The 270,451-nt window shown below is 43.2% G+C and overlaps 2 protein-coding genes and 1 long non-coding RNA gene across 4 annotated transcripts; all 3 read right to left on the bottom strand.

Moving 5' to 3' along the window:
* Window positions 1–31,031: 31,031 nt before the first annotated feature.
* On the bottom strand, window positions 31,032–189,777 carry SEMA3C (semaphorin 3C). Of its 2 annotated transcripts, none has more exons than XM_077338026.1 (18): window positions 189,368–189,777; window positions 182,463–182,604; window positions 116,787–116,947; window positions 112,202–112,264; window positions 105,702–105,821; window positions 97,526–97,616; window positions 88,268–88,387; window positions 83,748–83,890; window positions 80,719–80,833; window positions 78,725–78,794; window positions 73,042–73,186; window positions 67,921–68,143; window positions 55,227–55,315; window positions 52,522–52,563; window positions 51,520–51,677; window positions 44,783–44,850; window positions 40,869–40,999; window positions 31,032–36,875 (listed from the first exon to the last, which is right to left on the bottom strand). In XM_077338026.1, exons 2-18 carry the CDS (start codon window positions 182,563–182,565, stop codon window positions 36,462–36,464), a joined length of 2,256 nt encoding a protein of 751 aa, XP_077194141.1. In that variant the 5' UTR covers window positions 182,566–182,604; window positions 189,368–189,777; the 3' UTR covers window positions 31,032–36,461. The 2 variants fall into 2 exon arrangements, with proteins under 2 accessions (XP_077194141.1, XP_077194142.1); XM_077338027.1 differs by lacking the exon at window positions 189,368–189,777 and adding an exon at window positions 157,237–157,340 and having other exon boundaries at window positions 182,463–182,570.
* Window positions 189,778–202,358: 12,581 nt separating this feature from the next.
* Window positions 202,359–205,219, bottom strand: LOC143839053 (uncharacterized). The gene is made up of 3 exons (XR_013231559.1): window positions 204,885–205,219; window positions 204,260–204,342; window positions 202,359–203,434 (listed from the first exon to the last, which is right to left on the bottom strand). It is a non-coding gene; the product is annotated as an uncharacterized LOC143839053 (long non-coding RNA).
* Window positions 205,220–212,929: 7,710 nt separating this feature from the next.
* LOC143838873 (integrase/recombinase xerD homolog) lies at window positions 212,930–213,796 on the bottom strand. The gene has a single exon (XM_077340783.1). The coding sequence runs from the start codon at window positions 213,794–213,796 to the stop codon at window positions 212,930–212,932; it is 867 nt and encodes a 288-aa protein (XP_077196898.1).
* Between the last annotated feature and the right edge of the window lie 56,655 nt (window positions 213,797–270,451).

The raw sequence follows: 270,451 nt of genomic DNA, 5'->3' as shown, positions 1-270,451 counted from the left end.
AGTCTGAGGGCATGGTGGTGGGCATTCCTTTTGAGGATGGGGAACTTTCCCCTTCTGCCAAACAGCTGGCTGACAGGGAGGCCACAGAAAAGCCCCTTCTCACTTAAAATACTGCTCTGGCTGGGGGTTGGATACAGCCAAGCCATGTGTCTTTCTTCATTGCAACTCTCTGCAGATTTGAGGCCACTGCACAGCATTATTCTGCAGACTGGTTCTTTTGTCTCCTGTTTCATGTGCACAACAACCCTGTGCAGTAGGCCTCAAGTCTTTTAATTCAACAACAACCTGTATGCGAGGCCTTAAATGTTTCTTCTCTACCACAACCCTATCCAAAGTAGCCCTTTCTGCCTGGGGAGCTGATCTTTATACTCTGCAGGTGAACTGTAATTCCAGGAGCTCCCCAGGCCCCACCTGGAGGTTGGCTACCCCTGGGTTGGAAATATTCCTGGAAGTTTGGAGGTGGGACTTCAAAATCGTACAATGCCTCAGAGTCCAGCCTTCAAAGGAGCCATTTTTTCCTGCAGTTGGGAGGGAGTGGTGCAGGTGTGTCCCTCCTGAGCTATGGCCAGCCCTTATCAGCAACTGTTTGTATTCTGGGGTGCAGACCAATATCAGTCCTGTGAGTCTGGAAAGTGCAGGAAGATCTAAATAAATATTTACAGCCTGAAACTGTAAATAGTGAACAAGTAAATGGCTGGAGATACATGGGAACCGACTTGAATTTTTCTAACCTTGGCCTGGCAAATAAAAAAAACAGTATAAAAAACCTTACTAAGGTCAAGACTGCTGTGCACAGAGAGTCTTCCTCTTAGGGTTGCCAGCTTCCATGTGAGGCTCTCTACCCCACCTCCCTCATTGGGAGTCTGTTATAGGGAGAGGAAGGGAAGAAGATTGGAAAATGCTTTGAGACACCTGAGGCCTACTGGGTCACTGCGGCCCATTCCCAGTTCCCTCAGACCTCTCACAGCCCCACATACCTCATAGGTTGACTATTGTGGGGAGACAAATGGAAAAGGTGTTTGTAAACAGCTTTGAGACTCCTTTGGGTAGTAAACAACAGGCTACAAAAATACATTCTTCTTCTAAGGAGCAACCATGAAAGAAGCATGTGGGCACATAAGATTTTATCAACAGTGAAAAAACGGAGAAGAAGGAACAGTGTGGACACCTGTGTACTGTGAGTACCCCATGTGTATTAGGGCAGAGGGGCATTTCGGTTTCTGTGGCCTAATTCACACAAGAAGGGAAATGATGCAGAACTGGGAGGAATTGGTTGCCGTAATCTTCCCCTAAGAAGAGTCTCCAGTCTGATTTTCCCTTCACATATCTGAGGACATGGCTCTGGAAAGCTCATCTGTAACCACTATGCTACAATTCCCAAAATTCAGTCCTTTTCCACACTCAATGAACATTCCAAACCACAGGTTCTTGACACCCATATCTCCACACCCATGTCCTCATTTGCCACCATGCCACCACAACCTCTCCCACACAATACACACATTCAATCCCATGCCCTTACTGACTGGACAACTCCTCCCCTTCCTCTTCCCACTGCCAAGCGCTAGCGCCCGTTGTATTCTTGGATACAACAGGCTTTGCCCCTAGTCATTCAATAAAAGGCTATCAATTCAGAAACAGACAATCCAAGCCAATTAATGAAAAGAGGAGTAATGTAACACGATCTAAGAACCTCGTGAAAAATTAATTGAACAAGAGGAACACAAACAGGTCTTTTTGAATAAGGTAACATAATATATCTAACTTTTATAACCGTAGATACATTGGCATTTAATTTTTAAAAGTCTCTCTTAAAAGTCATGGAAGTGACTAAAAATAAATATATGATGACAAACATCCTTCGGAGGAATTTTTAAAAACTGAGATGAACAAGTGCGACAATCTTGAGTCACCATGCCAGCATAGCCAATCCCTTTAATACTTTTATTATGATAAAAGCTGCCAAATTCCAGAGTTTATTAATCATATCTGATGATAAACCAATCAATGGCTATTTCTCAAGAGCTTTTTGCCAGGAGGAACATAGAATCGTGCTTCGAAATCGCCTCTGCACTTAAAAACCAAAACTGGAGTCATAACTTCAAGAGATTTTATTTATTTTCTTGAACTTCTATACCACACTCCCATAAGACTCAGATCTTTGATCAAGCTCTACAACAGACCTACCTTAGAACAATATGCAAAGAAAATTTTAAATCCCACCCTTACACAGGACAAGAGAACTGCATTGTCTACATACAACAAGATTGGAACAGTACATTTTGGTCTGCAGTAGAAGTTAGAATACAGTCCCGTAGCACCTTAAGGGCCAACAAGATTTTGTGGGTATTTTGGGATATCTGAAGAAGGGAGCTTCTTGGAAAGTTATATCCCATATGCTGCTGGACTTGAATTTTGCTTTATTGAGCAATGTTTCCAACTCCTGAGACAAAAAGGTTTAAAGATGTTCATTCAGTAAAATATGAATACCTCCCTCCCCACACACACACACATCAGAGAGTCATGTATGTCTTTTTTGTTTGGCCACGCATTTATAAGATGCACCTTGCTTTTAGTAGCTGAAGGAGCAGGAGTCCAAAATAAATTGTGTGCTTCAAATTTTCTTTAACTTCTGGTGCGGTCATTTGATTTCTGAGAAATGAACACATTCAGCATGTGTAGGACAAATGTTTAACCCTACAAACTGCTGTCAAGCAAAAACCAGCTACAGGATGAGTTAAGCCAACAGAAATAAGAGTAAAACACAACCCTTTTGTTCCTAGCTGCATTAACACTTGGTAAGAGTTATGACACTCCAACAAATAAAAGCTAACATAGGAATAGAATTGAAGACTTTGGGTCTTAAGAGATGAACGTGCCCTGAATTCATGACAGGTTCCCTTGAAGCATCCAGCACAGAACACCAAGTGTCCCTTTTTGCATTTGGTTACCTCTTGTCAGGATACCAAGAGCAGTCACTACCGAGGGAGGTCACTTGAATATCAACATCCTCGAGACCCAGATTGTGCAAAGTCCAAAAGGAGTATTTATTCAAAGAATATCCAAGCAGGCAGTTAGACAGCACAGTAAGTTCATGGAATAAACTCTTTGACTGAGACAAAGGCCCCCTGCATGAACAAGAGGTTTTATACCTGGGGAAGGGGGTAAGAAGGGGGTCTGGATACACTTTAGGCGGGAAGTATAGCAAAGATCTCATGAGAAAGCTCCCCAGGTGCTCTTTGATCAGAGAGGTGAGAACCCAGGACGGATGTTGAGACTTCACAAAGCGTACAAGGACAAATGGTGACAAGCTGTCTCCTGTGTGAGAGTGCTTTGAAATTCAGAATGGCAGGGGGAAGGAGGGCTGGGGAATTCCGGGGAAAGGCACAGACCAACAGCCCGGAAGAGCCCAGGAGAACGCTGTAATACCAGAAATGGGTCAGGAACAGGGATTCATGATATCTCTCTGCCCCAAATGGATGCCAAATCCATTCTGTTGCCTCAGAGGTACTGGTCCACCTGGTTTTCAAGGAACCAATAGAATGCCAGGCAGAAAAGCTTTCCGCTATGTGCCGTACACTTTTTGGCATACTCACTTTGCTCATTGGCTTGAGCCAGTGAGCTATGGAAAATGGAAAATGTCAGGATGTGTTTTGTCTTGTTCTCTGATTGCCAGATTTAGCAACATGCCAGTGGTGGTGATTTCTCAACTGAAGTGGGTGGCTCAGGAGTGGAGGTAATCCAATGTAGGCAACATCTAATTAGGCAAAAGCCTGATTTGTAGTGAGGGAACACACTGAACCCAGTGATCAGCTCAACTTCTTTCTCAGCATATCCTTTTTATCTAGGTCAACTGGGCAAAATGCATTGAGAGGATGTAGTGGAGGGATTATACCCTGCTTTTTACTACTCAAAGGAGTTTCAAAGCGGCTTACAATTGCCTACCCTTCCTCTCTGAGAGGACAGTGACTGGCCCAAGGTCACTCAGCTGGCTGCATGTAGAGACAGAGTTCAATGAGATCTGAACACAATGGAAAAATGGGCAAATTAGAACAAGATGCAATTTAATAAAGATAAGTGTAAAGTTCTGCATCTGGGTCAGAAAAATGAAAAGCATGCCTACTGGATGGGAGATACGCTTCTAGGTAACATTGTGTGTGAACAAGACCTTGGGGTACTTGTGGATTATAAATTAAACATGAGCAGGCAGTGTGATGCAGTGGTAAAAAAGGCAGATGCCATTTTGGACTGTATCAACAGGGGCATCACATCAAAATCACAAGATGTCATAGTCCCATTGTATACGGCACTGGTCAGACCACACCTGGAGTACTGTGTGCAGTTCTGGAGGCCTCACTTCAAAAAGGATGTAGATAAAATTGAATGGGTACAGAGTGACAAGGATGATATGGGGCCAAGGGACCAAGCCCTATGAAGATAGGTTGAGGGACTTGGGAATGTTCAGCCTGGAGAAAAGGAGGATGAGAGGGGACATGATAGCCCTCTTTAAGTAATTGAAAGGTTGTCATTTGGAGGAGGGCAGGATGTTGTTCCAATTGGCTGCAGAGGAAAGGACATGCAGTAATGGGTTTAAACTTCAAGTACAACGATATAGGCTAGATATCAGGAAAAAATATTTCACAGTCAGAGTAGTTCAGCAGTAGAATAGGCTGCCTAAGGAGGTGGTGAGCTCCCCCTCACTGGCAGTCCTCAAGCAAAGATTGGATACACACTTTTCTTGGATGCTTTAGGACAGTGGTCCCCAATCTTTTTATCACCGGGGACCGGTCAAAGCTTGACAATTTTACTGAGGCCCGGGGGGGGGGTAGTCTTTTGCTGAGGGATGTCGCCACTGCCGCCTGAGCCCCTGCTCCACTTGCTTTCCCACCGGTTGTGCAGTGCCATGCCAGGGGAGAGCCCCAGCCATGATGGCCATCGGAGAGCACCAAAGGTGAGCCAGCAGTAGAGTGGCAGGGCAGCCCCCGAGGCAGCAGCTGGGGCGGTGGATGAGGAGGAGCTGGGGCCCGGTACCGACTGCTCCACGGACCGGTCCCGGTCCCCGGACCGGGACCTGGGGACTACTGCTTTAGGATCTTTTGGGCTGATCCTGTGTTGAGCAGGGGGTTGTACTAGATGGTCTGTATGGTCCCTTCCAACTCTATGATTCTATGATTCTATGTGGAAGAGAAGTGGGGAATCAAGCCCAGTTCTCCAGATTAGAGGCTGTCGCTCTTAACCACTACACCAATCTGGAGGTGGAAACGGGAAAGGGTAGAAGGCACCATTCTAATAGGCATTTCTATCTTTGAGGCAGAGTAAAATGGGAAGTTTTTGTTCTTGTTAAAGGAGAATAAATAATTTCTTATTCAGTTTTGGTTCCAGAATAGTACCAGTTGAATTCTCTACTTCAGGAGGTAAGATAGTTTAGATTATATATATCTTTTTAGAGTCACTACAGCTTGCCACATACTTTTATATGCATCTTTTCAAATATTATTGTAACTAAGACATCTGTGTGGTTATCCATGGTACTTCCCAAAGTGTGAGTAACTAGGTAGCTTAAGCATTGGTTACTCACATGCTTGTGGTTGTTACATAAATACTAAGCATTAATGAGTCCAAGAACTTCTGAGTAATAGGAAGAACAAGTTGGGGCTTGGAACCTTGGAAAACAGCCAGCAGGAAAAGCCTTCTTTAAGACAGATCCATGATGACTTAATTTAGTCCAAAGGCAGTACAGTCTTTATTAGGAATAACAGCAGAGCATCTTCCTTCAGGAGTTACACAGAGCAGAGAAATTGGCAAGGACAGGGAACAATGGGGTAATGAGGGTTATATAGACTTAGGGTTCCACTCCTAACCATGGGGTCTCTCCCCTCCTAGCTCAGGGTAGGTATTAGATCTGTCCTGGAGCCTTTAGATAACCTACCTCTTGGTTTCATCACCAGTTGCCACTATCCAATTTTGATGGCAATTGCTGGAAATGTTGAGGGAGGAGTTTGTAGAATTTATATTGTTCTGCCATTTTTTGTTATCTGACTTGTTAAGGATTTTAGAGGATTAATGTCAGGAATCATGCTGAGCCCAGCCTGCAGAGTCCGTGATAAAGACACATCCGAGACACATCCGAGATCCAACAGTCAGTTGAAATCCAAAGAGAGGTTTATTAAACAGAGTCTACAGAACGCTAAAGCAAGCCAAGATCTTCCTAAGCAAAGATCTTGATAATAACAAAGAGCAATAGGCAATGCAAGGCATATATAGAGTCCTCTCCATAAGGGAGGGGTGCTAAGGCATTTTGGCAGGAGAGCAAGAGGGCACCAAAGGTGTCGGGGTTCACAGGATGCCAAATGGCCAGGAATCTAATCTAGGTTGTTACAGTATTGTTGAGACTAGGCTGTCTCTGTAAGGACACTTATAGTGAGATTGATACATCAACAGTGGACAACTCCTGCTGGGAAAAGAAGGGAGGCTCGGAGCCTGAGGACAGATTTACAGGTTTACAGCCCTCGAGTCTGCCAGGCTTGTAGGAAACGAAACTAGCTGGCATGAATCGGGGTTCATGACAATTAATTTTTTTGATGAGGATTTTATGGTATCTGGAATTGTTTTATAATGTGTTGTGAACTGCTGTAAGCCAGCATTACTGGGAGTGGTGGTATGATAGGTAGGTAGGTAGGTAGGTAGGTAGGTAGGTAGGTAGGTAGATAGATAGATAGATAGATAGATAGATAGATAGATAGATAGATAGATAGATAGATAGATAGATAGATAGATAGATAGATAGATAGATAGATGATGTGGGGAAAACTGGTTCTCACAAATTGCCCCTTTGATCCATAGAGGCATGAAAGCCCAGAGTTTGGGTTTATCGGGATACTTAGAATGAGTATACATGGGATACTAACCAATTTAGGGGTGGCAACATCCTCTATGTCTATCCATACATTTGCGGAGTCAGGAAAACCATTCCGTGCCACATAATATTGCAGGTGGCCCTGGGAGTACCTAGAGTCCAACACGTTGGACAATTCATAATGTGTATCTTCCCACACCATCACAGTGGGGGGGGGGGGGAGTGGAGCCGAGGGATGCCTCTTATCCAGGGCTGGGGCTGGATTCAAGAGACTAATGTAAAACACCCAGTGGACCTTACGGAAGGAGGGGAGGAATTCTACCTTGGCAGCCACCTTGTTTATCATTTTCAAGATTTTAAAAGGTGCCACATATTGGTAGTTCAACTTCTTACTGGGACACCGATTTTTTAGGTGCTTGGTGGAAATGAATACCATATGTCCCGCCTTGTAGCTGGGCCCTGGCTTCCCACCTCTTATAATTTGATTTTGCCCTTTTTAAAGACTCAGACACCACTGCCCATGTATCCTGGACCTGCTCTGCCCATTCCTCCACCCTAGGGGGTGTCTTATGCTCCCAGACTGCAGAGAACGGTCTGGGAGCATAACCATAAACCACTTCAAAGGAGGACAACCCAATACTTTGATGGGGGGAATTGTTATAAGCATACTCAGTGAAGGGAAACATTGATATCTAATAATCTTGATGATAGTTAATAAAGCAATGGAGATGCGGTTTCAATATCTAGTTCACCATTTCTGTTTGTCCATTAGTGGCAAGGTGGTAGGCTGAGCTGAGGGACTGATCCACCCCACCTAGTCTGAGGAGAGCCTCCCAAAATTTTGCAATGAATTGACTCCCGCAGTCTCTAATTATTTTGTTTGGGAATAAGTGGAGCCTCAAAATATGCTGCACAACAAGTCAGCGAGCTGCAGAGCCATTGGGAGGTGAGTACATGGAACAAAATAGGCTTGTTTGGAAAACGTGTCAACCATTACCTATATAATGGTCTTGCCAGCCCTGGGCAGAAGACCTGTGATTAAATCTATAGAGATAATTTCCCAAGGCCTTTGGGGGCTTTCCCACCACCAACTTGGAAGTCATACACACAAGGTTTCTTCGGACAACCTGCTGAGGGTCGCCTCTCCTGGCAGATCCTATTCATTTCTTGATGAGGAGTTCTTGGCCTCAGACCCTCTCGCCAGGGGTCCTGTGCTGGCGACCAATGAATCTTCCATTGTAGGCATGAGTTGAGCCCTAGACTTTGACCCCATGGGCATTCTATGGGGTGCCTGGTGGGGTGCCTGGGGAGGGGTTGCACCTTGCCAAACCCAATCAGTGCCTGCAGGCCTGGTAGGGGTTGTCTTGTGTTTTGGACAATCAATCACAAATCAATCACAGTGGGGCCCCACTGGCCCACAAAACACAGTCCTTGTTGGCAACTCTGCTCTTTATCTACCCCCAGGGGGCTTGGAGGAGCCCCAGGGCATATGGTCAGGGATTCTGCTGTTTCTGCTTCCACCATCTCAGTGCATGTAAGTTAATTTCCACCAGGTCGGTGGCCAGGAACCATCCATTGAGTTCTATCGAGGCTCCCTGACTTAAGACGCCTTTGATAATATTGGCATCCAGGCCTCTCATTAAAAATGGATCTAGGAGTCCTTATTAAGACCGTGCACCTGGCCAAACAAGGTGCAGAACTCACTGACATACTGGGTCAGGGGATGACCCCTTTTTGTATGGCAGTAGTCTGCTGTGGGTACTTTTTCTAGGCTCGTCGTATGAGGGAAGAGGTGTGGTCATACTCCAGTCCTCTTGCCTGGGGGTCCACACTGAGGCCAAACCCGCTAGTGCAGGGGGGCATATTACTGATTTGGATAGGGGGAAGCCCCAAAAAGTCATCCAGAAGGCTGAAGGACCCCTTGTTGGATGGAAACTCCCCCCCACCTTATGTTGTTGAGGAAACAGTCCTGCTTGCTGAGGCCCACTGTCCCCTTTTGCGGGAAGGCAATTGAGCACCACCCCTGACATTGCAATGCACCACTATGGCTTGTTCGACTTTAGCCCCTTCCTCCCATGCAGGGGTACTGTGTATACATACTCTGGGCTTCTCCTTCAGGAGAGGAGGAAGAGGAAGAGAATGAAGCCTTTGAAGGGAATGGAATTCCTTTACGATTGAGATGAATGACGCCACTCTCTCATTGAGTTCCTGGTTCATTCTAACCATGGTCCAATATTGTTCAGAGTCCACCATAGTCATTAGGTCCCCCTGGGCCATTGAGGGTGGGGCTGTTAAATCTGCCATGGCAGTACTAATCCCTAGCAGACCTGTGAGGTCCCACTTGTCTTCCACCAGGGCCCAAATCAGAGCCTGTCCCCCCCCCCGGCCCAATGTCCAGTCTGGAGTACTGCAATTTCATTGGTCAACATCACTTTGCTCCAACCTCTGGGTTCTCCCCCACATTGGGCCCTCATCCACTGCAGAAAACAAACTACTTAGAGGGTGATCAAACCACAGTCATGCGGTGCCTTCCAAGATCCCAAGATCCTCATTCCAGTTGATTATTCAGTCATTTGTGTGTTGGGGGGGAGGATATACTCAGTGAAGGCTCAGAGTCCAAACACCCCACATACTCCAGAGCCACTTCCCATAGTGTGTCCTCACCCCACAGGGAACCGTGGCCTTCAGTCACAAGAAGAGAAGATAACCTTGAGCCTCCTCCTGCAGCTGCAACCATGGTTGGGAGGCTTACATATAAACAGAGGTTAATGCGGAGAGAATGGTCTTTGCCAAACTGTCAGGAACCTAGGAAAGCAGCCCGCAGGAAAATCCTTCTTGAAAACAGAACCACAATTACTCAGTTTAGTCTAAAGGCAGTACAGTCTTTATTAGGAATAACTCCTATTTGAAGTTGATGAAGAACTAATCTGGGGAAGTCAGCAGAGTGAATGGAATTTTTGCCCACCCAGCTCTTAGTCAAGACCTCCAGGTTGAAATTTCCTCTCCAAATTAGGGTAGCCATCATGTTTTTTTATTGACTTCAGATTACACAGCAACAAACTCAAAGAGGATGAAAGGCTCTGGATTGCACACAATCATTCATTGGGATGGGTTGGAGATTAGAAGATTTCTAAGTACTTCATTATCTCAGAGATCTTCTAACTCTAAATCTCCTTCCCCACCTCACAGGAATTGCCTAGCCAGGAATTGGTTTACAGGAATTGCCTGGCCAGGAGGCACTTTGGCTGCCTTCTTCACCAGAATAGGTTATACATGTGATGTAAGCAACAGCCATTTGATCCAGGAAAACTCCTCGTTCCTAGTAAGCTTTGACACCCTTCCCACCTCCAGACCATCCATTTCCCTGCACCCCTCATGGGCCCTTGTCAATTTCCTCATGCAAATGCGAAGTTGTTCCTGACATTCATGTAAAGTAATCCCAGTCAGACCTGTCCTGGCCTAAGTTTTTACTCAGGCAATTTGCTTTAGAAGCAGAAGAGTTGGTTTTTATACCCTCTCCCATTTCACTGCCCAAAGAAGTCTCAAAGCTACTTGCAATCGCCTTCCCTTCCCTTCCTCTCCTCACACCATACACCAGGGCTGAGAAATCCCTGACAGAACTGCTGTGTGAGGACAGTTCTAACAGGACTGTAACTAGCCCAAGGTCATGTGGAAAAGTGGAGAATCAAACCTGGAACACCAGATTAGAAGCTCCGCTCAACTACTAGACCACTGAAGAAGGGAGAGAGAGTTCTGCTTCAGTTTCTACCTTGTGCTATGATTTTTATAGCGTGTTTCTAGTTTAAGTATATTTGTGTGTTTTTTAAATCTCCCCCTCCCTGTTTATAATCCTTTAATTTCCCGTTCAATTCCCCATGCAGTTCCCGTTCAGTTCCCCATTGTTTTCCTATGTCCTTTCTCTGATATAATTTGCTCTATCATACAAGAAATTTTTGTAGGAGCATTTTTACTAGGATTTGTGTAACTTTTTTAGTGGAGGAGTGAAAGCAATGTAGGTGCTGCCCAGACAATTTTGCTCTAAATATATGTCTCCTTGAGGGGGAAAATGCATCCATCTTTTTCTCCATTAAATGTGCTGAAGATTTACATCTTTTGTTGGGTGAATCAAAGCCTTGACATTCAGCACTCTTCACAAGGAGGACAGAAAGGCCAGGTGCAGGAGGCCAACAAAACACTACATGAAAATGTATGAAACAGTACGTTTTCCTAATTTCTTGCAAAAGCTGTGTTCTGTGTGGTTCTGTGTATGCAAATAATTCAAGCAATCCAGCCAAAACTTGAATCCTTTCAATAGTTGCACAACTATCCATTTGTTGTGACAAAACACCCAGTATATAAATAAATAAATAATTCAAGCATTACAGATTCTTAATTCATGTAGGATTAAGTGAAATTAATTATATATGCATAAAGTAGCATGACGTTCTTTCAGAATTGGATTGAAGGTGATCATGCAATCTCTGTAATGAAGTAAGGGAGGAGTGGAGCATTGTTTCCCAAGGTTGATGAATTCTGGAATTGGTACCTCCTAATTCCCATTAAGAGCCTCTTGTGACGCAGAGTGGTAAGGCAGCAGTCATGCAGTCAGAAAGCTCTGCCCATAAGGCTGGGAGTTCTATCCCAGCAGCTGGCTCAAGGTTGACTCAGCCTTCCATCCTTCCGAGGTCGGTAAAATGAGTACCCAGCTTGCTTCTGGGGGGTAAACGGTAATGACTGGGGAAGGCACTGGCAAACCACCCCGTGTTGAGTCTGCCATGAAAACGCTAGAGGGCTTCACCCCAAGGGTCAGACATGACCCGGTGCTTGCACAGGGGATACCTTTACCTTTACCTAATTCCCATTTAGGGATACCGTTTGGCTGGTGTCTGTCTTCTAAAAGGGGTGCCTCAATAGGGGTCTGATCTTCTCTATCCTCCTTACAACTTCTCCAGCCTCAGACATACTGGAACACATTTATTGTTTTGCCACATTCTGTAGCAAAAATTTGAGACAATAAGAGCTGGTATGGTGCTGGGATGACAGTATCAACCCATGACCTAGAAGACACCTGTTACACTCTTCGTGCCTCTGTTCCATCCCTACCTACAGGAGGGCAAGCCCATTGTGAGAATTTTTCAGTGATAATCATGTTCTAACATTGGACACTGGGGCTGTGCTTTCCCTCTCTACCTGTCACAAGTGACTTTGTTTAAAATCTCTTGCACTCCCCCTTCTCTCTTGGATTCACCATTCATAAAGAAAGGTAGCATATAAATAAATACCCACTCAGCCAAGAAGTTGCTGGATGACCTTGGGCTTACATAGCCTATTTTACCTTACAAGGTTACAGTGAAGTGGGGAGAAGAACCATGGGCCTTTCTGCACAAAGGGCAATGTGGCTAAATCTGTGTGCTATTGAAAAGCACTGCAGGCAAAAGCGGCAGATCACGGTAGCGCACACAGCCGTTTCTAGCGAAAAAAGACTCTCCCACTAGCGCTGTTCTCTTAACGCACAAGTTTCCGTTCTCATGGAAATCGCAATAGGGGAGGAGATATTTTTCCACGCTTCCTCCCGCCCCTTAATAGCCAATTAACTGTTGTGTCTGTGTTTCCCTTTAAGAACTCTTTTTTAAAAACCCGAAAACACGTGTAGCGACGAATATTCATTCCTTCAATATATCAGAAAGACCTTTTCTGCAGGCGTAGGAGCTTGCGCTTAATCGTTTACAGGCTCCTCAAGTAACCCCCCCCCCCCATGGGCGAGATTTGTGGCCGAAATTATGGGCAGTGTCGAAGAAGGGGCTGTATTGTGCTTGGGAACTTTAAAGACACTTGCAGTAGGGAGCATTGTTTAACTTTTAATCACTTCTGTGGAGGGACTTTAGCCAGAGAAGCCTCTGAGAAGCCTCGCTCGTTCGTTGCTTTCCCCGTCTCAGGAAAAAAAATGCTGATCGCTTTGCCGGAAGCTTGGTGGCGAGAGCAGGGGGAGGGACTTTCTTTCTACCACTACATTGGGAACGCACATGCCTTTCGCTGATGTGTTGCAGCTTGTGCGCAGAAGTGTAGTGGTTTTCTCAAGGAGAATCCACTTTTCCCGATTTCCCAAAAAGCGCTAGAATGAAGCGCTTTTTGCGGGAGTGTTTCAGGAGTGTTGCAGATTGTGTGCGACATCATGCGGAACCTTGAATTAGTAGCGTTTACCAAAGGTAAGACTTCTCCTACATTTAAGTTGTGTGGAATGGCCCCATGTATACCACCCTGAAATTCTTGAAGAATGGGAGAGATGGGGGGGGGGGTAAGACTTTGTCCGAGAGAAGAACAAAAAAAGTCAAACAGTTCCCTGAAAACACATTTTCCATGAAATCTTTTCATCAAGATGGGCTTACCTCAGTGCGACACAGTAACGCCAGGAATTATTGGAGTATGCTATAATTTTTAAAGTATATATTAAGTATCTGGGAAGCAAGTTCAGTTCTGTAAAAGCATGGGATTCAATTCCCTCACTGTTTTGGGGGGATCCTTTAACAAGATGAATCTGTCACAGCCTCCTACCACTGCTGTACTAATTTATCACCTGAACAAAATGTTTCTTAGTATGTAGGAACTGTCATCTCCTCAGGAAAATTCTGGTTTATCCGCTGGAAAACTAACTCTGATTGCATCCAGTTTAGCACCTGTAGACAGGTAGGAGCTGCAGGTAGTAGGGCTTTGAGAGCAGTCATGGAAGCTAGGACAATAATGTTTCCTTTGCAACAGACCATTATCTTTGTTTTTATTTTGGTGTGCCAATCATGTGATTGAATCCTGTTAATACAATACCTAGGATTCTGAGCTTAATTTTTGATGTGGAAACACATCTTCTGGCTCACCCCCTGAGATGAAAATGGGTATGGATGTGACGTCCATTGTCCCATCCCAGGGAGCACACCATTAGATCACATCTGGTGAGGGTAAGCGTTGAGCAAGGTGGTGCTGTGCTGATGACAATCTTGGCCACCAGGAGAATGGGGACAGCTTCAGGTGGTGGCAGGAGAGGCCTGCTGCTAAGCCCCACTTGCTGTGCTGCCATCCTATTGCTGCCCTTCCTCCACGGTTTCTCCTACCCTCAGGAGAGTGGGGATGTCCTCAGAAGATGGGTGCAGCCAGCAGGGCTTAGTGCCAGTCCTCACCAGCCTCCACCTAAGCCAGTATGTGGAATGTGTGGGGATGGCCTACAGTGATCTGGCTGGATTTTTTTTAATGTAAAAGAACACAAATAACTTGCAGCATGAAGAGGAATAGTCAGCTGTCTGGCTATTTTTTAATAGTGATTTAAAGGTAAAGGTATAGAGCATCTTGTGGCGCAGAGTGGTAAGGTAAAGGTATCCCCTGTGCAAGCACCGGGTCATGTCTGACCCTTGGGGGGACGCCCTCTAGCGTTTTCATGGCAGACTCAATACGGGGTGGTTTGCCAGTGCCTTCCCCAGTCATGACCGTTTACCCCCCAGCAAGCTGGGTACTCATTTTACCGACCTCGGAAGGATGGAAGGCTGAGTCAACCTTGAGCCGGCTGCTGGGATTGAACTCCCAGCCTCATGGGCAAAGCTTTCAGACAGCTGCCTTACCACTCTGCGCCACAAGAGGCTCATTCATAGTGATTTAGAGAAAACAAATACCACATACAGCTGTGAGGAATATGTTTACTCACATCACCCCAAGCCATAGAATGTTTATATCACTGAATATTTAGATCGCCCAGGAAAATGAAACTGAAATATCTGGATTGGAAATGATGACTCCACAAAATTCCTCTCTGAAATGCTGTGCTGCCATTTCCCAAGGTGTACAAAGTCTGAATCTGTTTGTTTAGATGACCTAGCAGGTAGATGAAGCCAGTGAATAAAACATGGCACAGAATGCAACTGGTCTGTGATGGGACATGCTTTTAAGGAGTTGGAGGCACTGGGAATATTGCCAAAGAGCCAGATAAAGCAGATTTTTATCATGAGAAAAGGAGGGAGGAATTTGCAGTACAGAATGATTGTCATAATTCTGTTCCCATTTTGGAAGACTTTCTGAGGCGGTGGTTGTTTTGATGTCTAAATCATTCTAATAGATTAAAATCAAGAATAACACTGACAACAAGTGGGTGAGACTATTTTGACACAGCTTATCCTGCTTTGGGAAGTTTGCATTGCAGCAGCAACCCTGTCAGTTTTAAAAACAACATTGGCCACAGAGCGTAGCATTTGGCTCTAGCACCATCTAGGGGACATTCAAGTTCTCTTCAACTACAAATTCGCCTTGAAATCCAAAATTTAGGATCCAAAATTTACTAAATGAAACAAAGTGTATAATTTATACAGAAACAGATTATGCGGTTAAAATAGCTAGGTGTTCTATCAGCATATCTGGATATCAAGTTAATGTTTGTGCGTGTGCTAAGTGCTATCAGGTGGCTTCTAACATAGAACCCCGCTGAATTAATAACCTCCAAAACATCCCATTAAAAACCTTGCTCAGGACTTGCAGACTGCCAGATTTTTTCACATCATAACATCAAAAACATTGTATATGTTTATGGTACATTTAGGAATTATCATCTAACAATCATTAAAGCCCATTGTGTGAGAAATACAACGGGTTTTAGGTAGTGGTTGGTGTTGGCGTTTCATTTCATGTATGTATGTTCCACCTTGAAATTGGCAACCCTAAGACTAAGTACCAACATACCTATCCCCTTTGTAAATACCTCTGAGGAAGTGTGCATGCAGATTAGAGTCCACTGCTCTTAACCACTACACCATGTTGGAAAGTTGATAATGTGGGAATTACTTGGTGGAACAAGAAGAAGAAGAGTTGGTTCTTATATGTTGCTTTTCCCTACCCAAAGGAGGCTCAAGGCGGCTTACAGTCACTTCCCATTCCTCTCCCCACAACAGACATCCTGTGAGGTTGGTGAGGCTGAGAGTGCTCTGATATTACTGTTCGGTCAGAACAGTTTTATCAGTGCAGTGGTGAGCCCAAGGTCACCCAGCTGGCTGCATGTCGGGGAGCACAGAATCAAACCTTGCATGCCAGATTAGAAGTCCGCACTCCTAACCACTACACCAAACTGGAGAAATAGTGCTTGGAGGGGATGCAGGCAGGAAATGATGTGTTCCCCCCACCAGTCCTCAAGGTCCAGCCCAGTGGCAAGTATTGTGCATGTGCAGAATTTTCCCAGGAAGAGGCTGCCAGACAAGAAAGAGAGGTAGAGACCAAGCAGTAGGGTGGCTGCCAGTGGCAAAAAAGAGGGCTGCTCCAAGGGAATTGGTGACCATTCTCTTTCTATTTGCTGGAGAGCTACATCTGCAGGATTAGCTCTGGTGACCAACTGCCTCACAAGTCCTGCCTCTCTAGCTCTCCTTTTCATAGTGATGGGAGTGCAGCCAATAGGCTTCTGCTCCTAGTTCCCTTATCTGTCAATCTACCCACGATCCCTCCTGCCTTGCCAGTTCTCCAATGGTCAGCCCCACTGTAGCTGCTCTAACTACCTGCCCCACACCCTTCATCCTTCCATTGCAGCTCTCCCTATTTTCCACACAGCTATGGTTGTACACTGGCACCATCCATAGCATTCAGGGTGTGCCATCCTTGGTTTTTTCCCACCTGTCTGTTATGCTTGGCACTCTACTACTCCCCACCCTTGCATTCATGTAAGCAGTACCTTGTTCTGTGTCCACCTACCCCTGCTCCCTTGGCTCAGAAGGAAGCAACATTAATTACTAAACTTGACATTTTTATTTCTCCAATGTTTTTGTGAACTACTACTGAATTCAAAAGGACTGATTAGCTGTTTTAGCAAAGAATTACCATCTTTACACTGTTCCGTGGGATCGGTATAAATAAAGCAGTAAGGGGTGTGGGGGAGGGCTCGGTCCGGGATGAGGGGGGCAACAATTGGCCCCTCTCCCCCAGACTGACAAGTTGGGGGCCGCCTTCGGTTGACAGCTGCCATTACGCGGCTTCCCGCCGACAAGACAGGTAGGTAGCTACCCGGCCTAACCTGACATGCAGCCCTGCGGGGGGAGGGTTCGGGTCACCCAGTGGACCCTTAGCCTCCCCCCTCCTTCCCCCCCTGCCCCCTCCTCTTTACTCTCGGCTTCCTTCCTTCCTTTCTCTCTCTCTCTCTCTCTCTCCCTTCTGTCTGTCTGTCTCTCTGCACCGCGCCCACGCTTCCCCACCCCCAAACACACAGCCACCCACCCTTCTCTACCCTGCACTCTTCCCCCGCCGCCACCCCCTCGCAACTCGCCCCCGTGCTCCACCGCTGCTTCCCCACCCCCAAACACCCTTCTCTACCCCACATTCTTCCCATGCCGCCCCCTCACAACTCCCCCCTGGCCCAGCAGACCCTCCCCCCTTCCTCCCCCCTCTGCCCCTTTGCTTTTCATTGCACCTTCCTTCCTTCCTTCCTTCCTTCCTTCCTTCCTTCCTTCCTTCCTTCCTTCCTTCCTTCCTTCCTTCCTTCCTTCCTTCCTTCCTTAATCTTCTTTCTCACTCCCATCCATCCATTTCTCTTCTGCCTTTTTTTCTCCTATTCTTTCTCCCATCGCTTACTCTCCTTTTCCCCTTCTCTCTCTCTCTCTTTCTCTCTCTCTCTCTCTCCCTCTCTCTCTTTTTCACTTTCTCTATGTCTTCCTTCCTTCCTTCCTTCCTTCCTTCCTTCCTTCCTTCCTTCCTTCCTTCCTTCCTTCCTTCCTCCATCCCAGTGGTGGGAGGGGCCCAGGGGAGGACCTCCTGCACCTACCCACTGCCCGCTAGCTCCTGCTGTATTTTTTAGTACTACTTAATTTCTAGTACTACATGAGTGGATATTATGACACAGTTTACTAATTTGCCACTAATTTTCCTTTGATTTATATCTGTATGCTTATGATCCTTGTTCCATTTTTTTTTTATTTGGATTTTTATACCGCCCATTCTTTGCAGCTCTGGGCAGTTTACATTGAAACATTATCTAACTTTACATGGAACATTTTGTCAGAGGAAAAGGGCATGCTCTAGAAAGCTTACACTTTGAATAAATCTTTATTGGTCTTAAAGGTGCTATTGGGCTCAATTTTTTTCTGCTACTTCAGACCCACATGGCTACCCACTTGAATATATCTTGGTGCAAACCCAAAATAGCTATCATGAGAGGAGGAGCTACATACAAAGGAAGGCCAAATGCATGGTACAAGAGGAGTACTTTAAAAATCTGCTGGATAAGAGCACTGGGAAAGAATAAAATTAACACTGTAGTGATAGCTGCTACCAAAGCCAAGTTATTTTAATTTGCACAGCCAATCAGAGCTCCAATAGCCAATCAGAAGCCCTGTTGCACAGGAGCCCCACTTTCTAATATACTTGGCAGGCACCTACAAAAGTGCCAGCAGATGTCTGGTTGATATCTGGCTACCCTTCTCATTATGACCAACATTTTATAATTGTGTTGGGGAATCTTATTCTCAGATTTGTGCTCCAAAAGTTACAGGAGGAGCGATAATTAATTACCCTGCAGCCATGTCACATTTACAACATATCCCTTCTGATCTAACAGATCTTCCAGTTTGGCCCACAGTTTCAGAGGCTGAAATCAAAGGCCTGATCTCCTCATTGACATCTGGTAAGTCCCCAGGGGAAGATATGATCCCTACAGATCTTTATAAAGCCTTTCCATTATGGTGGTCTCCTATATTAGCAAAAAACTTCTCGCAAATTAACAATACAGGCCAAATCCCCCCTGGATGGAAACTTAGCATTGTTGTGCCCATTTACAAAAAAGGGGACAAATCAGCTCCAAATAACTACAGGCCTATTAGTTTGTTGGACATAGCAGCAAAACTGTACAGTAAGTACTTACTGATTAAGCTGGAGGAATGGGCAGATGAAAATCATATTTAATACCCACATCAAGCTGGATTCAGAAAGGGCTTTAGTACTATTGACCAATGTCAGATACTTCAGCAACTGGTCTACTCAGGGATAAATGGCCCTAAGAAAGTGTTGTACGTTGCATTCGTTGACTTGGCCGCAGCTTTTGATTCTATAGACAGGCAGCGCCTATGGCAAAAATTAGCAGACTTGAATATTGATAGGCGGCTCCTATTTCTGCTGCGGGAGTTGCACTTTGACACCTATGCTCAAATTAGAGTGGGAATTTCTGGCTCCCTAACCAACAAAATTCCAACATGCAAGGGCGTCAAGCAGGGATGTGTGTTGGCTCCCCTGCTGTTTAATTTATACATTAACAACATTGTAGAAAGACTCTCTGGCCCACAATTTGTTTCTCCTACACTAGGAGGTCAAAAAATATCTATTTTACTTTACGCAGATGACATGGCCCTAATTTCCCTCACAAAAATTGGGATGCAAAGACTACTACAACAACTTGGTGCTTATTGTAAAGAAGAAGGTCTTAAAATAAACTACGATAAGACAAAAGTAATGGTCTTTAGAAAAAGGGCCAAAAAGTTCTCTTGGAGCATATCTGGAAATTCTGTTAGCCAGTGCAATTCATTTAAATATCTGGGTATCACATTCAGTGAGAAGCTGAATTGGAAACTTCATCTGGACACCATTAGAGCCTCTGCAACACGCCTAGTGGGCACTATTCTGAAGTTTTATTATACAACAGGAGGCTTCCTCATCGACCCAGCCCTCAAATTATACAAGTGCAAGGTTATCCCCCATCTTTTGTATGGAGTAGAGGTCTGGGGATGGAAGGAAAACATCATACCTAGGCTAGAACCTGTTCAAAATATATTCTTAAGGCGAATTCTAGCCCTACCTAGGGGAACTCCGGCTGTTTTGATGAGGGCAGAAACAGGTCTGCCTTCTCTTAGTGCCCGAGTACACTTGGCAATTTTAAAACAGTGGAAAAACCTTAGGTTAGCCAACTTAAACAAATTTAGTCATCAGTCCTTTAATATAATGTTATCTAAGGATCCAGCACGGCATAGCCTTATTAATAGCCTTATTGCACGCTACTCCATCCCCGATGACCTCCTAAATCCTTCAGCTAATAACTCTCACCTTAGAGACTGGATCTTCAAAAGTGATGCCCAGTTAGACAGAATGCAAATTTTGAAAACTAAGTCAATTACCCTGCAGTCTGCCTCATGTCCAGTTCACCAGCTGTAAAAAAGTTACCCATTTGTAGCTGTCCAGCAGTTTACTTCATTGTATTCCTTCCTAACAGTGCACTACAGAGTAACTGTAGTTTTGTGCTTGCATATTCTCACTCAGCCTGAGTTCTACTATGCCCCCCCTTACCACTGCATCCCCCTTCAAGGATCGCTGCCTTGTTGTGGCAAGGGGGCTTGCGTAGTTCAGTGAAGCTATGAGCTATACCGTGCAGGGTCACCCAAGACGGACAGGTCATAGCTGAGAGCTCTGACAAAAGGTGATCCACTGGAGAAGGAAATGGCAAACCACTCCAGTATCTTTGCCATGAAAACTCTATGGACAGTTCCAATAGGCATAACGATATGACGCCGGAAGATGAGCCCCTCAGGTCGGAAGGTGTCCAATATGCTACTGGGGATGAGCAGACGGCTAGTACGAGTAGCGCCAGAATGAATGAAGCGACTGGGCCAAAGCCGAAAGGACGCTCAGTTGTGGAAGTAACTGGTGGCGAAAAGACAGTCCGATGCTGTAAAGATTTTTATTCCATAGGAACCTGGAACGTCAGATCCATGAATCAAGGTAAGCTGGACGTGGTCAAACAAGAAATGACAAGACTGAACATCGACATTTTAGGAATCAGTGAACTAAAATGGACAGGAATGGGTGAATTTAATTCAGAGGACCATCAGGTATACTACTGTGGACAAGAATCTCGCAGAAGAAATGGAGTAGCCTTCATAATCAATAAGAGAGTAGGAAAAGCAGTCTTGGGATACAATCCCCAAAATGACAGAATGATCTCAGTTCGAATCCAAGGCAAACCATTCAACATCACAGTGATCCAGGTCTATGCCCCAACCACTGCTGCTGAAGAGGATGAAGTTGATCAGTTCTATGAAGCCCTACAACACCTTCTAGAAGCAACGCCAAAAAATGATGTGCTTATCATCATGGGGGATTGGAATGCTAAAGTAGGAAGCCAAAAGATAACCGGGATAACAGGCAAGTTTGGCCTTGGAGTACAAAATGAAGCAGGGCACAGGCTGGTAGAATTTTGTCAAGAGAATACAATGGTCATAGCAAACACTCTTTTCCAACAACCCAAGAGACGACTCTACACATGGACATCACCAGATGGTCAACACAGAAATCAGATTGACTATGTGCTCTGCAGCCAAAGATGGAAAAGTTCTATCCAGTCAATAAAAACAAGACCAGGAGCTGATTGTGGTTCAGATCATGAGCTTCTTGTTGCAAAATTTAGGCTTAAATTGAAGAAAGTAGGGAAAAGCACTAGGCCACTCAGGTATGAACTAAATCATATCCCCGATGAATACACAGTAGAGGTGACAAATAGATTTAAGGAATTAGATCTGATAGACAGAGTGCCTGAAGAACTATGGACTGAAGTTTGCAATATTGTACAAGAGGTAGCAACTAAAACCATCCCAAAGAAAAAGAAATGCAAGAAATCAAAATGGCTGTCTGAGGAAGCTTTACAAATAGCTAAGGAGAGAAGGGAAGTGAAAGGCAAGGGAGAAAGAGAAAGATACACCCAATTGAATGCAGAATTCCAGAGAAAAGCTAGAAGAGATAAGAATGCCTTCTTAAATGAACAGTGCAAACAAATAGAAGAAAACAATAGAATGGGGAGGACCAGAGATCTTTTCAAGAAAATTGGAGATATGAAGAGAACGTTTCATGCAAAGATGGGTATGATAAGGGACCAAAATGGTAGGGACCTCACAGAAGCAGAAGAGATTAAACAAAGGTGGCAAAATTATACAGAAGAACTATACAAGAGCGAGCTTAACATCCCTGATGACCACAATGGGGTAGTTACTGACCTGGAGCCAGACATCCTGGAATGTGAAGTCAAATGGGCCTTAGGAAGTCTGAGCAACAATAAGGCTAGTGGTGGTGACAGCATTCCAGTTGAACTATTCAAAATCTTAAAGAACGATGCAGTAAAAGTGCTACACTCAATATGCCAGCAAATTTGGAAAACTCAACAATGGCCACAGGATTGGAAAAGGTCAGTTTACATTCCAATCCCAAAGAAGGGCAATGCCAAAGAATGTTCAAACTACCGCACCATTGCACTAATTTCTCATGCTAGCAAAGTTATGCTCAAAATCCTACAAGCTAGGCTCCAGCAATATGTGGACCGAGAACTTCCAGAAGTACAGGCAGGATTTCGAAGAGGCAGAGGAACTAGAGATCAAATTGCCAACATACGCTGGATCATGGAGAAAGCTAGGGAGTACCAGAAGAACATCTACTTCTGCTTCATTGACTATGCTAAAGCCTTTGATTGTGTGGAGCACAACAAATTGTGGCAAGTTCTTAAAGAGATGGGAATACCAGAGCATCTTATTTGTCTCTTGAGAAATTTATATGCAGGTCAAGAAGCAACAGTGAGAACTGAACATGGAATCACTGACTGGTTCAAAATTGAGAAAGGAGTTCGGCAAGGCTGTATACTGTCGCCTTGCCTATTTAACTTGTATGCAGAGCACATCATGAGAAATGCAGGATTAGAGGAGTCACAAATTGGGATCAAGATTGCAGGGAGAAATATCAACAACCTCAGATATGCAGATGATACCACTCTAATGGCAGAAAGTGAAGAGGAACTAAAGAGCCTGTTGATGCGGGTGAAGGAGGAGAGTGCAAAAGTTGGCTTGAAACTCAGCATCAAGAAAACAAAGATCATGGCATCCGGCCCTCTCAATTCCTGGCAAATAGATGGGGAAGAAATGGAGATAGTGACAGATTTTATTTTCCTGGGCTCCAAGATCACTGCAGATGGGGACTGCAGCAAAGAAATTAAAAGACGCTTGCTCCTGGGGAGGAAAGCTATGGCAAATCTAGACAGCATCCTAAAAAGCAGAGACATCACCCTGCCAACAAAAGTGCGTTTAGTCAAGGCTATGGTATTCCCAGTTGCAATGTATGGCTGCGAAAGTTGGACCATAAGGAAGGCTGAGCGTCAAAGAATTGAGGCTTTTGAACTCTGGTGCTGGAGAAGACTCTTGCGAGTCCCATGGACTGCAAGGCGAACAAACCAGTCAGTCCTAGAGGAGATCAGCCCTGACTGCTCTTTAGAAGGCCAGATCCTGAAGATGAAACTCAAATATTTTGGCCACCTCATGAGAAGGAAGGACTCCCTGGAGAAGAGCCTAATGCTGGGAGTGATTGAGGGCAAAAGAAGAAGGGGACGACAGAGAATGAGGTGGCTGGATGGAGTCACTGAAGCAGTAGGTGCAAACTTAAATGGACTCCGGGGAATGGTAGAGGACAGGAAGGCCTGGAGGATCATTGTCCATGGGGTCGCGATGGGTCGGACACGACTTCGCACATAACAACAACAACAACCACTGCATATCTACTCTGTTCAGCAGTCCATTGTTAAAATGAGGGGGGGGGGGTAGTTATTAATGAATCCTGCACTTTAATCAAATATTCTCTTTTTGTGGTCCAGTAGTCCTTGGTGATGCTAATAGCTGCTGATCAATTTGAATCAGCAGTATTTTGGGGGGGGGGAAATGCAATGCAAACCTGCTTGGTGAGTAATTGCAGCTGTTCAGCCTTAACCAAAGAGGCTGGGTGATCAGCCCGTCTCTGACATCTTTGAACTGCTGAATGCTTTAGGATGCTTAGGGCCGATCCTGCGTAGAGCAGGGGGTTGGACTAGATGGCCTGAATGGCCCCTTCCAACTCTATGATTCTATGATTCTAATATATTTGTGGCGAACCGGCATCCCAACCCCAGGAGCACTATTCAGGCCAGCCAGACATCATCTGGAGTATTGCATCCAGTTCTAGGAAATTCAGTTTAAAAATAAATAAGAGGTGTAGATAAAGGGGAAGTGGAGCAGAAGGAGGAAGTAAAGATTTGGGGGAAAGGTGGAGAACAATAATTCTTAGGAACATTTACAGTGAACTGGGTATGTTTATCTGGAGCAAAATTAGGGGAGAAGTAGTGGCACTCTTCCAACAACTTAAAAGTCTGTCACAGGAAGAAGACGAAGACTACCCCACCAGCAGCTCCAGAAGACAAGACTAGATTACTTTTGGAGGGTAGGTTATGGTTGGACATTTGGAAAACCTTCTGAAAGCATGATTTATCAATGGAACCAATTATAGGTGTGTGGGTGGATTAGGGGATTCAACACTGTAGCTTTGACAACCTTGCACTGAGCAGGGGTTAGACTAAGTGACATACAGTGTCCCTTTCAGATCTATGAAGCGAAAGCAAGGAAAGCGACATGATTTGCTGACTCTTTCCTTATTTGACTCTCCTCCCAAGAGGAAATGTGGCTTTAGAGTCTAAACTTAAATTCTTGGGACTCCAAAATGGCAGCCATGGCCCAGGAAATGTGGGAACAGCTGTAAGATGAATGTTCTGCTTTGAGAACCAAACACTGAAATATGCTCGAGCATCACATTGGAGGATCTGCAGCTCTTTGGCTGAAAACTAATTGTGGTGCTGGGGAAACAGATGGTGGTCTGTGAGAAATGTTGAGACTAAGAATGAGGTCTAGGGCTGGTGGGCCTGACAACAACTTGTCTAGAGTCTCAAATAATGCAGGCATATTATGAGAAATGAAGTAGGGCAAATCAGATTTGCCACTGGACAGAATTAATTTTGAAATCTGGATGAGATTTCTCATCTCCCCTCACTCTTTCTGGTTTCTGTTTCTCACAGCTGTGGCTGGATAGAAAACATAACTTTCAATAAGGGGGGAGGGGGTTGGGGCTAGCAACTCGTAGCAACTTCATAAAGCATAAAATTATGGCTAAGTTATATTTTGTTCTGTCAGTCACTGACTCTTGGGAATTGAGCTATTTTTGAACATTTCCTCCTCTGATCAATAACTTGTATAATAGTGCATTTGATAATGAGCTTTGAGCTACCACTTCTCCAACTGTCATTGAAACTTGCGTCTTGTAATCCTGTGAAGGGTTCCCATTAGACTATAGTTTCTTTTTTTCAAAGCATCTGATCTGGCTTTGTGGTTCCTTATTGAGTAGTCTTGTGCACAGCCCTAATGTTGTATTGCTATCTTCCTGTGTATATGGTGTGGGGTGAGCTGAGGACTGGTGTGGGGAGGGTATTAAATGGGGCGGAAGAGGATTTTTTTCATGCTTATATTGGTTTTATATGTATGTTATAGTCTGTTGTAATTTGCCACAAGACAGCTGTGCTGGAAGCAGTGGAAGATAAATGTAATACTAAATAAAATAAAAATAAATGAATTTTATGTTTTATTTAATCTCAGATTTGGAAGGGAACACCAGGGTCATCTAGTCCAGCCCTCAGCCAATGCAGGGATTACAACTATAAGTTCCCCGACAAGTAGGTATCCAACCGATATCTTAAAATCTCTGATGAATAATTTACCACCTCACAAGGGAGACTGTTCCAGTATAGAATACACCTCACCATCAGAAATGTAGATGAAACGTCCATTGCTGTAGTTTGTATCCCTTAGTCTGAGTCCTGCCATCCAACAGAATTGAAAATATAACTGCCCCATTCTCCAAATGACATCCCTTTAGGTATCAGAAGGTGGCAATCATATCACCTTCCAGGTGACTGTTCTCCAACACAGAGATCCATAGGTCAAATTTCAGTGTCCAGGAGTTGTCAGTAAGAATATATTCTAATAGGATTTAGATCAGGGGTAGTCAAACTGCGGCCCTCCGGATGTCCATGTACTACAATTCCCATGAGCCCCTGCCTGCAAATGCAGGGGCTCATGGGAGTTGTAGTACATGGACAACTGGAGGGCCGCATTTTGACCACCCCTGATTTAGATCCTAATCTCTTTTTTGTTGGTATTAGGCACATCTGTTGTAGGGGGTATTTTCAGAGATAGTCAGAATCTATCCTGGATTAACCTGTGACAGGGGATGAGGAGCTGAGGAGGATTTTTCCAGTACATTTGAGAAGCCAAGAACCTCATAATCTCCAGCAGGAGAACTCATGCTCACCACACTACAGCCATCATCAGGTAGGATTAAGTTGGAGATATGGAAATACGAAACCCCTGGATGGACCTGTCTCCAAAGCCCCTCAGTCTCCTCCAGACTGGAAAAGAAGAAAGCAGAAACCAAGCAGAAACTTGGGTCGGTGGAGGGGTGCATGCCTGGCTGTCGGAAGGTATAATTTGAAAGCCAGTATTACTGATGTACCATATCATTTAAATATAACCTGCTGAACTAATTGAGCTGCTCATGAACAAACAAATGAATTAAGTGAATAGTGGCCATCAAACAAGATCCCAACAGGCAAATGTTCAAGCATCCCTGCCCAAGACATGGATGCCCTTTCTTTCAACAATTCTTTCACAATCTCCCGTTTCCCCACAAAAAAACCCTCTCTCTTTTAACAGGGAGCCACATCACGTGTACAGAGGGCATTCTTTGGCAAAAGTGTAATGCAAGATGAATGAAAGAGCATTTGGAAAGCACACACCCCTGAGACGGAGTTTATAGCAACATATTTTTTATTTAGTACTTTCTCTCCATTGCTAGAAGCTGTCAGTTCCCTTTCCTGATTCTCCTGTAAGTAATTTCTTATGGCAAATGTTTCCTGGATTTTGAGGACCTTTGATGGGTGCCAGTTGGCCTGGCTGAGAAGTGCTAAACCACCATGCAGCATTTTGCTTCAAATCCCTTTCGCCCTGCACATCGGGGCTCCCTTCTCTTTAATGCAAGGCCCAAAGGCATTTTCTAATTCGCATACATGTCTGGCCCTCAAATCAAACTTAATGAAGCAGACACAGTTCTGAGAGCTCATGAAACACTATTTGCTTTGTCCGTGGCCTTCAAGAGCCGGGCCCACGATATGGAGCTGTCCATCAATCACCAAAGTGCAATTACCGTTAACCCATTTGCAATGAATTTTTGACGGGGAATGGGGCTGATTTTTTTTTTTAAAGGAACCATCCCTCCCAATCTTTAATTTCCTATTCAGCCTTTGATCTTTTCCCTCAAGCTAACACTGGGTAAGAACCACTTCTCTTTGGAAAGTGACCAATTCCACAAGAAAAGGAGGGAAAAGCAACGGAAGAACGGAAAAGACATGAACCTTTAAGTTGCATGTTAAAACAATCAAGTATCAGCCTTGACGGAATGACCAGGCATTCTGCCAAAATGGCTCTGCATTCAATTCAGCTGCCACAAGGTTTTGGCTCTATAAGGAATTCCAATTGGCTGAACCTGCTCAGGGTGGGGTGGGTTAGGCGTCTGCTAAGAGAGGCTGAATCTGGAACAGAACTATTCTGACAGTTTCTTTCCCCTGTCTTTTAATACTTTTTTTTCTTTTATTATTATTTGTCAATATTTTTTTCATTTGTTGTTTTGGCCTGAGGAATGCCTAGAGAAATCTGAAAGTGATCTGGCTGGATTTTTTTTTAAATATAAAAGAACACAAATAACTTGCAGAGCCAGGAAATTCCTGACTACATTTGGGGGAGAAAGAAAAGATGGAAAGGGGGGGGGGGAGAGAATTATGCATTTCCGAGTAGTTCTGGTGTTTATTCAGGAGGGACTGCACTATTCCAAATTTCTTTCTATGAAGTATGTTTTTTATGTGTTAAGGAATTTCCTGACAGTGAAACTACAGATTGAAATTTCATATAAAAGTCCTAAAAAGCAGCAATTTTTCTCCGACTGCCCCCTCTTCCCTGCTGTACACACCTCTGCAGAAAAAAGCAAGCCCTCCAATTCCTGTCTTAAGTGATGGGTGGGTCTGATACCTGTTTGCTCTCACGCTCAGCCAGTCAAATTGGGAGAAACTGCTGAAAGAATAAAATGAAGAATAAGACCTGATTTTTGCACCCTACCTTTTAATACCCAAAGGCTACTAAATAAAGGATATGTTTTTCACCTACCCCTCCTCTCCCCACAACAGACACCCTGGGGGGGGGGTAGGTGAGACTGAGATAGCCCTGATATTAGTGCTCGATCAGAACAGCTTTATCAGTGGTGTGGCAAGCCCAAGGTCACCCAGCTGGCTGCACGTGGAGGAGTGGGGAATCAAACCCGGTTCTCCAGATTAGAGGCTGCTACTCTTTATACCAAGCAAGACAGCGTTATGTGAGAATGGAGAATTTAGCTTCCCTTGGTTCGTAGAACTTTTTTTGTCAAAAGTGAAAAGTTTTCCCCCTCTGTCAGTCATCACTATGGAGGTGCAGGTCACTTGAGTAGCTCAAACAGAGAGAAACAGACCTATCCACTGGCAATATGATAAAGAAAAATGTCCTATTTTTGTGGTTTTCCTTGTTTCTTTATTCTTTACGACTTCTGTCAAAACGGAATCCAGGTAATCTCCGTTTTCAGTTCTTTCATCAGTGACAAGTCCTGAACATTAAATGAGAATTATTATTACAATATCAAAAGAAATTATAACAATAAATGCAATAAGTAAAGAGAGCTCCCTACCTCTGAGTCTTCAGTATACTTATCAATAAGTATTAAAAGTTTAAACATGCAAGTCTACTACCAGTAGTATATTAATCCTTATTAACCTTAAGTCTAAAATATATTATACTGTTGATTCGTATCATACTTTACCATATATATATTAATAGTATAATACTGGCCACAGTTTTGACAGAAGTCCTAAAGAATAAAGAAACAAGGAAAACCACAAAAATAGGACATTTTTCTTTATTTATCATATTGCCAGTGGATAGGTCTGTTTCTCTCTGTTTGTTTTAATTATTAGACCGTCCTTATTATACTCTGTAAGAGCCTCTTGTGGCGCAGAGTGGTAAGGCAGCCGTCTGAAAGCTTTGCCCATGAGGCTGGGAGTTCAATCCCAGCAGCTGGCTCAAGGTTGACTCAGCCTTCCATCCTTCCGAGGTCGGTAAAATGAGCACCCAGCTTGCTGGGGGGTAAACGGTAATGACTGGGGAAGGCACTGGCAAACCACCCCGTATTGAGTCTGCCATGAAAACGCTGGAGGGCGTCACCCCAAGGGTCAGACATGACTCGGTGCTTGCACAGGGGATACCTTTACCTTTATTATACTCTTGTATGACACTTGAGTAGCTCGCCAGGCTTTTTCCACCTACACCAAGCAAAGCTAGTAGTGCCCAACCTGGCCCCAAACACATAGCCACAGTGATCCATGTGATGGTCACCTTCAGGCTAGATTACTGTAACTTGCTCTACATAAGCCTTCCCTTATCCCTGAACCAGAAATTACCACTGGTCCAGAATACAGCTGCCTGGGACCTCATGAGGACCCCATGGAAAGCTCACATTCAACTACACTGACTTCTGGTCAGGTTCTGGATCAGGTTTAAGTTGTTGGTTTTAAACTTTAAGGCTTTACATGGTCTGAGGCCTGCATACCTGAGGTCCACCTCTCTGAATATGGCACCCAAAGAGCACTTCACTCAGCAAATTCCAACTTGCTGGTGGTCTCTGGCCCCAGAGAACTGCGCTAGGCCTCGACCAGAGCTAGGGTCTTTTTGGCCCTTGCTCCAGCCTGATAGAATGAGTTGCCAGAAAAGACCCAGGTCTTTATGGAACTCCCAAAGTTCCAAAGGGCCTGCAAAATGGCACTCTTCCACCAGGCAGCTGAATGCCTCTCTCAGACCACACTGTCATATCCAAACCTGGTTGAAAACTGGTGTCCCATCTATGTGATCCCATGCTCATGTGGTGGATGGAGGATGACGGAGTGCCCTCTCTGTTAAATAATTTTAAAATGGATCCATTTTAGTATTTTAATTACATTATATTAAATTGTATAGGGTTTTTAACTGTTGTAAGATGCCCCAAGACCATTTTGGAGAGGTGTGGACTAGAAACTCAATAAAATAAATAGATGAGAGACAGATACTGCTGACTGCCAGTAAGAGAGTTCCTATGCTATATTTATCCTCAGCTCAGCACTACATCCTCTCCTATGTTGGCTGTTGGCAGTTAGAAAGGAAAGGAATTTGTTAAAATCAGAGCATGTTCATTGATCCCTGATTGTGCATTCCTCTCCAATGGTAAGGTTTGGGTGTTAGGTAGACTCAAGGTTCTGCCCCCCCCCCCCTGCATTGAGCAGTGGGGCTTAGCTACTGGGTGCCTCAGCTGAAGACTCACATTCTGTACCCTTCCACCCCTCCTGATTGTAAGTACCTCTCCCCTGGTGGGGTTTGGGTACTAGTTGGACTTGGGGATCTGAGCCAGCTAGTCTCTCTCCTCATGGCAAACTGAGAGGCTTAGCTAATTCACATTTATACCCTCCTGATTGTGGACATCTCTGTGCCATGAGAGTGAAAGGATGCTCATCATGGAGGAATGAAATACTCTACTCACTACCAAAGACCCATCCCTGGACACCAAACCCTAGGCCCCGCAAACTATCATCAGGTGTCTTGGAGCCTCCTTCCCATGTTCTGTTCCTGGGGCTCTTCACAGAGGCAAAACGGTTGTTAGCAGTGCCCAGAGACCAGCAGTTGCTATCGTTCTTTGGGGAGGAGGACTCTTACATCAGTGATTCAGAGAGTAGGGGGGGGAACATACTTCCCTTATACATCCCAATTACCTGTTGTTGCTCCCACCTCGAGTACACCCCCCATGATCTCTTCCTGCCCAGTGCCAGAAAGCAGTTGTGCCTCCTACCTTCTGTAATCCTCAGGCCCCATTTCAGGTTTGCATTTTGGAAACATTTCTCCATTCTCTCCAGTGATCGCTGTGTGACAAAACACTAGGTGTGCCATACTCTTGTCCAGAAGGGCATAACACTTGTCCTACTCTGTCCTCTGCAGGCACTTGCAAGGGGTGCACCCAACTATATTGCCACTGGAGGAAAGAGCGGTGGACAAAGGGAGAAAGAAGCCCCCTCCCACTTAGCAGGGAGAAGCAGAAGCAGAGTGAAAGCAGGTCTCTCCAAGAAAGGCTCCCCATACTCAAGCTGCCGTGAGTGAGACATCAAGGCAGGCCACCCTTTAGGAGGTCAAAGGAGCTATGTGAAGGGCCCAGGAAATAGTTACCTTGACAATTAAAAATAGCAACATAGGCCATACAATCGCTTTAACACCCTTTATTTTTCAAGCAAATTGGGATATCCAGTTAAATAGTATTGGGTCCATTTTTAATCCAAGATATAATGGATATTCCTTGCTTTATCATGCTAAAATTATACATGTATTATATATACTTGATGATGGAAAAGAGGGTGCTTTTAAAAAAAGACGAAACAGACATATCTACAGGAACAATGATCTCAAAGAACACATAGTTGAATCAAGATTGAATACAACTTTACAAACAACAAAAAAGACAGTAACAAAAGAACTCTAAGACACACTGACAAAAAATTAGTATTGAGCACATCTTTACATTTGGCAAAGTTATGTCTACAAGTTGTGTTTTTTTAAGAATAAAATTATATACATTATTCAGTATCCTGAAAACAGGAAGTTTTAAATAGAAACAACAATAATAAAAATTACAAACTGAAATATTCATGTTACCTACATGAAGATGGACATTGAAGAAGTAGACACTTTAACAAAACTCTAATGAATACTACCCTGTACATGTTAGATCAGGTATGTTCTTGGATTTTGGCAACTCTGTGTGAAGAGGTAAACTTGGGGCCTTGCAAAAGTTAGACACAGCTAAGACCAACTGAAAATGTTGACATATCAAGGTTCCATTCTTTTGATCTGGCTGAGACTTTATTGCGGCTAATCTTTATTAGTTCATATGTAAACGTGCCAGTAGTGAGATGAAAAGTTTCCAGTCCAGTTGGACCATGTTGGCGATAAAAGAACCAGCAGAGATCATGTGACATCTTTCCCCACATATTTTTTGGGAAAGTAGAAAAGCTAACAGGAAATTTCCTCCATGGCTCTTGAATTGCATTAAGAAGAATTCTCTTAAGAAGGATTCTTCTTTACTCAGTTTATCCGTATTGTTCAGATCAAAAGGGACATTTGAGGAGAGGAGGGGGTAGAAAGGGAGTTTCTACAAAAAATCAGAATTTCCTTCTGAATGTGACAATGGAATGCATTTGCAAGGGGTTTTTTAGTGTAGAATCTCTGCTGTACACATGTAATTCCTCTCCCCACAAGGTGCTTCATCTCATAGAGATGGCAGCCTTGTTAGGATGGGTGTTGTGTAAGATGAATGGTGTATCCTAATGACTTACTCATTAGCTAAGTCTCCCCCCCCCCTATATCTCTACTCCAAAACCAACATTCCCAATCAATAGTCCCTCTTTTTTTTACTCAATTGAAGGAAATTCTGGGGTTGTTCACACACAACATGTATATACGACTTAAGCTCAGAGTGCAGAAGAAGACCTTTGGTTTATTCCAGATTCTCTGCTACACAGGCGGACCATAATAGATGACATTCAGATCCACCAACAAATGCTTCTATGAAAGTCTCAACCATGAACCCACCCACACATCCCATAGGATCACACATATTGTTTGAATGGGGATAGGTGCATGGCCTTCATGTTGCACATCATGCTCAGTAGACAACAAAGATGAACTACAGAGCTGCTACCATTCCTCAACACATGTAAATTAGGGGCCACCTGTGAACCAGATTTCTGTTTTAGTTCCATGACCCTGAGGTTGCTGCTGTTCAACAGGTTGCTGTAAGTATACCATGTCAACAAAGTCTTAAGAACACTATCCTCATCTGGAGTAAACTGTTTCGAGCTAACCTTCAATAATTACACCTAGCTGAAGTCCTGAATCTCAAATATGTTGTCAGATCTTGCAGCATGGAGGACTGGAGTGGCTACAAACCAGCAAACAAGCTTTGCCAATGTGTGTATTTTTCATGCAGCAGGAGAAAAAAAAGTTAGTTTAGGTTTAATCCCTTAAACAGTCATAGCACATAACTATATATAAAGCAGCTTTAAAAATATTATTTCAGAACTTGAGGCTCTGCTGATTGTGTTAAATGAACCACGGATATTGCCATTATTTTGTTTTTAATAAACATTGTTAACTATTGTCATTCTTCAGGCCTAATGGGCACCTATTCAAATATAACCACACTTTGCTGTTAAAATAAATTGTGACTGAAAACCTTATCTATCACTGTACATCATCTGGAAGCACTTACTATCCTTTACAGGATAATAGAAAAGTTGTATCAACAGCCCCTAAATGGAAAGAAGATGAGCTGTTTTTTGTACTCCGCTTTTCAAAGCGATTTACAATCTCCTACCCTTCTTCTCCCCACAACAGACACCCTGTGAGGTAGGTGAGGCTGAGAGAGCCCTGAGAGACCTGTGACTGGCCCAAGGTCACCCAGCTGGCTGCATGTGGAAGAGTGAAGAATCTGACTCAGTTCTACAGATTAGAGGATAACCTTAACCACTACAGCAAGCTGGCTCTCTGAGTATGGCAGGATTCAGGCTGTAGTACCTACACAGAATCAACGTTCTGCCTACAGGAGGTAGATTTATTCTGTGAAATTCAAAATAATATTTTGGTATCCTAACTTGGCTAGCTTCATGACATCACATATACCACTTGGGAAGGCATTGGGCAGCCCTCTATCATCCCACTGACGACATCTAATAGGCTAGCTTAGACCCACTTCAAATGCAATTTCCTGAAACACAACTCATAGGCTCAACAACATGCATTTCTAATGGGAAGGAACAGTACAACAGATAAACAAGTACTTCTAGATAAGAAAAAGGTGATGTTTCAAGCTGCCCTTACACTGGGCTAGGTTACAAATTATATGTACTATTAAAATGCTACCCCAAGAAGGATCCTCATGTTTCCCTCATAACATGTAGGAAAATTTACCTTGTCCACCAGCAGTGGTTGCAATTGCAAGTTACCCCACCATGTTGACATCACATGGTGGGTAATGTGTTTGCAGATGTTGCAAGCAAATTGAACCCATTAAGGCAAAATTATTTTCAGTGGCCTCTGCAATGTGTAACTTGGCCTTGAATTTAATTACTGAAAATATGTCTGGGTAATCACCAATACAGTACTCCCCACGGTGTACCACCTGTGTACCAACAAAATGAGTTTCCTGATGCCCATTCACTTCTTTCCCAAAACAAATCAAATCCTGATTTTCCTCCTTCTCATTTCAGCAAGAGGGGCTTCAGTAAAACCCAGGAAGCATCTCCTTTTGATCTTGAGGTCACATCTATTTTCATATAGCTTCCTCCTTCATAGGTCACTTGGCTTGGAACATTCCAATGTTTTTTAATTTGCCCAGCTGCCATGATGGCCATTTTGTAGTTGTGCCCACTCCCCATTCTTAATATCCCAAAAGTGTCCATAGGCTCAGAAAGATTGAGGGCCCCTGGTCTAAGACAATAGTCCACACTTAATTTTTGAGAAGTGACAGAGAATGAGATAACTACATACTTTGGCAAGTTCACCTGTCCCTTAAGAATTACATGGAATAAATAAGCAAAACAGAAGGTAGAAGCACCACAGTAAGGCTTAAAAAACATGGCATTCCGATCTACATAGGCTCACTTTCTAGAGGCTTCAATCTGTATAACAGGGCCAGTGGACTCTTTGGGAATATTTACACAGGGTGGTTTGCACGACCACAGAAGGCACAGGTGCATGCACAATTGCAGGGGAGTGGCCAACTCAAAATCATGCTGGGCAAGATTCCCACATGTCTTAACCCATCTTCTAAGAACTCTTGGTGGGCGCCAGGAAAGCTATTGGGTGTGGCAGTGGTGCCCACGGACATCACACTGGGAATCCCTGTCCTATGAGGTAAAGAAGACTGGTAAGTCTTAATGATTTGTAATAGAAACATTCACTGACAAAAATGTCTCTTTCCAGTAGAAGTACAGAAAAATGGGGAATGCACATGTGTTTTAATACACTTCAACCCCAACTGAAGTCAACAGAAGACACTAAAATCAGTTTCTGCATTAAGAGACTACTAAAAGGAGTCATTAGGCATTTCTATGGTATTTTGAACAATGTGGGAGTGGCTACATGGGCACAAACCTTTATGTTGGACTTCATCTGGAATGCAATCAGTGAAGAGGTGGCACCCATAGCACTGTCATTTGGAGTGCATATACATAGATCTCCATGGGCTGGCTGCCAACCAAGGTAGCTTATGGGAATGCTGGCTGACATGACATCAGGCATCATTCACACAATACCTTGGTCACATAGGAGTGTCTTTGATATAGCTGCTTCCTGTGCCTCTCTGACAATTTGTGCCAACTGCCATGGTTACTTCCATGATACAAGAGCTCCTGAATGAAGAAGACAGAGTCTCACATTGTTATACCAAATAAAACAATGTATTGCTGTCCTGGATTATGTTAATCTGTTGTTGTTGAGGTTTTTTTGGGGGGAAGGGGTTGCTCTGGCAGATGAGATACCAGTTCTCACCACATGCATTCATAAAAACAATTATATTCCCTATATCCAGTCATAGCTTTCATGGCCCAGAGAATGATCTGAAGGCATCTGACCTGGTTCTTCTGGATAGGGGCTGTGGCTCTGGCTGTGGTAGAGCATCTTCTTGATATGCAGAAGGTCCCTCAGCATCTCCAGTTAAAAGGATCAGGAGGTGATGTGAAAGACCTCAGCCAGAGACCTTGGAGATCTGTCTTAGTAGACAATATTGATGGACCAAGAATCTGATTCAAAATAAGGGGGCTTCATGTGTGTACTGATAAGCTCTGTAAACTGCCTCGACAGAAGACTACCTGGAAATCCAATTAAAACTGATTGGAAGAAGGGTGCAATACAAGTTTGCCACTAATAGAATCACGGTAGTATAGTTTACCATGTCAAAAAGGATTGGGATATATATATATATACACTGTGTCTTTAATCCAAAGATGGGAAATGACATCTAGTGCCATGCTTTGCCTGGCTTTTCAAGTTAGCATACCATAATCAGGGAACGTGATACATACCCAAGTCAGATGGATAAATGCCTATAGACTGGGGGGATCATAAACTGATATGGAGTGGCACTGATAAGAAACTGACTGAAGTGTTATCCCTCCCCTTGTTCTGCTTGGAGGCCCTCCAAGACAGTCTGTACCAGTAAGAAAGTTGTTACCTTCACCTTTGTTGGAAATATCCCCCAAACTCATATATCTATCTTAACCCAGACTTTCTTTTCCTTTTCACGTTGCATAATGACAAGCTGGGCTGTCCGTGTATCTTTCATTTGTTTGTTTTGCTCCTCAGGAAAAATAGCATCCAATGGGAACCTGGGTTAAGGCAAATTATTGGGCTTACAGGTAAAGTAAGGATGGATCTGGTGTCAGCGGGCACTTCACAAACCACATCTCTTTGGATCTGTTTTGTTTCTCTTTAGTTTAGATAGACTGCATCTCATTAAAACAATCTGCTATCAGGCTTGCTTGACTATGTTTTTTCCTATGCTTTCAGCAAGAAAACAAACAAAAAAAACCCTCAAGGGAGTGGGGGGGGGGAGGAGTTTGATGTTCCAAGACAAAACTTTATGATCCAGGTAACTGATTCCTTCTGTTTCTGCTTTTCCTGCTGTTTATGAGGGCCTTCAGCTTCCCATAATCCCCTCTCATCTTCTGGGCATCTTCAGCCTGCTGCCCCAGCTGCCGTGTGTCTTTGCAGTACTGATTGATCATTTGCAGTTCTGAGTGGCTGAAAGTGCCAACCAGGTCCTTGGGGTGAAACTGTAAAGCTTGCAGGGAGCTGGCCCAGGTCCACGGGGACCACTTGTCAGTCACGAAGGCCACCATCTCTGAATCTAACACCCTGAAGTTAATCTTGGCTATTGTTTGCTTGAAGCCGTTTTCAGTCGCAAGGCAGTGGTAAAGCCCTCGGTCAGCATCCTGGACAGAGCGGATCAAGAGTCCTTGTTCTGTTGCAATGATCCTTTCATTAAGTTTGACCTAGATGCAACACAAAGCAAAATGGGAGTTCTTTTAAGAGAAGAACAGGTGAGGTTTTTGACATGCTCCTTTCCCCTAAACAGCTAACAAATGCATTTCCCTTCCTCTCCCCACAACAGACACTCTGTGGGGTAGATGGAGCTGAGAGAGCTCAGGAAAAACTGAGTGATCCAACATCACCCGGCTGGGGAATCAAACCACTTTAACCACTACATCACACTGTCTTGTTGCTGTTACTGTGAAATGTTGTTAGGCAAAGATATGCAGTTAAATCTTGGGACTTCCACTTTGGACTGCTCTTTAGATCGGCTAGAAGCCCAATATCTGGGAACCCTGATAAGTGCTCCAAAGGAAAATTCTCCCTTTGGGGGTTTCCCCACTTTCCTGAAAACACTGGGGGATTTTTTAAAGCCCTGTACACACATACAGCTGCAGCTCTGAGATCCAGGTAACCCAATATAAGCAAACCTCTACCCAAAACAAACAAACAAACAAAAATGTTAACAGAAACAAACGTCTTGGAAATTATCCCTTTGTATGCTAACAGGCTTAAAAAAATTTAGAAGGCAAAGATCTTATTCTGATACTTTGTTTTGTTTCTATGATACAAAATGATCGTGCAGTTCTGCAGTGTACAATTAAACAATTGGGATTTTTGGACTAGTCTTGGTCCTGAGTCCCTCCAGAAAAATAGAAGTGCAGAGTAACAGAGCATTTTCAGTGACTGGTTACGTTTTATGGATTGGGCACAGATGCAGGGTCACAGCACTTTGAGGTTTAAAAGAAATAATCTTTACTAGAAAGAATCTACAGAATATATATCATATTCATCTTCGTCATTCTCCTTACAGAAGCAGTGCACCAAATCTTAAAAGTAGTTACAAAGAAAACACTTTGCAAGCCTTATGGCTGGCTTTGTAAGCAGGACTACATGCCCACACATCAGCAGATGGAGAGAGGTGAGAGCTTAATGGAGGACTCCTTCCTCCTTCCTAGCAGAAGACCTTGTTTTCCTGAAGAAACAGCAAGTGGGTGGTGGCCCGACTTAAACAAAGGGATCTCCCAGGCCACGAGAAGTGGAAATTCCCCAGCACATGGCTTCAGGTCCCTGAAACCTTACCAGTGACCTTTTATTTTTGGTGACCTTTATGTTAGTGAGCACATAGGTTAAGTTTAGCAGTTTAACAACAACCTTGCAGGGTTGACTTCACCAAATTACTTACAGATTGCAATTCCAACAAACAAACAAAAAACCCTTTCAAAGACCTTAGTCTGCTTTTAATTTTTGTGTTAATTTCTGGTTTACAAAGGGCTAGTTTTGAAAGGATTTGTTTAATGTGAAGATTATGTTGCAGAAATACACAATTATATCATTAAAAAGTAAGAGAAACTCCTTCAAATTAAGGCCAAAATCCTATTTATTTGGATACACCAGGGACTGGTTTTGAAGTTCTTCCTCTCTCTTTGTTTCTAGGGTACACAAAACAGTGAAGTTTTGTACTTCTGCACTGTAGAAAAAGGAATCCTTTCAAAACTATCCCTCTGCATGCCAACAAATCTATATCTCCATTTTTTGGCAAAGAGTTAGTTTTGAATGACTTATTATTTTATGTGGTATGTTTATGCTTGACTGAAGATATCAAAGAACAATAATCCTACAGTACTCAGTCAGGGACATCATAGGACTTGAATGCATAGGTGCAAAACCTCTCTGTGAGGGAATCAGACTGGAAGCATTTCTGAGGATTGTTTAATGATCTATTCTGCATAACGGGCAAACTGAAAACAAGGAGACACAGTTCTCTATGCCCATCTTCCTTACTCTCTTACTTGTTTCACTAAACTGAGTACTTGCTTACCGTGCCTGAAATTAAACCCTTTAAAAATAGCTTCAGGTGTTGGTTCTGCAAGCTAATTACCTCTTGGCAATGCACTTATCCCAAGGCCTGTTAAGGCATTACTGCTTGCTTACTCATCTACATAGATTTCTTACAGCCTATAACTAATTAGTCCTTGGCAGCAGAAAATTATATTACAGCATTTTATGTGACACCTAAAAAAGCCCATAATGTACAGCCGTAACGCTATGTAATCTTGTTAAGTCATTATTTGGCTCTCATGGGATAGTATGACATTTATTCTGTAAGGTGTGAGGAACAACATCTATCAGTTAGTTATTTCTTTATCAATCCTTTGTTTCCTTCCAATGGATGCTGGTACACTACAGTGGAAAGGGCCTAATAAACATATTATTCATGGGATTTCATGGGATTTCCAACTCCACCCTCAAAATAGACACATTTGTTACCAGTAGAGAAATGGCCTTATATTGTATAAAGTATAATAATTCCCCTAAACTTAAAGAAAACTGGCATCCTCTATACAATTATTCGAGAGCTGAAACTTCAGAGCTTTGTAGAGCACAGTAATGGAAAATGTGATTACACCACAGTCAGGAGAATTCTTGTAGCCATGGGTATTTTTAGTTCAGACTAATTCTGTGCTAAGAAAGCTTTCCATATCATCTTCTCTTCCTGCCCCTCAGATATATCTACTCTGCCCCCCCCCTTAATGTTAAGACTCTTGTTCCTCTCTCAGATGGGTTGCACGTTTAAAACATAGGAGACATTCCTCTCATAGCAATCATTGGGTTGCACATCATGGGTATAATTTAAGCAACATTCACCACTTTGATGTCCTCACGGCTTTTGATGGAAGACAGCTGAGCACCTGACTAGCTACCCCATTGAAATCAATTGGAGCATAACATTGGGTAGATTCTTGACCACACTTTATTCATCTTTAGTATCCAGAATGCAGTATCTGAGTATGAACACATTCAAGATGCAGCAATTTTCATGAAACTAAGAGTCCACTTCATCTGTGATTCTGGAATTCACAGTAGCCCAAATTTAAGGGCCAAACATCCATCAAAAGATTCAGAGGTATCACTGTGTCAATACTGAAGTTCACTGATGTGCAGAAATTGGTGTGTAAACTCCAGAGCAACTACCACACCAAGGTCACAACCTTGTACTTAAAAAGCAGTTCAGACATTCACCAGAAGAATGCCCAGGTATATATGACAGTGAGGTGTGAATACTCACAGTAGCCCACACAGAATGTGTGGCATGAGCTGTATAGCTGCAGCACCTTCATGTGGCCTTTCCTCCCTCTTCCAAAGAAGGAGGATTGCATATATTAGATATGCAAATAACCCACACAATACTTTATTTTGTGCAAAGGAATTGTGTGAACTTCATACTTCCCTACCACCTGTATGGTGACTATGAAGCTTCTAGTTTCATAGTCAAATTATCACGGCAGAGGATAATCCCTCTATGATACAAGTTTGTGTTCTATAAGTGTGGAAAAAATTGCCATCTTGATTGTGAATATATCCTTGTGGTTGAAGAGTACAAATACAGAGTCTTATTACTTTACGACTCTTGCTGGCATTTTTGCACTCCACCGTCATGAAGGCTTGGATACTCTCCTTGTCTTTCAGCAATCCCTACACCAGTGTAGACAGCCTACAGGTACATGCACCAACAAAGTGACAAGCCAGAGCATTTTGCTCAGCATGCAGGTCCTGTACATTGTCTTGAATTCCTTGGTGGACGTACCCTACTCACAACTGAGAAAAGCTCTAAGGCGGTGTCAGTACTGAAGGAGTATAGGAACAGGTAACAGGCAAGGCTTATGCCCATCTTCATTTCCTTGACCCATGCAGCTGGCAGCGAGGTCCAACACAGGCTCCCAAAGCACAGGCAGCTATGCAGGCATTTGATTTGGTCCCAGAATCTGTAGTTAAATACAACTCTCATCTTTCTTTACTTTCTTCCTTTTGCTTGCTTTCACAATATCTTTGCGGGGGGATGTTGTGCTTTTACCGGGAGGGGTTCTGAGGCTGAAAAGGTTACCTTGCTCCATACAGGGCCACCGAGCAGAGAGTATCTTCTCCACTTTGTACATGTGACCAAGATTACTCACCTCTTTCCTCCTGTCGTTGTCTTTCTGTAAGAGCCATTTAACAGAAGCTTGTGGAGATTTAGGTGTGCATTCCAGGAACGTGGTGTTGTTCTTGACTCCATACTGAATGACCTCTGCAGCATTGCGATAGGCTAGGACAGGAAAAAAATAAGATAGAACTACAGTTCTTTGAAAGGTATTACAGTGTGGCTAAAACTGGAAAGTGTACAAAACCATAACTTTCAGGAGGACGTTCCACTATTTTAGTGGAAATGTTTTCTGATGGGAAACACATCTTCTGATGTGCCTGGTAAAATGGAAGTCCTGAAGGATGTGACGTCCATGAGTCCTACCCTCTAAGCATGCCAGAAGAGGCAGGGAGGCATCATAGGTGGCCAACAGTGGAGGCGGAGGTTGTGGGGCCAGCAGAGGAGCTATCAGTGGAGTCTGAGGCAGGCCTTTGCCAGCACATACCATGCAGTAGAGGCTCTGCTGGCAGAGGGAAGGATCTTCTTTAGGCCAAAAACATGCACTCTTCACTTAAGCAAAGATTACATTTATTAAGCCAGCAAGTATATTTATTAAAGGTATTGACGAAACTGGGGTTCGAGGCACAGGTCTTTGCATATATGTGACCCTGGTCTTCCACCTCAACCCCCCCCTCCATGGGAATCGCATACAACTGGAGACCTTTGCATAGTCAAAACATTCTGATAAGGGTCCAGGCTCCAGGACGCGGGGGCAGGGAAACACAGGAGATGGAGGGGAGGGACGTGAAAGAATGCAGGGGGTGGGGAATGAGATCACTATAAACCATACATCAGAGACAGGCTGGTCTAATTTACACAAGGCCAAATTTTAAGCACCTAACTACTTTTGATATATATTTCATGGCAGAACCTCAGGGTTTCTGACATCAGAGGCCCAAATGAGCCCTGAAGTAGGCTGCTGTGAGGTGGCCAGCTGGGAGGGCAGAGGACCGCAGAACATAGCAGCCTTCCTGGGAGGGAGGTGGGAGGGGGTGTCTGTGCATGTATGTGTGAATGTGTCTGTGTCTGACAGAGAGGAAGGGGGCAGGGACCAAGGAGGAGGTTGGGGAAGCAAGAGAGAGGGAGGAAAACAGGAGGGGAAAGTGGTGCAGAAGGAATCTGTGAGAGTATCTGTGTGTGAGAGGGAGGGGGCAGAGACTAAGAGCCCTCAGAGCAAGTATGTTTTCCCACATATCCTTATGAGAGTCAGACTGTCACTAATTTTATATCTCTAAATAGTGTGGCTTAATTAGGGCCCTGAGAACACGCTGTAGGTTTATGCTTCCTCCTCTCTTGAAGATGACTTGCGCCTCATGTCAAAAGTTAATTTAACCATGATGCAGCATGACATCTATCCAGGCACTAATGCAAACCATAACCATAATCTGCCAACCCAAAGCTTAATTTCAGTTTTTGGTCTTCATGATATCTTGCTTTGTTTTATCACGGTTACTACCAACTTAGGATCTTGTGCTACACCATGCTTAAACAATGGCACAGAGGGCAAAGTTGATGTACTTTCAGAGATGTCAAACACAGTCAAATATGACACAATCTTCAACTGACTGAACATTTCAAGGGGCAGAAAAATATCTAAAACAATTGGTAGTGAAACACTAGTTACAATGTCTCAGAACAGTAGCCAAAGTGGATGTAGTGAAGGATTTAGTGGGATATTGTTGCCCTAAAAACGTTCACATGAAAATATTTGACACAGCCCTAGAAAGTTTTCTGTGATTAAATATACAACAGGAATTTAGCAATCATAGCTACCTTTATGAATCATAGCTACCTTTATGAATGCTTGTGGCAGCCTAGTAGTGACTGTAATTCTGTTTTTAGAAATCATACCCATTATAGTTAAAATTCTATGGCCTTGCTAATCTTAAAGAGTGGGATAAAATAAAAAATGAGCTTCACAATCTGTAACAGAAAGCCCTAAGGCTTAAACAAACAAACAAAAAAGGTAATGACTTTTCTGATTATATAGTTGCTCACTTATTTTTGAAATCTTTCAACTTGCTAAGAAACATGCTAAAATACGCCTTTGTTTCTGAGAAGTGCTAGCCCCACGATTTTGATGGCCAAAAGGCCAAGCACCTTTTGTATGCAAGGATATTGCAGGCAAATGGTTACATAATAAGAATTAAAAAATAGTCCTGATAGGTAAGATCAAAGATCCATTCTAATTCAGCATCTTGTTTCCTGCAGGGAACAACATGCTACCTTAAGGGAGGCCTCAAGCAGGGCATGACGGCAATTCATCCTCCCATTCTTTTGCCACTGGGAACAACCTCATGCAGCATGCTGGAATCTATTTTCTAGCTATTATTATTATTCATTTTATTTCATGATAATACATTTGTCATATAGAGGAAGAGGGCCTGGATAGATCCAGCCTAGCCTGATCTCATCAGATCTCAGAAGCTAAGCAAAGCCAACATGGAGGCAGACAATGGCAAATTCCCATTGAACATTTCTTGCCCTGACAACCCTATGGGGTTGCCGTAAGTCACCTGTGATTGGGTGGCAAAAAAATGTAGAGAGGAGGTGTTAAAATTTGGGGAGCCAAATAGGTTAAGTATGCCAACTGCATAAGAGCATCAGTTTACGCAGGGGGCTTGGCAGGCTCCAAGATAGCAGAGGCAAGGGAGGAGACTGACATCATAAAGAACCTGGCCTGCAATGCCTCTGGATGGGACCAAACTGGATACAAAGAGAATCTTTGAATGGTAATATTAACATTCTGGTGTGGAGCCCTAATGCTTCGGATGTCTGACCCACTTTCTTTTCCCTCAGCCATAATTGCTTAGGATATATTTCTTACTGAGAATCTTGAAAATGAAATTTATGGTATTTTTTTGAATAGCATGCTTGCTGCTCCAACCCACATGGTAAAGAATTTAAGGAAGGATGAATAGAGACTTCCAGTTTTATCTGGATTAGGATTCAATGTCTCTTTAATCTGAGTGATGTGCTCTACTGATGTTCAGTGGTCAAGGAGGAAAAACCAAGAATTAAATGTGGATGCTTCCTGCTTGTTTCACACAACCAGCCAACAGCAGTACAAGTCAAGGAAGTGATGAACGTATCCGTCTTGGGAAGGGCCAGGCCATCCATTAAATAGGCAATTGCCTAAATTGCCAGAGGTGGAGGAGGGCAGAGCCAGCCTAGCTGCACACAGTGTTGAGAGTCTGCAATGGCAAGTGGCATCCTCAGGTGGTGTCCCTCCCTCCATTGGAAGGGCCCTCCTCCTACTTCACATCCTTTTCCACTGGGGGGTGGGCAGGCCCATGGATGGATTGGAGGTCAATGAAGTCATTCATCTAGTATGCCAAAAATATTTGGGCTTGCTGTGTTCTTGGAGCAACACAATATCTTAAATTGGCTCTGTTTTCTGATAATGTTTTCTCTTGCCCATCAGTTGACGCCAGCTCCAATTTATAAACCATACGCCATTCATCTGTTTTAAGTCATGGTTAATTTGCTGTACAACCATACTGGCTGCTGATACTAAAGGGCCTTGCTTTGAGGTAGCATGAAAAATTATTCAGAGGAACCATGTACTTGGGGCTTGGAGCAGTCTAGGCTGAAGAACAAAAGCAGCAATGCTCCAAGTTCCTGTACATCGGCAATTTATGTTTCTTGGCTTTCCATATTGTGATGCTACTTCAAGCTGTTATTGTAGGCACAGCTAGTCTTAAAATCAAGGTTTTCACTTTTAGATTAATTTTAAAAAGCAGCCTACACTAAATCCCACAAATAAACACAGCACACAGAAAGGAAGGATAAATGTTAAAAATAAATGGATACTCTTTAACCAGCCAACCACTCACGGATAGTATTCTTCACTTAAAAGGATGACCACATATTTTTCTAGCCAAACCTTCTTTTAATTTACTGTACCTTTTAGATTAAATCCTCGGCATTGAGTCATAGGGTTTCCATGCCTCACATCTTGTCTACGGCTTCTCCTAAAACATTGAGAGGATGGGGGAAGAGAAACAAAACCCTTCAAAATGGTTAATGCATATATAAAAAGCACTACTCACCAGGAAAAACAATAAGGTCAATCAATTTACTATAAACAATTAGCTCTATAGAAGAAACCCAAATCTCATTAAAGTCAGTGTGATTTCAAATGGATCAGGGTTGAACCTTCCAAATGACTCAGTCTACATGACCCTGTACCAGAAAAGGTGAAAGTGATTTCCAAACATCTGGCATTAGATAATCCCTGTGCTCTCAGTTTTCAGGGATTACTACAAAACTTTGTGTTTGAAGAAGGGAAATGGCAGTGGAGTCTATAGAACTGTGGTCTTTACCCATAATACATACATCAACATTACTGCTCTTCCAATTTCAACCTTGGAGCTGTAACTGTAGCTCAGGCTGTTTACTTAGGCTTTTATGTAACACCAAAGTTCTGAGCAAAAATATTTCTTTTAGCATTAGGTAACCTCCGCTATTCTGATTGGGAACAATACTCACACTTTAACCCAATGAAGTCAAACAATGTAGGCAACCATTGTGATTTATGCTGCACCTGGAAATTGCAGATATCTCCATGGTTTCTCTAGAGAGTGCTTTGCTGTTTAATGGGAGATACTCAATGGCCGGTGTAGTAGCTTGGTGGTGGAGACAGGATGCCTTTTCAAACGGCATCCTGCATCCAGTTCATCTTCTCTTTGCCATAATATGGAGAAACACTTATCCTGTGTTATGATATCACCACAGTATACGTAAGAACTTAAGAGCTAAGCATGCTGGATCTGACCAACAGCCCATCAAGTCCATCATTTTGTTCATACAACGGCTAGCTGTACCTCTAGGAAACCCACGAGGGGTATGAATGCAATAGCATCCTCCTGCCAATGCTCCCCAGCAACTTATATGAGGAGGCAATACTGCTTTTGGTACTAGAAGGAGTAGATATCCATCATGACTAGTAGTCATGGATAGCCCCGTCCTCTATGAATTTTGTCTACTGCCCTTTTAAAGCTTTTCATATTACTGGTCACTGCCACATTATTTTATTTTATTTATTATTAAATTTCAGCACAGCTGTCTCAGAGCAGTTCACAACAATGTTAAAACACAATTTAATTAAATTACAGTACCACAGTGCCACAGTTCAATTACGTGATATGTGAAGAAGTACTATCTTTTGTTATCTCACATTTCAGTTCAATTGATGACCCCAGGGTCTACTGTTAGGAGAAAGGGAGAAACTCTTCTCCCTGTCCACCATCATCTCTGCATCATATAAAAATGTATAGATCTCTACCATGCCTTCCCTTTCACACCATTTTTCCTACGTTAACCAGCCCTAAGTATGTAAACAGTCCCCAAAGGACAACTGCTCTAGCCTCTGTTAGCTTTCAGACCCCTCCTCTTGCTGAGGGTCAGTTTATAGCTATAAATCATAAACACCATCATCATCTCAAATAACATAAATGCCCTGCCTGGGTCAAAATGACACAAAATAGATGCCAGCCAGAAACAAGCCTGGACATTTAGCTTAGGAGTGTGTGTAAGAGCTGCTGGCTAGCTAATGACCTCTTCCCCACACTAGAGAAAAACATCATTTAGGATACTAGGTCTCTTAACAACCTTTTGAATCAGCTTGGCCTATCCTCATCAATGCCCAGCTTCACATCCCCATGGGGTGTGAGCAACAGCACTATTTACCAATCCTGGTAGCCTTTCCCATGCAGTACTTACAGGATCATCAAGCACCATTTACACCTATAGTCCATATCAGGTAAACCCATAAATCACTATCCATCACTGAAAGACCCAACATTTTTGGGAGACAAAGATGTCAACTTGCCCCAGGGAGTATTTTGCCCTATAAATTATGGTATCCTGAACCACATCAGATTGTGTATGTTCTCAGATCTGTACATGCACCCTGAAATCTGTTTGGACCTTCTCATCTGCTCTCCATGAAACACTGGTCATTTTGCTGCTGCTTCCATGGACCTCTATATTTGAAACTGGTTAATATAGCTTTCCCCAAAATTGTTTCCTTCCTCTCCTTCCTTATTTCCTCTTAGCTAGCCTTGTATGTATAGAAATCTTTCCAGTTGTACATCTGCCTGATTTATTTTGAGAGTTCTCTCAAGGGGAAAAAATCCTGGTATATATCAGTGGAGAATCCTAGTTACCCTCTCTTGTGTTGTCAACTTTAAAGCTAATTAACCCCAATTAAATAGGCGATTGCTTTGTTGGGCAACACCCTGATAATTTCAGTGGCTCTTTTCTGCATCTTTTCAAGCTCTAAAATCTTTTTTCAGGAAGATTGGGTCCCTCCCTATATAGGCCCCTGTAGTGGCCGGTAGAGGCATTCCTTCAGTCAACTGGGCATGGATTCTTCTCCTGAGGATGACGGTGGCTATTGGGGACCGACCTGGGTAGGGGTAGTGTTTTAGATTTTTTCCCCACCATCACAGATTATTGTAGTTTCTGTTTTATGGGGTTGTATTGTTTTATTCTTTTGGGCCATTTTCAGATTGCATGCTGTTCCGGCAACACCCTTAGAAATACCGGCACTGCAAGTAAGTGCTTTGGTTCTGGCTGCAGTCGTCCACAGACTTACACAGGCAGGAGCATAACAGCTTCCCCTTTGCCCCTTTGGGGTGGTCCTCCAAGATATCTACTCCGCCAGGAGGTCAGGCACCTCTGTTTGTCAAACATCCCAACAGAAGGCAAGAATTGTTGCGTTGTGTGCAAGGAGAGCAAATGGAGCCATTCAGGAATAGCCCTTGTACTTTGGAAACACTCAGCTTTCAGTGCTGATGCCAACACTCGTCTATCTTTGCCTGTCTCAAGACAAATGCCATGAGGAAAGCAAAGAAGATATTTCCATGAGATTCAGATTGTTACAAATCCTGGGATTGCTTGTTTGTTCTTTCAAAACTCCTTTGCTAACTGAAAGTGGGCAGTTTAATGATGCGCATATAACCTATATACAAAGAAGCAGAAATTCAGCCAAGGATGTACTGTGGCCGTATTTTGGATACAGGACATTATCAGATACTTTGAAGTCTTGTTTGGGAAATGAATTTTTGTAGGAATCCAAAGGGCAGGGAAATAATAAGGCTGAGCAAATGCAGCCTGTAGAAAAAGCCACGGCTGTCTAGACTTGGGAGGCTTGATTTGGCTCCCATTGTCAGTGTTTTCTCAATCATAATCTGGGTCTCTTTTGAAAGATAAAAGAATGAGTTATTTCCTAAACACAGGAAAACCAGACTTCATTCTGCATGCATTCAGTTTTCTTTCTACTATAAAAAGCAAAGGAGAAACAGATCATTATCCCACGGAGATGTGTTCATCTGCCAACATGATGGAAATATTCAGTAATCCCAAGAAGTTTGTAAACTTTTGACCAGACAAAATTCACACACCTGTGTTACACTTGGCAGCTGCAATTGCCAGACATCCTTCGCAGTCAGAAGGTGCCATCCAATTCTGGAACAACAGAGCACCATCGAACCACAAGGGATTCAGTTGCCTTCCATGAAGGTAATTTCAGAGGGGAGTCACATTGGTCTGTAACAGCACAGCTAGATTTGAGCAATACATTATATCCCTCAAATCTTGCTGGTCTCTAAGGTGCGATTGACCAAATCTACCTCTGTACCAGGGGTGGTGCATGCTGGTAAGGGCTCATGGGTATTGTAGTCCATGGACATCTAGAGAGTCTCAGTTTGGCCACTCCTGCTCTGTACCATGCTTTCTAAAGCTACTCAGGAGTAGACAATGAGGATGAATTTTGACCCGGCCTTTTAGTAGCTCTTACATGTGTATTTGCACAAAACAGACTTTCATGTTGATAAAGGCAGCTGGCTAATGTCATCCACATATAAAAAAATAAAGTGTGGCTACTACAATTCCTAGCGTTGTACATGTGAGATTAGGTTGGACTTTTCTTAGTGTCTTAGGTGGTGTGGAAGAAGGGCAGAAATGCATGTTTGAAATTCCAAACACAGCTCACCAGCCAGGTAGGGTGGCCCATCACAAACTCACTAACACTACTGTCTGAAACAGAGTTAAGCCTTTCTAAGTGTATTGAATTCAATTGACTTAGAAAGGCACAACCTGTTAGGATGCCCCTGTAAGCCTCCTCTTTTGCTTCCTGAGGCTTTTCTGCATGTCTTGTTTTAGTGACTTTTGCGCTCATTTCCCTTCCGTTTCCCCATGTTTTTTGCTCCCTCTAGTGGTTGCTTCAATATTTAATAACTGGTTTATTTCCCTGAACTTTTAAAGTGATCAAGAATAAACCAGTGGTAGAGCAATGAAATATCAACACAATGACTAGAGAAGAAAAACACACACGGACAAAAAAACACAATACAGGAATACAAACAATAAAATAATGCATATGGAAAAGAAGAGAAGAAAAAAACTGTTTTATACCCTGCTTTTCATACCCCGAGCAACTTACAAACACTTTTTTGTTCCTCTCCCTACAGCAGACACCCTGTGAGAGAGGTGGGGCTGAGAGAGCCCTAAAAGAATTATGCTGCAAGAACAGTCCTAAAAGAAATGTGACTAGCCTGACTGCATGTGGAGGTGAAGTGGGGAATCAAACTTGCTTCTCCAGATCAGAGCCTGCTGTTCTTAACTGCTACACCATCCTGACTTGCTGCTTAGGGCTAGCAAGTCATGGCCCTCCTGCCAAATACCAGAGCTCTTTTGGGAATTGCACCTTGTAAACCAACACATTTTGCCAATGTGTGTGTCAAAAGCAATAAAATCCTAAATGAAAGCTTATATTAAAAGATCCACAAAATACATAGGAAGAGCTACAATATAATTTCAGGCATCTATAGTGTATGAAAGTCCAGCTCTGCCTTTCCTCAAGATTCTGCTCCTCCCCAAGATTTGAATGATTTCTTTACGCTAGTCTCATCTTTATATTATACATCCATTGTTTAGCCATCTATCTTTCAACTTATTAAAATGTGCTTCCTTACATAAAATGTGAATACTCATTCTGCTTCCTTATCTTACATCATGTTACTTTCATTCTGTAGGGCAAACTAGAAGAGGGAACATTCACTTCTCCTTTAAAAACCACTGGGGCCTGCAAAGACTATGTGTCTCTTCTCCTCTTGGTGCCAATGGTTACAGTTTATTAGGGACTGGCATTGTAGAATGACAAGAAACAGACATTTTTGTGTATCAACAGCAGTTGGTTTGGCACTGCATCCCTGAAGGAAAACTAAAGGGGCCATTACCACACTGAGAAAGGTACATTTAAAAAAAACCCTTTAACTTGATTCCTTTCAATAGGGAAACAATCATATCTTATATTCTAATGGCTAAGTTGGGCAAACTTAGAATACTTACCTTCAGTGACTACAGCAGTGAACAGGCAAAATAGCTCTTTCTACAAACCTGAAAAGTGCCCTAGGTGTGCACAAAAATATGAAATATAGACAAAATAAATTGGGGTTTTAAAAAAATCTGAAAATGATAAAAAGGGGTGCCTATAGTTTTAAGCAAGGGATTCCTATAGTGGCTGTTGCTAGGTAACAACAGTATTCTAGGCTGGTCTTCAATGAGTAAAAGGTAAGGAAGGGAGCAGGACCTTTTTCAGGCCTTTGAGAGAAGACTCATTGAGGCCATACCTGAGTAGGGTTGCAAGCTCCAGGTAGGAAATTTCTGGAGATTTTGTCATTGACTCTGAGAAGGACAGGGCTGGGAGAGAGGAGAGGCCACCGCTGGACATAATTCCATAGACTCCACCCTACAAAGCTGCCATTTCTTCCAGAGGGAACTAGGGTTGACAATTTCAAGATGGGGGCTGCAGATCACCCAGAATTACATATGCTCTCCAAATGAGAGATGAGTTTTCCCTTTCAGGAAAGGGAAAGAGCATATAGTGCCATTTCTAAAGCTTACTTATGCTTTTTATGTCAAGGGTTTTTAATGGGACTTGGGTTTTTTCTGACACTTGTAACCCGCCATAAGCATTTGGGGAGTGGTGGGAAATAAACTGCATAATAATGATAATGATAATGATAATGATAATGATAATGATAATGATAATGATAATGATAATGATAAATATTTGTCAATGTAAAGCTTCATAGGGAAAAATAAGTCTCTATTCTTTGTGAAATCAAATAATGGCTGAAATGAAATGATGATATAATGTAGAATAGTTTTAAAGAAGTACTACAAATGTCAAAAGCCATGCCTGATTCCTTCTCAAACATCATTTGGGGGATGTGCAGGTATATTGGTGATCATCCTGCACTTTAACATCAAAGAAGCCATTCTTACTATTAAGGTTTGAATGCTATAGAAAAATGTGAAGATTTCTTCCGAGCACTCCATTGTCCAAGGTGCATAAATATTACTGCCAAAGCCAACAAAGGTGGATGGGAAAGAATTAAGTTTCTGGCTAGCAATCTGGGCTGCAGAAGAACTCAGAGCTGCTTTACTGAGATAATGTGAGTGAAGCAGTTTGACCACTGGAAGTGTAACATAATGCAAAGTAATCAGATCCACTTGGTGGCTGCAGCAAGCCAATAGAAAAGATAACAATGCAAATGCCCTTCCGATAACATGTTTCACTCCCAGCAAATGCATTTAAGTTCAATCTAGTCTTGCCCCTAACTCATACTTACCTTTTCCCTGTGGGGTAGAACCTGGAGCAGGAATTGCCATCCCAAGCACAGTAGGGGTCTCTGGCAAGGCAACAATCAGCACAAGCTGTTCCGTAGATATGGCAGCGGTGCAAGGAAACTTGAGTCACCCCTTCATCTGAGCTCACGTACAACTGTTGCTGTTTAACGGGAAAGGGAGAGATTTATTTCAGAAGCTGAGATTAGGAGGAGAATGTAGACAGGATGCAGCTAAGAGATGCCTAAGCTCTCCCATTCGTATGGAATTAATGGGGGGGGGGGAACTAAGGAGAGAAAAATGAATGGGCTGAAGTCCAAAAAAAACAGAGGGGTTTCTTAGGTTAATGTGGGGATAATATTATACCTTCTGGTGAGAAATACTAAGGGAAGGTATTAATGCTTTTTGAACATTGGAGTTCATTGTTTCATTCTACATCAGGAGAGCTTAGTGATCTGATATCTTGCTTCTTCCTGGGCATTTCCCTCTCTTCCTAAGAAGATGGAGGAGAATAATTTTTGATGAGGACGTAACATACTGGTGCAGACCATGGTGAAGGAACTGGGCAGATGGATCCAGAGTCACCCTGGCCAGAAAACTGAAATAGGGCTGATGGGGTGGAAGATTAGGTTAAATGTGCCATGAGAGACACTCCAGGAACTGCACACAACTCCCATTAGTCTGGGAAAATCCAATACCAGGAATGGCCCAAGAAACTGATGGGGAGGGGAAAGGATAGAAAGAAAGGGAGAGTACGGGAAGAGGGAGAAAGAAATTAAGCGATGAGGTGAAAGAGGAAGAAAGAGGGAAGAAGTGTGAGAGAAAGAAAGTGAAAAGAGGTGTGTGTGTGTGCGCGTGGAAGATAAAGAATATCAGAGACATAAAATAGAAGTAATGGGAGAAGTCATTAAGAGACAGAAGGGGCGGTGGAAGTAGTGTTCAAGCAAACATGGGGGAATAGCATCGTTCCTCCCACAAGTTAATTGATTATTACTCTCTTTTGTTACCTTTTTAGATGAAATGGCCATTGTTGTTATAGGTGCATTATTCTGCAAGGCAAAGAAAAAGAAAAGAAAAAGAGTTATGCTACCATATTCTCATATTTTTGAGCATGTCATAATTACAGTAACTCACTTATGGAGATGTAATTCGCACCTCATTGTTCTTGGGGGGGGGTGCACAGTGTTTGACGTGTCTAAATTCTCTCCGTCAGTATGCCATATGTGTGAACCCTGTGATGTGATTGCATTAAACTCCTCAACACAAACACTGGCGTGGTCTAGACAGCCTGAGAGGAACAGCCCTTTAAGAGTCTCATCACCCACGAAGAGAATCTGCTGGCCCCCTTCAAACTGTCTTGTTCGTTTTGTCACAAATCCCTGTATTTATGCTTGGGAGATGATACCGTGCAGCATTTTGTCTCACAGCTCATATTTAATTATCCCGTAAGCAGGATGAAGGGAATATCTAATATTTCCTGCACTTGACACCCAGCACTGAATGTGGTTTGGTGCCATGGTTTTAGATTATCATTGCTAAATGTCGGCATTAAAAATGAAGTGCCGGCCCACTTGACATTTTGTTTGAGTTTGACTTATCCAAATGACACATGAAGCCGGCAAGAATGTTGGGTTTCCCCTTGGTTGGGCAAAAGGGCACTCAGAAGTGTTAATAGGCATGTTACATTAAATAATAAAGTGAACATTTCTTCTGTTTTTTTTTTAATCATGATAATGGGGAAACAGTGTAACTCATTCTTCTGGAGCTCATGGGTTAATGAGAATAATCACAAGAGGAAAATGAAGTTATGACAAATCTGCTTTTACTGCATGTAGATATACAGAACATTTGCTCCAGAGTAGACCAGGGCAGGGCCAAAGATAGACCACCGCACATGGGTAGACCACCAGTCAATTTCTGGATGATCTAGCATCTTCCAGTTGCCAAATGTCTTACAATGAATGCTCCACTACATGAATGGTCCATGTCCCTGGGTGGTTTAGCACCCTTCTTAGAGTGCTGCTGCCAAGCATTTGCTTGGGTGGCAAACCAGCGCTGAGTCTACTTCATCAGATCTCCATATTAAAAAGCATATGCTGCAGTTAATTAGTTAATGCTGGTTCATGCCACATCTCTAGGATGTCTGTCTAGAATTCTGAAGGGTGGGGAACTGTCCTGACCAGATTCCCAGACAACTAATGAGTTGAAAGAGGCTTTCTAGTGCGTCTCCCAAGAGAAACATAGAGGAGCAGTTAGCACCATTTTTGCCTCTCTACATCTATCCTCAGCACTAACAGCTCTCTTGGGCAAGAAGCTGTTCACTGTTTGGTGTGACAACCAGGCTATCTCGCAACAGTGGCTTCCATCAGGTGAAATGGTGGCTGTAGCAGCAAAATTCTCAGCTATGCATAGCACTCATTGCCAGGCTGTAATAGTTAATGTTTCTGAAAACTACCCCAGACAAAAGCTTGGGAGATGGGAATCTCCCATCTTGGGAAAAGAGGGAATCTTACAGGGGACAGCCACCTTTCCTGTAATATTTTTTTGTGTTTATTTGTCTTTTATTGGTTGAGAAGGGAGGACCAGGGAGAATGCTGTCAGTGGTTCCGTGATCCCCTCTATGTTTTCTCAAAGGAAGCTTTTGGAATACCTAATAGTCATAACCTTTTCATATGGACATATGGACATGGGTGGAAAGGAAGAGTGGCCAGTGGTAAACCAATAAGCTACTCTTGCCTCCCAGACTGTTGATGGGGGGCTCCACCCCTTCTTAGTAAATCAAGCATTTAGGGAAAAACTCCTACCATATGGTGAAAAATGCATTAATTGGAACATAGCCTTTGAAGTAAAAGAGGACTCATTGGGTGCTTCTTCATTCTCATTTTTATTGCTTGTGCATTCCCATTGCCTCAGGGTTTCTTTCTTTTTCTACATACATTTTTCTCTCACTAGCAATTGGTTCAATATTACATTGTTGTATGTCCAGCATAAAATGCAGGGGAGTATGTCAGACATACTGTGATGTAATACTGAATTGACCACTAGAGGGAGGAAAACACGTGCAGAAAAGAAAAATCAGAAATAATGGGGATGCACGCACAAAGAAAATGTGAATGCAGAACAGCCTTTTGTTTTTGCAACATGGCTGCTTTTCTAATCTTTATGTACGATTATAAAGGGATCTAGCAAAACGTCTGACGTGTATAATGACATTTGGTGGCTTTTCCTTCCCAGTTTTTCATCCATCTTTGCAGCTTAGGCAGTTTGGGGTCTATGACTTTCCAACATCAGTACTATCTGGAGTTCAGAAAAGTACAGAAAAGCAAAAGGCTGATTTGCCTGAGATGAATATCTTGATGTCAGTGAGCTGATTGGATAACTAAAACACAGATAATTTTGTGTCCTGCTGCAAGCGATTGCAAGCATGATATAGCAGAAAGCTCTTACTTCTGGCAGTCATCACAACATGGAAAAGGAAGCAGTTATGGAAAAACTTTAAATCAAGATGACAACATAAGAAACAGCTAGGCAATTTCAATGCATATTAAATACATTTAAGGATCTTGTTTCACAATAAAAAGGTTACAGTCTGCTAACAGTTCAGTCACTCTTTTATCAAAGACATTTCAACTTTGCCAACCTCCTTTAGACCAGAATTTTCTGTATAAATGAACACACTGAAATGAGAAGAATAATTGTGGGCAAGACACACCTGGAAAACTTCGAGCTCTTCTAATATGAGCTCCCCACCTGCTGTGGAATTGCTGGGCAGGACTACAACCTTCTGAACTGTGCCTTGATCTGGAACAGAGAAAGAGCGGAAGAAGGAACCACATATTGAATTAAAAACGGAGATCACAGCAGTTGAGAAGGACACAGTAGAGAATATTGCATAACAGAAAAAAGAACAGAGGAGATGCCAAAACACAAAGAGCTAGGGCAAAGGTTCAGGGATCTGGCACACATCTATTACCCCTTGTTTTCATAATTACAATGGAGAATATTTTGTATTGTAGCTTTTTTGTTTTATCTAACAACAGACTTATAATTTCTTAAGTAGCAAACAAATGTGCCTTTAATTGAAAATGTTAACAATGTCAATCCATTACATAATATGTTCTGATATACAAATCCATCTCTGCAAATATTCATTATGATTCCTAATTTCATTCCAGAACCATATTAAATTGGTTAATGTGGATAATTTGGCCACAGAAAAAGCTTTCTTAAGTAAACCTGTAACATACATTGTAGGAGTTTTAATAATAATTCAACATATAAAAATCAGAATAGTAATTGCCCCTGCATTCTTTTCTGGGAACATAAGAGCAGCCATGATGGAGTACAATCCCTAGTCTAGTTTTCTTTTCTTTTTAAAACCATAACAGCCTATTTACTCTAAATTGTCATCAAACTAGTGTCTTTAAGAACTCTTTCCTTCTCAGTAACATAGTTCAGATGAAGCACTGTTAAGAGCAATTCTCTTAATCTGCCTTTAGCTAATTTCTCCTTTAAATCCAGCAAAGTTTCTTGCCCTCTTTTTAAGAATTTGGAGTCGGTTTCAAATCAATTCCATTCTAATAAAAAGAGAAATCTGAAGAGAAGCAGGGCAGGAAGGGGGAAGTGCTGCAACATGTCTGAATTTCACTCTGCAGATGCTCAGAGGCAGGCAATGCCATCCCATATTTTTTTTATTCTCCTGCTTCAGCACTGCCCTCTTGAGTCTAAAGAAGCTGCAAGGGCTGGAATTGCAAGCAGGTGCACAGAAGTGTAAAAGAAATTCCATTCCCTATGAGATCAGCATATCTAGTTAGGAATTTTTGCCCAGACATGTATCATTTTATACTTACTCACACTTAACCTCTTTTATCATTTTGTCTCCTACTCTTGAATTCGAAAACATGCATCACGCATAATTTTGGCTATCTCAGTGCACAACACTTACCCAAGGTCATTTACAAATAACAATTATTTTGGGAACTCACTACTGACTTCCCCCATGGTGAGAACTGTCCATTTACTCCTACTCTTGGCTACCCGCATTTAAGTCATTTTATTAGCAGTCAGACTTATCACTTTGGGAAGTTTACCAGGAAACGCCTTCGTCAACGCTGCCTGGACCTTACTGTTATATTGTCTGCAATCGCATCACTGTGCTAGAAATGTAAAAATGTATGCCAGCTTTGCCAGAGACTGACCAGCAATATATGCACCCATGCAGAAACTGAAATGTATTCTCCTGCCAGATGCCATGCTCTCCAGGAGCTGCCTAGATTCCTCAGTTGACTTCATTGCCAGCCCACAGGGGTACTCAGCCACTAGCTTTTCTCTCCCCTGCCTGATCAGTGGCACACCTAGAAATGTCACTAATCTTATCCCCCCTGAAGTGCTTTTTCCTTCCCGTATCACCCATGGAATTCCATCATTCATGATTAACATACCTACCCCAGCTAAACTCATTTCCTGTCCTCTAATCCCAGGGTCATCAAAACACTATTTGCATTTTTGGCATTAATTCAGTCAATGTAACCACATTTCTCTTTTGCCAGGAAACTCATCAAGGGTACATCCAGTGCAATCACAGGTATTATCTCTGTCCTGGGAAACCCCCAAGACCTTGCCATATGTTTTGTCCACACTGGACAAGAATATCACCTGCTTCCTAGATTTCTTTTTTATACACAGGCAATCTCATCAAGTCCATTATTGTAGGGGCCACAGCACTCAATCTTAGCTTCAGGTTATAAATCTGGCTACTTAAAGCTCATGACAGAACCCCTCTGTGACCTTTTACACACCGCAGCAGCCGCACCAGTTCTGCCACTGATTCTGCATGTTGGGGCAATTAGCCCTGCTTTTTCCCAGGTCCTCATGGGTCCACCCCAGATTTCTGTCTCTACATGGAGGCAGTTGGAGCAGGAAGGTTCTACAATCCCACCTTCATGAAGTGCCACGGGCTGAGTGGGTCATTTTCTGTCCCCTCCGGGATGATGTAGGAGGGGAGGAGCTGGATCTGCACTTGGATAGGCCCCACAGCAGACTGGGGAATTTGGAAGGCTTAATGTGCACCAGGCCTGGAACAGGACCGGTGCTGATGTCGTGTGGAAGCGAGGATTAGCCCTGATGCTAAACGAACATCAGCCCAGTCTTTTCAACTCGTGTGGAAAAGGTCTGTATGTGTTTTGTGGGTATCTCACATACACCTAAAATACTGGGAATTTTTGCTGCTTCTTTTTGGACCACTGCATGTTGTGAAGGTAGCTATGGTTTTCTTTCCCTCCTTGTAACCCCGTGATCATACCATTTTGCCTCTTTTTTTCTCTTTTAATAAATGCTTAGTTTAATTTGTGTGCAAGATGGTTAGTTTTATTCTTAATCTGTTCTCCAATAAAAACGATTTGCATTTTATTTAAAACTGGACTCTGTGCGAGTTTCTAAGGGAAGGACTCTGGTATACACAGATGGAGAATCACATTGTTACCCTGTCACAAGTTAAATTTCCCCATACAATTCTAATTTCAGTATCAGTTTCTGAAAGGACCGCCCTTTTGTCCCATGACTACTAAGTTTACTTAGGAGCTTTAGTGAGAAAATGACAAACACTTTTTAGAAGTCCAACTACATAATGTTAACTAGCTCCCATTTGCTCAAAAAGGGCCAAAAACGGGTAAGGTGGGATTTCGTTTTATAGAAGCCATGCCTCTGTACAGCCTGTTCCTAAATTTGCTTAACAATTTTATCACTTTCCACAAATTTACCCAGAACAGATGTTAGACTGACTGTACTGTAATTTTTCAGATCACCTCGGAACCTCATCAAGCTGTTTCAAGCATGTTTTGTTTTGTTTTGAGTAATTAACCAAGTCATGTTTTACATCAGACTTGACAAGCCCAGAGAATACATGGAAACCTTTGAATTTTGTCTATAGATGGTCTGGTTTTGCTGCTCTTATGACCGGCCACCCACTTGACTAGCAATTAAATGATAATGATGAATCTCCCTGAAGATGTTTCACTAGTTTTATCTTCTCCAAAGCAGAAATGTTCAGATTCACTCTCAATTTTCTCTTTAGATGACATTTGGTCACCATCCTAGATGGAGCATTATTTATTAACCAAATACTGAAATACCAGGAAAAGCTTTCGGACAGGAGCCATAGGCCACTCCTTAAGCTTGAAGAAATTTCCAAACTTTGCTTAGTAGAGTCATTGGTTAGAGGTAGTATCCACCCCATTGGGCTTTGTTGTTGTTGTTGTTAGGTGCGAAGTCGTGTCTGACCCATCGGGACCCCATGGACAATGATCCTCAAGGCCTTTCTGTCCTCTACCATTCCCCGAAGTCCATTTAAGTTTGCACCTACTGCTTCAGTGACTCCATCCAGCCACCTCATTCTCTGTTGTCCCCTTCTTCTTTTGCCCTCAATCACTCCCAGCAGTAGGCTCTTCTCCAGGGAGTCCTTCCTTCTCTGTTTGCACTGTTCATTTAAGAAGGCATTCTTATCTCTTCTAGCTTTTCTCTGGAATTCTGCATTCAATTGGGTGTATCTTTCTCTTTCTCCCTTGCCTTTCACTTCCCTTCTCTCCTTAGCTATTTGTAAAGCTTCCTCAGACAGCCATTTTGATTTCTTGCATTTCTTTTTCTTTGGGATGGTTTTAGTTGCTACCTCTTGTACAATGTTGCGAACCTCTGTCCATAGTTCTTCAGGCACTCTGTCTATCAGATCTAATTCCTTAAATCGTCGGGGATATGATTTAGTTCATACCTGAGTGGCCTAGTGCTTTTCCCTACTTTCTTCAATTTAAGCCTAAATTTTGCAACAAGAAGCTGATGATCTGAACCACAATCAGCTCCTGGTCTTGTTTTTATTGACTGGACAGAACTTCTCCATCTTTGGCTGCAGAGCACATAGTCAATCTGATTTCTGCGTTGACCAGCTGGTGATGTCCATGTATAGAGTCGTCTCTTGGATTGTTGGAAAAGAGTGTTTGCTATGACCATTGTATTCTCTTGACAAAATTCTACCAGCCTGTGACCTGCTTCATTTTGTACTCCAAGGCCAAACTTGCCTGTTATCCTGGTTATCTTTTGGCTTCCTACTTTAGTATTCCAATCCCCCAGGATGATAAGCACATCATTTTGGGGGGGGGGGGGCTTAGAAACCCAGTAATCCAGACTGCAAGAAATTGTCCTGTCAAGCTTACAGGCAAGCCAGGACAAAGAGTGTGGGCTTCTGCACCAGAAAAAGAAGTATTTTGTTTTTAAAAAATGTATGTAGCTAACTGTGTTTTTGTCTCTCTATCTGATGCAGTGTTCATCTGGTTATCTTTTATATCAGTGCGAGGCACATAAAGGCTTCTGACTTGATTTTAAATCAGATGTGTACAGCTGAAGCTTAGAAGAAAGGAACTGTGATCATTGATAAGACTTTGCAAATAGAAACAGTCGATACATTGACCAAAAGCTAAAGGACTGTTTATCAGCTTTCCATGTACATAAAAAAATGACACCAAAGCTGGTTTCTAGTATTTAATCATAATAAAAACCCATAGACAACCAGAAAACCAGATATTGACCATTCTATTTCCATGGTAATGTGGACCACAAACCCCACTCACAAGTCAAGCAAACACTCCTAGCGGTTTGCAGGAAAATAAACTGTTGCAGAAAGTTTTATGGCAGCAATCCATGGCAATATAAACAGTTAACAAATAAACAATAAATTAATAGTAACCTGAGGCAGAGCTGAATTTAGGCACTTAGCTAAGCCATATTTTAACATTCTGAAGTTTAGCCAGGCAATTCTTCTTTGTTACCTTCTACAGGAAAACTCTTACAGTCGTGAAGAAAGACGGCTAAACACTGAATCATTGTTTAACGGCTTTCTGAGTGCGAGTAGTATTTATACTTTAACACAGGGAAATTTGGAGCATCAGTCGCCATGACAGCCAGCATGATGTAGTAGTTAAGAGTGCTGGACTAGCATCTGGGAGACCCAGAATTGAATCCCCACTCTGACATGGAAGCTTGGCTGGATGATCTTGGGCCAGCCATATACTCTTAGCCTAATCTGTATTATGGTGTTGTTGTTAGGGAAAAATGTATAAGCCACTTTGACTATTCACTGAGGAGAAAAGCAGATTATAAATTAAATAATAAATACATTTTAGATAATGATCTGTGCTTTGGTTGGGGGTATTTGGTTGTGGGGTGGGGGACAGAGGAATAACCAGATTTAAAAGCCTGTTATTGCATTAATTCACAATTAAAGTAGGGAAAAGTCTACTTAGGAATACTTGTTATTGTTACTTTTAAAATTCCCAATAAAATAGGGTTACCATATTTTGAAAAGCAAAAAAAGAGTGCATGTTTCCTGACTGACTATTCCCAGCAAGTGATCACTATGGCCAATTCCACATGTGGTCTCTTGCTGAAATGTGTCCCCCTGGGAAACACAGCAGCAGCAGACAGGTTCTGCCACATGGGGGTGGCGGCAGGTGTGTGTCTGTTATTTTGCAAGAATGCAATTCTGCCTCCCTACAAAATAGAATTAAAAGCTTTGGTCTGCCCAAAGTGCTGCAAAGCCAAGCAAGGGATTTTTTGCCCCCTCTGGGCCACTATAGGATGGGGAGGAGCCGGGCCTGGAAGGCCCAGCTCTTCCCTATCCCCACAGGCCTGCTGCAGGACTGTTGGCCCCCGCTTTGAAAAAGGGAATGTGAAATCTATTGCATTCCCTTTTGGCAGGACATGAAGGTCTGATCGAGGGCAGGCCCAGGAGGGGGCTGTCCCAGCATCAGCATCATGTGGAAGCAGGGATTAGCCCAGCTTCCATGTGTGCTCCCTCTCGGCTTTTTCCTCCAGTGCAGAATCGACCTATGACAAATATTTTAAAATACCCTCACTACTTAAAGTGTGATGATTGCTACTAACTAGGAATATTCCTAAACTTCCAACCCCAAAGAAGACATTTTCATCAGTTTTTTTTAAACATCCAAAAGAGTATGGACACAAAATAAGAAAACAAAGGAAAGAAAAAGGAAGATGATCTGGTCACCCTAACAATAACAACATTATATAATAGAGCAAATGTATTATTCAGTGGCTTGTATTCAACAGATCCTATCTCAGAGTGGGCTTCATGGAACAGGTTTGTCTCACCCCCTCCCCTCTCCTACTGATGCCCACTAAGCCCCATGAACCGGTTGTTGGGAAGGCACAACAGACTCATAGGAACAGTATAGGGAATAAAACTGGAATCTGAGTTAGGAGGGAGGGAAATAGCAGAAATATACATACCCTCTTCTGTCTTGGGTGAACAGTGAACATCCATGGCAAAATGTTACCTTTACCATGAACTCATTGAAAGCACACAAGCTGCTATCAGTTAACAGACCACCCCACCTCTATAACATGGGGGTGTTCACTTTGCCCAACAATGCATGGTTGTTGAAAGGTTCACACAAATAATAGACATGGACATCCTTTGAACACCTTCAAGTGCTGTATAAATGCCATGCAGTGGAATTAGAATATGGAAAGACGAGGGGGAAGTGAGATTGAAAGGTAAATAGCCAAGAAACTGGGAAAGGGACAAAGAAAGTAGAGGGTGGGAGCCAGAGAGAAAATGAGTCAAGAAAATGATATGAAAACTAGGCTAGGATTAGCATGAGAAAACTAAATATGGATCCAGATCCAAAGCTGTTATTAAAAGAAAGAGTCTAGTTCTGTAAATTCAAAGAGTATTTACTTCAAGCTAGACTAGGGTTCATGGTACACATAGCACTTAAGTAGTACAGAATGCCCAGATGTTTGGCACCCCAAAAGAAAATTCCAAACATTTTTTTTCAAAAGAAACCAGCCCCAAAAGTACATTCTACATAGTACTGTAAACTTCAAAGACTTTAGAACAAAAAACCCTTTTCCCCAAACAGACCAACAAATAAGCAAGAGACAATAAATGGAAGGGGAAACTATCCACATCACAGAAACCATCTCCACAATTGTAATGCGTGCCAACCCAATGACATCCTTAGGGGAGAACCTCACCCTTTGAGGTGGTCCCTTGATTTTGCTTTTCAAGCATGTAATAGGTTTCAGTTGCAATTATGGCTCAAATATGCATGCAGTATGTACACAGAGATCAGGGGTTGACTGACCCCAAGGTCAAGGAAACACAAAGAGACACAAGGAAAAGGAAAAGAAAAACCTCTTTAAAAATAAGGCTAGTGTCTAAATTCCATTGGAAACATCTCTGTCACTTGAAAACAGATGAGTATTAAACTTGGAGGAGACTGTTTCCAGTTCCTTGCATGCTGTGAGGAATATGCAGAACCTCCCACAGCATTTCACTTACTTTATGGAAACTTTTCTACTTTTTCTTTTCCAAGAAGACCCATTATACCATACAATTTCATTTTAGTTGAACCTGGGTGGCAATTCAGAGATGTGTAGATTCACTTTGGTGAGAAATATTACATGTTTCAGTGGTTCAGTGGAACAGTATCTGCTTTACATGCATGAATCTACATGATTTTACATGCATTTACATGAATCCCAAATTCAGCCCCTGGCAACTCTAGTTGAAAGGACCTGGCTATAGGTGATGTGAAAGACCTCTGCCTGAGATGCTGGAGAGCTGGCTCCTGGTCTGAGTAGACCAGCAGTCCTCAGTGTTTTCTTCGACACAACCCCAACTTCAGCAGTAGCTGGTGCTGTGGCAGCGCGCATGGTCATGGATGGTGTGCGTGTGCATGGGTGTTGTGTGAGCGCATAACGATTGAGGCGGCATGGAGGCAGCTATTGCCATGGCTCCACCACCTCTGCTCACCTCCGCCGGCCACCTGCCGCCCACCACGACACGCCTTCACTGCCCACCACTGCTGACATCCGCTGCCACCCGCCACCCACCACCACGGCGGCGAGAAAGCTGGCAACCCCAGGGAAGGGGCCAAGTGACCCCAAATGGGGCCCCAACCCTAAGATTGAGAACCACTGGAGGAGACAATGCTAACTTTGATCGATCAAGGTCCTCATTCAATATAAGATATATGTGTCTTAGCAAACTTGCTTTTGCTTCCTTTGTCATTTCTCTGAGATTTCATCCAGCAAGGTCCTTCAAATTTTTCTGGATCTTGCAATAGAAATTTAGATACAATGGTGTGCAGCAGTCAAAGAACAATGAGTTTGCACAGAGTAGATATACATGGTTGTTACTCTACTTAATGTGATGTGAAACCATGCATAAGGTGGTCTTACTCCTGCAGGCTGGCTATAACTGTTGGCCCATAAAAGACAGCTGGTTGAATGCTCTTGAATACTGTTCATCAATGCATCGGGCAGTGCACAAATCTTTAGCACTCAAGAGATGTGAAAACTGCTAACCCATCTTCTAGCATTTCAGTGAATATCTTGCCATACAAGGAACTCTTATAGAAAGAAAGAGAGAGAGAGAGATAGGCGGGCAGGCAGGCAGACAGATTCTACAGGATAGTGAATAAAACTGTCAAGAACTCAGATTCGCAAATATAATTTGATAAAGTCAACTTTCTTCTGGACAGTGAATAAAACTGGCATGGCAAACTCAGATTCTCAAATCTAATTTCATAAAGTCAACATTCTCCTGTAAGTAAAGCAAGGAAAAATTGTTCAAAGGAAGCAAAAAAAAAAAAAGATGGTTAAATTTGTTATACTTAAGAATCACTGTACCCAATGATGCTCCTTTTATGTACAGCAGGCTATGGCTTAGCCAAATTTGTCAGCATCAAGATGAATGTCTCTAACATTTCAACAAAGATGAGCTGCGACATGGGAAGAGTTGCCTGATCCACATGGTGAGGTGAGGCATATGAATAATAACTATGAGCTAACTTTAAACATGGCAAATTAAGGAATCCCCAAACGATTTTGAGCACACGGCTATGTCTCCATGCCTATGAATACCCTGAAAAATGTATTCCTGCTCTGCTGATTCGTTTTGACTGACATTCCCCACAATACTTTACAGAGCCAGTGGCCTATCTATATATAAACATTGTTTGATAAGAGTATAAGGAATCAACCACTGAAGAAAAATTGTGAAAACGGAGTATATCTAGAAACCGTTTTGGTTGGTCCTTAAAAAATTATTGATACATAAAATTTATTGTACCAATTGCCTTGGAAAGGTTCTGTTTTTCTCTGTATATGGTTTGAACCTTTCTTCCTTTTTCGTATGGTGATGACAATTTTTAGACAACAGTCCTAAAGCCAGCCTGTACATTCTGTAGGTTAAAAAGTACAAATGAGAACATAATTAATCATACCTGAAAATGGATGATATAAAGTACTTGTGAAGTACTTTTTACAAGAAAAGTTTTACAATAAGTAACAGCAGATCCAGGCCCTATCAAAAAGTCAAAGGGAGATGTGGAGGCTGGTGTAGGGATGCCAGCGTTCAGGTCAGAATTACTGATCATCCCTAAACTACAGAGATCAGTTCCTCTAGAAGAAATTGATACTTTGGACAATGGATTCCATGGCATTGTATCCCACTGGGGTCCCTGTTCTCTCTAGGCTCCATTCCCCAAAACTCGAGGAGTTACCCAACCTGATATGGCAGTCCTAGAATTCAGTAATTACACCAGGAACAAATCAATTACTCTTCTAGTTTCAGCAGAGGATTATAGGATGCAGATGGTACGCTTCTCTTTATGGCTGAATGCTCACTCCTTTTTCATGGTAGAGATAATTCCTTTTCTGGAGCATATAGAAATGGTGACCCATGGTACTGAGGGTGGTGCATTAACCCATCAGTTGTGTATGGAGTTTTAGGGGACTGGGAGGGGGGGGAGGGTGAATGGCTCAAGCTAACTGCAAGACTGTTATCATTCAGAAAGGCAGGCAGCACATCCAAAGAACAATTGTCTGCTTAAAGGATTTATTTCACTCCTTCTGTAGCCAAGAAAAGGCACATTGTACCCATTGCTAATGCTTGGCATGGAGCAGCTGCTGTGTACTTGACACCATTGGCTATAGCTGCAGAAGAAATCCTGGGTACCCTTCCCTAGCCATGTGCAAAAATGAAAGGGTTGATTATATTCTTCCTGGGGCAGGGTCACCTGATGAACAGTGGAGGGGTTCTTTCTCCAAGCTATTTGCCTTGAGTCTGAAATCAGTGACTGGCCCTGAGAAATCAGTTATATGTCCAGTTAAATTATATGGAACTGAATTCTTTAGATTTCAGACTGCAGGTGGTGAATTGCTCCTAATAGTTTCCCCAAAGTGTAGCAATTAGAAAATTAGACTGAGTCTCAGCTCTGTCACATAGCTCACTCAGCAGCCCTGAGATCTGATGTCATAAGAGGAGGGAAATGTATCCTGAAAACTATATATCAGGGAAGTGGCTTGAACCTTCTGTCTGACATACTGCTTTTCCAAGACCAATGAGATTTTGATATGAGGGAAACATTCCAAGTTGCCATTGACATTTGGAAATAGCGTTGAAGAAAACCAGTGGGAAACTGCCTAAGGAGCTCTACTCTGGTGAAAGGGATGTTCCCCTCATATCAAAATCTCATTGGAAAACCAATATGTTAGACAGAAGGTTTAAGTCACATTCCTAATGTATAGTTTTGTTTTTATGTGAAGGGAATCTTCAGTTACTTCATTTGATTTTTAGTCTTGTCAGTGTACATTGGTATTTGAAATAGTGTTGAAACATCCGGCTGGATACCAGGAACCTATCCCCTACACAGGTGGGCTCAAACTAATACTGTGTCAGGCAAGAGCTCCTTCCACCACAGGGAAGCAGCTTGGAGGAAAGTGACTCTGCCAGTGGGAAAGACCTACAGAAAAGACCAACAGAAGGACCTACATGTCCTTCTGCACTTCACTCTAAAGAAATGAAATGCATCTCAAATAGTGACAGGCATTACTGGCAATTTCTCAGCTCAGCTTCAGGCATTCGTCAGTATTGTCTATGCATCAATATCATGATCAAAGGGCTCTTGTCAAAGGGCTCTTATTTATTACAGGAAATTTTGGAGTATTCTCAATATTTATTAAGCACAAATCTCCAAAACAAGCAACTTAGAAAATAACAACAGCTAGCTTACTAGCTAGCTGTTGTTATTTTCTAAGTTGCTTGTTTTGGAGATTGTTTTGTTTGTTTTGGAGATTGTTTTGGCCTGGAGGATCATTGTCCATGGGGTCGCAATGGGTCGGACACGACTTCGCACATAACAACAACAGCTTACTAGCTAACACTTTGCTGATTGCATTAGGTGGCTCAGCCTTACTTCTCACAATTGTAGACCACTGTTCAAGCATGCCTGCTACAATGTTGACAGCAATTCATAGGTGCAGGCCTTCAGTCTCAGAAAATCCTAGTTAGCCAAACTTCTCTCTGCGTCTCAGGCCAGTTATAGGTTTTGGCCTACCTGAGTCAGGGGATGGCCATGAATCAATCAAAACATGCTCTTGTTAGAACCCCCCTGGGAAATCACCTCATTGCTCTCAATCTCCCCCTCCCATTCTGCTGCTCTCTGGTTCTCATGTGAAGTTAATGATCCTCTTCCACACCTCGGCCTTGAAGATGATAAGAGGCCTGTGGCCTGCTAGGCCCAAACAAGAACACCAGTTTGGCATAATACTCATTTAAATCTGAGAGGAGAGCATGAGATTGCTTTGTCTGACAGATTCATTTTATGATGTTAGCTGTGTTGGGCAGATTCTGGAGATTGTGGGATATGTGCTTTGTAAATTTTAAAAAAGATAACTTCTGAGAAAGAAAGATTGGATCCAATCAGATTTTCCACTGGAGAAAATAATTCTCTTCCCCAGCTGCTTCTCTCAAGGATTTTTATCAGTGCTGAATTGGAGGACAACCAACTGAAAAGGGGTATTTACAACCGTCTTCTTTGCCAGATAGATTTTTGAATGTGGAGGTTTTTTTTGTGCTCTTGACTATAGAGCATGGAAAATGTGAGGCATTGAATAAGTACAAGGTATTAAACTATTTTATTCCAGCTTTTTGGACACATGTAGTATTGCATGGTACATTGGCTGGCAATGTATTGTTATCTGAATTACAGTATTTGCTGGCATATAAGACTACTTTTCCCCCCTGAAAAACATGCCTCCAAGTGGGGGGGGGGGTCGTATACGCCGGGTGCACTTCAGTTGGGATAGACATAGCTGCCCATAGTGGCCCACAGTACTGTATTTTGAGTGGAAATGTCAGGGGGTCGTCTTATACGCCCAGTCATCTTATACGCCGGCAAATACGGTAATTTTCCCCTTCAGCTGAAATCATATGGTTACAAAGTCAGAACATGCCAAAGAGAAGAAATCTCTTAATCATGTACGTGCATGTTACTGGAAGATGGCAAGCATATTTTATGAAACCCTTGTTGAAATCCTTTTTTTTTTACCTGTTCCAAGAAATAAGACGTGGTATCTTCCGTCTGCTGCATTAACACGATCAACGGCTATCTTTGTATATTTGAAGTCTGTGCCTGTCCGAATGATTAAGGGCCTTCTGTGGACTGGATATATGGGATTGAACATTAAGGGATGGTTCCTGATGAAGGTGACCACATCATCTGGAAACTCCTTGGTAGTCTGTATGTTGGGTGTGAATGCTCCCCCTGGACACTGCAAAAGAGGCATTGACAACCACAGCTTAGCTACTGTTGACAGACATTAAGAATATTATAATTTCTAATCCATTATAATGCCCTCTCAGAAGATACTTCCTTTGAGTTTTGGAACACAAATCAGTAAGTGAACATTAACATGGTGTTAAAACATTACAAGTTGCATTTAAACATATCTCAGTGATTTTTAACTTTCTGAAGTGTGATCTGATTTGGGGATCTTTATGCAAAATAACTCCATGCCACTTTTTCCCAACTCAGGGTTGGGCTTACCTGTATGTATTACGACTTATTTTTAATGAATGGATGTTATAATATATGATGACATTGCTTTGATGCATGCAAACATCACACACCAGGATGTATAAGCTCTTACAAACCGGCACACATTTACCCCCCCGATGAAATTTGCTAAATACACAATTTCATCCAAGGTAGAACCTTGATGCAATTGTGCAGATAATCACAGTAAGATTGCTTTTGGGGGGCAATGTTTTATCTATATGTTTATCCTTAATGTACAATGGGAAAAGATCCAAGTGAACTAAAAGAACTGTGATAAACAGGCCTGCTTCAATTTGTAGATAATATTCTACCCTGTTTTCTCCCAGGGGTTAGAAACTCCTGGAGAGGCTTCTCTCTCTCCCCTGACCTTTATATGAGATTGCCTGCTGAGAGGGTTAGAACTCTCAACTTCCCCTTTTCAAGTACTGAGACCTTGCCCCTGTGTCTCCTGCTGCCCAGTGCCTGGTCACAAAAAGGGCCACTTTACTTTTAGGTGTGTCCTGTGAGGAATAGATGTATACCAGTTGCCAGCCTTCCTCCTTCTCCAGGACTCCCTGATTCCAATAGTGCTTTTAGGACAGTGGGGGTCTATGTGGCACAATATTTTTGGTAATGCAATAGAATGCCAATAAAGGTAATGAATGAATGAGCATATAAATATTTTAAAAAAGAAAATATTCACAGGCATAGTTTTAACAGAACACTAGATTGCGCAAAAAACCAAAATAACTGGATTAAAACACAATTCTCCTGCCCTACTTACCAAATACTAGATATTAAAAATAGGAAAAACCTCTGCAGTTTAAGAAGTTGGAGCTCTTTATAGAGTTTCCATTATCTTAAAGCTTGTTGCAGCTCTCCAAGTAACCACATTGCAAGTGGCTGCCTGATCAGACCTCAGACAAGAGCTCTGTCCCCTTTGATGGAATCCATGCAAAAGAGCTTATCTTTCCTGCCAGGTTTGATCATAACTGTTTCTAAGGTCAAGCTAGATCAGAGAAGCGTATCCTGGAGTCTTCAGGAATTACTTCTTGGAGATAATACTTGGAGGTTATCTAGTCTACAGATCTCTTAATCTGTGATCCTAGGGCTTGACTCACCTACTGAGTTTAGACAGATTAATTAGAATCTGTATGAAGGTGAACAATTAACTGTTTTCCTCCCTCCCTCCCTCCCTATTTATACCCCCAAAGGGCAAAAAGATTCATTATGCAGAAACGGTCTCAAATTTCCTTCTTTGGCCTCAAATTAAGCAATGCCTATGGTTCAATCCCATGGCACTCTATGGTTGCCAGGCTGTCTGGCAGCTGGAAGGCTGGAGGCAGGAATATGGAGAGGGGGCATCAACACGGGCATGTTGATGTTACTTAAAGGAAAAATCCAGACGTGATGGCATGCATCTCTAGGACTCACTGAATCTGTGATAAAATCATAGATATTTTTTTACTGCAGTGTTCCTAACCGCACTCTTGTTATTTCCAGGTTTCCTACAGAAGTAACATAATAGCACACACAATGACACTGGTCTTTTCCCCCACCCAGCCCAACTTAGAGTGGTGGTGGGCAACAGGAATTCAGAGCAGGGGATTCCCCCACTATCACGAGAGGAATAGCACCCCTATGGCAGTAATTGGCATAAAACTCTCACCGAGAAAAAGCAGTACTAATAACTTTGACCAGCACTGTCAATCCATGGCAGCCATTCTCAACTTGTTAAACCATTGAGAAACCCCTGAAATATTCTTCAAGCTTCAAGAAATTCCAGAAGAGATACCAGCAGACAACACTTCTTTGCCATGCCCTCAGAAGTTACATGACACTAGAAATGACATTACTCAAGGCACTCCCACTAGATGTGACATCATGCTCCATCACCCCTATATCAGTGTCAGAAATGGCCTGGTAGTATCCTCTGTTGGGCCAGGAACAGGGCTGGGGCAGGCATCCACCACTCCATTGCCTCCTGCCACCCCACCCCCATGAAAATGCTTTGGAGGATGGGGTCTATGACATTGTATCTTGCTGAGATCCTTCCCTGCCCCAAATCCTACCCACTCTCACCCAAAAATCTCCAGATATATCCCAATCCAGAGCTGGCAACCTTACATATAAGGCAGCTGTTCATACTTCCTTCAGGCTATACTGTTTAAGTTTTATACACTAACGAAATTAACCAACAGCAACATAGCACTGACTCATGGAATATTCTTCTATGTGACAAAAGCAAAGTCAATTCCTAATGTATTCTGTGACATGCTGTGGCTCCAGATGACGATCTGCATAACGTCTAGATCACAGGATTTAAAGTGCAGTCTCCATGCCAGCACGAATGGGTCAATTATGTCATTAAGTTTCCACCTCACTATTACTCATATTTGATTGTGGCAGAAATCTCTGCAGCAATTTGCTCTGTCTTGAAGGCATGCCAAAGCCTGCAGGGCCTGGATCTTGCCAAGTAAATATATTTCCTTCTTTAATTTTATTTTTAACTCTTTCTGAAATGGCGGTCTTAAAACCATTAAGACCTGGCTGGCTGGATCAGACCAAAGTTCATCTGCTACCTCATTCTGTTGCTTGGTATCAGCAGCCACTCATCCTCCTCTGGAAGGGTCCCAAACTTTCTTAAAGCCCTATTGCTAATCCATCTGTTAATCCTTGTCAAGAGTCTGATAAATCAAACCTGTCACCTGCTGATCAACACATTCAGAAAATGCAGGCTGAGGAGCCGAGAGTGAAATATTGCATCGCTCTCTCATTTGCTGTCTGCGCAGCAAGAATGAAGGGGAAGAGGCAGCAGGAAGGCTTTGAAGTGTGGAGGAGAGGAATAGCGGGATGTAATATCACACTATTGCAGGTCACAGGCGTCTCTCCATTTTGAACATTATGTGGAAATGCCCTAGGTCTCAGGCATATAAAAGTTCTTTGCTAAATGAATAATTTAATTTTTGTATCACCAAAAATATTACGAAGCAAAGTACTAATGAATGCAAACTCAGTAGATTATTTCAATGAAATTATCATTACCTTTCATCTGTTAAATCTGTATTATCTTTTATCTGATTCTAAAGGGAATTAGATGTCACCCTTGCCATGCACTGTCCATACCTGAAAACTGTCTATGTAGGACCAGATCTGTCCAAGCTCATCAAATTGTTTTAATCGGCTGTACCACTAACAGCCATTATGGTCCAGTAGAGTTCTTGTCATTAATCAGTTGGGTAACTGATCTTTGCTAACAAGGGCTGCTGCACTTTCTCTGTCTTAAAACACTGAATTGTTATTGTAGTTTCCCCTGAGAGTGGGGAAAGGAAGACAGGTTATTGGGAAAGAAATTACCCATGACCTTAGTAGTGTGCCACAATGTCATTCATTTACTACTTAAGCAAACTGAATGCCTCCTTCTCCTTTGCTGTAAAACACTGCCTCCTGATACTGAGTACCCTGCACAAGTATCTGTTCCAACCATCAAGGGCACCTCAAGATCTAGTTATTGAAATATTTATATCCTGCTTTTTTCTTACACCAGGAACTCAAATACTTTAATTGGTGGAGAGTGGCATCAAATTGCAGCTAATGTAAGGTGATCTGTAGGGGTTTCAGGGCAAGATGAACTGAGGTGGCAGATCACCACTGGCTACTGCATAGCAACCCTGGACATTCTTGATGGTTTCCTATCTACGTACTAACTAGGATCAAGCCTGCTTAACTTCCATGATCTGATAAGATCAAGCTAGTCTGGGCCATCCAGCTCAAGACCAAAGTGGATTACAAAGCCAAATAACAATAAAGGTAAAGGTATCCCCTGTGCAAGCATCGGGTCATGTCTGACCCTTGGGGTGACACCCTCTAGTGTTTTCATGGCAGACTCAATACGGGGTGGATTGCCAGTGCCTTCCCCAGTCATTACTGTTTACCCCCCAGCAAGCTGGGTACTCATTTTACCAACCTCGGAAGGATGGAAGGCTGAGTCAACCTTGAGCCGGCTGCTGGGATAGAACTCCCAACCTCATGGGCACACCGCTTCAGACAGCATGTCACTGCCTTACCACTCTGCGCCACAAGAGGCTCTCAAATAACAATACAAACTGAAAAAAAATGAAACTAACAACAACTCTTGAATAGGTCCTAAAGTAGCTTAGCAGCCACAAGATCTCCATAATGATGGAGAACCTTTCAACTTGCAATACTAAGGTTTTAATGAATCTGAGAACTTCTGTATGAAAAAGACTCTCTACCACAGAGCTATGGTTTCTCCCTGTACCTCATCTGAACATTTTTTGAGCACAGAAGGTTCAGAAATTGCTACTTTAATCCTTTCTATGACACTCCCCAGCATGAAGTATACGAGTGCTTTGGTGCCTATCAACATCTTCCCAGCAGTCATTTGCTTCTTTCATGAAGCATCTCCTCCCCAAAGCTCAGTCATGGCTTTTCTCCACCTCACTGGAGCAGACCAAGATTAAATAAAGGCATAGGATGCAATCCACTTGGCAGAGCACTACAGGGTCGAGTTTCCACAGGACATCTCTATGGTACGTTATGCTTACAGAGGATAGAAAAAAACAAAAGCAAGCTGGAGTCCAGTCTGGCAGAATCATCACTGGTACTTACAGTCCCCGGTCGTGGGTAAGGAATTCTTCCCTGATAGGGGATCAGCTGGTGATTTGGGCCTTCCTTGTGTGCAAATGGCCCATTAAATACTCTCTGGATGTCTGATAAGTGGTACACACACACTGCTGAACCTTTAAACACAGAACTGGGGAAGAAACAAACAAAAAAAGAAATTGGTTCACCGTTTCTTTTGCCATCTTTTAAATTAAACAAAAATTATCCTAGGCTGCTTAAAATAACAATGTGTGTTGACTTTTAAAGCCCTCTACAGAATGGGACCAGCATAATTCCTTACAAACCTAGCTGACCACTATGTTCTTCTTTTGAGGCCTTCACTGTGGCTGCTGCTTCATTCAATGTTTTATGGAATGTGATATTTATTGTATTTTAGTGTCTACTCTTTGGCTACCTTGGACCTTTTGATTAAAAGGCAGGACAGTTTCCCCCCCTTAAATACCATGTTTTTCTGGAGGGCTGGTGAATAGATGCAATGACCCAGATGGCTTTGAGGCCAAGGATTTCATGATAAATAGTGGATGTTCCAGAAGTACCAGCTCAATTCAAAAACACTCCCAAGTTCCACAAGTGATACTTCTTTGGGAGTTAGTAGAGTGGCTAAAAGACCAAATTATTAATCAGCCTATCCTGCATGTGAACCTGGGTGAGATTAAACAAGTTCTTGTCACTCTGCTTCTCCCTTTCATGTAATATGTAACTTACTGGATTGTCAAGACTGCATGAAAATAATAGGATGGATCCAGCCTCCTTTCCTTCCAGTGAAAATGGAAGGGGCCCCTTCAACTTGCATATGCAGAAGCCACATGGAACAGGGATAGCACTAGGGAAAGGAATTGGGTGAGATTGAGTGGAGAAGATGGCTGGATCCAACCCAGTGATTTGAACACTGTAAAACATGGCACTTTTGGGCAGAACCGTGTGTGTGACAAAGACTGCTCCAAAGGAGGGAAAAGATAATCAAATGCCCACTGGATAAATGACTTCCCTGCACTTCCCCTCCATCCTACCTCTGGTCTGGTAAAATGCTGTTCTCGACCATGTTGGCTGCTGGCTGGAACTCAGAATGCAGAAATTATTAAGCACTTTACTAACAAGTTTGTTAAGAAGCTACTTGGTACATTTTGCTTCAGTTCCAGGCAGTCCAGATGGCTTCTCCAGATATGGCTGGGATAAAGACAGAAGGTACACACAAAACCTTTCAGCAGAGAATCTGCTGGGAGACCAGCTTTTGCATAAATACACTCTGGAAAAGCTTCTGGTAGGTCAATCTCTCTTCAGACTTTAGTATTTCATTTTTACACTGAGGGATGACAGTTATTAACTCCTGCAAGATTACTATAACCCAATTTTTGGTTTTGTTTCTTCCTTGTGCAAAACAAACCAGGACTCCTTAGTTTTGCACAGGGACCTGTTCTGCAACCAAGGAACTGTTTTGGTGACACAATGAGGAGAAGGCTGATGTTTTGCTGGCACTCAGCTGGCACCCAGCCATCAGCAGGAGCAGGGTTGAAAGTAATGCGGTAGGAGTTGGTGCTGCTTTGAAGCCCCTGACTGGTATCACCTCCTGGGACCTCAGGACTTGATATCTGCCCAACTGGTGGCATTGCAGGCCCAGGAAGTGACGGGTACATCCTACTTGGAGAGCAAAAATACCTTGAACCAGCCCCATATTTCTATTACCGATTTCTATTTTCTTTGTGTCTAATCTCTCCCACTAAATGTATGCATTTTTCAACCTTATTTGTCCATCTATAAACTTGTGTAATCATTACACTGATATTCTCTACACGGTGTATATCTAAATTGCATAAAAATGCACAAAGGAAACCAATAAATTGTTAACAGGCACAATGAACTAAAACCATTTTCAAAGAAAACATATGGCTTAATGACAAAAGGAATAATTTGTTTGTCCCTAGCTGGGAGGCTGTGAGTCAAGAAATGCAAAACATGATGAGATTTAAGACTAAAAGAACTAATCTGGATCTGATCAAATGAATTCCAGTCCAGAATTCTATTTCCAACAGAGGACATCGGCATGTCAGCATGGCATGGGGACTATGGCTCTCCCTGTTGTTTGTTTCCAACATCTGGAATTCAGTCTTGCTTCCTTGGTACATGGAGTCTCCACTGAGCCATTGTTGCTCACTACAATCAACAGACCTACCCTTTATAAAAATGTTTAATCTTCCTCCCATTTAATCAAGAAGCAAATTCCACATCTTGTGACTAACAATTCTGTAGGTAAATAATATGTTGCACGAAGCAGTGGATTTACTGCCAACCTGCTTTACAGAGAGATTGAAAGTCTAGTATCATGAGAGATGGTGAAAAAATGCAAATATACTTATAGCAATAACCTTTAGAAACTAAAAAGGACTAATCTCATCTTTAATGAGACCAAAGTTTGGATTAACTGACAGTCTAGTTAAAACCAAACATGCATTCATTCTTCTCTGTATAAATGAAAGATGGTTAAAGAGCTTTTAATGAGGTGATGAAAGCAAAACCACACCGGAGTCCTATTCCATTATTCCTAGCTGGAGTATTCCGGCGACCGGCCTGCTTTGATGCATATACTGTAAACATGATAACACTAATGCCACATTGTACAGACAGAGAGAGATGGTTTCTAGCCACTGGCAGGAATATGAATATGAATGAAAAGGGGACACAAGAGGCATGCATTGCTTCTCTCTCCTTTTGCCTGTTTGCCGTTTGAAAAATTGTATTTTTGGGGTGTGAGAAAAAAGGAGTGGAAAATATTCAAAGTGAAAGTACTGTCCTGCATTTTGTTTATAATAAGCTCATTCTGAAATGAACAGGCATTTGGCAAAAACTAGATTTATAAAATCAGTAAAAGAGACAGAAAAACAAAAGACTGAAACATTTTATTGTTGTAAATTATGGCTATAAATTATAACAAAGGGAAAACTCAGAAGAATCTCTAAAAGAAAATAACCAGAGATTCTTAGGTTTCAGCACTGCAGACTGAAAACTGGTGTAACCATTATTCAGCCTCCCCAGACAGAGGGGCAGAGAGGGTACAGAAGAGGGACAGACTGATCCAGGCCCTACCAAAGTGACCTATTTGAAGAAGTGAAATGGGTCTCATGAAAGCTCATACTGAAAAAAAAATGTTGTTAGAAGATTTTCACATTCCCGTTCTAAATCAGATGTTATTCATTGTTGCCCTTGTCCTGAGGAACACTCGGGGGGATCAGTAGCACAAAAGGCTATCTTTGCCATACTGCAGTTTTCATGACTCTTGGGGAAAACAGTAAAACAGGCATACTTCATAGCATTTATGGCCTTAATATGAAACAGATAAGTTATGTTTGTTTGTACCAAAGGTACTTTACTGCTATATCTCATTAAGAATAAGGCTTTACAGTCAAAAAATCTACACAGTAGAGCTGGGGACAGACGAAGGAACCTGGACAAAGCACCTGATGTGCAGAAAAATCTGAAATCTTAAAAAGAAATACACTGGGGATTTTAAAAAATCCAAATAGCAGAAACAATGTCTGTTGCATCAAAATATGATTTCCCATCAAGATCTCATAATACTATGTTGTGACTTGTTGGCATTTGTTGGGGGGGGGGACAGGGATCTAGGCACTCCCAACCATTATTGCTGATCAATTCCAAGCCTCAGTGTCAGTGCAGGGGATGGAGGAGGAGAGGAGAGACAGAAAAAGCAAAATGATAAGAGGAAAGGAAGATTAAAGGTGAAGGAGGCTCAAAAAAAGGAGAATGGGTGAGGGAAACAAGAAAAGGTAGATGTGTGAGTGAGGGCAAAGGCTCTGGAACAAAAGAGAAATAGGACGATGGATGGGAGGGAGAAAAGGAAAAGGAAAGAGCTTTGCCAGGAGAAGTAAGGGGGAAAGAGGGAGTAGAGAAATGAGACTGCTCCCCGCCGAGTCCTCACAGGGACTCACTTGTACATGTCTAATCACAGTCGCCTAAGCATGACTGCATCTGCTGAAATACATGCAACAGCTTTAAAGAGATTTCACGCTTTCTTGTATATAGAGATCCTTCAACCTTGCCTCCAAATCCTCTTTATGTTTTTGTTTTTCTTCAAATAATTGTGGCCATGAATCAGTTACAAAGGATACATTAATAATTTCAGACAATGTGCCTTTTGTCAAAATTATTATAATGACTCCTCTAAAAGTTATTCATTTCAGTAACACTCTTAAGAAAGTGGTTTTTAATTAAACTTAACAATAGTTTAATGTCGAAACATGTTTCTTTCATTTGGAATGTTTGGAGGTGAATAAAATGTAGACTTTGTTGCCAAATGAAATCCATTAGGGCTTTTAGGTTTAATTATACAATATGTTCACTTGGATTGATTTAAAAAAATAGGGGGGAAACTCTACATGGGTTTATGGCAACAGCAAACTATGCCAGCGCTAAGTCTTATGCAGAGCAAGGAAAATGCCTCAAGGGGTTGGAAACGACTCTGTGCTCACTTTGTTATCACCAATACGGGTTCCTTAGCCCAATTTATATTGCAAGAACATCCAGTGAATTAGATCAACCAAGCCCAGCTCAATTACAGTGTAATAATAAACATGGTTATGCCCTTTCTGCTAAACCTTGTACTTATGTTGTAAGCAGTATAACAAGTGAGGTCTTCAAATGTGATTTTCCAATTGCTGAATGAGGAAAAAATGCCACATTCATTAATTTGATGAAAAATGGAAATGTATGCTACACATTTACTGTGGCGCTTTGTGGAAATACAAATGGACAGCAGTGTTCTATTACTGAAAACAGACATACACACCAGTCTCAATGGCAGTAAAGTTATTATGGCACTAAAATTCCTCTCCGTTTGACTTTGCCTCCAATAAAGCTACTTCTAAATAAGTTTCAAATCCAAGGGATAATGTTAACCGAAAGTTTACAATATACATCTACTGTGCTAATGTGAGATTTTTATCTTAATTTAGACCTTAACAGTGACCTGCTATTATATCACAATAAATAAAGGTGAGGATGGAAAAGGGTTCTCCTCCAACACTGACAAAATCATTTCGCTCAAAATATTTCTGATTTTTTAAAATGCAGTTTGAAGCCAGTATACAAGGCCTTTTCCCCACTTCCTATTGTACTGGGAACCCCCCTTCCATTTTTCATCTGGCCCAAGGGACCTATATGAACAGTTCCAGTCTGTGGTCAGTGGCACAAATTCTGCAGAAGCCACTTTCTCTTCCTCTGCCAACAAAAGTACCATCCCACTCCTCTTATGCTAGTGGAGTACTACAGCTGTAATGCTTGAGGCACTGTAAGCAGCAATGCCAAACCATCTCTCAGTTGGACAATGAACGGAGCCAGCTTGCTCCATTCTCTTTCCAGCCATTATAAGAATGGTATAGATCTGCCATGTGGCCAGAAGAAACACATGATCAATGATTTTAGAGACTAAACTAAAGCCCAGGATACTACTGCCACTTCTGGGCAATTGTACAAACACCTGCTTTATCTACAAAAATAAAAGGCTTTGAAGACTCTACCATTCTAAGAGAATTCATACAAATGCTTCTTAGACAGCAATAAAAATATTTAAACGCATCCACAAACACAGGCAATGATTAGCATGTTGTCACAGGAGCTTCTGTGCCAATGTACAATTCAAACATGAGCATGTTACCTGGATGTTGTGAAAATGCCATAGACCAGTGTTGTTCTGGGGCTATCTGTTTCTAGCAGGAACACATCCTCTATGGAAAAGAAATAACACAGCTATTCTATCTGTTCACCATTTTCTGATTTTCAGCCCCAAAACTGATGCCCTGCCCTTGAACCACCTGAAACTGATATGACATTTTGCTTTATCTATAAATGTCAGAGAGCCATATAACATCCTTCTCTTAACATCAACAAGAACAGACCTCACCCTCCCTGGGCTAGTTTATCTATGTAGCACATACTTCCAGGGGCCCCACACAATGCCTTACCCTCCATGGATTAGGATCATAGCTTCTCTTCTCCTTCCTTCTCCCTCTAAGGACACTTGGAGGAACACCTCTTTCCACTGTGGGGCCCCTCTGCCCCCAGTCTGGCTTCTCCTGCCACAATTGTATTCTGCTAGGGCCCTGTGAATCCTTAAATTAGCTCTGGTGCTACAGGCTCTGTGAATCTTTAAACCACTCCTGCCCCCCCATACAGTGTTACAAAATTAAGAGGTCAAATGGGCAAGCCCAATACTTTCATCTCAATGGCAGCCATTGTTATAGTTAAGTTTCCAAATGAAAAAAAAATAGTGGCTCCTAGGGGCCACTTCAAGAGGCAAAAATAGGGGCAACGATCAGGTGATGCCATTTTTCCCTGCACACTGTGGGTTGAGAGAAGAATTGGACCCATTTCCCAGTCTATGACAGATATTTACACTTGATAATATTTGCTTCCAATATATTAAATACATTTGAGCCCCCCCCCAACTGTCAGCATTTAAAATTTTGTAATTTAATTCATATACTTAACCACAGCTATTGCTCATATTCATGTTTAGTAGGTACTTGCATGGTACTTACCCTACAAAAAATCTATTGAGGTCCCCTCTCTATGATTCTATAAAGGATAATGACCAGTAGATCTGGAAAACTGCTCCCCCTCCCCCAATATTTATCACTAAACACAATCTCTGAGTAGGATGAAACTGTCTGTAAACCAGTGTTTCCAAACTTGTGTCCTGACCCAAAAGTGTGTTGTGAAGTCTATGAATGTGGGTAGGTGTGGTTACAAACTAGCTGGTGAACCAAAGCTCATCAGAATTTTTTGCTGGCTTAATGAACGTCCCTGGAATGTCCTATCTAATGAGATCAGAGTCCTCCAAGACTTGAAACAATTCTGGAGGGCTGGTAAAATCGAGCTGTTCCACCATACCTATGGTTGATGCCAGGAAATTGACATCACGAACATGCTGGCCTCCCTGCTTGATCCATCCAGCCAATTAATCCACCCAAACATTGATCAGCCCCCCTCAGACAGATTTTAATTGTAAAGAGGAGGTTGTCCTTAAACAATTTTTAAAACCTAATTTATGTATTAACCTGAAGTTACTTACCCTGAACTGAAAGGGAAGGGCAGGATATAAAAATAAAATAATAATATTATTATCCCCATTCTGCCACAGGAACTCAGGGTGACCTCAGCTTAGTCATGCACTCTGAGCTTAACCTACCATACAAGTGGTTGTTGTAAGAAGATACAGGAGGGGAGAATGACATAAGCTGCTATAGGCCCCCCTCTCTGGGGAGAAAGGCAAGATATAAATGACACTCAGCCTATATTGTAGAGGTGTTGAACTCATTTGTTACAAGGGCTGTGACTTTTCTGGACAAGGTCATCTGTGCCAGGTACTGGAGATATAAACTGCATAAAGGACAGCAGCTCAGTTCTGAGTTGGTGGCAGTGCTAGCCTCCTGTTCTCTCCCTCACACCAATTGCTCACGGGCCGGATAAGAGTCTTGGATGGATCCGTTTCAGCCCCCGGACCTTATATTTGATACTCCTGGCCTACATCCTTCATTGGGGAACTCTATGCTGGCCTATATCCAGCCTCTCATCACTAGCCCACAGGAAGACTAAATAGATGAAACTTTGTTTTTACATTTCAGTACACTGAAGTTATTAACATTTTACCTAATTCATCAAAGTAGGTTTCTGTTCCATCGTCGTCCATTACTGAACACACAAGTCTTGCTTTCAAATAAGTTGTCCACTTGTTCACAAGGCTACGCTGCCCACCTGTGTCATTCTGAAAAGAAACAACGTTACTAGTGGAGGCAAATTGTTCTGACATCTACTGGTCTTTGCACTAATATTCTGTCTCTGCCTAAGCTGGTGGATACTTCAGTGTAGCAGCCATTTGCAACTAGATTGTCTTGTCCACACAGCAAAATCCAGCTGCAGATAACTGCAATTACACACAATTGTGAAATATCCAATGAAACAGTAGGGATACCGTAGGCTTCCAACTTCTGCCTTTGAAACAGACATCATAACAACCTGTTTCCATGCCTATTCCATGCTTCCCTGGGCTATATTACCTTAGATAAGTGGTCGGTAGGCTTCATGTTTAACCTTTTTTCTGCATAATGAAGTATTTGAGCCTAGCCTTCTCCCCTATTTGCCATATATCTCCATGTGGGGTTTTCCCTCATAATGGAATATACGTTATATCTCACCTATGGTCTCATGTGACACAATCCAATGAAAACTACGACATCTAATCCTACTGCATGTGCAGACGGCAAGCAGTCAGATGAAAAGAATGGTGTCAGGTAACTGACATGCTATGGGAGATATGTTTTCCTTTCTAACTGTGACTGTTAAGACCTTGTCTGACCTTTCCTGAGGAGATTCTTACTGCCAGCTTCTTGCACAGTTGTCAAGGGAGCAATAGGACACCCCTGTCCAGCTCCTGTTCTTCTGAAGGCTGCTCTTGTAAGCCTTGGCATTGACAGCGCAGACAAAATTGTGCCATGAGACTTTTAAAGTCATCTGGGATTCATTACAACAACAATGGCTTAATAATAGTTAACATCTTTTGGGAAACGCATCTGGGCCCATTTAAAAAAACTAAACAGCAAAGGCAAAGCCTAGGCCACATGTTGTGTTGCTTCAGCACAGAAGGATCCAAATAATGGCAAAACAGAGATATTCCACTGCTTCCCCCAATACCATTAAAGGAAAACTTAAATCAGAATGGTGGTTCTGTGTCCATAAGAATTGTGGAGGTTAAGTCTCCTTAGGCAGTATAAAAGAAAAAAACTGATTGGTACACAGAATGGGAGGGTTTTTTTGGGGGGGGGACTCTACTGCCTGTGTAGCAGTAAGGAGACTGTACTGTGTTGTATGTACTGCAACTGGTTCAGTGGGGCTGTGTTTCATATACACTGATCTCCCTACCTGCAGCAGCTGTGATTGCACCTCCACCTGCAGGAAGAGGGCCGCACACAGTGAAAAGCCCTGCAACTTCAGGCACTTATCCCAGAACCTCATGGCCCCATGCACATGGCAGCCATTAACTTGAATGAAGACCTCCAGCTTTCACTTCCATTTGCAAATGTGGTGGAAAGGACAGAACTATGCTGTATGGGATTCATGATATCATGTGATACAATCCAGTGAAAACTACACCATCTAATACTGCTGCATGTGCAAATGCAAGTGCAATGGTGTCCTCAGAAATAAGGGAACGATGGCAGAGGTGCATTGCAGTCCTACATCTTGCTAACAATATTGCAGTCAATGTGATGAGAAGGGTGTACCTCTCCTTCGAAAGACAGGCACAAAAGGCACTGCCTTCATGGATAAGATTCTGGTCACAAACAACAGTCTCACCAGTAGAAGGATTTTTATTATTGAAACAGGAGCAAAGTGGCTCTGACACCACTAAAATGAAACTTTTAAAGCCACAAAAATATACAGAGAAAGATACTGCCGAGAAGCCAATGCATGAAATGAAAGATGTGTGTAAGTGTGTATGTTTGTGCAATTTATTAAATTTGCTAAATAATTTTATTAGTAAATGTATGGACCAGAATTTTAACCAGAATTTGTCCCCAAGGTGGTTCACAATACAATTAAGAATAAAGAAATACAAATACAAAAGAAATACATGTATTTTAATATAATATATTATATTTCTGAGTCTATGTAAAATACGTATAAAATCTGGCTGCCCGTTTATATTCATGTAACCTTTTTGATTCCTTGACTTAATAAAGGAAGGCCTTCTGCATAGATCCCAAGTTGTGTTTTCACTGTGTACCATTGTTGAGATGATACATCTCAAGTTTCAGCTGGGCAATTTAGGTGGAGATGGTCTCTTACAGTTACCTGAGATTCAAGCTGTTTAGAACCTTAAAGGTCAAAACCAGCACCTTGTGCTGGGCTCAGAAACTGGAAGATGACAGAACACTTGCTTAATTTCATCACAGTGGCATTTCAGGGGAAAGACCTAGCACAAGGGAATGCATTCAGTGTATATGTGAACTGAAGAACTGTGATGATATTAAGAACTGTGAACGTTCCTCTGAATATTCATTTCAGCTCTATGGTGTAGTAATTATACCATGTGCTTCTATGCTAATATGCTTACAGAAGAACTTTTAGAAGCAAATAAACTGGGATTAACCATTACTTATCTTTATTCAAGGAAAATTTCCTATTTTAAAAAGAGTTTTAAGGACTATCTTTTATCTGGCTTGAGAATCACTGTGCCAAGGTTCAGGCATCTGGTATGCATAAGTTGTTCAGAGGAGAAAGAGTGTTTTAAACTGAAGACCAACTATTTTTTTTCTAAAGAAGAAAGCACAGCGCTTTCTCCAGTCATGGCAATTTCCAAACAGCTTTGCATTAGGCAGTTATCCTCTGTTGAAAGATCATATCCAGTTATGCAAAGCAGAAATGATCAAGGAAGTCAATATTGCCTCACTGTAAATGGAAACAGGGGTGTATTAATCTTGCTCCCTTGTTCCATCATGCTGTTCCAGTTCTACTGTGCAAAATGAGGCGAGGGCTATTTACTGATTCCCTAAGAAAAGGCCACATCTCATTTTGGTGATCCTGAGCAGAACAATCCGGGAACCATTTTAACACACTATGTTCTTTTTGCTAAACCAATTAGGCCAGCCCAAAATAGCACATAAGAAAGGTTTGCTTACAGGGCATATTCTAGCAATCATTGAGTGAATTTGCTTAGTGCTGCCACTGTTGTCTGTTAGTTTCTCTTTGAAGAAGAAGTACACTTTAGCATCATTGGGATCGGTACCATCCGGGATGAGATGAGCATCTACAAAAATCGGCTCTGAAACAACAGTAGAGAGCAAACCCAGTGACCATAGATCAATAATGCAGAAGCCAGCAAGCAATTGTTCTGAGATAATTAATGTCTTAAGTATTGAAACAGTTTCAGTGGATATATATTTTGTAAGCCACCTTTGACTTGTAACAGCAAAAGAGGATTATAATGCCTCCCCCCCCAATAAATCCAATACCAGTTGTGAAAATTCTTCATGTATTTGCTGAGATGTGTCAGTTAATGGGATTTAATATGTGCGCTCTTGTTTTCTGATTAATTAAGACCACATTCTTGGATGGCTGAAAACAATATTACAGAAAGAGTACATCCTTATTCATGTACATCCTTATTAATGCCACATGAGATGGAGCCATGGAGAACAGGAACCACTGTTCTCACAATGTGAGAATATTTTTTGTTTGATGACCTCATATAACTTTTATTTCAGTGACATCTCAGAGGCATTAAGCCTAGCTGTGATCACTGATGGCCATGCAGTTGCTGAAGTCTTACTCAAATATGGTGATCCAAGAGAAGAATGTATTCTAAAAGCCTGATTTGTTGCCTTTATACACACACCTATTACTAAACTCAACTTAGCTCTGCGTCCCAGGAGCATTTTCCAAGTATCTTAGAATCATAGAGTCATAGAATAATACAGTGGGAAGGGACAGTTGGCTGCAGAGGAAAGGACACGCAGTAATGGGTTTAAACTACAAGTACAACGATATAGGCTAGATATCAGGAAAAAAATGTTCACAGTCAGAGTAGTTCAGCAGTGGAATAGGCTGCCTAAGGAGGTGGTGAGTTCCCCCTCACTGTCAGTCTTCAAGCAAAGGTTGGATACACACTTTTCTTGGATGCTTTAGGATGCTTTGGGCTGATCCTGCGTTGAGCAGGGGGTTGGACTAGATGGCCTGTATGGCCCCTTCCAACTCTATGATTCTAGGATTCTAGGATTCTATGACCTCATGGGTCATCTAGTCCAACCTCCTGCACTATGCAGGACACTCACAACCCTATCGCTCATCCACTGTAACCTGCCACCCCCTTAAGCTTTCACAGAATCAGCCTCTCTGTCAGATGGCTCTCCAGCCTCTGCTTAAAAATTTCTAAAGATGAACCCACTATCTCCTGAGGAAGCCTGTTCCACTGAGAAACTGCTCTGTCAGGACCTTCATCCTGATGTTTAGACGGAATTTCTTTTGAATTCATTTCATCCGATTGGTTCTGGTCTGTCCCTCTGGGGCAAGAGAGAACAACTGTGCTCCATCCTCTATATGGAAGCCTTTTAAATATTTGAAGATGGCTATCAAATCCCCTCTCATTCATCTCCTTCTCCAGGCTAAACAGACCAAGTTCCCCCAAATGTATCTAAATTTAACAGATTCACAGCGCAATCATAGAATCATAGAGTTGGAAGGGGCCATACAGGCCATCTAGTCCAACCCCCTGCTCAACGCAGGATCAGCCCAAAGCATCCTAAAGCATCCAAGAAAAGTGTGTATCCAACCTTTGCTTGAAGACTGACAGTGAGGGGGAACTCACCACCTCCTTAGGTAGCCTATTCCACTGCTGAACTACTCTGACTGTGAACATTTTTTTCCTGATATCTAGCCTATATCGTTGTACTTGTAGTTTAAACCCATTACTGCGTGTCCTTTCCTCTGCAGCCAACTGTCCCTTCCCACTGTATTATTCTATGATTCTATGATTCTAAGATACTTGGAAAATGCTCCTGGGACGCAGAGCTAAGTTCAGTTTAGTAATAGGTGTGTGTATAAAGGCAACAAATCAGGCTTTTAGAATACATTCTTCTCTTGGATCACCATATTTGAGTAAGACTTCAGCAACTGCATGGCCATCAGTGATCACAGCTAGGCTGAACTACTGAACACTGCTGAACTACTCTGACTGTGAAAATTATTTTCCTGATATCTAGCCTATATCATTGTACTTGAAGTTTAAACCCATTACTGCATGTCCTCTCCTCTGCAGCCAACAGAAACATCATCCTGCCCTCCTCCAAGTGACAACTAAACTCAAAGTCTTCTAAACTCAAAGAGTTTTGAAAGGTTTACTTTTGCTTAGAATTGCACCATTATTAGTCTAAAGACTGAGCTCCAAATGAACCCAGAAACATTTCTTTTGGGATTAATGGGGAAAGAATTTGGAAAAAAAAATGGAGCTTTGTTTCTCTATATGGCTATATCAGCAAGATTTATATGCTCAAAAATGGGGAAAAAATTAGTTATCACCTACGATTGGCAAATTGCTGATAAAGATGGTAGAACTGGCTAAAATGGACACTGCTTTTATTAAAGGAAAGTCAACTGCAGTATTTTTTAGCTAGTTGGAAACTTTTTATGGACTTTCTGTATAATACAAACAAAAATAAAATTATGATTTATGGCTTTAAGGACTAGCTAAAATATGATAATATAGAAAGAGGGATTTTAATTTTAAAAAAACTGAATAAAGGAATTTAATTTAAAAAAAATGTTTGTCCTGTTATGGTATCTGGTAGCAGGCCAACACCATTATGTCATTTCCAGCATAGACCAGAATTGAAATCATGTCAGATGACACTCTACCATTCATTCACCTCAAACTCTGTGGTTAAACCTATATAATGACATCATTTCCCAAATGTGTCCGAAATGACACTCAATAAGTCTTTCATAGGTTGCCAAACTGAGGTAAGCAACCCTATATATTCTGGTAATCCATTTGATTATTTTCTCTACACTTGAATTTGTCAAATTGGCATTCTAATAGACATGATCCCTCAAGCTCATATTCTCATACTTTTTGAAATGGGACCCAGTTCTCCAAAGGCTGCATTTCATGCCATTTCTCACATTATACAGATTTGTCTTTCAGCCTTTGTCCTCTGCTCATCCTGTTTCTCTTCCTTGTTCTTGGCCTGAAGTATAGCTGGTAAAACATTTTTGAGTCCTGATTCACTGTCTGACAATCTACTGCTTTAGGCACAAAATCAGGCCTACTGAAAAGTAATGACTGAATGATGTGTTCCCATCAAAGAACTAAGAATTAATCTCAAATGTCTGTATCTGGGTATTTTTCACACTCGGATGTTATCTTTCCCATGCACTCTACATTACTACCTATACAGTGTAAGCCCCTTGACTTCTCTCCTCCATGCCTACTGAATCTTTCTTGGGTAACTTCATATCAATACTGCAGCATTTAAATGAGAATCCTAGTAATCCTAGTAATGGAAGGGGTAGTTCACATGTCATGGTGGCCTCCCATATAGCTGCCTCAGGAACACATGGCTGTTTGCCACTAGGTTTGCAACCAGGTGTTATTTGCATTAAAATGCCATTTATGGGAAATGGAATCTGAAAGACGATGGCATCTTCTTTCAGTGGGGTGGATCCTACATCATCCTAACATGCTACTGAATCAAGTTTGAAGCTGTTGGATCTAGTTTGGAGCCTATCTAAGTCCACTTAAGAATGATTTTTAGGCTGGAAGAAGACTCCTTGGCAGAGGGGATGTGCCCATGCTTGGTGTCTTCATGTCTACAGCGCATCCTCAGACACTAAGCAGAGACACCTGAGTGAAGCATTTGATTAAATTTTTTCAGATATTTATTTGTAATGGGAGGCTGCCATTGACTTAGGCCTAAGGGAGTATTTCTACAGATGGAGGGGAAGGCTTCCTCAGATTTTCTCCTTCCACAGTTCAACAACTCTTTATGTTGTTCTTGAGGGTCCTTTTCTTCCTGGAACAAAATTTGGGGGAATTTTGGGATCCAGCAGAAGTGGGGAGAAAGTAAAGTCCCACTCTGCTAGGGAAATCCCTTCCATTTGTGAAAATTGCCCACAGATCCAACCCACTGCCAAGGCAAAAGATGTAACATGATACCATCTCTACCCAGAACCAATTAAATCTGCATACCAATTTAAAAAGTATGCAGAGAAAAGGCCTCTTGATGTGGGTCCAATACATCCCCACTCCTAGTTTTTTCTTCCCATCCTAATGAATAGTCCCAGAAACACAAAAACTTTCACACTGGACTTAATAAATAGTATTTCAAAGCTTTTGTTTTGCCATTTCCACAGTATTGGAGATACTTTTGTTGAGTTGTTGACATTAGGGCAATCACAACAGCAGGGGAGATTTGGGTTAATCCAAGTGACTCTGTCACTCTAGTATGACCCAAGGACATATTCAGCAGAAGTCTTAAGTTAAATGCACTGACTACTGCTATCATGTGAACTTATAGAAAGAAAAAAATGTACTGTATTTCTAAATTACATTGCATTTCTTCATTTTGAGTCACACTATCTTCAAGAAATGAGCTGTGCAAAAATGGATCTCTTGCAATCAAAGTTATAGATATGACCACCTTACCACTTAGCCACTTGGAGTTGTGCTGGTCAGTTCTCACCGCATTCCGCCTGGTTAAACTACGAAAAATGGCAGCATCAGTCCCCATAAAATCGATATACATTCCTGAAAATAGCTCTTCATCTGAAGAGAGGGGAAACAGAAAAAACAAACAAACAAAACACAAAATCCTTACTTGCTTTGGAGAAAATTCAGTTTTAGCAATTTATTTCTTGCTGAAAACACTGCATATTTTCTAATTTTGTGATGGGTGGGATGGAAGCAGAGTTTCCTTTGAATCATGACAGAAACATCAGTTCTATGACATGGTAATGGAACACTTTGGGTAACCATAACATTAAATAAAATAGCCTTACCACAAATGTGAAACAAACTTTTCATGTGGGATATAATTTTGTGGTTGACTCTAGTTAGAGCCAACTCTAGGGGATGGAAATAAAATCACAAAGAAATCAGTTTTAACTTGCAGGGGGTGGGGGAGGCAGGCTTACAAAAGTAACTAAAATAACCAACCCATACTATCAGACAATGCTCTCCCATGTTTGGTGCCACAGAAACGACCAATGTAATTTTTGCCACCTGTTTGCTTCTGTCATTTCTAATCTTCCAGCAAAACTGTAAGCTCTTAACGAGTGGATGAGTTGCAGCCATGTGCCTTCAACCTGACCATAGTCACAGCCTTTCATATGTTTCTGGGAGGATGAGATTCTTAAAGAATCTCTTGAAGAAGAATGTACAGTTTTAGAAAGTGAAGTGAAAGTTGCATTGAAACAATGAGGAAAACTCAACAGGAGTGTGTGGCATATCAATAAACCTATTCCAAGCCACAGTTCATAAAAATCTTAACAAGGCTATGCCAACTAACATGGGAAACTAGTCAATGGCCCACAGAGTGGAAATGCTCCATCTACATTCCAATTTTAAAGAGAGAGAGATACATCAAAGACTGCAGCAAATATTGGACCATTGTATTAATTTCTTATGCAAGCAAAGTGATGCTCAAAATCTTGCAACAAAGACTGTTGCCATATATGGAAAGAAAATGTCAGAAAGGAAGAGATGCTAGAGATCATATTGCAAATTTATATTGGTTACTGGAGCACACAAGAGAATCTCAGAAGAAAAAGAGCTTATGTTTCATAGATTACAGAAAGCTTTTGAGCATGTGGATCATGAAAAGCTATGAATGGTTCTAAAAGAAAGGGGTGTGTCACAATATCTGATTGGAAAAGAGGCTGTTGTTAGGACAGAATAGGGAGAAACCGGCAAAGGCGGTTCAGTCTATATGCAGACTGTATCATAAGGAGAGCTGGATAAGATTTAGATGAAGGTGGAGTGAAAACTGGTAGAAGGAACATTAACAATGTGAGATATGCAGATGATACCATATTACTGGCAGAAAACAGTGAAGCCTTGAAACCACTTCTGATGAAGGTTAAAGCAGAAAGCCAAAGCAGAATAATAGGTGAAAATTATGAATATAAAAGAAATTACTATGGAGAAATTATACAACATCAAGAGAAATTGAAATTGTAAAAGATTTTCTATTTCTTGGTTCAGGAAAAAGATAAGGACATATGGGGAGATAGGAGTAAGTAGTAAGGTTGAGCAGTTTTATTAGACCTTCTACATCACTACACATTTTGCTATATGCTTTTTCAGGCAGGGTTCTAATACGAAGTAAAATAATCATACATTAAATTAAAATATACATACAAAATAATAATGAAAATGTTTCTTACCTCCTGATATGAACATTGCATTGTTTTTGAGTTCTTTTTGAGTATTAATATTTTTTTTGTAAAGAACCAAGTCATTTTTGTATCACACTACAGAATCTGTAAGGTAACCCTATGACATATTTAGACCGTTTTAATTCATTTTACAGATAATATTATTTCTTAAAGAATTCTTTTAAATTATTTATTTCTATGTACATTTTAATCAAATTTGTGATTGCGTAGTTTACTTCACTACATATAGTGATGAAGCATATAGTGAGGGAATCTAGAAGAGCTAAGAAACCTATTCAGCCTTGCACCTTGTTTCTCATTCATCAACCAAAGTGGAAACTGTGGTCAAGAAATCTGAAGGAGATTGGGATGGGTAGCCATTGGGAGCCAGAAACAATCCTTAAATGTAAGGATGTGTCACTGGCAACTAAGATCAAGGTAATTTGAACTACAGCATTCCCCATTACTATGTAGGGTTGTGAAAGTTGGACATTGAAGAAAGCTGACAGGAAGAAAGGTGATTCATATGAAATATGGTACAAGAAGTCAACTTACAGCTAATATAGACCAGAGCCTCTCCTCCCTCCCAAATAAGTGGGTTCAAGATCAAAGCAAGCCTGAACTCTCCTTAAAAGTTAAAATGCTAAACTTATTGTACTTTGGTCACATTATGAGAAGACAAGTGTCACTGGAAAAGACAATAATGCTAGGAAAAGTTGAAGGCAGCAGGAAAAGAGGAAGACCCAACCTGAGATGGGTTGACTCAATAAAGGAAGCCACGGCCTTCGGTTTGCAACATCTGGACAAAGCTGTTAATGAAAGGATATTTTGGAGGTTGTTAATTCATAGGATCACCATAAGTTGGAAGAGACTTGGCAGCACATAATCTTTTAGCTCATGTTCTGTTTGTTTTGTTTATGGGATGGGTTTTTTTTAATGATGTTTATGGGGTTTTGTATATTGTAACCCACCACAAGTCTCCAGAGAGTGGTGGGCTAAAAATAAATAAAAATAAAATAAATAATAAATAAAATTAAAAGTAAAAGTAAAAATAAAAATAAAAATAAAATAAACAAAATAAAATAAAATAAAAACTAGGAAGTCTCACATGGAGCAAATATTATCTTTTCTTTGGAAGTTAAAACCAACCCCATCTCATTCCTGATATCAACCATTTTGTGCTGGCAACTGTTACCTTTTCACAGAATTCTAAAGTGCCTACATAGTCAACAAGATTAGATAGTCAACAAGATTGCCTCACTCCTCCTAGAATGAATCTTAGACAGAATTCCCCCTCAGTTGCCACATTCTAGGAAGAAGTCAAAACATAGGCAAATAGAAGTGAATAGTTGAGGTATACAGCAAGCAATCAGTCTTGTTTCTGTTCACAGTGTATGGGAAAATATTTAAGAGACCCTTGTTGGTGTTTTGGGGTACATGTTGAGAAATTCTTAAGAATAGGAACCATATGGAAAAGCAATGAAGGAAAAATCTGACAGGGCCACAGTCACAGTATGGAGCCTGATATTGAAGAATTCCCAGTCTGGCTCCTTTTGCCTCATACAGAGGAATGAATGAAAGTGTTCAGCTAATGTTGGCAGAATTCGGTTCTGAAAGATTCAAAATATAGCCTCATTTGAGAAAACTGAAGAACAGAGATATACTCCATGTAAAAACCTGATTCAGAATCCCGTAGGCTTTAGCATATTGAATATGAAGAGAATATATCATTTCAAACAACAAAACCTGAACACTGAGTCCAAGTGTATTTCAAAATGTTTCCATAAAGGGAATTAGGCAGCTAGCCTAGACTAGCAATAATAGGATTATGTACCTAAATACTTTGCAATGATCAATTCAGCTCGTATGTCGCAGAATGTGTATACTGTACTAAAGAAGGAATTTCAGTTTCTCTTGTCTTGAGCCAAAAATGCAAATCCCATGGGCAGGCAAGGCCACCTCAAAACATAAAACATTTGCCAAAATAACTTCTCACTTCCACAAGTGCTGAGAACAAGTGCTTGAATTCGTAATCCTCCAGTGAGAGCCCTGAGACTATGATTGCAGATCCCCCTTCAGCAGTGAAAAATACCACTAAATACATGAGTCTGCTTAAATTTTGTTATTTCTGGATAAAGCTGGGCATGAGCCTAAAAATTCAGGTTTGGTTTTGGGTTCAGAGCAGGCCCTAAACCGCAACCTGAACCAAATCAAACATGTTCTGAACCAACCAGAAAGGAAAGGCGGAATCACCTTGGAAGTGTTAAATGATTGGCATCCAGTTAACCTAACTGTTGAAATGCCTCATAGTCATTTCAGCCTAATGGCTGATGGTCAGCCCCCCCACACACACACACACACGCACATACATACTGTTAGGCAGAAATGGCTATGAATTTTTTTATCAGTCCATTTTGCTTCCTCCCACTTCAAAGCAGGGGGAAGGGAAACTGATGGGACTCCAGCTTAATAGTTGGATGGGTGTGTCCATCAGCCATTAGGCTGAAATGGCCGTGAGACATTAAACCTGTCAGTTCTCCCCCCCCATACACACTTTATTTATTTGATTTCTATACCACTCTTTCCCATGAAAGGATGGTTTACAATAAATAACAGTGTAGATAAAATGTATACCCTGTTCCCCCACCCTTTTAAATACCCTCCAGTGGACTAACCAGTTTGATATAATCTAAAATGGGGAGGGGCAAGGAGAGAGGCCCATATCATTCCAAGACATGGCCTCAACCATAAGCCTGGTAGATGAGTGCCATTTTGCAGGCCCTGCACAACTTTAATTATGGGTATGAATACACCCTAGTGCTGTTATGGATGACACTTGGTCCAGATTCTGACTAGAGGCAGGCTTGTCTGCATGGACATTGAAGCCCCCCAGAATAAGTATACTGGGGTACTGAAGTATCAGCATCTGCTGCCACTAGTGGATTCAGAAGACATCTGTTGGTGTGTTGGGCATCCTGTACACCAGTGGTCCCCAACCCCCGGTCCCAACACCGGTACTGGTCCGTGGATCAGTCGGTACCAGGCCGAGGCTCCTCCTTGTCCTCCTCCCTGGCTGCTGCCTCGGGGGCTGCCCTGCTACTCTGCCGCCGGCTCACATTTGGTGCTCTCCAGCAGCCACCATGGCTGGGGCTCCCCTCAGCGTGGCATTGCACAGCTGCTGCTGGCAGCACCCCCCAGTGTGTGGTGGGAAGTCAGGGGTGCCGGCGAGAAAGCATGCGGAGCAGAGGCTCAGGCGGTGGCGACGGCCCTCAACAAAAGACTACCCCCCTGGGCCTCAGTAAAACTGTCAAGCGTTGACCGACTCTGGTGATAAAAAGGTTGGGGACCACTGCTGTACACCAGCCAGAAGGCCGATTTATCAACTGTGTCCCAGCCCAGGCCCACACATTCAATGCCTGGGGTCACTGGTGAGGGGAGTGCCCTGCAGGAGAAAAACTCCCAGATCAATATAGCCACCCACCCCAACTCATGGTCCAGGAATGACCTGGTAGGGCCAGTTCTCTCAGAGTGACAGTTTTGCTCTTCCTCACCCAGATTTTGGTCAAGTATACCAGGTCTACCTTATGCTCTCCAAAATAAGTTTGCAGTGGCATGGTCTTATTATTGATGTGACATTACACATCATCAGTGCTGGAGCCTGGTCATTTCCCTTAGCCTCACCCCCTGCATCTCTCAGGATGGAACAAAATGTCCAAGAATTCTTCTGTCTCGGACTCCTCATCCCAATACCCCTTCTCCCACCACTATATCTGCCATATCCCTGGATTGTTGGGATTCCTATAATTTACAGTTCAGTTCTAAGCAAAGTTACACTAAACTCCACTGAAATCAGTGAGCTGAGCAGAGTGTAAATTGCTTTGTACATGATAGCTTCTAAGAGCTCAGGTGAATGGTTCTCACAAGTGCCTGTGTTTTAATCGATTTCTTCTTTTTAAAAGTCTGGAAAAGGCACTATGCTATTCCTAATCCCCTTGCATGCCAGATTTATGACGTCTTAAGCATTCCTAGAGCCCACTTGTCTAATCAGGTACCAAAACAATTCTTTCAGCTCTACATCCTTTTAACTTAATTCTTAAATTCCCCCAAACAATTTGCCTTAGTGAGTACATAGCTAATGCACATTGTTCAGAATTCTTTCTAAAGTGATATATACTTGAAGTCTGTCCAATTTTATGAAAAAACAGAATGCTCTGAAGACAAAAGGAAGAAGCCCAGAACTACTACGTTTGCCTTATTAATTGTGGGAGGGTGGGGGGAAGAGAATATTACAACACAGCATGTTGAAACTACTGCTTGAAGTAAATTCACAGATGAAGGTTATGAAGAAACCTGATAGCATTAACTGGGGCTTTGAATGTAAAAAAGTCATGGGGGGAGGAGGAGGAGATGATGAATGTCATACAATTATCCTTAGGGTAGGAAAAGTGGAGAGAGAGAGCTTCCCCCTTCACTTTCCCATAATATTAGTACTTGAGGGCACCCAATGAAGTTTGATGAGCAGCAGATTCAGGATAGACAAAAGGAAGCATTTCTTTACTCAACAAATAATTAAGTTGTGAATTTCATTGCCATTGGATGTAGCGGCCATGGGTGCAGTTTCAAAAGAGGGATAGGCAGATTCCTGGAGAAAGTTCCCTCAAGTGACGTTGTCTGAAACAGATTACTGGATGAAATGGTCTGATCCAGCAGGGCTCTTCTCATGTTCTTATGGATGTTCTTAGCATGGACTAAGATCAATACATATGGAAATTACCAACCAGGGAAGAGAGGTGGCATTCATTCCAGACTGGAGAAAGAAGGTCTCCCAGAGGCTGGCTTCCAGTTTGCAAGCCATGGTTTAGCTGGGTACCACCATTACAACTGCACTAGAATGACATGAAATAAGGCATTCTCACTAAGCCTCACTGTTAAACCTACATCAGGTAAAATTGGTACACATAATTAAATTAGCTGTGCCCTCCTAAGCAAAGAAATTCCCCAAGAACCTGAATGTTTCTAATGGCAATTGGAATGCTTAATCCAGAACACTACTTTAAAAAAAATGTAAGGCAATTGCCCTGACCTGGATAGCCCAGGCAGGTCATATCCTCTTAGGTCTCAAAAGCTAAGCAGAGTCAGTCTTAGCTGGTATTTGGATGGGAGACCTCCAAGGATCAAACACCAAAGTACGCTGGGGGTCATGATGTGGAGGAAGGCAGTGGCTGAGCACCTCCAAACATCCTGTCACATAATCCTAGGATCCCCTGGCTATACTACACATGTCATATGATAAATAAAAAAATAAATAAATCTAAGAAAGACAAAGGATTTAAATAGAACACCTCTTTAAAACAGAAAGCCTTCATGTGGTAAGGTTTGAAGGGAAGATGGATCAATGATGCTTCTCTCCAAACACGGGATCACACTACACTGAAATTGCTGTCTCCACAGTTTGTTCTTAACCGCTATGAGGCGGAAAAACTGAACCCTTCTGTCAGTGGTTTTCTTCCCTTTGTTCAGAAAATTCCCCAGTCCAACTGGGAGAAATCTGGAGAGCAACTGCCTCTCTTCCTGTGGTTAAAACTGATGAGCTGCTTGCTTTGTAACTGTAGGATGAGACGCAGAATTGTGACAGTTTTACAGCCCAAGTTTCCCCACAGTACACTGCAAAGGACACAGTGGCCAGCCTCGGTAGGGAAAGGCGGCAGCGGCCAGCACACTAAAGACCACAGGCTGGTTAAGCACCAAGAAGTCAGGATTTGTAGGCAGCTGTTTCCAGCTGGGAAGCTGGCATGGCCCCGATGATAATATGCGGGCTATAAGCTGGCAAAGGGCAAAAGAAAAACAACAGCGACAACTGAGCACAGCTAATAAATTCAAGACAACGTCCAATCTACATTGTGATTCATTATTCCTTAGCCTCCCTTTCATTCCAAAGCAGATTCCTTTCATTTCTTACTTGAGAAGTAAGCAAGGGGATGAGTTTATGGTGCAAATTTTAGTGCACATCTATTTTACTGCAGTCTTTAATATACTACCCTATTGATAAATTATGGGAAAAGAAGATGGGTAAGCTACAGAAATATTGGGGGAGGGGAGCCAGTCAAGGGATAATTCCAAAAATCTTCTTATATGTATTTCCCTTCCCACTTATCTTGTTTCAGAATTATGAATGCATTCATAATTCTCCATTGTTCTCCACTCCCATTCAGCCCCTTAATTTTGTACACAGTACAAATGACCATAGCTTTCAGTTCATGGGTTGATGTGCATAGGTGGTGTTGGCCTGAGTCACATGTATGCAGTAGTGAAACACGGTATACAAATGATCGTCCTTACGATCACATCAAGATTGATATGTTACGATGTTTCATCACTGTAGACCAATGGTCAGCAGATTTTTTGTGGCTGTGGACACTTTGGGGATTTTTGAGACAAAGTGGTGAGCAAACTCCACAAACTGCTTCCATAGGGAGCAGAGCCAAACTAAAAAGTGGCTGCCTCAGAAGATGGGACCAGACATAATACCTACCTCCTCATGTCTCCTGGGAAGAGAAATGGAACCATTCCTCTTTCCTTACATTGGAAAACTCAGTTATTTACCATCCACCTTATCTTCAAATAAATGAGGAAACACAGTAACAAGCCCTGGCTTACAATTTCCCTACTTTTTTCCTGAAATTCTTAGTGAGCACCAAGAGAAGTAATGGTGGGCACCATGGTGGCCAAAGGTACCACATTTCAGAACTTTGCTGTAGCCATAGTCCTTTTAGAGCTGTTCTCACAGAGCAGTTCTGTCAGAGCTCTCTCAGTCCTACCTACACCTGTTGTGGGGAGAGGAAGGGAATGGTGATTATAAGCTGCTTTGGGACTCCTTTTGGTGGTGAAAAGCGGGGTATGACAACCAACTCTTCTTCATATCCTATAGTCATTCTCAAATCTTTCTCCTACATTGCAAAGCTATGTGCAATTGCTCTAATTTAAATCCACTGAAATCAAAAGGCTCAGACTAAAGCAACTCTGCACAGCACTTCACCTTATCATTTGCTTTATTTTCTGAATACAGGCCTTAAGAACAGCGCTCAACAATTACAGTAATGTTGTCAAATTCCATTTTATTTCATTAATGTAAATAAATATTTTAAAATAAAAATAAAAAGTTGCTGTTTTTTTCTCTGGGGGAAAAAAAACTTACCTTAAAAAATTGTTTAAAATCCTGTCAAAGACAACTGACAATGTTACCTGCCTCCACAGGACTTTGAAAAGATTTTTATCTTGTTTTCCGAACTTTGCAATCTCTTTGCCCTGAACTGAAGCCAAGAACAATGGGAGCCTGTTGCCGGAAGGGCCCTGGAGTCCAATTCCTTTAACTGAGGCAGGATTCACAAGAACTAAACAGTCACTGACAGATCATTTTTTCCAGTTTTCGTCTCTTTCCCTGCAGCTCAATTTGTTTACAACACCCTATCATTTCATTCTCCACACCTAATGACTTAAGCATCTCGAAGCCCTGGTTGTTTTCACTTACTGATCATAACAGAGACGGTGTTCACGTTTGGGTTGAAAGAGCAACGTCCCTTCCCAGATTCACATTTGGAATCGATTTTGAAAACTTGCTCCTGGAACACACACAAAAATAACGCATGATCTGTAGAAATGCTTGAAGGTTAATCTTAACATGATTCCTTATGTCAAAAATGCTTAAATGTTTCAGGATGTTTACCTTAACATTGTAAAAATGGAAGGGTTGCCAACCTCCAGTTAGGGCTGCTAACCTCCAGGTGAGGCCTAGAGCTCCCCCCAGAATAAAAACTGATTCACAGATGACAGAAATTTCTTCCAGTGGAGGAAACGGCTGCTTTGGAGGGTGTACCCTATGACACTGAGGTCCCTCCCCTCCTCAAACCCCGCTGGCTCCATCCCTAAATCTCCAGGCAGGAGTTGGCAAGCCGCTTTCCAGTTCAGCTCAAGTTTGAAGAAGAAGAGTTGGTTCTTACATGCCGCTTTTCTCTACCTGAAGGAGTCTCAAAGCGGCTTACAGTTGCCTTCCCTTTCCTCTCCCCACAACAGGCTGGGTGAGGCTGAGAGAGCCCTGATATTTCTGCTCTGTCAGAACAGCTTTATCAATGCTGTGGTGAACCTAAAGTCACCCAGGTGGCTGTGTGTGGGGGAGCACGTAATCAATCCTGGCTCACCAGTCCACACTCCTAACCACTACACCAAGCTGGTTCTTTGTTACTCTATTTTATTGAGTTTTGCTCATGAAAGAACATAACACATCAATATACAGTAAAAACATTTCAGAACTAGGAGAAACAACAGCAATAACTTTATTTTTATATCCTGCCCTTCCCACTAGGCTCAGGAGGTGGTATAGGAGTTAAAATGTTAGACGAAGATAAGGGAGACCAGGGTACAAACCTTCACTCTATCATGAAGCTTGCTGGCTCACCTTGGACCAGGCACACACACTTGTATTGCTCACAAGTCACACTGAACATGCACACAATCCATGTACAGGGTACACTACATTTTAAAAAGGCATATTCTCATGTTATACTCAATGTATGCACACAACAGAATTAACCAGGTCCTGGTCCTGAGTTTCACCTGTGAACCAATCACATTTTGGCTCTTAGATGTACATAGGCTCTGTAACACATGAACAGGACTTTTCTCACAATTTCACCTACCTCACAGGATGAAATAAGGGAAGGAGTTTCTGAGCTCCTTAAGTGGAAGAGTGGGACAAAAATGTGCAAGACAGAATTCTATTTCAACAACTCTTCTTCCTGGCTCACTGCTATGGTTGCCAGAACCCCAATGGAGGCAGAGGTAGAATTGCAAGCTCCAGGTTAGGAAACACTTGGAGACTTTGGGGGTGGGGCATGCAAAGGAGGAATTTGGAGAGGGGAAGGACTTCAATGGGGTATAATGCTATACATCCCACCTTCTAAGTGTCCATTTTCTCCAGGGGAACCAATCTCTGTTGCTGGGAGATGAGCTGTAATTCTGGGGAATCCCCATGTCCCACCTGGAGGCTGCCATCCTTAGGCGGAGTCCCCTACCACCAGGGACTACACCTGGCTACTGATCAGCTAGATACTGTAGGGGACTTACTAAGAGAAAGGAGAAGGCTTCATGGCTAGCGTTGCACAGGAAATGATGTCATCACACCAGAAATGCCCAGGAAATGCTCTAGTATTTGGGCAAAAACCTTATTGTAGAAGCCAGCTTACTAGAGGTTCTTCCCAGAGCACTGCCCAGACAGCATTGGAGTGATGATGTCACTTCCTGTGAAATGCTGGTAATGAGGCCTAAACCTTTTCCTTTCTCCTTGTAAATCCTCCAATCACCTTCCGGTTGCCAGGAGGGACCTGGGCAACCCTACCCACTACAAATTTAACCAACCATTTCTTAGACTGTAATTATAAACACTTCATTCAATTTGTTATCAGGTATATACACACACAGACATTTTTCTCTTGCTCTCTTTCTTTAGATGGTGGGTACCACCACAAAATGGCTGCCATGGGGGCAGGATCCGAAAACAAAAGAATGTATGTTAAGAAGAGTGGGGAAATGGACACCAAGCAAGCAGCAGGATCCAAGGGGCTGCATTCTAGCTACCAGTTGTTTTTTTTAATAGAAAATCAGCAGTACACCCAGATGCACTCACCTGTCCTTCTGAGCCTAAATAGTCATCTATTCAAGTTTCAATATGCACAATGCTTTCTTATTTGTTCTTTGGTTATGCACACTGTGGCTGGGATTTTGGCTTCATTCAGATGAAGGGGAGGAGAAAGTTCCCTGGTGAATCACTGCCAGCCTTCCGAGGCATGCCAAGGAGTGGGAGCGTGCCAGTAGCTACACCCCCCCCCCCCATTTCACTACCAGCTGCTGTGCACAGTTGGATGTTTCTAAGGCTGACAAGATGGAAAAGGCAGGGGTAAATTGGACATGCTGTGTTCATTATTCTTATTTACAATAATCATAAGGACGGCCCTGGCAAGCAGACAGAATATGACCAGCTGTCAATCCTTCACGGTGTAAACCCTACGCTAGGAGGCAGGGAGCCAAGATCAGCTCTTGGGGCTCAAGCCAAGCCAGGGCTCTTCCTTCCACCCTCCTATAGGCAACCAGTACAGGAAAGCACAACTTGTGTGGCAGTGTGGTACAGCAGTCAGCATGCCAGACAGACTAGGCTTGAAAAGATGAGGCCACGAGGCCTCTAAGTGACTTTGGGTGAGTCAGATGGCCTTAGCGTAACCCACCTCGCTGGGTTGTTGTGTGGACAGAATGGGGAAGAAAGGAGAATGCTCACTACCGAAGAAGGTCTTGCAGTGCCTCCTGGAAGTTTCTGAAGGTGGCATTCCCCTGCAACTCCTGAGAAGCTCATTCAGCAAAGCGGGAGCTACTGTTTCAAAAGGCTTGCTTGACCTCAGGTGGTTTACAGGAAATGTAAACCTCCTTCAGTGGGGAACACAAAGTAGGTAGTAGCCTGAGTCCTGTAACTGGCACACAGGGACAGAAGGGAGCATACAGTCCTTTACCTACACAGGTATTAGACCATGAAGGACTTTTAAAGTCACAGAACCAGTCCCCAGAAAAGAACAGCCAGCCAATATAGATCTTTCAAATTGGGTAGGACAAGTTTCCATCAGCTAGCCCCTGATAATGAACAATAATTATCAGGGGCTAGCTAATGAAAGAGCCTGTCTACACTCCCATCTTCTTCATTACTCTAATTGAAGTTTTTTCAACCAGGGTTTCATTCAACCCTGGGGCATCTTGACAGCCCTGAAAGGACCGGGTGATATAACCCTCCCCAAATGGCCAGTGATGTGCCTGGAGGGGGTGGGAAGGGAAGGGGATGTTTTCCAACCATAGTCTGCACAATCTTCTGAAGAATATTTCAGGGATTTCGCAACAGTTACAAAGTTGAGAAAGGCTGCTCTAATTAGTCTAACATTCCCATGTTCCTTATTAGGACATGTCTCTAATTTACAGTCACTGCCGAAGGGAGGAGCTGCAGGCAGTAGAAATTAGAGAACACTGAGGGTAGCTACAAGACTGCTGTGTTTGCTTGGCAATAATCTACTGGATGCACATTTCTTTTGGTATGTCCCTCATAATATGACCAAACTTCTCAGGACACTTCAAGCAGCATGGAAAGCTAGATCTTCCCCTCTTGGTTTTCCTGAGGTATAGTGCCTCTGAACATGGAGGTTTCATGCAGGTATATGTCCTGTAAACTACTGATTCAACTACTGTGAACTACTGATTACTTTAATTTGTCTGATCCTTTCAAAGCACCCTCTAAATTAGTTGTGACTTCCACATCTTACACTGGTGTATTTTATAGGGATTCATTGATCATAAGATGCCACAACCCTAAATATTACAACCTAGCCCACATGATCCAGCACTGAATATTAAATGTTTGGTGCTGTCAAACTGAGTAGCACTTTGAGGCCTACATGCCCTGGTTTAGTTAAAAACAGTGGGAATTTTTTTAGGATAACAATGATGCTTTTCGTTTCACCCCCACCCCCATCCAAAAAAACCCAAACCTTTGTCTATGAAAAATGATTGTATATTACAAAAAGAAAGATTAGAAAATGTATTGTTTGTGGATAAGCCATGTACTTTCTCAAAAAGCTTGCTTGCAGAGTACTAAAAATAAACCCACTCTGCTAATTAGGCATAAATGAGTAGATGAAATAAGTACTGGGAAGTGGTGGGGAGAGACCCGCACCAAATCTGGGGAGAGACCCGCACACTTGAAGCAGCTTTGCTATTGTTGGCTTGGATGGTAACAGAATGAAAGTGCAAAGCCTCCAGTCAAGTGTCTAACAGACTCCAGACGTCTGAGGCTGCAGTTTACTGAATCAATTGATCATAGGCATGTGGCTAAAAATGACAGCCTCAACAAGACCTATTCCAATAAACCAAAGAGGCATATCTGTATCCCCCCCCCCCCCCCCATCCCATTTAACAACAGCATCTTTTTGCCTCATTTTGAAGCCTGGAATTTTGCTGAAAATGGATCTCCTGCTTGGTTCAAAAATACCAAGTAGTTCAACATCTCTGCTGATGTTGCATTTGAGTTTATTAAAGAATATGAAGAAGAGCTGGTTTTTATACCCTGCTTTTCAATACCTAAAGGAATCTCAAAGCAACTCTCCCCACAACAGACACCCTGGGAGGCAGGTGGGGCTGGGAGAGCTCTAAGACAACTGTGGCTAGCCCAAGGCTACACAGCTGGCTGCATGTGGAGGAAGAGTGGGGAATCAAACCCAGTTCTCCACATTAGAGGCCACTACTCTGAACCACTACACCACGCTGGCTCTCACTACATCATGCTGGTGTAGTCAAGCTCTCTTGCATAGCTATAGGAGCAAGGTATGCTGGACTTAAGTGGGAAAGTGTGAGGAGGGTGAAGAACCAAAAATGAATAGATCTTGTGGGCCCATTCATATCAGCATCATGGATGGGTTCCACCCTTCTTGATGTACTCCAAAGGCTACGCATTGGGTTATCTGAACCTATGGCAAAATCATCACTTCCTCAAATTCAATTGGCTACATGGCCCCACAATGTTATCATATTGTCATTTGACCCAGAAGTGCTGGGATCATCTGGTGAAGAAGTGTTTGCTTGGGGACGGGAGATATTGATTTTAAATAACTGTTCTCTTTGCTCTTCCTTCAAAGGAAACAGAGGCAAACAACATTCTTTTCCCCTCCATTTAGCCTCAGAAAATAGCCCTGTGAAGAGTCAGACTGAGAGACCTTTTTTGCACCTGGAATTAAGCCCAGCCAAGGACTTGTCTTGTCACAGGGCTAGTTCCTGCTTCCGGACAATGTTGGTGCTGGTCTAGGGTAGTCCAAGGCCTGGCGCGACACAGGCCCTCAGTTGGCCCATGGCATGTTCCCTTGCTGTGGGTTGACTGAGGGCCTGCAGCATGCCAGGTCTTGGACTGCCCCGGAGTGGCACCGAAGTCATCCAGCAGCAGAAATTAGCCCTGCAGCTGGTTAAGTCCTGGTCCGGGCCAAATTCTGTGTGTAGGAAAGGTCACAGACTGACCTGTAACATATCACTCTTCTTCATCAAAGTTTGAAGGCTTCCTCTAAGTATAGGACTTCTTCCTCTGATGGAAAAAAAATTAAATTGGAAGACGTCTTCAAACTTATCTGAGCAGAAAATTAGGTTACAGAACATATGGTCACCCAGTGAAATGGTCACCTGGGTGGTGTGAGGAGGCTCTACCAGAGTTTTTACCAGAGGGGGCTGACATGTCTCATAGAATCATAGAGTTGGAAGGACCCTCTTGGGTCATCTAGTCCAACCCCCTGCATTATGCAGGACACTCACAACCCTAACCTGCCACCCCCTTGAACCTTCACTGAATCAGATGGCTAGATGGAGAACCCTCCACCTCCCGAGGAAGCCTGTTCCACTCTCTTGGGTTTGCTTTTCACACTTACTTATGGTATGGGAGGATCCATGCAACTCTGAAATCATCTTCTGAATCTCCTTTGCACACCAGTGAGAAAACATTGATGTGAATAACAACTCAGTCTCCCAGCCCTGAACACATCATTGCACAAAAGTTCATGTCTCAGAATGTCTGGGAAAGGCATTCTTGAAAGACAGGCAGTATGTTCCATGTTCAGGCAGTACAGTAAAGCTGAATGCAGGCAAACAAGTGCAAGCAAAGGGCCTAATCATCTGGAATGTAAAAGGGAGGCTTCACCTGCCACTGAACTGTAACTGTGACCTGTGAACTGAGAATGCAAAAAGATAACTTTTGGTTGAGACTTCGCACACAGAGTCGTGATTTAGAACAAAGTATGGACAAGTTTCTGGCAGAGGTTGAGAAGAAACTTTATTTACAGCCCCATCTCCTCTTTTGCAGTAATGCAAGGGGAGGGTAGCAGGGTCCTCCTCCTTAGCTTTTTAATTCTATTGACAATACGAACAAAGCAGCACAAAATTAATTCTCAGCCAAATGGCCTGTCAGTGGTAATATCCTGGCCAAAGGAGAAAAAACTTGCCAGCAGATTGAGTTGAGAGGGAGGGGTCAAAGGACAGCTCTACTTAGAGAGCAGGTCCCACCAGCATTGAAAGCTACACACAAGGTTGGGTCATAAGAAACAAAATTCTGTCAGCTGGCACTCACTGAAAAGGGACTGCTTTGGTCCCAAGAAAACCCCAGAAATACAAGTCATGTAATGCCTTTTATATGTGCTGCACCCAAACAATCAGGCAATACTTTGTTTTAGGATCAGCCATATATCATGAAATATTTATTTCATTACTTTTACCCTGCTTTTCTTCCACAATGAATGGAACCCAAACAAAACAAGCGTGGAGGGAGACATTCAGGTAGGATTGCCAAGCTGTTCCTGGCAACAGGCAGAAGTTTCAGATGTGGAGACCTTGGGGAGGGGGCAACGTCATCTGTGCCATGATGTATCATCTGGGGGAAACCTAGAAGTCACACCAGGTAACTCTACCATAGAGCTTTTGGCAATTCTTAGAGCTACCCAATGCCTTTTCTTACTTTTTCCCAGATGTGGCACCACGTTGCAGACTATGCTGACTTTCCCTCCACCTGCTGCTTCTCAGAATACAAATGTGGTTTGTCTGCATTTGAGTGTAGGAAACACTGCAGAATTATTTGAGGAGCTGCACTTAAGATCACTTCCCAGGGAGGAAGCCCACTTAAATATATATTTAGTAGCATTCTGAGTAGACCTGAGGCTGCTGTCTTGGCCGGACGCAGGTGAAGACTCCCCTTTACATTCCAGGTGATTAGTTTTCCAGACAGCCTTCACTGAATAACTGTTTTGTCCCAGAAAGAGGAAATGTAAAAACAACAACAACACTTTAGATGTGTCCATGATTCAACAACAACTAGCACTTTCCCTCCTTATATTGTACTTTTATATGCTATTAAAGGCTTGTTGTTGTTGATGGTGTCTATGAGGTTGAACTGAACAGCAATTCACCAGCGACTTGACCGATAGCCTGAAGTGGGGGGGGGGATTCTGTACCATGAATAGAGGGGAGGTCAGACTCCTCAGTGCCACGAAGAGCTTTGGTGGCCTATTTCCACACATGAACCTCTATTCAAGGGATAGGACATTTTTCTCCTGGCTGTCAGTGACCCTGTTCTGCCCCAAATGATAAGCGCTTCAGGCACTAAAGCACTTTCCCAGCTGGTCTTAGGAGTTGGGGAGGGCTTCTATTTGAGAAAATCCAAGCCTGCTTGGATTTACAGACTATATTTATTAGCTTCATTTATAGCCTGCCTTTCTCCCCAATGGGGTCCCAATGAAGTTTGGCAGTGCTTTGCCTCTTGGTGAAGTTCAAGAGGACAAGGGGAATTATGTGTCGGTCTATCCACCAATACATTTTAACACACACTTTCGCAACGAGGGCTTATAAAACTGTAAGGGAGGGAGGGAGGGAGGGTAGGAGACTGGCCTAAGGTCACCCAGTGAGTTCTACAGCTGAATGAAGATTTGAACGAGAGCCTCCATGTTCCTGGTCTAACCACCACAGCATCCAGTCTGCATATGAGAATACAGTCTGGGGACCTACATGCAATCATTCTGATATATGTCATAAACATACTTCTGAAAAGCAATGGAACAAAAATAACAACCTCTTTCTATACCCAATAAAACACTTACCTCAGACCTTCGCCCTCTGTTGAGATAGGCACACACCGGGCTGAATGCTCCACTCCCACAGACATATAGGTGAGTACGGTTGAAGGTCTGGATCACACGCACAAAATTCCCACAGCCATGCTATGGAGAGAGAGATCAAATGAAACGGTGATGGATCTCTACAACGACACCTGCATGATAGTGTTTTGTGGAGTTTATTCCAATTTCTACACAGACTAAAATAATTTTCCTGTTGTATTTCTTGGCCTAACCGCAGCATGATGAGAAACTGTTCTTGAGATTCTCCCATATATTCCAGGCTGTGCACTAAGCTGCTCTGTTGCAGAAACAGAAGTGACTTTCCGTGGAATGTGCAAAGTGTGAATTGGCATGTTCCTGCAAGGTGAGACATGGGACCTTCACAACTACTCTGCACATGGATTTCTGTAATTCTCCCCTCACAAAAGAAGTGCAGGATGAGGAAGCAGGATTCAATGTCTCCTACCCCAGTGGTCCCCAACCTTTTTATCACCGGGGAACACTCAATGCTTGACAATTTTACTGAGGCCCTGAGTGTGTGTGTGGGGGGATTGCCGTTGGCAATCAAGTGAGCGCTCCTAAGCGCTGGGACTCCGGGGGGGGGGGCGGGGAAGCCGAGGCGGCGCTTCTGCTCAGGGAGGCGGGGTGGCTGGGGCAGGGGAGGGAGGCACAGCCATCGGCATGCCAGCGAGCGCAGGCGTGGAGCTCTGAGCCTGCACATGTGCGCCTGCCGGATCGTTGATGAAATAAAGGACCGGGGGGGGGGGGAGAAGGCGTCCTTCGCGGCCCACCTCCAATTAGTCGACGGACCACATGTGGTCCGCGGCCCACAGGTTGGGGATCGCTATCCTACCCTACCTCCCCTCCTGTTTGATCAGGCATGGAGAAGAGTTGAAGATGCATCTACTATAGCTGTATCTGGCCACTGACCACATCCACATACTGATCTGACCCTGTAGCAGGGAAGCCAAGACTTTGTCATTATAATATTCCCTACTGAAAATCCATGTAAAAACTTCTCTCTTCTGCACCTTGGCTTTGTCATCAAATTGTGGATGGGGGCAGCATACACAGTGTTTAAAGCCCCATCTAACTTGTCTAGACAGCTTCCCTCAACAGTGTTGAAAGCCTGAGATGCTTACAGGAGAACCCCTGGGGGACCAGAAGCATTTCCCCATGCTTTCAACATGGGGCAAGATTTTTCAAGCCACACTCCCAGAAAAATGTAAACATGTGCCTCCATGTGAGCTTCCATCCTTCTTGCCTCCTTCCCATTCTGTTCTTCCAGCCACTGATCAATTTCTTCTGATGTACTTCATACACAGATGTTTCCCTTCCAGATGCAATGCTTGGGAGGAAATAGACACATCCACAAAGGCTGGTGTGGAGATAAACCTCCTCTTTCTTGCAAATGGATCAGAGCCATTATTCATGGTTCTATGCAGTATGCTAAATCATGTTTCCCATTTACAAATATACAGAATATAATACGATATAAATCTGAATCCTTCATTGTACACTGTTGTTGCCAGAATTAAAACATTATTTTTTTTCTTTTGTGGATCCAATAAACACCCGGTAACAAAACTATTGTAAATTTGTGTTAAGTGGCATATGAATGAATGAGTTCTGAAACATCCTGGCTCATGTCTTGCGAGCTAAAAGCTGTGCCTTCCTTAACTGAGTCAATCTGTCTCAAGATGGGTCTTCCCCTTTTCCTACTGCCTTCAACTTTTCCTAGCATTATTATTATTATTCCCAGTGATTTCTGCCTTCTCATAATGTGACCAAAGTATGATGGCCTCAGTTGAATCATTTTAGCTTCTATCCATAAAACTCTCTTCCGACACCACATTTCAAAGGAATCATCTTTCTTTCAGAAAGCTCCCTTCATCGTCCAACTCTCACACCCATACATAATAATGGGGGATACTATAGTATGAGTTACCTCGATCTTGGTCACCAGAAACACATCCTTATACTTCAGGATCTATTCTAACTCCTTCATGGCTCTTGAAAAGATCCTTAAGTATAAAGCTACTACTACTCTTATTATAAGAAAGAAAATTGTCTCTTCAAATTTGTCTACAATACCAAAACCATACTAACTACAAAGCACTATTCAGAACTGAAAATTTATTTGTACAGACAATCTGCTTCCCTTTTGAACATGTTTCCCGTTTTCACTCTAAATCTCAGATAGCATTAAAATCTTGTAAAGTCATTGTGGAATTTTGCAAGCATATTGGCATCTGAATAGGTTGAATTGTATACTTTCCATCACTCTGAAGAAAATTCCACTAAATTAGCTAGGAAAAGTTTTGTTTCTTTTAGGATAGCTCCAAAAGGAGTCATTTGGCATTTACTATACTATTGTTCTTTCCTTTCAGCGAGCTGAAGAAAAGCTACAAAATTTAATTTTCAAGCTGCCTCAGGGCCAAGCAGACATGACGCTGTTAGATTTGTAAGGGAATATTTTGAATGTTGTTAAAACAGCTGGCTCTGCACAATGTCCCAGTTCTGATTAGGAACACAGTCCAGTCAAGTGACTCTTTTTCACCTTCATATAATCAAAACAGATTAGACAACCCTCAGAGGAGTTAAGCTCCTTCTCACTCCATTCCGTAGTCCCAGTTTGAATCAGGATCCTGTAGTGTAGGCTACCTGACTTTAAAAATGGCTGTGACAATCTCCCAAGATCAAGACCATTTTGGCTTTTAGAGATCAAAAAAGTGGAACTTCTAGGCTGCTGAAAGCTGTTTTCACATTATTTCTTATTACTGTGATAAAATTACTACCTTGCTAATTTCCTTTCTTTTCTCTTACCTAATAAAAGTTCTATGATAAATTGATCTTGAGCAGTGAACAGTTGTCATTAATCCGTTATCACCCAATTGATGAAAGAAGTAAAAAAAAGTGACTGCTAGAGTTCCGTTTGGATCCTTCTCAGTGAGTAAAAAACTAACTAGGTCATTGGAATTGCAAACATGGTAAAATATAATGCCTCCCGAGATTCACATATAAAGGAGACTCCAGAAGGATATTAATTATTGTGTCAGTCTTATCTAAGGGACAGGGGCCAGTTCATTCTGAATTAGGTAAACACATGAACCTATCCCAGATAACTAAGTATGGGTACTAAACCATAAAGCAACATTTGTCATGAATTTTACTTTGTTTGTGGTTTGCAGAAGAAGTTTGTGGTGGGTCTACTTTTAAAGCAGTTCATGGTGACTCATGGTGGTTTGTGGAGCAGAAATCAGAGGTTTAAAGGGATTCAGAGTCTCTTTAAACCTCTGCTTTCTATTCCCTGTAAAAACCGCTAAAACAGCTGAGCAGCGGAGAGGTACTTACTACCTCTGAGCTGTTTAGGGCTGTCTTATGCAGTCCCCAGAAGACAGAACAACCCAAAAAACAGCTGAGTGGTGGAGAACAAGCTGGTTGGGTTCTGGGTTGGTTTGTGGTTTGGCCACAAACTGAAATGAACCACATCCTCTCAGTTTGTGCTCATTCCTACTTGTAACTCCAAAGAGAGAGAATTGAGTATGGTCAGAATGAATGCCCTTAAAATGCTTTGGGAAGACAATGGATGTAAGAGGGAAGAGATTCTGAAGGTAGAATACCAAAAAATGGGATGTACAGGTGCAGCATGCTCTAAACGTAGAACTTTGATGATCAATTGATTTTATATGATATCTCACCAAAGCAAATGCTTCATGAAAGCCCATGGCCTGGATATTGTTCAGGTTAGCCTAAAGACCAAACATGTTCTCAAAAATAGTCTTAAACCACATTGACCTATAAGAGTCTTCTTTCAGGAATGCCAGGAAGCCCTTGCTGCTCAAGTATGACTTGATGAACAGTCTAAGTACATATAACCAAGTCCTTGCCTCAACTGAAGATTGGAGAGCTCAACTGGAGAGCCACCCCAAACATGCACAGAGAAATGTTTAATAATTTTTGCAGAAAATACAAAAGACAGTCAATGTTTTCATTTACTGAGATAATCCTTATGGCTACCCTGTAGGATAACAGGAATTATTTCAAGGTTAAGGAGTTGAACAGCACCTGGAACATAGTACCCACCTCCGTTGGGGGGGGCAGTTTAATATACTGTAAGCACAGATTTTTTCTTTTCTCCTTATTACTGACTAATGTGGACTCCATTTTAGATTACACCCTAAAAGGATATCCAAATATAAAAATGTTGTGACTTGCTGGATTTCTTTCCCATTCAGAGTCCATCTAAACACTGAAGAATTTCTTTTTTCTTATTGTTCTTGAGAATACAACTATTTTAGTTCTCTGTTTTTTTTTTATTTTCATGCCTTCCTTAATACAGTATTGCAAAAAAATTTTTTTTAATGATCTCTGTAAACCAACACTTTTCTGAGACCAGAGCTGTGTCATCATAAAGCAGAACAGGAATACTGTAGCTGGCCAAATTAGGTGGATGACAGAGCTCATTAAAGGAAGCTGAAAGATCATTCCTAGACAGGTTGAACAAAAATTGAGCCAAAAAGCAGCCCTGCCTAAACTCTTTGTTAAAGTTAAATGGCTCAGTAAGCTTGCTGTCATAGCCTCAGCAGACCTGAGCTGTAAGGTCTGTATGAGGCTGTTGTATGAGCCATAGCAGCCTTTAATTAATTCTGGTGTGTCACAGCTTTTCTCAGAGTCTTGTTCTAGAAATGGTATAAAAAGCCCCTTTCATATCAATAATAAATCCTACATAAAGGGTGCCATTTGGGAAACTGGTGTATTTTTCTATCAAGTGATACAGAACTTGACAATGGTCCAAGGTTGAGCAGCCCCTCCTGAACCCTATCTGCTCCTGGCCCCTAATATCACCTTGTTCAAGCCAATCAGTTCAGACATCTTGCAAATATGAAGAGTATAAGTTGCCTGAGCAAGATAATAAACTGACTGGACAACAGCAGCTTGGGTCCCGGAACTGACCCTTCTTGAAGATTGATTCCGCACTCCCCCACTTGCAGCCAGCTGAGCGACCTTGGGCTGGCCACAGCACTGATAAAACTGTTCTGACCAAGCAGTGATATCAGGGCTCTCTCAGCCTCACCCACCTCACTGGGTGTCTGTTGTTGGGAGAGGAAAGGGAAGGCGACTGTAAGCCGCTTTGAGACTCATTCGGGTAGAGAAAAGCAGAATACAAGAAACAACTCTTCTTATTCTCATTACCATTTTCTTGGCAGCTCTCTCACAGCTCTCAAAATTGAACACTCAGCTGACCTACTGAGGGCCATTCTGCATGGCAATGCTGAGCTGCTGCCAATACACTGCAGCAGAGCAGCATGCTCCACCAGTTCTTGTATCCCCATGGAGGACCATTTCGGAGGCAGACCTAGTGCACCACTTCCTTCATCCTTCCAGGGACAAATGTGTCCCCACAGGGGATACAGTCATGGTGAAAAGGTTCTGTCGCACGGGGGGGGGGGGGGGGGGGGGAGTGATTTGCAGGAAGGTGGGATTGCGTGATTGTGTAAAGTGCCATGGAGCTGAGTGGGGCATTTTTTTTGCCGCCCTTCTGGGCCGTACACGCTTCCACTGGGCTAGGCTCCGCTGGCCCTCAGAGCACTGAAGGGAATGCAGAAAATATCCATGTTCCCTTAAAGCAGAGCAAAGGCGGCCTAATGTGCACCAGGTCCGGGGGGGGGGGTCTGCAGCGATGTCATATGGAAGCAGTGATTAGTCCCACCTCCATATGGGTGCCATCCTGGCCTTTTCTGCCTGTGCGGAATCGGCCTGTGAGAGTCTGTTAACTATTCTCACCAGTCACTATTGTCACAATTTCTTGCCTGATGAACAAGCTATTAACATGATTATAATTAAATGAGTGATTTGCTTATTTGACCCAGGAGTGAAGGTTTAAGTAACTGGCTCAACAGATGTCTGTTTTGTAGAATTCTGTTCTAAAGAAACCAAAAGGAAACAACGGTATGAATAATAGCTGTTCCACATTTACCTGCTTTAAGGAAGTTCTGCTCTTTTTCAGGCATCTGGTCAAAACATTGGCTTATAAACCAATAAAACAGCCTTTATGATTAGCAGTAAGTGCTGTTGGAATGAGCAGGGTCCACCCCCACCCCCCATACAAAGGGCCATATATACCGTCTGGGAATCTGTCCAGGCACTTGCATTAGCATTAGCTCAGCAGTCTGTGTTAAATTCTCTGGGAGATACTCAAGAGCAGGCTTTACTTGTGATATCCATCACTGGTGATGAGGTAAGCAAGAAATACACACGGCTGAAGGAAGAAATCAGGTTCGGAAAAAACAAGCAAAGCGCTCATTTTTCCAGACTTCCTTTGCTGGAGCTACGGAAGCCCTGAGTTTGCCTCCAGACTCACAGTACCATTCACGCTGCAGGGTATTAAAGCTCTCCTGCAGTGCTTTTGTCTGCACCCAGGGTGCTTCAACTCTGGCAGCTAGATATTTAATTAAAGGGATTGGTTTTAAAATACTTACAGCAGGATCCTTGCCAGCCATTTTACACTCTTCCACTCGGGTTGATGATGCTGGCCAGAAAATCTGTTCAGAAGAAAGAAAGAAAAATTCCCCAATTGCACATTGATAGACAAGGTTGTTCCTGCTACCACATCACTTTTAGGGTTTCTGCATGAAAAACTCACAAAGACCGGGTTTTTTTTTTTTGATAAGCTATTACGTTGAGGCAATATCACCTTCCCTTTTTTTTTTCTCCTTCAGAAACCCCAGTAAACAGCAATGAGGTTCCCAACACTATTTTGGGTTAATTTCTGCTATAGTTTAACTATGCCTTAAATATATCATTAAAATGCAAACGGTTCTTAAATTAGAGCATTCCAGAAAGAAGCACTCAAGAGTTAATAGCTGCATTTGTCATCTTGACTTGGGGGCAGGCTCTTACAAGCCTCAACTATTATGCAGATAATAAAAATACTGAAAAAGGGTGGACCTTAACATTTCTTAATCTAATTGTAGTTTGGATGATGCCTTTCCAAATGGTGTCATAGTTCACATGCTCACTCAAATGTAGAGAGCCTGTGTGGTGCAATGGGTATTGCATCAGTCTGGAAACGGAGAGACCCTGGTCCCAGTCCCCACCCTGCCATTAAGCATAGATGGGAGATGGGTGGCCTGAAGGGTTCCTGCAGCCTTCAGTTTTGTGCACCTGAAGTGAGTGTGGCACTTGTTACAGTTCTGTGTCTATGAAAGTGCATTTTATGCCTCCCTTCCCCACTTTATCCTTATGACACCACCACAGTGTGGGTTCATCTGAGAATGAGAGTAACTAGCCCAAGGTCACCAATCTCCCATCTAAGCTTCATAGATTCAAGGGGATGGCCATGTTAGTCTGAAGTAGTACAACAAAATGTGAGTCCAGTGGCACCTTTAAGACCAACAAATATTTATTCAAGCTTCATGGCACCATGCATCTACTATCAAAACTGTCATGCAATTCAAATATGGGTGCATTTCTACACATTCAAAATGAATCAATCAGGAGCAGCTTCTTTATTAAAGTAAGAAACTTTGTTCTACGAAGCACAGCTCCTTGATGTTTGCTTCCTTTGCTAAAGATTTATTGAACTTGCTACCTCTACAAATGCTCACAGGCTGTCAGTTCCCTCCATGATCAATTTTAGCCCTCCTGCCTGCTTGTCTTTGTGGATTTCAGCCAAGCTCCTCCCTACACTCAAACCAGTGCATTTTCTTCCCAACAGGATCCTTTCTGGGTCAAAGCCCATGGCTGCCTTACACAAAACTAGAGAAAGAGGGTGAGATATATTAAAATAAGGAACTACTGACAGCCTTGGTCAATGGCGTCTTATGGAATTTATTGATGAAATCAGACATTCACAAAGCTAGCAGAAACTGCTGTCTAATTTTTGTTTTTATAAAGTATATACATCCTGTCTTTCCAGGTTGCCAGGTCTGACTCAGAAAATACTTGGAGATTTGGGATGGGGCAGTGCTGAGCAAGGATGTCATGTTTTAAGGCCATAACCCGAGCTGTGATCTTCTAGTCAAGTGATTACACACTGTGGTATCACTTCTGAATTGCTTCACCAAATCAACCCCTCCTATTATGTCACTTCCAGGAAACTCCCCCAAAGCCCGCCTCTTCCTGTGTGGTCACTTCTTCCTTTCAAAATCACAGTTTCAATCCTTCACCTTACATCACTTTCACCCCAACATTTCCCCGCCTTGCATTACTTACAGACCTCTAAATATTTGTCTTCATGCCCTGCAAAACAGAGCAAAAATGTTGTCACTATCCAGGGCTCCAGGAAAGCTGTAGGAGGGGTGAGAGGAGTTAGCCCTCTGCTCTCCATATAGGCATTGGTGCACATTGGAGGGGGAGGGAGCCATGATGGAGCTAGAACAATTCCTCAGGGACTGCAAAAGGGCGCTCTTCCTCCAGGCATATGGCTGACCAAATCTAACAACATCTTACCAGGTCCCCTGAACCTGGTAGCAGACACCTTGTAGCAGACACCCCCATGTAGCAGACACCTTGAGCTGACCAACCATGGGACTGTTGAAATGTTGAGGATGTTAATCACTGTTTTGTTGTTGTTGTTGTTGTTGTTACAATTGTTATTCTATCTGGAATGTTTACCAAGTTATGCTGCATTGTTCCTATCTTTTATGTAAACCACCCTTAAACTCGGGGGGGGGGCACATAAATGTACTAAAATAAATAAAATGTGTGGCACCACTGCTTCAGGCACACTGGACAGGTTTTGAGAGACCAATGGTCTGATTCAAGATAAGGCAGTTTCATGTGTGTTCAGGTTCAGCCCTTAGAGCCACTAGTGGGGTGGGAGGTAACGGACATGTTGAACATCATCCAACTTATTTTAAGATCACACATACATATATTTTTAAGTCAGCACACAACCCACATAGAACCCATTACTGGGATCAACTAAATGTTGCATAGTCATGTGCAAGCATTTGAGTTTGCAAGAACTCTTCTAGGCCATGACTTAATGTTGGCCATGATTTAGTCTGCATTGTGCTTAGATGTTAGATGCAGGTCTGATGCTGAGGATACATGCAATGCTGATAAACATGTTTAAGCACTTGGTTAGGGGAGTACTGAACTGGCAAGTATAAGGGTAAAGCATTTGCACTCCCTGAGGGGGTTACTGACTTCCTCATCCCTCAAACACCAAGGCAGGCCCATCCAGCCTGGGAAAGATGGGAGGGGGCGGATTTGAACTGGGTGGGAGTGGCAGACCAGGAGGGAGTCAAGTAGCAGATGGAAGGTGGTGAAAGATTTTCCAGAGACCAGCTTGAGCCTGGTAATGAGTGACACCTGCCTTGATTCAATCCACCAGAGAAATAAGGTACCGAACAGCACTGTATGTCATACCCTCACAGATATATATTCCTTCCTCCTGGAAAACATCAAGGGATCTAATTCCGCCCCCCCCCCACAATACATTTTTGGTGTAGTCAGATTGCACCCACATGTTGGGTCCTGCATACTTGAGGGACCGCCTATCTCCTTATGCCCCCCGCAGGGCACTTCGCTCTGCGGGTAAGAATCTGCTGATGATCCCAGGACCCCGGGAGGCACGCCTGGCCTCGACAAGGGCCAGGGCCTTTTCGGTCCTGGCCCCTACCTGGTGGAATGAGCTCCCTGAAGAGCTGCGGGCCCTGTCGGAGCTCTCTGAGTTCCGCAGAGCCTGCAAAACGGAGCTCTTCCGCCAGGCGTTTGTCTAAGGCCGGGTGATGGCCCGGGGCTAAGATCGGACCCCTCTCCCCGGAGGGGGGAGGCCAGTACTAAACTGACCTGGTTCCCCAGAGTGTTCCATCCTATGCCCAATTATCCTCCGTTCCCTTCTGCTCATCCAGTGGGCCTGTACGGGAATAGTTTTAATCGCCATCATTGTGACTTAGTCATTGTTTTTAATGGGGTTTTAATGGGGAATTTTAATGGTTAATATATTGTATTGTATTAAAATGTTGTGAACCGCCGCGAGCCGGTTTCCGAGAGCGGCGGTCATACAAATCAAATAAATAATAATAATAATAATAATAATAATGTAGACACAGAGCATCTGCAGATTAATAGAAATCTATTATTAGGACCAACAAAGTGCCACATAAGAATGCAAGCTTCTGAGTTCTCCAGAGCAATTCTTCTGGCAAGAAGTTACCAAAAAAGAAAAAGGGGGGGGGAGGGAAATTATGTATGTCCTGGCTAGATGGTGATGCATGCTGGAAGAGGATGTCATACTTAAAAAAAAAATTCTTACCAAAAAGTGGTTTGCAATTGCCAGCCTTGGACGTCTCCCATCCAAATACTAACCTGGGCTGACCCTGCTTAGCTTCAGAGAGCTAACAAGATTGGGCTAGCCAGGACTACAAATGTTGTTTTTATGCTGGTATATATTGCAGCTTTTGTCCTGAATCATTTTAATGCTTTTAAATATGTGTTTTTATAGCATTTTAAATTTGTTAGCCACCTGGTTGATCCTTGTCATGGCAGAAAGGCATGTTCCAGGCAGTGACCAGCAGATTCCCACTGTTAGTTCCAACTGGCTGGAGTATAAAAATGGCCAGTGGGAGAAAAAGAATTGGTGACACGCTACTGGCCCAAGGTTATCCAGCTGGCTGCATGTGGAGGCAGAGTGGGGAATAAAACCTGGTTCTCCAGATTAGAGGCTACCAGCCAACCTGGCTCTAAAAGCTTGCTGTTGATTCAGGGAGGTTTCCACAAGGGGATACCAAGGGAAAATGTGGGTAGGGAGGTTAAAAACCCTGCATTTTCCTTCCTGCCCACAACAACCTTTCTTGAAAGATTGTGGCAAAGATTGCAGCAAAGCCAAGAAAAACCCAGAAGGTGGAAGGTATGCCAATCTCACATTGCTGCTTTCAGGGTTGTGTGTGTGTGTGGGGGGGGGGGGGGTAGGGTGGGGAGAAGGATTCCACTTTGGTAGGCAAGGTAGAGAAAAAGTCTCTGTGGAAGCAGCTGTAATGCCCTCCCCTTCCATTTCTGAAACTAAAAACATACAGTTAAATGATACTGAATGTGTAAAGCACTTTATGAACTTACACTGAGAGGCTCCTGGCTTATATTATTGATATTCAAAGAAAGGATGTGATCTTTGCTGCCCACATAGATTCGGTCCTGATCTTCATCCATCACCAAGATCCTGTAGTCTAAGGGGTGGTGGGAAAGAGTGTAGAACTGAGAGGTCTTCGTTTCCTGCAGCTCTGCAAAAAGAAAGACAAACCCCATCTTAGATAAGGCATGCACTGGGTTTACTTGCCTTTGTAACTGTGTCTCAATAAAAGATGCACAGAACTAATAAAACTGCAGAGATTTAGCGAGACTATCAGCAACTTAAGTAAGAATGAATTAATGTTCTTGTCAGAACCTGAGTGCCGTGAACTTACTTGCAGGTAAGAACCCAGCCATGCTCGTAAAGCATCTGGAATAGCTTTATCCATTCATCTAAAGCACACTGTTGTTTTAATGGAAATTATTATTTACAGCTGTGCTTTTTAAAGCACATCATATATTACACAAAGCAATGAGCACATCCTGCATTATGACAGGTCAGGATCAATAAAAAAAAACACAGAAATACATTTCACCTAACGTTACTAAGATATGTTCAATGTTCAATCAATTCGGGCCTATTCAGTTTAGCAGTTATGCTGTCATAAATAAATGTTTCCCTATTCTTTAAATTGATTTTTTAAAATAATGATTAGCTTTGCTTTCTTTAAATATTGCTTGATTCTAAAAAGTAAAACATATGGGGGGGGGGAGATATATGCTTCCAGTGTAAAAAATATTTAACATTTCTGAGATTGGTCTAATCCTTGAGGGGTAAGAAGATATGAATTGATATTTGTTTACCATCAAGAAAGCCCCGAACCATTTTTCAGGCTTTGAGAAACCCCAGAAGTGGTGCAATCATGCAGAATATGCTTGGGAAGCATAGCTGTGTACACACCTACCTACAGTACCACCCCACCTCCTCGAAGGCCAATACTGGCCATTTTGGGAGGGGGTTGATGGATCATGATTACCATATATAGTCATATCATCCAATAAACAGTTAGCAAATTTTATATCTATATCTATATCTATATCTATATCTATATCTATATCTATATCTATATCTATATCTATATCTATATCTATATCTATATCTATATCTATATCTATATCTATATCTATATTAATTAATTCCCACCCATTCAGGAAACCCTTTTAGAGCCATCTAGAACCCCCAGTTTTTCATGAAACCCTAGTTGAGAAAGACTGGATTAGACAATCGCAGTTGAGTGCTATAAAGATTTGGCCAGGTATGTCTTGACCAGCTTCAAATGGTTAGCCAAGAGCAGCCTTTCCTGAGCAAAGATGTGGCCAATGTACTATATATCCTGGTAACATCTAGATCAGACAGCAATGAGCACAGATAGCACTGAGTATGGTAATAATGAGTCATAGCTGGAACCCAAGTGTTTCGCTGCTGTTGCATTGAGGAAACTGGAAGCCATTGTATCACTATGACCATTTATGCACTGGAGATTTCATGCCAGGCTGCAGGCTAGAGTTTTAGTTCCGGCAGGTTGTCCCACCTCTTCCTGTACCCATATGAGGGAGCATTTGGCCTGGTTCACCTCATCCGCCCCCGATTTGTACTCCTGCATGGGAGCTGGGACAGTGAAGTTCCCAGTGTGTAATTGGTCTATGTCAAAGTGAAAAATCAAGTGTCACCACCAATGTATGGAGCAGTAATCTCCCACAGCCTGGTGCTGTGGTTCTACAAACACTGATGCCTGGCTGCTGTGGGTCATCATTCCAGGTCCTCTATTAGATCCTAAGAGTGTCAGGGATACAGCAAAAATATAGTAGTACAGTTGCTAGTCATCATTAAAAAGACCAAGGAGGATGCTTTTTCTGGTTTAAAGGTAAAGGTATCCCCTGTGCAAGCGCCGGGTCATGTCTGACCCTTGGGGTGACGCCCTCTAGCGTTTTCATGGCAGACTCAATACAGGGTGGTTTGCCAGTGCCTTCCCCAGGCATTACCGTTTACCCCCCAGCAAGCTGGGTACCAGTTTACCGACCTCAGAAGGATGGAAGGCTGAGTCAACCTTGAGCCGGCTGCTGGGATTGAACTCCCAGCCTCATTGGCAGAGCTTTCAGACTGCATGTCTGCTGCCTTACCACTCTGCGCCACAAGAGGCTCATTTTTCAGGTGTACTATACTCCAAATGAACCAAAAATAGCTCTACCTCTTACCGGGAGGGAGGGTGTTAGTTAGCTGGTTAGTTAGTTAGCTTGTTAGTCTCTATGCCAACACTCCTAGACCAGCTACCACATGGTGGCTCACAACAGTAAAATAATATAAAGTTTAAAAACTTAGATATAGGAAAACTAACTAAACACTTGAGACCTCTTAAGTGTACACCGATATCTGAATCAGGCCTGACCAGAGTATTTTGGAGCAAGGGGCTCCAAAATAAGACAGTGCCAAAGTTGTAGTGGTTGTGTATTTCTCACTGTTGTGTATTTCAGTGGGCTCCAACTAGCTAGTATGCCATTAGGGAGTTAGTTAGTTTTACTATTTAACTGTTGAAAAAAATGAGAAAGTGGTGTCAGCTGCCATTGAGAAATCATTGCAGCAGTGCATACTTGGATCAATTCATTTAAACAGTTCTTTCCAGAGACTCCTGCTAAATTAAATTCAGGTTCACTGTGGTGTATGTGGTTTAGCAGAACTGCAGAGTGGGAACTGCGATTCAAACATTGGGGACTCGTAATGGTATTGGGCAGCATGCAGGATCCATCCTGCTACTGGGTTGTTTAAATGGTCCAAACATTTTGAACTTGGGGAACTCACACTGGGCCAATCACAGGCTCTGGCGGGAACTCTACACTGTATAGAAGTTTGGGTGGTGGGCTGTTGTTTTAGTTCAGTTGTATATGATCTAATAAAAAGCTGATGTTTTGGCACACAAATGACTCTGTGCCTTATTGGACCCATTATTCAATATTTACCTTCATTTTTACTATAATTGGAGCTCCATGGCTTATTCTGAAAGATCCAGGTGCTCATACTGCCTAACAGAAGTTGGGGGGGGTTGCCATAATTTTTCCACTACTATTACACGCAACAACTTTTCAGTGAAGGTATTACCTGGGTATTGCCTGTGTGAAATGGGTTCAAAAGGCCTACTGCTGGATAAGCAACTGGCAGCCTTGTCCAGGTGTGCCTTTTCCATCTTAAATGGTTTTAATGTTGTGTTTTTGTCGGTTTTAATGGTTTTAAAATGTGGTTTTATTATGTATGTTTCTAATTTTTTAGCTTCCTTGGTGGGTGTCATCAGTACTCAGACTATTGAATATAATTACTAATTGTTTGAATACTGATTTATGTGATGAGATTTATGAGATTCCTAGTTTTATTTTCTGATGAGTTATGCCTGCCATTAATGGACAAATGGCTGGACATGCAGATTCTAAAGTAATTATTAACGCATGGAAAGAGCCAAGCAAGTGAATTGTTTTCTCACAATATTTAAATTGGATCAGGGTCAGAATCAGGGGCCATGGTGGTTCTCAGCAGCCTTGAGTCAGGACAGGACGTTGGGGATCTGATTATGAAACTAGAGCTAAGATGAAAAACTGGATGCTCTACTTAAGACATGGTGGTGATGGAAAATATTAACCATTCCTTTTGGCAGTTGTTCATTGAAGTTGCAAGGAAGTGAAAGCAGTTCTCTATTCAAAGTAAAGATAATGTGATTCAGGAAGCATCCCCTGAATTGGTTTGTTTGCCCTCAGAAAATGCATCACAATGCCTGATCTGATTAGGAACACTGAGAACTTTGTCTTGAATACAATTGCCAGGGAAATTTACCTTGTTCAAATTCCCTCACTTACATATGATGCGAGCTCTTAATCAGCCCACCTCAGTGTTTTCTGTTGGATTTAATTTCAATGTCAAGCAGCTATGCACGGGCACAGCAGCTGCTTGGGTTACAGGGTCACATAATACCTTGGTAATAAGTAATAAATACCCATGGTGGTTTGATGGACAGGTAGCTGTCTGTCCTGTCAGATAACCAATCCCATGTAAATGACGCAGCCTACTTGAGGAGAGAGCTCACAGAATATTGGGGGAAAGTGCCCAGTTGGTGTTTTGACTCTTAGATGGAACAGAAATGCTATAATGACAGTCACAGACTGGGCAGAATTCCTGCATGTAAGGGGGTCTGATGAAATTCAACTTATTTTTCAGAAAGAGAAAGATTGAGTGAAAATTTTGTCTATCCTATGGGAATGTGACAGAAATTAATTGTCTACTGGCAGGAAGAAGATACCTAACAGTGCTGGAGCCCACCTTGGATTTAAGCAGTAGTAGCGCTGGTCTGGATGGTTACAGCAGGTGAAAACTATGGCTCCTATGCCCTTGCTGGCTGTGTCTGGAGATGTTTCGAGTTCACCAGCCAGATTACAGGTATGGCAGGTGACAATGGGAGCAAGCCATGTTATTGCTCACTTGGGTTATTTAGAATGCAAGCCTAAGAACTCTTTCTTAGATATACATCTTTTTGAACAAAACTGAGTAGGATTCCGAGTAGACTGGCTTATGGGAGTGGGGTGGTTTCCTGAATGGGTGGGAGTTAATTTTTTATATATAAAATTGGTTAGACATTTATCAAGTGATATGACCATATATCATGATCATGTCAACCTGCCCCTCCCTCCCAAAATGGCCAATGGCTCAGAGAGGATGCTATGCTTCCCAGCACATATACTGCCCTAGCCAGGCACACTCATGGGCAGTCAAGATAGCTACGCTCTTGGCCGGTAAGCCAAGCTCAAATAGCATACCGAGTAGCTGAGTCAGAGTCCAATCCTGGTCTTAGCACTAGCTGTGGCAGACAAAGTCCAAGGGAGAGCTGAAGGGGGAGTCAAGAAGCAAGTCAAAGTCAGGAACCGGGGAAGTAGAGTCCAAAGCCAAAACAAAGTCCAAATACCAAAGTCGTAGTCTAAGAAGCTGTAGCAGAAGTCAGAAAACTGGAGATCAGTCAGGAAGAGCATTGCTGAAGCAAAAGCAGGTCAACAACCAGAGTCAAGGTGATAGGTGGGCTTGTGCACAGGTTGCCCCCATGCTAAGGGCCATCTCTGCCTTGCTTAAGTGCGGCCTGGGCTAAAGAGTTAAGTGGCTGCACCTGGGAACTCAACTGGCGTCCATTGAAGCTGCCCCAGCTGGGCCTCATCTGATTTGACAGAGTGCTCTGAGCCGTACACTCCAGCAACTGTCAAGTTGCCCTTTCTGCAAGCTGTCTGGGCTGGGGAGGGGTGTTGACTCTGGCTGGGGTGATGTTGGCGCAGAGGGCATGGTGTCCACCTGGCTGGGACCTGACTATGTATTCCTGTCAGGACTTTGTTCGTCCAGCAGTGTCTCACTGCTCTGCCCCAGCTCTTCCTCATCCTCGTTCTTTGAGAGGAGTGGTGACAGAGCTCCTGATGCAGGCACATATGAGGTCTCTGGCGGTGGGGGAATGACAGGACAATCAAGCCACTTCTGAGGTTTTTCAAAGCCTGAACGTTTCAGGGATTTCTGAACGTTTCAGGGATTTCTCAACAGTAAATAAGATGAGAAAAGCTGGTTTAAGTTGACAGTGTTTCTAACAGTTTTCTGCAGCATTCTGCAAAATTCGGTATGTGCACTCAGAAGTACATCCCACTGAGTTCAGTGGGACTTTCTATCTAGTGAATGTGCTTAGGATTGCAGCCATTACGCTTTTCAATAAAATGAACACATTTGGGATGTGTGGTTCCTTCAGAAGAAGTATAGTGCTGGAGTCCAAGCTTGTGTGCATGGCTGCTACTGGTGAGAGGTAACTCTGAGGTTCTGTGTAGTGTGGGAAACAAGCAAAGAGCCAGAAATATTTAAGTACCACTAAGACCATGGTTTCCAGTGGGATTATGGGAGATGGAATCCATCCATTTCAGCCTGATCTGCTTATTGGATGAAGTTGGCCATGTTTCCATCAACCATTTCCAAAAGGGTGACAATATGGTTGGTAGGGCAAGCTTTCCTTCATAGTGCACGCTGTGAATCTTGTAGTGTGACAGCTTTGCTATACACTAGTGATGCTATGGCTATGATGCTAACAAGGATATAACCATGATGCTAACAAGGACATAAAATATAACCATCTCTTGAATTTCAGAAAGTGTCTAAGTGTACTTCATAACAATCACAAATCAAAGCTATTAAATTACATCTTTGCTAATGTATGCCACATTTGATTAACAAGCCAGTCTGCGTGGTAATGTATTTACATGCTTGTATTGTCTTGTGGCCTTTAATAGGCAGGGAAAGCTACAAGGTGATTTATGACAAAGAAATTTGAAGGCTGGCTTCTGTGGCTCATGTAATATAGGCTCACTACAGCTTGGTTAACAATGTGTCACAACCAAAGCTCCTGCTATGTAATGCAGATTCATCCAGGGATGCAAACCTCCAGGTGGGATCAAATCCAGACTGCAGAGATCAGATCCCCTGGAGAAAATTGATACTATGAAGGGTGGACTTTATGGCATTGCACCCCACTGAGATCCATGTCCTCCCCAGGCTCCACCCCAAACCTCCAGAAGTCCTATCTCCCATCCCTTGGTAGTAGCTGGGAAAGGGGGGGGGGTACCTGGCAACCCTAGATTAATCTGAGATGCTATATGAGATTTGAATTCATTGTACTTTTTTGTCCGATGTGGCATGAGAGCAGTCTCAAGACAGCACTGATAAAATGTGTAAAAGGTGTGGAACATTTTCCTTCTTTTCAAGAAGCCGTTCTCTCCTTCTAACAATTAAGAAATGGGCCATTTCCAGCCAGCAGGTGAAGACTTGTTTTGTTCTATTTGGCATTCGTTTCATGAACTGTGACTAGCCCAACTAGTTGGGTGTCATGGCTGCATGCTCAAAATCTGACAATGCAACTGATGTTATGTTCTATGGAGGGGGGGGAGGGCTCAGCATATTTAGTTATTATCATCCTGGGGGGATCAGTTAATCCTTTATTGGTATTAAATTCTCCCTAACCTAACAGAAAACAAAATAACTAAGACAAAATTGAATTTTCGCTTGTTTTGTATTGAATGCTACTAGGAACAAATGTTAGTCTTGCAGTTGTGACACACTGAAGGTGACATAGTGACCTGTTTTCTGCTCAGTTTAAGCAAAACCTGAGTCATGGCTTCAAAAAAACAGCAAATACTTTGCAAAAATTTATAAACAAATAAGAAGCAAAAGCTAAGGCTGAAGGCGATTTTTGAAGGTTTCATTATTAATTCTTTCAACAAGGAATACCATTTGATAAATTAACAGGCAAGTCTTGTGAGTTTTATTTTTACACCCAGGGGATTAGGTATTAAAAAAAAAAGGCAGTCCTAATAGGTAAAGCCAAGGGAAACCCAATCCCAAGGAAATGTTCTCGAAAGCAGCTTTCCAAAAATGGCCAAAATTTTTCAAGACAGGTATTGAAATATCATCCAAATAAATGACTTTGGGGGACATAAGCAATTTGTATGGGAAAGAACAAATACTCACAGGGAGGGAGCACATAACATCTGCTTGCAAGAAGCACCCCCCCCTCCTATCTCCCTATCTGTCTTGCCATTGAAAGCCATTCTGAAAGTAGACTGAGTAGGAATATTTCCATATGTGACATGTGTTCACCACATCTGGATAAGCCAGATTGGTTCACTGGTGGAATTCTTTTAAGATACAAATAAATAGGTCGAGAACACAGCTGGTGTCTGAACCGGTCCATTGGACTGAGATTTCACACAATTTCCCCCTCTGTATCCTATTGGCCATGTCACCTGTGGTGATTCTAGCACTCCAGTTCTAAGAAAGATACCTTTCCCCTCACACCTCTTGATGTTGCTGTGAGATGCATAAGGCAATGTCACCAAAACAGTTTGGAATATCACAGCTATTTTTATTCCATGACTTGCAGGAAAGAAACACAAAAACATTCCCCATAATGTTTAAAACCAGAATATCTAGCATTCAGCTGGAACTTTGGTTTGGATTTAAGAGATAAGTTGTGTGTTTTTCTGTTAAGATTTCATCTGAACATAGAATGATTTAAATAAATAAGCCATCTGCAATCACTCACAGTGTGTTTAATCTAAACTTGCCATATTTATCCAGAGGCTGCAAAAAAGCTTTACTCTTGCCCAAAGAAAATAAAATAGAATTTACTCTTCTCTTACCCTTTAATTAAGCATAAAATTGCTACATATAAGAGTGGCTGTGTTTAAAAATCAAATCTTATAAGTAATTAAGTGTGCTGAGAATAAGTATATTGCCTTTCAGATAATGTATGTTCTTCATTTTACTGACCTATTCAGCCCTTGGGGTGTGAAAACTGCATAGGGAGAAAGTTAGATTTTTTTTTCATGATTTGGAAATTATAGTTAAAAAGGAATGTTAAAATGAACTTATGACAGAGAAATGATGTTCCAAAAGAAGAACCATCGATAAAGTTTCAAATGTAATGAATTGCCAGAATAATCCTGTAAATTCAGCCAAACATTTTTTTTCTCTTGAAATTCCTCAGATTTATGAGCTGGGAGGAGTATCCAACATGTCTTTAAATTTCACTTTAGAAAAAAAAACCCAACTTGGTGTGACATCTTTAAGCTATGCAAAGGCACCCAATCCAGTCCTCCTAAGAAACCTTGGTTATTTTATGAAAAGTCTGGTTTCCCTCAGAATTCCATAAGAGCAATTCCAATATGGTAAACACAAATTTGCTTCAAAATTTTGCACAGCTGTTTTTCATGCTGTATTCTGTGGTTTCTTTAAAGTTTAAAGGGACTGCAAAAGATAGCCTGAAAGAGCTGCATGGCAGGTACCACCTCATTTTGCATCTGTTTTCTGAGGTGTTTTCTGCAGTCCTTTTTAACTTGCTCTATGCAGGGCTGCATCTGCACTTACTTTTTTTATTCCATTGTGGATCCTGCTGAATCCCGATCAATTTATACTTGGGTCTTCCTCTCCCCACTTCTTCCCATTGAAACAGAAAAGTGTTCTGCACGTGGTTAGGGAAGCTCAGAAGGGGGGGGGGGAGCCAAGCACAGCAGGAGCCTCTTTCTTTCGTTTCCTGAATGGGGGGGGGAGGATTGGAGACAGCAGAGGAGGGAGAAAAAAACCAAGAGGCAAATCTCTACTGAGAGGAGTTTAGACTTCTGGAGCTTCTGCTGAGAAAAGTTAGGGCTTTCCCTTTAAGCCTGGAAACCAGGAACTGATGCCCTGGCCAATCAGGGCTTCTCTACCCCAAATTTGAAACAGGCAGAGCTCCGCATGCTTTCTCGATCCGATTCTTCAAATATTGAGAGTTATAATCACTCTAGGACTAGGATATTGCAGAATCAATCATGCTTGCTCCAGATCAAAGACTGGATCAGGTTCAAGGCCTTGGTGCCAGCCTTTAAAGCCCTGCATGGTCTGGGACCCTGTATTTATGGGACCACCTCTTCCTCTACATCTCCCAAAGAGCATTAAGATCCAGTGAACAGCACTTGCTCAAAATCCCTGGCCCCAAATATGTAAAGCTGACCTCAACCAGGGCCACAATCTTTTTGGTTCTGTCTTCAACCTGGTATAACACTCTCCTTGGTGAAATCAGGGCTGAGGGGCCTGCAAAACAGAGCTGTTCCACCAGTTCTGGCTGATGCTGAGGCCAGGAAATCAACATCAAGGAAATGCTAGCCTCCTAAAACAGCAATGCTCCATCCATAAAACACCAACTTCCCAAAAGAAATTGGTCAAAGGACATGGTTATTATTATAATTTAACTAATATATGTTAATGTAAAGCATTTTTCAAAATCTGTTTATCCATGTAAGTTAATTACTTGTATAGCTCTTGTTGTTACCTGCTTTGAGCCAGCCAGGAAGGATGGACTATAACAATAACATTGTTGTTATTGTTGGTATTATGGGACTGCAGAAGGTAGCCTGAAACAGCTGAATGGTGGGGAGTGCCTCCTCACCACTCAGCTGTCCTTACAGCTTTTGTAAAGAACAGAAAGCAGGGGAACTGTAATCCAGTTTAACCCCTTACTTTCTGCTCCACCCATGAATCACCAACAATTGCTTAAACCACTCAAAGTGCAAGGAAGTTTGTGATGAGGAACCCGTTGTGGCCTTCAGGATTCCAGATAGAAGTATTTCATGCTATGTGAGATCTTTTGAATAAAGAGTCCATTGCAGCCTTTCTCAACTTTTTTACCATTGAGAAACCCCTGAAACATCCTTGAGGCTTCAAGGAAGCCCAGAAGTGGTACAATCATGCAGAACTTGGTTGGGAAGCATAGCTGTGTACATAAACACCCATGGCCCCTCCCCTTCCCACCCCCTCCAGGACCATCACTGGCCTTTTTGGGAAGCAGGAGTGTGTAGAAATGACCATATATGGTTGAATCACATAATAAATATTTAACAGATTTTTAAAAATATATTAAAAAATTAATTAACTCCCATCCATTCTGGAAACCCTCCCAGGGCCATCAAGAAGCCCCACGGTTTCATGAAACCCTGGTTGAGAAAGCCTGCCCTATTTAATGAAACTTTATTGTTCAACAAAATTGGGTACTCAAAGGTTGGTTGAGAGAAAACAAAAAAATATGTTTCATAATAATTTATTACAAAGTGGACTAAAGCTATGCATTAATAACATGGATGTTTGAACTAAAAAGTCTTAAATCTATTAAACCTAATACATTTTCATGCTACTAGGTTAAAAACCTTGAACCATTAACCAAAGTACAATAATTCACTATAACTAGGTTGATAACCATAAACTATGTTCAAACAGGATGAAATGCATTTTGGTCTATGTGACCTCCCTCTGTGGTAAAATGTTTGTATATACATGCACACTAAAATATATACAAGCCAAGGCAGGTAGATTATAAGACATTCTTAATATTCTGTGTGGCAAAAGTATTGAGTTATATGAGGGCTTTCTTAAACTTTTAAGCACACACATTCAAGGCATACAGGTTCAAACATTCTTTCTGAGCACAGCTATCATAACCTTTAGGGTGTGCATATATGTATCAATCTTTATCTGGAAGAAATCATCATTGGCACCATATGTGAAGAGAATATGCCCTACGGCTTGTCCTAGAATGCCCTACGATGTATAATTAGAGGCAGTTAGACCGTTTATGCACTGGAAACTTCATTGCCCCAGCTCCCGTGCAGGAGCACAAATCGGGGGCGGATGAGGTACACCGGGCCAAATGCTCCTCCGTGTGGGTGCAGGAAGAGGTGGGGCAACCTGGCACGACTAAAACTCCAGCCTGCAGCCTGGCATGAAACCTCCAGTGTGTAAATGGTCTTACTCAAGAGATTTGTTAGCAGAGATATACAGAGTTATACAAGTACTGGAACTTTGAAAAAAGATTACCTCAGAGAATAACAGAGCAGTGAGACCTTTACACGAGTTTCCACTATTTTTCTTCAACTGAAAAGCCTGAGAAGGAAAATACAAACTACGTCCCTGTTTATAGGTCATGTCTTTGCACCTCCTTGGACTCAGCTTTATAACTGTCAGGAGGTATCACTGTGTTTATCTGTTAGGTTTATTACTTGGCTAAGCTAGTAAAAGTTAATTTTAAAAAGTATAGATTTTCAGGTGTAAAGCACTCACACAACCATTAAACAGTCCTCAGCTTTTGGCTCCACTTTCACAGATACAACCGTTCACTGTGTTAGATAGTTAAACCAGCATATCCTGTTTTTTGGACCTGCTTACCTATGTTGCTTATTAATTGATAATCTTTAATTTCTTTAAAAGAACTATACACGCACAACTTGGTTTCTTATATACAATTGCACTTGGAACCCACAGGGTCCAGCCTTTGATTCCTTGACAGGAATCCTTGAAGGACATTGTCCTCCTCACTTCTGATGAAGTTCAAAGGACCTTTGCTGACTGTTAAAAGCCTTAGGATCATACTGGATCCAGCTTTGTTACTGGAGAAATGCAACTGCAAAAAAGTGTAGACTACTGTAACACACTATACTTCAATTTCATCTCAAACTTAATTCTGAAACATCAACTTGTCCAAAATGCCAAGGCTGGGTTATTAGCAGGAGCTAGAGGAAGCATGTTGCAATGTATGCCTGTGAAAGTTGGACCATAAGGAAAGTTGGACCATCAAAGAATTAAGGCTTTTGAACTCTGGTGCTGGAGAAGACTCTTGTGAGTCCCTTGGATGCAAGAGAACAAACCGGTCATTCCTAGAGGAGATCAGCCCTGACTGCTCTTTAGAAGGCCCAATCCTGAAGATGAAGCTCAAATACTTTGGCCACCTCATGAGAAGGAAGGTCTCCCTGGAGAAGAGCCTAATGCTTGGAGGTGTTAACCCGCAAATGGGCAAAACCAATAACTGCCCACACATATGCTTTCTGTATCATGGCTCCCACCTTATGCAATGGCCTGCCTGAGGAGGTGAGGAAAGCTCCCACTTTACTAACCTCCTGCAACTGTAAAAAAGAACTATTCAGGAGACTTCTTTCTGTGCAGGTAATAAGGCTGCACAGTAAAAAATGGTTTCCCAAACCTACTTGGATAAATGACTGGGCCTTGTACTTCCCATGTAATGAGGGAACTGGGGCAAATTGGGTTTTTCTGTTTTAATGTATTGGAACTCATTTAATTGAAATTAAATGTCTATTTTTGTATTCGATTTTATGTAATTTTCCCTTTGTTGTAATTTGCCTTGAGTCGTCAGAGAGAGGGTACAGGAAGAATGCAAACAAATAAACAAACACATTTAAAATTGTGCTTTGCAACGTGTTCATCTATATGCATGTGCACACACCCTTCCGCATCTCCTATAAGTCAGTTTCATTTGTAAGTAAGTTTTTAAAGGAGTTGTCAATAGTTTGCAAGATACTTTGCAGGGAGGGCTCTATGGAAAGGCAAGATAAAAGTCTATTTTTTTAACAATCCATTTAGCTGAGGATTACTGAGGGGTACCTTTTCCTGACAAGAACCACAGGGAGAGGTCCCTCGCCCTCTGATTATATAGGCAACGTCTTGTTCAGATGAGCTTTTGATAAATGCTGAACAGAGCAGGGGGCGCATTATGCCTCTGGTGGTTATGAAGAAGGTGCTGGTGACACAGTTTGTATTGGCACAGTTCAAGAAATAATCCAATCCACACTTTGGAATTTGCTTTCATAAATGTATTGCAACAGCATTTTTGCAGAAATACAGTTTGCCTTAGGTTGGCCAGGACAAGGCATACGTCTAATAAATAATAGTCTTAACAACAACAACTGATTGCAGGCTGCTAATTCAACAGGGTAGCCTTCAGAGCATAAGCACTAACACATACCAAAGCACAGCATAAAGAGAGACAAGTGGTATGCTGAACTGCAAGAAAAATCATTCAATAAACCCTAAACACTAAAGGAGGCACCACAGTTCCCCCCAAGATACAACTACTTTCAGACGTATTTAAAGTAACTAGACTCTCACCAAGCTATCACTTCTCCAACAGTTTGTTCTGGTTTTGCTTGTAAGATTCTGACTGTAATTGTGTTGTTAGCTAGCCTTGAACAATCATTGTACAGCAAGAAAAACAAGGTACCAGTGTTTTGAAATATAAAATGTATGCTGTAATTTGTGCTGGAACCAATGGAAAGCTGGGATGCTCACATGTAAAGGTGGGGGGTGGCCCAAAGTACAACATGGCCTGGAATTACCAGCCACTGCTTCTCCCCCATCCCCCACCAACCGCTAGAGATGCCAGCCTCCAGGAGGGATCTGGGGATTCCCTGTAATTATAGTTCATCTCCTGACTAAAGAAATAAGTTCCCCTGGAGAAAATGCTTGCTTTGTACATGGCTGGCCACCTCCTTCCAAGATGATGATGAACCAGTGATGAGTTCCCTTTGGGTTCTATCAGCCAGCCAATTAAAGTCACTTGATTGTGACCTTGTCCATCCCTGTTTTTCCTTGCTCACAAGAATATTTTGGGAAACCTTATCAAAGGCCTTACTAAAATCAAGATATACTAAATCCACTGCATTTCCTGCATCTATTAAACTAGTCACTCTATAAAAAATAATAAGATTAGTCTGGCAGAAATTATCCATGAAAGTATTTCCAAATCCTGAGTGGTAATCCTATCCTCCCATACACTCATGCTCTCCTTCTTTGGCTAATTTTCTCCTCACTCACTTCCAGTACTGGATCCCAGTGGGAAGAAAAAAATTGGAGGACCAGCTATGGGGCATGAGAATAGTTGGTACTTGAGAGGATTCACCCCACCCACAGACCACGCATCATTCCTATGGGCTTTACATTATACTTCCAACCTTGTCTTTGAGCACCAGTATTCATGCAATCCTATACATCATTACTCTAGTCTAAGCCCACTAAAACCAATGAGCACAGAAATGGTGTTTACTGTGCAAGAGACTGCATTGTTAGAGATACAAGGTCATCAGCCATCACTGAGTATGGTTGTTAGACATAAAGATTTCAGTAGAAGAGTTAAGGTTAAGCTTGGTTAAGTGAACAGGAATGTTAAGCTTAAACCTTCTTCCTGCTGCTCAGGAGTTTCAAAACTACTGCTCAACTATTTTAAAGAAAAACCACACTGTGGCATTTCGTTAACAAGAACTGATTTCTGTCAACAGACACGTTCTGCAAGTAGTGACCTGCATTCGTCTTTCCTAATAGACATTTTTTCGTGTGTAAACAGAATATTCTCTACACATTTTTTCCTTTGTTATATTATCTTTCCAACAATCACAAACATAGCTCCAGGATGATCTGATGTCGAGGCAGACATGATCAGTTTCATGTTGCACAGGCAGACTAAAGGTTGCTTCCTTTGAAAATTAAAATGCAAAACAAAGAGAGCGAGAGCATTTTGAAATCCTGGAGAGGCCTCTACATCTTCCCTCCAGCACTGACTATGCTCTCAGCAGGCTGATTTCACCCACTGTCTTCCCCTTTCTTCCCCCTTTAACCAATAAGCTGAATATTCCATCTCTTCTGGAGTATATTTAGTCCTCACCAGGCCCAGTTGGGAGGACTGTTTTCTTGTGGTTTTAAAAAGTCATATTCTTCTACATACCCTGGAAGTCTCCAGTGCATGCAGAGAGCCCTATTTGTATCAACTGGCTCAATTTTGTGGCTTTCATCATACACTGGGCAACCAGCTGAAAGTTAGCGATAGACACCAAAGAGGAGTTGCACTAGTTGTGTGCAATTGAATATTTCCAATCAAAATCCCTCCTCAATATTCCATGATTCATTTCAGAAATCCATGAAATGAAGCAAGGCTCTCAGTGGAGGTAGATGGTCCACATGCCAGGTCTATAGCCCACGGAAAACTATAGAAGTAGACTGTGGACTCAGAACGGAGCTCCTCCAACTTAATATGTTAGCTGCACTATCTAGGGAAGAGTTATTCCAGTCTAAAACTACTTATTTCAATGAACAGATGAGAGCTACACAGAGGACTGCAGTGTTAATGTACTCAAATGACTCTGATTTTAGGAAGCCGAAATGAACTCTTAGGTATCGAGGTACACACCTTCAGGAAATGGAATTAAAAAAGCAAAGGGTTCCCGACTCTCATCATCAGTGCAGATACAGTCGCAGCAATATTTTTTCCTAAATGATTCCATTTAGAAAATGATTTTGGGGACAGGATATTTTTATGATAATAGCAATGGTCTTTATGATAATGGGATTGAGCAAATTATTTCCAAAGCAGATAGTCTGACTATTATGGCCATAAGAGGCACTTTACCCCTGTAAGTAGCTCACAGTGAAATATGTTTCATACTTAATACTTAAAGAATATGGCAAAGAGTGGAAAAGGAGAGCAGGTCACAGATGGAGAATGGGGTGGAAGCTAATTGCTGGAAAGATTTTTTTGTACAATCTGTAAATTGTTTGAATACAAAGAAATAATTTGGCTCTGGGGGGACTGATCCCAACCTGTGGACAGTTCATGAACTGAACTATTTGGGCGTTGGAGAATGACTGCTAGAGTTAGTGTTCAGTGATTTACAGGGAGAACAAGAAAAGGTATGGCAAAAGTAAATATCAGTCAACGGAATAACAGAAGGAGAGAGGGGTGGAATGAATGAGGCAAGCCAATCCCATGCATCTGGATCCCATTGTAGAAGGGACTATGGACAAATGCATCTAAAATGCTTCAAAAACCTTTAGACAAAATACTCAAGGGGTTGCTATAAAGAGAACAAGAGTGCCCAGTGCTCTTCCACCCAGTTACTGGTATCTCTGTAGTAACTTTCTTGATGCCTTACTATAGTGTCACATGGAATGGATACAACTAACCAACTTCTTCCATAGCAGTAAGAGATGTTCCAAAGCCTCTGCTCCCGGAAGTATGTCCATGAGAAGTGGTGCAACAAATTCCCAGGGATCACCACAATCATGATGAGGAGCTGGCTTGTCACATGGATTGGTTATTTTCATGGTAAGTGAACACTATGTGTTTTGTAGGTTTTTAAAAAACGTGTTTTGTTAAGTTTCAAGTCTTGGGGTCTCAATACTTTGGGTCTCTGTTAAGATCTTGATTCTAACAATCATCAGTAATTCCAATGAATAAGGAAACCCTTTAAGAAAAGGTTCTGTCAGTAAGCACACTGCAAGGTGACTGGCAATATCCAAGCAGAACAGAAGGATGCACAGGGGCATCCTATTGCCTTAAAAAACAGGACTGATAGGCCTGTTCATAATACAGCACTCCTAAATCAAAGATAATAATGCAAGAAAAGCAAACAACAATATGAAACTGACACTCCGAAGAGTTGTATGAAGGCTAGAGCACCAAGTAAGCAATTCTGAGCTGGTATCTCTTGGAGTTAACATATAACACACCCTTGCAAAGCGTCAGCATATTGAATGGTGTCACTGAATTCTGAATCTGTTTATCTCGGCATCTGACAAGTGCTATTTTTTACATCTGGCTTCCTTGAATATATATGTGATTCTTCCCACCTTTGCCAAGTATAACGTAAGTGTTTGCAAAAGCCTGTTTCCCATTATTAAAGTATTTTTATCAACACCCTAAAGAAGACAGCTCTGATGCATCTGACTTCTGTTCTAAGAAAAACAATGGGACAAAGAAAACATTGAATCCACAGTTTCTGACAGCTGCAGGTTGTCCTGACTATTTCTCTGGCTCTGAAATTTAATCAGCCTTGCCTCCTTGCTTTTGAGTTTTACCTTGTTTACAAGGGCTAAAACCTTTCGTGTGAAAGCTAAACTACACAACTAAACTACACAGTAATCAGAATCACACAAAGCTGGAAGAGACCACAGAAGGCCATTCAGTCCAGTTCCCCCCCCCCCTTCTTGGGGACTTAAGCAGACACTCCTAACAGGCACTCCTGAAAACTCCCAATTAAGGAGACTCCACCATTCTTGAAGGCAGCATATTCCATCTGTGAACAGCCCCCACCATCAGAATAATAGGCTTAGCAACACTACAAGATTCCTTTCCCTGGATGCTACGCTCACCGAGATCCTGTGCATTATCTCTAATAAGAGTCAATTGCACATTGCATTCAAACCACATATAAATATTTACAGAAATTAGATCAGGCTCTCAACCAGGGTTTAATGAAACCCTGGGGATTCTTGATGGCCCTGGAAGGGTTTCCCATGTGAATGGGAGTTAATTAATTTTTTAATATATTTTTAAATTTGTTAAACATTTATCAGTCAGAGGGTGGGAAGGGGAGAGGGTGGGAAGGGGAGAGGCCCTGGGTGGGCTTGTACACAGCTATGCTTCCCAACCATATTCTATACCAGGGGGTCGTCAACCCCTGGGCTGCAGCCCGGTACTGGGCCACGAAAACCTCGGCACCAGGCTGGCAATGGCCACGCCACCCTCTTCCCCCCCCCCTGCAGTGAGAAGCTCACCGGGTCTTGAGCAAATCGGCAGCTTTGGTGGCCAATTCGCTTGCAGTCCGGCAAGCTTCTCGCTGCAGGGGCGGAGGGAGATGCAGCCACTGGCACGCCGGTGGGTGCAAACGCGCATGCGCAAAGCTGCCGTGCATGCATGGAGCTGCCACGCATGGCCACACGATGAATCCACAATAAATGACATAGTTTATGTCTTCTGACTCCAGGTTGCTCATAATAATGGTGCTCTGGCTCCATTGTAGAGTGACTGGCAAAGTTAGAAAAGAGAGAATCAGGTAGCAGGTGATGTGGAAGATGTCTACCTGACATTCTGGAAAACAACTGCCAGTCAGAGCAGTTCACAGATTAGCACTTTTGTGTGTACTTTATTAAGGCTGCTACTTCAACTAAAAATCATGCTGCTTCAGGATAAGAAACTGTCTATTTGGAATGGAGAGCAGCACTGAATCTGAAGGATCCTCAGTCATTCCAGAGCATGTTGTATAATTTAACATATCGAGGGACCAATACAATACCCAACCCAGAGCCGAACTAAACATGATGACACCTTTGTGGTCATACCCGCAGAACATATGGGTTTCAGTCTCTCTGAAATCCCTCAAATGCTCATGATGAAACATGAAGAGGGCCACTGAGCATTTGCTTGTCAAATCCTCTTCTGATCACAACTTTCATTTTGTTCCACGATCATCAAACAAAATCGAATAACTGAATACTTCTCCTTCTGCATATGCCAACTCTAGGAAGTTCACTATGTCTTCTGTGGTCGTCTGCGTTCATGGCACATTCAATGTGCATAGGCATCAGTTTTGTTTTGATTTATTACTTATTCCCTTTTACATTACTTCAACTATTTAAGCGAGCCTTTTGTGCATGTGGCTTCCATGCCTGGTTGCTGAAATAGGGTAATGCTCTGAGTGTACTGCATAGATGGGTACATCTATATGAACATATACTCATCATTTCTGCCTTGGTGAGAATTGGCTTCAAGTCAGGAACAAGATGGTTCTGCTGGCTTACAGTCTCTAAGACTCTTAATGGGTCTGACTATGCATCGTCTTGTGGAGTGTACTATAGAGGGCTGTGGGGAGCAGTTAATTAGATCAGCTCTCCCAAGACTAAGATCTAATGAGAAGGGCAAAGAAAACTGGATCAATAATATCAAGAGAAGAAGTCAGTGTAATAGAATGACATGGAAAATATTCCTTGAACAGACCCAGCACTGTTTATTCCTGAAAAATATCAGCCATGCATATTATCTTATTTTTTCGCAGCTTAGTGGTTTGGATTGGGAGTCGATACCTTGGACAGTCTTCAAAATATTAGGTACCGCACTCCTGAAATGGTTTGGCACTTTTAGGTTCTCACAAATCAGTGGCAGCTTTTTACAGGCTGACTTTTCAAGGGAGAATATAAGCTCCAGGTAAGGGTTCACAATTAACACCAATTAACTGGCATAATGCTAATCAGAGTGTATTGCAGATCAGCACTTCTCTTCCTCCAAAGTTATTTATTAAATCCCTGCCCTTATGCGGGACTTCAGACAGAAAACAGCCATAAGAAACTAAAGAAAAACATGAACCCTACCAGAAAACAGAAACTAAATCACAGCAGCCATCAGCAACCAATAAGCCATGCATCTCCTATTTATTAACTATAAAAAGCCTTCTTGAACATATTACATTAAACTGCCTCCTATTGAATGAGACCATTGGACCACAAATTATTGTCTACTCAGACTGGCAGGATCTGTTCAGGGTCTCATGTTGAAGTCTTTTGCATTGCCTACTGCTTGGTTCTTTTACCTGGACATGAAGGATGGAACTTGGGATCTTCAGCATGGAAGACTGATGCTCTATGCCTGAACCACAGGATGGTCTCAAAAGTTGAAACAAAAGAGAATGAAACATACATATCCAAACTGATGCTGCTGCTGCTATTGAGATATCAAGCTCTTTTGCAACCTTCCCCCGCCCCATGATGCTTCTGAGAGGGAAAACACAGAGACAAGATCTTATAAAAGTTACCTTGGTGTCTGAGTAGGGATGAATCTGCACGGAGCTTTTATTCCAATCCCAGGTCGATTCAGCCCCTGCCATCTCCACTGAATGTGATTTCCATTTTGATTTTGTCTGATTTAAATTTTCCCTCTGCAACAAGCATGATTGATTCAGAGTGACCCTACCTTTTCCCCGGGATATCCTAGTGTGGATAAAACCCTCAATATTTGAAAAATCGGCATGAGAAAGCATGCTGCTCTCTGCTTGCTGCTGAGCCTCCATTGTAGAAAAGCCTTGATTGGCCAAAGCTTCAGTTCAAAGGCTTCCTTGTTCCCAGGCTGCAAGCTTACCTTAAAGGGGAAGCCCTAACTTCTCTCAGTAGAGATTAGCCTATTTTTTTCTCCCTCCTCTGCTGTCTCCAATCCTCTCCCCCCCTTCAAGAAAAGAAAGAGGCTCCTACTGCGCTTGGCTCCCCCCCTTCTGAGCTTCTGTAACCATGTGCAGAACACTTTTCTGTTTCAATGGGGAGGGGGGGACAGACGAAGGTCCGAGTTCAAATCAATCTGGATTCAGCAGGATCCACAACGGAATAAACAAAGTAAGTGCAGATTCAGCCTAGGCCTACATAGGAGAAGGAGGTCCTTAATGTACTACAATCTAAGTTAATTTTTGTCTGAATGACTGTAAGTAAATATTGATACTACAATCTAAGACTGCTTTATTTTGGAATAGGCAATATCTCTAGTGTGCATGATTCAGAAACATATGAAGAATGAAAGCATCAGAGAAGATGTATATTTTGCATATTTAGCTTAGGGAATTCCTGATGTTTTTCTAATTTTCTCCAGTGTCCTGATTGCCTTTTTGGAGAATTCCAGCTCCTTTGAGCATATTTCCTCCCTACTTGCCTCCTGAACAGAAAAGAATTCTCAATCCTCAGAATTACAGTTTTTCTCCAGACTACAGAGATCAGTTCCCTTGGAGAAAATGAATGTTTTGGAGAGTGGATTCTATCAAATGGTAACCCACTGAGGTCCCTGTCCACTGCAGTTGCACTGTTGATGGCCAAATGCCAGCTGCCTGTCTGTACAGCTCAATGTACATAGCAGTCTTTCCCTTCTGAGTCTGTGGCACTCACAGGCAGAAAAATTGCATAAACAAAACATAATGTATGGTTGGCATGAATTAAATGTAATGTATAGTTCTGAAAAGACTCACTGCCCAGTTCTCATGCCTGCTTTGCAAAATTAAAGAAAAGGAAAGAAAGAGTAAATACATTTGTTCCTGATCATAACAACTGGCAAGGGAAGGGTTCTATCAAACATGCTAACTCAACTCCCATCTCCTGCAAATATGGCTACCGAAAGCCAACTGGGACACAACAGACAAGCGTTAAGCGAATACAATGATTATCTTATGGTGTTGTTGATACCCTGCTGTGTCCAAACAGCTGCTAAAGAGATGCAAGGTGCCATCTGTTAGAGAAAGATGCCCAAGTGCTGTCTTGGATGAAGATTAATCTTGCTGACATAGTTCAGGCTGTGTGAGTATCATAAAGTTAGAAGATGCCAAAATTCAAATTATAAGTTCCTATCCATGGATATCAACATTTTGAAGAGATTTCTGCAGGTGGAATCAGAAGGACAGAATGTTTCAAATAACAGAAACTTTGTAATTGCACGTGTATACACAACAGATCAAAAGAGATGTTTAAAAGCCTTCCAATGTACAGGTTATGGAACGAAAAGGTTGTAATTCATAGCTTCAGATTCTGGCTTGTCTTTGACCGTTTATGCACTGGGAACTTCACTGCCCCAGCTCTCATACAGGAGCAAAAATCGGGGGCAGATGAGGTGCACCAGGCCAAATGGTCCCCCGTGCGGGTGCAGGAAGAGGTGGGGCAACCTGCCACGACTAAAACTCCAGCCTGCATTCCAGCATGAAACCTCCAGTTCATAAACGGTCTTTGTGAGATCCATTGTTTACAACACCATAGTGTTATCTGATCATGCAAACTAGTGGTTTGAAACTAGCACAGTGCTGTATGAATTACTCCACAGCTGTATGAATTACTGCCTGCAGAGTGTGACTTCCAGTGTCTGTTCCCGCCCCACCCCCAGCTGCCAAAATCCTACTCCTGGAACAGAATTTCAGAGGAGTGTTTTGGGTTACTGCAGGTGAGGGAAACCACAAAAGTCACATACTACTGTCAGAAGTCATACTGTCTACAACCCAATATATGCCACCAAGTGTAATCCTTGCCCCAAATCATCCTGGGATAAGAGGCATAATGCACAATTGAAAAGTCATACATAGCTTGGGACCAAGAGAGCTGAAGGACCATTTTCTCCTATTATAGTCCTGCCTGGAAATTAAGATCACAGGAAAGGCCCTCCTGATTGTCTCATCAATCAAAGAAGCTTGTTTAGTGGGTGTATAAGAAAGGGCCTTGCCAGTGGCAGCCTCATAAAATATATAATAGCCTCCCCAGAAAGTTGTGCCTGACCTCTCACTTTCAATCTCTAAGAGACAGTTGAAGACAGTTTGCATTAGGATCACATTTAACTAAATTACTAGCCATTTTGACTGGTTATTTTTAATTTCATGTATTTTACGTATTCTGTTTCAATGTATTTATCTGGGCCCCATCCTCGGCCCATTCCGCACAGTGGTCCACTGCGGATGTGTTTCTGCTGATCTGTATGCTCCGCAGCATTCTGTGTCACCACGGGGGGATACATTTCAGCACCAGATCTGCTCAGGCACGAAAATGTGCCCCTCGGGGAATGCATTTCAGTGGTACCCCTGGTATCTGACTGAAATGTGTCCCGCCCCCTCAAGAAACACAGTGGTGGCAGAGGTTGCAGAGTTTTTAAAAATGTACCCCGGTCCACTTTGTGCAATGAATCTGATGGGGGCATCTTTTGCCCCCTCTGGGTCACCATAGGGCATGCCAGGGCCTGTTGGCCCCAGCAGCGGCTAAGGGAATGCAGATTATCCCACTTTCCCTTAAAGGTAAAGGTATCCCCTGTGCAAGCACTGAGTCATGTCTGACACTTGGGGTGGCGCCCTCTAGTGTTTTCATGACAGACTCAATACGGGGTGGTTTGCCAGTGCCTTCCCCAGTCATTACCGTTTACCCCCCAGCAAGCTGGGTACTCATTTTACCGACCTCAGAAGGATGGAAGGCTGAATCAACCCTGAGCCGGCTGCTGGGATCAAACTCCCAGCCTCATGGGCAAAGCTTTCAGACTGCATGACTGCTGCCTTACCGCTCTGCACCACAAGAGGCTCTTAACTTTCCCTTAGCCCAGGGCAACTGAGAGACCAATTCGGAGCAGGCCCAGGAGGGGGGCCTGCACAGCAGCTATGACATGTGGAAGTGGGGATTAGCCCGGCTTCCATATGACTACCCTCTCGGCCTTTTCCACCCATGTGGAATCAGCCCTTGAACTCCATTAGAAAGAAATGTGACTAATAAATGTTTTAAATCTTCAAGTGAAATGGTCTAATGTGGGTGATGATATGAAGTAGTCCAAAAAGAGGCTATGGGTCATCATGGAGCCCTTTAAATAGCTCTGCTGCTCCCTTCCCCTTGCCTGGTGATGCTCTTCTCCTGTGTAGGGTGCAGCGAGGACCCGCGCTAGCTACCTGACATCGTTCCAAGCCTTGATGGTACCTCCCAATGATGCCAGTCCCACCCCATTCTTCTGTCACCCTTCCCACCCCATGAGATGCAAATATCTCCCTCACTGACTCTCAGTCCTACTTCTTTGTAAATGAGCTAGCTGGCAAGCATCTAAGTTGCTGGCAAAACATCATAGTTTGGTTCACCAAAAATGCAAGTTATAGTTTCTTCTACTGTTTGCAACAATGCATGATTATCAGACATCCTGATTATCAGAGATGGTCCAAAGTATTTCAGTGACCAAGATGAAAAATCTGATACCATCTTTTAGGAAAATCTCCCCTTCCCTCCCAACATGGCATGGGGAATCTTTAACACAATGCTCACACAGCTTTATGACAACAAGATCTGAACACTGAACTGTAGTTGACCCGAGATCAATATACATTTTGGGTGATGCCTATTGCCACTCTCTTTGCTTTATCTCTGTGTAATGCAGGATCTGCTCCAAGAAGAACTCCCTGGCTGCAGGCTGTACACACATCAGCTTGAAAAACCTCATCTGATTTTGATCCAAACCAGCAGCGTGCAAAAAAATACCGCAGCCTCTCAAATTCAGCAGACACATCTTATCCACTACCACCATCTTGAGACTGTGCCACAAAATGTTTTGCTATCTCATCACACAAGTGGGGAAATTCTATTCCTAATATACTAGGTTCTGATTCCCCCCTCCAATTTATTTCAGTGGGTGGTTGTGGTGCTAAAATTACAATGAAATCCTAAACAGTTTTATAAGAATGTATCTCTGTTTAGGTCATTTTACAGGTTGTGCAAAATAATTACAGAAATCACTGCTTATGATAGGGAAGTCTGAATTACACTCTAGATCAGTGGTACCCAACCCCCAGGCCAGAGACCGGTACCGGTTCATGGATCAGTCAGTACCGGGCCACAGCTCCTCCTCCTCCTCCTCCTTGACCGAGATGGGCAATAAGGTAAAGGTAAAGGTATCCCCTGTGCAAGCACCAGGTCATGTCTGACCCTTGGGGTGACACCCTCTAGCATTTTCATGGCAGACTCAATACAGGGTGGTTGGCCATTCCCTTCCCCAGTCATTACCGTTTACGCCCCAGCAAGCTGGGTAGTCATCTTACCGACCTCAGAAGGATGGAAGGCTGAGTCAACCTTGAGCCGGCTGCTGGGATTGAACTCCCAGCCTCATGGGCAGACAGCTTCAGACAGCATTTCTGCTGCCTTACCGCCCTGCACCACAAGAGGCTCTAATGGGCAATATAAAAATGTAATAAATAAAAATAATAAATAAAATCTCCAGTGTCTCCAGTCTCCACTTTAGTTATGATCAGATATACGGTTGCCAGCTCTGAGTTGGGAAATACCTAGAGATTTTGTGGGTGGAGCCAGGAATGGATGGGATTTGGGGTGGGCAGGGTCCACAGGGGAGTATAATGCTATGGATTCCACCCTCCAAAGCAGCCATTTTCTCCAGGGGAACTGATCTCTTTAGTCTGGAGATAATCTGTAATTATGAGAATCCCCAGGTCCCATCTGGGGACTGGCATCCCTAACCACATATGAGATACGTGAATTACCCAACTAGCTAATGAGACCAGCTAATACAGTATTCCATTTCTAAAAATTGGCGAATCAGATCTTCTCAAAGTTGACAGCATGTGGCATTTATGAATTTGTACCTAGCATCTGGTGGTTATAAATATTTGATTAGTTATATTATGACTGTAAGCCATTCATAATCCAAATTTCCATTAATTTGTCAAATCAAAACTCATTTTGTGGTCACAAACCCCAATAGTTTACTCTGCATTGTGTGATGAGTGTCTGGGTGGTCATTGATGGAGACAGACTGTCAGACTAGAGCAACCTGGGTCTGATCCAGGGAGCCAAGATTTTAATTTATACTATTCCTTTCAGATTTCATAGTTTACGCAATTCCTTCCCCAAATATCAGAACACATCTACTACTTTGGGCACAGTGTCCACTCCAATGGATCTGTCCAAGAACATGGAAAATCCTACAAGGAGTCACAGACAGTGCTATGTATGGAAGTTAAACAAAATCACTACATTTGGAGCAAAATATGAATTGTCTGACAGCAGGATATAAATGGTGGGAAATGGCAGGCTACCAGGACTTTTGAACAGTAGGGAGAAAAAATCTATCCAAGTGCTAGGCTAGTTTGGAGGAGGGGAGAATTTAATGCAGCCAAACCAGTATCACATGTAGCAAACCAGACACGTTTGCTACATGTGTCAATGGGCTATGCTAAACACAAACTTTCTCATCACCAGACAACCCTCCATATCACCTCACAATAACTCAATGACACTGTTTTTCATTGGAGCTAGTTACACGTGTAGCCGCCAGGCATCAGCTATTCCACAGTATTGCCAGCTTTGGTTTGGAAAATTCCCACTCTACTCACCCAGTTTCAATATGGCACACAACCTTCTGTTCACCATCCAACTCAACACCAGGGCTGCCATCCTCCAGATGGGGCCCGGAGAGCTCCCCGAATCACAACTGATCTCCAGACTGCAGGGATCTATTCCCCTGGAGGAAATGATAGACTCTATGATATCCCCCCCCCCAAGTTCCCCCTTCGCAGGCCTTGCCCTCAGATCTCCAGGCATTTCCCTGACTGGGTGTCCTCTCACCAGACACACGGGGCCACTTCCTAGGCATCAGAGTTCGTAAAGCAATTCCAGGGCCAGGTGTCAAAACGCAGTTCCAAAGTTCAGACACCAGGCAGGCAACATTCACAGCTTCAAGTCTAAAGGGAAATCTGAGAACAATACAAAACTACTGGCCAGGGTCAGAGATGAAGACATCAATCTAGAACAGAGGCAGCAAGGTCAATAACTAACGAATAAGCTACTTCCACTCAGCAGCCTGGACTGACCAATGCACCTGCTGGCTGCCTCAGCCCTGCTCCTGCAAGCACTTATCCTCACTCTTGTGTCTGGGCTGGTACTGTCCTGTCAAGAAAAAATAGTGAACTGGGAGGGGTGGGTGTTCTTAGTTCCTTAACTGCAGTTAAAAGGCTGAGAAATATCTCTGCATTGAACCACTATATCAAAATGACCCCTGCATGAGATATAACACATACTGCACACAGAGACTGGTACAGAACAACACTACAGCATGAAACCCTGATCTGAGGGAGCCCTGATCTTTGATGTCAACTATAAACACATGTGCAGGAATAAATATGGTAGCTTTCTCTTTCTTGCCAAAGGAAGCTCACACTCGCCTTAGAACATCCTTTGATGTACATTGTAAATTTGTGAAGCAAATGCTGCAGGTCCTTCTTAAATGAAAGCTCAAATAAAGCACAGCAGGCAAGATATAATTTGTTAAACAAACTGTTTAAAGACTTGTGGAACAAACAAACATTGGCCAGGCAGGGAAAGCCTTATAATTGCAAAAGAGACCACAGCCATACAGGGCACAGGACCAGAGGATGTGGCAGAGCAGGCTCCAGAGCTTAACCTGAAAAATCAATCTTAATGTCTTAAAACAGGGAGGTCATAAATAACTCGGTTGTGGAATAAAATCTGGATACATTTTAAGTAGTCGGCCCATGGCTGCTGGATTTTGCAGCCAAGCCTTGCCTCAATTTATGAAAGATTCCTGTGCCTTATTCAGGAGAAAGCAGCAAGCTCTTCATTAGCATGCGAACAGAAACACAGCAAGCCTGATGCTTAGATGAGGTTGCCAGTCTTCAGTTCACCAAAAATTACAGTTGCTCTCCAAATGACACAAATTAGCTGCCCTGGGGGGGGGGGGATGGCAGCTTCAGAGGATTAACTCTATGGAATTATTATGTCCCTGCTAGAATTATGTCCACCCTCCAAAGTAGCCATTTTTCTCCAAGGGAGCTGATTTCTTTGGTCCGGAAACAATCTGTAACTCCAGGGATCCTCAGGTCCCACTTGAGGACTAGCATCCCTAAACTTTAGCAGAGCCAAGAAACAGCAGCTATTGCCTTTCCTTTTTAAAAATGACCCCAATGAGAAATCATTAAAAATAAATAGGGCTTTGGGGATTAATGGAAAAATAATGGGGGGACGGAACGTTGTTTTTGTATGTGATTACAGCAGCATAACTATTATATGCTCAAAAAAGGAAAACCTTGTTATTACCTGCAATTGACAAATGGTTGACCAAGATGGTAGAATGGACTAAAATGGTCAAACGTACTGCTTTAATTAGAGAAAAGACAACTACAGTATCTGTAGCTACTTGGAAACCTTTCATGCACTTTCTGTATGATACAAACAAAAATGAAATGATGTTTTTGAGAATGAAGGGGGGGATTTGAACATACAGCAGAAAAGAGTGGTTTTAAATTTCTTTATATACTATCATAGTGTAACATATAATTTAATTTATAATCATCATGGATAGAATTGGAAACCCCTTTACTTTTTACCTATATTTCTGTTTGTTCTTATCTATCTCCCATTTTAAAATTCTGAATAAAATAAATTTATATTAAAAAATAAAATCAACAGGGCTGGGGATATAAAGATCGTCAGACCTGGCCAAAAGCCACCCAGCTGGCAACCATACATCAGATTAGCCCTTACAAGGATCCATCTTCTTCTTGCCTCAGTTCCAGCCAAATAGAACTCTTTAATCTCAATGCTGCTGCCTGTTGTGCTATTAGCTGTGAAACCTGCTGCTCTAAGCATCCATTACCACCAAGCTGCTTACCACATATTGATTTCCAAGCTGGAGCTGCTTCCCTTGAGATGATTGAGCATATGGCTGTTCATTAAACCTGCTGGCAGAAGCAGGTTTGCAAGCAGAGCAGAGGGAAGAAAGGCCTAAAAGCAGGTGTCAATTTTCAGATTTCACCATCTTTCATTAATTAGTAAATCAATTCACTTCTTTTTTCTGTATTTTTTTTTCTTTCTGTGTAGTTTTAATTATTGGTATGAAACCTCAATACGGTTATGACATTTGTATTAATTTTCTCAGTCTCGGGGAAGGGGGGGGAGGAATCAATGGAGCGCAACATAGTCATCAGCCAAAACTGGTATTTAGTTGGGGCTGTAGCAAATCCCATTTGAAAAACCAATCCATCCTGCCTCCCTCGGCTTCCCCCTCTTCAGTGCAATGAAAGGGTCCACACATTTGTGCAGAGAGGTAAATGACTGGAAGGGAATGAGGAGGATGTACATGTATAAGACCTTCATGTAAGCACTGGAATGCATACAAGGTTTCAAAGTCAGTCAGTAAGCACGGTAAATTCATGATGCATGTTTTATTCATAGTGTTTACTACTACTTCTTCAAGGCACAAGGTGAGCAGAGACGATTCGCCATTCACTTCCTCTGCAGAGTAACCCAGATCTTCCTTGGCAGGTCTCCCATCCAGGTATGGTCTCCTATTCAAGCTATGGCTTAGCTTCCCAGCTCTTTGGAGTTCAGATTAGCCTACGCTATTCTAGAAGAATTAAAAATGGAATTTCCATGTTTAATGGCAGCAGGTAGGATGATGGGGACAAAGAACAACAGGGGTATATTAGCTTCATGCTCGGCTTGTGGGATTCATGGAGGCAGTTGCCTGGCTGTTATACGAACCTGTATGCTGCAGAAGGAGACTCCTTGGTCTGATAAAGTCCAGAATTACATTCCCTTTTCCAAGCAGGATTGTACTGAATTTTTGCCTGCTCACATTTTCAAGGGATTCCTGAGGAATGGTCAACACTTGCCCCTCATTGTAATAGCTTCTTTCCTGCTCTGTAATATTTGATGATGTGGCAATGCCATGAAGCCAAAGCAAAGAACAGAAAACATTATCCTCATGCTGAACTGGCTTCTTGATGATGTCCTGATAGAATTTCAAAGTATTCCCTTATATTAGTCTAGTGTAGTGGTTAGGAGTGCAGTATAGTGGTTAGGAGTGCGGACTTCTAATCTGGCATGCCAGGTTCGATTCTGCACTCCCCCACATGCAGCCAGCTGGGTGTCCTTGGGCTCACCACGGCACTGATAAAGCTGTTCTGACCGAGCAGTGATATCAGGGGTATCTCAGCCTCACCTACCTCACAGGGTGTTTGTTGTGGGGAGGGAAAGGGAAGGCAAGTGTAAGCTGCTTTGAGACTCCTCCAGGTAGAGAAAAGTGGCAGATAAGAACTCTTCTTCTTCTTAATGTTATGACCTCCCCTAAGATCACGTGTTCAAACAGACAATTAAGCTGGTAGAGAGTGCTGGAATAAGTTGCTTCTAGGATTAAAACTGAAGTACTCTCTATTTTGTAACCCAGAAACATTGCAGATGATGTTCTGTAATCAACCAGATTTGGCTACATTAAGATCTTGGTAACTCAAACTGCAATGTCAGAAAATCTTCCAGCACTTATTCTGAATGGCGTTACCGTGTTATGTAGTCCCTCCATGCCAAAATGGAGGGGGGAATTTCTCACGATACACCTCTGGCCTTCCCCTAGTTTGACTCAGCCTTTGGAGAATTCCATTTGCAGAAGACTTCAGAGAATAGCCCTCAAGCAAATAACACCAGTTAATCCTAAAGGCATTGCAATAGTATGACCATACACTAAATGCCTATTGTTAAGTGACTGATACACACTGTTACAGCAATCTGACATTTTGTGATACCATTAAAAATACCCCACCAACATAATTCAGCTTGAAGGATTCTTTGAACTATACAATCCCTTTATGGGCTGTGAGATTTATTCATATGTTTAGTGAATGTCAAATAGGCTAGAATTGCTCAGAGAAATAGAGGCAGGCTGCAGCCAATTCACGAGTCTGTCCAAGGCCCACCATTTCACTGTTTTAAAAGTAAACATTACTATTAGGGAAACTTCAGAATGTGCATTGAATAAGCATATGGCTCTCTATTTTTAATGCCTATCTCTTAACAATTTAAACTAAATGCTCAGCTACTGAACATCCTTCTACTCTTCAGTGAGCTATACAGTGCCCTAAAGAAAAATCAATACAACCTCTGAGGGGAATTAAGAATTCAGAGGAATGGCAAACAAATGGTGATTCTCGTAGCCTGGAGACCTAATCCACATTATTGTTCTTATTATTTCTTTGGCCCTTGGACAAATGCTTTGATGATTATAAAGGCTGTTGGGTGGCGGCATTAGCTGTGCCCATCAGGCCTGGTCTAGACAAAATGCTCATTACTCAGGAATGCCAGTCCCCTGGTGGGACCTGGGAATCCCCTGGAATCATAGCTCATCCCCAGGTGACACAGATCAGTTCCCCTGAAGGAAATGGCTGCTTTGAAGGGTGAACTCCATAGCTTTATACTCCACTGAGGTCCCTCCCCCCCAAATCCCACCCACTCCTGGCTCCACCCCCAGAGTCTCCAAGTGTTTCCCAACCCAGAGCTGGCAGACCTAGGTAAAATCCTTCCTGCTCTGTTCTAGTGCAAGCAAAACCTTAAACACAGAAATTCTGGGCTACTGCCAGATAATTAGATTTCTATGCAGATGGATGGATAGATGGACAATTGGACAGGTGGATGACAGACAGACATGTTTGTTTGTCTGAGGGAACATAAGAACATATGATTTCCCGATCTGTAAAGATGGGTAAGCCCGGGGGGAGTGGGGCGGAGAGAATGGGAATGTTGGGCAGGGGAATAGCGGACTACATCAGTACCCGCACAGAGTGCTTTTATGTTTAGTTTTTCCAACCTCAAAATTGGGTTAAAAAGAAGACACCCCCCAGGAAGAGGACCATCTACCTACCTGTCATCCAAAGTACAGGAACAGCCTCATCCCATATTGAACAGTGTGCCCAGACTCATCAGGAGCTCGAAATTATTAAGTCATGTAAAATTATCATGGGTGTAAAAATAGCCACTGCATGGACTTGGCTCCTCAGCTTTAGTAGCTAAACTGCAGGTCACAGTTTCATTTACTGTCTCCACTTGCACATGGGAGAAACCACAGCTTTGTATAAAACAGCTACAGAAACAAAAATTGAGTCCAGAGACACCTTGAAAAGCAAACCAAGGAATTGTTCCCAATGGATCAAAGACAACTTTTAACAAAAGGACATTATTTCTCCTCATTGCAGTAAAGGTTGGCACAGAGAATGCTTTTGTATCGAATCATCTGTTTTCATTTGTGTTTTTATTAAGCGTTATATTTGTGGAATCCATTCTTACAAGGCACATGTAATAGACACATACAGCATGAATATTACCCACTATCCAATCTGAACCCAAGGACGATATATTTCCTCAACTGGCTCTCAGCCTTAAGGAGCTGATAGGACAGTTTCTCCACCCAGCTTTAAGACCACCACCCTCCCAGTCTAGGTACTAAGGGATCTATGAGTAAGTAGCAAGGCCCTGCTATGAACTTGGAAGGAACACTGGAATCGGGATAGAGTGAAACCAGAAATAACGTTTATAAAGGAGAGAAATAGTTGGATGGAGAATGAACAAGCCACAAATAGCCATAATAATATTAAGTACGCAGTGTTAATACAGGATACTACAAAGATCACTTAAAGAGTCAACCACTGCAGGCATATATTATGCAATGTATTCCACCCAGTAAGGGAGGCAAGAGGTCTAGAGACAGTAAACAAAATAGAGAGAAGAAAGTAGAGCTGGTCCAAAACCCATGGCATAATCTGAAGCAGCAAATATGAGGCAGCTGGTATCTATGCCAGTCTGAGGAATCTTGACCACCAAAGCAAAGGATTTTAAATAGGCACGCAAAACACTACTTTTATTTAAAGCCAATAGGCTGAGATTTACAACTTTGTATTCAAAGAAATCTGGCCCTTGTGGCTGCAGAAATAAGCCTAGCTATATGTTGGCAGATTTGTCCACTATGCTTCCCAGCCCAAAGATATGACCGTTGAACCACTCATACAATATGCAGTTGAGCCGCTCCAGCCTATTTCTTTCAATGGCCTCATTGTATATAAGAGGATACAGCTGTAGCAAAGCACTCATGGACCAAATTGATTTTAGCAACATGGAGTCCAGGAAATTGTGAAGCAGGAGCAATACAATATTAAAATAAAGACGCAAGCAATTTTGAAGGAACATTTTCATTGATTGAAATGTTCTAGTGCTTTGTAACATGAAACAATCACTGTGACCATTCTAAAAAATAAAAGAGGGTGTCTATTGTTTGAGTTGGTTCGATGAACCACAAAATCAACAAGTTCCGCTTGGATGTTTGTAAAAAAGAAGTAGATTGCTATGTTTACCTAGGATGCCCTTATTTAGGACATTTTAGGATAGGAGACACTTTTGAACTTTCTAAAGTAGCTTGGCACATCTTTAATTTTTAAAGTTCATGGCCTTCCCAAAATACAGTGCCTTGAAATGCAACAGCCCAGGATCATTTTCCAGTTTTTTTTACCCACAGAGGCTGAAGGGCTAAGAAAAGTGGAAGAGTTAGAGACACTAAACAAGAACTTTTGCCAACTCAGTTGGCACTGACAGCTGAGAGAGAATGAGGCTAAAGGTCTCAACCTGACTGTCATTCACATATTCCAGACCTGATGATATCGCAAATGCAGTTCTCGGGAAGTTCCCTTGACAGGGATGCCTCTTTCACTCCAGCCCTCCCACACATGTTATTGCCCCTTAGTTGTCTCCAGTGCAAAAACTATAAATCTAGAGCAGCATTAAAAAATCTTAGAGGTACCTACACTAGTGGGAAGATGACTGCAGCACAGGAAACATGACCGCAGAAAGCACACCAAAAGACTGCCACAGCAAGGAAGGGGCAAACATAAGGGAAGATAGTTATTATCTAAATTTTAATTTTGTCCATGCTCTAGATATGAGCCTTTCTCAACTTTTTTTTCCATTGAGAAACCCTTGAAACATTCTTCAGGCTTTGGGAATCGAAGGCAGAGACTTACCTCGGGCCTCGGCTTGACGCCGCGGCGGCACGAGGAAGCCGCGTGCTCCTGTCGGGCTTCACAGCCCGGGTCACGTGGTGGGGGCTGAGCGCGGGCCTATTTAAGGCCAAGCGCGAGGCTTCTCGGCCTCTTCGTGCCACGGACAGCAGGACAGCAACCCTCCCTCTGCCCTGTTTTATAATTCTTGTTAATTGTTGCTGATTTGTCGCAGCTGCGTATGTCGGCCGGTAAGGAACCTGTTTGGCAGGGAGTCCCGTCTGCGTATGGAACTCCCGTCTGAAGGGGGTCTCCTTAACGAGTCCGGTCATGGAAAATGCGCAGACTACCCGGCTGGGGGGCTAGGGGCCTGTGGCCAGGCAGCTGTAGATTCCAATGGAGGCGGACGCCCTTTGGTTCTCTATAGTTGCCTCCCTGCGGGGAGATAGCATGACGCAGCGTGACCCGCCCTCCCGGCTGGGAGCGTGGCGGGGACCCCAAGCGCCATGGTGGTGAATAAATTGCAGCCGGACGGCTGAATACGGTCAGGTTCCTTTCCCGGTCGTAGGGCCAACCCTCCGTTGAGGGTATGTTATAATAAAGGCTGCGGCCATTTTAATGCCAACAGGAGCAGCGTCTTCCTTTATGTCGCCACCTGATAGTCAAACCCCAGAAGTGACATGATCACACAGAATATGGTTGGGAAGCATACCTACGTATGTGCCCACCTGCGCCCCCCTCCCCTTCTGTCCCCCTCCAGGCCTACCATTGGCCATGAAACCCTGGTTGGTAAAGCCTGCACTAGAGTTTTATTAATATTCAGGCATGATCACTTCCAATCCAAGTGCATTCTCAGTAGAACAGCACTACAAGAGTGGGTGGTGTTTACTCCATCACAAACTGGTCATCACATTGCAGAGAATTGCTACTAAAAACGTGTTGATGGCACTCAGATCTCTGAATCATTTATAGTAGCGATCCCCAACCTGTGGTCTGCGGACCACATGTGGTCCGCGGACCACATGTGTTCCGTCGACTAATTGGAGGTGGGCCGCGAAGGACGCCTTCTCTCCCCCCCCGGTCCTTTATTTCATCAACAATCCGGCAGGCACATGTGCAGGCTCAGAGCTCCATGCCTGCGCTCGCTGGCATGCCGATGGCTGCACCTCCCTCCCCTGCCCCAGCCACCCCGCCTCCCTGAGTAGAAGAGCCGCCTTGGCTTCCCCGACCCCCCCCCCGGAGTCCCAGCGCTTAGGAGCGCTCACTTGATTGCCAACGGCAATCCCCCCACACACACACACTGGGCCTCAGTAAAATTGTCAAGCATTGAGTGGTCCCCGGTGATAAAAAGGTTGGGGACCACTGATTTATAGGAACTCTAATAAAAAAGCATGAGGGAATTCCAGACCTTATGACTTACTCAGTGTTCAGATATCAAGTGCAAAATTGAACAGCTCACTTCTTAGGATAATTGGAGTTTGGCTAACTGAAACTTTGTGAAATTTTAAACTCCCTCCTTGCCTTTTTTTTTTTTTTAACAAGGGAATTCAAGAACAGTGCTATGCCCATAATTTTAAAACTTACATTTTCCCTTCCTTTCTTTTGCTCTCCAGTCTGGGACCTAAATATAGTAAACACAGGCATAGCGTCAATTGTGCAAGGGAATGCCATTCCGCTCCCAAGGGGACAGTGTGCTCCCTCTCCTCCTGGCAGAGATGCTCATGTCACCTTGCTTTTTGTTTTGCTTTCCTGACCATGGCTGTGGTTTTATCTGCAGAAGGGAATGAAACCTGAGTTGTTTTCAGCTCCCCTAATTTACACCCTGGCTCAAACCCATGTCTTACTGTCTCTTGGATTTTCTCACTTTTGGGAACACTTTTGCAGCACGTTTCCTTGCTGATAAACCTTTGTGCATCTGTCACGGAATCCTTGGACATTTTTGAGGTGTTATTTTTGTGTGTAAAGAAGTCCAATTCAGAAGGTAGACAATCACGCCTTTGTTCCTTAATGCTTAGATGCTGACCTTCTCTGTTAAAGGAGCAACAATACTCTGCTACCCAGAAAGCAGTACAAATCCTATCTGTAACTTTGTCATTGGTCAAGATAAGAAATGGCAGAAATACGGTTGTTCTTGCCACTCTTTTACTTACATATCAGTCAATGCAGAGACTCATTGGCTAGAATACTAGGAGGTAAGAGCTGGCTTGCTTTTTGGTGTGACTGGGCATGATACTGCCCGCACAATTTTTTTTACCTCAACACCTATCAGTGGATAACTTCTGATAACCACCAGTCACTGTAGAGTTTGACTGTGAACCACCTCAAGCTCTGCAGGGGCAGAACAGAAATACTACATATAAGTAAATAAATAAATAAGCTAAATTATGCTGTACTTTTCATGATCTGTGAGTGTTATAAGAAAAAAAATCAGAAATAGTTTTATGTCATGCTTAAAGGTCTATGCTTTAGAGGAGCAGGCACTGATTTTGGTTATAGTATGAGAATTTTAGATTGCTAAATGCTTTTAGGAATGCTTGCTAAAGGAACTGATCAAATCCTCCTTGAACATCCCTCTTCATATTATAAAACTGCAAATCTTCTTGATCCTCTTTTGAGATCACGCCGAGTGTTACTATGAATGCCCCAGAATACTTATTCACTGCACAGTTATAGAAATCAGGGATCTCATCCAAGCTTTTTGTGCCTTCCTTCAGTCTCTCTCCATAGTAGGTAATGAAAGTCAGCTTGAAAATACCAGAGGTCAGAAATTCTTGGCTGCTACTACTTACTTCAGGGGGAATGGTGCCAACAAAGAATGGTGGCCTAGTTTTAATAATCTCAGGCTTGCTTTCATTATCCTCTGTCTTCTACTCAGTGTTACAGTCCCTAAAAATCTGGAGAGTACACCCTTTAGCTCCAGATTAACATTACAGAAATATATTGAGGGGCTGAAGTTATTCAGGCCTGTGGACACCTATTTATTATTTTTAAAAAATGCATATAAAGGAGAAAATGTCCCTGAAACTACTGGGAAAGTCTTGTAGGGATTGCAGCTGTTGAGGTTTTGGAAATAATTTTTTATTTGATTGATACTTGTGGAAGGGGAAAAAAAACCTGAGTGAAAGCATGTGAGATTGCCAAGTCCCTTGAAGCTGCTGGCAGGGATGGGGGTGGTAGGGGATGCACATTCCCAGAGTGGGAAGGAGTGCATAAATTAACAGGACATGCTGATATCACCTGAAAGTGACATTGGCACATCAGTGCCAAGGGGGAAGGGTAATGCTCTGGCTTTGGGGCAAAAGCTCTGTGGTAGAATTAGCTTCCCCACTAACAGCATCACTTTCCAATGCCACCAATGGGCCTGCATGGCTTCTGGGTGACATTAATGTATGGGATTTACTGCCTGCTTCCTCCCTCCCCATGCCTGGTAAGTTCCCCCAGTTTCCAAGAGCCCTAAAATGGGGAGAGAGGCTCCAAACCAGGGGATCCCCAGGCCTCAACTGGGAACTGGCAAGCCTTTTGCTCTGTAGCAGCAGCTTCAACACACAAATGCTCAAAATAATATTCTGCTACTGCCACCCTCCATCTTCCAGTTTCTATAGAAAAAAAAAGTGATATTGAACCCACTCCTGGCATCCCCAATCTCTCTTCCAAAAACATCCATACTGAGTTACTATCATCTAATTCACACAATGCTCATCCCCATGGTCACTTCTAGAAGGATTAAGCAGATTTCTCCAGCTCTGATCTGATTAGGGTTTATTCCACCTAGAATCCAGTGTGTTTGCTATGTTGAATTAACACTGAATTTTATATTGAATTTCATGAAAATCTGAGGAGCAGAATCAAGGATTAAGGAGACAATGTCCCTGCTCTTTTCCCTGGTATTCATGGAAACAAAATGGGGAATAAAGTTGCCTGGGTAATAACTCCCACAATTATCCCTAAACTGGGGAAAGGACAATTTAAGCCTAATAACTTAATCAGAGAACCCCTTCAAAACTGACCCTTTAAAATGAAATTGTGTTTTTAAACATTAAAAAGCTAGTTTTGAAGAATATCCATTGTTCTCCTTGTTGGCAGAGTATGAATATGCAAATGGGTACAGCACCAGACTGCTTAATATAATAAAATATTTGTCTACAGTCATTCTGTGTGTTGTAGAGGCAAGCAGAGCAGAAGAGGGCTTAGAGGATCAGGAAGTCTCCTACGGAGCCAATTAGGACAGTGGAGGAGATAACTGAAAAAATATCAAGAAGTTCCTGATCTAACTATGCTAAACACACATCTCCTCTGACACTCTCCTGCAGGACACTCTTTATATTCTGTTCAATTATGCACATATCAGAGCTTGCATATTATAACACCTTTATGTAGGTGAGACTACAACTTAAAGGCAGAATATTTGTTTTGCATGTAGGAGGTCCTTAGATGCCAATAAAGGTTGACTGACTGACTAATATGTAGAAGGTCCCAGGTTAAATCTGCAGTATCTCCATTTTAAAGGATCAAGTAGTGGGGGATGTTGAAGCCAGACTTCAGAGAGGTCCTGCCATGAAGATCTGACTCAGTATAAAGCAATTTTATGTGTACCACAGAAACAACAAAAATAGAAACAACTTCAAAACTAAGCCTTGGGGTAACAAAGAAGAATATTTTAAGAGGATTATTTATACAATCTTTTTGTTTGTCTTAAGGGCTTTTGTTTTGTTTTGTTTTGCTTTTCCAGGGATTCTAGAATATTAGATTCACCAAAATGTGTATCTGTGAGCTTGCAAAGAAATCCCCTCCCCCAGGATTCAGGGTCTACACCAGTCTTTCTCAACTTTTTTACCATTGAGATACTCCTGCAGGCTTCTTGAAACCCCAGAAGTGGTGGTGATTGTGCAGAATATGGTTGGGAAGTATAGCTGTGTACACATCCACCCAGGGCCCATCCCCTTCCCACCCCCTCCAGGCCCATCATTGGCCATTTGAGAGAAAGATGGGTCAACATGATCATATACGGTCTTAGCACCCAATAAATGTTTTTAAAATATATAAAAATGAATGAATTTCCACCCATTCAGGAAACCTTTCCAGAGCCATCAAGAAGCTCTGGTTCAGAAAGTGTGGTCTACACAGTCACCAGGAGAAACTGGGAAAGAGTAAAAACAGTCAAAAAGTGTGAGCCCCTCATGGATTGCTTATTAGATCTTCCACAGATTGGATTCTAGTATAAAAAATAGTCTAATAAAGAAAGGTCAACATTTGATCACAAAGTCTGCCTTAATAACATTTTGTAATTATTCCTAATTCTGACCAGAATAGCATCTAACTAGAATAAGCATATCTATAAAATAGTCCTGGTCCATTTGTTAATACTTATATTTTTTACAAAGCAATAGAGCACCAGGAATCCATTAAGTAGCACTGTGCAGTGACTGCTTGAAGTCAATGGGCCTAAACGACTTTAAGGCTTCCAAACTGAGGTACAGATTAATCTCCTGCTGTCACAAAATAACTTCTTTGAAAATGGAAAATTTGTAGTTCACCAGTGGAAAACTAAGAGAGTGAAAACTTCTCATAGTCTAATAAATTATACATAAATTTTAGGAATAAAATAAAATGGGACACTAATATCTTAGTACTTGCTCATGCCTTGGAGAAATGTACTGACTCTGGACTAGGATGCCTTCTCCTGAAAAAAACAGGATGAGACAGTTTTGATGTGACCCCAGTCTCACCTTCCATCCTTTCCACATATGGTTGCTGAGGAGAACAGAGCCACCAAGCCGCAAGATGAGAACATTCACTTTAAAAAGCTTCCCTTAGGTTCTAAGTCGTTGCAAATGCTTGAAAACACACACACATAAAAGCCACCATATGAAGTTTACATTTACAAGCATATCATAAGTCTCAATGATCCTGGCAGACCACATAGATCAAATTTCCATACATTAATGGTTCCTGAAGTCCCCCCCCCCCAAGTAGCAGCATACAATAAACATGCCTTCTTGTGCTAACATAAGGACTCACTATATTCTATAAATAATTGTCTTTGTAGATTGCATTTCATTGTATTTAGCACATTAAAACCACCAGTATGTTAGGCAAACATTACAGAGGAATTGATTTTTCCTCCTTTTATGAACTGTATGAAACTTTTTTTAACAATCCCTTTGTCTTCTCATGGTTTTCAATTTTCAAAGCAAAAATTGCAAATTTAAAACTACAGCAAAGCCACTGTACATCTGCTAAAGAAAACAAACAATGTAGTAAGGTCTGGTGTGAGGCAGAGCATACTTTAGACAATTGTCTTTCTCTTCTTCTATCCCAGAGCCATAGCAGCTGAGCACCTCTCTGCTTACCTAGGAATTATTTACCGAACTAAACAGAACAAGCTGGGCAATATACTTAAAATATTTACGCAAGCCTGTTTTGGGGGACTTGCTGACCCCCAAATAATTACACATCAGCAGGTATATTCTTTTGGGGCGGGGGAGGTCTTTCCTACTGTGATGCATATTCTGGCAACATCTAGATTAAAAAGGTAAAGGTATCCCCTGTGCAAGCACAGAGTCATGTCTGACCCTTGGGGTGACGCCCTCTAGCGTTTTCATGGCAAACTCAATACGGGGTGGTTTGCCAGTGCCTTCCCCAGTCATTACTGTTTACCCCCCAGCAAGCTCGGTACTCATTTTACCGACCTCGGAAAGATGGAAGGCTGAGTCAACCTTGCGCCGGCTGCTGGGATCAAACTCCCAGCCTCATGGGCAGACAGCTTCAAACAGCATGTCTGCTGCCTTACCTCTCTGCACCATAAGAGGCTCTAACATCTAGATTAGTTTATTACAATACACAATGGTGCTACTCTTGAAAACCTCTCCAGAAACTATAGAATGCTCTGCCCAAAATGTTGACTAAAATGGGTCATATGGATAGGTCACATGCTCAAGCAAAGAGGGTGGTTTATAAATCTAAATAAATAAATAAACTTTGGGTTTAGAAATACCTGGAGATTTGAAGGTGGAGCATGGAAGAGTGAGGTTTAGAGTCAGGAGAGACCTTGGTAGGGCATAATACCACACAGTCCACCTTCCAAAGCAGCCATTCTCTCTGGGGGAAGTGGAATAAATGTTTTAAATAAATAAATAAGTGATGTATGTATTCTGAAAATCAGTTATAATTCTAGCTCTCTGCCCCCAGCTGGAGGTTAGCAGCCCCACACAGGGACCACAGTACACCTGTTTAGTTCCATCTATACCAGCTCCCAACTCATTTCTGGATCCCATTCAGGGTGCTGGCATTGACTAAGCCTTATATGGCTTGTTTGTTTGCTTCTATGATCCCCTCCCCCAGAATTGTTTACATAGTTTAATCAGGGGTAGTCAAACTGCGGCCCTCCAGATGCCCATGGACTACAATTCCCAGGAGCCCCTGCCAGCAAATGCTCAGTGAATGTTCAGTGAATGCCAGCAAATGTTCAGTGGTAGTTGTACCACTGAACAGCAGTGTCGCAGAGCTGTTGTCAAGATGCTTGAAGTCAGTAGTGCTGGCATGCAGAATTCCATCAAAAAGTACCCCTATCCAAAATACAAACCTGAGACAGAGGGTCTAAATCTACCACAAAACAATTTTATTGGAGGATCCCAAGTTCTTTTGCTCCCCGAAAGAGAGAGAGAAATAAGAGAAGGCAAGCAGTCTGTGCCCTCTCCCTACAATAGGCATCATACAGCTACAATCCTCGGAAAACATTTGGTGAGCCTACAGAACAGTAGCTGAGCAGAGTGCCCAAGGGCAAGTGGAGGAATGCCAGCTAAGGGTATGAAATAGTACCCTATTCTCAGATGCTAATGGAAATTTGGCAGATGTTAAAGAAAGTCCAAGTCTTCTTTCTGTATGTGGTTTCCTACCACATCTCAAGGACGAATGTTCCACTAAGTATGGGTAAGCTTCTGATAATCTTCCAGGCTTTCCTGCATAGTCTAAACAATTTCAGAACATCACTTCCCTTCTCTTTATTCAAGCTTTCTTCTATTTGCTTTCTCCTTCTGTTCCCAAGGACACAGCTCAGCAAGAGGATACTTCACCAAACACGGAGCATACCCGTCAAGGCAGTAGAATAGCCAATTACTCAGTAACCCGTTTGTTCCCATCTACTACCAACCACAGTAGAGTTTACTTACATTTATAATGTGCCAATGATAATAAAGTGCTGGAACTGGATTTTAATATAACATTAGATATGTGCAAATATATGACTGCTGCAATTGAACATCATTTGTTTTTAATGAATATTGAACAGCAATAACTTTTTTGTAATATTGCTCTCTTCTTCTGGTCAAACAGCCTATTGGCTTTGAGACCTAGATGGCATAGGATAATAAAGTCAAAAATCCTAGACGATAAATGGATAACTTTCTGCACAATGCAGCTCCACTGTTTTCACATTTTCACCCCTGCCCTGGTATCAGCCACATGGGGACTGGGCTGGCAACTAAACATCTAGTTGACCCAATACACTGAGATATCAGAATGCTCAGTATTTGCCTACCCCACATGGTTGATAGCCAATGATAGAGGGTGAGGAAATGCTGAATGTTGTGTCATTATGACACAAGGTAAGTGTGAAGTGGGAACCACCCAGATGGGTGGATGCCTCTCTCTCTCTGCTGAAGCAGTGATTCTTACCACATTTAGTCTTGACCACACATGCTATCCAGTTTTAAGTATAGAAAAAGGAAACATGCTAGGTGACATCCAGATTGAACCACTGAAACATGTTCTAATAATGCTCCAGAAACTTGGACTGATTCCAAATGCAGCAACCAGAACACTAGCTGCAGTTTACCTCAGTGCTAATTTTCAATTTCAGGTTTAGACATTCCTGAAGATTTGGGGGTGGAGCATGGGGAATTAGGGTTTGGGGAGAAGAGGGACCTCAGCATGACATAATACCATGCTTTTCACTCTTAAAAACAGCCATTTTTTCCAAGGGAACTTATCTCTAGTTTAGACTAGAGATCAGCTGTAATTTTTGGAGGTCTCCAGGCTCTGCAAGGAGATTAGTGACCCAGCCCAATGTATATCATCATAATTATCATAATTATCATCTCCCAATAGTGAAGTCAGACAAATCTGAAATCTAGAAACTAGAACAGTGAGTGGTTCAAATGGATCTTTTGACAAAACTGGAAAATGCCTCAGGTTTGCAGAAAAATCTGACTTTTTAAAGAAGACTTTGATTGTTAACACCCACCCACTCAAGAATAAAAGGAGCTCCTGTAGCTTTAATAAACTGAGGTCCACAGGGGGTGTTGCTCAGCAACCATAACAGTTTGGCAAGCATTCCAGGCTTGATATCTGCTTGGTTTCTGTCAGTAAAAAGAAAGGGGAGGGGCTGTTTTGGCCTCTAAGGGAGGACTCATTTCAGCCAGGTCTGGGAGCAACCACCAGGCAACTTGATACAACTCGAGCTGCTTGACTAACCCAGGCCTGGCTGATTGCTACTGTTCAGCAACAGCCTGCCTAATAAAGGCAGTGTGATATAGTGGTTAGAATTGCAGATAGGGACCTCAAATCTTCATTCTGCTGAGGAATTCAACTGGGTGATATATTCGCAAGCGAAATTATTTTTCAAGGTTGTTATGAGGATGAAAAGGCCAGGAGGAGGATAATGTAAACCGCATTGGGCCCCTATTGTGGAATAAGACAATAAAATGAAGATAAATAAACGGGGGGAAATAGAAGGTGGATTGGGGTGAAAGAGAGAAGGAAGCAAGGAAAGGTGATGATATGGATGTTCCTAGGAGGAGGGAAAGAAGACATAGTGTGAGGAGGTGCTGCAAAAGAAGCAGAGCCGACTCCTACAAGTCCTAGCAGGTTCCTCCCAGGGCACAAGGAAAAACTGACTGCTATGGCGTGTGAAATCTATGTCACTCTAGTCTGCTGGGTTCAGCCCCAATCCTTGGCCCCTGCCCTCCAAGGGTCTACACCTGGAGCTAGCAAACATAAGAGGAACTGATCTCTTTAGTTGGGAGATCCATTGTGAAACCTGGGAGCCCCCTCCCAGCCCCCAGCTTGTAGAAAAATCAAAAACCTTAACAAATTACACTGGTTTAAATTCTCCTAGATAAAAGGTTTGTCAGTGCATGGGCACAAAGTGGACTTACCTCACTTCTCACCTGGTTTTGGTGGAGTCCAGGCACCATTCTGGGCCTGGCCACAGCAGAGTCCATGAGAAAATCTGGATCTGAAACAGCTCCTGGATACCACCCCTGCCACACCTGGAACTTGTTGCTGAGGCCTGGAACTGTGCCACCCTCAATGACAGGTGGTGTCAGGGAGGGTGCCTGGCAAGTTGGGGGTAGAGGATCCCCTCCACATGTCTCATAAGCCACCACTTGTCATACAACTAATTGTGAAGTGTGCCTCCTCCATTCCCTCAGTGGATACTTAAATCTGTGGATTGGGGCAGTTTATAGACGTTTTTTTTCCTACCAACTTGGAGGATGCTCCAGATTTTCAGAAAAATTTGGGGGGGATTTAAAATTCAGAGAGTTAAAATCTTATCAGCTTAGTTGTCCCAGAATGTACAAGAAAAAATTCTATCATGTAGGTGGGCTTTAAGTATATGTGGGAAACCTGGGTATAATCTGCACTCACATTTTCCCCCCACAGTAAATCTTGCTGAATTCTGGTCGATTTGAACCCATATCTATAGCCTTCCTTTTTCCTGATTTTAAACATGTCACCTTTCTGCATTCGGTCTCCCTCCCGCTTCATTTGGAGGGTGGGTTGGGTGAAGCTCCAGCCGGCATTAAAGGAGCACAAGGCTGGAATGTGCTTTATTTCCTGCCATTCGACTCCCAATGATATAGCCAGAGCAAGCCGGGGAAGGGGCAAGTGGAGCACCAAGCTACTTGTTTATCATTCTTTTCTTGCATGAGTGGAGTGGGGGCATGGAGGGGGGAGGCAGCAACCTCACAGAGAATGAGGAGGGGAAAGTCTTACAAATGAATGGCAATTGGGAACCAGGCAGTCTCTGAACTGATGCTCTGACCAATCAGCAACAGACTGGTTTGCTACATCAGAGATGGAGGCGCCAGGGAGGAAGTTAATCTGGCAAAATGCAGAGATCTACATGTAAGAACGGGCTGTGAAAGGGTCCCCTCCCTGGCCCGGCAGCTTAAGGTGGCTTTGGGCTGCAGCTCACAGCCAAATCAAGTGGTGCGGGCGGGGGCTGGGCAGCAGGGCCAAGACAGAGCTCCTTAGCAGGCAGTCAGCAGGCCGGGAGGCCCTCGTGAGCAGGCCCAGCCTAGCAGGCCAGGAGGCCCTTGTTAGCAAGCCCTCCACCACGACCCTTTGCCCAGGGCCTTCTCACCTGCTGCTGGCTGAAGCATCTGAGAGCAAAGAGGCTAGAGTCCAGGGCCGGAGGGAGGGAGCCACAGGGGCAGGGCCATTCAGGACAAAGCTGGCTGCACCCTGATTGGCCCTATTCCAACTTGGACAGCTGGACACATCCCACCCCCTAAGCTGTTACAATGGATAAGGATAGTCTGTGTTTTGCAATTACATCTCATGGCAGATACCATGTACATTTTGAAAGCAGTAGTATCTTCTTTCACTTCTGTTTTTCCCTTTATATACCCACATGAAGTAGAAAAATGAGAAAAGCAGGCATGATAGCTGGGAGAACAGGTAACAACTCTATTGCTCTGAATTAGGGTGTGCAAAGTGTGATTCCTTCTGGAAGAAAAAGTATGTCATTGTGTGGACTAGAGAAATATATGTTTCCCAATGAAGGTACTAAAGTAAATCTGTAACCCTTCCAGCTAACAGTTTTCCATTGTTGTGTACTATTTCACTGTTTAATCAGATTAAAATAACTTCAAAAATTGCTTTCCTCCCCCAAGGCACTCTCTCTCTTTCTCGCTATCCACACCACACACGCCAGTCCTCTCTCCCCTACAGATTCATTGGTATTTATTACAGTAGATAACACCTGCTGGGAGTATTTCATCACAAAGCTCTGAAAAGCAGATGGGAGTAGCATGCTAGTATCACTCAATGACTGGGATTTAAGCTCATATCCTCAAGATTAAATAAGATCAACTGAAAATGAATAACTCCATATTACGGAACAGTCCTACATAATTCACCAGAGGGAAAATGTCAGCTAAGAAAATAACCTACAGCCTATCATTTAAGGTTACAATTTCAGATCCTTTTTGTATAGATTTGCTATCCCTTCTTTATCCAGTTTCATCAACCTTGAAGGGGTCAGTATCCAACAGCTTACTTTTTAACTCAAACAATACCAAACCTGAAACGATTTCAATACCAACTCCAACTTTTGGTAGTCTCCAGAAAACTTAGCCTACAAAGAACCATTCAATACCTGTGGGCTAATTAGGGATAACCTAAAATAGGGATGACTGGATTTCCCCCATCCTCTACTTTAATCTACTCTTGTTTATTTATTATATTGTATTTTTAACTTTCTTGAATTTCTATACCGCCCTCTCATAAGGCTCAGAGTAGTTTACATAAAACATCATGGGCATACATCACAATCACAACACAAACACATTAACAGCAATCACAACAGTGGTTCCAAATTAACAGAATATTACATCAGATTCATTTGAACAACAACTTTAACAAGAACTCCTACGGAGGTCAGTTTAGTTAAGGTCATGGAGGTGGATGTCTGGGGGTGGGGAACAGCAGATGTTGTTGGGTCGGTCAGCCTCAACCAAATGCCTGGTGGAGGAGCTCCCTTTTTAAGGTCCTGTGGAATTGTGGGAGTTCAGGCAGGGCCCTGATCTCTTCAGGAAGCTCGTTCCACCAGTTGGGGGCCAGGACAGAGAAGGCTTTGGCCCTTGTTGAGGTCTGATGTGCTTCTTTGGGGCCAGGGATCACTAGCCAGTTGGCAGTTGAGGAGCATAGGGCTCCTTGGGGGCATAGGCAGAGAGACGGTCTCTCAGCTACACTGGACCCAGACCTAGCTAGGTGTTCTGGAACCAAGTAGGGCACTAGTAGCTTGGCTTGGTGTTAGTATAGAACTGAATAATATATTATTTGCTACAGATTCCTGTTCACATTTTATTCATTTTCCTCTTCTACATTACCAGTAGTTTCATGCATGCTTGATAGAATTTTCCAGTATCTATGTGGCTGTACATGATTTTCCTGAAGCACACTCTGGAGGGCTGAGTAATCTGGTAAATCATTACAGCATAAGAACATTGGTCAATGGATAGGTAAATGGATAGATGACATTGAAAGTTGCAATTAATTGTGCATAAAAGTGTGTTTGGGAATTTTGTTTGGTTTTTCAGTAAAAGCTGCTTTTTTTTGGTTAATTTCAGAGTTGGCCACTGCCTGAGATTTCCTGCTGAGATACTCTCCCTATGTGCATAGGTGGAAAATCGTGCTCATTACCCGTTTTGCTCAGTAAGTCTCCTAGAATTGCTAATTTCTCTATCATATATCAAGGAGGCAAATGTATTTTGGGTAACTGACATAACACATTGGTTTTTCAGTCCTTTACATGCCTCTCACAAATATATGCTAGGTTTGTGCTTCATTCCTGAACACAATTGTATGTTGTGCCACTGAGTGATGTGAAAATATATTCAAATTAGATGCAGCTGGAAGGGAAAAAACAGAATCTTTCCTTGAAACTCATTTGTTATCTGCAAGCTGAGCTAATTGATGAAACATCTTAATGCTGAACAAGGTCAAAAAGCAGGAACAGCATAAATACACAAAATAGCTACATTGGATTCAGCTGCTGAGTGAGACCTGCCATGTCATTTCTAACCTCTCAGCTTGGTTTGCAGTGCTTATGGGTCTGAAATAACAGACAATCTTCTCTTCCCTTTAAATGGGATAAGCTATAATAGTGACAGAAGATGAGAGTCACCATCAACTGACAACCTGATTTTTGTCTGGCTTTTTGTCACTCACCACATCTCAGAAAACAATCTCTGATAAGATGTAATTGTTCTAGTTCAAGGGGGGGGGAAGGAAAGCACACACAGCAAATACTCTTCCCTTTTAGGCAATAGCACAAAATTGCCTTCAAAGTAAATTAAACTGACTCTTGAAGGTGTATGGCAGGCCAAGGTCTGACTCTCCTAATGGAAAGGGAGGGCCTTTCTCCAAAGCAAAGGCAGCTGTCTCTGAGGAATCATTAGAAGGAGGGGAAAAATGTCCTGTAAATTCAGTAATCACTGAGGGTGGACCAGATTAAATTCCACAGTAGTGAAAAGAGTGTCAAGCTGCAAGACTTGCCCTTGAATGTGGGCTGCCTATTTCCTAGCAGAAGCAAAGTTTCCAATCTTGGGGAGGGGGGAATTGGTTGCTAGCTAACACCTGTGGCTGCATCTGGAGAAGGTCTGCTATGAAGCTAGGGGACAAACACTTGCTTCATACCAGAGTTTATGAACCTTTTTTCCCCATGATAGAAAAGCAGGCAATTAGTTAATTCCTGTTTTAATCTTTGTTCTAATACTTATTATTAAATGTATTTATTTTAAATCCCTATTGTATATAATATTATGTTTTTATCCCATTGTAATCCACTTTGGCTTAGAGCTCTAGAAACAATTTACTGAAATATTGTTATTCCTTATTCCAAAATCCATGTCAATTGCCCTACAGTTATGGTTAATAAAGAGGCCTTCAGCCAAACGGAATAGGGTGTTCATTGCTTGTTCCGCTACACAAATTTTTTTAAGATGATGCCACAAACTTGGAAGGATTACGTTCGTACTTTGAGGTCACTTGAAAATCCACCAACCTGCTTCCTATATATCCTCACCAAATGTAATTCTTTCACCTCTGCTTCCTTCTGTGCAAGCAAGGCTTTTATTGACCATAGCTCCATATTGTTGAGGTTTTCCCCAACATAACTCTTGGTGCTGCATGGGAGATGCAGCTCACATTGGACCTCTGAGATCTACAACCAGGTTACATACGCATTGTTGTATGCCACATTGATTTTTATAGCACTGACTGCAACCCTAGCATTTTTGAAACCACAAATTCAGCACTATATGTCCTTGCTTTTCCTTAACCTAAGGAGTAAAGGTATATAAATATGATCTGTTCTGTTAAACCAAGATACATGAATCAAAGTCTGATCAAATTCCTTCAGATGATCTAAGTGCCTTTTGTCTTATCGGTGGGCTGCTTATATTAAAGGCATGGTGCATTGGAAGCAATTATTTTCTCTGGTGGCAGGAAGTAGGTTTAGAACCTTATCAGTTTAAGAAATTCCAGCTGTGCTCATATTAAACCCACCCCAACAGAAATCCAAACCCAGGATCAGGCTTCCCTTGCCAACTAAGCTCTTATCCAGCCGCCCAAAGTAACTTTTTAAAGAAACACCAGACTTTGCCTCGAAAACAACTTAATTGGCTCATATGAATAAAACAGCAAAGGGCAATTTGTGCAATGACAGTGGCTCACATTGTTTCCTGCTGCCTTGACATTTTGGTTTCTACGAATGCCGTATGGCTTACTGTATGGACTCCAAAAGACCATTCGCATTACTGAAACGATGAGTAATTAATTCGTTTGGAGTGACTACAGTGAAGGGTGTTGCCAGAGAGCAACCATTTGAAACAATGTTGAACAGCAATAAACTTTGAAAAACCAACCATCTCATAAATATCTCCATCCCATAACTGCATACATCTCTTTACGATAATCATGGGGGAATGGATGAAAGGCTCGATCAGGCATTGGCACCTTACATTCAAGGAAGCTGAAAAGTTTGCCAAAAGAACTAAAAAATGTGTTTGACCTGTGAATTTACCTTGTTGGAAATAGCTTGATCAAGCTTAGCTTGATCAAGCTAAGCCTATCTTTCTCATTTTGAAAAATTGGTTCTAATTTAAAAGAAGCAGTTTAGCATCTTTTCAGTAGGAGGATCTGGTAGGGTGGCTGGTGGGATAACTGCTGAGAGGTACACTGGCATCCTGGGTCTAACACACTGGGAATGAGCAGTGAGAAAGAACAGGCAGTGATTCAGATTCAGAGTACCTTTATTGGCATAAAATGAAAATTTCAAACAGTTTCAGATGTAAAATCTATCGTAAAAGATTTTCATTTAAAATTGCCAGTAAAAACTTTGCTACTTTTATAATAGTTGCTGAGTCCCTCACATTTAGTATCACTTTAATCCAGTGTTTCTCATTAACACAGCTGAATTTCAATTTCTTCAGATAATTAGCTAATGGGCGACTAAATACTTCAAACTTAGGACACAGCAGAAGTATATGGTACCATGTGTCTGGGACACTACATCCATGTAAACAGTATCTCTCCTGAGGAGGGATCTTCAAAAATCTACCTTGAGTGACATTTGAGGGAAAGATGTTTAAGCGAGCTACTAGAAATGCTCTTCTTAACTGGTGTGTCTCCAAAATTTGGAGATACATGGGCATGGATTTGTAAGACAAGGGAATATCCCAGAAGCGGGGAGAACATACACTGTTGTTAGAGGAGCCCAGAATCTGTGTATCCCGATCTTCTAGTCTCTGTGATATTAGCTTTAGTATCGTCCTTTCGTCTTGCATGCTAAGTGATGAGATGTCCAGACCCATAATTCGAAGTTTTTTTTTGCATTTTGCCCAGCCAGCTGAAAGAATAAGGGTCACTCAAAAGGTTAATTAACAAACTACCCATTTGAGCATGGAAATGGATTTTTAACCAGTATTTAAAGGACTGAAACCAAGCCGAGGCTTCTAGACTCTGTTGGCCAAGTTCTGCGACAAGTGTATGATTGGCCACACAGTTTGGGACTTCTAGCAGATTTCTGAAAAAGAAAGATTGGATGTTCTCTAATTTATTATTAAATGCATCCATCCATATTGGGATTCCATAAAAAATCTGAGGAATTATTTTGGCATTGCAGATTTTAATGGCTGCTTGAAGGTTTTTGTGGCCTTTTTTATGATAACAGGCAGTGGGGCTATTGGATAACCAAGGGGTAAAAGGATTACGTAAGGATGACAGAGAAACGGCATAGTAGCTGAATGCTATTTTTGTTGTTGCCTCTGTCTTCACCATCAAAGCTGGGAGAAGTTTGCCAACTCCAGAACCACCAATTTCAGGAGGGGTGTTGAAAGACCTGAGTTGGACTGAGCTGACAAGAGAGAAAGTCCTACAACCTCAGGGTAAATCACAATATTTAAAACCATACAAAGTTTATGATATCCATAATAATAACAGTAGAATAATAACATTCAATATATAATCATACAACTGATCAGACCAGCTAATATCTACTGATGCTTCCGGCATCCTGCCCACTATTTGCTTCTCGCATTCAGGGGGTGTATTTATATAGACAGCGGTTCGGTAGATGTTCTTTCCTCATTAGCCCCAATCAAATGCCTGGCAGAAGAGCTCCATCTTCCACACCCTGCAGAACTGTCCGAGCTCCACCAGGGCACCCAGCTATTCAGGGAGCTCATTCCACCAGGTAGAAGCCAGGACAGAAAAGGCCCTGGCTGGGGCCAAATGTGCTTCTCTAGGACGAGGAATCAAAAGCCTGTTGGAATTGGCGGAGCAGAGTACTCTTTGGGGGGCATAATCAACTAGACCAGTGGTCGCCAACCCCTGGTCGGGGGACTGGTCCCGGTCCGTAGATCAGTTGGTACTGGGCCGTGGCTCCTCCTCGTCCTCCTCCCTGGCTCCTGCCTCTGGGGCTGCCCTGCCACTCTGCCGCCGGCTCACTTTTGGTGCTCTCCAGTGGCTGGGGCTCCCCCTTGGTGTGGCACTGTGCAGCTGCTGCTGGTAGTGCCCCCCAGTAGGTGGCGGGAAGTCAGGGGCGCCAGTGGGAAAGCAAGTGGAGCAGGAGCTCAGGCAGCAGCAGTGGCAATGTCCCTCGACAAAAGACTACCCCCCCGGGCCTCAGTAAAATTGTCAAGTGTTGACCGGTCCCCAGTGATAAAAAGGCTGGGGACCACTGAACTAGACAGTCCCTCAGATATGCCGGGCTCACTCATCCAAAGAATAGATATGCAGGTTTGGCCATCTTACTTGGTTGGGAGATGACCAAGGAAGTCAGAGGTGGTGATGCAGAGTCAAACAATGGCAAACCACCCCTGATCATCCCTGGCTTTGAGAACCCCATGGGGGTCACCATAAATCAGCTGCCTTGAATGCCAGAAGGAAGAAAGGCAAGGAATAAATGTTTTAAATAAATAAATGGTAATTGATTTCCAGATCTTCAAGTGAAATTGACTAAATGTAGGTGATGATATGAAGTTGTTTGAAAGAGGCTGGGGGGCAGCATGGGGCCCTTTAGATAGTCTCTTCTGCCTCCTTCCCCTCACCTAGTGATGTTGTGCAGGGGCAGTGAGGACCCTGGCCAGCCACTCAACACCCTCTCCACCCACCATGGTACTTCCCAATGGTGCCAATTCCACCCTGATCTTCCATTGCCTGCTCCTCCCCCTGTACCTCCTTCACGGACTCTCAGTTGTGCTTGATGCACATTTAAGCACTAACCTCATTACTTTTAAGATGAGGAAACGGCCTATTTTGGTACCTTGCTCTTTACTATCTGGAGGAGGCTCACAATTGCCTCCTCTTTCTCTCCCCACAACAGACAACGTGTGAGGTAAGTGGGGCTGAGACAGGGATGCCATTCCCCAGGAGAAAAAGGCTGCTTTGGAGGGGTTTCTTCATATCATTCTACTCCAGTGAGGTTCCTTCTCACCTACTCCCAGCTCCACACCAAAGTCTCCAGGTATTTCTCAAATCAGAGCTGGCAATCCTAAATTATGAGAGCTCTGAGAGAACTGTGACTGGCCCAAAGCTGCAGGTGGAAGAGTGGAGAATCAAACACGGTTCTCCAGATCAGAGGCCACTGCTGTTAACTACTACACCAAGCTGCCTCTGGATTTATTCCCGAGTACGCAAGTTTAGGGCTGCACCCTCAGTTTCTCAGGAACAACAGACCCCAATGCCATATCACCAACTGCTCCAGAACTGTTGCCAGATCTCAGAAGTGGTTTGCTTTCCCCCTGAAGTGTGGGAGGGTTACTGGCCTCAAAACTCCAGCTACAATGATGAAGCCATCTCTGAATAGTGGGATGCAGGTTGATTTTGCCAGGTGGCTGGCAGACACTGATGGTCCTTCAGCAAGTCATGATAATCTGTGTCATTCTTTCCTGCCCTGCACAACCACAGGGCTGGGATGTGGCAATTCTATTGCAACCACAGAAGACCAATTCAGTTTTAACTGCAACAAGAAAACCACCACATTTTTACAGCTAGTCAAATTTCTCCCAGCCCCATCCCAGAATTCAACCCTCGTTAACTCATCAAATAATGTATTTTTAAAAAACAACTTTACAAATCTAGCTCCCCAGCTCATTTCTGCTGGACTCCAACTGGAACAAGATTTATGCAGATGTTCAAAGAAGGAAAATATTTGCCAAACTAGATCTCCATCAGTCTGTTGATTCTGCTACTTGTGAAAGCAGCTGCCATAATAAACATTTATTTCCACAAAATTGTGTGGGCTAATGGGAATGTTAGCCACAAAGCCAGGCAGGGAAAGAATGAGGTTGGGGAATCAAGACCACCACTGGGGGTAAGGAGGGGGGAGTTCAAGAACACCACTTAATCTCCATGAAGGATGGGAGGCATCTTTCCCCCCATTTTTGGAAACTCTTGAATCTGAAAGCAAAGAATCTGCAGCATAAGGGAAATAATAAAAACTCATTGAGTCCTCCAACCCACTACCAAAGCAATTACTTGTGGAAGAACAACAATGGCCATGCCAAGGGACTGGAGGAACTCAGCTCACTGCCAGAGGCATGGGGAGGAACTGGCATCCCTCCTGGGCCTGCACTACCACCTGCTTGATCCAAGTCAAGCCCCAATGGCATTGCCACAGAGCTGTGTCCTGGACCTGGCTGGGGACAACCCAAGCCCAGGAACAAATGGGTGTACCTTGCTGGAGCCAACAAAGTACCTTGAATTATATTTCAGTAGAAAACACTGAACACAGAATAGAGAACACAGAATACTAACATAGCAGATAAGAAACCATTGATTCTTTACCTCACTCCGTATGCTAACCTCATTCAACTCTTATGTCTATATTCCTTCCAATCTCCTCTTCATTTCATTTGGGACAATGGGACTGTAATGTGATGTAAGTATGTATGTAATGTAATTTAGAAACTAACTCTCTGGTCTTCAGACAGGAGAACAAACACAGCAGAGTTTGTCACTTGTCACTTCCATGCTTGGGTGGAGCCGGATGGGGATAGCAATAGGTCTCTTTTATTTCCAGCTTTCCACAAGTGGGAAAGCACCTGCCATTAATCATTAACCTTAGCATTTTTCCCCTTATGTTTTTAATGACCAGTAAACCTAAAGGACTGATTTTGTTATTCTAGCAAGGAATTATTCAATCTTCATTATCATGCTGATTATGTCTGGATGGCTTTGTGATGCTGTTTAGTAATTTACTACTAATGTACTCTCTCCTTATATCTGTCCTCTTACGATTCTTGTTCCATTCTCTGAGGAAGTGTGCATACACACAAAAGCTCACATCTTGAATAAAACTTAGCTGGTCTTAAAGGTGCCATTGGGCTCAATTTTTGTTCTGCTACTTCAGACCAACAGGGCTACTCATCTAAACTTATCAGAAGAGGCACTGATACTCCAAATATATTTGCTCTGCTCTGGTCCCTGTCCACATTTTCCACGTGATAGGTATTAGAATATTTCAACTGTAGCCCTACCTACGTGGTGTCATGTTTGGTCTGCTGATTTACGGTTTGAAAAACCAAGATGCAAATCCATGATGCTTATTCGATTACCTAAAACCAGTAATTCTCTCTCCTCCAAATGTTACTTTCAAAGGGGGGGTTACTGCTCAGTATTTCTTGGAAGAAGACTGAGACGGTAAAAAGGTATAAGGCAGGAATAACATTTCCTGCTAGTGATTAGAGTCTGCACACTGCTTCAAAGTGGTTCGGAGGGACTCTCTCCCCTTTAGATGCCCACATGTCACTGTGGTCAGAAACACAAGATTTCTCAAGTTTGGATGCAGGGCCTTGGAAAGAAACTCAGAATTCTAACCCTTCTTTAACACAGCTTTGACTTAAGTAATTTAGTAACTGCGGCCCTCCAGATGTCCCTGGACTACAATTCCCAGGAGCCCCTGCCAGCGAATGCTGGCAGGGGCTCCTGGGAATTGTATTCCATGGACATCTGGAGGGCCGCAGTTTGACTACCCCTGGTCTACACTTTGTTTTTTAAAGGAGAGAGACATAGTAGCAGTTGCTGGCACAGCCAGCAAATCTCAAGCACACACATAGGAGCACCCACTAGATGTCTGAAGGCAAGGCAGGGCAGTTATGCTCAGCTCCAGTGTTGTCTTTGCCTGTGGAGCATCACCCCCTTCTCACTTCAACCACATCACCTACAACAACAGTCTTCCCAGCCCTGGGTTGGGAAATAGCTGGAGACTTTGGGGTGGAGGAGTGCGTGGGATTTGAGACAGGGAGGGACCTCAGTGGTGTATAATGCTATGAAGTCCACCCTCCAAAGCAGCCATTTTCTCAATCTGGAGATAAGCTTAATTCCAGCGGATCGCCAGGTCCTACCTGGACACTGGCAACCCTACAGCAGGCCTAATTCTCAATTAATCTTATTTAGAAATCCCCTTCCCTGTTTAAGAGTTCTGGGACAGAGATATGATGGCTTAGCATCCACCTACTGCTTTTTTTTTTTAACATGCCATTCCTCCCAGGAGCGCTGGGTAGCAAACATGGTCCACACCACCCATTTTGTCCACACAACCAATCTGAAAGGCAGGGTAGATTGAAAGAGGAAGTAACTGACCCAAAATCACTAAATGAGCTTGCCAAATCACTAAAGATCTGAACCCAAGTCTTTCCCAGGTTCTAATCTGGCTTGCTAACAATAGAATTGCAGTAGCATTCTTTAAGAGTAATATTTTGATTTCAATCCAATGTTTTGCCAACGTTCAAGTTGTTGTACTTGATGTCACCTCCAGGTCTTCTCTGGTTGCCTGTGGAAGTCTGCGGTCATAGCAGAAGACCTGGCAATCCACCTACCTACTCAAGCCTTGTAAGACCCAATGTGTGTGGAGATTTTCCAGTGGTCCTTGGATTCTATTCTGTAAGTATAGTTGATATAAACATGGGCAAAGATCAAGAATGGGTTTTACTACATAAAAAGCAATGCCTTTTGGACATAAGTGTTGTATTTCCACATGTAAAGGCTTAAAATGAATCAGCACTTCCACCAGTCTGAAGTTGGGGCTGTCTGGTAATAATACAGGCCTCCCTCCTCATTTTTGTCCCCCTCCTTTTTAGATCTTTCAGTCAGATTAGAGTATCTAGTGGGGAGGGGTATTGGTTTTATCTATATTAGGTATTATAAACTGGTCCAAGCCCACTTCACAGGGAGAAGCAGTATATAAATCAAATCAATCAAATCCATCAATAAAATCTAACAAAAAGGTGGGGGAGGAGTAACCACCTTGAAAATGTATCTAAACTGCTGGAACCAGCAATAAACAAAATCTTTTAAATATCATTTCCTAATTCTTAATTTTTTAAAAAAGACATGCAATGTATTTGCCTGCTTACTGCAACTGTCAACTGGAGTAGCTTAAATGTTAATCTTTTTCACAGGATTTGTGATTGGAAGATTGAGTGGGCGGGGCTTTCACATTAGGAATGATGGTTCCTGCTTGGAGGTTGGGCTCCATCTGAAAAGGTCCCCCTTTACAATGCCAGCTCAAAAGGAATAGCATGGAACACGTGCAGCTGCTTTTCTGGGGCAGATACAGTGGCTTCTGTGGATGTTATCAAACCATTCTCCAAACTCCTCCAACAGGTACACTTTTGAGCCCAGAATGTTGCCTTGAAACAGCCCACTGTGCAGTATTTATTGCCAGTGTTCACAGTGTGATTAACTGTGTTTGGGTATTAAGAATGCCTCTGACCTTTCCCTTTCTGTTAAAAGGGAAAGAGAAAGAGCTATTTACCAAAGTCAGTGGGAGTTTTCCCTGCTGGGCTCAGCCTCCAGGATCAGGAAAGGAAGAATGGTAGAAAATAACCAAGAGCCTAATTTTTGTCAGCAATTAGGGCTTTTTCGAGTTAAACTTTTGGCGGGAATCTGGAGATCTGTAGCAACCAAATTGGCAAGCCTCACAGTTTCCTGCCCATAAGTTGCCAAGACAAGAAACCCTGCAAGCCAACCTCTGGCACACTCTCACACCAAACAATAGAAGGATTAAGTACTGAGGCATGAAATTCTGTGATTCAGGTCGAGGGACCCTAAACCTGATAAGTGTTCCAAAGAGAAAGTCAACCGTGTGGGCAAAAGGAGCAACACACACTGAAGACGGTTTAAAAAGGACATGTGCTCTACCCTAAAAACTCCTACATTTGAAAGGTCTGTACAGGGAGCTTTTCAAACAGACATCAGTCTTTATTATCAGCATTCTCATCTTTATTATCAACCTTCCTCCAAGGAGTTCAGGAGTATGTGCTTCCCCACCAAATATTCCTTTCCATAAGCAAAAAGTGTCCTAACTATGGCAGTTTACGTGCAGTGGCTTTTCTTAGCTAAATACAATAGTTTTTATGTGCATTATCAGGCTGGCTCTCCTCTTACCTTCACAACAGTGCTGTGAAGGAGGTCCATTTGCAATTAACTGCTGCAAGGTCATTCAGTAAGCTTCATATCAAGCAGTGGTGCTGAAACACCAGCCAGTCAAAAGTGAGGAGCTGGTTTTTCAGTGGCCTGTTCACAATTAGCTCCAGCATTTTTGTTCAGTGACTACCAAATAGAGCTTCTGCACATCATCATGGGAGTCCTACTTCAACCCCCCATCCCCCCGTAGACATGCCCCCATTGCTTGGTAGTCAATTGGATAACCAGAGAACAAACCAACCATTCAACCAGTGATACTGGGGCTAGTTGGGCCAGAGTGATCCATAATAGGTGAAACCAGCTAATTCTGGTTGTCCCATTTCCCCTCCTTTGCAACACTGCAGACGAAGACAATTGACTGGAAAAGACACCCTAGAAATATCACTTCAGTTGTACCAAAACAAACAAACAAAAAAGAAAGTGGATACTTTTGCAGGTGCCAGTCTAACACAGGTTATCTTGTTGCTACCATACCTTCAACAAGAATTGGCATACCCATTACAGGAGAGAACTCCTTCCACATGCCTTTCCCTTCCCTAAAACCTACTACTCCACACACATAAGTTTGAAGAGTGAAGTTTGGGAGACAAAGAATCGCGTGAATCTCAATTTCATTCAGACGTCACCAATTGCCTAGCTCAAGAACTCATTTTCCATGTAGTAAAGTACCACGAAGCAAAGAGGTCTTTGCCCACATGCCAAAGTCAAACCCATTTTCTCATCACCAGGCGGTTAACTACCTACAAATAGACTAAATCAGACTACTTATAAGAAAATTTCAGGTCTGCCACCTCAGACAGAGAAATCTGAGAGACACATCACAATCCTGTGCGGCATTTGGAGAGAGTGGGGAATATTTCCCAGTAGCATCCACACTTTGGCTAACAACCCAGGTATAAGTGGCCTCAGTACCATTTTATTAAGCATGGAGCCTTCTACAGTAAGAATTTTGGGTATGTTTAAGCATCACTCTAGAAGTAAGTAACTAACTGAAGAGGATACAGTTAGAATTAATTCTCCCATCTTGATTTCCATGAGTTTAGATTATGGGGGCTGAAAACCATGGAGCTGTTAGTGAGACAAATTCAGAGCCTTTCAAAGTTAACATCCTAACATGCTGATAGTGTGGATTGGTTTTAATGGTTTTAACTATGGGTTTTATTGTAATTTTTATCTTGTAAACCGCCGTGAGCCTATGGGAATGGCGGTATAAAAGTTTTATGATAAATAAGTAAGTAACACACCCGGAGGTGGGGGGGGGGGAGAGGGAAGCAGAATTGTGAGGCCATTTGTATGAATGTCGATACTGCTGGCTTTTCTGAAGATTATAACTAGGTTAAAAATGTGTTTAGGATTTACATATACTTTTAAATTCCCAGCAAATAGCCAAAATTGGGAACATCTCCATAAATGGTGCACAATTCTTCTTAACCCCTCCCCATTCTGCTTTGCCCTTTGAAGTTAAACAACACCCTTGTCCACCCTGGGTCTCCCACTGTTCTTTTCAGCAAAGAACAGCCTCTGCTGCCTACTGGACTGTCATCTGCACAAAATGGCCCATATAATAAATGAACGTTTTATAAGCTGCAGGGCAGCATTGCCATCACAATGAGGTATTGTTGGGGGAACAAGCAGTATTACTGTTGCTCCGGTGATAAAAGAAACTCTCTCAAGGGCAAATTAAAAAAGGGGGGGGGGGGAGAGAGAGAGAGAGAGAATGATCCATGGGGGTTATATTAAATCTTTTTTAAAATGTTGACACTTTAAAAAGTGCCGTTATTGCCTAGTGACTTCCCTGCTTTTTAATTGTTCTTAATTAAGTGAGTATTTTGAAATAAATACTGGGTGAGCTCCAGGCAAAGCTTAGCTCTTTTTCAGTCTCATTCATTTGAGCTGGACGTCAGTGGAACTTTGCAAAAGGCTGAATTTCACCCATTGTTGATTTATTTGGAAGGGATAGCTGTATAAATATATTCCTATACCTTTAGTTCTGAGCTGGCAATCATTAACTATTTCCTATGTGCAATTCAGAACAAAGATAGACCTGTATGTGAAACAGCTGTTCAGTCAAGATTTTGCAGATAAAAGCAAATGAAACCCGCAATCCTGAATCTTCTGAAAAACTGCGGCTTTTGATGTCTCAAAATTATTTTAACACATAGCTGCTTTTGCCAAGGAGCCATTCGGGTTCAATCACACAGTGATTCATCTTTGACCATCTTATTAACTTTCCATTTAATATTAGCTGGGCCTGTTCATTCAAGCCGTTGTTCAACAATGATAACCTCTTCATTCTTCCCCCTCACCTCAATTGTGTTCACCATTTCTAAAGAGAATCTGGTTAATTCCACCCTGACAAGCCCTTGACTAACAACTGTTTTAGTCGATGAACTCCCCACATACAAGGATTGTTAAGTATGATGAGCCCTCAGCTGCCTGAGCGATAATGTCATGGCCCAGTCATGGAGAAATTTCTGCACCAGGTACTACCTGGAGTGTGTGTCACTAGTCCAAAGGTTATTGATACCTGTGGTCTGGAGACAAACAGGGCACTAGGCTAGAGTTGCCAGGCCAAGCTTGGCAACTGGTGGAAGGGTTGAGCCCACAACATCAGCTGTATTGCTGTGTCACTGCTAGGAAAACCTGGAAGTGATGCAGGATAGCTTAAGCAATCACCAGAAACTCATACCATAGAGTTTCTGGTGATCCCTAGAGCTCACTTATCTCCATTCCAGGTTTTGCTTTTTAAATGTTTTTATCCTACCATAGCAGGAAGTCTGGAAAACCTATCCCACCCAAAGAAGAAAACAAAGTGGTGAGTCCATGCCTTAAAAAAAAACAGGTTAGACTCTGATGAGATGGAATCTTATTGCACCTGTGTCACCAGGTTTCTGCTGGTTTGGTGGTGCCAGTACTGCCATTTAGGAAGCACAGTTGAAGGCAGACCTCTCAAGATAAGATCATAGGAGGGCTCAAGTTTAAAACTGCAGGCCACCAGTCACAACTGCTCCCACCTTACCGCATTGTTACTTTTGATATTTTTAGCTGCTGCAGAGAGCAGGTTTGCCCCAAGCCGGCAGGTAAAAACTGATGGATTTTGCTAATTAAAATATATGACTCAAAGATTTCCATCTATCCTTGTTTACATATTCAGAACTCATTGGTAGCTGTGTCAATGGGTGCTTCCTCTTCAGCAACTACATACCTCAGTTATTTGTTTGTTTTTGAGACATAATGAAGCACAACGTGTTCTGGTGGATGGCCAAGGAACACGCAGGTGGATCAGCAATTCTATTTTCTGGCAAACTCTCACTGTATTACAGAGTTCCCCTTCCAAGGCACCAGGGTCCCATTTCTAGACACCCTTGCAGGGGTGGACTGACCCTTGGACATACTGGAAAAGTTACTGGTGAGCCGTTGCATGGTAGAGTCTCTGGGAGTCGAGAACAAACTGAGTCAAGGGGTCCCATGCGCCCTAACAAAGCCTCATGGGCTGGTCATCTAGACCAGGGGTAGTCAGACTGCAGCCCTCCAGATGTCCATGGATTACAATTCCCATGAGCCCCTGCCAGCAAACGCTGGCAGGGGCTCATGGGAATTGTAGTCCAATGACATCTTGAGAGCCGCAGTTTGACTACCCCTGATCTAGACCATGGTTATGATAAGCAATCCCAGTGGAGTTACTGTCACAAGAGTCATATTGCTTAACTTGCTCCAAGGCTCCTTTAGCATCCCAACTTGCTATGGTGAAATATTTTTAATACCAATATCCTGCTATGGATCAGCAATAATGTGGATCTATCTCTGGAACCATCTCCATTAGCATAACAGACAGCTTCTCATCTCTTTTTCATTCCAAGGTAACAAGCATCCTATCTCTGCTTGGAGGATTTTACAAAGCTACAGAGAAACATGCTGAGGCATAAAAAAGTGCAGTTAAAGTACTTTCATATCAGTCTATACAGACTGATACAGACTATACAGTCTATACAGACTGATATCTTGAAATAGCAAGTACCAAATCTGAAATCTGGCAATGTCCCTGCACTCAGTGCAACTTCTCCATCAGTCAGCATTACAAAACACGATTTCCTGCAAGTAATCCATCTTGACAAATCAATTATCTAAGTAAAAGATAATAGTATGCAAGCACCCTGCTCCCAAAATAATCCTAGGAGATGTTTCCATAGAACTGTATTGAGAGGACAAGTCTAACTTCTCATAGAGTAGAGCTGCAGGTAGAGTCTGGAGATCTCTAAGAATTACAATTAATTTAGATTAGTTCCCCTGGAGAAAACGGCAGCTTTGGAGGCTGGGTACTATGGTATTATCCCTCCTGTCCTTAAGGTCAAATTTCCAGAAATGTCTCAACCTGGAGCTGGCAACCCAAAAGTCAGAAGTAGGAAGCTCCATAAATGTTCTTGAGTAAGCCACTGCTGTAGTTCCCTTCAAGGTTTACTGGAATGATAAGAGCTCTGCATGACATTTCCTTGAGAATCTTGAAGCAAGCGCAAAATGCAACTGTGAGAAATGAGCCCATTTTATACAGGAGGAATTGAGTTTGATGAATTCACACTCTCCCACTGAATCTATAATATATTTTTTGTTGGAACTTGTAGGTCAACATAGCAGCTTAAAGCAGGCACTGTAACAGTCTGGTCATTTGACAGGTGATTTGCACATAGCTGCTTTAAAGGGGAACTTCTCTTTGGTTCCAGGATAAACAAGAATGTGGCAAGTTTGTTTTCATTGCTGGTCACATTTTTATTAAAATCCGTGCACACAAAGGAAGAGAGAACACACACATGACGCAGCCTGGTCTATCAAGATCACCATTGACCACTCAGCTCTCTATGCTCCCCCTCTCTTTCTCATTACCTGGTCCTTTTAAATGGAAATTCTGGAGACTCAATCTTGGTTCTGCAGCATGCAAAGCAAGCATTCTGTCATTGAGTCAGGGGGCCATCCACGATGTTTCTAAGAGTCATTATTGTGCTCTACATTGCAGAGATATTATGACACACGATGAAACTGTTAAAGCTAGCAGTTCGTTTTACAATCTGAACACTGCTTAAAGAACAAACTCCCTCTTCCCCATTCCATTTACTACTTTGAATTCCAGAAATAATAATAACAATACCAATAATGATGATGATGATGATGAATGTTCTTACCCGCCGTTCCAAATCACTCAGGGTGGGTTATAACAGTAAAAACAAGCTTAAAAATAGACAAGGGAGTACTTTTACAAGGAGCTGATCTTGTGTCTCTTCTCCTTCTCCTCCTAACAGTAAGGTCCACCACCTTGGTGGATGCTGTTATAGACCTCGACTATAAGCTTGGTGGAACAGCTCCATCTTACAGGCCTTGAAGAACTAAACTGAATTTAATATAAATGCTTACCACACATAGCCTCTCTCAAAATTGGTAAGAGTATCCCAGATGTTTTTCTTAGAAAAGAAACTTGATCAAGGCCTGGCCTTTTCATCTACAGAACACAGATCGCATTCAAACTGAAGTCCCTGACTATCACTAAATGCACACTAAGGTTATAGAACCATTACAAGGATACTGCCAGGTAGAAGAGAAGTCTCCCTTCTTGAAAGTTGGTGTGACTCTTGACAATAAGTAGGAATTGTGGATAAACCATGAATGCCAGTGCAATTCAATCTTATGCTGGTTCATTCACAGCAAAGGCCCATTGTGTTCAATAGGACTCAATCCCGAGAAAACAATCACAGTATTGCATCAACCGTGAACTAACGTCTGGTAGAAACTACAATAACCTTTTATTGGGTATATATGGAATTCATAAGTTATGGGGAGAGATAGTCTGCCAACTTTCAGGTGGGGACTGGAAATCTCCCAGAATTACAACTGATCTCTAGACTCTATGTTATTATAGTCTGAGGTCCCGCTCAACCCCAAACCCCATCCTCACCATCTCCACTCTCATATCTCCATTTCCCCAGCCTACGTCTGATAGCTCTAGAGAGGGAGCCAATGTGGCTGAGTGGTTAGTCTTTCAAACTTCAGAAGACCTGAGATCAGATCTCTACTCAGCCATGAATCTTATGGAGTGATTTTGGGCCAGCCTATCTATCTCAAAGTTTAGCCTACTTTGCAGAGGTACTGTGAAGATAATGAGGAGAAACCCGTACCTGCTTCCCTGGGCTCACTGATGGGTGAATGAGATTTTAAAAACCCCAAGACATTCAGAAATGCTCTGATCAGGAGAAGGTGTTTAGAATGGAACCTTTACCCAACACTTTGCATGTGCAAAGGAAAACCTCATGGGCAGGGGCTTTGTACCCCAGCTTTTACTACCCAAGGGAGTCTCAAAGTGGCTCACAGTTGCCTGCCCTCCCGTTTCCCACATAAGACACCCTGTGAATTAGGTGAGGCTGAGAGATCTCTGAGAGAACAGTGACTGGTCCAAGGTCACTCAGCTGGCTGCATGCACAGGAAGAGTAAGGAATCAAACCCGGCTCCCCAGATCAAAAGCCACCACTACACTAAGCTGGCTCTCAGAGCAGAGACCTTCTTTTTAGTGTAAGGTGACCAGGTTTTAACATTGGTAAAGTGGGACCCCATTGACCAAGGGGGGGGGCTTGATTAAAAATTTGGTCTATATGGAGCAACAAATATTTTAATAGAATGCAAAAATAGTATTGTAATATACATATTTAAATTCCAACAGAAGTACAATTTGCCAGATCCCCCAGATGTCCCTCCAAAAGTGGGACAATCTGGTCACGTTATTTTAGTGACTCCACAAAACTCCAAACCACTTCCCCAGAATGTTCACCAGGTTATTTTGTTGTCAAAACTTTTTCCCATCCTGGAACTACTTAAAACACTTTCAGTGTATGTGCTGTTATCATCTCTTTAGCAAGCCACTTTTTATCACATAACTTTGATTATAAATTGGCTTTAGTGTTGTTGTTTTTTAAAATCAAAGATCGTGACTGCCTGTTCTAGTTTTTAAAAGACACCTGGAAGAACGAAAGTTTCACGCAAGGAATGACTAAGCCAGCAAAACAGCCTTCCAGACACTTAGGGGACTGTAGCAACGGGAGAGCAAACAGTCCATAATTTAAAAAGAGAGAAAAGCCTGAATGGATTGACTGACAGAAAGGCTTATCCAATTGATGTCTCTTGTGTTCCTTTCTGTCCCATTTATTAACTTTGGGATTAACACCCCCTCCCTCCCACGGAGCTTGCTGGCTCACACCCTCATTCCACTTAAGAGGCAGTTTGGATGGTCAGACCTGCAGGCGGCTTCATTAATTTGGCAATGTGCACTTTTTAACTGGCCCAAATTTGGTAACTGCAAAAGCATTCCTAAATGTGTCCTGAAATGTACCCGGTGGAAAAAGTTTCCAAATGTGATATTTTTCTAGCCACGCTTTCCTTGGTGTCGCAATAAAGCTGAGAGTCTCTTTTGATACACTGACTGACACATGGAATTCAGCAACTTGCTGACACACAGCCAGGGTGCTCTTTGGGGCTTTCTATAGCAGTGGTTCTCAACCTGGGGGTCGGACAGCCCTTTCACAGGGGTCGTGGCAGGGCAAGCAGCTTGGCCGGGGGGGGGGCACCATCCACACAACAGCCTTACGGGGTAGATAGAGATAGAGTGTTTGTCTGTCTGGAGCAGCGGAAAATAATAAGATAGGCATGGCAGGACGCAGATGTGGCAAAGACCAACAAGAGAATGAAGAAAGGCCACTCAGTGGTGGAGAGACTTCCTGTTGAGCAAAGAGAAGTCCAACCCTCTCCACATGCAATTTCTCCAAGTTTTTGACCTCTCTCTTTTCCCCCATCCAGAACAGTCTGGCTCAATCACACCTGCTAGTTAGTCCTCTAGTACGCTACACCTGCTCTTGGTACACAGCACCTATCCACTAGGGAAGGCGAGGCTCCTTCTCTTCCCGTCACATGATTGTGATATCTCATAGCATTCTACTCCACTAAGGTTCTTCCCCACCCCAAATCCCACTCACTCCCAGTTCCAGCCCCAAAGTCTCCAAGTATTTCTCAACCCACAGTTGCCAACCCTATGCAAGAACACATGCACTGGGAAGACTGGCAAATTGTGGTTTCCCAGCACATGTCCATAAATTAAAGTTCACTGGCAGTTTTCAGACATTTCCTATATTAATGAGCTAACCCATTACAGCAGATCCATTACTAATGAAATTGTTCTTATTAATTCCTTGAAGGCTTCTCTTGCCTGTCCTCCTACCATTTCAGGGATATTCTGATGGGCAGACATTTGAGCTGCCAGAACACACAATCACTAAATGCATCTTGTGAAATAATCGTTTACCATATAGAAACTCCAGTAAAAATCATACTCAACGCAACCTCAGCATTTCAGACCAGGCGAGAGGATGTTCAAGCTAGAATGTCACTTAGTGCCTTGTTACTAGTACAAAGGGAAAGAAGAAAATGTTCAATAATAACATCAGTCTCAGGAATGTTTATCTGCTCTCTTACCATTGAATGTTAAGAACACCCTGGCCTGGGGCTGTGAAGATCCATTTACATTGCATGAGCAAACAAGCACCCCAATCAACACTTGGAGTCCGAGAAATGTCATTATCTTCAGAGGTGAAATTTAATATCCAAGATATGAAACCTAAACAAAGGAGAAAGAGAGACAGGGGGAGTCATTACTGAATTGCTTTGTAAAATGACATGTCAGCTGCAAATATATATACAGAAGATATAGATTATTGGCATATTTTGCCAGGCAAGGACCAAGCAATAGGGAAGGGTTGGTTTTAGATTATTCTTTTCTAAAATGCAAAGAACCTGGCAGTGCCAGGGCTAAAGAGAAATTGCAGGACTCTAAAGGAAACTGTCAGCAGAGTAAGAGTGCTCTTAGTTTATTTCAATAAGGAGGATTCCCACCTGCTGGAAAAATAATTATGCTAAATGTCAAGGCAGAGCAAAGCAAAGCCAGGGGATAAGGTTTCATGAATGAAAACGTCTTGATATTTTTAGACCTCTGTCTTTACTGTACTCTTTATAGTTATATAAGTCTACTACGGATGTAAAATTCTGGATCAAACCGAAAACGGAAGACCCCCCCCCCCCCGAGACAGAAGTTTTCCACAAGCTCCAAGAGCCAGGCCACCACAACTGACAAAGAACTTGTTGTCTCAACAGCACCCAAGGCATAAAACCCCCAAGAAGGCTGGTGGGAGCACAAAAGAATTTCTGGTGGGCAGGTCACAATTTGTAAAGAAAGGAGAAACTCAGTGGAGTTGATGCTTTGCCCAAAAGGTTCAAAAATCGTAGAATGCACAGAAAGTACTCGATGTAAATACAGCTTTGATAGCGCAGTTGTATATACAACATTAATTGTCCACTACAAGGAGCATCGCCCTCGGAGCAGTCTGACATAGCAAGCTCATAGATCAAGGCGGGTAGCTGTGTTAGACAGTCTGTAGCAGTAGAAAAGAGCAAGAATCCAGTAGCACCTTAAAGACTAACTAAATCTGTGACAGGTTATGAGCAGTGATTATGGCATACAAGGGTGAGCAGTGACTCATGAAAACTCAATCCTGCAACAAATTTTATAGGAGACAGATTAAGCAAACTAGCACCAATCTGGTTGTACATCACAATGGTTTGAAATTTTAATTTCATATTACTTGTATTGTATGTTTTAACTAACAAACTACCCTGTGCCTTTGGGAAGGGCAGCATGTAAATATAGGAATAAGAATAAAATGAAGGTGCTCCTGGACTCTTGCTGTTTTCTAGAGCAATCTCATGAGTAGCTTAGCTCAAGACTGAGTGTCTTTTTTCTGTGCTCTGAATGACAGAAGACGGGATCAGTGACAAAAGAGCATATGTGACCAGGGCCACCACCTCCTAAATGCAGAGTTCACAAAGCTAGGAAATACTGAAACATGATAAAACCATAAGTTTGAGTGCTCCAAAGTCTGTGGTGTCTGCACACATTGATATGATGGTACAGTGAATGCAATGTGACTATACAAACAAGGGATCTTGAACCAGGCACAATCCATATTCAGAATCTTGGAAGATTTTGCAGAATGTATATAGGTAGATGTGGGACTGGATTCTGTGGATCCATTTTGCTAAGGGAGGCATCTCTCCCCTGACCCAAGGTGCTTTTCCCCAGACACAAGTGGCTCTTCTACCAGAAAATGAGCCTTTTGTATCAGAGAAAACCACTGTGTCCTAGAGGTAAACAATGGTGTTAGTAGATTAACAGGCTGCAACCCAATAAGAATCTGGTTGTCTAAACTATGTTAATGTTAATGTTCTAGAGCAGAGGTAGTCAACCTGTGGTCCTCTAGATGTCCATAGACTGCAATTCCCATGAGCCCTTGCCAGCAAATGCGGGTGTTGGCTCATGGGAATTGTAGTCCATGAACATCTGAAGGATCACAGGTTGACTATCCCTGTCCTAGAGGATCAATGGGTTCACTTAGATGACCCACCCAAATGGACTTTCCAGCTCTATAACTGAGGCTTAGATAAGGATAAAGCAATTCACATCATCATGCTACTGAGTAATTTCACACATCAGAACAAGCACATTGAGCCCATTATATAGGCAGGTCAAGTGAAAAGAAGAAATGGTCTTAATGGTGCCACTGGACTCAAACTTTGTTCTGCGGTTTCACACCAACACGGCTACCCACTTAAATCTAAGAAATTGAAAGTGTTTTTTCCCCCAGAATTGCACAGGACATCATTTTGCACCCATTAGTAGAATGGTATGTTCTGTACACGCACGGACCAGTGTAATGGCCTTCACTCAATAGACCTGAATTCAAGTTCCATCTGAGCTATGGGGTTCTCAGGGAAGTCATTCTCTCTCTCTCTCTCTCTTTCTCTCTCTCTCTCTCTGTCCACCTAATTTATTTTACAAGGGTAGGGTATATCATTCCAAGCTCCTTTGGTGACCATCATGATGCCAACAAAGATAATAAGGTAAAATTAGAACAAAGGTACACCCAGGCTTCATTTTAGAATTGATCAGCTGGCGATTTTCATCAAAAAATTTATTAAGCTATGAACAGGGTCCTCTAGTAGCAAATCTAGGGAGGGCTACGGACCTAGACGAAAGTATGTGTCCATTTGGAATATGGGCAAAAGTATTTTCCTAATTTGGAACTGGCACTGTGGGGTTGCCTGTGGCCAAATCTGATGAGCTATGTGACCACAGCATGGTGGCATCACACTGCCTCCATAATTCCCAATGGGTTGGGGGGCACAAAGCCAAGGGAGAAAAATGTGAGCGTAGTTGCTGATTGGACAGAAAACTGTCATTGAACAACAACAAAGAGATGAGCCAGAGGGGGGCAACTGGGATATTATAGAATCATAGAATCATAGAGTTGGAAGGGGCCATACAGGCCATCTAGTCCAACCCCCTGCTCAACGCAGGATCAGCCCTAAGCATCCAAGAAAAGTGTGTATCCAGCCTTTGCTTGAAGACTGACAGTGAGGGGGAGTTCACCACCTCCTTAGCCAGCCGATTCCACTGCTGAACTACTCTGACTGTGAAAAATATTTTCCTGATATCTAGCCTATATCGTTGTATTTGTAGTTTAAACCTTTCCTCTGCAGCCAATGGAACAGCATCCTGCCCTCCTCCAAGGGACAACCTTTCAAATACTTAAAGAGGGCTATCATGTCCCCTCTCAACCTCCTTTTCTCCAGGCTGAACATTCCCAAGTCCCTCCATATTCTGGCAGCACAGCACAGGATTTCACAGGGAAATTGCACAAGAGAGTTTGACTGTGAGTAAGTGCCAGTATCCTTTCTCAAGTCATCAAGTACCCACACCCAAGCACCAAATTCTCCCCCATTTACCGCAGACACAGTGTGACTGCAAAGAATTCTCCAGATCTAGTGCACTCCCTTTCCCTAAAAATCGCACATGGGCTGCAAAGTTTTCCTGCCCCATTGCCTTGCTTTTGAGCAGTTCCATTCATTGCAATAAGTGGTGAACCAGAAGCACCTCTGCCATCACCACAGAAATCTGTGCCGCTGCCCAGCCACAGTGTCCCTTCAGCACTTGCCTGATAGCAACAGGAACACTATAATCCCTAGAGGGGTTACAGCAAGCCCAAAGCCTTTTATCCTTACATTTCATGTTCTGGCACAAGGCACTCAGCTATGCTCCTCAGGCACACTCCAGGAGCTATCACAGACTTCTTTCTCAGTGCTCATTCAGACTACCTTGCCTCTAAGGGAGCTGCCACCTGTCAAGCAGATCACTTGGTGCTGGGCAGCCTCTGGCAGTCATGACTGAGACCAGTTCTGGAACCAGGCCCCAGCTTACAAGATGTAGCCTTCAAAACATTTCCCTGGAAAAGCGGCCCAGGGCTGAGTTTTGAGGCAAAGTGACAGGTCCACCAACTCATTGCCTGCCTCAGACTTGCACCGAGAAAGGAGCCACGGACCATATCCAAAGAACCTGGAGGGCCCTCTCCTGCCTCAGCTGCTCCTAGTCCACACCAAAGGAGACGCCCCATAGCTTCTGGGAGGTATTAAAGGCAGGTAAGGGACAGTTTCTGTCCTGCTTTCCATACAAAGGCACGCGCACCAAGTATCACATTCCATAATATAGCCCCAGCTTGGCAACAGAGGGAGCTTCCGACTGCACTTCCTACTAATGCAATTAAAGGGCAGAGCAAATGTGGCCCATTTTTACTTATATGGGCACCCTTTGTGTGCATGCAGAGGGGCTAGAAATAATTCATTTCAGTCCCTCCTCCGCCTATGGGATAGGTTACCTTTCTCCCTAATCCTTTCCACAAGGGAAGAAATGCCGTTAAGTCCTGATAAGATTGCTTTGTTCCAGACAAACAAACGGGCCACTCACCCTGAACTTGCCAGTTTCCCAGAAGCAATGAGATTAGTATTCCACAACTGCAGAAGCCTTTCTCTCTAAGGCAGGAGGGAGGTGAGGGAAGAAGCTCTGCAGTGAGCATGTCCATTATATTAGAGTGTATGTGTGCGTGGGGGTGGGGGGGGGGATTATCACCACCCGTTTTTAAAAATCCAGTTTCTCCTACTCTGAAGCAGAGCTGGGAGAATCAGCTGTCTGACTTTCAAACTCCTGGACAGAACTTGCCTTTTGATGGTGCCCCCCCCCCCCCCCGTTTCCCATCACGGCCAAGCACAGGGCTGTCCAGCTCTTCCTTGAAGTCTTGCTAATAAACACGGGACACCCCCCCCCCAGAAGAAAAAAAAAACGATTCTCCATAAGATCGTTTCAAATCAGTAGGACTCCGTTCTTAATGAAGACAGAAGTCCCGGGGCAGTCGTTCAGGCACGTTTTACTCGGGTTGTTGTTGTTATGTGCGAAGTCGTGTCCGACCCATCGCGACCCCATGGACAATGATCCTCCAGGCCTTCCTATCCTCCACCATTCCTCGGAGTCCATTTAAGTTTGTACCTACTGCTTCAGTGACTCCATCCAGCCACCTCATTCTCTGTCGTCCCCTTCTTCTTTTGCCCTCGATCGCTCCCAGCATTAGGCTCTTCTCCAGGGAGTCCTTCCTTCTCATGAGGTGGCCAAAGTATTTGAGTTTCATCTTCAGGATCTGGCCTTCTAAAGAGCAGTCAGGGTTGATCTCCTCTAGGACTGACCGGTTTGTTCGCCTTGCAGTCCAAGGGACTCGCAAGAGTCTTCTCCAGCACCAGAGTTCAAAAGCCTCAATTCTTTGACGCTCGGCCTTCCTTATGGTCCAACTTTCGCAGCCATACATTGCAACTGGGAAGACCATAGCCTTGACTAAACGCACTTTTGTTGGCAGGGTGATGTCTCTGCTTTTTAGGATGCTGTCTAGATTTGCCATAGCTTTCCTCCCCAGGAGCAAGCGTCTTTTAATTTCTTTGCTGCAGTCCCCATCTGCAGTGATCTTGGAGCCCAGGAAAATAAAATCTGTCACTATCTCCATTTCTTCCCCTTCTATTTGCCAGGAATTGAGAGGGCCGGATGCCATGATCTTTGTTTTCTTGATGTTGAGTTTCAAGCCAACTTTGGCACTCTCCTCCTTCACCCGCATCAACAGGCTCTTTAGTTCCTCTTCACTTTCTGCCATTAGAGTGGTATCATCTGCATATCTGAGGTTGTTGATATTTCTCCCTGCAATCTTGATCCCAATTTGTGACTCCTCTAATCCCGCATTTCTCATGATGTGCTCTGCATACAAGTTAAATAGGCAAGGCGACAATATACAGCCTTGCCGAACTCCTTTCTCAATTTTGAACCAATCAGTGATTCCATGTTCAGTTCTCACTGTTGCTTCTTGACCTGCATATAAATTTCTCAAAAGACAAATAAGATGCTCTGGTATTCCCATCTCTTTAAGAACTTGCCACAGTTTGTTGTGCTCCACACAATCAAAGGCTTTAGCATAGTCAATGAAGCAGAAGTAGACATTCTTCTGGTACTCCCTAGCTTTCTCCATGATCCAGCGTATGTTGGCAATTTGATCTCTAGTTCCTCTGCTTCTTCGAAATCCTGCCTGTACTTCTGGAAGTTCTCGGTCCACATATTGCTGGAGCCTAGCTTGTAGGATTTTGAGCATAACTTTGCTAGCATGAGAAATTAGTGCAATGGTGCGGTAGTTTGAACTCGGGAGTAGGCGCTTAACACAGCGGAGCGGCTTCCTTCTGAGTAAGGTGGCGCTGCTAGGGCTTATTGTTCAGACGGGGGGGGGGAGAGAGCTTCTTTCCAAGGCGATACCTGTGGGCCTGTTCTTTACGCACGCGTCCCGTCCCGTCCCGTGTCCCCCTCCCCCTCCCGGCCCGGAGTGGGGAAATCATGTTGTTTCCGCGCCACCGCAAGCCTGACATTTCGGAGCGAGCCGCGAGGCGGAACTTCACGCCGCCTGCCAAGGGGGACCCAGAAGGAAAGTCTGCGGCGGCACGCGTCTGGCCGAAGGAGCTCATGATCTCCACGGGCAGCCGGGCCACGCCGCCGCCTTCGCCCTCGCCCCCGCCCCGATCCGGAGCCGGCGCTCATTGTTCCGAGGCGCAGGAGAAAGAGAACAAAAAGTTGCATTTCTATAAAGCTTCTTTTGGGGGGGGGGCATGGGGGGTCCCCACGGCCAGCCCCCCTCTCTCTCCCTCTGTCCTGCTGCCCCCGGGAAGTCTTGCACTGCTTAGCGGTTGCACACAGCGCAGGTGTTGTGCGCTCCAGCCTGAACTGGACGCCGCAGGGGAACACGGCATACTTCAGGGAACGGCCCGAGAGCGAGCGAGAGACGGAGGTGGCTCAAAACCCTTCTGCGGCTGCAAAGAAAACCCCAGTTTATTTTGTCTTTAGCCTGCGCAGCGAAGGGAACATGCAAGAACCGATCGCGCCCGTTCACAACGCTTCCAAGCGCGCCTCTACTCACCGCGGGCCACGGAAGCGTTCAGTCACGCCGCGCCGCTCAATGGTCTAGCAGTTTGCCGGCTGCCGAGGTCACAGCGTGTACCTGTCTACATGCAGCCTCCCGGCGCTAATGTCTGCCGGGCTCCACAAAGCCCGAGTGCAGGAGCCCCTTGGAGACCAAGCCAGACTGCCCGGCGGGGGTAGAGGCGCACGAGCCTTGGAGGGATATTCCGTCAGGCGCCCCGAGCTCCTTCCCGGCGATTCCACTGAACGGAGCACCTTCTGCGAGCGAGCGGAAAGTCGCCGGGAGCGCCGGTGTCCGATTACACTCGCTCCGCCGCTCCAGAGCCGCCCAGGCACCGCCTTCCCGCTCCGTCGGAAGCCTCCACTGCTGCGGGAGCCCGGCAAAGCGCCGCGCTGCCTCGGACGGCTCGTCGAGTCGCGGAGAGGCCACACCTACGAGGAAGTGCCGAGACGCCGAGAGAAGAATGAGACCCGGGGGGGGGGGGGGGGAGAGACAAGGGGCGCGGGCGGGACGCGCTCTGGTGTCTTGCAGATCCGCGCACCTTGAATAACGCACTTTCGATGCTGATTCGCAGGGGGAAATCCCGCTGCATTATCCAACCTGTGCAGAACCGGAGAGGTCTCGGATATTGCACATTCAAGGTGCTTCTGCAGCTGGATTTTATCTTGGAAAGTGCATTGCAGGTGCGATATCCGGCATGTGCAGGATGAGCTGGAGAGAAACAAAGCAGGTCAAAGAGCCCCGGGAAGGAAAGTCAGAGGGGTCTTTGAAGGCAGCTGGTGGATGGGGCCCTCCAGTCTCAGGCAACTGATGGCAACCCAGTAGGGTTTTCAAGGCAAGAAATGTGCAAAGGTGGGTTGCCCTTGCCTGCCTCTGTGTAGCAACCCCATTCTTCCTCCCATCTGAATACTAAACTAAACCAACTAAACCCTGTTTAGTCACCAAGATTGGGCAACCCAGAAAGGTGAGTGTTTAATCGGAAAGAGGACCCAGGACCCATTCCTAAGACAAAGTGGGCTGAGCTGAAAGAGCCTGGCAGTGCACCTGCAGAAAGAGCCTGTGGTAGCTGGACCCAGGTCCTCCCAAGATGCAAGGAGCTGCTCAAAGGGACTGAGTTCAGAGGAGGCAGGGATAGGCTTGTGCTCCTGGGCTGAAGTTCGTGGCTCCCTTACCTGGAAGTCCACCACATTGAGCTGAGTGGGAATTATGGCAAAGTAAACATGCTGAGGGCTGTGGAGTGATTGGCTTGGTTTATAGGGAGCTTAAACAGGGTTGCCTGCGGTGGCTGGAAAACAGAATGTTAGGCTGTTGCGGCTTAAAGAGGGATATAATTTATTCCTGCCTAAACTGTCATGCTCTGGCACCCAACTCAGGCTGAAATACATTTCATTATCCTTTAAGATGCCAATGGGCTTCTTATTTCGAAACCCAGGGAGAAGTCCAGGGCCAGCTGTTGATTCCCAGCCCTTTACTTTTGTCTCCATGAAAGGGATCCTGAAGAATCCGTAATGAATCTTAGTCACCTGGAAGCCTAGTCAAGGAAGCTGAGCAGGGTTTGGCTGGCCAGGTTTAGTACTTGAATGGGAGACGGCTAAGGAAGAAAAGGGTTGCTGTGCAGGGAAAGGCAAACCACCGCTGCTCATCTTGTGTCTGATGCCACTAAATCATATTATACATGTATCTACCAAAGGAAGGGGAAGTCTTTATCCTGGCCTTTACTGTATTATAACCCTGTAGACACAGAAACTGCCATTTCAAGCAGCAGGAAAGCAGAATTTCAGAGTGATGGGCTCATCCATAACTGAAATCAACCACAATATTGAAGCACCTAAAACAGAATGCTTCCACTGAAGGGGCGTAATTTCTTATGCCTTTTGCTCACCTCTCCACTCTGGTTCACAACCATCAGCTGTAGATTTTCTCCATTGAATGCCCACTGAGCCAAACTATAACAAGGGGCTTCAGTTTGAGCCAAGGCTGAAATCCACAAGCCAGGATCCATTTTGGAGAAGAAAGAAAGACAGACAGACAGACAATTGCTTATCTACCCTGAATCCTCCGGAATTAAAGGGAACAATTCTAAAGAACTAAAACACCAGCAGATTGGATCTCTTCAAACAACATCTGTGGATAGCTTTGCTTTGTCCTTCTGGTGAAAATCTACTAAAGATGAGAGAGACTTTGACCATTGTGCTGGACAGCCTCTTAGTGTTATGGTTAAGAGCAGCAGGCTTTTATCTGGAGACCATAGTTTGATTCCCTACTCATCTACATGCATCCAGTTGGGTGACCAGTCACAGTTCTCTCCAAGGTCCCTCAGGTTCACCTGCCTCACAGGTGTGGGGTAGGCGATTTGTTAGCCGCTTTGAGACTCCTTCAGTTAGTAAAAAATGGCTGCTCTTCTCCATCTTCTTCGTTGCAGGGACCACCAAGCCATTGTCCACTTGTTTTAGGGTTAAGCCATCTAGGTAGGTTTCTACTTTGACACTGGGTGTGTGATTGGAGCTCCTGAAAGGGGGGGGGGGCTCAAACATGTTTGGAAGTCAGAACTAGAAACTATTGTTTAATTCCAGGAGCAGGGAGGTTCAGTAAAAGAAAAGCCCTCTGCACATGCCGAGAGACACTCCCAGCTTACTCCACTTTGCTACAAGTGAAGCATAATATTGGAAAGAGCTGCTGCCTGGTGCTAAGCACTAGTGGAAAATGAGGAGGCCAAGGATGGCATTCACAACTAAGCAATGTTCTCAGGAGTCTGCATCTCTTGAGCCGTACTACAATTCTGAATGATAAAGTTGGTATCTCTTTAGCAATATTTGCAAGCAGAATGTATGACGTGGAATATAAGTATTGCCACAGAGATGACTTTCATCATTTCCCTTCAGTACTTTCATTTCTCCTCATATTTGCCTACGTCCAAAAAAACAAACCAACCAAATTCCACATTCATAAAGAATAAAAAGAACACTGAGAATACTTAAATGTAATATAAATGTTTCTCATCTCCCTGATTGTGACAGAAATAATGACAGAAATCATCATATTACCACATGAATTAAAAGGCAGCATAACAGAATGGGGCTTTCTCTCCTCTCGTGTCTACCATTGAATACTCCAGTCTGGATTGTGATCCTTTCAAAGGAGGGCAAACCCAGAATTACAATGCAATCCAGTAGATGTCACTAAACAGTGAAAAGAGGACAGATAAAGTTGAACTGCGCTTGCTTTGGGAAAAGGAAAGCCACTGTAAAATTCAGTTTGTTATTTGTAAAAATCTTTTAATTATTTTTTGACTAAGGAACATATGGAAAGGAGACAGCATTTGAGTCAGCAGAGTTTAAATATGCAAAGGTAGTATGTGCACCATCAGCTTCTTAAAGAATAAAGTTTTATTGAAAAGCTAGACAAATTTATAAAGGAGGAGAGAGATAATCCTAACTGTCAGACTGTGTTCTTCTGAAGGCAAATGGAAGGAGTCTGCTCAAAGGAGCAGGAAGTCTCCAATTAATCCAATCAGGACACAGGAGGAGATTATTTGAAAAATACCATAAAGTTCCTGATCTAAATATACTAACTACACACCGTATGTATGCATGTAGTGATTTAGTTATTTGTATCCTGCCCCTCACAGTGTCTCAGAGTGGCTAACAAGTACAAGATATACAATAACCAGTAAATTAAAAAATAAAATTAAAAATAAACATGCTCATTAAAATACCATACCGCCATCACAGCTCCTCCATAAAACAACCATAACCCCGCTTCATTGGTCCCAGCATAGGTATAATTGAGCAAGCCAAGCAAGATGGTAATTTTTCCCCCCCGGAGGTAGGGGGGGGGAATACATATATGTCCATATAGAGAGATGTATGCAGGAGAAGGCCCAGTAATAACTGCTGCATGCAGTAGGTGTGCACTGGTCTTAACTAAAGGTTTGGTTGAAGAGCTCTGTTTTACAGCCCCTGCAGAACTGTTGGAAGTCAGGCAGGGCTGTGATCTCATTAGGGAGCTCATTCCACCAAGCTACAGCTAGGGCTGAAAAAGACCTGGCCCTGGTCGAGGCCAGGTGCACTTCTTTGAGGCCAGGGACCACCAGCCTGTTGGCACTGGCTGAGTGTGATGCTCATTGGGGGATGTACTCAGGTAACCGGTCCCTTAGATACACTGGACCCAGACCATAGACTGCCTTAAAGGTCAATACCAGAACCTTAATAATAATCCGAAATGCCACTGGAAGCCAGTGTAGCTGCTGATGCCCCCTATAGATATTCTTCATATGCTATTGAATCATGCACACTACAGTTCTTCCATTTCAATTTTTCACATGGAAGTGGCTTCATAAGTGCATCTGCAATCATGTCTTCAGTGGTGCAATACTCTAGCTCAATAAGTCCTTCCTTCTGCACGTCCCTTACAAGGTAATGTTTTACATCTATATACATCACTCTCTTATTTTCTACTGGTTCAGCTGACTGCACCATTTCCATATAAAAAATGTCTACTGGTTGATTTCCTTTTCTTGGCATCTCCTGACCACACTGCATCCATGTATCCTATCTGTTTTAGATTTTGCTGGTAACTTGAGTTTTAATTGCCTTGAAGATACCTGACAAGCTTGTGAAATCACATTCCAGTCTCTCTTACTTGATGACTCCGCTTTCCAACATAGCTGCCCTGAGGTCAGGACGTGTAAGCATGTTTGTATCCCAGAGTCTTCCTATTGCTTCTCTATACTGTTTGTTGTTGATTATAAGTTCTTCAATGCCTTGTTGTTTTAGATAGCTCATCTCCTTAGGAGTGCTGATCTGTTTGGATTATCTCATTTGCATATAGTCCAGGATTTCTAGGACTTTTGTTTCTGGTTGAGGAGATTGCTCAAATGACCCTTAAAACATCCCTGATGGTCAAACCTGTGATCAGTGCTCCTTTCACCTTCTTATTGTTCAGAGTCCCAAACCTTTTGTTGGCATCTCCCAGTCAGAGGTCTTTAATCACATTCTTGGCCCTGGAGGGCTGCTCTTTCCAGGCAGAACCAATCAAGGTAGGAGCTGTCTGACAGACAGAGGGCATTGATGTGGGCCAGTAAGAGCAGATGTAGACCCGGCACAGGATTGCTTTGTTATTAACACTAGGAATGCTTACAGATTTCTTTCCACCGGGAATCATTCCCTAGTTCTGGAGTTTAGAATTAGGGTTTTGTTTCTGAAGTGAAACTTATTTGGTACTGTTACTTCATACTGTTGTACACAATCATATTAAGTTTGTGTCTTTTTGTCTCTGCCATGACCGTTTATGCACTGGGAACTTCACTGCCCCACCCCCTTATCAGGAGCACAGATAGGGAGTGGATGAGGTGCACAAGGCCAAATGCTCCCCCATGTGGGTGCAGGAAGAGGTGGAGCAACCTGCCACGACTAAAACTCCAGTCTGGAGCCCAGCATGAAACCTCCAGTGCATAAACGGTCCATGAGATACATTTTAAACTAGCTAACTTAGTTAAACACTATTTAGTTAAAGGCCATAGCCTCTTCTTCCTCTTTCAAATTTAATTCTGCCTTTTCTATTGTGTGAATGTGGACATTAGAACATAAGTAGAGCCATGCTGGATCAGACCAACTGTCCATCTAGTCCAGGGGTAGTCAAACTGCGGCCCTCCAGATGTCCGTGGACTACAATTCCCAGGAGCCCCTGCCAGCATTCGCCGCAGTTTGACTACTGGACTGATCTAGTCCAACAGCCTGTCTCACACAGTTGCTAACTGGCTCCTCTGGAGGGTTAACAATAGGGCATAGAGGCCAGGGCCTTCCCCTGCTGTTGACTCCAGGATTTGGAATTCAGTGGTTTAGTGCCTTTGTATATGGAGGTTCCCTGAGACACCATGGCTGGTAGTCATTGATGGACTTATCCTCTATAAATCTTTAGGTCCCTCACCTAGCCAGGGTAACTGCTGAGATGCACTAACTGATCATTGAGATTTGCTGGAAGAGTTTTCCTTTCCTTGTTAAAGCAAACCTAGGTAATATGTATCCAGTAGCTTGTTACCAGGGAATTGAAGGCTACAGTCATTCACAGATACTTGATTCAGATTATGTTCCATTATATTACTCTCCAAATGGGAGCAGAGAATGCATTTACTAGCCAATTCTAATAAAATTTCACAAGAAAACTTAAAGAGATCCAGCTTTTGGGTTTGTGGTTAGTTTTTGTTAGAATAGAGTTTCTTCAAACTTTTCTCTTTTCACAGTTCTAGCCAATGTACATTAATTTACTGATTTTTCCTCCTATTTGGAAAAAGCACATGTGGCTGTGACCATCCTGGAACATGGTCTAAGGCAAAGTCCTGCCTAAATTCATATTGGGCTGTCAAAAGTATAATGGTGTTTCATTGCTCTATTTTTATACCTTTTGTCATTTTAGATTCCTCCTCCCTTTTTGACCCTTAAGTATCATGAACATTTCTGGATAGTTCTTCTGTGTAAAGGGGAATAAAGGGGAATTCTGTTATTTGGACTGTAAATTTGTGGCTATTAATACCTCAAAAGTCTAAGGGCTAACGGAAGGAATCTCTAATCTCATCAGACATGCTTCAGAAAATACGTTTCTCTTTAGCAAGCTATGACTTGTTCAGTATTGGGCAATCAAGGCCTTTCATGTAATCAATTAGCATACTGTTAGACATAAAAGTATCCTGCCATGTTAACTCTTTGTTAAAAGAAGAATTATTCCATCATTAGCATTCCCCACAAACTCCCAGGACACCAGACCAACACCGCCCTTCAGCAAATCAGATGGTGTACTTAATAGCTTACCCCCCCTTCTCTGTTTTCCATGCTTGGAAATAAAACAAGCTTCAAGCCACTTTCCTATAACAGGAGTCAGAAAATATTCAGAGTCGAGGAAACAGGAATGTGTTGAGTTCTTGTGCAGTCTTCTCAGCCCACCTTCACCCTTGATTTTTCTTGTCATGGTGGGAACACATCAGAAGACATACAAAGTGCCCATTGTGTATTAACTCACCATTTTTTCTTTCTCTTGAAAGGAAGATCTATTTTTGGAATAGAGAACAAATTCCAAAATGTCCAACCCACAGTTTGCTGCGCTTCCATCAGTGCTCTCAGGGCAGAACTAGATATTTATAGATAAAGACAAATTTATTTGCTAATAGGTTGAGGGGCAGTGACAGGTAGCAAGTAGCAGGTAGGCATGTTTAATGTTTCCCCTTCTCAGATGTTCTTCCCTTCAAGCCTTCCATTTGCTTTTTGTTTTTGAGGGACTGTGCTACAGCCAGTAGGAGCCTCCTTTATCCCTTCCAGAGTACCTGGTAATTTAATTCAGGGACAGGCTGGAGGCCTACTTGACACCAGTATAGGGCCTGAAGTCTGATGGCCATACTCCTGCTAGACTGAAAAGGCTGTCAACAATGGTAATTTTAAAGCCTAGATTAGTTTCCAAAGGACAAATCCTTCAATGAACTGTTGTTTTATTATTATTGTTAGAGGTAGAAAGTGCTGTCAAATCACAGCTAAGTTATGGTCCCCTCTCAAGGGTTCCAGGCCAAGAAACAAATGGAAGTGGTTTTCTGTTTCCTGCTTCTGGATAGCAGCTCTGGAATTTCTTGGTGGTTTTCCATTCAAGTACTAACTCTACCTACTTCCTAAGATCTGACACAATTGAGTGAACCTGGGACATTCAGATCAGGGCATTATTATTATTTGCCATACTTTGAATAGCAAGTGTTTAACAGCAGTCTTGTTTCCTTCCTTCGTTTTTTCTTTTGTTAAGCTAATCCCAAATTCCAAATGGGTGTGCAGTGTGATAGACCTCTCACAAGGATAAGAGAGCTGCTCTCTTATTCAAGAATCCTGGTACATAGGCCTACAGCTGATAAGAAGATTATAGTAAGAAACCTGAAATTACAGGTTGCCCACTACCAATGGGTTTTCAGTTAGCTCTATGGACAGGAGGACAGCACAAGAAGAGTGCTAGATCTGATCATTGGCTCTTCTAATCCAGCACCTTGTTTCACACAGAGGACAACTAATTGCCCTGTAGGGCCAATAAAGGGGGCACAGCTCAAGGTCTTCCCCTGATGTTACGTCCTAATGCATTTCCGCATTTGGCAGCCCCAAATTAGACCCCATTAGTCCCTGCTTTAAAAAATGAAAACTGGTTTTTTGGGGATTCCTTTGCTGCGGGGCAAGTGAGGTCTGTGCCCAAAGAGGCAAATTTCAGTGTGGAAATGGGCAAATAGCTGACCCTTTAAAAATGCAAATCCAAATGATAACACTAGTGTAGAAAAAGTTCAGGAATGGTCATAGCTGGCAAACCCTGGTCCTGTTTCTGATTTCCCTACACTTAAATTTATGCATGTCTTCCTTCCAAGAAAATAATACACAAATATTGGTTTCCCCATAGTTATAAGTATTTCCTACTTCCCAACATGTGGAACTCATGATATAAAAAGTGCCCCTTGGGCAACAGCATATAGGATTCCATCATTTATACAAGGACACACCAGAAAGAGTTCCATACTTGTACCCCAAAATATTAGTATTAAGCTCATTAGCAAGGCCTAATAGAACCCTTGAGAATCTCAAAAATAAATAAATGTTGCCCTCTTGCCAACACATGCCAGCAGCCGGTGCTATCTTCCCTATAGGTTTTTCTATCTCAGATGCTCCTCCTTCATTCTGTTGTCCTAAGCAATTGCTTGCAGGGTCTGCTCAAAGAACTGCAAACCAAGTCCAAATGGAAGAAGGTCTTCAAAAGAACAGTGACTTATTTTAGCATATATAGAAAAAAGCACATAATCAAAAGCTAGAACAGAATTATGCAAAACATAGCAGTTCTGGAAGAGCCAAATAAATGCTGTGTAAATTATATGATGGTGGAAAGCACATTTTAAAAATGAGGACTGTATTATATTAGAAACAAGAGCTGAAACAAATGGTTTCAGTTCAGCAACATACAGACAAGAATAACCTCACATTAAAATATGGAATGGTTAAAATCAAGTACTATTCATAGAAAATCTAAAACATGAAAAAGGATATTCTTTCTTTTTACATTTGCTCTCAAATAATTAGCTATATTTACAGTCTGCAAAAGATGTTGATTTTCTTGGAAAGATGTCAAAACGCACATTCAGTTTTGTCCAATTTTTGCTGATATAAAATTTGATGCTAATTTTCTTAGTAAAAAATGCTAATTCTCCTCTCTTTTACATTAGCAAACTTCAGTGACAATCTGGTTCCTTTTAAAAGATAACAACCAAGATTTCCCCCCACTGTCTTATCATTGTTCTCCCTTTTCAAATAATTTTCCCCATCTCATGAAATTTCATGTTTTTTTGCTCAAGTCTCTTTTGTCATGTTTAATGCTTAACAGAAAGGCTAACAAATTGTTTTGCATTGGGAAAACCATCTTGGCAGATGCAGCACGGACTAAAAGCCAGTTCCACTGTGAGTAGCAATCATGTGGATAAATCCCCAAAGTAATATCAAGAAGTCACTCTTTGATCGCTGTATCATAATGGCTTCCTGTGATTTCAGCTTCCCAGAACAATAAAGAAAAGTCCAGGTATTCATGGTTGGCAATGAAGACTGCAACAGTAAATTTGAGCATGGAATTTCGGGAAGGAATTGATGTAATCACACTTGATCAGGAATGCTAACAAAATGGGCTTGGAAATGTGACAAGCAGCAATGTCCATGCTTCTGCATTTTATGATGCTACTATGGAGTATTAAAGAATGCCAAACCACAGTATCAGTAATCAAGTAAATCAAGTAGTAGTCTGTACTGTCCAGAGAACTGAATATGGACATGTGCTATGTGTAAAGCTTATGGCTGGTCTTTCCTCAATCCATTTATAATGTAAACATTTAAACCAGGGATGCTCAGTCACCTGTTAAACCAGGGATGCTCAGTCAGTTCAGTTCCCATCTTGCTTACTAGTTTCAATCAAGAAAGCTGATTGTCTTTTAAACCACTCAGATGTGTCTGTCTGCATGATGGCAGACCCAGGATTATATCTACATGAGTAAATGCAATAATTATTACATACCAGTGGGGGGGGGGATTTGTTTGAGATTATTGAGTTGAGAGTTACTAATCAGATGTTTCTATATGTCTTTGGTGTCTAATTTAGGTAATCTTATAATCAGTGGGCTCTGCCCATGAGGCTGGGAGTTCAATCCCAGCAGCTGGCTCAAGGTTGACTCAGCCTTCTATCCTTCCGAGGTCGGTAAAATGAGTACCCAGCTTGCTGGGGGGAAAATGGTAATGACTGGGGAAGGCACTGGCAAACCACCCCGTATTGAGTCTGCCATGAAAACGCTAGAGGGTGTCACCCCAAGGGTCAGACATGACCTGGTGCTTGCACAGGGGATACCTTTACCTTTTATAATCAGTGGCCAGAGGAATGGAAATTATCTGTGTTCATCCCACTACCAAAAAAGGGTGTCTCAAAAAACTGTTCCAATTACTGTACAGTAGCCCTGATTTCATATGCCAATAAAGGTATCTGAATAGCCCTAATTTTTCACTGAAATAGAATTACCAGATGTTCAAGCTGGCTTTTGACAGGGGCATGGCACACGTGATCTCATAGCAAACATGCTCTGCATTTTGGAAAAGTCACGGGAATATCAGAAGGAAGTCCATATCTGCTTTATTGACTACAAGAAAGCTTATGATTCTATGGATCACAACATATTGTGGGAAGCCCTGTAAAATTTGGGGGTGCCAGTGCATTTGATCAAACTGATACAATCACTCTATGCAAACTTAGAAGCCATTGTATATACACCATTTGGTGACACCTGACTGGTTCAAAACAGAGAAAGTAGTGTGCCAAGGTTGTGTTCTTTCCCTCTTCCTGTTTAAACTTGTATGCTGAGATCATTATGAAAGAGATTGGACTCAAAGAATCAAACATTGGAATTAAGACTGGAGGAAGGAATATAAATAATCTCTAATATGCTGATGACACTACCCTCCTATCAGAAACTAAGGAAGGCCTAGAACAGTTGATTACAAAGGTCAATGAATTAAGTAAGAAATTTGGCCTTTTCTTAAACACTAAAAAGACAAAAACAATGACCACTGCAAAAAACAGACATGTCACAATAACATTTGACGGTGAAGAGATTGAATGCATTCAAGTATTCATTTTTTTTAATGAGTGCCAAATGCAGTGTGGCAATAAAATGTCAAATTGCTCTGGGTCATTCAGCAATGATGGACTTGAACAGGACTTGGAATAGCAAGAACATAAGCCTGACTACCAAATGTAGATTAGTTTGATATATCATATTTCCAATAGCAATTTATGGCTGAGACAGTTGGACAATGGAAAAACTGAACAAGAGAAGAATCGATTCATTTAAACTCTGGTGTTGGAGAAGGCTTCTGCTGGTTCCATGCACAGAAAAAGTCACAAACATGGAAATACTACATTGCATGAAGCCTGATCTATCATCAGTAGGCAAAATCACAGAACTCTGGCTCATATGGCCATATCATGTGATCCAACTCAATGCAGGAAGCAATTATGTTAGGATTGGTCAGTGGTAAAAGGAAACCCAGCCAACAAAGAACACGATCAAAATGGACATTAGCCAGTACAATGCATGGCTGCAGGAGGTAGTGTGGAACCATGGATTGTGGCAACAGCTGTGCCATGGGATTGCCAAGAGTCAAACATGACTGAATGGCTGACAACAACAGCAACAATCTTGGATATACTTTGTACTTTACTGCTGGAGGAGTTAACTGATCAGACATAGATGTATTGGTCATAACTGATCAGACATAGATGTATGAAGGCAGCTGGGTGGATAGGGATGGCATTTTAGATTTTTGCATCAGCTGATGAAAAAGCTAAAACCATCCTAAAATAAAAGCTATGATTTTAAATATAGACATCATTTCTCCTGTATGTCTCAAGACCCAACACATTTTACAAGAACCACACTGATTGACAGTGCAATCCTACATAGAATTGCTCCTATCTAAACCTGTTGATGAGACTCAAATACTTTAGCAACCTCATGAGAAGGAAGGACTCCCTGGAGAAGAGCCTGATGCTGGGAGCAATTGAGGGCAAAAGAAGAAGGGGACGACAGAGAATGAGGTGGCTGGATGGAGTCACTGAAGCAGTTGGTGTGAGTTTAAATGGACTCTGGGGAATGGTAGAAGACAAGAAGGCCTGGAGGATCATTGTCCATGGGGTCACGATGGGTCAGACATGACTTCGCAACTAACAACAACAACAACAACAACAACAACAAAACCTGTTGAAATTAATGGATGATTGAAACAACTGCATAGGATTCCACTTTTAATGTACTGTCAATCTTACCTAAATAGATAATGCATTTTTCTTTAGAATTTCCAGTTAAAGATTTCTATTAAGATCTTTTGTTCATTAAAACCACAAGAATTCAAAGCCCCACACAAAAATGTCCTCCACCAAAACTGAACTTTCCCTAATAGTTTCTTAAATCAACTCTCTGCACAGCAGACTAAACAGTTTCCTTAGAAAGTGGGGTTTGGCCTGGAATGCTGCCTTCACAGCCTCCTGCCTTGCCGATGGATAACTTACAGAAGCGGTTTGCTCTTGTGTTTCAGTCTAATCGGAATAATTTTAGGTATTTCAAGAACATCAGTCAAGCCTTTTCCGACAGGTGACAGACAAGTCATCGAAACCGTAGCAGCTAAGCCATGATAGATACAGAAGAATGCGGAAATTGATTTCTTGGGAAGAAAAGCGTGGCTGGCCTCTATCAGAGAAGCTTTTAACATAGCAAGGTGATTGGAAATTTCTTTTTTTAGCTGGGCAGCAGATTGTGGATCAGTCCCCAGGAAACTGCTCCAGAGCTCAGCCCTCTCCAAGGTTTCCTATTCGTTCACCTAACAAGAGGACAATCTCAATTGGAGCGAAGACCAAGGACAAAAGGGAAAGGGGAAATTCCCTCTCCTCTCTCTCTGCCACATTGTGGGCTCTAAAACAAACAAAATGAGACAGGCAGTTCCTCAGGAGGAAGTGCCAAGGTCCACATCTATTGATTTGTCTACCGTCAGTGAGAGATGGCACTGAGGTCTGGGGTAGGCTTCAGCTGGACAGTGTGAGAATAAGCCTGGAGACTGTTAACAGGCACCCTAGTTTCCAGTTTAATTTGGGAAATCCATCGATTTTAGTTATTTATTTAAAACTTAAAATGCTTATCACATCTTTGTCCCTTGAAGAACTCAAATCAGTTTGCAACATAAAGAAAACAATGATTCAAAATACAATAAAAACACAATACATCAAACAACAGTGACAATAAGCCACAAAAAATCATATTTAGGCGACTAGCTGTGTCGGTCTGAAGCAGCAGAATGAAGCTTGAGTCCAGTGGTGCCTTTTACACAAACCATGTTTTGTGTACATGCACAGTTCTTCAGATACAATGAAACAAATTTCTCTCCACCATTACATATAGGTATGGGGACAGGGGATGTTAATTGCCAGGAAGGTTTAGCTAGAGTTCAGATGCATAATTAACTGGGCAGTTATAGCTGAGAGAGGACTGAGTCAGTTATTGCTCAGTTAGGACTGCCAATAAATAAAAAGCCTATATCAATCAAACGAGTCCTAAATAAAACTGTCTTCACTAAAGACCAACAGTGAAGGGTCCTGGTGTGCCTCCCGGGAGAGGTAGTTTCATAACTGCATAGCTGCCAGCAATTTCTGCCTCTTGAGTGGGGCTGTCTTTGTTTTGAGCTGAAACAAATTGGCCCAATACGGTGAGCCGAATAATTCTGTTAATTCCTCTTTACTCAATTTCTCCCAGAAATCCAACAATCTGTTTCTTTTCCATTTTCTTTTTTCTTAAGCAATCCAGTTTGTTTCAAATCAATTCCATGTTTATCAGAACTCTGAAGACAGGAAGGGCAGGCAGACAGGTTCTACCAATTTTCAGGATTTCATTCTGCAGCTACCCAGAGGCAGATGATGTCTTCCTGAATCTTAAAAAAGGGGTCACAGAGGTATGATGGAAAACTATAATGAGAAATTCTTCTGAAAGAGAAAAAAAATCCATAGCTATGACTAAATAAAATGAATTGTGGAAAAAGAAATTCAACTCACCATAATAATGCTAACAAGGCCAACCAAGATTCGTGGCATACCCTGTACACTTGACAGTTGCAATGTGCAATGTGCAAAACTAATGTACAATATTGATGTTATGCCTAAATGCAATGCTACAGATTTTCAACATCCCAAGTCTATGGTATCTGACAAAGCTCCTTCATGATTAATTGTTTCTCAAATGCTTCATTTGTAGTCTTCCAACTGCTGCTTTCCACATGGCATGCCCTGCTAGTGTTCTTTCTTTATCCTGCGCAGATTCTATAAATGTAACTAGATAAAGTTGACTGAGCCAATAAAGTTCCCAAATGCACACTTGCCAGTCTGCAAGTCTTTTCTCTTTCCCCTCCCATTTCTTTTATCTCACCCAGTCCACGTGAGGTGGAAACATGGCATTGCACTTAAGCTGTTTGTGAAACCGTACACAGACAGTAAGAAAAATGGTTCTAACAACTGGCTATTCAGGGACTATTGACTTCCTGCATTCCTGAGGAGGTTTGCTCTTCTTTCCTCCTCTCTCTTTCTCTGCCAGCCCGGAGGCCCTTGACATCCAAAGTGAAGTAGACCAAACATCAAAGTGAATAACAAGGGGTCATAGCATTCCATTATCTTAACATGAGAATATAGACAGAGCGAAGCCCTGCCAAGGGTTTTCATGTGTGGAACTGATCAGGACCACCGCAAACAGGTGCGGAAGGAAATAGAGAATTTGTGTAGGGAGACAAACTATCCAAACAATTCACACTTCCTTACTGTGGGTAAGACTGTTGTTGAAGGCACAGGAGCACAGCCAAGAAGAAAAGGTGGCAACAACATAATTACCGGGTTTGAGCATCCTAGTTAATGAAAAAACAATGAAAATAAGTATCAGAGTATACAAATCTCCAACATAATGCATTTGAAATATGATCCCCATCATTAAACACTTCATTAACAACCAACTCAAAATAATTTTGCTTTACTGACAAGATAATAAACAAAAAATTAGTGACAGTCTGACTCTCACAGGGTATGTGGGAATACATACCTGCTCTGGGGCTCCTTAAGTCTTTGACCTCTCCCTCTCTCACAGACACAGACACACAATACACATATAGATTCCTCTGCCCTACTTCTCCCTCCCTTTTCCTTCCTTCTCACTTGATTCCCCAACCTCCTCCTTAGTTACGGCCCCCTCCCTCTCTCACACAGACACAAACACACTCACAGCTACACACACACAGATTCCTTCCCCCCACTTTCCCCTCCTGTCTCTTGCTTCCCCAACCTCCTCCTTGGTCCCTGATCCCTCCCTCGCAGTCTGATACAAAGACACAATTACATGCACACACAGAGAGATTCCCTCCTCCTTCCAACCTCCCCTCCTCTCCCTCCTTACCTCTTGTGGCAGGAGGACCGCTTTGCTCTGCAGTTCTTCAGTGCCTCAGCTGACTGTCCCATGGCTGCCAGCTTTAGGGCTCCTTCAGGCCTCTGCCACCACCACTGTTGTCTCAGCATCCAGTGGTGTGGCCACTGCCTCAGCTCCCACCAAAACCACGGCCTCAGCCTCCAGTGGCACTGCCTCAGTCTCTTCCACTGGTGCCGCTGCCTTGGCCTCCACTACCGTCACTGATGCCTCAGCCTCTGCTGGCACTGCCACCAGTTCCTCAGACTTCATCAGTGCCTCCTACTTCTCCTCTACTGCCATCTTTGCCTCTTCTGGCCCCTCCTCTACCAGCACCTCCACCTCCACTGCAGCCTCTGCCTCCACTGTTGCCTGCCTTCATGCCAGCTGCCTCCCTGTCTCTTCTCGCATGCTTCCTGATGTGGGACAACATATGTTATATCCATACCCATTCCCTTCACAGAGGGTGTGGCAATAGATGTGTTCCCACATCAACAAGAGAGAGCTGGCATGGAACAGTGGTTAGACCAGGGATTCTCAGCCAGGATGCCATGTCACCCTGAGGAAATGGGAGCATTCTGCAGGGGTGATGCAGCCTATCCCAGAAGTGGTTCGCCCACTGCTCAAAAAAACATCTTTGGACCGGTGACAACCTTCCAACTACCGCCCCGTCTTGCACTTAGATGCTTGTCATGGACCAACTGTCAGCATACTTGGAAGAAGCTTCATTCCTAGAGGTTTTCTGCCTGGCCATGGGGTAGAGACAGTGCTAGTCACCCTGATGGATGACCTCCATCACCAGTTGGACCAGGGTGGGTCAGCGCTGCTTGTATTACCAGACCTCTCAGCAATGTTCAACACAGTCAATCATGAGCTGTTAGCTCACCACCTCACCGATGCTGGGATCAGAGGAACTGCCTTCCAGTGGCTGATCTCCTGCCTCCAGGATCATGGATAGAAGGTTGAACTAGGAGAGAGCACATCAAGCCATCACCAACTGGCATTTGGAGTCCCTCAAGGGGCAGTTCTCTCTCCAATTCTATTCAATATCTTTTTGCACCCTCTTGCTCAACTGGTACAGAGGTTCGGGCTGGGTTGCCACCAATATGCTGATGACACCCAGCTCTTCCTCCTGATAGATGGCTGCCCTGACTCTCCCCCAGAAACATTAGCCAGCTGCCTGGAAGCAGTGATGAGATGGATCAAGCACAGTTTGTTCTTCAAAGACAGAGGTCCTGTGGCTGGGCAGGAAGGGTCCAAGTGAGGAAGCACGCCTACCCACCCTGCATGGAGTGCAGCTATCAGTGGCCCACTCCGCCGGGAACCTGAGTGTGATTCTTGATGCCTCCCTCTCAATGGAGGCTCAGCTCATGATGGTAGCATGGCTGGCATTCTACCACCTTTGCCAAGCCTAACTACTAGTGCCCTACTTTGCCCCAGAACACTAGCCACAGTGATCTATGTGACAGTCACCTCTACACTAGACTTCTGCAGCTAACTGTATGCAGTCCTGTCCTGGACTTTGATCTGGAAACTGCAACTGGTCCAGAAAACAGCTGCCAGCATCCTCACAGCAACACCTCCAAGGTCCCACATTCAGCCTATCCTACGGCAGCTGTGCTGGCTCCCAGTTGAATTCAGGATCAGATTTAAGGTTCTAGTTATCACCTTTAAGGCCATACGCAGTCTGGGTCCAGTGTACCTGAGGGGTCACCTCTCTGTTTACACCCTCCAAAAAGCCTTACGATCCGGCACTTCCAACTTTCTGGTGATCCCTGACCCCAGGGAAGTTTGCTTGACCTCAATCAGGGCCAGAGCTTTCTCCATCCTGGCCCCCACCTGGTGGAATGAGCTCCTAGAGGAGATCAGGGCACTGAGAGAACTTGAACAGTTCTGCAGGGCCTGCAAAAGGGAGCTCATCCACCAGGCATTTGGTTGAGGTCAACCTGAACCACAACTTCCCCTGGGCCCTGCCCCTAAGCCTCCCTCCTATGGCACCCACAATTCCACCCAACCCATTAGGATATCAGTATGCATTAATTTAATGTTTTCTATATTTTTCTACTGTTCTATGTTGCTTATTATCACTTTATTATTGTTAAAATAAGTTATCTGCATTGTTTCAGTTTTCTGTGAACCACCTTGAGCTTTCAGAGAAGGTGGTATATAAATATAATATATAAAATAAATAAATATAAGTTCAGGAATCCACTGACATCACTGGAACCATCAGTCCCTGCATTCTGCAATCAGTAATTTCAAACAGTTAAATTCCTGATGTGCGGATTGGCTGATGAAAAAAGGCCACTTGTGAATCCAGCGCCCTGCTAACAATGAGTGAAAGGGTATCAGAGCTCATTTGCATAATGGCCAAGCTGTGCTGTGGATTATGTTTTTGGGAATCAGCAGAGGAGGCAGACTGGAGTGCTCATGGGTAGCACAGTGAGACAGAGGGATGCACAAACTCAGGTACTCCTCAGATCCCAAGAGGACTTGCCTAATTTCTAGGATACCTCAAAGCCTGAAAAATATTTCAGTGGTATCTCCATGGTCAAAAGGCTGAAAAACCCAGGTTGACAAACATTGTATCGGAGTTCTGTGTTTCACAGGGATGTGGGGACCCAATTTCAATCAGCTCTGTGGCAATCAGGGATGGGGGCTTAATCCTCACACCACCATTTTCTCAACCTGAAACATTCCTGGGAATTTGGTACTGAGGGTCCACACATTACGTTTTCCCAACCTCTGCCAATTTGCCCTCCCATTTGCTGACCCGAGCCTGCAGAGGAGGCACATGGTGTGGGGTCTCTGGACAGCATGCCTTCATTGTGAACAAAGTTCACCAGCAGAGGCAAATATTTATTTTTAACAGAATATTTTTAACTGAAGATGATGGATTAGTACCAAGCCTTCATTCATTAACTTTTGGGTCAGGGCTGGGCTGGGGGAAGGGCAATTTCATTACAGTGGAATCACATTGTAACAGGATTCCAGCCTTAAAAAAAAATCTGTGGGAGGCAGAGTTGAGGATGGGAGTAAACCCAGAGTGTAGGAGGAGCGGACGTGTGGGAGCATGCCCCAACTGGGGATGGCCTGAATTTCCCCTTCCCAGACCAACCTGCCCCGACATTGTATCCTGCAGTAAAAGAGGGAATGCAGATTTATTCACATCCGCTTAAAGTGGGGAACCTGAGGGCCTCAGTCCCAGCAACTCTGGGACTGCTCCAGACCTTGCCCAATTCCATGAGGAAGTAGGAATTAGCCCCGTGTGCAAACAGGCGGTAACGCCAGCCAAATCCCTCATCTGGAAGCAGTCTCTGAGTTTTATGGAGGAAGGAGAGGATAAATGAAATAAAAAAAAATATTACATTAATATCACATCTAGTCTACTATAAGTACTGATTAAGAACATCTTGTTTTGAAGCAATAAAAATAATTTGCATGTAATGAATATATAGAATGAGAGTGAGTGTAGTGTAGTATTAGAGCACTGGATTAGGGAGAGCCACATTTGAATCCCCATTCTGCTGCAGAAGCCAGTTGCATACTCTCAACTTTATTTTATTTATTTATTATTTTATTATTATATTTAGATACCGCCCTTCCCCGAGGCTCAGGGCAGTTTACATGGGGGGGAAAAAGTACAAATAACATGATAAGTTGAACAATAGTGATACAGTCATAACAAGAGAACAATAACATAATGGAACAAAAATGGTGAGAACGTCCATTTTAACTGTAACATACTTGACCTACCTCACATGGTAGTTGTGAATAAGGGGGAGGAAAGAATGTAAGCTAGTTTGAGTCCTATTGAAAAGAAAGGTGAGATATCAATGAAGTAAAATAAATGTATGCCCTATGGAAGGTGCAACCAAGCTGGTTCTCCAGATGTCCACCATGGCCAATTGGCAAGGGCTCATGGGAACTGTAGTTCGTTGACATCCGGAGAGGTACAGTTTGGCCACCCCTTCCCTATGGTATAATAGGGAAGACTTTCAAATCATCCAGAGGTTGTTAGTCCAAAAAATGGTGTATGAAAGAGAAGGCTCTTTGCTGGCAAGTGCTGTCTGGTCTGTGTTCATCAGCCAGCCAATATATTGGTCCGGTTCCTGCTGAAAGCCATCTGAGTAACAAGTAGACTCTATAACTTGCCAGCAATGAATTCCATATATTAATTATGCATCATGACAAACACACACCCCTCCCATAAATGCAGAGGATCTGTAGAAATCAGGGAGATTAACAATTGGCTTCTTGGTAAGCATAGCCAGAGGACTATTATGCCCATACACTGAATCTCATTTCCAATTTTGTTAACAATTTACCTAATTTGGCTGTTTGGGGAGATTATCTTCAACAACCTATTTGGGACTTAACCATTCTAAATAACTGGATGTTATCAGATTTTGGTACCCAGTTTCTGAATATTTCACAATAAACCCAGGAAAAAAACACAAAATACTTGCAATGAAAATGTTGATCAGATTTTCAATGAATGTCTCTGTGTCCAGGTAAGCTGCTCTGGGATTGTAATAACAGGCCCCTGAGTGGAATGGCAGTCCCGTGGAATAGAATTCATGCTTTGAGCCTGGAATAACAACACCCCAAGTGGAATGAAAAACCCTGAGAGTAGCAGAAGTGTTCTGGAGCTGGAATGACATCCCCTGAGAGGAACAGAATAGTTCTGCAAGCAGGATGACAAACTGTCAGTTCCCTTTAGGGGCTGCCAGTCTGGCTCCCAAGAGCTGTCACTTCTATTCCCAGGAGCTGTCATTCTACTCTGCAACCTGTCACTCCTGTCCCCAAACAGTCCTCCTACTCCCAGTGACTGTCATTCTACTCCAGGGGCTGTCATTCCAGCTCCAGAACACTTTTGCTACTCCCAAGAGCAGTCATTTTATTCTACAACCTGTCATTCCAGGGACAGTAGATGTCTCTTACTCTCAGGCCCCCCATTCAACTCTGGGGACTATCATTCCAGCCCTAAACACTTCTGCATTTTCATTGCAACTATTTTGTGCTGTAATGTATTTCAATGGAATCCATGCTAGTTAATTGGTATTCCTGGCTCCCATTATTTCTAATGGGTCTTCACATCTTTCAAATTGTTTCCAATGAGCATTCCTTTCATTCCTTTTAGTACACCCCCCAGCAGAACCAGTACAATAACCACCTCTGCTCTTCGTGGCAAAGAACGAAAGAGCATCTTATTTGCATTGTAGAGCAGCACCATCTTATGTTTCCCTCTGGTGCTGGCACTGGAGAGGAGCAAAGTGGGGGACAGGCATGTGGAAATAAAATGGCATTATGGCCAGTGAATTAGTCGGAGGTGGAGTCTAGGAGGTTAGAGTTTGGGGAGATGAGTAGCCCCAGTGGGGTATACTGCCTGAGAACTCAGTGTCTAAACTGGCCAATTTTCACCAGGGGAGCTGATCTCTGTAGTCTGTGGATCAACTGTAATTCTGGATGATCTCCAGATCCCACTCGGAGGTGGCAACCCTAAGTGTGTGTCATGCTTAGCTGGAAGTGAGGGTTCCTAGTTCATGACTGTTTTAGGCAGGAACACGTATGCAGGTTAAGGGAATACTTCCAAGAACGAGATCTGAGACAACCATAAAAGGAAGTCCTTGCTTTCTCTGGGCAAGCCCGTTGAGACAATCTTTATGGCCTTACAGTACAAATATCATTCTGGTTGTACACAGAGCTGTTGTCATCATGACAAAGTCCAAAGCATAATTGAGAAGGCACATGTGTCAACGTCCTCACTTTAAAAAAAATGGAAGAGAAACGACAGAAACTCATCTTGCCTTTGATCCATTACTTGTTCTCTTTATGAAATGCAAAATTTCACATTCTGCTAAATGGAAACCTATGTGTCATTGTCTTTGTCAGATACAGAACTGACTGTAAACAGCTGAGTGTTTGAGAAACTAGAGTCTAGGAGAGAACCGTCAATAAAGTTGAAAGTAAGAAAGGAAAAAAATCAACTTCAACATTCTCTTTTTCATTCTGTGGAAACTCTGTAGCCTTGAATGCTGAAGAAAACTGCCACAGATTAAAATTTGCTTTTATTAATCATTACCTGATTAATTGGTGGAAAGGGATTGACTGATCTCTCTGTGGATCTGCACTTTTCCTCATCGATCTCTCTGTGGATCTCTCTGTGGATCTGCACTTTTCCTTTTGAGAATGCCACATCCAACATTCAGTCAAGAAAGGGCTGCCGTCACACCTTCAAAATGCTTCAGCTTCAAAGAGGGAAAGGCATCCAAACCACAGGCTCTTGTTTCACAAAGTTCAATGCCTTCTCCTATAAAATCAGGCTTCCTCTTTCATAGTGGGTATTGAACAACTGGTCTGTCTGAAGAGGTAACAAATGTTTGCAGAAGAAAAGAAAACTGTAATTTTTTTTTGAAGCCGCAGTAGCCAGGAGCTGCCAGCAGATGCCTGATTCAGTTAGCGGATTAGGAAGGTCAGGAAGGCATTTAGATTGTGGCTCCTGTTTCAGATCTGAAGTAGATTGTAAACATCTGCCATTTCAGTACCAGATAGGGTTGCCAGGTCCTGGTTGGTAAATACCTGGAGATTTTGGTGGTGGAGCCTGAGGAGGGTGGGGTCTGGGGAGGGGAGGAATTTCAATGGATTATAATGCCATGGATTCCATCTCCCAGAGCAGCAATTTTATCCCAGGGGACTGATCTCTGTCACCTGGAGATCAGTTGTAATAGCAGGAAATCTCCAGCCACAAAAATAATTTGGCCACACGGTATGGGTAGCTAAGCATGAAGACTGTCCGAGGCAAATGTATAATGCACATTCCATGCTTATTTTGTAGTAGCCAGAAAGTCAATAAATGCTTCCTCATTTTAACATGCTTATCAAGAACTCCCTTATGGCTAGCTTATCTAGAATTAAACAGCTTCTGGTAACACTTCATTCAAATCATAGATCTTCCTCAGAATGCCAGTTGCCTGGCAGTGAAAGGGCGGTCAATGAATACGCAACACCTTTCATTGGCGTGAAAGGCCACAACTTTATTGAACATGAACGAGGGTTGGCATGGCACGAGGTGAGGAGTAATCCCCATGCAGCCGTCCGGCTGCTGACATGGGCTCAAAGGGCACCATGGGTCCTCCTTCCTCCCTGCTGGGAGAAAGGTTCCCTTGCCCCTTGAATGCCCTCCCCTGGGAGGAGGCCAGTTAATGGTTGCCGGGCGTCCACCGCGTACAACCATCCCTGCCTCCTGGCCCCGAGCCCCTGACCTTCCCAGCCGGGTAAGGCCGCACTCGGTAACAGCCGGTCTCTTATTAAGACCCCCAACCCCAGGGACCAGTACGCAAACTGGTCCCTGGCCAAACTACTCCGCCTCGTGCCCCCATTCCGCCACTAACGGGAGGAATCCCCTCCCGTTGCCGCCAACCCTTCCGAACCCGCACTGCACAACAGCAATGCTGCTTTCAAACCGTGTAACCATAACTCATTGCCCTGGGCTGAAAGATGAACACCGTCCCTGCGAAAGACGGTTGCTTCCCCATGCGTGATCTCGGCATGCCGAATCACTGCCCCACCCAACTCAGCCATCAGCCTTCGGACCTCCCGGTTGATCTTCTCCTTGGCCCGATGCACTTTTTCTGGCCTTTTGGCAAGTCGCCAAGCCCTCCTATCCAACAGCTCAGACCATATCAGATAGGTCCGAGGCAAACGCTGCCGAAGCAGTCTCAGGTCATCGAATACCATACGGCGAAGCTGCAGTCCCGTTCGTTCAGGAAGATCATTCTCCCCCAGCTGAATCACCAACATTGCTGGGGGTCCTGATTCGTGTACCTCCCGGGACACCACATCCAGTAGGGCTGCCCACTTCATGCCACGATGACCGGACCACTTGATGCTGATCCTCGCCTCCAGTCCCAGCTGGGATCCCCATCCAGACATTCCAGCATAGCGGCTTGCCCAAAAGACAATGCTGTGACCCACGATCATAGCCACTGGTTTTGCAACGCTGGGTCCTGCAACGAGTAACAATTCGCACGTGAGCCTTACCGTATGTACGCAGCGTAGGCCTTTGAATGCCACCTCCCCCTGCGCATGATCTCCTCGGGCTCAGCGCCCTCCCTGAACGCCTGCGTGGCTGCGCCTATCCTGAACGAGTGTGTGCCGTACCACTCTGGGCGCAAACCCGCTCCGCGCAGGCATCTCTTCAGCACAGCTGCTAGCTGATACCTGGACAAATATGACCCATCCCTGTGGACAAACAATAAGCCTGTGCGGCCGGGGCGAACCGATAGGAACTCGCACAGATTGCTGACTGGGCAAGCAGCCCTGTGGCTCCCCCGGTGGAGGAAAACCGCGGTGCCCTTCCCGTCCTGGTCGGTCTTGGACCTCCGGACCCAAAGCTCGACCCCGCCCGCTGTGAATCTGACGTCCTCCCATCGGAGAGCGGGCGACCTGGCCGCCCACCGGCTAGCTGCTACCAGCTCCGAGCAGCGGAACGCCCCGTGGAAAGCCAACGTGAACGCCGCCCGGAACAGTGTCACCTCAAACCTAGAGGTGCACACTTCACCGAGGCTGCTTAAAATCCGCAGCAGTATGTCCATCGTTATCGGCCTTCTGGCGTCGGTCACTGCTGTGGACGCCCTCCCCCAGCCTTTGAGTGCCTTCCCCGCTAAAAAGGAAGAGCTGGGGTCCCAAGACCCCCAAGCCTTGCTGAAAAACTTTAGTCCCGCCATGGTGACCCGAATGGACCGGTGTGACTGACCACGGCCCTTCAGGTGGGCCAAATATGAGAGGAGCAACCGCTCATTCATGGGCCAAGGGCCCCTGCCCCCTTCCCCGTGGGCGAAAGACACGAAGTCCATGGCAGCCCTTTCGTAGCTCCGCCGCGTGGACAGGGCAATGGACCCCATCACTCCATCCCATATCACTCGGCTCCAAGGTCCCACAGGTCTTCCGGAAAGGCGTCCGGCTCCCTCCGGGCTTGGGGGACGAGCAAATGGAATTTCTCGACCTGCAACCGAGATAAACTGTCAGCAGCTGCATTCTGCACCCCCGCGACGTGCCGTGCCTTGAAAGAAATGTTGCCCTCCAAGCAGACCAGGACCAACCGCCGTACCAGGCGCATTACCCGGTCGGTCTTGGCTGACTGCTTGTTCAGAATGTGTACTGCGGCCTGATTGTCGCACCAGAACTCGACCTTCTTGTTCCGGAACTCCTCCCGCCACAGGACCACAGCCACCAGCAGCGGGAAAAACTCCAAAAACGTGAGGTCCCTGCGCAAGGGCTCGGACCACCAGTCCGGCCACGCCCTCGCACACCACCTGTCTCGGAACATGACACCGAACCCCGCACCCCCGGCGGCGTCGGAATGTACCTGCAGCTCCTCCCCCAACCGGAGTGTGTCCTGCCAAATGGCGATCCCGTTGAAGCGGGCCAAGAACGTGCCCCATACCCCCAGGTCCGCTTTGATGCCCTTGGTGATGCGTAAATGCTGATGAGGCCGTGTCAAACCTCTGGATGCGTGTGCTAAGCGTGCACAGAATGCCCGCCCTGGGGACACCACCTTGCAAGCAAAGTTCAAGTGCCCCAGCAGCACCTGCATGTCCCTCAACGTGCACTTACGCTTCCTCCGCATTGAAGCAATCAATGCCCTCAACGTTTCCACCTTGTCCCCAGGCAAGCTGGAGGTGCCAGCCTCCGAATCCAACAGGATTCCCAAATAAGTGAGTTTGGTGGCTGGCCCTTCCGTCTTGTCGGGAGCCAACGGGACCCCTAACTCCTCGGACAATTCCTGAAAGACCTTCAAGCGGTCCGCACAATCGTCTGACCCCCCAGGGGCAGCAAACAAAAAGTCATCCAAATAATGGGTGACTTCGCGAAACCGCCCTTTGCGTTTCACTGCCCACTCCAAAAATGTGCTGAACCGCTCGAAGGCCGCGCAAGCCACCGAACAGCCCATGGGCATGGTCCTATCAACGTACCACTGTCCGCCAAACTGGATTCCCAGGAGGTTGAAATCCTCAGGGTGAATGGGCAGCAGCCGAAACGCCGACTGTATGTCACTCTTGGCAAGGAGAGCACCGGGCCCACAGGCCCGCACCATGGCCACAGCGTCGTCGAACGAAGCGTAGCGCACCGTGCACTCCTCCTCTGGGATAGCGTCGTTGACTGACCCTCCATACGGGTAGGATAAGTGGTGGATAAGCCGGAACTGCCCTGCAGCCTTCTTCGGCACTATACCCAACGGCGACACCCGTAGATTGGGTAGCGGCGGGCTACCAAATGGGCCCGCCATGCGTCCCGCCAGGCATTCCTTCCTCAACTTATCCGATACTATGTCCGGCATTTCCCGTGCTGAACGGAGGTTTTCACACTCTGTGGGTATCCGGTCCCCCGTGTAGGGGATCCGAAACCCCTCCGTGAAGCCTTTCGCTAAATACAGCGCATCCCTCCTTTTGGGATACTTCCGCAGCCATTCCACCAGTGGCCTCAACCTGATGGGGGTAGCCGCCACCTGCAATAACTCAAGGGGCGGATTAATTGGTCTTGCCTGCAGAAGAAGGTCCTGCTCCACCCGACCCTCCGTCCTTCTTGCCGGAGAGCCGGGTCCCTCGAAAGGGCCCACTCCCCGCCCCCTGGGTGCATGCTGACAAGCAATGGGCGCCCCCACAACCTTCGCACTTGTGCTCGAATCTGCACCGTTTCCGTTTGCACCCCGTGCGATTGTAATCCCAGCATACGAAACCCGCTAGTTTCTTGCTGGGAACCCCTGCTTTGGCCTTTTCCTTATGCTGGCGCACGCTGGGGCCAACCTGAACGATCCACGTGTCGTGGTGCTTAAGATCCCAGCGCGCTAGGGGATTGTGAGAGGCCAGCTCCCTAAATTCCCTGTCATATTCCAGGGCGGCCTCATCCCCTGCCAGATCCCTGGCTTCCAAAACATGTGAGGCATACTTGCAGAGGTGCCAACCCCTTTCGGGGTATGCCGCCACGATCAGGGCCATGTATTCAATGAAACCCCGCATCCAGTTGTCGAAGGACCGGTCTACCGGTGCCTTGTCTTTCTTACGGGGCTCCTTGCGCTTGCCCGTGTCCCCCCCCTTTCCTTGTCCCCGCAACATGGCGAAGACGTCCACGAAAAAGCCCTCAAGGGCCCTCTCACGGATTTTTGGGGGCAAATGGATGCCAGGTGGGGAATCTTGGTCACTGAACCATACGGGGGGGTGCCTGTCCGTCACGGCAACGCCCTCCTCGTCCAGCAGCCATACAGAATCATCCCTCCGCTTGAGCAGCCACCTGGGCAGACCAGGAATGTAGGCTCCCTCAAGCCAATACCATCCTTCCCGCAAATCCTCCTCCCCATCCCAGGAGGAGGTCTCACCAGACGAAGGACTGAGCTGGCACCTGCTCTTGCGCTCCTTGTGTCGAGAGCGAACCTTCCCGGAGTCCACAGCGAGGGCCTCCCTCTCTTCCGTGGAAGTGCTAGCACCTGAAAATGCTCGGGAAACAGATGCGTCAGAGGATTCGCTGCCCACCGAAACCCTGCCCGGGCGCCCCGCCGACACCTGAGCAAGGGCCGCAGAAAAGCCCTCCCAATATGCGTCATCCTTCTGTGGGGTGTGGGCTGAACGGGACCTGCGTGCCGCCCTGGGCCGCCTGGATCCCGAACGGGTGCCTGTGGAAGGCCTGCCCCTGCTGCCGGCCCCTGCAGCTGCCTGCTGCCCCAAAGGTGCCGGCCTCCCCACCCCTGCGCCTGCACGTTGGGCAAGTCCCCCCTTTGCCGTGGTCGTGGGGTCCCGGCTGCGGCTCCCCCGTGTAGAAGGGGACCCCTGCCGCCCCCCGGCTGGGCTGCCCCGCCCCCTCGGCGACCCCACACTCGGCCGCGAGGCCCGTGACGCAGCAGCCGCCCGTCGTGCAGGCCTCGTGCTCCTGCTGGGGCCTGGCGGATCCCCGCCCCCGGACCTGCTGCGTGAACTGCGTAAGCCTGACCTGGACCGTCGGGGGGGTTCCGGGCTCCGAGCGGCCCGCGTGCTGCGGGCCCGCGTGCCCTCCGGGTCCCCCCTGGACACCGACCCCCGCGCTCGCGGGACCGCCGCAGACCAGGCTTCCCTGGCCCGCAAGGCGCTGGCCCGGCTCCGGCCCCGCCCGGCCGCTCCGGTCCCGGCCTCCTGCTGCGCTCCCCGGCCTGCCTCCGCCGCGCTCTGCCGGGCGCGAGATCGGCGCCCCGCCATGGAAGCGGCCCTCCGGTCCCTCTGCTTGCTCGGCGGCGGCTTTCCACAGCCGATTCCCTCCGCCCAGCACCCCTGTGGACGGGCAAGCCACGTCCCGATCCAACCCCCGCGTGCGGCAAGGCCTGCACAAAGAGCTCCGGACAGCACGCTGTCCTCCGGCTCTCGACGAGGCAAAGGGGCGAGTTCCCAGCCTCGTGGCGCTTATATACAGCGCCTGGGACCCGCCCCTTGCCTGCGTCATCGGGACGCGCCCGATGGCGCGTCCCGCGTACGGCGAGCAGACGCCTTTGCGTCTCCTGCCTCGCCCTTCTCCGCCGCGGCAACCACGGCCGCCGCTAACTCGCGGCCGTTCTTTATTCTGCATTGAAATATACAAAGGAAAATAGCAAACGAAGCTCATTAACACAATTGCCAAAACCATCTATGTAGAGGGATTGGGAAGAAGTGTCAACCAGATTTTTCAAAAAGAAAAATCTTCAAATTTTTTCCGATATGACCAGAATTTTCATATTTTTATATTTTCCATGTTTATTCTTCTGTACCTCAAAGATTCTGTCGTTTCTTGTGAATTGTCTATAATCAAAGGATTTAGAAGGTAAGCATACTTTATATATTGACATACTAAAGAAAATGATGGGATACCCAGAGAAAAGGAATGCCTTTGAAGTCACAATGATTTCAAGGCTCATTCTCTTCAGTGAAGTAATGCATCCAGAGAGCTCGTATGTCCCTCTCCCCTCTACAGATCATAAAGTATTTTGTCTAAAACAGGCTTTGTGTTTACAGTTCACTCATGAATATGCAATTTTCACACAGCCTATTTGCTACGAAAGGTGCAAAATGGATCCTGTAGGAAGGGCTTAGTCAAGTGGTTCTTGGCTGGCATAAGGTCCACATTAAAGTTCTCCTTCATTATATTTGACAACCATACATTGGGTTATCAATAGGGTTGCCATCCTCCAGGTAGGGCCTGAAGCTCTCCCACTATTAAAATTGATCTCCAGGCAATAGAGATCCGTTCTCCTGGATAAAATGGCTGCTTTGGAGAGTGGACTCTATGGTATTATACCCTGCGGAAGACTCTTCCCTCCCCAGGCTCCACCCTCAGAATCTGCAGGTGTTTCTCTACCCAGAGGTGGAAACTCTAGTTCCCAACCTCCATATAAGGCATGGAGTTCTCCTGGAACTGTGAATGGTCTCCAGGCTACAGAGATCAGTTTCTGTGGAGGAAATGGAAACTTCATGGGTGATTCTGGCATCACATGCTAACTGAGCTAGTCAACATTTCTGAATCTCTTGGAATTTCCCAATCTAGAGTTGGTAGCGTAGCTCACAGCAGGGCAAGGTATAAATCAGCCATTTTACTGTACAGTGTTTGTACAGAAGATGTCTATGTTTCCCTTGGTGCTTCGCTAGCTCTCTTCATTTGTTCCTTGTTCCCTCTCCAATGTTTTGCCTCTACAGCAATCTCCCAAATTCTTTTCACATTTTGCCTTTGTTGAAATACATTAGGAGCTTAAAAATACACAGAAACATCTTTCTCCACTTTTCCTGATGGCTTTCTTTTAACAAAAGTAGCGACTTATTTTTGAAATAACTGAAGATGTTCCTTTTGAGCAAGTCAAACTGACTTCACATTTCACTTGCAATGAAACTCATAGGTGGCTGTACTTTCTTGCCCAAAGCATAATTGAAAGTGTTGGTGCATAGCAGTTTGAGTGGCAAATTAAGATTGGGGGGATTCTGCTCTGCCATGGTTGACCTTCGGCCAGTAACATACTCTCAATCCATTGCACAGGGTTGATGTGAAGATAAATGGAGACCAAAAATATATATATTATAAGCCACTTTGGACATATAGGGGAGAAAAGCAGCATATAAATATCTAAAGAAAGAAGGAAAGAAATGTTGATGTTCTTTATGTTGACTAGGGACAATAGAAAACAACTTTGCTGTGGCAAACTCATTCAAAAGGATTTGAACCATATAGAGTGAATAAGATGCACATTTTTGATACCTGGGAAGGCTTCTGTACTCCACCCACATCACCAACAACCAAGCATAGGAGCTGCTGGGAGCAATAGAAACATCTCCGGTACAGAGCTCAAGAACATGGTGGCATTCCTGCCAAGATGCAACAAAGGAATTTAAGCATGTTAGTCACAGCCACAAAAAGACTGCAAAATTGTGTCTTTTGCCCAACATTCTTGATATTTTTACACAGGCTGCCCATATAAACGGATGCTGAGTCATATACAGGAAAACAGCCCAATGGCTCACCGTCACCAAAGACTCCATTCTCTTCAGCAGCTGTAAACCCACAATTAGGCTCCATGCCAAAATTGGATGATAATCCCTTGGGTCACAATGCTTTTTTCTGTCAAGTCTCTGTGAAGGTTGGCATTACTTAACAGCTTCACAAAACATCACAAATGCTGCTGCCATCTCGTGTTTAGAAAAAAATGGGACTAACTAGTAAGGATAGTCATGATCTGGGTCAGCACATGATAAAGAAATCCTGAACATATTCCACCAGGCATACAACAACTTTCACCCCACCATCAACTCGACAATGAAACAATCTACGCAAGAAATACATTTTCTGGACATGATTGTAAAAAAGACACAAGGGACACATGGACCTTATACAGGAAACCTACTGACTGACAAACATATCTACATGCCTCCAGTTACCATCCTAAATATACCAAACAATCCATTGTATACAGCTAGGCTTCTTGCTACAGCCACATCTGCTTCAGTCCTACAGGCAGAGATTCTCACCTTTTTGGAATTCAACTACCCACCTGATGAAGTCAAAAAACAGATTAACAAAGCCAGAATGATACCCGTTGCAAGATATGCCCCAAGGAGTCAATAACAGAACACCACTAGTGGACTCATACAGCTCTCAGCTCAAAGCAGTTCAGCGTATCATCAGCTGTTTACAACCTCTATCAGATAATGAAGTTTCTCTTTCCCAAGTTCTGGGGGGTAAACCTTTCTTGCACACAGACAACCCCCTAATTGCAAATAACTTCACACCCACAATAATAATCTACTTTAAACATGGACCCAGGGCCGGATTTACATGAAAAGAGGCCCTAGGCTATTCCACTTATGTGGCCCTTTCACCTCCCATTTTTAAGTTTGTAAAATATATGAGAGATAATAAAATACATCATTACTGTGATATATATCAATATGTTAAATGTTGTGATTGGTACTAACCTTTATAAAAATGTGGAATATAGGCCCCTCTTGATCTCGAGGCCCTAGGCTGAAGCCTAGTTAGCCTATAGGAAAATCTGGCCCTGCATGGACCCTGGTACCAGAGCGTGCAATAAACCCAGATGCAAATTCTGCCACAGGTCAAACTGTCTGCCAAAGGATAAATGGATACAAATCTAATATCAGGAATCGCAAGAGTGAGAGACCTGAAAGACAACAGTCTAACCTTCCAGGACATTCAATGAGTGACCTCAAGTAGTGGTTTTAGTGCAAAGGAACTTCAGGAATAGACAAGAAAGGGAAATGGCTGAGTTGCAAGCTATTACAGCACTCAAAACAATGGAATCTCCAGGATTTAACAGGGATATTGTTTTTTTAATCTCATCACATATGCTAATCTCATTCAGCTGTTACATCTGCATTCTTAACAATCCCCAAGAAGGGCATATGTTCTCTTTATTTTATTTTATTTCTCATTTGGAATAATAGATTTGAATAGTAGATTGTAATGTAATGTAATGAATAATAGTAGAATATAATGTAATTTGTAATGCTAGATTCATATGTATTTTTCAATTTTAGGGACGGGGAGATAACTCTGCCAATCAACCCACTTCAAAGAAGATGCCGCTGTAAAGAATACTAGATGCTTGAGAGAAGACAGGTGGAGCATAATGGCAGGATCTCAATTACTCTCAGCTCCCCACAATTAAGGATACATCTGCCCATTAATCCCTGATTTTGACATATATATTTCCTTTACTATGTTTTGCCCCAGAATTAAACTCAAGCAAATTGTAACTTTATACTCTAAGCTTGTTATTGTTATTCCTATTTGATCCTTGAATCTGTTAAACATCTTCATTATGCTGTATGCTAATTTACTGCTCACCCTCTACCCAAGTAACAGGAACCATTTGATCAGCCATGACACCATGTATAATCTGAATTTCAGAATTTCAATTATATCCTTACACTGTTCATAACTCCTGCTGTGTGAGTCCCAGCAGACCCTCCTGTGTAGGTACTTAGACAAATCAATCATGTAAATCATTCATTGTTGCATTGTCCACCAACTATGCAGTGTTTTTTTTTCCCTTGGGAAACCACCTCAAAAAATGTTAGGAAGGATTACACCCACACATACTCTGGGTAAGAGCAAATGACTCAGAGGTTAGCATATAAAAGGAAAGAGTTCCAGTTTAGCCTTCCTTTTGGTGTACTAATGTAGGGTGTTGTTTTCCTAGGGTTTGGAAGTATTCAAAATAGACTATATTCTACCTATAATCTTACTCTAGAACACGGATATGGCTTTAAGTATTTTTAAATGCTCTTTGTTTCTGAATATTGACCCTAAAGATTCTTCCACGTGGATGGTTTAGTTGGCTTTCAACATTTGGCTTTAAACTGAATGTGGCAGGGAAGAGGTTGGGGGGGATCCAAATGGCATCCGTCTCCATATGCCCAGCTTTCAAGACTTTGCTCCAGCATTTCCTAAGTGTGCTTTGACACAGTCTTTCCTGAAAGATCAGTCCAAGCAGGTTTGCATACTGTGGGGACAAGAAGGCTCCCATTTTTAAACCTCCCACCCACCATGCCCTTTAAAATGCCTTTCCCAAGCCTTTGCAGTACACTTTAAATGCCTCCCAGGTTGCCTGTAAAAGCCTTGAAAGGCATTTAAAGGGTGCAACACACCTGTCAGTATCAGCAGTTTGGTGCAATTCTCTTTAAATGCTTCCCCATGGGAACTATTCAAAAATTTCTGTCACCTCAGGGTGGGCAGTGATCAATTCTATTTGGACTGGGGGGGGGGGGCTAGGTTGGGATTTAGAACATTGTGGGCATTCTTTGCTTCCTGGTGGTGTCTGGCTAGGATATCTGCCAAGCTGCTGTGATGTAATTTTAGGAAACCCCCATTGTAACTATGGGGGTGCCTAGTTTGCCTCTCTGTTCTTCATTACATTTGTTTTTACACTTGAGTATGGTGGCCTTGCCAGCTTTGCATATGTTTCCACTTATCTATGGAGTATTTGCCCAGTTGCAGGCTTGAATAATACACATCTGAGTGGCTGCATCCTTCTTATATCAGCTGTAAACCATAACTGGTGTATGTATGGGAGGGAGGGCAGGGCATATCATGTCCAGAAGCCAAGGGGAGATTGATTCCTTTTGTTCCCCATCCCCTTTCATTTGTATATATAGCAAGAAGGCGTAAATTCATGGCCAACTTTGCCAGGGTGTTCAGTCAGGGTCCCAGTTCTGAGCCACCATGTCCATGTTATGCCAGCAACAAGCCAGAGCTGGGGGGGGGAGGGGTATAGCATTACTTAAAAGTGCATTGTGGGCTTTCCCTTTGCTTCAGGCTCCAGATCTATCATTTCTAGTTCTTTCTCTTGGAGCTTTACCCCCAACCAATTAATAACAACCCCCTAGTCCATCAATCTAGGCTTTCTCAGCCATTGAACAGCAACCCTAGCACTAATCCTTTCAAAGGGACAGCAGGAAACCTAATCCCCCAAACGGGTAAGATATGGTTTGGCCTCCATGTCTTGCTTCGAGAAATGTGTTGTGAGTGAAAGTCCTTCAGACTCCACAATTATATTCTTTGGAGACTGTTTACCAGCCTCTTTGCTCAACAAAAAGAGGATCATATCTTTCCCAAGCCAGCTGAAACAAATTTTATCTGATTAGTCCAACATTTTCAAGCGCTGAAATAGCTACTTTATTTTGGTGTGAGGAATCACGAGACTGGCCTTTTAAGGTGAAACTTTGCTCCAGCATTTACTTTATTGCAACTAGACTAGAGGGGTAACAAATCAATTAGTATTGCACAGTCCATTTGGAAAATATCTTTGCAAACAGCTTCTCCAACTCTAAGCATTTATGGGTACGTTGTGACTTAGCACCTGATTTAGGACTGTCATAGAATTTAATGGAAATTATGCCAGGCAGCTAATGTTATTCCTTGATGAAGACATGTTTCTCTAATAGATCATCTGCTTTTAAGTTACAATAACTGTGACAACAACCTGCCTATTTAAAAAATCTTTTTGCATTTCAAAGTTGCAGCTGTTAAAATAACTGTCTTAACTCAATTTTATTAAGGCAATGTAAGCTAATTGCTCTGAAAGTTTAACTGCCAAAAGACTTGAGCAGAACATTACATGAAAGAGAAAATGTATGAACTCAAGGAAACACATCTGCAAGGAACCAAAGTCATGCCAAATATATGCAATTGTATTTTATTATAATTAGGGAATTAATCATGACCATGGGAGGGATTGTCATATCATTCCACACTCCATCACATGTACTGTAGCCAAAGATGAACTCAAGTCCCAAAATCCTGCAGAGCTCATCCCTTGCTCTCCTGTTTGCTCCCCCCTCTCTTTCTCCACTGCTGGTTCTTCAGTCCACATGTAGCCTGTTCCCAGGAAATGCAGAGAATCCTTCATGATGTTATCTGTAGTTTGCATGTTATATCTTTAATGCTTAGGTCTGGGTGCCTTTTGACCTTTAGATGTGAAAACTAACTTTTGTTTTGTCCTAGGTAACCTTTGAAGATAAAAGTCTTTCTGCCATGGGAAGTTTAAATGGCAGGAGTTTGAAATATAGGTGGAGGCTGGGAAATGCCTTGTAGTAGACTAGCTAGTTGTTTTTAGCATGAGGTTTCTAGATGTGCCCTTTTGGACACAATAAAGCTTTGAATCTTTTCCTAAGAAGAATGTAGCCTTGGTTCATGACAGGGACATATTCTTTTAAATTTCACCAAGTAATAGGACATGCCATATTTTAAGGGAGACCTGTTAGCTTCCTGAAAAGGACAATATATAACATCACAGACATTCATGGGTCCTTTCATTTTGAATATATTGCCCAATGATGGAGCCAGGGAAAAGGAGTCCAAGGTAACATCTACTAGTTGAGGTAATTTACTCAAGCCTTGCTCTCTGTGACCTCACTTGCATTGCACATGGCAACAAGAGGCAAGGATTTTTCAATGGTGGCATCTCAATATTAGAATGCCTTCCCCCTTTAAGCTTGCCTGTGCCTACTTTGCTCTCCCTTAGGAGCCAAGACAAAAGGTTTCTCTTTACCCAGGCTTTTAACCAAGGTGCTCTATCATTTTTTTCAGTTTTTATGGTCTCCTCCTTGCCAAAAGAGTATTTTATCAACAATGGCCTGGCTTCCTTTTACTGGCATTTATTGCATTTGTATGTTGGCTGTTTTTACTGTTATTTGCTTTTAGTTCTGCTTTACTATTTTACTTGCAAGCTGCCTTGTACAGGTCTGGACAGGTGGCATGGAACTCGTTTATGGGTACATCAGGGCAGAGCTGATGGCTCTGAACAGAACAATACCTGTGAGAATCCAGCAGATAGTGAATGGAGGCAGGATAGAATTTGGGTAATTGGGGATACAGCTAAAACTGGATAGAATATGATCAAACACACATACAGGCTAGGAAGTTGATCAACAAGAGGAGGGGGGGTATACACATCTTGGTCTTCTTCTTCAGAGGAACCCACAACTAGCAAAGCCCCACTGCTCAATGTGAGCAGAAAGGCTGGGTGCCATGACATCCCCTGCCCAGCAAGGCTCAACAGTTTCCTCATATCTCTCTGTAAATTATATTTCTGTTTCTTTCCAACCCTCTTCAAAATCCAACAAAGGAGGGCTGGACTTCAGCTTGGGCTTTATACAGCTTACAGATCCCCTAGAGACAAATAGGAGCTCTGTAACTGGCAGTCAACATGTCTGTCAAGCTTTGGAGGGTCCCTATTGGTGTTACCAAGAGTGGAGATAATCCCACCCTCACTGTTGCCTGGAAGGTTGCTCCTTTGATAGGTTTTCTGGGAAACATTTTGGATTCCCAGGCTGCCCTGGACCTTCTGGATCATCCTCAAAAATCAAGGAACATCTGTGGAGCACATGCTTGAACAAACATTACTTTCCAGAGTGCATGCACATCCAATTTCAGCACGGATTTTGCTTTGTGCACTGGTCTGTGCCCATCCCTACTGGGTGTAACATTATGGCTATACTCTTCAAGCCTGGTTGTGGAGTTCCCCAGAAGCAACTGGCTTGTGATTGTTGGAAACAGAAACAGTAGGGTTACATCTGTATGTCATTGAATATTGCCCTATAGCTATCATCCCTTTGTCTACCAGACAGGCCAAGAGATGAATAATTGCTAAAGCAGAATATCCAGTGACGTCTGGTTGCATCCTAGGACCTTCGGTCAGATCCATAAGGCTCTTAAGCAGTTAGGTTCCTCCTCTTCCATATGCACAATTAAAATTATGTCCCATTAATCATAGTTGCCCTCTGTCTCCCTGCCCCTCCCCCAGCTGTTTTCTTTACCTAGCTACCGTATGTTCCCAGAACTATGCAGATGCCAATTTTACAACTATAGCCTCACTTAACGCAATTCATTAGGCGGCTAAAGTTTAATAAGAATGTGTCGTAGTTCAATAAGATAAATGTTAAAAATAAAATTAGACTTGAAGTTACTGGTTCCTTATTTATTTTTCCTCTGTTCATCTCCTGGTTCTATCTTTCTACACATTTTATTTTTAAAACTAAAAAAAGTACCATATGTTGTCAGCATCTGCGATAAACACAAGTCATACTCTGTCCTTCTAAAGCAGACCTTCGATAAGACTCATTCTGTAACCTTTCTGCACATTCATTCTTCTGGTCTTAGCAATAGCTCACATGCAAGCCAAGTATAAATGAACAAATATGGATTCCTTCCAGAAGTATGATATCACCAAGACCTTTCCCTTGATAATTGTAGGTAACCGTACTTTCCTATAAACTGAATTTTCATTCCATGGTGATTGGCATGAAATTCATATCAGACTAGGATCTAAAACAAATTAGCCTTTTATAAACTCTTCCATTATAGGACTAAAGGTAATTCAACAACAATTGGATCCACAAGTTAAATGGGTAACAGATTTTGAGTGATCCCATTGGAAAGAGAAACAACTTGAGTGCTTGTCAGAGAAGTCTGGAGCCAATTGATTCGTCCTTTTCTGGAATATTTAAACATTCCCTCCGTTCATGAAGGTAAGGGAGAGGGTAGGCAATTAAGAGAGAGTAGTGTAAATTATGTCATGGTAGCTTTATTCTTTATTAGGAAGGAGTGGGGGTTGGTTTTCCAAATCATCCAAAGAAACAATATAATGATTTTACTCCTTTGTACCATTACTGAGTTTACAGTTTCGATGCACACTAAACAGAACGGCAAAAAAACTCTGGTTTCCTTCTGTGATGAACATGGCTTAAAAACAGATATATATTTGCATAATTTAAAATGTACGTATTCCAAAAGTGAAAAAACACCACTATGCTGTTTCAAGGCAGTCTTTGCATTACAGGAGTTTGCCTAGCTCGCTTGCCTGAGTGATTGGTTTCCCCAAGATGTTATTTAAACTCAGCTTACTTCTGATATTGCTGGTCTTGTTTACTCCATTTTCTTCCTACTCATAATTAAGAACAGGCTTGGGTATGAGTTTTGACTTAAAGCAGTAGTATAAGAGCAGGTAACCTTTTTGGTCTTTGGTCTTTCATGACATCTGGATTATTACGGTCACAACAAATCCAGTCTGCTTAAGCATGTTGAAGCCCCATTGAAGGAACTGGAACTGGAAATCTATCACAGTTCTTGGCAGCACATCCAGTTGAACTTAGTAAGACTTTTGATTTCTCTGCAAACTGCACATAATCAGGCTGTTGGGCTGCAGTCTGATGCACATGTTCTTTAGAGCCATGTTTCACTGAAGTCATCCTAGCTTCTGGGTAAACATGCACTGGATCAGACTGTATAGGTCATTCATAAATGCTTACAGTTGCCAACTTCTCTGCACTTTCCTCTAAGTAAACATGCATAGGATGGAGAGCTTAATCATGACAAACCTTTACAGGCTTGCATGAGTGCATACAACATACAATTACAAGCTTAAAGGGCAAAGCTCAGATAAAAATGATGACATTTTTATACCTACCCAAGAGCAAAACAATGTTATCATGAGGATGACATTGTGTGGTGTGTTTGCTAAGGATAGTGTATTGTTTCTGGGTTCCAAAACAGAAACCGGAAGAATGAGTAGTAGTAATTCAAATTGTTTTAACTTAAGGAGTTGCTTCCACGGGTTTATGCAAGCATACTCATCTAGCTGAACTGCCTTTTGAACACATGACCATAGGAAAGGTCTTCCAATTAACACACTAGACCAGGCTTTCTCAACCAAGGTTTTATGAAATCCTGGAGTTTCTTGATGACCCTGGAAGGGTTTTCTGAATGAGTGGGAGTTAATTAATTTTATGTATACTTTAAATTTGTTAAACCCTTTTGTTAAACCATATATGGACAATATCAACCTGACCCCTTCCCAATGGCCAATGATGGAGGGATGAGAAGGAAAGGGTCCCCAGGTGAGCATGTGCACAGGTATGCTTCCCAACCATATTCTGCACAATCATGCCACTTCTGGTGTTTCTTGAAGCCTGAAGAATGTATCAGGGCTTTCTCAAAGGTAAAAGAGTTGCGAAAGGCTGCTGTAGACTAATGTAAGGAAACATCTTTTAAGTGAAAGTTCTATCACTACATCATACATTTAAAAAAAACCCAAAGAACAATATAACAACTACTGGAATGGAAACAAATCAAACATCATAAGAGATCTGATTAACATGACTCTATGAGTTATCCTGGAGGTTTTACTGTCCCTCCTTGAATGCCTCAATAGTGGTTCACCAGCTATATGTAATGGAACTGTTTGTTGATGGTCATGCATCTGATGTTCATCTGTAGCATTTGCCAGTTAACTGTCACTAGAATTACTGCCTTCTGTGGCCTCTGGAGTGTTTGTGGAGCTACTAACTCCTAACACTTCTGAAGAACACCAAGAGAGTGGTATGCTATTATAGCGATGATGGCACAATAAGTTACCACTGGCAGTTTACATCATGTAAGATCTGGGATATGGTTGTTTCACAACCACCTCCCTTTGATCCAACATGCAACTTGAAGGGGCTTTACGCACCGGGATCTTTGTTGCAAATTGGTCACTGAATGAAAAATCGCCATTTAAAATAGTGGAATTCGTCGTTATGCATACCTGCCTTTGTAGTGGTATCCAGTTGCGTTTTGTAGCATTTCCCATAGGCTTCCGGTCTCGGCAGAAATCGCTAGAAAGGAAGCACTATTGCTGAGCTCATCCCGCCCCTGGCCGTCAAGCAGCCAATGGGCAGCCGTTAGCATGCTCCCAAACAGCCCCTTTCCCTTTAAGAAAGGTTTAAAAAAAAAAAAAAACACACCCATTGTAACGAATCTGTGTAGATTCGTTGCAACGGAGAGACCCATCCAGCTGCCTAATGTGTTTGAGCTGTCGTTTGATCGTATGATCGTTGCCACGCTGCCTCGAGTGAAAAGAAAAAAATCCCCCCTCCCCCCCCTCTCACGGGCCCGATTTTCGGCTGAATGACTGTGTTAAATGTGTGTGCTTAGTGACTGAAGGGGAGGGACTGAAGCCGGGGAAGCCTCTGTTTGAGCTGTCATTTGATCGTGGCCACGCTGCCTCGGAGTGGAAAAAAAATCCCCCCCTCCCCCCCCTCTCACGGGCCGATTTTCGGCTGAATGACTGTGTTAAATGTGTGTGCTTAGTGACTGAAGGGGAGGGACTGAAGCCAGGGAAGCCTCTAAACTGAAAGAGGCTCGCTGGTGCGTTTATCCCCGCTCACTCGGAGAAAAAAAAATGGCGATCGCTTCGCCGGAAGTTTGGAGGACAGGCTCAGGAGGAGGGACTTTGAAGAAACCGCAACAATGTTAACGCACAGGTCTTTTTCGCTAGTGTTGCAGATTGGTTGCAAGAGTGTAGCGCTTTCCGGAGGGTGAATCCACTTTTTGGGATTCCCCTGAAAGCGCTACAAGGAAGCGCTTTTTGCAGATTGGTTTCAGGTGTGTGGCAGATTGTCTACGATGTCGTGCGTTAAGGCAAATCAATAGCGTTTCCAATTGGCAACCATTGTGCGATTTTGAAGGCGTGCAAAAAGCCCCGAAGAATTTCTAATGCAAACTATATTTCCTGGTGTGAGTTTGGGAAGGCCACAATCTCTCTTGTCAAAATATAACAAAATCGAGTCCAATATCACCATTAATACCAACAAAGACTTATTCAAGGCATGAGCCTTCTCAGCTTAGCTTGTTCTTGGATAATTTCCCATCTACCCCTGCTCGGGAAACTGAGAAGCATATTTACCTTTTATCAGGCACCAATCCCTGTGAGTTCACCAGCAGTATTGTATTGACCTTTAACTGATATCATAACTCAAGAGACAAAATTCCTTTGTACTAGTTGACTTCCTTCAAAGTTCACAGCAAACAGAAACTTTGCACCATACAAAGATCTTCAGCACAGAAATATGAAATGCTTAAAGAAAGTTCAGGAGCCCAGCCTTTTAAGATTTTATTGTCAGAGAGGTTGGGGGTCTCACCTTAGCAGCTGTTGTCGCTGCCTCTGTCTTGCTCCAGAGCTCACAATCTATTTCAACTTTTCTTTTATATAACTTAGCAGGATTTTTTTTTACTCATATTTAGAGAGAGCCTCCCTCATGCTATATATCACAATGCAACTGCACTGGGAGAGCTGATGCAGCTTAGTGGGCTTTCTGGCTGAAATATAAATATAAATCAGGCTATTCCTAGTTCAGATAATGGCTTGGATCCTGCCTACAACTTCTACAGGTGTAAGAATTTCAGTCGACAGAAGGAAACTTCCATGTAGCCCATTACCCCCACCATTACCCAAAAAATGCCCTCCTAAATGCTGTTCTTGGGGGATGAGGGACTGAATTCCTTCTGTATCTGACAGCATTTGTTGGAACTCAGCTCTGCCTTGTAAATAATAAAAATCAGTATGTGTGTGTAGGGGGGGAGTCTGATTTCAAGAGCAAAATATGTGTGAGAGGGAGTGTTGCTGAATCCTTCCCACACACCCACTGTTTACCTCTCTGTAGCCCCACCCTCATGTTTTTTCTTTCAACTGACTTTGCTTCTAGAATCCCAGCCCTGCTGGAGGAAATGTGGTGCCAGCAAAGGTGGCGGTGTGAAGACTTGATAAAGCAATGCCAGGCCCTGAGCTCATACACAAGGGTGCAGGCCTTTCTTTAACAAAATGGGCCTGTTGTTTTCACTTAGTTTGAACTGGAAGAAAGGTAGAACAGGTAAACACGAAGGGCAATTTGTTAGCAGTTGTATGTACAGATTTACCATGCAAATCCAGAAGAATAACAAGAGCTCTAAAATCTTCTAATATAAGTACATGTCCAACCAATAATAAAATCTCCAGAATCTCTTTTGGGGAAGCTCAAGTCTGGTATTAGGAATTAAGAAGTGGCACACCCTTTGTTTTTATCATGAATATATTTTCTAGTGTTTATGTTGTAACAGCTTTAGATAATGAATTTTGGGAGTGGAATGTGAAGTATTTTGTGATGATCAAAACAGGCCAGAAAACTGAGCTGATTTCTCTTAAAAGCGATGTATGTTGATGTTATTGTCCTTTAAAGGGATCATTTCTATTTTCCTTTGCAGACATAGAAGTTGTGCTAGTGAGCATGCTGTGTGCTGCATTTAGATCAAACTGTGCTGGACTCTTGGGTCAAACCATGAAAAAGTCTACTGCATTTCTTTCTGGAATGCCACATTTAAGAAGTATGAAAAACAGATCCAAATGGAGATAGATCTAGGCAACACTGAATCTGTGCATGTAGGAGAAGGTTACCATATTTTGAAAAGCACAAAGAGGATATATTTCCTGAATGACTATTCAAACAAGTGATTACTGCACTCTGCCAATACCAATGGATTGGCAGTCCCCAAGGAAGTACGTTTGGCCTCAGCCAGGGTGTTTTCAGTCCTGGCCCCTACTTGGTGAAATAAGCACCGAGAATAGATTTGGGCCCTGATGGAGCTGATACAGCTTTACAGGGCCTACAAAATGGAGCTCGTCCACCAAGCGTTTGGTTGGGGCCAGTGATCCTATAAAAACCACCCCCCATGGAAACATCACCATGCTAGAAACATATTTACATTGTTGTTGCTGCTAGTTTATGGGATGTGGGTTTTAGACGGTTTTATATTGTTTTAATATTATAATGTTATTAATGTTTAAGTTCTACTATTGTTATTATCACTGTTGTTCATGGCACTAAGCCAGCTTGCTGGGAGAGCGGTATACAGATCAAATCAATAAAATAAATTTTAAAGATTACCCCTACTATTCAAGCTGTGAAAATTGCTACTAAGAGTATTCCTAACTTTCCAACCCCAAAAGAGGGCATTTTCATCCATTAAAAAAAGAAAAGAAAAAAGCAGCCCAAAAGAGGACAGACACCCCCCCAAAAAACCACACATGTCCAATGTTCCCTCTCCAAACCCCCTCCCCCAGTGGAACAGTTCACATCCAGAGCAGAACATGCTGTATGCTTAAAATGGGCAATGGGCAATGCAAGATCCTGCATGCTCTAGATCAGGGTTAGTCAAAGTGTGGTCCTCCAGTTGTTCGTAGACTACAATTCCCATGATCCCATGCCAGCATTTGCTGGCAGGGACTCATGGGAATTGTAGTCCATGAACATCTGGAGAACCACGGTTTGACTACCCCTGCTCTAGATAAGCAGGGCTTCCTGTGTTATTGAGCAGCCACTCATGCCCACGGCTTAGAGAGAACACTCTAAAAAGAGGACACCTGGTAACCCTAATGTAGAACTATGTTGATAGCTGTAGCAAGTATCATCTGGTTATTAATTATCAATATGCAATTTAACAGGATTGTACACATTGAGAATGATGGCTATAGAGCTTCTTTAGAGGTTGCATAACTCTAATCTTGAGATGCTAGAAACAAGCAGCTTTCCCTATTTTGACCTACTTGTGGACATGAAGGGAATGTCTAGAAGCCCAGTGTTAGAAACAGAATACTGGACTTTTAAGTCAGTAGAGTTTTCAGTTCTGGCTTGGGAAATTCCTAGAGATTTGGGGGCGGTAACTAGGGAGGGCAGAGTTTGTGGAAGGGAGGGAGGTCAAAGGGAATGTGGTACCACAGATAGGGTTGCTAACCATGGGCTGGGAAACATCTGGAGATTTTGGGGAGTGGATCCTGGGAAGGCCAGGTTTTGGGGAGGGGAAAACCTCAGCAGCATATAATACCATAGAGTCTGCCTTCCAAAGCAAACATTTTATCTAGGGCAATTTAACTTGATCGTTTGAAGATCAACTGAACTAGTGGGAGATCTCCAGGTACCACCAGGAGGCTAGCAACCATAACCATAGAACAGGGGTGGCCAATCTGTAGCTCTAAAGATGTCCATGGACTACAATTTCCATGAGCACCTGCCAGAGAATAGTAATTCATGGTCATCTCAAGAGCCACAGTTTGGCCACCTCTGCCATAGCATCTCCCTTCCAAAGCTGCCATTTGCCCCAGGAGAATGGATCTATGCAGCCTGAAGGTCACTGGGAGAATGCTAGGCTGGGAGAATGGACGCTGGCAACACTATTGATTAGTCAACAGCTGAGCACTTGTACAATGAAACTGACAATCAAGTCCTGCTGAACTGTTCTTGGGGCATCATATCACATAGTGTACAATGCCACCCTATGGCAGAGAGCAAGAATGGACTACCACTTCTAGTGGCCACTTTAGCCTGTGTGCCAACTAGAATCATAGAGTTGGAAGGGGCCATACAGGCCATCTAGTCCAACCCCCTGCTCAATGCAGGATAAGCCCAAAGCTTCCCAAAGCACTGAATGCAGGGAATACAATAAATACATTTAAAAAACAACAACAGTACAGGTATGCCAAAAGAACAGAAACGGCCCATCAAGGATGAGAACTCGATGATACAGAGGTCAAAAAGACCCAGTAAGGCCTCTTATAATATGATTCCATCATTTCCCCTTTACTTAAAAGCATCCCATATTACTCATGAGATCAATTTCAGGCCTGTGGCTATCGATTCCAACCTCAGTTACCTTACTAGCCTTCTGAACCAGAACCAAATATGGTTTTGAGATCAATGAGTGACCGACTTTGGCTCAGCCATTTAGCCAGGGAGAGATGAATACTTTCCTGAGATGGAAACCACATGCAGTTTTCCCAACACATTTATTTACAATCCATTTCTAGAACATTTATTAGTGTCGATGGTCAAAAGCTCAACATCTCTATTCTTTTACTAAAACTGGAGGACAGGCTTCCTGACTCTCTTACAGCAGAGATTAGTACACTTGTGGGTTTTGAATTTGTAATCTACAGGCCTGCCTATCTTCCTTCAGATTGCAAATTCAAAACTTGCTAGGGAGCTAATCTCTGGCAAAAGAGGAAATGAAAGGAAATCAGATGCAGCAGCTAGGGTAGCAAAATAGAGGTTGAGAAATTCTCAAAGGTTTGGAGGTGGAGACTAGGGAGGGTAGGGTGAGGAGAGGGAAGACACCTCAGTAGAATATAATGCCACACAGGCCACCCTCCAAAGCAGCCATTTTCTCCAGGCAAACTGTCATCTGGAGATGAGTTCTGGGGGATCACCAGGCCCATCTGGAGGTTGGCAGCCTAGCTTCAGCTCAGGAAGCTTCCTATCACCAGCAGGTCAGAGTAAGTCAGGTGACAAACTCTGGCCTTTCTGAAAGGTTCTGCTTGCCTAGCTGCTCTAAGCAAATAAGGCCTAATTTGTACATGCTGCAGAACAAAGGAGTCAACTGGACTGAAGTAGTTGACTGGGGTAGAGGGGGTCATATGCTCAATGGGTCCATTCCTTAAAAATTTGCACCACTTCAGGTGAAGAGTTATATTTGAATGTGCTGAGCTGAAAATGCTTCAGACCTGTATATCATGAATAGAAGTTCAAGTTACATGTTTTTCTAAGGGCATCATTTAGACCCATTATGCACGGGGGTTTTAGCGCACATTCGGGGTGGAATGGCGGCGACTAAAATCACTGATAACGCATGGTGCCGGCTGCAACCGGCCGCAGCTTCGGTGCATGCCGCCGAAAAAGCCGCGTCAGTGAAACGCGGAAGAAAGCGCAGCTTCCGGGTGACCGGGGCGCAACCAGAAGCGGCGCCCGGATCGCTGCGTGCATAATCGGTTACTCTGGGTTTTGCCGCTGTCGCGCCCCGCCCCGTGCATAACCGGTGTGCGTCGCGTCTTCCCCCTCCGCATTTTCCATGTGACCCGAAATCGCCGTTTCGGCGGCCGTGCATAATGGGCCTTAAAGATGCAAATGGCCAGGAGATACAATGCTGCTGAATTCAGGCTACATCCTTCAACCTGAGAAGCCTATGCTGGTATGATCTCAGACATTACCTTTACTATGGACCATCCCAAGATGGCCAGTAGGCCTGGAAAAAATTATCCAGTCTGGGCGATTCCGCAGCAGTGGCGCCACTCCAGGCCACTGCTGGTGTATTGCAGTGGAGCTGTATGCTTAGCTGCTTTCTGTGTCCCCATGGAGACAAATGCAGCCAGGGCAGAATGGTTCCACTGTGTGTGTGTGTGGGGGGGGGGGGATGGTGGCAGCAGGGAGGATTTGCAGGAGGTGGGATTGCATGAGAATGCAATCCTACCTTCCTGCAAAAATAAATAAATAAATAAAATACTCCATTTGGGCCAGTGGTACTATAAAGCGCCTTGGAGGCAAGTGGGGCATTTATTGTCCCTTCTGGGCCTGTGTCTCCCCTGGACCTCTCTTCTACATCCACACAGGCCTCCAACAGGCTAGGCCCTGTTGCCCCCTGGAGAGCCTAAGGGAACGCAGAAAAGATCCACAATTCCCTTAAAGTGGGACAATGGGAGCTTAACGGATTCAAATTACAGGAAAAGAGATTCCACTTAAATATTAGAAAGCATTTTCTGAGGGTAAGAGCTATTAATAGATGGAATATGCTGACTTGGAGGGTAGTGGAGTCTCCATCAATTGAAAATTTTAGGAGGAGATTGGATGAGCATCTAACAGGAGTATGTGTTTTATAAATCCCCAAGAAGATGAGAGGCTGGACTGGTTGGCCCTTTGTGGTCTCTTCCTGCTCTGATTCTGATATATACTAACAAGTGGGCACCTACAAGAAACTTGCATGGAGGGAGAATTCCCCCAACTTTGTTTCTTTCTGTCTCCCCACTTCTTTCCCTTCCTTTTTCTCCCCAAGCCAATACCTCTTCTTTATCTTTCCCTCCCCCCACAAGACAATCCCACATCCCTTACACTCTCCACCAAGGCAATCCCCCTTTATTTGTCTGGCAACCCTATGCCTGAAGCAATGGATGGGCATCATTGGGAACTTTCTTATCCATACACTGTGATGACCTTACTGGTCTACTTTCACCCCGGACTCCAGGTTCACTGTCCCACCTTAGGTATGCTTCTGACTAGCCTGTTCCCAGCCCTGAATTTTCAGTCCACCAGGTCATCAATCTAACAAACAGTCTGAATCCTGACATTCTCATTTTTGTTTTATGTCCATGTAATCTTGTAGATGCTAATTTAAATTCCTCAGTAGCCTGAAAACAATTTGTATCCTGAAACATAATTACTTTGTAAAGTTGGGTGTACAGGGCTAGGGATGAGGGGACGGCTTGGCTGTTTGTTTTATTATGACCTAATGGTAACATTTAATGGGGATTTTATTACCCAGAAGTGTTTCCCTCCCAGTGCCCAGAACAAATACAGTTTCCCAAACGCATGTGTTTATTTCACAGAAAACCAGAGAAAGGCCTCAGTGTTCAGTTCTCTCTTTTTCCTCAGGAATTATGAACTCTAATTGTAGTACCAGAAGTATATCGTATTAACTGGCTTCCAGAACAAGGAATGAAACAGTCTATAAAGGTTTCAGAGACCTTACCTCATGCAGCATTAGGAGACAAAGACCATCTATTGTGAGTTGTCTGTTCCTTACCATGTGAAAGGCTCAGAATTTGACCAGCAAAGCAGTCAATGCAACCATTCATAACCCCAATTTAAACAAATTGTTTAAAATAGCCACATGTCATAATCAGAAGGTCAGGAAAGGGGGAAAGTTGGTTTCTTTCACAAACAATGTGTAAGGTTGTTTTTTTAATGCAAGTGAGAAAATAAATTCAACACTCCCTTGATATTAAACAGAAATGTATTTGTAAAATATACTTTATGATTTAAAAGTGAAGGGGTTCACTCTGATAAAAAGATTCCTAAAGAGACATGCTAGATGCTATATGAATACCCTGATTATAAGTGAAAGAACAATGTATACAGGCAAGGGTATGGAATACAATAATTCTCCCTTTAAAGAAAGCATCACTTTACCTTCAGCCATTCTGGGAGAAATGCTGTAATAAGTGTAGCCCATAAATATTTAGATTTTCCAGCTTGGTGCCAGCATGTTGTTTGCTAAGGAAATGGTGTTTACAGAGTTTGCCACAAACTCCTTCTTCTTAGCATTATATGTTTACAGAAAAATACAGTCTGTAACATAGGCCTGGATCTAAGTACCACATACAACCAACCCTGAGTACCTATAACTTGAAGTAAATATCTCTGAGCTCAATGGAGCTGCTGCTGTCAAACCCAGACCAAGCATCATGTTCACTACATGCTTCCCTCACTACAGTAACTAACTAAACAATGGTACACACAGTAAATATCTGACAAATAGAGACAAAAGATCACCATGTACAAGAGACCAATTGTATATTCACTAATTAATCTAGATTAAAAAATGCTTACAGTATCAATGTCAATATTTAGTAACAATGCCAATGAATCATTGTATACATAGTGCTCTTAGGTATCGAAAAGTACCTTGCTTCTGGCAAAATGACCTGCATATAACATGAATATGTCACACAGTACTCTAGTCCCAGTCCAAAGTGCTAATGACAATAGAAGAAGAAGACTTGGTTCTTATATGCCGCTTTTCCCTACCCGAAGGAGGCTCAAAGCGGCTTACAGTCGCCTTCCCATTCCTCTCCCCACAACAGACACACTGTGAGGTGGGTGAGGCTGAGAGAGCCCTGATATCACTGCTCGGTCAGAACAGCTTTATCAGTGCCGTGGTGAGCCCAAGGTCACCCAGCTGGCTGCATGTGGGGGAGCACAGAATCGAACCTGGCATGCCAGATTAGAAGTCCGCACTCCTAACCACTACACCAAACTGGCTCTCACAATAAGTATGGAGATTAAAGTGACAAATGCGGTTTTGCTACAAAATATTTTTTTCTTTTCCTAGCATAACAACACAATGTCTATCTTGAAAATAGTTAGCTTCCATGACAAATTGCCTAACTTGCTAGTTAATTAACATTCCATGAGAACATACCTTGTCAGCTTCAGTAGTATTTGGAACATCTGAAAGACAGACCAAAGTTGACAGGGCATCCAGACAGCCACCTGTTTCACTAAGTGATACTTCTTCATATGTCACAACATTGAACAGTTTATCAAATGATATGCAGTCATAAGAAATTGTACATTTTGTAACAATCAACTAACCCAAATTCAATATTAATACATACCAGCAAAGAAGCTTGAAAACACAGGGCCATTCCGCACCAGGATCTATGTGGCAAATTGGTTGCAGGACAAAAAAACACCATTTTAAATAGTGGAATTCGTCATTATGCATACCTGGCTTTGTAGTGGAATCCAGTTGTGTTTCTATAGTTTCCCACAGGTTTCCGGTCTCTGCAAAAATCGCTAGCCAGGAAGCGATTTTGCCGAGCTCGTCCCACCCCTGGCCGTCAAGCAGCCAATGGGCAGCCATTATCATGATCCCAAAAAGCCCCTTTCCCTTTAAGGAAGTTAAAAAAAAAACATGTTGCAACGAATCTGCGTTGATTCGTTGCAATGGAGAGAATCATCTAGGTAGCAGGTGGTGTTTGAGCTGCCATTTTATCATTGCCACGCTCCCCCCCCCCCCCCGAGTGAGAAAAAAAAAAACGCGATTTTTGGCCGAAAATACAGTAAAAAATAAAGGGAAAATAAACCAGCAAACGGGGCTGTGGGTTGTTTCGTGCTTAGTGACTTAAAACAGCTCTGCAGCCAGGGAAGCCTCGCTGGGTAAATGAAGGCTCGCCGGTGCGTTTATCTCCGCTCGCTCGGAGAAAAAAAAATGGCGATCGCTTCGTCGGAAGATCAGAGGAAAGAGCTAGGGGGCAGGACTTTGCAGAAACCGCAACAATGGTAACGCACAGAACTTTTTTGCTAGTGTTGCTGATTGGTTGCAAGAGTGTAGCGCTTTCCGGAGGGTGAATCCACTTTTTGGGATTTCCCTGTAAGTGCTACAACGAAGCGCTTTTTGCGGATCGGTTTCAGGAGTGTGGCAGATTGTCAACAACATTGTGGATAATGGCAAAACTGTAGCAATTTCAATTTGTAACCATTGTGCTATTTTAGACGAGTGCGGAATGGCCCACAGTATTACTATTTTTGTGACAAGCAGGCTCTCCCTCACTGTGATATGCTCAGATGGATCAAGAAAATGTTTGCTATCTAGATCCTAATTACATTATATATCATTTGCATTCAGTCTAAAGTTCTGAAAGGGGCAGAGTTCTGATATATAGCAGTTAAAGTTATATATAGCAGTTAAATTAATTTAGACTCATATTGTGGAAGTTTCTTCATATGTCCTCTGTATTAAAAGGTGTAGGCTCCTTTTTTACAACTACAAATCTTCAGGCTGTTGTTCCATATTGTGTTTTGTCAGTGGAGCTTCCTGAATACAATTTTTCAATCTGGAACAATCATTGTTTAAATACTTTGCATACTAATGCCTACGTATTTTATCAGACATGCCATTCACTTTCTCAACTTGATTCACATTCACTTCATCCATCTGAATGACTAATTGGTAGACTACACAATTTTTTCACTTCAAAAATGGCCCTTTGGCATGTTGTATTTCAAATCTTAGATTTTGTATCTGTATGTACTTATACTTCTTAACAAAAGGCTAAAGAAAACTATCAACATATAGAAAGTGGTTCTAATAATGAATTAGATCCAGAATTTTGGCTGGCTACACAGGCACAGGTAGGGCAGAGGAAGAGAGAGACTGATGCCAAAAGAGCAAACCAGAGGATTTGCAAGGAAGCTAATCAGTACCTGGTTGGCTGTCAGAAAACCCCATCTCAGTCAGTCAGTATGTCAGAATACTTAGACTGTTAGATTGGGACTTGGATAACCCTGGTTCAGATTCCCCCTGACCATGGGTGGCCTAGGTCCTGTCATTCTCCCTCAACTTGTGAGAGCAAACAACCATGTATGCTACCCTGAGCTCCTTGGAAGAAGGGCAAGTTAAACAAGTACTAAATAGATGAAAACTGTAAAAGGCTGAGCTAGCCAAAGACACTAAATGTCAGAAATGCATTCGTTCATATTCAGTTGCTTTCATGAATCGAAGGCTGAAAGCTTTGGGGCTGAACGTCTATCTTTTGTGCCCAGTTGGCCAGCAACCCAATCTCATGCTGCTGCTTCAGCTGTTACAGTGCAGGAGGGGTCAGTTCACAGCAGTTGTGATGACCCAGGCTGCAAGGCAGGTGGGCAGAGCAGAGCAGTCGGCTGTTACTGTCAGTCATTTCCTTCTAGAGCTGAAGCTTTGCTAATAGCCCTTTGGTTCCTATGTACAGACGAGGCCTTCCTTCAGTGCCATGCCCTCATACTTTATCATCATCATTATTACTTAGAAGACCCATGAATGTCCATGGATCTTTGCAGAACTCAGGGGAACAAGTCCCTGGGCAAGAGGGGCTTGCGATCTAAAATTCCAGACCACCATTCATTTCCAGGAATTAGTGGTTTTATCAACAATATCAACAACAAGAAGGCAGTAAAACAGTAAACATGTATGATGTGAACCTTATTAATAACTTCTAAGCAATTCCAGGAATACTGTTGAAGAAACAGTTGAAATCATAGAATCATAGAAATGGTTAAACCTTTATACTGTGGCCTGACAAAGATGAATTTAGAAGCCCTATGAAAAGTTACAGGTGGCAGTTTTGTTTAAACAAGATATGACAAAGAAGTTAAAGGCTTAACAAATGGATAAAAGAAATGCACTCAATTTAATGTCTCCTAGTCAAGGATGCTGGTGTGTTATCTGGCAGAAATTCACTGAGCAATTATCAAAGTTTACCCTAGTTTACCAGTTACAGTGCAATGGTTTAGATTTTAAATCTTGCATTACTTGCAATTACTCTGTGTGGTTTTGAAAATAATCTGGAAATGTGCTAAGAAGAGTATTTCTTGTTTTGTACACAATGTGCCCTGGTATACGAAGCCCTAGAGAAAATATCAACCCTCCACATTTAAGCAGTCGAATGGTATTTCTTTACATGTCATACTACACCAATTGCTGATACAATTAGGATGCTCTCCATAACAGTCTCCAAAGGCTTCAGCAAAATAGTACTTGCTGGCTCTGCGCATAGTCAGCTGTATGTGTGACTTGGAACATCATATAACAGAAGCCACAGTCAGGCTCATGTACAACAGGCAATTTGGTATTGCGGGTCTGGAAATATAATCTAGTAAGCATTCCAATCAATATTTCAGATATCCAATTGGGGTTTGCTGATGGCAGTGAATGTCAAAGTAGATATTGAGTGACAGAAAGTCTGCCAAAAGAACTCATCAAGGACCATGAGTAAGTCAAAGATGATCCAAACTCCACAAATTGAGCAACATTTTAAAATTAATCTTATGAAATCTTCTTAAGCATGTCTTATTTCAGCCCCTCCCCCTGCAAATTCCCTCCAGGAGGGCAACCCACAGCATACCAAGTCAGCCTAATTACTTTATAGAGTTGTGGTAAGGGGGGAAAAAGGAATATCTCTACCCACGTACACCACGCTGAGTTCTTTGGAGGTAAGAAGGCACATACATGTGAGAAATAAAAATGAATAGCTATGTTGAGGGACTGACTGAAGACATCTGTTCATCCTCCACAATGAACAGTAGAATATCCACTGTTGTTTGTTGTTAGGTGCGAAGTAATGTCCGACCCATTACGAGCCCATGGACAATGATCCTCCAGGCCTTCCTGCCCTCTACCATTCCCCAGAGTCCATTTAAGTTTGCACCTACTGCTTCAGTGACTCCATCCAGCCACCTCATTCTCTGTCATCCCCTTCTTCTTTTGCCCTCAATCGCTCCCAGCATTAGGCTCCTCTCCAGGGAGTCCTTCCTTCTCATGAGGTGGCCAAAGTATTTGAGTTTCATCTTCAGGGCTGATCTCCTCTAGGACTGACCGGTTTGTTCACCTTGCAGTCCAAGGGACTCGCAAGAGTCTTCTCCAGCACCAGAGTTCAAAAGCCTCAATTCTTGGACATTCAACCTTCCTTATGGTCCAACTTTCACAGCCATACATTGCAACTGGGAAGACCATAGCCTTGACTAGATGCACTTTTGTTGGCAGGGTGATGTCTCTGCTTTTTAAGATGCTGTCGAGATTTGCCACAATTTTCCTCCCCAGGAACAAGAATCTTTTAATTTCTTTGCTGCAGTCCCCATCTGCAGTGATCTTGGAGCCCAGGAAAATAAAATCTGTCACTATCTCCATTTCTTCCCCATCTATTTCCCAGGAATCGAGAGGGCCGGATGCCATGATCTTTGTTTTCTTGATGTTGAGTTTCAAGGCAACTTTTACTCTCTCCTCCTTCACCTGCATCAAGAGGCTCTTTAGTTCCTCTTCACTTTCTGCCATTAGAGTGGTATCATCTGCATCTCTGAGTGATATTGTTGATATTTCTCCCTGCAATCTTAATCCCAATTTGTGACTCATCTAACCTCGCCTTTCTCATGATATGTTCCACATACAAGTTAAATAGGCAAGGCGACAGTATACAGCCTTGCCAAACTCCTTTCTCAATTTTGAACCAATCAGTGATTCCATGCCCGGTTCTCACAGTTGCTTCTTGACCTGCATATAGGTTTCTCAAGAGACAGATAAGATGCTCTGGTATTCCCATCTCTTTAAGAATTTGCCACAATTTGTTGTATTCGACACAATCAAAGGCTTTAGCATAGTCAATGAAGCAGAAGTAGGTGTTTGAGGCTCATTATGCACGGCCGCCGAAACGGCGATTTTTGGTCACATGGAAAACACGGAGGGGGAAGACACGAAGCAAACCGGTTATGCATGGGACGGGGCGCGACGGCAGCAAAACCTGGAGCGGCGGGTGTTGATGCGAAGCCAAGGGAAAGCGAGGCGAGTGCGCCGCTGCGTTGGAGAGCGTTGGAGGCAGAGGCCAGGAAGGGCGGAAGCAGCCTGCACAGGCGCAGCCCTGCCAGGTTTGTCGGGCATGGAGGGGGAGGGAGCATGTTTCCCCTTCCCCTTAGTTTACTCCCAGTTCGCCTCTCCCCTTCTTTGCTGCCCCGGTTCCTCTGCCCCATAGGTTTCCCCTTTATATTGTTTCCCCTACTTTAAGCTTTGCATTGTATATTTGTGCTTTGTTCATTCACACTGTTTTATAAAGTTTTTGTATTTTCTTAGAGACCTCGCCTCCGTTCTCGTTTGTGGTTGGGGTGTGTGTTTGGGAATGGGTGGGAGGTAGGCGTCCGGCCTCTCTGCCGTCCTTAGCCGTGGCGATCCCCTCGCCCACCTCCACTGTGAGCTCTCCAGCCGCCTTTCCGTCCGCGTTCCCTTGGGTTCCCCCAGCCTGCGCCGCCGTTCGTTCCGGCAGCTGCTTGAGTTGTTACGCCGCCTCCGACCCTCCAGCCTCCCTGATTATGCATGTGGTCAATTTGGCGCTGCCTCTGGTTGCGCCCTGATTGCCCGAGAAGCTGCGCTTTCTTCCGCGTTCCACTAACGTGGCTTTTTTGGCGGCGTGCACCGAATCTGCGGCCAGTTGCAGCCAACTCCGTGCGTTATCAGTGATTTTAGTCACCGCCATTCCACCCCGAATGCGCACTAAACCCCCCGTGCATAATGGGTCTGACTGGGACTTCCTGGCTTTCTCCATGATCCAGCATATCCACTATTAAGTCCCCCTAATTGGGAAATCAAATGAATACATTTTAATGCTGGAAAACAAAGTCCTATCTTTCCTTAATTGGGAAATCCAATAAATAAATTTTAATGCCATCAAAATGGCACCTGCCACTCCTCATGTGTGACCACAATTTCAAGGTGAACAAATGGCTTTACGCTTACTGAATAGCTGCCTGCAATTATTGAAACTGACCTTGACAGTACAATGTGGCCTAGAGTGGCTCCTTATTATCAAGCTGCATATTAGGATCATACTAAACCATTATTGTTCCTTGTCCCCTTAATTAATCCATGACCCCCAAACCTTCAATGAAATGGACCAGATTAGCCAGATAACATGGCATTTTATTTAAAAGCACTTTCAGATTGTGCAAAGGAGGATGCCTACTCCCAAGCTAAATGCCTGCAAAAGAGGAAGAAAGAAGTTCAGAGGTTATGTGGAATAAGGGTGTTCCTCATGTACAGCTTTATACACATATGGCAATGAAGTGGCACCCAAAGCAAAATCCAGAGGGAACATAGGACTTTGTTTTTCACTAACTATTCAAGGATTTTAAATAAAATAGTTAATTTTTTCCCTGAAAGGGGCACTTCCCAAGATTTTGGGCAAAATTAAGCATACTTGGGAACCTCTCCAGCTAAACAGTTGACGAAACAGTTTCACTGGAAACCAATTCTGTCAATCAAATATCAACATTTTTCTGGGCAAGGTCCACATACTCCTTCTTGTACAAATACAGATACCAGGATATCTGTCATTATCTGTACAGTGAGGGAAATATTATGATTCACTCTTGTAACAGTTGAGGGGAAGTTTAATGGTCCCCTGTTAAACTTCAAAAGCATTTTCCCTTCCTACTCTTCTCCTTAATCCTTCTTTTCTATCATAGCAAGTGGACAGAATGTACTGTCTTGTCCAGAGTATGAGCTCTTTTGGCAGAGAGTTTCAAGTTTGGCAGCAGACATATTTGTGATCTTCCTCAAAAGCATGGAACTCTGCCATGTAATTCAATTAGACTCTCCCTACGTATTGTTTTGACTTGTAAACACAAAAGGACAAGAGCTGATCCTTGTACTTGGAGACTCATCAATACAAAACAGTGCCGATTTGTTGGTATTCCTGGCTCTGTGAACTCCAGATAGTAGTAATCAATAAAGCAATGCTACAACATGGTCGGGAAAACAAATTCAAAACACATGTCTACTTGTGGATCTGCAAAGGGTTCATCTTTGATAAAACTTTCTAAATTAGACAACTGATGTTATTTTGCACAATTTGGTTCTTAGAAAGGCATTGAAGGTCTTGTGAATCTTCCAATAGACCACAGCTTTTCAAATATGATGGCAGTTATACAAAGTCTCCATGTTCAGTACACACTGTACTAATATAGGTCTACAAAGATTAATTTGCATACATATGTGAGCGAGGATACATTTGTTATAGCCAGATAACATGATTTGAACTCATTTTAGCGCAAGATAAGAGAGCCTGAATGGAATCTTAATCACCACAACATCATTCTTAGAAGTAGTGGTGAGAATATTTCCCTACATGTAAACCACAAATGGCTCACCAAATGCAAACAGCATATGTGAACATGGAGGGCAAAGGGAAAGATTGCATTTTATAGAGAGCATCAAAGTGTCTTATATTTTCTTTGGTTTATCTTAATGGATTTAAGCTAGGTCATTAGCCTCCTCCACCCTAGAATTTTTAAAAGAACTTTCACAGTGTAGTGCACCCATGCAGGAATAAGCAATGAAAAAGAATTAAAACCTTATTATGCTTTAGCACAGTGATTCTCAACCAGGGCTACTAGTAACCCCGGGTTACGCCAGAGCCCAAGAGTGATTACTCCAGTTGGGGGAGATTTAATTGTGTATTAGTTACATATAATTTCTAAAAGTAACCTGGGGAGGAGTCAGGAGGACAGAGTGGTTTTCCGTCTGGTCTGTAGTAGCCTTGTTGAATTCACACACAATGGAAACGAAATGAGAGGGAAGAGCTGAATCTGCTGCACTCCCCCATGGGCTCCTCCCATTTGACCCCTCTGGCCAATTATACATGGGATAGGTTACCGGGCCAGCACTCACACATCAGTGGTGCAAATCACCACAGATGCATGACATTGTCGTCAGTCCGGCTCCCTCCTGTCCCTGGTCCGCATTAGCGGTAAAAAAGGCAAATGCCATTTTGGGCTGTATCAACAGGGGCATCACATCAAAATCACAAGATGTCATAGTCCCATTGTATACGGCACTGGTCAGACCAGACCTGGAGTACTGTGTGCAGTTCTGGAGGCCTCACTTCAAGAAGGATGTAGATAAAATTGAAAGGGTACAGAGGAGAGCAACGAAGATGATCTGGGGCCAAGGGACCAAGCCCCATGAAGATAGGTTGAGGGACTTGGGAATGTTCAGCCTGGAGAAAAGGAGGTTGAGAGGGGACATGATAGCCCTCTTTAAGTATTTGAAAGGTTGTCACTTGGAGGAGGGCAGGATGCTGTTCCCATTGGCTGCAGAGGAAAGGACACGCAGTAATGGGTTTAAACTACAAGTACAACGATATAGGCTAGATATCAGGAAGAAAGTTTTCACAGTCAGAGTAGTTCAGCAGTGGAATAGGTGGTGAGCTCCCCCTCACTGGCAGTCCTCAAGCAAAGGTTGGATACACACTTTTCTTGGATGCTTAGGGCTGAGCCTGCGTAGACCAGGGGGTTGGACTAGATGGCCTGAATGGCCCCTTCCAACTCTATGATTCTATGATTCTATGCCCTGAGGGAAATGAATGCTGATTTTCCAGAATTCCCTTCCTTAATGTGGGCGTAATCAGTGCCCATGCTGGACTGGGCCTGTGCATATGTCCCTGAATGGACACGAAATGCCCATTCAGTTTTGTGGCATTGGGAGCCAAATGGGGCATTCACTGACCGCCATGATGGTGAGATAGTGTTGCCACACTAACCCACCCTCATGCAGGGATGCCCCTGCCCCCCCCCCCCACTGCCACATAGCACGGGGAACCTGTCTGCCCTGAAGGTGTGCATGCGCAGGTACAACTCTGAGGTGGACCATGTGCACTGGAGGATTCTGTCCCCTGTGCGTACATGGGAAGTGTCAGGGGATGCTGCCCCACTGCTAGGAATCGGCAGCGGCCCAGTGCGGCCACTGCTGTGCATAATCAGCTTCTCAGAATTTCTTCTCAGAGCCCTGCCATCAGGAAATGGCTGGAAGACTGCTGTTTCAAGCAAAGAAAGGAATTCAGATATTCAAGCAGGAGAGGGCTGTGCCAAGTGCCACAGAGCCTATCCTTCTAAGCAGCCATTTTCTCCAGGAAAACTGATCTCTGTAACTAGAAGATGAGCTGGAATTCCAGGGGATCGCCAGTTCCCACATGGTGGCTGGCATTCATAGTTGAGAGCTACTATACGTGGATCCAGTGCATGGACTGTCCACAGCCTGCACAAGTATTCTTTTCTTCCTAGGTTTCCCCCTGCCCTGGCAGCCATTTCCAACCCTATGAAAATATATTCTTAGGACTTGCTGAGATTGCCAATCACTTGGTAGTACCTGGAAATCTCCTAATGTTTCAAGTGATATCGAAGACCATTTGTGCATGGAGGCTGACAATTCGCACCGCCTCCTGCTTGCAAAAGTACAATTGTAAACCACATGTTTGGCCACTTCCGGATGGGTGACACCTCCCATGTTATCCCATCTCATTGCAGCTTTTTCCTTCCTGACTAGGTGGTAGAAAAGACAGAAGCATGCACAACCCGCAGGTTCCCCGCCCCCCCCAGGTTGTCAATCAACGCAAGCCAGCAATCCCCTCACAGTGGTGGTTTTGGGGACTCAAATTCCCCCCCCCCCGAGTCCCAAAATTAACATTTTTTTGTAAATAAAATACACTTCCTTGCCACGGGATCACACAACCACAATAAACCATTTTTCAAGATTTCTTTTTGGTATACTTTGTATAATGGTATCAATTGATGTTCAGACTAGTAGTAGAGCCCGCTGAAACCAAAATTCAGCGGGCGCTAGGGGCCTGGGGAGCTTTTTTCTCCCCCCCCCCCGATCCTGCAAAAAGCTCCCCAGGCCCCGGGGAAGGGGCTGAGCAGCCCAGCGAGCCGGCCAGCAGCCTCCCCGTGGTCTTTGGAGCCATTGCTGTTTAGAAGTCGGGGGCCAGAGAGCATACCTTCACTGTCGGCGGCCAGCAGAGCAATGGCCGCTGGAGCGAAGGTAAGCTCTGGTGGGGGGTAGGGCGGGTTGGGAGGCGCTTTGCGCCTCCCAATTGGTTGTAGTCTGGGAAAACAGCCAATCAGCAGCCGCGCTATGCGCGGCTGCTGATTGGCAGTTTGGGGCTGGACTGACAAGCAGAGGGCCCAATCGGGAGGCGCTTCGCGCCTCCCGATTGGGCCCTCTGCTTGTCAGTCCAGGGGAAGGGGCCTATCGGCACCCTTCCTCATCCCGGACAGGGCCTGCCCTCGGGGCCCTTACTGTTTTATTTCTTCCGCTCCGCCAGGAGCGGTTAAAGATAGTAACTGGACCCCAATGATTGTGTGTTCACAATAAAGATTAAAAATAGAGAACACAGACACCATGCTCATAGGGAGAGGTCTGCTTCATCACACACACACCCTTTCTCTGTTCATGTCCTACTGCTAGAAAACAAAAACATGAATGTGTTTCAGATAGGGTTGCTGCTCACTCCCAGTATTACTGTGCACACTGAAGAGAACACAACAGTATATTTTATTTCCACTGATACATGGGCACATTGCTTCACAGTCCCTTTGCAATGAGGACCACACCATAAAAAAAAATAGCATTCCAGAAAGGAAGAGGGGACGGCATGTGGGAGGGTGGGTCCATACCCCGTGGTGACATTACATTTGAATTTTGAAGTTGTTCTTCTGTGACTCATGAAAGGAGAAGCTCTGTGCCATTTAAATGGAGCCATGTAAGCCTCCAGTTTTGCTTCCTTGTGCTTAGAAGCGACAGGGAGCAGAACCAGAGAGTGTAAATGGTTCAGAGCCATTTAAACCCCTATTTCTGCCCTTCACCACTTTCACTAGCTGCCTTTCAGTTCAGTTTGCGGTTTGGTTTGTGGTTCAGCCACAAACTATGAGCCAAACAAAACAGCAAAAATGTGGTTCATTTCTATCTCTAATTTGGTGTAGATATCATCAAATATAAATTTCCCAAAGGAGCAGACAGCAACTCCATGGGGCTGTTTCAGGTCAGGGAAATACAGTGGGAGGGAAAATCGAAGACTTCTTCACATATTCCATGAGCCCAATCCACAGTGGTCCTACATGTATCTGGAAAGTATTGGAAGCATCATTTTATCTGTTTATACATTTAATGAATTGTTTTAAATAGTTGTTCTATATTTGTATTTTAAACAGTTTTCAAACATAATTTTGTCCACTGTCTACAAGATCCTGAGTTGGGTGGAAAGGCAGCATAACAGTGTTTTAAATAAACAATAAAATATGGTACTGCATATTTTATTGTTTATATATGGAATTTTTAATGTGCATATTGACCATAAACTACCCTCTTAAGGCACTGGTACACTAAATTGGTGGGGTATTTAGGTGTCCACTGCATACCCTTTTCATTTAACTTGGACTGGCAAAAAAGAAAAAGAAAAAAAATACCAACACAGATGGAAAACTAATTCAAATACTGTTTTTTTCAAATGTATCTTTTGCATTGTACAAGATTCTCTCAGGAGTAACTTGATCTCTTTATTGCAGTCTTATAGGAAAGACAGATAAGAGTTATTGTGTTCAGTTTATTATAAGCTTTTCTTCTTGAACTGCAGAAACCCACAATGTATTGAGGACCTTTTATTTTATATGGAATGTAATCAAACAATTCTATTAAAATCTTTTTGATATGACTATAATAGAACTTTTTATTACCTAGGGTTCCTACACAGGATGAAGAGAGGATAAGATTTTAGATTGGGAAGTAAAAAAGCATATAAACATATGGACTAGTAAAAATCTTAACTCACTAAGGCAGCCTATGTCTTCTTGATTTTCTTCTCTTTTGTCTGATACAATGAAGGATGAATGGAAGTGATAAAGGGCAGCATAGAGGTGGTCTTTTTACTGTTCAGTCAACAGACACAATAAAGAGACAGCTAGGGATATAAGGAGATTGTGCCTTTCTGCAACAGGTTGGAGTACTGCAAAGTGGGAATTGGGGCAGGGAGGGACTTCAATGGAGTATGATGCCATGGAGTCTACCCATCAAAGCAGCCATTTTCTCTAGAATGGATCTTTTTAATCTAGAGGTGAGCTATAATTCCAAACTGCCCTTGGACAGCTTTTAGAGCCCCCTCCACATGACTATATCCCGAGGCTGTCAAGGAGCTTGATTGAGTTTTGGCCATTTTAAAATCGTGATTAGGGGAATCACTAAAACTGAATCTACAACACTAAATCACATGTCCCATTGATAAGCAACCAGCAAGCAACCAGGGGCATGCCTATATAGAAGAGGAATGGCATGATATTATCTGCAGCATTGTATTATTATTACTTCGATTTTTTTTCCGCCACTCCCAAATGGCTCGTGGCGGGTTACAGTGTCTTAAAACCCCATTAAAACTCCCATTAAAAGACTTTAAAATATCACAGCATGGTGGCACAATAATAAAATCCCCTTCCTACCCCCCTTCCTAAAAAAAAAAATTGTTCCACCCTCGCACCCATCTTCCCCTTTCTATTTCCTGTCCCATGTAAATAAAAAAAGATTGGCATGGTTTGCATTGCAGTGCAACAGCAAACCTACATTATCAAAGGTAAAATAAAGGTAAAATAAAATCTTTAAAGGGTCCATGGTCTTTTTGGGATCATGCTGGCAAAACACAGCCCTATTTCTGTTTTTGGGAGATGGGAAATGAGCTGGGAAAGAGAGAGGGGGTGCAGGTGATCTAGCATCCTTCTCCTGATCATACAGGGGTCTGAGCACTATGTTCTTCAGCCAACTATTTACACAAAATGACTTTTTTGGGCTCTAGGGACCATGTTCAGCATCTCATAAATCCACCCAGAGAGAAAAATTAAATTAATTTTAGGCCAGTGTCGTAGGCCCTAGAAAAGGCTGACAAAAAGGCAGGAATTATTTGGTCATGCACATTTTTGCAAAGCTTTTTCATGGCTTCCCTCTAGCCAAAGCAGGGAGTGAACCAAATTGTAAACAGTCTGGATTTTCATTAGGGACTTGTCCCCCAAAGTTACAACTATTTTCATTTTTAGCGGCGGGGGGGGGGGGGATTCTATTGTTCACAGGTTCTCTCCACAGTGGTTAAGAATGCTAAGAGTAATTTCATCCCAGTTTCCCAGGATAAGAGCTGCATTCTCCACAGTAATAAACTATCTCAGCCAACGTCCTGAAGATTAAATTGACCCAGAGGCTCACTGGCTAACAAAGCCTTGGATGATTTTACCTTCACCGCATGGGAAGGAGGCTTTTGGTACAATTAACTGAGGGAGATCAAGGACAGTTGAACCGAACATTATCAAGGTTTCCTTAGTTATGGAAGTGTCAATCCTTAAAACAGTCCACAAAACAGAGAAGAAGAAGAAGAAGAAGAGTTGGTTCTTATATGCCGCTTTTCCCTACCTGAAGGAGGCTCAAAGCGGCTTACAGTCGCCTTCCCATTCCTCTCCCCACAACAGACACCCTGTGGGGTGGGTGAGGCTGAGAGAGCACTGATATCACTGCCTGGTCAGAACAGTTTTATCAGTGCCGTGGCGAGCCCAAGGTCACCCAGCTGGTTCCATGTGGGGGAGTGGGGAATCGAACCTGGCATGCCAGATGACAAGTCCGCACTCCTAACCACTACACCAAACTGGCGTGGGGCTTCTCAAAGAGGACAATTACATTGTAGCTGCTTGTAGTCCCACAGGATAACTTTAATCAGCTAGATTCATCAAGATTTCACCACCACCACCACTTTTTTTTTCTTTTTTTTTTTTTTACCAAGAATGGGTTTCATCATATGATCCCTGGAGAACCAGCATGGTATAATGGCTTAGGAGCAGTGGCTTCTAATCTGGTGAACTGGGTTTGATTGCCCATTCCTCCACATGCAGCCAGCTGGGTGACATTGGGCTTGTCTCCGCTCTGATAGTATCACTGAGGGCAATAATCCTTGCTCTGAAAGTAACACAGTCATCCTATTTTCTAGGCAGATAATCTGTAGCTTGCCATACTGTGCTGCCAGTTTATTACCAGCCAACTCTGTTCAACAAGACTTGAACAAGATTTGGGTCAAGACAAAGCGAGCATTAACCCAGTTGCCTTTTAGGGATTCTTGAATGTTGGAAATTTAGCTTATGCCTTGTTTGCCAGCTACCACAAGGAGCTGACTTTTCTACTGACTGTTCATGAACTCAGGTTGTTTCAGTGTATTCCTTCTCAGTATTCCTTCTCAGTAATCAGTACATAAGTGAATATGGCCTTACAGGGGAGAAGGGAGACTTTGTTAGACTTTAATTTTTGTACAATTGTGCTCCTAAGTGTGCCTAACAGAGCCAGGCTTTAAATGTCAACACAGGCATTCATGACTGAACAGGACTTCTACTGGTTGTGAGGTTTAGCAAAGATGGGTCATATGCAGTGGGACCTCACTTATGGTGGTCTGCTGCATGCCTTCTGAAGGGCAGTATGTGAGACCTTTGTGCAATCGGATCCAAAGACATGAAAAATCACCAAATGGGGTGCAGAAAGTCAAGCAACCCCCCCCCCCACACACAGTCCCACATTTCAAGCCAGCATTAATATTATGTATAGCCTGTAGAGACTGCACAAGGACATAACACATACAAGGAAAAGGTTGATTTACTTAAGCTAATGGGTTTCAAGTGAACAGCACATAAATATTATGAGATGTAAACAAGGAAAATTAGGAAGATTTAAATTGCTTGTGTATTTTTAAAAAAACTGGTAATATATGCAGTTTTAGGAATCATAGACATTGATTTTGATTAGGAAAAACGTACTATGCTGTAATAACCCCTCACCAATTGCAAACAGATACAGTTTCACATTTGGCATTTGCTCATAGAAAAGAACACAGTGCAGGAAGTAGCAGCTTTAGAGCCCCGTTCCTCCCTTGAGAGGATGCTGCTCAGAATCAGCAGCATTTCTCAATGACTGAAGGTTTCCGGGTCACTCAGCCTGTAAGGTAAGATGAAATCATTAGTAAGCAATGGTTTGCGTTCTTCCCCTGGAATACCAGTGAGAGCAGCAGGTGCTTCAATGCAGTGCAAGTCAGGCAAATGGATCAGAGCCATGGACCGCACCCGTGATGGACAGCCTGGCCAAGGCTATCTGAGCTCTCCACAGAGCTTAGGCTTTCTGGTAGGCTTTAAAACCAAAGGCTTGGGCTGCAGGACTTAAAGCCTCTGACTCTGTTTTACATTGAAGTTACACTCGAGCTTCAGAGCCATTCAATCAGATCTGTCATCATTTCAATCAGCAGCATTTTAAATGCCCTTTTGTATTTCATAGAGCTGGTGGAAAGAAAAGCCGTTCACAGTCTGGCCATTGGCTTGATTTTAACATTCCTAGTATATTGCAACACACTTTAGAAAGGAGTTACATCTCGATGACCCAGAAGAAACATGGGGCTGTGGGACAGGACCAGCCCTCTGCACTGAAGAGCACTGCTCCATGTGCTTACTAAGCAACACTTATTGCTCTGCACATAGATCTTTGCAGCCAACTCATCTGAGTCTCTTATGGGAAGCCCCACAGAAAAGTCTATTTCAAAGACAGTGCTTCTGTCCTGAGTCCTCGAAGAAAGTGTAGCATATAAATCCTAGAATAAATCAAATAAATCAATAAATATGGCTTTCATGTGATTTTGAAGATTCCCTGCAGGCATCAGCCTACATTAGTGCAGAGCCAAAACCAGAGTTATTTGTACTGTTATTTGTACCGTTCCTGTCTGATGGAAACCACCCTGAGCCTTCGGGGAGGGCAGTTTATAGATATAATAACTAACTAAATAAAAAAGCTAGCCTCAAACATTTGGGTGTGTTGTGACCAGGAATGGTTTAAAGATGAGTGGGGTCCTAGTACAGTACAACAGCAGTGGAAGCAGCCAGACTGGGGGCAGAAGACCCTCCCCCAGTGGAAAAAGGTGTCACTTTGAGTGTCCTTAAAGAGGGGAAAGGAGAGATCCATAGGGAGGAAGGCATAGCACGGGGTCCTGAAAGCACCAGGTCCATAGCATGGGCTACACATGCTACATGGGTAAACAGGCTCTGGTTGTGACAGGCCATTTCTGACAACTGAGAGGACCCACACAGCCTCTTATGAATTGGAGGGAACCATTTTAAACTATAAACCCTCCCCTCAGTTATCAGGTGTTCTAAAGGTAGTGGATGTCTAGACTTTGGGTTCCTTGCTGTGAGGTTAGGTTGTTCTGCTTGCTTTGTGGATGGATGTCTTGGGACCTCCAAGATCTATCTTCACCCTCCCCTCCTAATTTCCAGGAGTCTGAGGTTTAAAAGGTTCAGAACCACATGAGAGTCCTGCCGCTTTTCTGAATGTTTGGATAGGTAGCTACAAAACAGCATCAACTTGCTTGTGAGAAAACTGAGCTAAACTAGAAGGGCAGAAGAGTAGTAGAATGACAAATCATGGTTTAGCATTTAGATTTTGGATAGGCTGATATATTTTCAAGTGTCTTTTTAAATAATGCCTAGGTTTACCTGTGCTTTTTCATATGTATTCCTGCATCATATGCGTCTGATTCAGTTTGCACTTTACTTTTGTGATATACTATGCAGGAGTGCCTTTCAGTAAATTCATACCAGATTTTCAAGTCTTCATCTTCCTGTTAACAAGTGGGTACCCACTGAGGTGATAGGAACAGATCAGTTCATGGAGAAAATTGTATATTCACTGTCATGGGTAACAGCACTGATCTGTCAGGGGTCCTGAGAAAAAGCCACTATTGTCGATAAACACTGATGTGCATAATAAAGTCAACCACTGATATGCATGTGATGCTGAGAGAAATGCTCATGTTTTTGAGTATGCCATTAAGCCAATTACAGTGCAGGAGCTTTTTAGGAGCTCTCTGAAGCTCCCAAAAATCTTGTAAATCCCTAAAAGTGCTGCTGGACTCCAATCTAGGTCCTCTACTGAAGACCAACACAGTGACCCTCCTGAAACATGTTTTTTATAGGTAACCTGTCCTACTTGAGGTGCCAAGGAGCTGGAAGGGGAAAATATTTAGAAAAGCTTTTGCACATTCTTGTCTTTGATCCCCAGTGCACTTCATGTAAACACAAGCGAAAAAGATATTTCCACTACGGAGCAAAGGATACTGACTAATGTATTTAACCACAAAATGTGATTCCACCTTTCCCTTAGACTCTAGAGATAGTAGTTCAGGAAGAGGCCAATGAAGTAAACAGAAAGCCTCCTGGCTGAACTCTGTGGCCAGACCTTTCCTAAAATTACAGGGTGGGGCTGACAAGGCAAGAAAGCTATTGTTTCCAGGTTTGACGATCTCAGACCAGATGTACCGGGCAATGAAACATACCGTGAGTTCAAATAATAAACATTTTCCCCCAAAAGGAGTTGCCCTTGTTTGAATACAATTTCCAGCTGAGCTTTTCTAATCATGACAACATGCCTCCGAGAGGTTCAGAACTGAGCCACCAGCTGACCTTTCAGATTCTTTGGGGATTCATTGTTATAAATGCAATAATACAGAATGTCTAACTGCAACCATCACTGCTTTTCCAATGGAGGTTTTCCCCCCTTTATTTTAATGCATGTTGAACAGTGAATTCAAATGAATTAGACAGGCAGTATAGCCTTAGCAATGATTTGATGGACGTAATTTGTTTTTTGCAATGTACTTTATTATTTTTACTAGATTTGGTTAAAAAGCTGTACTTCAGGCAACAGAAAATGTTTATATATATTCTGCACATACTTGCACTAATGTGTTTGAAAGAGACCATCTCCAGAAATGCTACTTTAAAATTATCCCTTATAAAGGAAATAAGTACTTACAGACCATTCTGAAAGCATCACAGGCCCATATGTACTTTCCTGCTGTTTGTAGCCAGCTTGGTGTAGTGGTTAGGAGTGCGGTCTTCTAATTTGGCAAGCTGGATTTGATTCCGTGCTCCCCCACATGCAACCAGCTGAGTGACCTTGAGCTCGCCACTTCACTGATAAAGCTGTTCTGACTGAGCAGTGATATCAGGGCTCTCTCAACCTCACCTACCTCACAGGGTGTCTGTTGTAGGAAGAGGAAAGGGAAGGCGAATGTAAGCCGCTTTGAGATTCCTTCGGGTAGAGAAATGGAAACTGAATGGAATGGTGAGGAACAACTTAAACGGCTTCTCCCCACTTGTCATTCTCCTGATTCAGATGGTGTGTGCTCCCAGGCCACATCTGTCAATTCAACAGGGAAGACCTGAGGACTTGTAGCCTAGGAGGTCACCAAGGCCTTCCATCCTCTAGTTTATATCCAGTGTAGCAGACACATGGATAAACAAACTTGACAAACTTGAGACATGTGTTCCCAACACGTGTTTTGACTAAAAAAAACCCCTGTCTTGTAGCTTTACAAATATCCCAGCACAGTATGTAGAGAAGACATCCATCCTTCGGATATTTCCATCAGAAAGGAATTTATGACCATTGTTCAGGTTAAACACCTTTTTCTGAGCAGATTTTAACTTTAATGCGACATCAGTCATTGAGTAAAAAAAATCATTTTTATCACTCCTTGAATATTGCTCATGATTCTTCACACATAGTGAGATGTGTGTAGATACACTGAAGGCATTATGTTTGAACATTTGACAAAGAATACTGAGAGCTTATAGGTATCTATAGTCCTTTTCCAGATCTGAAATGTGAATGTCAGTGCAAACTATTTTTTGTCAAGAAGACCTAGGAAGCACAGTTTCAGTCAAAACTTCCCACCATAGTCAACTACCTTGGCATACACGGGCAAGAGCAAGTTGAAATTTGTTACTAGCATTTGCTGCATGAGGATTTACACACACAAATCTGCAAAAGTATATTAATCCCCAACAGTCATCAGAATATAGTTTAATAACCTAATTTTAAAAAAAACGGGACATATTATTCTGCACTTTAATGCAGAAGCCTCTTTAATTCTCTAGATATCATTTTTGACCCTGCCATTCTTCTAATGGGAATGATAAACAAATAACACTACTGAATCCTGAAGGTGCTTTTGTGTCTTTATCAGTCTTAAGACCAGTGGGGGATGTCAGCAGTAAGTTTCCTCTCACTGTTGCAGCTCTGGTAGGGATACCTATGTCCTATTAACAAGGCCATATTTCATGATTTCATGGCATTTACATGCTCTGTCTGTATATGTCACTGGAAAACTTGGGGCTCTTTTATTTCTGACTCCAATGCAATGACACATTACTTGGACCATTTGTGCACCAGAGGCTTTGCACTGAGCTGCAGGCTAGAGTTTGAGCTGGGGTGGATTTGCCCCACCTCTTCCTGTGCCTGCACACGGGAGCATTTGGCCCGGTGCACCTTGTCTGCCTAGGATTTGTGCTCCCACATGGGAGCCAGGGCAGCAAAGTTCCCAGTGTGGAAATGTTGTTAGAGATGCTTCTGTTATTTCCTTTCCCTGTCTGTATTTTGCAAAACTAACTCAGAAAGCAATCTGTGATAGTAAAAGAAGGGAGACAAGCTAAGAAGTGGGGGAAGTGAAGGACTACTGGATCAGACCAGTTATGCAAAAGGAAGTTTGTTTGATGCAGGGATAGATCACGTGGAGTAGAACGTTTGGTGACAGAAAGTGCTGTCAAGTCAAAGCTGACGTATGGTGACTTCATAGGGTTTTCAAGGCAAGAGATGTATATTAACGCCATTGCTTGAATCTGTATAGCATTACCTGGATTACCTTGGTTGTCTCCCATCCAAGTATTAACCAGAGCCAACCCTGCTCAGTAGCTGATATGTGACAAGGTGGGACCAAATGAAACACTCTTGTGTAACATATGTAGAGGCTGCTCACAATAATGTGACAAAATGGACTTCTGGCATGTTGGAGCCTATATTCTAGGAAGTGGAAATCATTTCTTTTATATAAATGCCAATTAATTACCCAATTTATCACTTGAAATTATTCTAAATGATGCTGTCTCACTGTGAAAATCACATTGCCCCCAAACAGATCACAGACATTTATAATTAAAGTAAGGCGCATTTTGCTGCATTAACATTTAATGAACATAATCAGTGTAAAAGATATTTATTCATTACTGAGGTTCATTACCACAAACATAACTTAATCTATCTCAATTATTTCAATTATGTTATTTAGACAAATGAATTAACCAGAGTACATGGACTTAAGCCAAGCCATTTTTCCATTCTGCTGAGGTCCATGGTCTAAACAAGCCACTGCCACACATAGATTTTGCCCCTCCAGAACACAATTAGAATTTTAGTTATTTATTCATTTCAAAATTATGCCCCACCTTCAACCTCACACATTCAATAGTAAAATCAAAACAACCAGCCACAATTAAATATATTAGTTACTGACCACCAAACAGAGTTATCCATAAACATCCTCATTTTAATAAAACAGATGCTTCAAGCCACTGAAGACCAACAGTGCAAAATATGACCAAGGTGTATCTTCTCAAAAACAAATTCAGTGCCCTTCAGGTTTTAGAGTCCAAAGGCAGGTTGGGAAATAACAACTTTGAAGAACTTTCTAGTTCCTGTAAGGTTACCTGTGGCAGATTTCTTGACTAAATTTTGAGTGCAAACTTCTTTGGGCTGTGGAAGACAATGAGTCAACACAGAGGGAGGACTGAGTGGCTGCTGACGGCCAATATTACCTTGAAGCTGGGAGGCCTGGGTTGTGGTCCTGCTCCTTCTGCTGATGTCCTTAGACTGCCTGAACAAACCCTTAACTCCCTGGACCGAGTTAAAACATTCATTGTATTCTGCCTGTCCCTTGGCATTCTGGTTTTGAAATATTAATTATCTCTGTCTTCTTGTGTCAGCTCATCTGTGCTTTATTTCAGCAGAAAGCTGAAACCTGAGACCAACACAGAAGGCAAAGGAAACAGTTTCCCTCCCTTGCCTGGGGGAGATAGAGGGTAGGAAGAAGATAGGGATGAGGCAACTTACCAGCAGCAGAGTTGTTCAGAGAGGATGGCACCTCTTCCATCTAGCAAGCAGCAGCAGGAAAAAGAGGCGGAGGACAGATAAGCCTCATGATTGGCCCTAATTGAGAAGGCAGTGCTCTCTCCCTATCTGCATGCAATTTGAACTGATTGACCCTCATTTGGACAGTGCTCTCTCCTTATTTGCATGCAATTTGAACTAATTGGCCCTCATTAGGACAGCACTCTCTCCCTATTGGTAGCAAACTGCCAGGATGGGCTATCAGGTAAGTTGTCAACCTGAGTTTTATTAAGCCAGTTCTCACACACAATTACAAGTTGAGAATAGTTATTGAAAGCTAGACTGCTGTATACTACAAGCACAATTTCATTTAATAAATATAAATGCTAGCCTGTTCATGCCAGAAGCTAAGAAGGGTCATCTCTGGTTCTTCTTTGGATGGGAGACTTTCAAGAAATAGAGAATTAAGTTGTGGAGCCAGGCCATGTCAGATTCCCAATACATGTCTCTGGAATCTTGCCTGAAAAACCTCATGAGGTCACCATGAGGTGGCTCGATGGCTGTGACTTGATGGCTCTTTTCACTACAAGCACCATGAATGAAACAAATGAGATACACAAAAGCAATTCACAGTGGCTGTTTACACACAAGATTATGTGTGTTGAAATCATAGGTAGAACAAGAGTGGGAGTGACTGTAATGTCCCACACCATCATACAATTGCTGTCCTGTCAGACAGTATCTGCAGGCATACAAGCCCACCTGAGTAGTCTCCCTCTCTGTAATCAAAAATATTTGGCAAAGCTGCATTCCCAGTTACCAGAACAGATCTGATGTTTGTGGCTCACAAGCTGGCAACTGCATGTTGGGGAGCAGCAGGATTGACGTGCTTGTTCTGTCAATCCTCCATGTGTGCTGAATCCAATGCATGTAGTAGCACCTAGGTCTTCTCATGAGGATACTTACTGAGGCAAGCAAGAAAGTGGAAATATTCTCAGAAATATAGGGAATAAGCTTTATAAAGCTTTGGTAGTAAACAGAGGAAATGCTCAATCTTCACAAATGTCAAATAACTTCTCAGAGTTTATCCTTAGTTTAATTTTTCTTTCAGCCATGCACAAACCTGAAAAAAGAAAAAATGTTTCTGAAGCACTAAACCTGTTTCACTTAAGAAACAGGAATATTTGTATACTTTCTGACATTCACAAATGAAAATAGAGACATATATTAATGATGACTCCTCTCTGCTTGGAACAAGGGCCCCTGCCTTATCTCTTTCATGTGCTATAATGTATTAGCAAATCTCATCTGTTCCTAATGTACTTTATATCTTTCCATGTGTAAATACACTTTCAAGCAAATACAATGTAAGAACTTCCTTTGTCAATTTAAAAATGTTTAGTCTGACACTTCTCAAGGGTAGCCCTATATACAGCATACTGTATCGACTCTCTGGATAGACAATGATGGGGAAATAAGAGAGAGCATTGCATTACAGTTGGGGAGGTTTACATTTACATTCATCAGCTCTGTACTCCAAGATTTAACTTCTAGATACCTGGACCATTTCCACATGAGGAATATGGCCCTGCCTGGCCTCTCATGGTTTGCAGGTTTTAATGCTGCTTCCTTGTGGATTCCACTACAAAGGCAGGTATGCATAACACTGAATAGCACTTTTAAAAATAGCGTTTCTGCTTGCAGGAACCAATTGGCAACATTGGTCCTTGTGCAGAATGGGCCCTAATATTTTTCCCAAAAGGAAAAAAACATTGAACAATCAAGTGTGACTAGTATATTCTCTCTAAACATTAGAATAAACAACACACCAACAACACGTATGAGTGTTCCTGCCTTCTTGCAGTTCTGCCTCTCTCAGAGGTACAAGGGACAATGACATGCTGAAGGGTCTTTTCTATGGTGTCCCACAGGCTTTGGAACAGCCAACCTCTGGTGATTTCTGCAGCACCTTATCTGGTTTTGGGAGCCTGGTAAACACACACTTCTTCACCCAGACCTTTGATGTCTAGTTTCCTCTGAGTGCTGCCCTGCCAAGGTATTGGGATGGGAGGAAGGGAGAGGTAGGGATTATGTTTTAAATGATTTTAATGCTTTAATATATTTAAGATTATTTTATTCTGTATTATTGTGAGTCACCCTGGGACCTTGGGTGAAGGTAGAAGATATAAATTCCCAATAAATAAAATATAATTCTAGGCAATGATAGCCCTTTTACAGCAACACTGAAAAAGGAATCAGCAAAGCACAGGAACATACAAAAGTATAATCTAATGCAGTGCAGTGTTTCTTCAAACACATATATTTAAGACATTGTCCTACTGGAGTATGAGACGGGGACTGAAATTATTCTATCAAGGAAATGACATGTTCTTTCATGTAAAAATAAATTATTTGGTGGTGAAGATAAAAACAGATCTGCTATAGCACTGATCACATCTTTTAAATTTCCTGTTGTAGCCAGGTGTGTTTGAATCCCTGGTTTGTCTGGAAAACTGGCTAATATATGTACATACACACTTTTAAAATGGGATTCAACAGTAACTTTAAGTTAACTAGAATCAGAGCTATAAGGTATTACAGATATACTAGGAATTAAGACTATCTATAGGAATTAAGAATTTATTCACTGTAAAAGTGTGATCAACAAAATGAAATTGTAGTGTGATGAGTCTAAAAATTGTGTCTTTAGGTGCTTTTGGAATTATAAAAGAGAAAAGTGAGCAACTTGACAAAATGGCCACTAATCACAAAATGGATGGCACTTCTAGGAAAATCACAAAATGTTGCAAGGTTGTAAGTCTTCCAACCACTATCCCACCATTCTGTGTAGAAACACCACATTTGGCTCTGCAGCACCACAAAGACAAAGACAGTGATTTGTGTCCCTGTGGGGAAGTCGTAGATGGCAGGGAGGAGCCAGGTCTCAACAGCCACTCTAGGTTCTAGGTACAACTAAGCAAAATAAAGAAAAGTTACTAGCTAGCTACAGGAGTGAATGGGATAACCATTTCTTGTGGGCTCCACTTATAGAATCTATTCTTCAAAGCTGCCATTTTCTTCAGGGGAAGAGTCCTCTGTAGTCTGGGGATCACTTGTAATTCCAAGAAATTTTGGCCTCCACCAGGAGGTTTGCAGATCTAAATAGAAGGTAAAAATAATTCTCCCCCAGGATCACAGATATTCAAGTATGGCATGGGGGAGGCACTGTGCAAAGCAGGGCATGCATAACTAACGTAACACCAAATCATAAGGTGTTGTTGTTGTTTTTTTAAGTGTTTATTTAAAAATTACTTACTGGTTTGCTCACCAATTCTTTAAACCAGAGATCTCCAATATGATGCTCAGCAGCTTTCCTGGAGCCCACCAAGTGTTCTTAGAAACTGCAAGGGGCCAGGTGAGACTTTTGTCCAGAAGGGCTTCTTCTCAGCCACTGAAAATCTGATTGGCTGTGCAGATTTTTTAAAAGTTGCTGTTGGCAACAGCTGCCTTCACGGCACATAGATCTTCACTGTGTGGCTAAAGGCAAGCTGTAAGTCTGCAAGAAAATATTTTTAACAATATGTTTATTTAAAAAGACACTCTGTTAAACAGAGTTTCTGCCTGAAAGAGTTACTATTAGAATTGATGAATAACAAGTTGAAAAGTTACTATTAGAGTTATGCATAACATCACTCCCTAGCATCTTTTCATTGCCTCCTCTGACAGCCATATTTGTGGTTGTCTTTGCCCCCTACAGCAGCCATTTTGTAGTTGTGCCCACCACCCTGAGTCAGAATACTAGAGGGGCCTCCAGACTCAAAAAGTTGCTCTGGGCTGCAGCAGGGACACTGCAGCAGAGATGTATGCTTTGCTGCTACTGTGTCCCCATGGGGGACACATTTTAGCAGCAGAGCAGGTCCACCACTGTAATGTGTCCCCATGGGGGATGCAGCAATGGCAAAGAGGTTCTGCTGTGGGGGGGTTGACAATTTTTGTTTTGCAAAACAAAAAAACAAATACCCCATTTGTCCCTGTGGTGTGACAAAGCTCCGTGAAGCCAAGTGGGCCATTTTTGGTCCCCTCCGGGACTCTTACCTGTCCACATGGGCCAGATGCTGGACAGGCCCCATTGGCCCCCACTTTGAAAAAGGAATGTGGATTCTTCCCCTTCCCCTTCATGCGGGGTAAATGAGGGCCCAATCCATAGTAGGCCTGGGAGGGGGCCAGTCTGGCATCATCATCATATGGAACCAGGGATTAGCCCTGCTTCCATGTAAGCTCCCTCCTGTCCATTTCCACCCGTGCAGAATCAGCCTTATAGCATCATCCTAAACCGAGGGGCTTTCCGCACCGGGATCCTTGTAGCAAATTGTTTGCTGAACGAAAAATCACCATTTAAAATAGTGGAATTCGTCGTTATGCATACCTGACTTTGTAGTGGAATCCAGTTGCGTTTCCATCGTTTCCCACAAGCTTCCCGGTCTCGGCAAAAATCGCTAGAAAGGAAGCGCTATTGCCGAGCTCGTCCCGCCCCTGGCCGTCAAGCAGCCAATGGGCGGCCGTTAGCATGCTCCCAAACAGCCCCTTTCCCTTTAAGAAAGGTGTTTTTTTTTTTAAACACACCCGTTGCAACGAATCAATGCATATTCGTTGCAACGGAGAGACCCATCCAGCTGGCAGGTGTGTTTGAGCTGTCGTTTCATCGTTGCCACGCTCCCCCAGAGTGAAAAAAAAATCCCCCCCCTCACGGGCCCGATTTTCGTCCGAAAACAGTGTAAAAAATAAAGGGAAAATACATCAGCAAACGGGCTTCTCTGTTGTTTGTGCTTAGTGACTGTAAAGAGCTCTGGGGAGGGACTGCAGCCGGGGAAGTCTCACTGGGTAAACGAAGGCTTGCCGGTGATTTGATCTCCGCTTGCTCGGAGAAAAAAAAAATGGCGATCGCTTCGCCGGAAGATCAGAGGAGAGAGCCAGGGGGAGGGACTTTGTAGAAACCACAACAATGGTAACGCACAGAACTTTCCCGCTAGTATTGCAGATTGGTTCCAGGAGTGTAGCGCTTTCCGGAGGGTGAATCCACTTTTGTGGATTTCCCTGAAAGCGCTACAAGGAAGCGCTTTTTGCGGATCGGTTTCAGGTGTGTGGTAGATTGTCAACGACGTTGTGCATAATGGCAAATCAGTAGCGTTTTCAATCGGCAACCATTGTGCGATTTTGAAGGAGTGCGGAAAGCCCCCGAGTTATACCCTTTGAAATTCTAAATTGATGGACTTAAAAGGGTGTAACTTTGCATGGGATAATCCTGTTAAACTATCAGGAGCAGAGTGATATACAGCAATGAAAAATCTGCAGCAGGGCAACTAGGACTAGGTTGTGCAAAAATGAGCATGCATGAAACGTTGATGATTGCACTATACTATTTGAATGCAGAAAATGTAATCGTTTGATAATTTCTGAGCAACTCATAAACACTCACTGATTAAAAAAAACAAAAAACCTGTCTCCCTGCTTATAGTCAGTGGACAGAACATCAGTTGAACTGCTGGTGGCTGTTTAAGCACACCTGACCTTTGGAAGATAAAGTATGCAGCTTTTGTTATACCTGTATTATTTATTATTTCTACAAACTGAGTTACTATTCCTGTAAATGGTGGAGATGTATAAACACTAAAGAATCTGAAACTAATGACCTTTGGGCTATTTATTCAAACAGTTTTTCTATAGGCCTTTCAAGACAGATTAAGATCTTGCCGTTTTCTGAAAGGTTGGTCAGGGTCATTACATGATGTTCCTAAAGCAATCATTATGCTTTAAAATTACTGTGATGCTTCAATGTAAAAATATCTAAAGATCCTAATGAAAAGGATAACGAATTTTGTTAGCTTCAAGTGATGAAATGTGAATAGGAATTGTGTTAAAATTTTATTATAATAGATTTTAAAACAAGACATTCAGACATTAAATTCAATTTTTAAACACTGTTATTTTTCAGAGAATAGTGCCTCCAAGATAAGTGAAACAAAAGGCCATGCTAAAACAAATCTGATTCACGAACTAATGCATATTAAGCAATCCATTATGAAGAAGAGAACTTGATGAATAACAAGTTGGATTGCCACTGTTCCCTATAATTATATATTACAGCTGGCTGCCTGACAATGGTAACATTTTAAATTCCAATCATGTCCAAAACTATGGTGACTACTTAAGTTGGTGGTGCATTCTGACGACCAGTGGGAGCTGGGGATGATGACAATGGGGAGCATGGTGAGTGACAGTGTGATGTTACTTCCAGGGAAAAACCAGACATGACATCACATCACTCTAGGAATCTGTCTGTCCGTCTGTCATCTATTAATTTATATGCCACCCTCCCCTAAGGCTCAAGCGGTTCACATAGAACATAAAGAAGAACAATACATCAAACTCAGTGATTATAACGAATGAAAAGTAACAATAATAACTAAACAGAGAAGACAACATTCTAACAAGCAATCTAACTGACACATGATTGGTCAGATCTGTAATATAGGTTCAAGGGAGGGAGGTTCGGGGGCCCAGTAAATGCTGTTTTGTTTTAGTTGACCTTAACCAAATGCCTGGTGGAGGAGCTTTCTTTTGCAGGCCCTGTGGATCTGTTTTAGTTCTGACAGGGCTCTGGTCTCCTCTGGGAGCTCATTCTACCAGGTAGGAGCCAGGACAGAGAAGGCTCTAGCCCTGGCTGAGGTCAAGCAGACTTCCAGGAATCACTAGGTGGTTGGAGGTGGCAGAACACAGAACTCTTTGAGGGGAGTAGGCAGAGAGGTATACTGGGCCCAGACCTCCTATGGCCTTGAAAGTAATTACCAAAACCTTAAGCCTGATCTGGAATTCGATGGATAACAAGCATAGTTGTTGGAGAACGGGATGGATGTGGGACCTCCATGGTGTTGCTGTGAGGACCTTCTCTTAATGCTGCATCATGGCTCTGGGAATCAAAGGTTTAGTGCCTCTGAATGTGGAGTTCCCTCTCAGTCACCTTAGTTAGTAGCCACTGATAGGCATTTGCCATTAGTTGCAGATAGCCTCCAAATTAATGAGATTTAAACAGACTTATTCTGTGATGGATCTTGTGCATTTCTAGTTGATAAGAAGTTACATTAACTTCAACTAGTGTGTAATAGTCTTACAGAGTCCGTCACTCCCAGTCACATTGTTTTCTACGAAAAGTACGTGTAAATAAGTCCTCAAAAATGTATCCCATTCACACCAACATCAAGTCATAAATAAGTCTGCACTCCTGAACACTGTTAAGCTGCCTGACTTCAGTCGCATTTAAGCAGCCTGATCAACTGTAGGATTGCTTCCTACGTCTTCAGTACTGTGCATAACTTTTTATTTCTTTATTTTATTACATTTGTAAACCGCCCTCGCCTAAGGCTCAGGCGGTTCACATAGAACGTAACAGAACAATACATTAAACTGATTATTATAATATATAAAGATAAATATATCAATAGTAGTTCAATTGTATAATGTGAATCTTATTTCTGAGTACTTATTTCTGAGTAAACATTTATCACTTTAGTCTGCAGTGCACATGTGCATAGTACATGTAACACAGGCTCCAATTTTGAAATTGTTTACTTACAAGTAGCTACACTGAGTATAGTGCAATTTCCTCCAAGTGGTTTCAAGAAGCAAATATGCTTTGAAGACTGGGCTTGGCCATAAACATTCATTAAGGGGGGAAACCTCTTACAAACAAAACAGTTTATTTTATAATCAACTAGATATGTTCCTGTAAGGGGATACTCTGAAACTCTTGCTTTCAAGGTGATTAACGCGTGCTGGATGGTCATTCAAATTGCAATCTATACAGTTGTAAATATTTGGAAAAGGAGGTATAGAAAGAGCTTGTAAGCAAGCCTGTGACATTTCAAATGCTTTAAAAAAATCATGCGTCCAACCAATCATGGCTAGCCACATTGCTCACTGTGTCTGTCCACCACTTTTCATTTCCATCAAGGCTTTTTTCAGCAGGCAGATCAGGTAAAAGTCTCATTTTCTTTTATGAATAGTATAATTCCCAGCAAACTTTGACTCCTCCTCTGCAAGCTTCCTCATAAGATTTCCTAGTACAAATTTTTCATCACATATCTGACAAAGAGGGCTGTGAGTCACAAAAGATCATACTGCCATATATTCTTTTAACCTTTAGATAGCATTACCACCCTCCATCTGGGGCCTGGAATTACAGCTCTTCTCCAGTTGACAGAGAACAGTTATACTGGAAAAAGTGACTGGAGAGGTGGACTATAGCAGCGGTCCCCAACTTTTCTCAGGTCAGGGACTGCCTCCGGGGGTGAGGGGAGAGCCGACGGCCCAGGTGCCGCGCAAATGTGCACGCTCAGTTGCCGCGCATGCATGTTTTAGCCACCAGGTTGCCGCACATGCGTGTTTTGGCCACCAGGGGGCATGCGTGGCAACTACACGCATGTGCTTTTGCATCGCCGGCGTGCCGGCACCTGCCTCTTCCCTTCCTTCTCACTGTGGGGGGGAGAGAGGCAGGCGCGGCTGCTGGCGGCCCGGTACCATGGCTTTCGCGGCCTGGTACTGGGTCGCAGACCGGGGATTGATGACCTCTGGACTATAGCATTATGCCCCACTGATGTTCCTCATTTCCCCAGCTCCGACCTCCCTAGATGCCACCCTCAAAGTTCCAGGAATTTCCAATCCTGGAGCTGGCAATTCTGTTTTAAGGTGCCATTGGGCCTGTTTTATTTTGGTTCACTACCTACTTAAATTGTCAGCCTATGTCCATGCATCGAGGAAGAGCTTCTACAAAGTAAATTAGCTACACTTTTGCTCAATTTAGCTGCTGTTTTCTACCTTCTCCTTTCCAAGGCCTTAGCACTTCGCATAAACTCATTGACCCTAGAATTTTTTAAAATATGGTTTTGTGTGGGTTTTACCCCTGCAATTGGCTGTGCAGCTCCTTGTGGGTAGACAGAACTTGGAGTGAAATTGCCCCCCCCCCAAACAAATTATATATATATATCAGAATCAGGGGATTCTGATATTTACGCTGAAATGAATCATAGCTCTGCCAAGATATTTTGATTTCCTTGTTATTTCCCAGTTCTGGGGGGGGGGGGGAGGTCACCTGCAGACACTGGGACATGCTAGTTGCATAATGACATCCATTTTGATTTTTTACATCCATCAACGTATCTTTGAGATGCTGCAAACCTGAGACTATGTAATGTGTACTCTTTGAACAGGATAAATCAGGGGCACTGGGAGGAGTTGTAGGTTGGTTTGTTTTATTCTGTTTTGTGCTCAAGATACTTTCCATTATAATGCCTGATATTAATCCAGTTCTGATACTAGATAAGTATTCCAACAGGGTTTACATATCCTGATCATGTTATGATCACTGCTTACCAATGTTTTTGGACACATTCCAATACCAATGCAATAAAGGCAGGTGAAGAATCAGTCTCTGGCTAACAACACCTCATTATACGGCAACCAAATATATAACATGCCTTCTATGAACATTTTAAGGAAGGATGCTCCCTTCCCATGCACTTTCTTGCCAAGAAATGCAGTTTTTAATAGCAGGAATGGAGTTTTTGTTTGTTACTTTGGGTTTTTAAAAAACTTTCAATATTCATTCATTGGAATATCTGATCATTTATTTGTATTAAAAAATCTTATGCAGGCAAACTAACCTCAGGAAATGTCTTATATTAAATTAATAATAATAATATAACATTTCTTTTAATATAAAATTTGTCCTATGTGAAAAAGCCAAATTATTCTCAAAGTCCCTCTAGGTAGGTCTAGGTCCCGCAACAGACACCCTGTGAGGTTGGTGAGGCTGAGAGAGCCCTGATATGACTGCTCAGTTGGAACAGCTTTATCAGTGCTGTGGCGAGCCCAAGGTCACCCAGCTGGCTGCATGTGGTAGAAAGGGGAATCAAACCCAGTTTGCCAGATTAGAAGTCAGTGCTCCTAACCACTACACCAGGCTGGATTTTGGATCCTGGGCTGGATCCATATTACTTGTAAAGGTACTTTCCTTTGGTTGAAGGGGCCTTCCCTTGATGCAAGAGCAGTGGCCATGTGAAGATGGTCATGATGACCTAGACATCATTACTAGCAGGAGAGGCATGTTACGGGCATCTTTTTGCCTGCTGTTGGATCCCTAATGTGAGCTTCTGATCTTCCTCTGCTGCTAACATTTAGTTTGGCCACTGGGCGTAACAGGACATAAGCCCTGTTCTTGGTTCTTGCCCTGGGCTTGCAAACTAAGGGAACCACAAACCCAGGAGTAGCTCAAAATGTAGTCCAATATGCACTTTTAAATATATTTATATTTGATTAAATTATATTTTATTTATTTTCATACTTTCTATGCTGCCTCTCCAGGGAACCTGTTCCAAGCAGCTAACAAAGTAAAACAAGATAAAAGATCATTGGTAGTGGAAAGTGCCATCAAATCACAGCTGACTTTGGGTAGCCCTGTAAGGTTTTCCACAGAGTTGAATTGCCATTGCCGTCTGTGCTTGGTGGTCTTCCAAGCAAGTACTAACCAGGGCCAACCTTGTTTAACTTCTACAATCTGGCAGAATCAGGCTAGCCCGGGGCATCCAGGTTGGGCTGTAGTGAATGATAGAAACAAATAAAACCTTTTAAAATTGTAAACAATGTTGTGGGCTCAGTGGGAGAAACAAGGGTTTCTATTTAAAAGCCCACAATTTCTTGTTCTTCTAAGTAGCGAGGCAGATTTGAACACAGTTTATGTGACCAAATATCCAAGGAAGCAGTAACCTTTTCCTAAGGCTTAACAAATTTTAAATGTTTACTCTAATAAGTGACAAGATATTTATATCCCCTCACAACAAGGCTTAAACATGTGGTTTAAAATGAATCAGAATCCCACTTTCAGTCTTTTCAGCTGTCTGTTCATTCAATACTGAAATGCTTTTCGCAGAAGCTGTGAAGGGATTTCCCCCCTCCCCCCTCCTTAAATATTCTGTTTGGAACAACAAGGGAGACTCTCTCACACTCCTGAACTGATGAGGCTTCCTTCGGCTTGAATGTTAATGAAAGGAACATAATATTTTGTAATGGCACTTAATCAAACGGATGCCCAGATTAGCTGATCTGTTGGGTCTAGAATTGGCCCTTGTGAATTAGATTAGCCTGTGCTGCTCTTCCCCAGCCTTCTTTACCACCTCTAAAGAAACCTCGGTGCTTCTGGCTCCTTTCAGAAAGCCTGTTTAATCCATTTTACTAGCAGGTTGCTAATGGATTTTTGTGTCAGTTCAGACATAGCCATTTCAGTGACTGGCTGCTGACAGATTTTTGTTATTTGATCATACAAAGCAGCTTGTGTCCTGTTGGCAAAGCGAGACTGAGCTGATTTGAGGGAAACTGCTTCCTCCTGCTTTCACCTCTTTGTTGCGCTTCTGAATTTCTGCAGTGTTCTGTTTAAAATGTCCATAGGGCTTCCTGCAGTGTCACTTCCTCCTGCTCTTTTTTGCCACACTACCATTATTTCCCCCTTTTAAAACATTCGGAGTTGAATACCACAGTGCTAAACCAATACAACAGTTCAGTGTCACAGTGGCCCCTTTTAAATGGCTTGATTTGGAAGGGCAAGGAAGATTGCACGGTGAAAAAGGGCACGGGGGAGTGGTGCAGTTTGGGTAGCCATAGCACTTCAGACAGGGTTCTTTAACCAGATGAAGCTTACTCTATGAAACACCCATCCCAGTATCGCTTTACATAGAACAATGTGGAAGGGACCCTTGTCAAGGTCAGGATTTCCATGGGGGCCTCTAAACTGAACGAAATGCCAAGGCTTTCGCATCACTCTCTCC

The sequence above is a fragment of the Paroedura picta genome, chromosome 5, assembly GCF_049243985.1.
Source record: "Paroedura picta isolate Pp20150507F chromosome 5, Ppicta_v3.0, whole genome shotgun sequence".
NCBI lineage: Eukaryota > Metazoa > Chordata > Lepidosauria > Squamata > Gekkonidae > Paroedura > Paroedura picta.
Note: the sequence above shows the minus strand (reverse complement) of the source record. Positions and strands in the feature narration are given on the sequence as shown.

Coding starts and splice junctions, on each gene's coding strand:
- SEMA3C (XM_077338026.1), bottom strand. CDS start 182,565: ATGACATTTCTCGGACTCCAAGTGTTGATTGGGGTGCTTGTTTGCTCA. Junction 80,834..83,747: donor TGATTGCTAGAATATGCCCT/GTAAGCAAACCT, acceptor GTTTCTTTTCAG/AATGACACAGGTGGGCAGCG. Junction 55,316..67,920: donor CGTCTTATTTCTTGGAACAG/GTAAAAAAAAAA, acceptor TCTCTGTTCCAG/ATCAAGGCACAGTTCAGAAG.
- LOC143838873 (XM_077340783.1), bottom strand. CDS start 213,796: ATGGGGTCCATTGCCCTGTCCACGCGGCGGAGCTACGAAAGGGCTGCC.